This window comes from Cinclus cinclus, chromosome 22, assembly GCF_963662255.1.
Source record: "Cinclus cinclus chromosome 22, bCinCin1.1, whole genome shotgun sequence".
Classification (NCBI taxonomy): Eukaryota; Metazoa; Chordata; class Aves; order Passeriformes; family Cinclidae; genus Cinclus; species Cinclus cinclus.
The window spans coordinates 7,962,294-8,211,335 of record NC_085067.1 but is presented as its reverse complement, the minus strand read 5'-3'; the positions used below and the strand labels follow the sequence as shown (position 1 = coordinate 8,211,335).

Here is a 249,042-nt window from a genome sequence, read left to right as displayed (position 1 = left end):
CCTGCTCCAGGACAGCTGTTGTCCCCTTATCCCATATCAGAGCCTTCCCCCAGCCCTTGTTCCCCAGGGCCAGCAAGAGGAGGAAGCCTCTTTTCTCCTGTCCCCTCAGGCTTTTTCCCATCCAGTGTGCACGCACGGGGAAATAAAGGATTGCCCAGGGTCCCTGGGTAGCTGCTCTTGCACATCCCAGGCCACCTTGGCCAAGAACCACAGCAGGTTGCCCCTGCCAGGGCCAGGAGGGTGCCTGAATCTTGTGGGGACCCTCCTGTGGTTTTTCATCAGCTCCTTCATCACACAGGTGGAAATTGCTGCTGATTATGGAAAGTAGAATGGTGCTGAAAATGCCTAAAACCTGCTAGTATCTGGTCCTGTCACAGGAAGATGATGGGGCTTTTCTCATGGGGCAGAGGTAGTGTGTTTTCTTCTGGCTTGTACCACAGCTGAGGGCCAGCAGGAGCCAGGCATCAAGGCCCATAGTGGCACCTGTGGCCAGGCTGTGCCCATGGCCACTGCCAGCAGTGTGGAGGACAGCAGAGCCCAGTGCTGGGAGAGAAGTGTTACCCAAAATGTGGGTGCCAGCAGTCTGCCCCACATGTGACCATGCAGCAAGGGGTGGTAAAAGGAGAACCTGTCTGCAGAGGACCTTGCTTTTGTGATTACCAGCCCCAGCATATCTTTCATTTCTTAACTTCTTCCACTTCAGTCTTGACATAAATTGCAGATCTGCCTTTTCCCGAGGGCTTTCCAGCCATGCTTCAGAGACAGCCTCTGGCAGGATTTTCCTGAGGCTGTGCCATATACAGCTGTGAGCCAGGGTTTTGCATTAATCTGGAGGCAGTAACCTGGGAACATGCCTGGGCATGGTTTGTACTGGTGTGTGGGACATGCAAACACACACACACAGACACAGCTGGTTGATTAGTTCTGCATTCACAGTCCTGGAGGCTCGAGCAGTTATGGTTTCTGCTGCTGCTGGATTCAAACACAGAGTTTCAAATCTGATTTTTCACCAGTGGGATGTTATGTGGCATCTAGATAAGGAGTCAGAGCATCCATGGGACAAAGCATGGGTGACTTTGCTTGGTTGGCCCTACTGGAGCTAAAGCATCCCTGCTGAGGAACACTTGAGGCACATGTTCAGTGCTTTACCAAACAGGATGAATTGCTGTTCCTTTACATGGGTTTTCAGAATTGTCCCATGATATGTTTATATTCACTCCAGATTTCTGGACTAAAGGTTTATTCTAGATGTGGCACTGTGCATCTCTGGATGTTTGTTTGGAAAGGTGCTTTGGCCTCCTGCTGCAAGGACGCAGGCTGCACAGAGCAGTGTTGAAAGCATTTGGAGATGTTTGCTGTGACTCTGCTCAGAGCTGCGGGCCCTGAGCTGGGCTGGCGTGAGCAGCCAGGGCGGTGGGAGCTTTGCACCCCATAGATTGTCAGAGGGTGACTCCTTGGCATGGCAGATTGCTGGCATGCCTGGGGGACAGGGGCTGTGGGTTGCTGTACAGCTACTGAGTTGCCAACCAGGGTCTCTGGTCAGCTGAGCTGAGCCTGAGCTTTTGCTGTGTGCATGGATGGTGCCACCATGGCAGAGCCATCAGGTCAGGGTCTTCTTTTTGCTCTGGGGTTTTGTCAGCCTTTGGGAAATGCCACTTTCAGCATCAGAGAGTACCATGTGTTGCTGTGCATGTGCCAGTGCTGCTTCCAAAGGACCTCAACATGGACAGGAAGGAATTAATTTGAAACAAGCAACAACTTTACTGAGCCTTAAATGAAAGCAAAAAAAAAAATGGTATTAGTTTTCTAACATTGCACTCAGGCTATTTTAGAGGCTGAATTTCGTAATTTAACTTTTTTTTTTTTTTTCCCAAGGGAATCAGCCTTATATTTGCGAAATCTGTAGAAAGCTTTGTGGTATTTCAAACCTTCCAAAGGAAGGTTGATGTCCCAGCATGGGAAAGTTGGCCTGAAAAATTCACAGGATGTAAAATGCCACTGAGGGACTCTGACACTGTCACCATCTTTGCTTCACTTTTTTATTTCCTTTTATCATTTTGTCTTGACATCCAAGAAGATTGTTTCAGAGAACTTGATGCTTTCACTTTAGTATTCCCTTCATATGTTTTCTGGTGGGAACTGAGATACTCCAAATGTGGCCAGAATTGGTGGAACCTTTTCCCCACACCCAGTCTGAAGTCAGGATCAATGCAAGCTTGCACACTACTACTGCATGTGAGACCTACACTGCAGGAAGGGCTCTGCAGGAGCTTTGTTAAATATTTCCATAGTAATGATAATACCACACTATTAACACCACAGTGCTTAGTGAACCCAAAGTAGGGGGCTCTTAAAGCTGCTCCACACCTCCCACTCTTGGTACCCAGCCTTTGGGGTGGGGAAAAAGTTAAAGAGTCTTTTCCTTTTTTAAAATGCCTTATGATTATATGTCTGAGCATCCCTGGCATTATGCTGTTCAGTACTGTGTGGGTAAAGGAGGAACATGTCTCAGTGGGACACCCTTGGGCTGGCTGCCTGCATTACCTGCAGCTGCCAGTGCTGCCTCAGCATCCCTGCTCAGCTCTCTGGGCAGTTCCCCTGGCCATGGCTGCTGCTAATGAGGGGTTGGCTCAATGCTGCAGTGCCTTCTCTCCTCTCATGTCACAAAGATTCATGAAACAGCAAAATGCAAAAATGTTTCCAGCCCTGCAGAAAGGGGTAGGCAGGGGAGGAGAGCATGGCCCTCATGCACCCTCTGTCTTTCAGCAAAGCCTTTATTTCCTTAGAAGCCTCAACCTTTCCATGTTACATGTGTGTCATCAAATAGGGTTTTGTCTTTTTCCCTCAACCCAATTAGAATTTGATGACAAATTCCTTTCTGCTGAGCAAGTGTGTGCATGTATATACATCTTAAGTGTTTCCATAGAAATCCACAGTGTGTCTCTATTGCACACCTATAAATACCCATGTTTGTCTGTGGGGTTGCATCCTGTGCATGGTGTGGCCACTCAAGCAATACAGGTTTACATGTGGGTGTATGTGTGTATACTCTGGGCACACACTCTTGTGTGTGTATCTAGGTAGTGAGTACTGTATACACACATTTATTCACCATTATTTCAAGTAATGGGCAATATGAGTATTAGTTCCACACTTGCTTTTTCTCTACGTATGTTTAGTGAAGAGCAGCAGTGGAGTCAGCCTGCAGCAAAGCTGGGGCTCCTCTGCTTGCTGGGAGGAGCATTGAATTTCCCTCCCTGCTTTAGAAAATTCTGTTCCTCTCCAGTTAGGTGCCTCAAGCACAGAGACTGTAGGAAATTCCCTCCTTTTTCTTTCTGTACGTTTTAGTTGCTGCCCTAAATTCCCTCAGGCTGTAAGTAGGGCTGGTCCATTTGCACCGTGCCCAGACCCTGGCTGGGGGTTTGCAGTGGTGCTTCCAGCTCCTGCAGGCACAGAGCACTGCCTGCCTTCCCCCAGCAGGGCAGGAGCTCCTCCAGGTTTCCTGCAGCCAGGGCTTCAGGGTGGCCAGGGCTGGGCACCAGCGTTCCCTCTGAGCTGGTTCCTGGTGGCCTTCCCCAGTGTCTGCACAAGATTTCCTGGTGGATATGTCTGCCCAGGGCTCAGCAGGCAGTGGCAGCCCATGGCCAGTGTAGGGCTCTGGTATTTGTTTGGGAATTCACATTTGTTGGACTGTCAGGAGCTGAAACCAGTAGCTTATTTTTAAATAGATGGAAGTGTTGGAGGCTCTTTTCCTGTTAAAAGCAGAAGAGGCTGCTTGAACCCCATCACTGGAAATGTGTGGTCTTTGCACTCACCATTGGAGATTTCTGCTGACCAGGAGTGCTGTTAGGGTCCATGAAGGGAAACAGGAAATGTCCCATTTCCTTATTTCAGTTACACTTCTGTGAGGGAGGGTTGCTGCCTTGCCACTGACCTTTCAGCACTTTTGGAGGGGCAGTCTGAAAAATCATGAACTTCCATGCACCCTTGCACAGGTTTGTGCAGCCTTCAGTTTCTTTCCAGGCATTGAAGTCAGTTTGGAGTTTCTGCAGTGCTGTGATTTTAGATGCATGTATCAGCCTTTCACATGGGGAGGCCTTAATGGAAATATTTGGTTTTGCTGCAGCATAGAGATGGTGGCACCTGCGATGGGTGACACAAGTATTAAGACTCACTTAATGACAATGCCATTTATAAATACTGCTGCTTTGAAATGTGTTTTAAACTCCAAGTTCTCTGTTACAATTCCTGGGGCACAGGCTACTGGTCAAAGACAAATCAATTCTCCTCTCTCATGAACACCTCGTTGGTGTCAGGTCCTGCTTTGGGGTAGCACATGACACTGAGCAGGGATTTACTTTTTAAGACTTGCCATGCAGAGTTGGGTGTGGGGACTTTTAGGTTTTGCTGGGATGTCCTAATGGCTCTAGCTAATCAAAGCATCCAACAGAAGTGTATCAGGTTTTATTTTTCTGAAGCATGATGTTTTGTCCTGCCAGCACTGGAAGGAAATAAGGCAGTACAGCAGAAGGGAGTGTGTGGCAGAGAAGGCTGCTCAGGCTCCAGCATAGCTCCTTGAGCACCCAGTTGTTTCCCTGGTGCTCTTGATGCTTTCAGGAATGTGTAGACCCCTGAGAGAGGCAAGGCAGGGAGCAGTTCTGCTTAAAGCTCTGACATTGCATTGCATTTGCAGGATTTGCTGTCTTCAGGCATGAGCTCCTGACACACTCCCCTGCCAGCTGCCCCAGAAGTCTCACAGTGTGTCTGTGAGATGAGGGTTTAGCACTGTGACTCTGACATCCTGTGGAGGTTGTCTGGGACATTAAAGGCTGAATTGCATGTGCTTGATCAGAGCCTGGCTCTGAGAAGCAGTTTTCCATCTTTTCTCAGCTTTGCTATACAAGGCTTTGCTATACAATTCTTTTTCTTACCAAGGGGCCCCATCCCTGGTGTGAGCTGATGTTGCCCTGACTCCCTGGCTTCAGGCCATGCTGGCCTCTAGCAGCCGTGGGGTCAGCCCAGGCCTCTCTAGGGCTGACTTGGCATCGTCCCACACATCCATACTGTGGCAGTGCAGGGTCTGCAGAGATCCTTCTTAGTGACAGGTGTGGGAAGGGTAGGGGAAAAACAGGGATAGGTGGAGTGCTGAGTGATGCAAAAGAATTAATATGCTCATTTTTAGTTGTGCACATATAACTATATTGAAGTTCTGCTTGTTGTTGTGAACACCAAAGCACTTTCCTTCCTTTTGATTGCAACAGATCACCCCACCCTGCCCAGCCTCCATGCTCTGCCCAGTATCCCACAGGATGCATTTGTCCCAGGCACACCTTCCCAGTAAACCCCCAAAATATCTTCTGATGTCAGCTCTCCATTGAGGAAGGCTCCCAAGAATCAACATGTGTTTTGATGTAATGGTGGTATCAGGTTCTATGGCCAGAGGGGTTACTCCCATCCTTGTGGTTTTCCCCCCTCCATAAACCCACACAGCTGTTCAGGAGGACCAGCTTGTCCAAACTCCCTAAAGTAGAGGTCAGCAATGTGAAGAAGAGGTGCTGGGTCCTGTGTTGGCATAGTCAGTGTTCACTGAGCAAAAGTGTTCCCATCAGCACTGGGTAATTGGTATCTTCTGTTAATAAAAAGGGAGAAATTTTTTGTTTGGCCTCAGGCTGAGCATTTCAGGCTGCTAATTCCTGAAAGAAAGTGTCCCCCAGCAACGTTCAGTTATAGACAAGAAGTAATTTTCTGATGAGGATTTCTTCTCTCTCTGTTACTTTGTCTTTGTGGACATCTCCAGTAAGCAGCTTAAGGCATCTCACTTTTACCTGTTCCAGTCCTGCCTGCAAACATTGGATTGGATTAAACTTTTATTATCTGTAGGAGAGTAAAACCCAGTAATCCTTTGCCAAGTAGTATTTACACATTATAGCATACACTGGGTTGTGTTTACATTGGCTGAAATGTGCAAACCTGCCTCCAGATTTCCATACCTTCTCTCTGTGAATGCATCTGTCTGTCTGTCTGTCCCCTGCCATATGTCAGGGGCCAGCAATACCCTCAGGCATCCTGGCAGCACTGAACAGGTACAGAAACAGTCTGCACATCCTCAGCAAGGCTGTGGGACCTTCCCAGGTTCCCTGGAAGGGAAACACTTGACTGTGAAGATAAGCTTGAGTTACTCTGCTGTCCTTGGCTTCCTTTATTTAATCCTTATAGCGCAGCTGGGTTGAACTACCAGCTCCAGTTAGCAAAGGTGAAGCAAAGGAAGGGGTTCTGCAGTGTGAGATGTGCACTGGATGCTGATCAGCAAGCCCTGGCTGCAGCAGTAATAGCCTCTGCAGATGCTCTGGTGAGCACAGAGCAATGCACAGCCCCTGTTTGATGAAGGGGAAATGGATGAAGTATGTGTGTCAAAGTACATTCTCATTTTAGGGTATGAATTTTAGGGTTCTGTTCCTCTTTGGAACATATATAAGCCAAAATCCTTTCCTGGTCTCTCTAGACAGCACTGGTCATTTCAGGTTCAAAGCCTGGGAATGAATGTTACCTTGTTATTGCAGATTACATGGAATAGCTTCCCCCTGCTCCCTAATTCTCTTGCAGCCATGACCTGTGCTTCTGCATGCTTCAAGTTTGCAGAGGGCCTAGCCACAAGGGAACACAAACCCCTAGCATCTCCTCCCAGCTGAGAGTGCCTATGTTTTGCAGCCAAGGTGGGAGGGAGTGGCAGAGGGCTCGTAGCCACACACCTCCTCCCCTGCCTGCACAGTTCCAGTATGGCCACGGCCAGCCCAGCTCAGCACTGTCCCAGCTGTGTGGAGCAGGAGAGTTGCAAAACATGTTTAATGCTCTGGGCTTCCTTGGGGTTTTGATTTCCTGTATTTTTAGCTTTCTGCAAAATTCTGTAAATGAACTGTGTGTAGATTTTGGAGCAGACATAGACATAAATGCCCATCAGGCATCTGGCAGGACTGAAATTTTGAAATATGTTTGAGAGCAAAGCAGGAGCATGTAATTCCTCCTCTGTTCAGCTCTGTTCTCTGCCTGTACCATGGGAGAGTTGACCATGTCCCTCTCTAGGCAGACCCAGTGGTTTTACCGGGGTCCTCCCAACCCTAAAACATTATGCCAAAAATAGGGCTCCTTTCATCCTTCATTTCGGGGGAGCTGGTTGCTTCTTCCCTCCTTGTGTAGCTGTGGCAGAGGCAGCGTTTGTTGCACAGCACCTATGGGAAGATGCCATAGGAGGCTGCTGTTTAGAGTTCCCCTTCTCTGACTGTCTTTCTGCTTCTATTTCAGCATCCTGAGGATTTAAACCAGCTTTCTGCAGTTACAGTAATAAGCTTGAGAATTCCTACTGGCTCTTTTGTTACTTGAAAAACATTTTACAGGTACCAAATCCCCTGGTCCTTGTGGGAATGCTGCTTGAAGCACCCACTTGCCAGACTGGCTGACGTGAGCATTACTGCTCCTCTGGCCCCCAAAAGCTCTCCATTTGCCAGCTGAAATACTGAAGCAGCCCCAGGCCCAGGCTAGTAGGATGCTGCTCTGGGCCAGGTCACAGGGGAGGGACAGCCCTGGTAAACAGAGCTCCTTCATCCTCTTGTGTCCTTGCTGCCCACAAAGAGTCATTCCCATCAGCTGGAAGGGAATGCAAAGGGAACTTCCCTTCTGCTGAAGAAAAGCAATCCTCCTCTGTGGATTTGTGGTCAGTGGCAAAAGCAAGAGTGTTTGCCACGTGGGACGCTGAAGAAGGAGCCAGGGGTTCCTATATGTAGAGCAAAGGAGAAAGAATTCTGCAGCTTTTGTTGTGACTGTTTCTTGCAATTATTTCTAGTGCCAGCCTTGGGATGAGGTTGAATTTTTGAGATCACTGAAATTATTTAAAGAGCTGGTGGTGCTCTTACGACTGTGGGACATTGTCTGCGGGCAGGACCAGCCTGCACAGAGCACAGGACCCTTCCCACCAGGGCTCAGCCCTGGGGCATGGGACGTTCCCCTGCAGCAGTACATGTATAGATAGGCTATAGAACCAGGCCTGCTCTTGAAGAAATCCCAGAATTTTAACATTTCCTTCCTGGGAGCAAGCCTCTGTTTTTTTCTGGTGTTGTGTGTTGGTTGGTGCTGATGCTGGAGATTCAGAGTATGAAGAAGGTGGCTCTGCAGGAGGAGGAGCACCCCATTTCTCCTTCAACCATTAGGAATTGTCTGGTCCAGCTCAATGACTTCAGCCATTTCTTTAGCTGTATCACAGAATTAAAAATGAATCATGCCCTCATTCTCCCCCAAACCCCACCTACTGGGATCCCTGCCAGTCCCATGTGTCAGTGCTTCCTTCCTCTAGGTTTTTATTTGTTCTCCAGTTGTGAACTGCTCCAGTGATACCATGGCAGAAAATTCAGCATCCCAGAGCAGTCTTTTCTAGGTGCTTCTGGTTATGCTGGATCCAGGGCTGCTCTTGCCTCTCACCCAACATCCTCCTGCAACTGCTGCTAAAAATAATCCTGCCAATCCAATGGCTCTTGATAGTGGGAGTGTGAGAACTGCATCCAAGTGCCATTAGTGCCCAGATTAATGCCTGGAAATCCACAGGGTGGTGATTCTACCCTGCCAGGACTATCAGGGTTGTGTCCCCTGTCCCTGCTGGCTGTGGCTGGGCATTCTGTTATCCGTCCCCTGTGTGTGGGCTCCAGACTTGGCTTTGAGGCTTGTGAGACATGAAGTTGAGGAGCAGGGTATTCATTTTAGCACAGTGGCAGCCACATTTTCTGCCAGTGCATCCTCCTCCACACTGCCTCTGGAGCAGCTGGGGGTGGCACTGACAAGAGAGGGGACACTTGTCCTGCTGACCCAAGCACTGGGACAGCAGAAGAGGAGGCTGCCAGACAGTAACTCATAGTAGGATGCAGCTTCAGAAGCTGTTTCAGCTTTTGCAAGAGCCTGTCTCATTCTCTTATTGTTGACTCCTTCCATAACCCATTCTCCCCTTGTTTTCATTAGAATTAGAGGCTGGGTGATGACCACAATTTTCTTGACATGTTCACTTGCTCCCAGCACCGAGCCATGCCAGCAGGTCCTACTGCTGCTGGGATTTGGGTCTTGGTGCCCCAGTGCCCAGGGAACATCTGCAGCCCCAGCTTGCAGTGAATCTGTGGCTGCACAGCATGGCACTGGTTGTCTCCTGCTGTTTGGGCACCATGGGGCAGCCAGAAGGGGGAAGTTCTGGGGGAGCACTGCACAGAGGGAGGAGCCTCATTGTCCTCATCAGTGCTTAGTGCAGATTTTTAGTTTGGTTCCTCTGAGCTAAGCTTCAGTGAGCCAGAACCCTGCAGGGTCACAGAGTGGAGGGTTACAGCCCCATTGCACCACACAAGTTCAGGGCTTGTTACAAGGGGTGGGTCCTTAGAGCAACACCACTGCATTAGTGCAGGAACAAGTCTGAGCACTTAGCTTTCTCCTTTGTATGGGCTCCAAAGGAGCCCACATTCCCTCCAGATACCTACACAACACTAACCCAAATCTCTAGCAAGAGCAAAGATGCTCCTGGTGTAGAAGCTGCCCAGCTTGGATGAGGGTCTGTCTCTCATCCCTGGCCACTTAGAACAGCTGTGCTGGGCAGCCTGGGGAGGAAACACAAATCTTTAGGACTTTTTTATTTAATAAGTTATTTATATATCATTTGCTCTGTAAGTGAAATATTACTTTTGGCTAGAGACACACACCAAACAGGCTGAAGTGGGGCTGGGAACCCCAAACTCTTACAGCCTCTCTTCCCTGCTCACCTCTCAGAAACCCCATGCAGCCTTTCACGGGGGAGGGTGGAAAAAAAAAAAGTGTATTTATTTCCCTTTAATTACTAGATCAGACAGGTGGGGTTATCCTGCCCATGCAGGGGCCTGTGGTACAGCTCCTGCTCTGGGCTGCAGCCATGGAAAGGCTGCTTGCAGCTGCCATGTGGGCAGTGCCCATGGGCTCAGTGGAGCCAGGCCCTGCACAGCTGGGTGGGCAGCTCCTGCCAGCCTGGGGGTACAAGGCACAGGGGAGCCTGAATGCATCAGTTGCCTTCATGACCTCTGCACAAGGAGGGATGTTACACCACCAGGCACAGGGAGGGGTGGCAGCAGCTTGGGATCATGCACTGGACATTGTGTGGAGCTGAGAAGTGGCTGTTTTGCTTTCCCAGCAAGTGCACACGCTGCTTTTCTTTGCTGGTCTTATGCTGAAAAGCTGAGATTTATGTACTGTATGAAAAAAACAAAACAGAAAAAAAAGAAAAATCCTAATGTTCCAAAATAAATGACAGTATATTTTGTACTTTGTAAAGTAATTAAACTGAAAAAGAATAAAAAGTGAAACTTATGCTGTCTGCTTTTGTACTGATCAAACTGATGAAAATAAAGCAGAGCTTGGCATTGTCTGCAAGATGTAACTCTCATTTCTTTCACCTACAGCCATGTTGGGTGTCTCACACACACACAATTTATGAAGGCCAGGAGTCATCCCTGAGGCTCCCTGGTGTCCAGATCCTGTCACTGGGTGTACTGCACCCCTGCAGAGGAAACCCACCACCATAAACCACCTAATCTGCCTTATCCTCTTCCCTTAAAATATCAGTGGGATGCTGCTAGTGTATTTGCCAGACAGTTTTACCTGCTCACTGCAGAGTTCAAGATGCCCAAGAGTCTGGACAGCCCCCCCAGAGATCCTGGAAGGACACCCCCAGAGCTCTATACCCCAGCAGGGGCAGGGGAGAAAACTCAGCCTCCTCATGGACTATTTTAGGGCAGTCACTGTGGGTCCTGAGTCTCAGTCAGCAGCATGGGTGCACAGCACCATTGTCACAGTCTGCAAGAAAAAGCTGAACAACCTGGCTGAAGTGTGCAAGAAAAACAGTGAAATCACATATATCATCACCATATTACAGTTTTAACCATTTATAGCAGCTGTTTAAAGGGAAGCAGCTTATCTACATAAACTGTAGTCAAGAAAAGCATCTCCTTTTTAGTGTAGTGTAATCCATTGTTTACTCTCGTGATCAAGTGATAAAACATTAGTGTAGGAATTACTGAGGGATTGATAATATGGAATGCAGCCTTAATTCAGAGCACTGCCTCAAGGGTTTAATCCAGCAAAACAAAAACCCAAATAGATCAACACAGAAACTGCCACACAGTCTCAGCACTGCCTGTTAACACCCCAAAAAAGCAAATTGCATCTTAAGGTAAATAACAGGACTGAGGCTGTTAAACTGGTGTCCAGAACCCAAAGACACTGATGTCTTTTCACATCAGTGTTTTTCCTACCTCACCTGCCCAGGCTCACACCTTTGAGCAGGAGGTGCTGGGGCACTGGAGGGAGATGGAGGGAAGATTCCAGCCTCTTGCAAAAAATGCTATAAAAATAGATTTTAACAAGTTATGAAGCTCAGTGAAGTAATATTGTTTCAGGAGTATTTTGAATGCCAAAGACTAATTACTAGTTCTCTGACTCGTCTGTTTTTGTAAGATCCTGTAGAGAAGCAACACAGCAAGTGCCTAAGATAATCTTTGTCTTACAAGTGTCCATGTGTTTTACCCCTGGTGGGGCAGTCTGCTGACAGATGAGACCAGCCTTGCTGTGTGGGAGCTGCAGGGCAGCCCAGGGGCCATGCTGCATTCAACACTCCAGTAGGGAATTGCCAGGACCCCTTGGGCTGGTGGGGTGTAGAGGACTAAATTTGCACTTTGGCCTGAACCTCTCATCCATCCTTTCTGCTGCTCCTCCAGTCCTCAGCCACTGTGGCAATGCTGCTGAGCTGCTGCAGTGCTTGGAGATGTTCATGCACAGGGCTCTGCACCAGGAGCCTGTCCTGAAGCCCTTTGGGGCTATTTTAAGCCAAACACGCCAGCACAGTGCTGATCAACACCAAATCAAGTAGGTTATTCTAGTTCTAATTGGAGCTGCTCCTCATGTGCATCCCTGGCCCATACACTCCCTCACTGCAGGTATATTTAGGGATGCTGGTTTATTTTGGGCTGTCTACTTTGCCATACTTTGAAGGACAAAATGATGCAAAGCTGCTTTGCAGTTCACAATGATGGTGACCTGAATCTATCCCAGCACAGCTGGGCTCCTGATGGCCCTGATCCTACAGGAGGAGCACAAGCCACACAGGCTGGCTCTGCCTTCAACAGACAAGGGGTTTGGCAAGGAAGAGGGTATTTCATTTTCTGAGCCACTACTGAGCCCATCAGCAATAGCAGGAGCAGCTCTTAAAGAACTGTATTTTAGAAAGAGGAAAAACTGCTGCACAGCAGCAGCCAAAAGAAAGGAGTAACAATCTTTGAAAGACAATCATGTAGATACAAAGGTCAGCAGATGAGATGAAGGAAGTAGAAAAAGGAGCAGGGCTAAGCCTGGGAAGAAGGGAGAGGTGTGGGAAAGGCACTCTTGGACTTCTATTTAGACATCCTAATTCCTCATTACCCTGCTCTGTTTCACTGGCAATAAAATAATTTCCCCAATGTGAGTCTGCTGTGGCCATGATGCTAACAGGTCCCCTGTCCTTGCTCCAACCCATGTTTTCCTTCAGATTCTCTCTCCCTGTCCTATTGATGGCAGAGGGATGGCAGAGCAGGTTGGGGGGCACCTGGTCAAAATGCTCCCCCCTCCACTGTAACTAAAACATGGGTAAGTGCTGGTGCTTGCCAAACTGCCCTCACTACCACTAACCTTACTCCCACCAAGTAACACGTCTGAGAATGCCCACAACCACTATAATGAAGGCACAAACACCTCCACTGCATTAAACCATACAACACCTCTATTTAGTGCTGAAGACCTCACTGCAATCTCATTATCACACAGAATTTGCAATTTATTGTACAGCAAGAATGCAACACAAGGACTCAACCCAGCTCTTCAGAAGGCCCAGCCCCAGGGTGCACTGGAAACAGCTGTGGATGAGAACAGCTGAGAGCCCAGCACTAATATGCCCAACTCAACAGCAACATCCATGAAGAGAATTGTTTGTAACACCCTTCTTAGCAGTTTTTGTATGTGTTTTCCATGGTTTAATAAGCCTCCTCAAGCTGAAAGGACATACCTACTCCCATGAGGCAAACAAGACATGCTTGGCCTCCACAAGTTGCTCAAGTTGCACATAGAATCAGGTCTACACTTCAAGACTTACTTAATCAAGGTAAAGTTTACACTAATTTCATTAGATGAAATGCAGTATTTCATCTAATGAAGCCAATATATGTGGTGTCCCATGGGGGCATGGATGCAATGCCTGACTACAGCACTATCAGTCCTGCAGGTATGGAGCTGCCTCAGCTGACAAGTGTTTTCCTGTCAAGTAACTGTGAACCAAAATGCTGCAGTTCAAATGCAGATCCAGGCAATGCATGAGAAGATCACGCTCAAGAATATTCCTGTTACTACTGATAAAGATTTTATCATCATTTTATTGAAAGCCTACTAGCTTGGATTCCACCAAAATAGCTTGTACACCAGAAGTATCCCACACAGAGAAAAAAGACACAACTGAGACTTTGTGTTTGAAAAGACACAAGACTGATGTTTGGAGTGCTTCACAGGAGACAGTTTCCCACACCTGGGTGTGAGATTGGGTATGTGCCTGCTACAGATAGAGCTGCTGCAGCCCACCTCTATCAGCTTACGGCTAAGAAGGTACCAAGGAACGAAGCTCTGCTTCATACCCATTAAGACTCCTTCCCCTGCTAGGCAATCCTGAAATCCCCAGGCCACTGCAACTGAGAGCCACAGTACCTCCAAAAAAACAGAAAGTGTGTGGGGAATCAAAAAAAAAATAAAAAAAATCAAACGTAGCGATGTCTGATCAGCACAAGGAGACAAAGGCATCTGAGCATCTGAGGGGCAGTGAGCACTGCTCACACCCATGCCTGAGCACTGATTTTGCAGGCAGCTGATCAAGGGCTTTGTTTCCAGCCTCCTTCAGTAAGTTAGACTGGCTTCTGTCACCACCCATCTGTCCTCCTGCAGCACAGAGAGCCTGCTGTCTTATTTAATAGTACTTACCCCTGCAAACAGGTTATCAACTCTTTGAATGTGTTCCAGTCTTTAGCACTAACACAGAAAGCTTTCAGCAGCCCACAGACACATCAGTGCCTCCAGGCCAGGGCTGTGCATCCAGTTCCTGCACAGGACAACAGCCTATGCACAGTGCAGCTGAGGGTGGCCACCCAGGACAGCTGTGCTGGGCCTCAAGACCTAGCATGATCTCTCTTCCACATAATAGCTATGAAAAAACACCCAACTTGTCCCTTGAGAAACAGTTTGGCTCTCATCAACACTGACACTCCAGAGCTGGTAAAAGGAAATGTCCATATATCAATGTCCTGTGCTGTAGACATCATCCCATGCCAGTGTTCCTTAAGGGAGATGCTCTCCATCTTCATGCATAGAGGGGCTCACAAGTTTGGGGCTGGGTCTCAGATTCTCTGGGAGCTCATCATGAAGGAGCCAGAGCACTCCTTGCATTTCCATTCTCCTCGGGGAACGTGCTTCCTTCCTGCAGCCAGGCCAGAGCATTTCAGTGATGCAGGGGTGATAATGCAACCAGACACAGCCATGGGTGTCTCTGCTCACAGTCACTTGGTTTCATAAAATGAGTTTTCCTTTCCAATAGGCTCATCACCAAGTCCTTGCATCACCCTGGTATGGTGCTGAGACCCAGCAGCATCCCTAGGTAAAAGACCTGACCATGCTTACCATATGATCAACTCCACATGCCACATCCACCACCTCCCCGGGTACAGTCACCTGGATGAAACACATGAGAGCAGGTTACTCATCAGGCTGCTACTCTGAACCTGATATTTCCTAATTCTCATCCTCCTTCTGCTCAACATGCCAGCTAGCTTCACAGGGATTTGTACCAATGCAAGTGCCAACTTGAAAGCACAGAAAGAGCAAGATTCAGCACCAGGCAGGCTTGTGCACTGAGCTGTGAAATACTCCTCTTTTTCCTTCACAGAAGCATATAAAGCTTTGGAAGGAGAAAGAAGAGCAGGCTCACTAGCAGCCAGTGAGGAGATTGTAGCCCCAGCCCATCTGTTCAGCAGCAGAAGCAGCATGAACAGAGCATAATCTAGACATTAGGAAGAGGATCTGACCAAGCACCACAGGGATTTGCCTCTTCTTTCATCAGGAAGAACTGGAACAAGGCAAAGGCTCAACTCAGCCTAAGGCATTTTGTGCTTTGGTGCTAAGAGATCAGCTCCTCACTCCTTGAAGCTTATTCACTTAAAATTGACTTATAACTTGAGGAAAGCAGAGTGTAAAAAAAAGCAAGATTTTCCTTAGAGCCAAGAGAAAGGACAGCAGCTAGTTCTAGGGCAGGAGGTCACAGACAAGGATCCCAGCACATTGCCATAGTACTCCCAGACAGAAGCTGGCTGTCTGAAAGAGCTTAACTCCCAATGTCCACATCTGGGGAAGTGAATTCAAAAATTCCACTCAGCCACAGCAGTGTGATTTTGGGCAAATGTTCCAGAGCTGGTCTGGTTTTGTTCACTTTTAAACAAAGAAGAAAACATACTACAGAAATACATTTACTGTAAGTTCAGGCACACAGAGACTCCAGGGTGGTCCAACTGATTGCCTCCCTGAACTCCTACTTGGCCTTCATGGAGACCAGGAGCATCTGTTAAGCTGAATGCTGAACTCCAGAACCAAAGACTCTTCTACATCCACCGAGTCTGGCTCTCAGAGCCATCTGGGAGGAAGCAGTGGGATTGGAAGCACAGTGAAACAGGTATGAACACAGTGGAGCAAGGATCTCCTGCTGTCAGTCCAGTGACCCACCACCACATGTGGGAAGGAAGCCCACCACTATGTGGACCTGTAGCCACTACAGACCAAAATGTTCACCTAATTTAGGTGAGTAATGATTTGGACAGATGACCAATACTGATGTTTTTCTTTGCAGCACATACAAAGAGAAATGCAGGTTAGAAGGAGAAGGAAGAGGCAGTAAGGGCAGCAAGCAGATGATGGTGGACAGGAAAGAGATGAGAACTGCTCAGATGTGGTGGCACAGCACCAGATGCTGTTTTAGGATTTGAAATCATTACTGGCACAGCACACTAAAAGGTTTACTGAATACCTCCACTCCCAAGCAGGCTACAAAAGGACCTCTGGAAAAGAAAGCACCTGCTACAGTCATCTTAGGCTTCCACTCCTTTCAGAATTACTCAACAAAACCACACAGTAAATTATGGTCATTGCCCTCAGGATAACACAAACTAGCCAAAGACTATACTCTTGACCTTAATACCACCATCCTTACTCTCCATGGGAAATACTGGTCTTCCATTCTTCCAGTTCCCAGGCACCCTCTTAGATTCTTCCCCCACACAAACAGTTCTCCTCTGTCTACACAGGAGAAAAAAAAATAGAAAAGAACAGTCATTAAAAAGAAAGAATTCTATTTGTGATGCTGGCAAACGGGGCTACAGCGTTCCTGGGATTATATAGGGTTGCACAGTATGACATCTATCAGATTTACTTCAAGGTACAATAAATGTACTTGCATTTGGAGCAAATGATGCCTAATGAGCAGTATAAGAAACAAGTTCTGTGCACAAATCTGTTTCCCACTCTTACATCACCCGCTTTGGAATTTTATTTGAAGGAAGAGTACAGCAGCAGAAATTCCAGGAAATCATTTGTGAAGTGAATAATTTGTGCTGAAAGTTAAGACAGCTGCAGTTGATCTGTATCATCTATCATCAGGCAAATCCACTAAGCAAGTCAGTGAGATCTGTCCCAACCTATCACCTGGAGACTGCTTATTTGTCTGTCTGAAAGAAGTGACCTTCTAATGACAGCTAGGGAAAAGCAAAAATTTGTGTTCCAACAGAGTTGAAGAGTTCTGAGCTCCTCAGGAAAACACACGTATCTCAGAAGTGTTTGGATCAGCTCCACAGCAGAAACAACCAAAACACAATCTAGAACACAAGTACAATTTAATCAGAACACTGTTTCTAACTCTTTCTGATGCCAAGGGGAGCCCACTTACAAGCACCCTGCAACCAAACTGACAGTGTCACACCTACTGCTTGTCTCAAAGGACTCAGTCCTAGCATTTTTTCCTGCTGCCAGCTGGATCTCTGAACTGCTGCCTGATGTTAAATGACTTTCAAATTTCAAACCCTTCAAAGGCTGGGAACCCACACAGGGTGCACAGAGCATAGTATCATAACCTTTGCATATTAAATGCTTGGGTCTGCCCACCTCGGGCTGCTAACTTGGCCAGAAATGCCAAGAAACTCTGCTATTTAGGTTCATTTAGACTCAGTTTTAGTTTGTTCACATTAATTTTCTAAACTGGTAAAGTGCAGCAGACTGACTCATTCTATTCAGGAAAATGAAAAAATCTTCTGGATTTCCTGTATGAGAGAAGCTTTTTGTGTTAAGACAAATAACACTTTGTTAATTAAAGCATAAGTTAGCACAAAACATGTGCCAGGAACCATGCTGACACCTGTAAATGTGCTGTCTGGCTCCCTGCTGCTGCACTCCAGAGTGCCTTCAGTTTCAAGAAAGATGGGTGCACATTTTTTTGTTTGGTTTTATCTTGGTTTTGTTTATTGGTTTGGTGGGGGTTTTCTTCTAGCTTTTTTTCTCTTCTGCCAATGACACAGCAACATGAGCTCTCCGTGACACTAGGATGAGAAACTTACTTGTAAGTGCTGCAAAATGGCTGAGTCCACAGCGAACATGAGCAACACTGATGTCTGGACTGAAGTCTGACCGGCCAAAGAGGCTGGGTGGGATCATCTCTGGCACTGCTGTCTCTATTAGGTTTGGTCCTTTCCCAAGAATTCCATATCCCCAGACAAAAACATCTCCTTCTTCTGTATTACAACAAGAACACATTCTGTAAGAAAGTCTGTGCTTGTGAAATTCATGCCACAACCAAGAGTTAATCAGAACCAATGGGGTATTTTCCTTTCTTCCAGCTCAATCTAACACTTCTCGATTATTTAAAATGTGCAAATAATGCATTCCCATCCAAAGGCCTCAATCTTTTCCTAAGATATGCAAGCAAATCAAGACTTCTAGGCAAAACTTCCATGGGGAAGTAGTACCAACACGAGAATGAGCTGGATAAAATACTTCAGCTTACTGACGGATGGGACAGAGGTTGATAGTTGATTACCATGGCATTCTTCTTTGATGCATGCCCAAACCAGGATGTCACTCTGCCTGGCATTTTGCCTTAAGGAAAGGCAGCAGCTGCACAGCATAAGACAATTTCTATGTCAGCTGGCTCTCTTCCTTTCATATTAGCTCAAATTTCTGGTCATCACAATACTCCCATTATAAATACGAACATCTTCCTTGTGATAATCCTTCAAGAAAGAAATACAATCCCCTCCCTCATTTCTTCATGAAGCAAACCTCCAGCTATGCTCCTCAGCCACTGACAGTCCAAAGAACAGTCACTAAGGACCTGATGCAGTTTCACTGTTCTCAGAACTCTCTTCTTTCCATCCTAGTTCATGACTTATAAACATGTCAGATTCATAGAGTCTGAAGGGTTCTACTTTCTCTCAAGTGTTGCCTTACTTCCTTCCTATATCCACACTCATTACAGACCATAGTCAGTATGACCAGCTAAAGAGATCAGAAGAGCAAACAGCTGCCATGCTCTTGCTCTAGTCTGCAGATACCCTCACAACAGCACACACTGGAATCAATGCTCTGCACTGCTGAGAATAACTCCTCTAATACATTCTTAAATCACCTGTCTCAGTCTCCCAGCTCTCCTCACAACATACAGTATTTCCCTGTTTCCAGAAAACAAGAGACTTGTTTAATAATGTGTTACAACCCACCTACTGTGTGGCCTTGCACCAAAGTGAATGATTCTAAAAGTGAACTCACCTGTTAGCACAACATTGCCAGTCCCTCCACAGGCAGCCTCCTTCACCTTCCCAATCTTGAATGGCAAATGCCTGGGAACATTCACCTGGACAAGATTGCAGAAGAGTTGTTAAGAGACAAGGCAAACTGCAAACTAGACATACATTTTAACTTGTTCTCTAGTTCTGATTAGAGTTTACATACATTGGATTCCTGATACAACCTTTACTGCCTGAATAATAAAATGAGTGCAAGTCCCAAAATTAAAAAAAAAAAAAAGCCTACAAGAAATTCATTAAGGTGAGGAGAAGGTGGATGAAGTTACCTACTGGAAAGTTTACATGCATGGCAACAAGGCTGATAATGACTAATAACTGCTTCTTATCCCCAGCTTTTAAAGTCACAATGGAGATGTCAGTAGGTGAGCATGTCTTCAAGTCTTCCCACTGGATTAGATCACTACAGTTCAGTCTGCAGTGGCGTTTTTGAACATAATAGGGAAAAATTATTTAAAGAGAATTGCACTTATTTGGTACAGTCCAACACAACATACACACAGCCTGACATATGTAAAGAGCAATCTTAGATTTCAGAGCTCTGCCCTTCTACACTTTGGACTGCCTCTATATTTTAGATAAGACTCACTTTTGCCAAATGTGCCATTCACCCATTTCAGACGTCACAGACCTCTGTCACACACCCACACACCCAGCCAGGAAAACTGCTACACTGCATCATCTGATTGCTGTCCTCAGGCTTTATGGGTCTCAGCATTTAGCCCTACACTAAGGTTACATCAGGAGAGGCACAGGAAACAAAGCTTTCTGAAGTTTTGCTAAAGCTATGTTAATACAATTGTCTGCTCTTAGCCTTCTGCCAAGAGTAGCTCCAGTACCGATTGATTTCCTGACTCCACTTCCTAAAGTAGCTGTAACATGAGACCAACTGCCTAATTACGTCAGTAGTACAATGCCTAGTGTGAAGGCAGCACTCTGCCAATGCCCCGTGTAAGTTTGCTCAAAAAAACTTTTATCTGTGAGACACAGGAATTTGTTTAGGACTCAGTTATAAACCCACTAAGGATGTCCATGAAAAATTCACCAGCATGCAGGTTGACTGGAAGGGACTTTCAAGGCCCAGCACTATGCTCAAAGTAGAATCACTTGAGATCTTAGATTAGCCAGACAAAAAACTAATTCCTGTCCTGACATTAGCAAAAGCACTTGAGTTGGGTCTCCATTTGGTACAAAGTCCATGGGATGGAAAAAGAAGAACATGGGGTTCTCAGACTAACAAACTGGGAGAGGTGACACAAACCTTTGCCTATCAAAGCAGGGAAACATACCTGTCCCTAAAGCTACACAAACATGTCAGACAGGTTGGTTTTGTAAGCTTATGTAAAAGCAGCCTGCAAGTGGTGCTTGTATCTGCTGTCAAAAGAACCCAGAACAGGGAGAAACATGCAATTTTAACTCTGCATAGCAGCTGAACCGAAATACATAGAAACACACCCCAGGTACACTGACCTGTGTGGTTTCTGTGACAGATGCCAACTGCAAGTATTCTGAATTTCCCCAACCAAAGACATCTCCTTCATCTGAAACAGCCAGACAACAGTCCCCATAGGAAGACACCTGGATAATATTTACTCCAGCAATGTCACCATGCAGCTTAGTAGGAACACTGGTGATGTTATAGTGTCCAAGACCTGAAAGGAAAAAAAGTAAAGATTATGAAGAATTTTTTTTCCCAGACACACTTTTAATGCCTGCATAGGATCAGTTTTGTCATGCAATAACAAAATCACCCTTCCTCTAAAATAAATCTTTCTGTCCATACTGCTTAATTACCAGCTGCAACAGAAGAGCAGCCACAAACACCTCTTCCACTAGCCAAAGCCACCTTTCTGAAGTACACAACAACTTTATATAATAACACGCTGAAGAGTCTTGTATCTCTTGTCTGCATGCACCAAAGTGTTTGAAGAACAATAACAAAGCCAGGCAGATATCCCGACAGAGATGAAGTTTTACAAACTGGCTGCATCCTGTCTTCTGCAAGGAGAGCCATGAGTGACAGCACACTGCAATCAGTTGGACACCAGCAGGGGAAATGGCAAAAGAGGCTGGGAAGCAAACGCTTTACGTGACAAATTGCTGCCTGGAAAAGAGACCAGAATGTAGATGACAGAAAGCTGGGTTACACTATATTGGCACAAAAGAATCATGGGAAGAACTCAACTTTGGGAGCAGCAAAACAACTAAACAGTAGGAATGACTGAAGGACTGAACTGAATGTGAGGAGAAAGTTCTTTGCAGCAAAAGCCACCACAAAAAGGCCTGGCCAATGAACCCATGCTAAAACATGCAACAGCTACCGAAGAGCTTGCCAGTTCAAAAGAGCAGAACGGACCCCAAAACAAGAATCAGGAAGGCAAAACCAGCACCAAACTGAAGAGCGGAGCTGCCCAGAGCTGCCCACTTCCACATCCCCTCAGAAGCTTTACACAGCAGATACACTCTCCTCCAACTGCATGCTTGGATTGCCAGGGTGGCATCCCAAAGGTCCTCAAAAAAATGAACTGGATTGTCTCAGTCTAGTTTCACAAGAGTACTGAAAACATCTACACACAACATTAGCAGCTCCTTTCTGTCCATCCACACATGACAAGCACATATCACAACTCCTCAATTAGGACAGCTTGTTATATTCATCTGAAAATGATGAAAAGCAAGCTGAGCTGAGCTCCTACCTGTTTGTCCATCAGCTCCCCATCCACATGCATAGACTGTACCTTTCTTGGTTCTAAACAGACTGTGGTCCTGCCCACACACAACCTGCACACAAACAAGAAGTCAGAGCTAGTCAGGAAAGGTCACATGTTCACACTTGATTTAGTGAAGCATTACTGACAGATAAATTGAGCAATGAACCTCTATGATATCCATCAGTTCAGATTTTGACCTTTCTCTCCTGATCACATGGCTCTAGAGAAAGGGAAGGCCAAGAACCACAACATAAAACACAGAAAACAGCAGAATTTTCTTTGTGGAAAGTGATGCTGTAGTTGATTTCTTCTAAGATCCAAAACAAGAAAAGAAAGCTTGATTCAGCAGTACAACACAATAAAACAGCAGAGTGAAGAAGAGCTTTCCTTTCACAGGATGCTAACCACATGATTCTTGATGCCAGCTACAAACTGCTATGGATTCTTTGCCATGTAAACACTCCAGGCACACAGCTGTTCTCAAATCTATATTTATGTTGAACTAGCCATCATGTCTGCCACAGGCTTGGCATAAATTAAAGCCAAGGGAAAAGCCATTCAAAAGCAGACATTAAAAATTAAACAAAGATTAAAGAGATTTAATTAACAAGTTAAGAGAGTGACTACCAATATTAAGCACATAAATGCGGTTATCAAAGTACAAACAGGTACCAAGTATTCAACCTCCATGGGAAGAAAAAAACAAAACAAACATGTAAAGTCCAAACATAAGTTTTACAAGCCTAATTCAAAACAGTTTTAGGGTGAACTACAGCACAGTCTCATCAGGTGGGCATAAATGAATGACCCTTCCTTGGAATAGGAGCAATGTCTGCCCACAGAGTATGGCTAAGGGGCACAGACATCCCAACAAACTGCTCCTGTGCCTGGGAACACTGCAACCATGGCAGGTGTTCCTGCTGCTCTGCAGTCCCTTGCTCTCTCAGGAAGCTGACCTAGAGAAATGCTGGCTAGCCTAAGTGGGTGGGGATTTCACAGCTCATTTTTGAAAAGGCAAACACAAAATTTAAACTCCTAAGCAATATAAAAGTGACAAAAGGGAACAAGAAATCAGGACAGGAGGAGGGTAGTGGAGAGCCCAGAAGCAGACACAGTACTGAGCGTGGCTGAATAGAAAAGAAGAATCATCTGGTGTATCTGGTGTACCTGGTGTACCCTAGGGCCTTTTCCACACAGCTGCCTCCCAGACAGTCATCCCTAGCCCATGGTGGTGTCTGAAATTGTTCTTCACCAGCAACAGGACTTGGCCATTTCCACTGCTGAACTTGATGAGGCTCATGTAGGCCTATTTCTCCAGCCTCTGGATGGCAGCACCACCCTCTGGTTTATCAGTCACTCCTCAGAGTTTTGGAGCATCTGCTGAGGGAACACTCTGTGACCCAGATCACTAGTGCAAACGTAAACAGGATTGGACCCCAGACCCCGGGGGTGCTGCAGTTGTTACTGGTTTCAACTCTGCTTGGAGCCAATGACTGCCACCCTCTCAGCTTGGCTGTTCAGCTGGTTTCCAACTCATTTTCAGGACTGAGTTCAGATCATCCTCTTACCTGGACAACTTGGCTGTCAAATTCCTTCAGCTGATGAATGAGATGGCTTCCACTGGACACCAAACAACCACCAAGAAGAGAAAAGGCAACACAGAGGATTTCAGAAGACTGCAACCAAAAAACACAAAGGTAAACCTGCCACTACTGAAAGCTACTTTATTACCACAAGTAGAAAAATTTGTTCACATGTAGTTTAATGCAAAATACCTGCACAAAGAAGGAACATAATTCTACAATGTCTTATGTAAGAAGTTAAGAACTGACACTTTTTAAATATAAGCTCTTGTGACTGGAGGTAGGAGCAACCCTCAAAGACAGTCCCTAGTCGAGAATGAGCAGAGACACTACGTAACACTGCAGTACCCATATAAACACTACAGTCAGCTAGAGATAAACCAGAGATCCCAGAACACAGCGCAGTGCTAACATCCTAGTCATCTGTTCACAATAACAGGAATTATGAACAATCCAATGACTGATTCCAGTACCAAGGCTAACAAAGCCTACCTAATTACAGCTATTTTCTCAAACTTTACAAACTAAGTGTTGTAGATCACAGACAGAGCAATGAACAAGGGTTTTTTTGGTCCCACTAGGGAATCAGGAACTCAACATATTCCCACTATTCACTTACTCTATCATACAGAGTACTTCGAGCATATGCCTTGGTGAAACCCACAAAAAACCCAATGAAGGAAAAGCACTACAGACTCAGAGACAGTTAGAGCAGAGACTTAACAGAAGGATGCCTCTTTCATAAATAAATGGCACTTCTAACATCCTCAGGAACAGCACAGGTACTGTGAGCAGCTAAAGGGAGAAATCCCAACCACTAACACCAGTTAGCTCAAGCAATTTATGAAAGCTGGGTGCTCTCACTATGCCCTGCAAGAACTGTCCCATGCTGACATTCTTTTATCTCTTGTGAATGTGGTCAGCAGAGTGCTAGTGCTCAGCCTAGGTTAAAGCCAGGCTGCTTGTATGACACCTGCAGCACAAAAGCTTCAGACTCCCTAATCTTAAATTTCATCCTTCTACTACCACACCTTTTCTACCTTCGGGCTCTTCTGCATGGTTTTCATGCAATTATGTTTCCAGCATTCAGAAAGTGCAGGATCTTTGAATTCTCACCTGTAAATTTCATCTTCAACAACCTTGCGGCCACACTGTCCATAAGAGTTGTTTCCCATTGTGAAAACTGAAAAACAATGATACAACACACTAGTTTTATTACTGCCCAATCCCCTGAAAGCCTCTTTTCAGGTCCACAAAATATTTTCACACAGCTATGCCTGAAAGGTGGAGCACAGCAAAGTAAAAACAAGCTTGTTTAGAAAGTAATTCCACTTGAATTAAAAGTGACTGAATCCATTTTCACCAGCAACACCCAGCAGTATTGTTGCAGGCACAGCAGCAGCATCTGCAGCCCACTGTCTGTCACAGTGAGGAATTGCCTAGTTCATCCTGCCATTGTCAAAGACACTCAGGAATAGATCAGCATTCCCACAGGAGTGGGAATCAATGAACCAACCTGCTCACCCACTAAGAAGCTGCACTGGATCACTTGCTGCAGCACTGAAGCCACTGCACTAGAGAGTTCCCAGAGATGTGAAGAGACAACTCATGAACAGGATATTCTCTATAAATGACTATTAATTAATTAATAACTAACTAATTAATTGCTTTTATAAACATAGCACTCTGGGGCTTAAAGGAGAAGTAACACAGAAGTACTGGCATAGTCACCCAAATCTGCATTCAAAAACACACCTGAGTGAATGAGACAGGCTGCACTCAGCCAGGCCTGGGGCTAGAGAAATAAACCTTGTAGGAAAAAACTCCCAACATATTTACAACTTGAGCCAGGTGAAGCTCATGGCTTTCCCTTGCAGAAGCAATCCCACAAAGGCCAACAGCTGCCTGCATCCCACTTACAGTGCAAACAGACCATCTAGATATAGTTCTAAAGGAAAAAAGACAATTTTTTCAAGTTTTTAGTAAAAGCATAGCCAGGCACCCCTTGACATGAGCACAAGTACCTCCTTCACTATCTGTCAGGACCAGGGAATGGGCTCTCCCACAGGACACCTGCAAGACTCGAGTTTGCTGCGGCTTCTCCAGTGGTAATGGAATTGGAGATGGTTCCAAGACATATTCATAGCCCTTAGCTTAAAGAAGAGAGAACAACGTTAAGTCAGTAGCTTCCACAAAGTAAATTTAACATATATTTGCTGATCCTGTTGTACATTCACACACTCATTTCTGCTTGTTATAAAAGCAGATACATTTTAGATAGTCTAGATACTAACCAAAGAGGTTGACAGGGATTGATAGAGAGGGAGAGGAAAGGTAAAAGCTATGCAGATAGCTGAAGCCAGTAATCATTGCCTAAATGAAAGTCCACCACATCTAGAGGGTGAATGTTGTTAAAGATTCAGGTGGCAGAATCGTGAAGTTGAGACTTTCACCCACATTTTCAACTTTGGTGAATACAGCTGGATTACTAGAGCTTAATATCATGCACAAACATTCTGGGCAACTGGGGATATTGCAAACAAGGTACAACAGCAACAATCACAGAAATGTATCAGGAAAGGTGAACAAAAAAATCTTAGTGCTTCATATTTAAAGAAAAGTAGATTACAGGCACCTTCAGAAATAAAGAATGCAAGAAAGACTAGCTAGGCTAGGTCCATAGGGCTAAGACATCTAACGTTTATGAAAAATGACATGTTGTACTTCAAAAATGTTCAGAAACTTGAAGAACACGTAATCAGTTACAGTCAATTGGGGGGAAGAAAGAACAGCAAACCACAAATCAATACTAGGGAAAAGGTTAAGGGGAGAAAAAAAGCCTTGATATCAAAGTCACTGTAGTGAATGAAATAAAATAGCAGAGGACTCAAAGTAATATTGCACACAGGCAGCAGCACTTCACTGGTTCTCACTGCCTTCAATAAAACTAAAAACTAAAAAAAAACCCTACATCCAAAAACACCCAATATTGAAAAAGAGTGAAAATTAAAAAAATCTACACATGGTCCTTTGCAGCAAGACTCTACTAGATGTGAGGACAGGCAGCACAACATGCAGCTTGCCAGTGGTGGGCATCTGCCAAGCAATAGAGCAAGAACTCAAGACAACCAACTCTCTATCTGTCTAAAAACACTTGGAAGTCACAAAGGAAAATAACCTTTTCCTCTCTGTTCCCTGCAGCAGAAAGACACATGCTACTGGGATCTCTTGTAACCATCAGTGACAGATGAGGGGATTTGGAGAAAAGAGACAATGAGGTGGCTAAGGAACCAGGGGGTGGATGTGAAATATTAGTAGTTTAGACACAACCATCCGAAAGTCAGAAGGCTGCAAATTCTCTTGGAAACGAAGCATCTACAGCAACACAGTGTTAGAAGCAGCAGGCACCAAAGTCGGTCTGTAAAACAGCAAATGAGTAACATCCCAAAGGAAAACCTGTCTGGGAAGACATTAAACATGGAGCAGCAGCAATCCCACTGATCCTCACCACATTTTCAACCCATCTAGCCAAACACATTCTCTTACTTAGCAGGGCTTGAACTGCAAAACTATTTAACCTATTTCTGGATTCTCTGGAAAAATAATTTCCAGGTCAGATGAAAAACAATGTAATTGCAAGACACTCCTGAGACACATGCATGTAAAAGAACTAAGACCCAGCAAGAGCTGAAACCTTTAAAAGCAGAAGTGAGCAGAAGCTTCTGCAGCCCCTGCATTTTGCAGCCTCAGCTTAAGCACAGACTTGCTGTGAGCACACACTTACAGAACTACCCAGTGTGCCACCACAAAGCAGCACCACTGCAAACCTCAACATGCTGCACTGTAGCTGCAATTTTCTTTTGCTTCTCCACCAAGTTTAATCTTCTGCCCATATCAGACACACCCTGCCTTGATGGATTACACTCTTATACACTATCATGGCAAAAACTGCTTTTATCGTGATTTTCCTCAACTGTTTATGGAGGAATGTCTACACAGTCAGCCATTCTGTGAGGAAAGTTTGTGTTTTTCCTATCTGTCTTCAGGGGCAGGTGGCAATGTTCTACACAGAAATCGTCTTCTTAAATGAGTTTGAGAGCCTGGTGTAAGAAAATGACTGAAAAATATTTTTCCTTCAAAATCTAACTTGCTATTAAACTAATTTTAAAAGAAACCCTACAGCTTCACAAAAACCCCATAGACTGTATTAAAAAAAAAACTCCAACTGGAAAGGGAAGGAAGACTAAAGGACTATCATTTTTAAATGCAAAGGCAACCGAAGTGAAGAAACTGTCCTGCCAAAATGATTTTATTAACTACACTGTGCCTACTATCAAACTATAGATTCAAAGTCACACATTAACCAACATCACTCTTTGCAGAATAAACAGCTACATTTCTGTCCAGATGAAACTCATTAATGCAGTGTACAGAATAGAAGCACACATTGACATTGACAAAGCACACAAAAACAGAGATAAATTTCAGAAGAAGACCTGATTAAAAAACAAAGCACAGCCTGGGACCGCATCAAAGCCTCCTGATGTTTTTCATAGCTTCAAACACACAAAGATTCCTGTACCAGAGGCATACTGCAGTGTCACCCTTTGAAACACTTAAACCCTTACTTTGATCTCTTCTGCTTCTCTGGAATCCAAGCTGGGAATCCTTGTTGAGCCCCATGCCCCACACTTTGGTAATGTCTCTAGTATTGGAAGCCAGCAGTGTGAATCCATAACCACAGGCAGCAGAGGATATCTTTGAAGACAGACAAAACCCACACCATTCAGTCAGAAACTGTGGCTTAGAAAAGCAAGTTTCACTCCATGCTATTTGTTCATTAGCATTCATTCTTCAATAAGCTATATCCATATGCAGGCCAAATTCATGGCATGCATAGTCTTGCAAAAAAATTATCAGAAAGAACTTCTGTGATAAGCACAATGGCAAAAACTCAGGTCCAACCTCTCCACCCTAAAGTTTTGGTTTGGTGTGCATACATCTTTATTTCTGCATCATCTTGGCACTATTCAACACCACAGAAAGACCTGTTTGCTGATCTGCATCAGCAGGTTAAAAAAACAAAACAACACATCAAAAACCAAACCAACCAACCAAATTTAAAAAATCAAAACAAAAACTGATAGAGATATTAAGAGAATAAGACATTTTACTCCTTTTGACAAAAAAAAAGGCCCAGTATAAGAGCCACATGAGGAGCAAGTGTGGTCATTTAGTTTGTTTGGCCTGGACAAAAGGAGACTGAGGTCAGATCTCCCTGCGGTCTGCAGCTCCAATCTCTGCTCTGGGACCAGGGACAGGACCCGAGGGATACACTGGAGCTGTGCCAGGGGAGATTTATATTGGGTATCAGGAAAAGGTTCTTCCCCCAGAGGATGGTCGGGCACTGAACCTGCTCCCCAGGGAACGGGCACGGCCCCGAGGAGCCTTTGGAAAACTCTCTCAGGTGCAGGGTGGGGTTCTTGGGCTGTTGGACTCCATGATCCTTCTGAGTCCCTTCCAACTCAAGATACTCTACGAATGCTCTGACTTCCTCTGCACTAACCAGAAGAGCACGAGTGAAACACGTAGGCAAAATAATAACATGATTTCCAACACGAGCTTCCCATCTGTCAGGTGGAAGCAGCCACGGAGCCACTGGAACAGGCCCGCTTTATCTGGCAAATGCTCGTCACTCCCAGGCTATTTAGTGCCTCTAACAAAATTACAAACCGTATTTCCTAAAGGATACGCTGCAGTTAAAAAGGTAACCATCCCAAGCAATACCGCTACATCGATAAAAAACACTGAATCACGGCAAAGCCTTTAAACCCGATCCAGTAACGCCGTTCTCGGCTGCGCTAAGCCCTGACCAGGCTCCGGAGGCCGGGGGAGACACGCTGGCCCCGCCAGACCGGGCCCACCTTCTCCTCTGTCTCCAGGCGGTACGGCGTGGGTTGAATGCGCCGCGGCTTCTTCCAGCCCGCATCCGGCTTCACGAAGCTGGGGACGCCTAGCGCGCCCGAGTAGCTGAAGCCCCACACGAACACTCGGTCCTTGCGCCTGGCCGCCTTCCCCGCGTACTGGAACACCGGGGCGGCCTCCTCAGCCTCCCGGAGCTGGCGGGTGTTCGGCGGCCCCGCCGCCACGCCGAAACCCCTGCAGAGCAGCAGCCGCCGCGCCAGCCCCGCCATGCCTCCCCTCAGGCCGCCGCCATCTTGGCTGGCCCCCCCCGCGCGCCGCGGGCTCACGCGGCCTCACCTCCCGTGCGCGCACGCGCGCGGCGCCGCAGCGCGCTTCTCTTAAAGGGGCCACACCTCCTTCTGAGGAGGCGATCTGCATCCGCCCGGACTCTGAGCTATAGCCCAACCTCGAGCTCGGTCCAAACTCTAATCTAAACCTACACCCAGAGGTAGACCTCAGCCTAAACACACCCCAGACCCAAACAAATCAAAACTGAAACGGAGGCCCAAACCTCGGCGTAGGCCCAGCCCCGTCCGGCACAGGACCGGCTGTGGCGGTGTCCAAGTGCAGCCGTCCCACCACACTCCGTGTGCGGAGCGGCCCCGTCCCAGCACTGCGCCCTCGCTCTGCTCTCGAGGGAGCCAAGCAGCCGCCTTCCAGGAGGAAGCTGCTGTCCTTTCATCCCCCCAAATAAATTTCCTCCCCGCCAGCATCTATTGCCTTGCTCAATATCCCCCCCGGGAGGAACACCTTCCCTGCCGTCCTCGGGCTCTGTCAAGTGTCCCTCCTTTATTGATGAAAACCACAAAAATAATTCAAAACACAAAGAGGTAATAGAAGGGCATCTAGAGATAAGGGGTTTTAGTGCTTAGAAGGAGCTGGTAGAGCAGGGCTGGTCCCTCCTGGTCCAGGAGCTGTCCTCCTCAAGGACAGCTTGGGCTGGCTGTGGCGGAGGATGAGGATGGGCACTGGGCTGGGCTGACATGGCCACAGCCCCAAGGCCTGTGGTGGCTGCCAGAGCCACCTGGATCCCTGGTCCGGCTCCGAGCCCTGGCTGCACAGGAGATGGAGGAGATGAAGCTTTGGGTGGCTGGTGTGGGCTCACAGGTTCCTCACAGGATCTTGCTCCGTGTGCTCTCAGTGCAGCGGTTCAGGATGAGGTCTTTGCTGGGACGGGGAGGAACAGCAGGTTGAGCCTTGGGCTTGTTGTCCTCTGGCTCCTTTTTCTCAACTGCAAGTAAAAAAAATGTACAGATGGGTCAGAGCTCTCCAACCACACCACCACCATGAACATTCAGCAGCTTCCTACATAATGGCCACCAAAGCTCCTGCCCCTCCTGCTGTCCCTGCTGCATGTAGTGGTTCCTGTAGATCATGGTGTCAGGATGCACCCACCAGTGCCCCACTGGGAACTGTGCTCCGGGAAAGCTCATCTTTAGGTCTGTATGTGGTCTGACCATCCTTAGCTCTGGGAAGGTCCTGGATACTGCATGGGGACTACCAGATCTAAGGGGTATACCTCCTTAGGGAGGTATTCTTCATGAAGAGAGGCTTTTCACAAGGGCCTGAATTGGTAGGACAAGGGGGAGTGGCTTCACATTGTCAGAGGCCAGGGTTAGATTAAGTATTAGGAAAAATTCTTTCCTGTGAAGGTAGTGAGGCACAAGTTGCCCAAAGGAACTGTGGCTGCCCTGTGCCTGGAAGTGTTCAAGGCTAGGTTGGATGAGGCTTGGAGCAACCTGATCAAGTGGAAGCTTGGAACTAATTGGTCATTAAGGTCCCTTCCTACCAAAATCAAGTTCTATAATTCTATGATTCTTCATGCAACTCTTCCTTCTGGGGGCTCTGTTGACAGCTAACATCCGTGGTGATTCCAGTGGTAATGGCAGTATTGGGGAGGTTAGATGCACAAAGGAAAGTACAGGTCCCAAATGTGGGCTGACCTCCTTCCAGGACTATAGCCTGCTCTGTCTGACCTATAGCCAGGGGTAAGAAAACTCCTTGAAAGAAACACCTCCTTGCACAGACCTTCCCCATGGGAAAAGGGCAGATGGGCATGGTGAGACCTCAGTGTGCCACCCTGCTCCAGCTGCAAGCACTGGTGGGGTCCATGGGTCATGCCTGCAGGATTGCAGTTCTACTGAGACTTACTGATGACATTGGCCTTGTTCTGGGAATTTCCCTGCATCTTCCTCTGGTTCTGGATGTACTTCTTGCTGTTCCTCCTATAGGTCTCCTGGCTGATTTGCTTCCGGCCCTGCCTGTGGATGCTCTTCACATTTCGGATGGTGGATCTGCAAGGAGTGACAAACAAAACTTTCAGTTTTCATGTTGGCAGCTCTCACGCCACACACTTCTTTCCCTACACTTCCTCCTCTGCTTTACCCAAACCCCAATTTCTGCTTTTGGGTTTTGCCTGAGGGATGCCAGCCCTTGAGGGCAGCCATCAGTGAGACACAATCTACAATGTGTTCACAGGCAGCTGGATGGTGCTTTGCAAGCAAACACTGAAGGGTGAAGCATGAGCACAAGTCTGGAAAGTAACGATAGGGATCAGTGAGGAAGATTGGGCATAAGGCTGGAAGGATGAGATGGGTATGTTTATCCAAGAAAGGCCCAGAACTGATCTATAGGTCTTTGATGGATGAACATAGAGCACTTATCCTGGCCACAAAATTGAGGTCCCTGGTGTGGGGCTTGGCATGGCTCCCTGATGCTCAAGGGTCAGATACAGGGCAATGGAGTATGGGGCATGTGTGCACCTGGATGTGTGGTGTTGAACCCACAGGAGAGAAACTGCTGAGAGAAGTGAAAGGCTGAGCAGCATGGGGCTGCTACAGGGGAACCCCCAGCACTGGGGACTGTCCCCAGGCAGGCAGTCAGAGGCCCCTGCTTTGTCTTCAGTACCATGGCAGGAGTGAGGTGGCTCCTGATGTCCACCCCGTGACACTGTTCTCCTGCTCTTCTCAAAGAAACGTGCCTCTCTGCCTTCAGCCCCTTCCCAGCCTGAGCACACACCTCATGTCATAGCAAAGCTCTTACCCATAACAGCAGGCCACCACCTTCACAACAGGGCCTGGCCTGGCTGCCAGTGCTATGGAGGCAGCAGTCACAATGGCAGGGGGACATGCCACTGTCCTTGGAACAGGCCACCTCATCTCCCCCAAGGCTACCAGCAAACATCATGGTGTTCAAATAGGTGGATCTGGACCATTTTACACTGTCTCACACTCAGTCCATGCTCCAGCAGAACTGGATTTGGAGAGATTTTATAGCAGGCCTGACATGTCATCTTGCAGAAAAAAGATAGCAACAAGTTCTGCCCTTTTTAGCCATTCTCTTTGCATTGAAATTCATGAGTTTTTATTGCTTTTTATCTTTTTAATCAAACTAAAATCCCTTGCATTAGCTCAAATCTTCCCATTAGATTAGGCCACTTTGCAGCTCCATTTAGTCAAATCTCTCCTTGCCTCTGAAAGATTCAGTGCACGCACTTAGGAAGTAAGAAAATGGCTATTTTGAAAATAAAACAAGATTAGCCCAGAAAAGAAACTTTGCAAAAGGACAAGGAGAAATACACCTGACAGGAGGACATGTTGGAGCAAGGATCTTGGAGCATCAGCAATGCTGAATGGGGTGCCTGTGGTAGTTGGGGAGCACAGAGCTGGTGGGAAGCCAGCCCTGGTCTGTCTGTGCCCTGCTTACATTTCTCTAGGCAGTTCCTCACTGACAGGGCAAGCAGGTGACACCACAACACCCTGTCTGGTTTAATTTCACCTCCCTCAAGGAAGGGGGAGATGTCCTTCTGTCCTCTACACAGAGCTTCTCCTACCTCCGTGGAGGAGCACCCCGGTTCCTCAGCTCACTCTTCACAGAGGTGTTCACCTCCCCAGCTTTCTGCAGGTACATGGCGGGGTAATAACCTGTGGTTTCATCCTTCCTGCAGTGCAACACAAAGAAACATCATTTGCAGTCGTGGTTCTGCTATCACCTCCTCAGTCCAGGAGAGAAATTTGATCATTCTTGTGGGTAGTCACAGATCCCCAGAATGGATTGGTTAGAAGGGACCTTAAAGGACCTCATTCCAACCCCCTGCCACAGGCAGGGACACATTCCCCTAGAATAGGTTTTTCCAAGCCCCATCCAACCTGGCCTTGAACTCTTCCAACTCAGGACATTCCATGAGTCATAGTTCATGCCTGTCCCCTGCTGGTGCCATGTGGGTTACCACTCATGTTCCTTGCAGCTGGGATGAAAGTTGAGGTTTTGCAAAGCAAAAGGTGCCAGAACAAGTAGAGGCAAAATAACACTTTTTTTTTTTTCCATCTGCCTCTTTCTTGGATATTTCTGAAGCCCTCAGCAGAGGAATCTCCAGCTGCAATATTTCGTAGTTGACTCTAAGAAGCAACCCTGAAAAAGAGGTGCTGGGCAGTAGCACCAAAGATGCCATGGCTTTCAGAGCCCTGATGTGGAGAACCATGGATTGGAGCCCTGATGTGGAGAACCATGGAACCTCTCTTCCCTCTGCCTGAGTGTTGCTTCCTGACCTGTTCATGGCATCTCTCACCTGATGACCCACCAGCCATCAAGGAGCTTGTGGATGACTTCAATGGTATCACCCTCCTTGAGGGTCAGCTCATCATCTTCCACAGCAGTGTAGCTTTTCTGGACCATGTACGCTTCACCTACACACGAAATGGGGATGGTGGATCATGTGCTGACACCTCAGGGATGGGGCTCATCCTCCCCAGTCACTGAGGAGGCACCAGAGCATTAGGAGGCACCCTACATTTTAGGCAAGACTCAGGGTGCTTCAGGTTTGGATTCAGACTTCCCCCAGTCTTGTCATGGCTCATCCTGGCCCCTTCACCATCTCTCCAGAATAAAGTTTTTGGGTGCAAGCAGAGGAAGCACACCTATCTCTGCTCAAAGATGTGTTCAGAATTCGGGTGGTGAAATAAGGCAGAAGGAAGTGTTGTGCTAATAGAGCCTGTTCCAGTGTTGTGAAAGCTGAAGCCTGTTGAGCAACTGGCACAAGTCTTCAGGATCCTCCCTCTGCAACACGTGATAAAGCCCTGCTGTCATGGCAGGCAATGCAGAGGGCAGGAGCAGGGCCAGGCCCTGGTAAGGACAGCACAGAGGTGAAGCCCTGTAAATGCCTGTGCCTGATTTGGATGCTGCACCATGGTATTCTGCTAACCCAGCACCTCAGACTTTACCAGCCAGCTCAGCATGGCCACTGGGTAAAGATCTGCCAAAACACAAATCTAATGCTCAGTTGCAGGTCATGGGAAGCACCCAAGGTTGACACTGAGGCACCAAGCCATGAGATTTATCCCTCCTGGCAGTTCCTGCAGCAGCATCTCCCTGCCCAGTGATCCTGCTCAGGCTGAATTGCCCAGCTTTGCAGTGAGCCATCTCAGTGGAGAGCTGCAGCAGGCTGTGTTCTGACACACACACATCCTGGTCACCCCAACATTTTACCTGCATAGTTAGGCTCCTGCTCTTCAGACTCATCAGGACCATCCATTGGCTCCAGATAGGCAGCAGGTACCCAGCCTCGTTTATTCTTCAATTGACAAAACCACCAGCCTGCAAAGAAAGCAACCATGGGTAAGAGCAGAGAGGGCTGTGGGGACTGGCACCAGGTCTGTCCTGGACCAAAGGGATGGCGCTGGGGCCAATCTCTGTTGGCATGGTGCAGCCAGAGAACTTGACCAGTTCATCCTGCTCCTGCTGGGCAGGAAGCCTCACAGGCTGAGGCATGGCCAGAATGTTGCACATTTTTCTAGAACTGCCCCTCACCCTTCAGCCTTCACCGCCATAACTATCTCACATGCTGTGTTTGGACACAAAATGCAAAGGCAGTACTCATTCCTGCTGAAATTGTGGCAGGGACTGGGCTGGCCCTCAGGGGCTCTCCAGGGGGATGGACACACCATTCTCACTCTTCTCCACAACATCCACCATGTCCCCAGCTTTGAGAGCCATCTCAGATGTGGAGCTCTTCTCATAGTCAGCAATGGCTCGGTATGTTTGCAGGACAATGGGACCCGTGATGTCTGCAGGAGAGAAGTGACAGATGTTCCTTCCTCCAGCCCAGAAACACCCTATTTCAGACAGGCCAAAAGCAGCCCCAGGACAGCCCAAAGTGCCCTCCCAGTCTCTTTCAGCCCCAAACCAGCTGGATTTCAGGACAATGACTCATTCCCCACAGCTGCAGCTCTGGCACAGCAACCATGCTCTTAGTGAGGGCATCTGCCATGGAATGACAACCTCTCACCCCAGCAGCAAATGAGGCCACTTGCAGCCCTCTGAGACCTCTTACCAGTGAGTTTTTTCTTGGAATCCTTTGGCAGGAGGAAGACCTCAGGCTTCTTGATCCTAGACAGGTCAGAGCAAAAGCAGCTCAATGCCAACCAGCCCAGTCCATCAGCAGTGACACCCTCCCTGCAGGCTATTCCAGCAGCCAAGGCCAGGAATGCAGGATTTCCCTCAAAATATCAGGCAGCTGGACTCACTGGCTGTCTGTGACAGGGTTCATGTCATCATGACGGACCTTGAAGAAGCTGACAACATGCAGGCACCGGGAGATCTTGTGGGGTAGATTGACCAGTGTGTAGCAGTACTCAGCCAGCGTGCCCTGCCTGTTCTCAGTTGAGCGCTGCCCATCAAACCACTTTGGGGCTGGGGGAGAGGAAAAAGGGCTCAGAAAAAGCAGACAGAATGCCTTGTTTTTAATATTTTCCCAAGCATACTGCTCCGAATCATTAATTTTGTCCTGCAAACAAGTGGGTCTGGCCCTGAGGTGCTGCATGGCTGCATTGTGCCAATTAGGTGAATCTTTGTGGGAACACAGCTTCTGCAAGCCCAGAAATGATCCTGTTTGACCCTATTTCAGTTTTAGAGTAACTCCTACATGTGTGTTCAGACTAAGCCCAACTTCTGGGCCATAAATACAGCAGATGCAGTGAGACACCAGGAGGGGCTCAGGGGACCAGCTTGCAGTCAGAGGAGATATGCTCATCTTCCCATCCCACTGGTTATGGTGTTCTTGACCCCAGAGCTCTAAAATACTGCTGGCAATCCCAACCCTGAGCAGTGCTGAACTGCATGATGGGGGTGCTTTTGTGTGGTCAGTGGCACCCCATGCTCCCCCAGCAGTCTGACACTTGTCTGGTCCCCAGTGCTCTCAGTTCCCCAAATGGAATAAGCAAAATGGAATAAAGAATAGCCCCAGCATGGTGGGGGCAGCACGTTGGAAGAGGCCCAGCATGGTGGTGCAAGTCCAGCTGCAGTGGAACCCCCCCCCAGACTGGCACCCACACTGCTGCACAGTGCAGGATTAGTCCTCCTCCAGAGATGTCAACCACAACTGCAGCTCTTTTTCAGACCCCATTCTGCCTCCTTTAAAGCAGGAAATTAAATAAAATGGGGAAGTTTTCTGACTGCACTTTGCTTGGAGACAAAGTGTCAGCTGTTTGGATCAGGAGTTCGTTCTCTGTCCTTGAAGACATATTGCACTGTTTCCTCTTACAAAGCATCTGTGTTGCCATAAGGGCATTAAGCCAGCACCAGTGATGGTGTCACCAAAAGAGGGCTCAGCTCAGCTCCACTCAGTTCAGCCTCCCCAGAGTCAGACACTTCATACCAGCCAGGGGTCATAGGGGTCACAGCCGATTCTTCTGGATGTGCCTCTGGGGTGCCCAGCCTTCAGAGAGGAGGGATGGGATCTGCAGGGCTGCTGAGTGCTGGGAAGAACTGCTGCCACTGCTCAGATCTTTCTGGGGTTTTGATTTCAAGCCTGGTGTACAGGAAATACTGCACCACACACCTGTCTGGGAGGCAGCCAGCACTGCTCAACCACCAGGGAATTTCCCAACTAGCTGCAACGTCTATTCACCCCCCAGCCACGGTGCTTGCCCCTCACCTGGCAAGTGCGGGATGATCCGGTTCTCTATGTTGATGTCCCCGGATTCAATGGGGAACATCTCCTTCAGCGCTTTCTGCAGAGCAGAGCCAGGCACAACAGTGAGGACAGCACCATGGGAACACTCTGTGACACCCACTCCTCTGCCCCTAGCTTGACTCCTTTCCTGCTGCTCGCCCTGCTGCCACTGGCATGTGCTGGCTGGATCCCACACCTCTGTGACCAGGGACACAGAGCCCATGGCTCCCGCCTTCAAGGGGCCAAAGAGATTGAAGGACTGGACCCAGGAGCCTCTTTTGAACCAGGTTTGCTTTTGAGGCAATTTCAGATGGCATTCACCCTCCTTTTTCCCCACCCTGACCCCGTGTGTCCCAGGAAGACTCACGTGGAACTCATATATCTCAGTAAAGCGGCGGTAGACGACCTTTTCAGAGAGGTCATTCCACTTCACCAGGAACATGTAGACCTGAGGAGCAAAGCAGAGGCTGCAGTTCTGCAGGCAAGTGGGACACCACACCCTGCTGTGCCCAGAGAGCCCTGTGGATAGTCTAGTTTCAGATAAAATTCAATGTTTTCCTTCCACCACCCCAATGCAAGCAGCTCTGCCTTGCCAGCAAACAAACTAGGCACTAGGGGAAGTTCGAATGGATGGACAGGGGACAGAAACTTGCAGGTGGGTGGGAAACAAAGAGGAAAAAATTCTTTCCAAGACTGCAAAGTAAGCAATGGCTTGCAAAGGAGGTGCCTGAACTCTTGTGTGTTCAGGACTCCTTTAAAAGGGAGCATTTAGGCCCTCAGTCATATTTATCCAAGGAAATTTGTTGGCCAGGCTTTTTACCTTGGCCAGTCCTCAGTCCTCAGATGGCAGAACGCTGCTGAGTACTCACATAGTGCTGGCTGGGGAAAAACCTCTTCTCGTAGCCCAGCAGTTCAATGTGGCGGATGAAGGCGTCCCCCATCGCTGCTCCTGCTGCTCTCTGCCCTCGCACAGCTCTGCTTAAAGCCCTGGGGAAGCGGAACTCCCGCTGCAATCGCACCAGCAATTGTTTACTCGCTGTGGTTTGTACTCCGTGTTTCCTATGGCAGCTCCCCAGCCCAGCCCCTCCAGTGGCTCCCGGACTGCGGAGGAGGTGAGCTGGGAGGCACCGGGGATAACCTGGAGGGAAATAACCTCTGGAATCAGAGGGCAGTGAAGGTTGAGGGCCAGGCTGGCTGCCCTGATATCCAAAGGATTCCTCTGACTGCTGCTGCTGCTGCCCCGTGATGGCACAGGGTACTGCAGCTGAGGTGCAAGGACTGGTGCCTTGGGTATGACAGCCAGAGACACCTCTACCCTCTCAATCAGAGCTGGAAGGGCTGAATGAAGCATGAAACACATTCCCTGAGCCCCAGGAATGGCAGTACTGTCTTCTGTGTGGCTGGGAATGGCAGGAGGGGGACCTAGGGCACAGCCAGGATGGGGCAGCCACGGGCTCAGGCTGCAAGAATCCCTCCTCTTGCATCACTATTTCCTTTCAGTCACTTGCAGCTTCCCCAAAGTCTGCCACCAAGAGGTTCCCTCGAGGAGCCCCCGAGGACCTCAGCCAGTCCCAGCCCTGCTCACCAAATTACCTGGGCACAGGGCTGAATGGGAGGGAACCCCAGGCATGGGGAAACCCCAGAGTGGGCTGGAGACAGACCCGTGTCCTGCTGGGAGAGCAGGAGAGTCCCTTGCTAAGCCATTCTGAAATGCCAGTGCACCAGCTGCATTCATGTCCTTCTCCATCCTCAGCCCTGAGCAGAAGGACTTGAAGGGATGTGAGAGCTGCAGGGATCAATTCCAAGCTGCTTGCAAGCAAAGGTGTACCCTGAAGCGCTTTTGTCCCCATCAAGGGGACAATGACAGTGGGCACCAGAGGTGGGCAGTCACCTGACAGAGCCAGGCCCTGCTCTCCACAGGATCCCTGGAGGAGCCCAGCTCCAGCCAGCTGTGAACACTCAGTTACATCCCTGACTCTCTGCTCCATCCCTTCCAGAATCCTGTGCCCAAGCACAGCTGATGTCTTCAGCAGGCCAGCATGATACCATGAGCTGGTGTCAGAGCAAACCCACACTCAGCCAGGAGCAGAGATGCCTCAGGCAGGGAGGGAGCACCCCTGTCCCCTGACCCTGGCAGGAGGAGCCCCAAACCACAACAGACCACACAGAGGCTCTCACCACCGACCACCAGCAGCAAACCCTGGCATGGGATCAGCCCAATGTCCTTGCTTGCTTGTAAGGACAAAAGCTTGCTCTGGCTGCATCAAAAACATTAAATAATAATCATAACCCTCCCCTGGAACTTGGGTGTGGTACTTGCAGCTGTGCAATTGTAAATGGTCATTTGCATTCAGTTTCTTATTATTTTAACACGGGGACTTCCCTATATGCAAGACAAAATTATGCAACCACAGATATTAAAAAAGATCCATTCAGGGCTGTTTGGATTCTGCTCTGTTAGTCAACAGATAACTGCTGCTTATTCAGAACACCATAAACTTTGTCATAAAAGCTAATTTCATACTTAACACTTGTTTGTACTAAATTTAAAACTGCATTACAGACAGTACATTACAGGAAACCAATTAATTTCTTCTAACCACTTAGTTTCTTCCTGTTTTCTCATTCCTTATCTTGTGATGTGAGAAATTAGAGGTTTTTGATGTCACTGTCCGTGAAGGAATAGTTCACAGCAAAACACCACCTGTAACTCTGTGTGATACACTGCTGAATGTTCCAGCAAATGTCTCACAGCTAATACATGTCAAGAAGCATGATTTTTGAAGAAAATTCTCAGAAGAGGAACATCCCATGTGAACAAGCTAAGTTCTGTTGGTTTTGCACAGTCTGGTTTTTGGTAGCAGGTGGGCTACAGAGGTGAGAAGCTGCTAGAAGCTTCCACCATGTCTGCCAGAGCCAATCCATGATGGCGCTGAAGATGGACGTGCTGCTGGCCAAGCTGGGCTAATCAGACATGATGGTAACACCTCTGTGATAACGAGGTGTTAGGAAGAAAATTTTGGAAGAAAATCAAAACAAGATGGGGCATGAACAGTTTGTACTAGCCAGAGAAGAGGAGGAGGTGAGAACATGTGAGGGAAAAAATGTGCAGACACCACGGTCAGTGGAGAAGGAGGGGCAGGAGGTGCTCCAGGTGCTAGAGCCAAGATTCCTCTGCAGGCTGTGGTGATGACCATGGTGAGGCAGCTGTGCCCCTGCACCCCATGGGGAATGCAGAGATCCACCCACAGCCCATGGGGATCCATGGGGGATGCAGAGATCCATGGGGGATGCAGAGATCCACCCACAGCCCATGGGGGATCCATGGAGGATGCAGAGATCCACCCACAGCCCATGGGGATCCATGGGGGATGCAGAGATCCACCCACAGCCCATGGGGGATCCATGGAGGATGCAGAGATCCATGGGGGATGCAGAGATCCACCCACAGTCCATGGGGAAGGAGTTCATGCTGGAGTGAGTGGATGCCTGGAGGAGGTTGTGATCCAGTGGAAGACCTGGTGAAGAGAGGGGTCCTGTTTCCAGGATGGAGCAGCCTGTCCTTGCAGGACAGCACCCTGTGGAAATAGAGACCCCTGTCACAGCAGTTTTGGGAGGACTGTGTGCCCGTGGGAGGGACTCATGCTGTGGCAGGTGTGGTAGGACTGCTGCTCATGAGAGTGGACCCACGCTGGAGAAGTTCACAGAGAACTGTCTCCCATGAGAGGGACCCCACAGCCTCACAGGAAAGGACTCCTCTCCTGGATCAGTGGAAGAAAATCTTGGTGACCAACTGACTAAAACCCCCACACCCTGTCTCCCTGCACTGTCAGTGGCAAGGACAGAGGGGGTGAGGGAAAAAAGGTGTTTTTAAGGACTTATTTTACTTCTCACTATCTTCCTCTGATTTTGTTAGAAAGAAATTCACTTTGTGTCTCTAAGCCAAGCCTGTTTTGCCCTTGGAATGTTTTCTCCCAGTCCTTAACTCATGAAGCCTTCACTGAATTTTTCTCTCTCCTCTGCCCAGCTGTGGCAGGGGAGGGCAAGTGAGTGACTTTTATGGGTGCCTGGCGTCTGGCCAGTGTCAAACCACAATGTAAGTTTACTGAGTTCATGAACTGATTCATGTCTTGGGAAACAAGGCTGGGATCTGAACACAAGATGCCATTTTGAGAGAGATGGAGAAGATCCATGTCCTCCAGACCAAGCTAGTAGCAGTGCAAGACCCCAATGCTTTGGAGTGGGAACAGCACAAACAAGACTTCAAGGGATGATGGAGTGCTGAAGGTTAAGAGTTTCTTAGGTAAATGGACTGTCCTCTTTTTGGCACTGCTCCACCCAAAACCTCTCAGGATATTAGAGCATTTGGAAGGAATGCCACCCTAATCTTTGCTCAAAATGATTTTTTTTTATTTCTGGTAGTTTAAATTTCAGCATAATTCATTACGGAGCCAAGAGAGGCCTTTCTTATATGCCAACACGCCCATCACCATTACTGCCCACCCAGCAGTAGGCCATTCACAATGCACACCACGTAAAGACTTCAGTCCTTCCAGCAAAACCATTGCAACCACTTTCACTTCATTTTTCTTTCATACTAAGAAAAATGCATACTAAGTTTCAGTAGAGCCACTCAGCTGTTCCACACTTGACAAGGCAATACCCTGGAATTATTTATTTTCTCAGTTCCTTTGCTGTGACACTGCCCTCATTTTGAATGAGCACTATGGACTCCATTGGCAATAGACAGCTGGGCAGGCAGCCCTAAAGAGCGCTGTGAGTAAAGAAGGAATGAACCATCCTGCTTTTTCAGAAGGGGAAGTCAAGCCAGCTGACCCCTGGGGAAAGCAGCGTTGTCTCATTTCCCCATTATAAATGTGTCCAGAAACAAGTGTGAAACCTGGTCCCACGATACTGCTGGAGGTTCATGAGCTCAGCATGCCTGTTCAAGCGAGCAGCAGGCGAATGTGTTGGTGGTTACAGTGTGGACAGTGCTCACCTGGCTGGGCTAACAGGTAAGGGATGGCAGCTGGACTCATTCCATGGGGCTGGGAATGGCTGTCTGCTGAGGCAGGAAAGCAGCATGGCACCAGTCACCACTAGCTCGTAACTGGAGAGAAAGAAGGCAGGACCAGGATGAACTTTTGTCAAAATACCTCAGCATGGAGCTAACCCTGCCCCTGCTGACATCACAGCACAGGGTCCCAGTATTGAAGTGGGAGCACCTAGATCTGCATGTTGTGAAACAAGATGTCCTATAGGTCTCCCTTATCTCCAGAATGACAGAAGTGTGCTGCTCTGAATTTACCTGCTGAATTTCAGGTTGCTCCTAGGGAACAGACACTGCACTTAATTGAATTTAAAAGGCTTCAAAATTTTCCTTGAAGATATAACCACCTCACCCACCCAGAGCTGGATTTCGGTCTCAAAGGCATGACTGAGCCTTACTTCTTTGCTGGCAGGAAATAACTATGCTGCAGCACGTTCCACCTGCCTACAGAATTACTGCTAGGACTTCATTTGTTGTAAAAGACACAACTGTATACTGCATAGACAGTCATGAAAAACATCAGAAAGGTCTTTATTTCTTCAAAAGGGAATATGATTTACTATTTGTGCATAATGTAATCATCTCAAATTCACTCCAGTAAAAGAGAAACCTTTATGAATAATCTGCCTTTTTAGAGATTATCATATAGCCAGAACTGTACAGTACAAACTATGATGGGGTTTAGTTTCAGATGGTTTCTAATCCCCACTGGAGTACTGACCATTTCACAGTCCATCTCAATAATGCACACTAACCATCAAGTGAACCAGTTTATCTTTTATTTAGGAAAAACATATAAATTGATAGATAGATAGAACAGGAAAAATTAGCTCAAATATACAAATAATATTGTCCAACGAGCCATTAAATAGCTGAAAACTAATGTGAAGGTTTTTTCCTCCAAAGTAAACAAATGGAACTCTTTGCAGGAATTTTTCATTACAAAAGCTAGGATGCACCCAGGTACAGTGAAATTCAGCTTCATTGGAAAATGCAGACAGGCTCAGTTAACTCCCTGTTGATTTTAATCCCTAGCATCTCCCCAGCATTGCTAAATCAATGCATTTTAGTCCTTAAAATATATTGCAAAGTAAACTCAGATATTCCAAATCTACAGTAATTCTTTGATTTAGGTCAATTCACAGAACTGCTGAAAAAGTAGACATTTCTATCTAATAGAATAAAAGAGTTTGTACAGAAGATACTTCTCTTATACAGTTATAATACAGCTCTAGACAGGCCCAGCAGGCTCCTCTCAGAATGGGAAGCTTCTGCCTAGTTAAGAGAAAATAAAAAACTAAGTTATTTTCATTGAAGCCTTGTGACTTATTATAACTATGAGCACTTTGTATTATATTTTCCACTTCTTTAGGCCGAAATTCAGCAAGCATGAAGAAGCTGAATATATTGAATGTATCTCAATAAAGATGAGATTAAAAGTGTGCTTGAGTGGTCTCTGTCAGGATTTAGAACAAATATTTATTTTAGTATAAATTCAGTGGATGGCTAAAGCATCCAAAACTCAACCACTGCAGCATCAAACCGTGCAGCCATTATTCAGGCAACATTTCTGTGACTTTTAATTGACAAGTGACATGGCTTTTTATATCTCCCTGGCTGCAGTGCATCCCATGATGAATCAAAGTTTTTCCTGCAATGTATTTTATCCTGCCACATTCAGTTTTATGACAAGTAACTCCAACACAGACTTCACTGATTTAATATGAACACCATTGCTGTGCCTGTAGTGCTCAGGGCACAGACAGCTGGGATGCTGGTGTGTCAGTTCCTGCAACTTTCTACCACAGAATTTCATTGTCCTGATGTCACCTTCTGTACCCTGGGCTGTGTTCATGCTGTAGGGATAGAAGGCCAAGGCTGTCCCTCAGCTTCAAAAACTTAGATGGTGCCAGGAATGAAACCCACAGGCTCCAGGCTCCCCTAGCCAATGCTCCATTTAACTTTATACCAATCAAATCAAATTGCTGAAGTATCAAATGATGCATAATAAGGAAGATCTCTGGGTTTCAGTATTACCAAAAAACTGAAATGGGAAGAAGTAATACCATTTTCTTTGATGGAAGCACAGAGACTCCAAACCAGCAGGGTTTGGAGGGTCAGCATTTAAGATTTGGTGATGTGATAGCATTGCTAACTAACATTGCTCTCCACCACCACAAAAACATAATTTTTAGGAACAAGCCATGTTAAAAATAGAGTAAGAGAAAGATTTGGACATTTGGGCATTGTAAATTAAACCAGAATTTTCATGAAAGTTTAATTTATGAAAAGAAAGAAAAGAAAGAAAACTTTTAAAGGAGGTTGGTTTGTCATCACGGTTTTACTGAGTGTCCCAAGCTCAGACAATGCTGCAATCATAGTGAAGAGCCTTCCTGCTCAATTACAATTTGGAAATATATGTCTATTACCAGGAATAATAATGCTTTTTCACACAGTCATGTCAGAGCTTCTCATAAGCACTAATTCCCTCAGCTTTCAATTGCTCTACTTCTGAGGTATGTGATACATCATACCATCATGCATTTTAGGCCACATTTTTCTAGGACTTCCTCACAAATTTGAACACAGTGTGCTTTATATTGTATTTAGATAAGAAACTGCAGAACATCTGACATATGTGAGAACTATGACACATAAAATAATTCACAACTTAAGTACTGGGACCTTCCGACATTCAGTATTATACTTCATCTCTCCTTTCCCCAGCCAAAAATATAAAAATATTATTCCTTGACAGGTGTTGACTTCAAGAAACACGAAATTCTTTTACCCAGTATTGATGAGGTCCATGACATCAGGTCTGGATCTTGCTTTATTTGAAATTTAACTCTGTTTCTGTGTTACCTGTTAAAAAAAGCAGTGGTGAATGAAAAAAGTGGAACTTCCCCACCAATTTTGTTACTGCTTTTACTTAAGCAAAAATTTATAAAAACATAAAAAGCATTCATTATCTTTTTAAACTAACAATAATAAATAAAAGCATATTCACTGCAGCTGATTCTGTGGAAATTACTGTTTCCACTGCAATGTAAAGCAGCTTAGCAACTTAGAGCACTCCAGCTCTTTATGAAAAGAAATAAAATTGGCATTAGTAGGACTGCCTCTCTCTTAACTAGATTCAGATTTCTGCATTACTCTATTTCAATCTGTCCAAAACAAATTTGAACCCCAGCTAATTTTCAAAGCACAGTATCACACAGGAAGGCATTATGATATGTTTCTTAAAAAAGCACGTTGGCTAAAGCATTCATCACCTTTTGTTGCAGTTTTATTCATTGTAGGGATGCTTGGAGATGAATCAAAGGAGTCTTGTGTCTGTGTAGCACTGTCCATATGACCCAGAACCTGATTCTGCTCTTTTACAGAGAATATGATATTGGAAGGAAATTGATTTTCCTGATTTGTTTGGAAATCGTTCGGAAGGTTTGGGGTGAGATTAATTCATCACTACAAAACCAAGCTGTTTCACCACATGGTTATTTTATACTTTCCAGCCTAGTTCTGAAGTGATTTTGGCCACTGTATGCCTTTTCACAAAAACATTTCTGTAGCTACAGTGTCTGAAGCCAGTTTTGGATGACAAATTCACAATTATGCTTTTCTATCTCTTCCAAACCATCACACTGAAGGCCCCCAAGCTGAATTTCTTCCACATGACAGTATTCAGGAACAACTGTCTTTCTCCTGCATCATCTAGCTTCAGCAATCCCATAGAGTTTTGGCATGGTAAAGACAACTGATGTTCCAGCCTTCATAACTGTGATCTTAAAATCTGCAGTGACTCTGATGTTTGCCTTCTTTTTGTCTTGATTGCTGCAACAGGGTCAGTCCATACTCAGAGAAAGACTGACTTAAAACCTTGGAGTGAATCTGTAACTCAGCTTGTAACACTCATTCTGGTTGAGAATGTTCACTAGGCTTGGCTTAGAGTTCAGTGACATGACAGGGGGAAGGTGAAGCAATGGAGACTGGAAAGGGAATTTCCATGGAAAAGGCTACAGAGGAACAGGAGCACTAAGATTTGCTGCTTTCTCTTTTGGGACAACATAAGCAGGATTAGGGAATGAACCAGTAGAGAGTCTCAAGATGAAGGGTGCTGATGCACAGCAGCTGCCATCCCAGGGCTGTTGGCTATGTTGCCATCAAGTTGCCACAGACACATCAGGTCCTTCTTGGGACCACCAGACATGAAGGCAGCACCCCAGCAAACTACCAGAGCACCCTGGTTCACCTTGGAACCATGACAGAAACAGCTATGGCCACCCAGGGCTGTGCTGACAGGCTGGGCTATAGCAAAGGCAGCACTGACAGGAGCAGAGCACACAGCAGACAACAACATCTCAACTCCCACGTCCATTCAGCATTTCTAATGCACCAAGACCACAGGCAAAAACACATGGGGGTTACAAAACCTACAGCTTCCTTGGTCTTACATATATCTACGTACTAGAAAACACTTCTGCACCAAAAGGGCTGTCAAGACCTGGCAAAGGCTGCCCAGGGAAGTGGTGGAGTCCCCGTTCTTGGAGGCACTGAAAAGCTGTGTAGATGTGGCACTTGGAGAGATGCTTTAGTGGTGAGCTTGGCAGTACTGGGGCAACAATTTGACTTGATGCTTTTAGAAGGCTCTTCCAAATGAAATGATTCTATGATTCTATCTGAAAAGGATACAACTCAAGTATATTCTTGGAGAATAGGAAAGTTGGACGTTTTCCAGAACTTAAGTTCTAGAAGAACAACAATACTCCATTCCCTTGTCCCCAGCACAGTACATCCAAGCCAATATGGCATTCAGAGCTCCTGAAGATGACAATCACTCACTTGCATCAACTGTGGACACTACTGCACTGAATAACTAGATGCATCAGTCAGGATATGAACAATCACTCAGAGCCCATGTATAGGCATGACTCACCAACCACAAGAAATTCATAGAACTCCTCTGTAAAATTATTTAAATAGTATTTTTTGCTACTGAGTATTTTTCACATGATGCAGCATGATATTACTACAGCTGAGGAAATGTGCCAGGAAAGACCTTTTGCCAATTGCCTCAATGCCAATAAAAGACCTTTTCTCGGTGTTGACTGACTTAACTTTAAAAATAGATGCAAGTTTGTTCAGCATTATGTAAAAATATTTGTTGATATTAACTGAAGAGAAACACTTACCTCCTAGAGATACTTCTATATGGCTTGGTTCACCTGTCTCTTAAATAAAAAAAATACAGACAAATGAATATAAATATAGTTTCAACAAGATGAATCAGATTAGGGAAATTAAGTTTTCCCTGAAAAAAGCACCTACTTTTTCTTTAACAATCAGATTTGTATCTCTTTGGCTGATATAAATTTGTGTAGCTTTCTATAATCCACAATAAAATATAAAAAAACCCCAAACATTTATTACGTGCAACTATGTAACACTTTCTTTTCCAAGAATGGTTCACTGTAGCAGATGTATCACCAAGACCCAGAACAGCCTAACATGCATTTGCACAGAATACACCAAATTTGGAACAGCTTAACAAGAGTCACCACTTCTCCTAAGCATTGTCTTTGATGTGTACTTTGGGGGAGAGTGGGAAGGTGTGTAACAGAGGACAAGAAGTATGCTTTAATTCCATGCTGAGTTTTCTACTATCTCTGCACAGATTGTAGATGAACATGTTCTAGGAAAACCATTTAACCTTTTTAACACTGCAGATGTTAAGGACCAACAGACTGCAGCAAACTCACAGACCACCAGCAGCTCACCTCCTCCCTCCCTCACCTCTACATCTAAACAGAGGAGCCAGCAGTTTCCTTTAGAATCATTTTCAACATACAAGTGTCCCTTACTCTTAAAACGTTTATCAGATGTTTTCTCTTAGTTTCCCAGTTTCTTTGTGTAAAGATTTATTCACTCAATTGCAGAAGTTCTCCCCGCACTACACCAGCTTAGGAAACACATTTTTAAAAGGTATATGAACATTTAGAAGCTGTATTGGATCAAAGCAAAGTTGCCAACCACATTTACTTTAGCTAATTCAAAGCCCAAAGCCAAGTTCTCTGTTCAGACTGAGACAGGGGATGTGTGTGCAGTCCTAGACACAATCAAGCAGGGCTATAGAGCTTGGCAGCATGCAGAAATTCCATCCAGACCCCACTGCCAGCTATGCAGGCAAACTTCACCTGGCTGTACGGGTAGACATGCACACATTTGAGTTAAGCAGACATTAAGAAATGGATACTGAATTGCCTTTACACACTGCACCCCACTAATCTTTCCAGCTCACTCATCATCTGTAAAAATCAAATCAAGGAACACACCAACAACACAGGTTGAAGTAAGTAGAGGCACGTTCCACTACAGCTATTAAAGTGTTGCACACCATTTCTCAAAATGAAATGGCTCATTGTGAGCACCTGATACCTAGGACATGACTGCTAATGACATCTGCCAGTAAGATGTAGAACTCCATACCCCACCCCTCCTGCAAAGAGACGTGTCACACTCTGCATCACCTGGTAGTACTGTGGCTGCTGCTGGTGGTGCTTCTGCTCCAGCTTCTTCCAGCAGGTCTAAGATTAGACATGATCATTTTTTTACTTCACAATGAAAATGGTTCACATGCAACACAAGGACAACCTTTGAATCTGCAAATCCTGAACTTGTCACATGAACGGGGGATTAACACTCTGACTGAGATGTAGTTCAATTTTTTGTTACAGGGAAACACATTCACTGCCTTGCATGCAAGCACCAAAAATTTCCTCTTAAGTTTCCACGTGTTTCAGATGAAGAATAAAACATCATACTTACAAGTGGTTGGCTCAGAGCCTTTCAATTGTTCACCTTGGTATCTATCCATCAGTGTAAGATCATTTTGATCATAATTAGTGGACACAGCTAATGCCCAAACCTCATGTGGCTCATGAGCAATCTGCTCCTCCAGTCCCAACACACATTATGTGTTCAACTTATGCTGAACTGACAACAGTTCAATGAATTCTTTCATTTCTAACTGAATTCCCTGGAAATACCATTACACATTTACTTGCCTGGAAGTCTCCCCCTTGCAAAGAGACCTCTCTCCCACCTCAGAAGTGCATCTAGGTCTGTGAGCAGGTCAGTGGGGGTTACTGGCTACAATATCTTCTCGAGAACATCTCATACTTGCAGTGCATATATCTCAGCCTGTTAGCTGGAATACACTGGTGGCTGAATGCATCTGAACAAACACTGGGTTGCTAAGGCTCAAGCTGGCTAAGGCCAATTTGTGACAGGTTATTTGGCCTCTGAATTTCTAATCTGACATTGGCTCACAAAGAACACAACAGAAGGGGCACTGTAGTGACAGTCTTTGTAGTTTGTTTTTTCTCCTAAATTACGTCTAACAACCAGGTCACAGTTATTTTAGCAACCAAAATACTATACCTTTCCCTCCTACTACCCCAAAACAATTTCATTATCAGGGCCAAATTGGCCATGGCACTTCAGCTAACTACAGTCTGCCTCCCTAAAAAGTTATAGTTTCAGCAGAATGAAGAACTTTTCACTGGAACAGGGCTGTGCAAGCTACTGGAAAGCTCTTGCTTACTAACTGCTACTGTGGTGGATTTAAACCTACAATGTAGGAACTCTCATGCAAGTGTGTGGCTCAGTCAGGATCCTAAATTTCTTTGGGACTCTGCAGCCGAAAAGCACAAAATCAGAGTCTTACTTTTCAGATCAAGTCAATGTTAATCTTACGCTGTTTAAATGTAAATTTGTCTCCCTGCCCTCAAGTTAACTGCACATACATGTTTAGTGAGGAAATCTTAATGACAAACACACAGGCAAGAGTTACACAGAGACCTTGAGGCCTCTGCCACTAAGACACAATGCAGAAAATGAATCTTGGTAGGTTACAATAATGCATTTGTCATCCGTGTCTCATAAATACTTACGACTGTTAATCACAAGTCCTGGAAACGGTCTGGAAAAAAAAGAAAACAACTGATTTTAAAATGCACTGCATGGCATTTCCTCCCAATGTAACCTCCCCATACTTTCTATAACACAGGTCACTGAATCATGTGTTAAATAAAAAATGAAAAGTCAAGTAAAACAGAACTAATAGCAACTTTTGGGCACTTCGGTTCTTCAAAACTATCATTTTTGAAAAGTAACATATATGGGAAGAGCTAAACCTTTCCCTCAGTCACTGCTACTTTTCAAGGGGTCACCTCTTCTTCAGGATTCAATTAAAAAACACATCAAAGTCCTTTTGGTTAGCATATGTCATGATTGAGGTTGAGAATTCAGGCCCCTTGGTAAAATCTGTTAAAGAAATTTCTCTGAAGACAAACTGAAGCTTTTAAACTCCTGTGAAGTTCTAGTACTTGAGAATTTACCGAAACGGATCAATTTTTATTTTCAATTCCTCCTTAGAGTGATTCTTTAAGTTTGATCTGTTCTGCTTTGTGCATACAAATTAACATTGGATATGTGTGTGTATATATGTCTATGGAGATAAACACATACAAATGAAACTCCCTTATGCTGTAATTGGACAATATTGTATTTTAAAATATTGAATAGAAACCAATGAGCTCTGGACTTGTTTCAAAACTTGGTATTATGACTGGGAGAACAAGGCCCAGAAAACTACAGAACTTTTTTACACATTTTGATTAGATTTCAACTCAAAAGACAGCTTGCTATAATATGCAGTATTAGTAACATGCCTTTTGTCATACTAAATTGGACATGTCCTCCTTCATTCATGCTAGGAACATCTGGGCTTCATTCGACCTGATATATTGTTATACAAAAAGAGCCAACATCTATTTAAAGATGTACTACAACTTCTATTCTCTCACATTTATCCCAGCTATGGGGCTGTACTCACAATCTAATTAATGGCAACTACATACCTAATGACAGTAAACTTGATAGACTCTGCTGATTCCAAAATCTTCTTCATTGAGCTGATTTCCAGATAACTGGGTGCCTTAAATGCCACACCTGGAGGCATTCCATCCACCAACACACAACCAGGGTTGTTAGTGATTTTTCTGTATGGGACTTTCACAGGAAAATTCATACCAGTGGCTTCACCTAAGTGAGAGAGGTCATGTTTATTTTCAAACCTACAGTATTTAGGATTCCACTGAAGAAAAATGTTTAAGAAACAAAATTCAAACCATGCTTTCTATCAGATCTGAAACTATGAAAATTCACTGAACAATGAAATTATTACAGTGTTAGAAATGAAGTTCTGGATTACACTCATAAACATTACTATGACAGGATTAATCACAACCTGACAGTTCAGCATATGAAGAACACAGACTCTGCTCTTAGAGAACAGGATATAAAAAGAGATAGTTTTGTGAAGGAAAACAAAGCATTTCCTGCAATGCTATGAAAAGGAATTCTGTGCAGCACAAGTGAAGGAAATTCAGACAAGGAAACCCAGGTCATTACTACTGTACAATGCAAAGTAAAAAAAACCAAACAAAACTATGCACAGCAAAAAGGTTAAATTGCATTTTTAAAATTAGTCTAGTTCCAAGTATTAAGGTCAGGATTATGAAGCCCTGAGAAGAACCATGGAACTACCAGTGAAATAAAGACTTCATACATGTTGACAGAGAAAACTTGAAAAGGGAAGGGGACCCATGAAGCAATCTAGAATCTTAGGACATTGTTTAAAACACCAAACTGCCTACATCACTTACAAAAGGTTCTTTCTCAACTCAAAGCACAACATTCATATACAATTCTCAAATTTGTTCATTTTAATGACCCTACATATGATTCACTGTGAATGAATATTCCTTCAGTAACTTCAGTATGAACAGTATTAACTGCACTCACACCTATATAAAAATGGAGAGTAAGAAGCAATTACCAAATTTCTGGCTAAAAAGATCATTTACTTGCTCTCTCAATTGTCTGGCATTTTCTACTTTTGGCAGTTGCTCACTTTCATCACCTGGAAAAAAAATGTTAGAATAGCATAAGAATTAAGCACAAATTTTCCCCCTGAAGCTTATTTATCCCTGCATGTTTACTTAAAGCAGGTATACCCAAGAGCTTCTTAACAGGCACTGTCTTCGTTCCTCATTTTAGTAGTAACACTGAATTATAAAAAAACATGAAAATAGATGGTTGCTAAGAAATTACAGAATCCCAGAATGGCTTGGCTTGGAAGAGATCTTAAGGATCATCCAGTTCCAAACCCCTGCCATGGGCAGGGACACCTTCCACTAGACCAGGCTGCCCCAAGCCCATTTCAACCTGGCCCTGAACATTTCCAGGGATGAATCTAGAGATGTCTAGAGATGAGTTTGTAAAGTAATTTAAAACAACAAATTGTATTTTACTTTCTTACAGAATATAGAATGGTATGTAAAGGTAAAAGCAAAGTGATCTTTCAGCAGATGGCCATAGCATGCAACAAAAAAAGCAGTAATTGGTGCTACGACAAAGCAGTTCAGCCTGCATGGTCATTCAGTTCAGTTCAAGTTGCCAAGAACTACAAATAAATATTTAATTTATTGCATAATAAAAATGTGGATACTTCTTAATAGGTGGCTGGACTAATATTCTAGATATGCCACTGATGATATATTAATGAGTGTTAGATTATATTTAACATCTCAGCAAAACCAAAAGGCAACTTATATTCTTTTTTGAGTGTATGGATATCAGGAAGAATGTAAGCACAAGTAGTATGATGTGAAACCAGCCAGTATACACACCTGGTATGGTTACTTGAATGATGTTTAGGTCTTCAACACCTGCAATTTTGTTCACTGCTGTGTTTTTTGTGGTCCTTGCTGTATTGTCTTTACTGGAGGAATTATTTTTTCCTAAGAGGATTAATTTAGAAAACATTTACAGAGAGATCAAAATCTTCAGTCTCATCTATAAAGAAAATATTGCAAAACAACAAATATTGGCAAAGTTTTCAAAGAGGACCTAGTTTCATTTTCAAAATGGGAGAGTTTATTCCACGACCTACCTGCCTGACATACTTTTCTACTGGCTGCATGCACTCCTGTCTCTGGCATGTGTGTCATTTATATGATCTACATACTAGAACAAAATAAATTTATCTCTAGACCTGAATAACTCCTATGAATCCTGCATTACTGGCTACATTTTGATAGAATGTAGCAAAGAATACATAAGAGGCACAATTATTTGTGAATTACTTAAAAAAACTAATACTCCCTTGTTAGAGCTATACAGTGTAACAGTAACTGGTAATTGCTTTTCCCATCTTAAAAACAAACAAACAAACAAACAAATAAACCAAGCAACTGCAATACAGACTAAATCTTCCAGGAATTTAACACCATGCTGCTCTCATAATTCATAGTTAATCCTTGAAATAAACTGTTATCTAGAAAGTTAAGCAGTTGCAAAACTCACTTTTGGAGCTTTTAGCAGAACTTTCTTTGATCGCTGCCTCAAGCATCTCAGGCCTGCAAACAGATCGAACATTTTACATGCAATAGTAAAATTATAACATCAACATTAAAGAAAATTCAATTTTCTGAAGATGGTAACTAAGTGATATCCTCTCAGCCAAACACAGTCAAGAAGGCAATGACAGAGGGGCTCCATAACTTCACAGAATCCTAGACTGGTTTGAGTTGGAAGGAACCTAAAGCCCATCCAGTTTCTTGCCCCTGCCACAGGCAGGGACACCTTCTACTAGACCAGGTTGCTCAAATCTTCCAACCTGGCCTTGAACACTTCCAGGGATGGGGCAGCCACAGCTTCTCTAGGCAAGGGTTGGGGCCTCACCATGCTCCCAGTGAAAATTTCTTCCAAACATCTAATTTAACCCTGTTCCATCTCAGTTTAAAGCCATTCTCCCTTGTTCTATCACTACATGTCCTTGTAACTTCTTTTGCTACTGTTTCTGCACTGGCACAGGAATATCTGAACCTGTTCTAGGCAAAAGAAAGAACATTCTTACAGTTCTCATTAAAATAATCTCCATTCCTCAGCTCTCAATACACAACCAGCAAGCTTTATGAATAACCCATAAGTGCTCCTTTCAGTAGGAACTAAACCAATGATGTGATAATTGTGATGGATTAAGAAATATGGACTTGCTCTTCCTTTCATAACAAAGTCTAAGAGTATTTCAGAATAAAGACATTACTGTATCTTATTCCACTTGCACAAGAGCTTTCTGACCATTTCCTCAAGTGCTAAAAATATTCCCGCGTGTATTTCATAGAGTAATTTAGCAGCTTGGCAACACAATTTCATTTTTTGGTCTACATTTCAATTCTCAGAGAACAGATTATCAAAGACATATGGGAGCCTTACTTTTTAATAATAAATTTTATTTTGGATTTATTTCTCAGGATCTTCTCTAGTCTTGGAATCCCAAACGTTGAAGGTTGACGGAAGGGCACCCCATCAGGTAGTCCTTCCACCTGGAAAACCTCTGGGAAGGATTCAAACAGTCCGTATGGCACCCTCATTGGACCACTGAGTCCCAGTGCTTCCCCTGAAAGGCAACAGAACTATTAATCTATAACTGATGTGTACAGAAACAGAATAGCTCTGGTATATATGGAGTAGAGTAGTTGGCACATATATACACTCCATTAGGTAGAATCAGCAGGTTTTGCATTTTTTGGTGACAGCTATGAGTATGCAGGAAGAAAATTAACAGTTCCAAACATAACTCATTCTGTTGCAGTAAATCTCACCATAATTTGCTGCAAATTAGTAATTTGCAGCCAGTTCATGCCACTGGCTTGGTCTGCATACAAGACCATCCTATCTTTATGCCACATTGTTGCAGGCAATGCATTCAGCCTCTTTCTCTTCTAGAGAACAGCACCAAGGGCAGGTGAGATTAGTGCTCTTGTTCAAAAACCCACACTCAGAAGAGTAATGAGAAGACATTACCTCCTAAAGTCAATGTTTCCAAACAGCCTACACTAGAAGAAGTGTTGGAATATAATGGAGCACATTTCTCCAGATACCACCCATAACCTGTTTTGAGTCATGCAGACTCATACAAAGTCCCATTTATAAGCAGAGTGAGGAAAGCTTGAAATTATGTGCCACTGTGTGGAACCACTCTGTCTGTGGATCATTTAAAAAACTGTAATCCAACTACAACTTCTCTATTTTCAAATCCAAGTAAAATAAGTAGTGGAAATGTGACACTGGATTGCAAGTACATGAGAATGAACTCAGATGGGAAACTGTAAGGTACACAAGGATTACTGGACCTCTGGAATAAACATATGAACACCTCTCATACATCTAACTACATGTTCATAAGAAAGGCACCTCAGTAAAAAATAAACAATAAACATACCACATTTTTCATTAAAAAGATCTTCAACTTGTTGCTTTAAGCCAGCAATTTTGGCACTCCACACCTCTGCCAGGAGGAAATTGGAAGAATTAGAACAACACTCACACAATGAATCAGTCTTTCAAAAACATTTTAACAAATGCTTAATATATTATTATGCTTGATAAGCAATTTACTATGGCAGTAAAAATGTGCAAAATTATAACCACATCAATCCTCATTTTCCTGAAGCTTTGAAAGATACTGCCACTAGATAAAGCAAAGGTGATTCAAAGCGAAATGAATCCAAGAGTGATCCAAATTTACTATCAGAGCATAAAATTCACTCAATCTGAACCAGCACCCGTAATAGTGGCAGAAAGCTCCTCATAAACTCAGTGAGGAAGCCCTGAAACACATGGCTCTCTCCTGAGAACTTTAATCTCTAGCACAGTTTCTGCATTAGTGATGGCATTAAATGTCCATCTAGGTAGGATTTTGTTTCTGACAGCTATCAGAACAATTACTAAACCACTTTACTTGTGGCTGCACAAAGTGGGCCATGGCTGGTCTACAAAACTAAAACCTCAGTCTAATGTTTAAAATGCTTGCAGATAAAAAAGAAAAGCCTAAGTCTAACAGCAACAAAAGTCCAATAAAACTGTATGCAACTGTGAATACAAACACCACCCATGCCAAATCAGTATCTCATTCATTCTCAATTGGCTCAGTAGGAGTAAGTAATTCCTTTCTTACACGTTTTATGACTGTACAGCTAAAATGAAAGCACAGAAAACATAATACAGCTGAAAAAGATAAAGCAAATAACAAATTCCTATATAAACATATACAAATAAACTCAGAATGTAAGTATGCTGAAAAATAGGTTTACTGAGACATGGAACTACTTACAGTTACTTTAAACGCAGTCCCTCATCTCACTTGAAAATGAAGAATTTTTCTGGATTGCAAATTGACCCTGCTTTCAATACTGAGATTTCTGTTCCAGAGCACTGCACTTACAGGCCTGGGCCTCCATGGCCAAAAAGCTCTGGCCTACATTCATGAACACAACAACATGACTTTCAGTCCTGCCCAGATTTTCCTTTATTGATTTTCCAGAACTGCAGAGGTCAGTCATGGCAATCATGCATAATCAGGTCTGACAGGTCATGGCTTACTAAGGTTAGTTCAAATCCTTCCTGGTTCCTACATCCCACCTAGGTATCGCTGCACAATTATGCAAAATATTTCAAATATTCAAATATCTCTGCACAATATTTCAAATTTGTGGAGGGCTTATTAAATTTATGCACATAAATCAGATGTATCACATCTCAACTGGGTTTATGCACTTGGTGGTGCTTTGCACCAGGAAAGTCCTTCAAGGGTCTGCATTAACAGACCAGCAAAAACCTAAAACAGACTCTGCACCTGAATCAATAAGATCTAATGGATCAGGGCTGCATTTGTACAGCATACTCTACATATCATCCAGGATTTCTCTAATGCAGATTGCTCCATATAATGAAGAACTAAATTTACACAAAAGCAAGAACCTCAGTCTTTCACTAAGTGTACAACAGAACATGAACTCAAAATATCTGATATGTAATCCTGATGTTCCATACCAAAATTAAATGTGGTTAATTAATTAATTAAGTGTGCTAATTCCCCCAACACTTACCAAAAGAAAACCCTCTTCCTTGTTGCTTCACATTTTTATTGGAGCCATTGGTTTGAGAATCTGTTGTTTGTGCTTTTTGAGGACCTATGAAGAGACATTACGTCTATAATGCAGAGAGCAGAAGCAAAACATCATACAAAAAGAACAATGCATCAAACTTGATTACTAGAGAAATCTTCAATCAAGAGTAGAAAAAGTATTCTACTCTTGAATTAGAGTAGAATTAAAAAAAAAGCCTTTAAGAAGTTCTAGAGTTGCATTTAAGCATTCAATACTCCTGACCAGGTCTGTCACTTCTCTGCTCAGGACTACATCAGTTCCCACATCTCTGCTTGGAATAATGGGCCCAAGCAAGCTGTCAAACTCCCACACTTTACCTAAGCATCATCTAACACAGCATGCAGCTTGTTTCAGAAATTAAAAATAAAGTTGTTTCCATAGTGAAGCGTATCTGGAGTATTGAAGTGAAACAGAGTTTGCTACCTGAGGTGTATGTTATTTATGGGCAATGAAAGCTTAGAAGAACAGAAAATATCAGAAGAATATAATAAAAGAACATCAGAAGAATATTTAAGGATATTTCTTCCATACTGTCATAAACAGTAACTTCAATCTCTGGGATACTTGAATTCTCTGAAGAACTTTGTGACGTTCTGGGACTTCTTGCACTACATGCTGGAAGCCAAAAGAACACAAGGTATAAAGCACAAATCTTGCACACATAATAAAAGAATAGCTGTATTCTAAGAATTCTAAGTGACTGAACTAAGCAGAGTGTGCCCGGTAAAACCTGAACAATATAGTGATGCTCACAATCTTGAAAAGTAGGTTTAGTGCTTTTGAAAAAGGCACACCTAGATTTTCCACTGATTCAGAAAAAAAATATTTTGTTTTTTCTAAGTCTGAAGGAGAGTTTTGGTACTTTTTCTTACCTAAAACCCAAAAAAATTACTAACATCTGAATTTTCTACAGACAAAATATTAGTTTATTCTCTTCTTATAAAACACCATTATTATTTATAGCAGTTCACAGCTCTCAGTTAAAAATGGTTGAAGCCATTAGAAATGAAATTAAAATTGTCAAAATTAAGTGAATTCCATTTTCTGTATCAGAACAGTCAAGTAAAAAAGCAGATACATCTATGGTTTGAATGTCTTTCTCAAATAATAGCAGATTTAGAGACTACTATGCTAGATCATCTTAAATAATGCCCCTTATTTACAACACCTGTATTTCTCAACCAAAAAGATCTCTCAGTCTGCTAGGGAAGCAGAAAGCAAGTATTTACAAATGGATAGCAGCAAATAATACTTAACTGATTACCTTTTGCCTTTAATTTATTAGCCACTCTTACAGGCAAATGGGAAATGACAAGCTCAGGCCTAGAAGTTGAACAGAACAAATCCAATCAATTGCAACACAAATCATACAGCAAAATGTTACCAATCTCTTGGAATTCAGCTGAGTTTCAATTCACATAGTATGAGCTCTCCACAATGAAATTCTGATAGAAGCATGGATGACTGTCTACTTTCTGCAATTTTCTTCTGGGTTTACTTCAAGTAAAGAGTAAATAAAAAAGGTGGAAAAAAAGAAGGAACAAAGCTTCCAGGTACAAGACCATTTCCCCCCCTCAATTCTTGATGCATGAAACACACAATTTATACATCTACAACAATTTAATGAGGAATGGAAGTCCTTGTACGAGATGAAACATATGTGCAAAATATTCTTTGTGTTTCATGGAAGCAGAGTTTAGGTAGCATTTAAAGCCTAGAGTTGCTGGGAATGAAGTGAAATAACTTCAAAATCAGAGGTACAAATAAATGGATCGCAAACTTACCTCTTAATAACAAATGTGATTTTGCTGCTTGCACGGAGGATTCTTTCAAGGCGTGGAATTCCAAACCACGTGGGACTCCGGAAGGGAACTCCTTCTGGCAAGCCCTCAACAACCAAGACCTCAGGGTTTGATTCAAATACAGAATAGGGAACTTTCACTGCCTCTGAAATCCCCAGAGCTTCAGCTGAAAACAAAGATTAAATGATAGATTATACAGTTAAATGGGTGGAATTTTATCTCAAGTGATTTTAAGAATCTTGTCTTACAGAAGTTCTGCTACTCAAAGCTAACAAGCCCCCTGCAAAAAAATAGAAATATTTAAATATATTTAAACAGATTCCCTATTATTTTCTGTGGAGTAACCACAAAAGGGAACTTGGCCCATCTTGTTACAGATAATATCTAATATAGGCCTGCAGTGCCTAATGTTTTATTTTCAAAACTTATTTTCGTCCAAAACTTTTGTGCAATCATCTCGTTACACAACTTGAAAAATTACAGCCTAGGATGTTGTTACAAAAACATTTATGTCAGTTATAGGAAGAAGTAAGTAAAACATAGGTATGAGGAGTCAAGATTTCCATATCTGTCCTAGTATACTTCTGATGCTTAAGTAAGTACAGTAACATTTAAACAGAGTAATTTTAAAATGCAGCAGCATTACAGAGCAGCTCATTTAGCATTTAACTTACCAAACTTCTTACAAAATATATCTTCTACTTCGCTTCTTAGCTTTGTAATCTTGGAATTCCAATCGTCTTTCCCTGAAAACCAGAAACAGGTGTCAGAGAATCACCCAGCTCTAAATACAGAAGTACATTTGAACATACTTCTTTCAACATAAGAACATGAAAACTAACAACACAATTACATCTGATTAGAAAGATACACGGAACGAGTAATGATTATTAATAGCATCTTAAATAATACACATAATTATCCCTACATAATGAAAAATGTTTAAATGTAGTTACAAATTTCAAACATTAGGGTCAAACATTGACCCTAGTAGGACTTGCTCTTCAGAGCCTTCAGATACAGGAAGGAATTATTTTAGTGGTTCTTATGAAACTGGAATTAATTAAACACTGCGCATAATAACATTCTTTAGAATAGAACATGAGGATTTAAAGAATGCTTTGCTAAACATTTTGGTTAGTATTAAAAAAATCATCTTCAGTCCTATTCTTTATTGCAAATAAAAGCCAATTACAGGAGTGCTAGCCAGTGCAGACAATTTGTAGCTTAGATAGAGAAGAAAGAAAAGGATGTCCAATAAAAAGCACTTTTTTCCCAACAAAGGCACTGTAGGGGGTTTGCATGGCCTGGTTTTTGGTAGCAGGGGGATTACATGGGTGGCTTCTGTGAGAAGCTGCCAGAAGCTTCCACCATGAGGTTTAAGAATCATCATCACTACTCATCTGTTCTTTAAGAAAGAGGATTTTATTAGCTGGGTTTTTACTGCTGTCACTGGCACATGCTGTTACTACTTCAAAGAAAACCTAAACTTGATTCTGCCTGGTTTTTTTGCTACACAAGAAAAGCAGCCTTTTCTATTTAACTACCCACTTACTGAATATGAGTTTTTTCCTAAAATGCAAAAAAACATCCACAATACCTTGTGATGATGTAAGGTGACTACTGCTTGCATGATTATTAATGCATATTAAATCATATTCCTTCTTTATATTTTTTCTTGCAGCAAGCTAAAAACAAAGGATGCCCTGAATCTTGGCTTGTGTTCTTACTACACACCAATTCAGACTCCTGAAAAATCCAATGAGATCTGGATTGCACACTTCAATTCAGGGCATTCAGAAATAAACCCCAAACTGATTCTTCTCCCTGTTAAAGGCATGTCATGCTTTCAAGAAGTCCCTACAATTCCTTACCAACAGGGACCTGAAAGAGCCCAGGGTCACCTGTGAAATCCCAAAGGACTCCAGACCTTTGATTCAGGCCAGGACAGTAACTCCAGTTCTCTGGGGCTCTGAAGGTGACCCAGTCCAGTTATTCTAAGGCAGCATGGACTGCACCAGGATTTCACAATCCAGGAAGCCATCCACATTCACAGTGATCAGTTTATTCCTTCCAACCCTCATAAAGAATATGCCAGCACACTCATCACACATGGGTTACTTCTTGAAAAATGTTGCATTGATCTAGATGTGTTTCCCCATCAAATCCTTCCATTCCCACTTGGAGACAGCACCTGTCTTACCTTGACTGTTCGATCTGGGCTGAATAGCTCTGCCTGAAGCATGAGTTAGAAGCTCTGGCCTGCAATCAGGACACAAATAATCTGCTTATTCTTGACATAAATTAAATACTACTACCTATTGTAACGTGAATTGAAGAGTTTGAATTTTTCCATTATGTTTTTCACACCTTTCAACATGCTAAGAGATATGCAAAACATATTCTGAAATATATGTCTGGATTGCAAATGCCCACTTTATGATGCAGAATATTTAATTTGCCTATTCGGTAACAAGAGACCAAATGCTTCACGACTTAATGAAACCAAGTGTTGATTACACCTAGAATGTTTATTTGGACTCTTTCCTAAAAAACCTTCCATGTTTAGACCTACCTTTTGATCACAAATTTGATTCTGTTGCCCGCTTTGATTATTTGTTCAAGGCAGGGGATTCCATACCAGGAGGGACTCTTAAAGGGGATGTTCTCTGGCAGCCCTTCAACACAGAGGTCAGTTGGATGAGCTTCAAATAACTTGTATGGAACAGCTTTGGGCTCCCTGCTCCCCAAAGCCTCGGCTGTTGGAACAAAATACATCCAGTAACTATTCAGCCAAGCAACCTTCATTAAAAGTTAGCTGATACCAATTCCTCAGGCTGTTGGAATTGTGATATGGAAATGTGGAACAATGCAGGACATCTAAATCCAACAGAACCCAAGTCTCTGCACAAAAAAAAATGTAAAACATTTGGCATATTGTATGATGTTGCTGTTAGGCAGTCACAATACCAGGCTGAAGTGCTCACTAGGGCAAAATACATTTGTTTTATCCAAGGTTGTTAATCTGTTAGAGAGTATCATGAAAAATTTTATTCTAGTTCTTATGAAGTTGACTATTTTTTTCATATTAGACAGAACATGAAAATTCACCCAGAAATGTTTCAATACTAATTATAATGATATTGCAGTGGATATAAGTAAATGGCTGTTTTATGCACCAACAAAGGAAAAAAATCCAAACAGGAAGGAATCAAGAGCAATCAGAAGAGCTCTATATATATGACCTCTACTTCTTTTTAAACTATGAATTTACCTTGTATAAAGGTATAATATATATTACAAGTATACTGCCTGTATAAGCAGTAAACTAAAACATTATTTTTCAGTGGACTTCCAGAATTCTAAATACTTGGAAAAAAAATCTGAACAAACGTCTTATTCATATAGACCTTCAAAGGAAGGAATGAAAACAGCCTTTGAGAAATATAAAGCCATAATGAAAAGAAAATAATAATACTGTACTTACCAAAACTTTTACAGAAAAGTTGATCTACCGTCTTTCTCAGTCTGGTGATTCTGGCATACCACTCCTCTCTCAATGGATTTGAGACTGACACAGAACAAAACCAACATTCTCTAATTATTTTGGTTACATTTTCAGTTGTTTAATTTATATCATGCATAATCATCCTGCATTTTAAGGTAACACGTAAATGTTGTGTGTAAGAAGTAAGGATTCAATGTGGAACTGGAAAAAAGGAGCATAAAATAATGAGATAATATTAAAACTGACAAAACTCCACTGAACCAGTGACATCACTCTTGCTATAAAATTTATTGCTAATAAATACAGAGTGTACTGGCCTGAGGAACTGCAATACACCTAGGTAGCTCATTGTTTTTCTTTCTGCCCAGCAGAATCAAATCCACTGACAGTAACACTAGCTTGGATAACCAATGAAAAACTATATAGTTAAAAAAAAATTAAATCAAAGCAATTGCTTGCAATTTATTAGTATTATTAGTAAAAGCAAGTTGTAGCCACCACTAAGACTGACAAATGGGAATATCATACTGCGCTTGTACAACTCACACATTTGAAAACCTACCTCCTGAAACTGTCTTGTCCACTGGAACGTGTGTCAAGTTCAGAAGTTCAGGCCTGAAAGATGTCAGATACATGTTTCAACAGTGACAGACGCTTTGCCAAACTAGCCTCCAGCTACAGCCTGAAGTTACTACTTACTGAAGGATCAAAACCAAAAAAAATCCCAGGGGACATCGTGATCCCCAGCACTAAATTCCAACTAACACCAAAGTATCCTAAGAGCTGGCTGGAACCCTACTGACAAAACATTTTTCATGCCCAGTGCCTGTATATGCTGGAGCTCTAACATTTCATGGTAACATACAGGTTCCATTAAACTTAACTCTTGAGTTTTAAGATATACTTCATTAGAACAAGGATCCAAATTAAAAATTTAATCTCTAAAAAAGTAAACTTCAAAGCAGACACTTAAACTTCCAAAATATATCAAATTTTATCCATAGTTGGACAAACAAAAAATTAAACATTTTTATGTTTCTCACAGAGCCAAACCAGGTTTTTTAGCTGCTCTGGTTACACATTTCAAAATAATTAACACCATAAATTAATTTCTGTTAACAACTGAGACATATTTGACAAAAGCAGGTGCCAGCATTGCATAAATAATTAAATCTATATATGGTATCTGATTTTAAGTGAGACAAAAGGTAGATCTACACTTCTTCCTCTTTTCCAGTTATCTGCAAGCATTAGGATGATAGAAACAGACCATGCTCCTCTCAAACGTAAGCAACTAGCACCCATGGTAAAGGCAGAGAGGCACAGGGGCTGCCACTGCCCCCAAATCTGAGCCCAACCATTGCAACCTGCAGATTCCTGTCCATTTCAAAAACTCTTGGATTAGGCCCTACACCACTGAACACAGGAAAACAATGAGTAACGTGGAAACAAAAATGCAAAATTCCTTACTTCTTAATTACAAACTGGATCTGGTCCTTTGCTAGAAGTATCCTCTCCATCCGGGGAATGCCGTAGGTGGTGGGACGCCGGAAGGGAATCCCTTCTGGCAGCCCTTCCACATACAAATCTTCTTTCTGTGACTGGAAGAGTGCATATGGGATAGTCACTGGACCTTCTGCTTTTATAGCTTCAGCTGGGAGGAAAAAGGAGAATGCAAACATTAGACTAGCTCTACTCAATTACCTGTGTGATACCACTCTGCTAAACATTATAACTGGCCCTGAAAAACAATCATACTCAAAAATGAGCAATCAGTGAGTGGCAACCTCTCTTCAGTGCCGTTCTAAAGATTCTTTCACTTAAGGACTCAGTGTAATTGCAGAGAAAAAGACAGCTCTCTCAAACGTGGATGCCTAAGACAGGTGAGCATGCAGGTGCTCGAGGAGACTGAGCACAACTGAAAAATAAAATCAAGTTTCAAACTTTGGTGCCAAACACAGATGTCCCATTTTGAAATTACTCTGCTCATCAAAAAAGCTACTTTCCTCAATTTCATGTCTTCTAACAGTATTTAGTCCTTTGGTGCTGTCAGCTCTGGTGTGCCCCTGAGCCAACAAGATGAAGAGCAGTCTGTCACTTACTGTGACAAAGGACTACAGGCAGTGGCTTGGAAGGGTGTGTAACACATACCGTATTTTCTTTCAAACAGCTCTTCAACTTCACTTCTCAAGTCTTTAATTCGCATATTCCATTTGTCTGCAAAGAAAAGAGGAGAACACATCAGACCACAAACAAAACTGAGAATCTCTTGTGAAATCTGTGTTACCAGTAAATGAAATATGAAGTGTGTATTTTTACTGATCATTTGCAAACGGGTGCCTGCTGAGTGCAGTACAGACTGCAGCTTAAAATGCATGGATACATTCAGAAAAAAAGAAAAGTACAGAACAGAATGTTTAAGATTACTTCCCAAACTTGTATATTAAATGAAGTTAAAAAAAACCACAGCACAAACCATGTTAAAGTAACTTCCAAAAATGATTTCTCTCTCTGATGGCTCAGTCAGCAGCTCTTGCCACCACCAGGAGTAAAGGCAGTTCATAGCTGCTGTTGACAGTTATTTAAATTTGGGTGCTGAAAAATCTTAATTAGTGAAGCTTGATAAAGCTTAGAGAAAGTACATGGAGTTGTTTTGATGCAAATCTGTACAACTACATGGATCAGGATGCATCTGCCATCTTCTACCTTAATCCATTATTTCTTCAAGCCCCGGTGTTGCAAAATACCCCCATAAATCCTCTTTCTGAAAGAAAATACAGCCGCAAGACAGAAGTTATCCAAATCCAAACCTGAAATCCATGGAGAGCTGGATTAAATGGCAGAATTTTAACATCAAATTTTCTGCCTGTAACAGAGCACACATTTACACTGGTTTTGTACTATCTCCATGCTTTTAGGAAAATCCCACAACTCTTTTGTAGATGGTACCAGATGTTGTCTGGCCTTTTAAGAAGGAGTTAAGGAAGTGCACTTACAACTTATTTCTTTCTCCAAAGACTTGAATCTAGTAACTACAAAGGTAAAAAATGAGGCCATTCAAGCTGTTACACTCCCAGTTGTCAAAAAATTCTTGTATCAGACAAGACAGAGGATTGAATTTTAAGTCCATATCAAAAGGGGCTTAAATACTCATTCTCAGACCAAGGTACACAACTTCGGTGTCCATATTTAAGCTTCTATTTTTAAATGTAATTTCACAGGTATCAACAGGATAGAATGCTTCAGATGTAGGCAAGAATCAGAAAAAAGGGTGTTTTGCCATGCTACCTCGCATCCACACATAAACTCTTCATTCTAGTTACCTGGAAGATAATCTACATCAATTAACCTGTCTATATTTTGAAGTTACATCTTCGTGGCTAAATCTGTACAATTACTTCTGCCACCCCTTGACTGCCACCCTGTACTGCACAACTTCTAATATGATAAACACATCTTGAGCTCAACATTTTCTACTCCTGTGTGACTTTTCCCCTTTCACTGTAGATACAGACCCAGATGAATCTCTCTCTGATTTCAGCACGACCACAGACTGTATTTTCCATTGACCAATGGAACAATGAATGAACAGCAGCTTTGCCAAAAGAGTCAGGAAAATATGAGCCAGAATTGGCTGATCTAAAGGGGAAACACTGCCTTACTCCACAGAGCTGGTGAACACACATGGACAGTCCTGGGACAAGGGTTTCTAGAGGCACCTGTGTGACTCCAGACTTGAACCCAGAGGAAAATGTCAAGAGTTCAGATCCCTTCAGATCATCAAGCTCTGAGGCAAACTCAATAAACAATCTCCTCTAAAACTCAGGCTAGTTTCCATCAGAGGGAGAACAGGCAGAAAGAATGTCATACCATACTACAAAGAAACCATATAAAAGCATATAAATAATACTGCTCCAAATATTGGTGGTTGCTGCAATTTTAGGAGCAGCTGCTCCCACCCAGCCTGGTCCACATCTTCTCCTTAACAAGTTTGTAAGAATGTTCCTACCTAAGCAATTTAGCTTCTTCAAGGCTTCATTTTTCTCAGTTTCCAAATCCCACAATGACTGGCCAAAGGTACTATGTGGATCTTTTCAATCTACTCCACTCTAGTCCCTCTCCCTGCAGTGGAAACACTACAGGAATTCATAATCAAATATATCACACTACAGGCATTTTTATTTGGAATGCTGGATACACAGAGAATAGGAAATCAGAAAAAAATCATAAACTGGCTCACATTTTGATATGCACACTGGTTTTTTAGCTACTTTTATATTTTTTTAATAAGTTGGACTACAGAGATGTTTCAAAATTCAGAGGGTCTACCAGGTAACCAGTGTGATTTTAAAATCTGATTGTCAACATTATTAACCCATTGGACCCTGACCAAACACTGTAAAAATATTCTTTTGTTACACACTTTGTGCTCTTGTAGCAAAGTTGAAGACCTACCACAAAGCTAAACTTACATTCTGAAAAGCAGTTTAGTTTTCCCCTGGGCACCAAGATGGATGGTGGCTCCTTTCTATTCCTATATAAACACCTTATCATATATGCAAAACATCATCCCAGTTAAATAACAACCCTGAGAACTTTCCCCATCTGTCCATTGTCTCCTCAATTTTATGCCTTTCTCTGCTCCTTGGGTTATGTTCCAGGAAACACACAATAAGGGCAACCTGTACAGTGCACACACATTGATGTTCAGGTATTAGACACACTCCTATTCCCATCACCATGCCACAGAGAACTCTTTGAGGAAATAACATGGGAAACACACAACTCAGCATGGAAAACACAGAGCAACTCCATGCATGCTGGAGGCTGGCAACACCTGTGCTCAACAGTGTGCTAAAATGGGGGAAAACCATACATACTTCTCATCGCTGTCATAGTGAGACAAGGGGACTTTTTTCCCATTAAAATTGTTAAACACAACTGCAAGACACAGCTTGAAGCTTACAAGCTTTTTGTAAAATCTATTAAGAAAGCAAAAAACATGGGAAAAGTTGCTGACAAAAAACTTTACTTTCAGCAATGATATTTTTAATCTCAAATAGTTGGTTGAGAATTGTTTTGAAATCTAACCTCACTTCCCAGAGATTATCAATTTCTAGCAAACATTTTACCAGAGACTGGTTAAAATTATTTTGCTTTCCACTTTGTTGCCCTGTTTCCAAAAAAATGGAAGAGCACAGCTTATTATTCTCAGGCCACTTCAGATACCTGTTCAACCAGGACACAGAGGAACAACCTCTCCCTCAAACATCTCAATCTCAAGAGGGTTATGTAAAATACTGGAAGATCTTCTAAGATCAGACAGATTTCTCATTGTTTTCTGAGTGCATGTATCTTTGTCGTGATAGATTAATGACTTCCTCTCTCCTATCCTGTTATCTAATATTGGACTTCCTTACAAAAGATGCAGTCTTCTGAAATGCCCAAAAAGCAGCACTGCAATGACCAAAAGCTGCTCTTTTTGTCATTAAAGAAAATGAAGCGATTTTCCCCAAAACTTCTCACATTCATTTGGGGTTTTAACCAGATCTTGCAATATCATAGAAACATGTCACTTTCTGTATGTGAACGTCAAAGTGAACATTAAGAGGCAATATCCTCATTTCAATTTAGGAAGCCCAGAAATAAAGATATCTGAATAATCAGTGAGATGCAAATCACTGTAATCTAACTGCGCATCGTCTAGCTCAAAATGAAATTTTCATAAAAATAACAGCACAGAGAGAAGATTAAGACAACTCAAAGCAACATTAAACAGGGAAGCCTGGGGATAGTCTAAAAATGCTCATAACATATTTCAAGCTCAACTAAAACTCCTGTCATCCTAGTATTTTACTCTCTTTCCATATGAACTCAAACCAATGTTTCTTCACTTCCAAAACTGCCGACCTTCAAAGCTTAGGTGATTTTTCTACTGAGAAAAGGTATCTAACAAAAGCTTCTGCTGCACCAACTCCTCAGTATTCTCCTCTAGAAATGCTGTCCTTATGTTCTCCTGACAAAACCAAAAAGAATGCTACATCTTCAGTGGGCTAATGGTATTAATGATCTTTTAAGAACAGCTCTCAAAATGTTAAGTCACTTTTGCTAAAATTGGTATTCGTTATGCAAAACAACATGCAACAAGGAGATCCATAAGAAATTTTATATTTACTTCAATGTCCAGAATTCCTAATAAAAATTCAAATAGTCTGCCAAAAGACATATTCCTGACGGTACAAAACCAGATTATAGTGTCCACAAACCAAACCAAACTAAAACAAAACAAACCACAGAATTAAGCATAGGTACAAGATTGCAAAAAATCTCAGGGGAAACATCTTTAACCTGAGTAAACTGAAGGGCATGGATGAGTTTCTGTGGAGAACCCTACACGAGGGATCATGCAAAAACACACCCAGAAAATCCCACTTCCCACTGCATCTATTTCCTTAATCACATCAAATAACAAGAAACAACAGAGGAAGCCTATTATGATGATTGCACTGCTGCAGAGCCCATGGCTATTAAATGAAGTCTGGCACTAACATGTCTCACTCCTGCAGTGACCAAAAGCTTTTCAAAGAAGGAAGATAAAACCATGTTTAATTTTTATCTTACCAAAATTGAACTTTCTTCCTCTGCTTCTCCCAATACTGGCAGCTCCACTAGCACACTTGGTTCCCCTCTGTTTGTCCTCAGAGGGCAGGTAATCATCATCATTATCTTGAAGACATAAAAATAAATTAAAAAATAAATAAAATTTTAAAATAAAAAAATAATAAATCACTGGGTTTTTCTTTCTCTAGGCAAATTGTGTGCAACATTCCAATTGCTGCAAATTTCAAAACTCTAACAGAAATAAGGAATTGTGCATATCAGGGCACCAAACTTTCCAACAGATTACTTACCTGAGTAACTTTGGAAAAGCCCTGCTCTTACCTGGAAGGAAAAACCTGTGCCTTCAAATGGGTCTATGCAAAGGTGTAGTGTTAACTACAAATGTTACATATACCAACAGTGCATTTATAAAGAAATGTGCTCTCCAGAATGAATCAAGGTTAGAACATTTGGTCTGTTCAATGAGTATTTTTCATTACCAATGCTTGAAAAATACACAAAAGATACAATTTGCTGTCTGGCATAATTTCAAAACCAGCCCAGTAAGTCCAATATGCTTCAGTATATTGGAGTGTGCTAATACTACTCCACCAGATTTATTTACCAAGCAGTACACAATCCAAACTAAACTCAACACTGCCACAATTCTCTTCATTCAGTGCCAAGTAATGAAGGCTTTGGAAACCACATTTTAGATATAAAAATGCCCAACCAACTGAAATCAATGACCAGTGGAACTCACCTTCGCTACTAAATTCAGCCTCAGAATTCTCACTTTTTTCTGACATCTCATCCTGGGAGGAATCTGAAAGAGAAAAAAAGGATTGCTGAATGATGGACAAGGACAAGATTTTCAATCAAACACTCGATGCCTTTGCATCTAAATCAACACTGTGAAAGAAAAGCAACATAGGTAGCCCATGATGATGATTGTACTGCAATGCACATACACAGATCTTATGGCTCTTAAGTGAAGGCTGGCACTAACATATCTCACTCCTGCAGCACAAAATTAACCAAAACCTTCTCATAAAAAAAAAGATAGGAGATAAAATAATCTTAAATTTTCATCTTACCAAAACAGAATTCTTCTGCTTTCCCCTCTCACAAAATTGCCAGCTTCAATACCAGACCAAAAGTTATTCAGTCTGATATCAGGGGGTAGGTATTCATAATCATCATCATCAGCTTAAGGAAAGAAAAAAAAACAAAACAAAACAAAAAAAAAACAACAAAACTGCTTTTTTTTATGCAGGGAACTTGTGTGCAGCACTGGAACTGCTGTGAATTTCAAAGCTCCAACAAAAATAAGAAACTGTTTATCAGGACACCAACTTTTTTTACAATTTAATTCCCTCAGTAAGTTTAGAAAGCTCCTGTTCTTACCTGTGAAGGAACAATTTGTTCCTTCAATCAGGCCTGTGCAAAGCACAAGAGAGCAAAAAACAAAGCTGCTTCTGTACTTCCTAAGGAAAACAACATTGTCTCCTGAAAAAGGATGGGATATCACATGATGGTAAAACAACCATGCAACAGCAAAAGGAATCACACAATAAATTGTGCAGATAGGGACTGCCCTTTTGATCTAACTGGAAGGAAGATCATCCCACACTAGCAGATGTAAAAAGACAGTACCTAAGTTTTATCTTAAAGACCTCAAATCTTTTTAGACCCACTTTCAAAACAGTGTCAAACTAATGGGCACTAATTAAATTCATCAAACGGGTGAACTCTACATTAAACATATACACACAAGCAAAAAAGCAATGTGCTCTTCAGAATGAGTCAATGCTAGAACATCTGGTCTGTTCAATGAGTATTTTTCATTACCAATGCTCGAAAAATACACAAAAGATACAATTTGCTGTCTGGAATAATTTCCAAACCAGCCCAATATGTCCACTATACTTCAGTATATTGGGTTTTGTTAATACTTCCCCCAACCAGGCACATTTACAAGCAGTGCACAATACAAACTACACTCAACACTGGCACAATATTCTCTTCATTCATTACCATGTAATCTAGGCTACGGAAGAAACACTTTGGATATAAAAATGCCAAACCAACAGAAATCAATGATCAGAGGAACTGACCTTCAACAGTGACCTCAAGCTCAGGTCTTTCACTTATCTTTGAGAAGGCATGATGTGAGGAATCTGAAAAAAAAGGACTGCTGAATAACGGACACTGATAAGATTTTCAACCAAACACTCCTTTCCATCTAAACCAACATTGCCAAAAAGCTTCTTGCAGTCAAAGCACGTAACAAAAACAGGAGCAAAGATATGTTCCCATGAGCCTTTGAGCAATTCCAGACAAAGGAAAATTGCCCACAAACACTCACAGTTAAGGGACTCGTGCAAGAAACTCAAAAGCAGATGACAACAAATTTCAGGAAGAAAACTCCAAGATGGGAAACTTCTTCTTAAGACACATTAAACCAATGGTGTTAAACACTGAAGTAAATTTTTATAAACAACCTGTTATCATCACAAGGTCTCTTCTGATCTTGGGTACATACACACAGCTCCTATGGAAGAAGCCTTCTTCACAGTTCTAAATGTTCTCATTCACCAGCACTGGCCCCAGCTTCTCACACGTGATTTTGTTCCCTTTTAAACAATTTCTTCTGACACAATAACCTCAACTTTCTGATTGCTGACTTTCAATGACACGGTGCTGCCCACTCATACAATCTCATTAAGACCATCTCAGACACCTTCACCAGCTACAGCTAATCTGGGGGGTTATTTCAGGCACCCCATAGTTCTGCCAATTCTATTTTCACCATCTTGCCAAGGTTACATGAGTGGAAAAAAACTGAAAACCCCCAGAGACACAGACCAAAACAGACAAACACTGATGATTTTCATTGCAGGAAACAATCACACTTGCAATTCTGCATCACGAGCTGCATCTAAGACAACTCCAAACACTGCCACTGATTCATGTGTCTCACTCATTTCTGTGAGCATCAGCAAGAACTCATTTCATTTTACAGAATGCAGACAAGGCTGCCTACTCTGTAGGCCCATTTCAACCACAAACGAAATTTTAGTTAGAATGTTACCTGCAATTTTTACCCACTGCCTCTAGACCTTTTCATAAATGCCATCCTTCACAAACAACTGATGTATTTCACTCAGCAAAGCCAGTTGAATCTTTCCATACCCTCCTTACAGAAAGCTGTGAAGAACCACAGATCTGAGAAAAAGGCGTGTGACAAAACCTTACTTTGACTCAAAGGGCCACACTCAGCATCTGTACCATAAAATTCCAGTCAAAACCAAGGCAGAAGCAGAGTCTCACTCATTTCCTATCACACTTCCCCTTCCTCACACTCCCCCTTCATGCTCAGGTATAAAGCACATGACATTATGCTGAACAAAACAAACTACCTAGATTTCCCTTCTCCAGTGAGTTCAGTCAATACTACAGCCACCATGTGCAACCTCATTCTCACTAATCACAAGAACTGCTGCTCAATTCCATGGAAAGGTAACCATGACTATGGTGACAGCTACCTTCCAAGCAAAACTAATGGGAAGTGCAACAAGGAGCATTGCTGCTAGCAAAACCTGCCTGGAAAAGCACACGACTCAGGCTGGAGAGCCACCTGCCCTGAGCAAAGCCAGCTCAACAGTGATGTGCTTTTCACATCCCATCAAAACACTAAACTCTGGGTGATGAGCACCCTACAAATGCCTTTCATGATTTCAAACAATGACAACTCCCATCACAATTTGCTTATAGCAAGCTCCACAGTGGGCTGATTTGGGACATTAAAGGCAAAACAAAACAAAAACCACAAAAGCCAACCTGGTGCAAATATGACAAGAGAATGGCTGAAGAAGATGTACTATTTCAATTAGGTGACATCTTCCCAGGTATTTCTGAGAAAAATATCCAATGATATTAATTTGTCCTCACAGAAAACCTTGCACATCTCAAATGCTCTATCACCACATCTGTTTCTTCACTGCCATCAGAACTCTAGTGGCTGCCTTTAAAAACATAAAGGAAAGAACATATTCCTGATGGCACAGAACTTTATAAAAGCAAACAGATTAATGTGTCCACAAACCAAACCAAATGAAAACAAACCACACCACAGAATTGAGCAGAGGTACAAGATCATAAAAAATCCCAGGGGAAGCATCTTTAACCTGAGTAAACTGAGGGGCATGGATGAATTGCGGTGGAGAACCCACAACAAAAGGGATCTTGCAAGAACACAACAAGAAAATCCCAACTTCCTGTGTGTCTATTTATGTCATCATGTCAAATAAGAGGAAACAACAGAGACAGCCTATGATCATGATTATAGAGTGCAATACCTTTACACAGAACCCTTGGTTTTAAATGAATATCCAAAAATGCTCTATATGGCTTTTATCTGCTCTACTTCCTAAAAAAACATTTCTAAATTATCATTTGATGAAACTATTATTTTTTAAACCATTCTGAATTTTTTTTGCAGTACAAAATTAGACAAAACCTTTTCATAAAACAGAGCAGAGAAATTAAATAGTGTTTAATTTTCACCTTACCAGAATCAAACACTCTTGCTTCTCTTCTCTGGCTACTGGCAGCTTCATCAGCTGACTTTGTGCACTTCAGTCTCTTTTCTAGGGGTGGGTAGTCATCTTCATCAGCTTTAAGGAAAAAAAAATAAAAATAAAAATAAATCAAACCTACTTCTTTTTACAGTAAACACGTATGCAAAACTGGAAATGCTTTGAAATACAAGTCTCAAACAAAAAGAAGGAACTGTGCTTATCAGGGCAGCAAATGCTGCTACAAAAGATTTACCTGAGTAACATAGAAAGATCCTGCTATTACCTGTGAAGGAACAACATCTTCCTTCAAAAGGGCCTGAGCAAAGGAGTAGTGTTAACTACAGATGTTACATATACCAGCAGTGTGTTTATAAAGCAATGTGCTCTCCAGAATGAATCAGTGTTACAACATCTGGTCTGTTCAATGAGAATTTTTCATTACCAATTCTTGAAAAATACACAAAAGATACAATTTGCTCACTGGAACAATTTCAAAACCAGCCCAATATGTCATATATGCTTCACTATAATATGTTTTTTTAACACTTATCAACCAGGCACATTTACAAGCAATGCATAATCCAAACTACACTCAACACTGACACACTAATCTCTTCATTCATTACCTTGTAATGTAGGTTATGGAAGAAACAATTTGGATATAAAAATGCCCCAGCAACTGAAATCAATGACCAGAGGAACTGACCTTCAAGGGTGACCTCAACCTCAGGTTTCTCACGTAATTCCAACAAATCACGCTTCTGTGAGGAATCTGAAAGGGAAAAACAGGACTGCTGAGTGATGGACACAGAAAATATTCTCAACCAAACACTCCATGCCTTTCCATCTAAACCAACATTGACAAAAAAGCCCCTTGCAATCACAGCATGTAGCATAAACAGGAGCAAAGATATGTTCCCATGAGCCTTTGAGCAATTCCAGACAAAGGCAAGGAGGTGAGGGTTACACTGGCTAAACTGCACGTGCAGCAGTGCACAGTTGGTGCTATGACACAAGGCAATTCCATGGTCTTGGCTTTGTGGGGTTAACACAATCATAAATATTTACCCCTCTGTTAACCACGATTACTGAAAATATAAACAAAGGCTATGTGTCCCCACACATTATATATATTTTTTCACCATCTCTACAGACTCATGGTTACTGCACTATGATGATTTCCATAACAGGCTGCAAGGCCACCAGTGACAGACACCTGGGAGGGAAATCCATGATCCCATTGCTTTAATTGGGACAGTGAGCACCAACAAGACAAGCAGGATTAGCTGAGCAACATTCAGTGTAAGAAAGAGCAATTGATACTTAACTGCAGCACAGTTAAAACAAGTGAAGCTAATTGTATCAGAAACTCGATTAAAATGTAGCAGCAGTGCATGAAGGAACATATTTTTACTTATTCTGGCTGAGTAAAGCTGTGCTTGTGCATTTTGAAGAAAATCTCCGTTCAGACCCCTGTATACTGCAGTATGGCATCACTTTGGCAGCAAGCCTGAAGGAATCTTTTTGTCAAAGGTTTCTCTTCACATGATGAGTGTGGTGTATACCAGAAATTCAGCAGTATCCAATGGGACACCTTAGCTGGACTATATCTGAACTATGTCAAATACATCATCCAGTTCATGGAAAACTCTACCATGGTTTTGTCTAATTCCAAGTTATTCCAGTGTAGATAACCAGCAAATGCAAAGTAGTACAAAAGGAAAGCATTAGGAGTTGTTTCACTAGACATGAACATAAAGTATGTATTCTTACCTTCGTGTCTATTTATGTTGTCACGTCAAATAAGAAAAAAAAAAGAGGTAGCCTATGATGATGATTACACTGCTGAAATTCATCTTTAAGAGCTCATGGCTCTTAAATGAAGGCTGACAGTAACATGTCTGATTCCTGCAGCACAATATTAACCAAAACCTTCTCCTAAAAAAACCTGGGACATAAAATAATCTTAAAATTTCATCTTACTAAAACTGAAATCTCCTGCTTTTCTTCTTCCAGTATTGGCAGGTTCATTAGCAGACTCAGTGTTCTTCAGTATCTTGTCAGAAGGTATGTTGTCATAATCATCAGCTTTTAGAAAGAGAAAAAACAACAACAGTGGTTTTCTTATCCAACAACTAGTGTACTACACTTCAAATGCCTTGAAATACAAAACTCGAATAAAAATAAGGAACTGCGCTTAAGAGAGCACCAAATTTTGATACACATTACTTACCTGAATAACTTTAGAAAGCTACTGCTCAAACCTGTAAAGGAACAACTTTTACCGTCAGTCAGGCCTGTGCAAAGCACAAGAGAGCAAGAAAATAAAGCTGCCTCTGTACTTCCTAAGGAAAACAACATTGTCTCCTGAAAAAGGACTGGACATCACATGATGGCAAAAAGACCACGCAAAACAGCAAAAGGAATCACACAATAAATTGTGCAGATAGGGACTGCCCTTTTGATCTAACTGGAAGGGAGCTCATCCCACTCGCAGATCTCAAAAGACAGTACCTAAGTTTTCTCTTGAAGAGCTCAAATCTTCTAAACCCACTTTCTAAGCAGTGTACAACTAAAGGGCACCAATGAAATTCATCAAACAGGTCAACTCTACCTTAAACACACACACAAGTGGACAGACAGGACAACAGCAAACCTAGCAACCTGCCACAGAGCTGCTACTTAGCCACTCACTTCCCAATCCATCCCTACCTCCCTCATGGCAGGGAGCTTTTTAGACATCCCAAATACCAATACCTCCAACCTCAGAGAAAACAAATGCTTAGACCACACAAAGAAAACTGATTTCACATACAGAAACACATGTACCCGTGTCACCAAGGGTATGGTTTACTCAGCAAGAATAAAATCACATATTGCCATATCTTGTACTTATACAGTTCTCTTATGCTCTTCTCAGGGAACACATCTTCAGAACCCTTTTACTTTTGTGGAAAAGGCTTGTACATATATGCAAAGAACTTATTAACTCTTCTCATATAAACTATTCTGTTGAGGTCATTTTGGATTTATTTCCATACTGAAATGTAAAATGGTGAACGTAGTGCCAGAAGTGTGCACTTTCTGCTAAATGCCCTGCTTACTTCCTAAATTGCTGATTTGTAGCAATGTAACTGAGCTGTCTACTCCATAATCTGTGTCAAGTGCACCACCTAACCTGTGTGTAGATAGTTTTTCTACATTTTCTAATTTAGACCATTGTTTATAACAGGTGCCCTGGAAGAGCCATTTTTAGGTGTTTTTCTGCAGCCTATCAAACTTTCTGGAACTCTTCCAGACTCTTGAAACATAAAATTGAGCAAAACTGGGAGAAAAGAAGCCAAAAACCAGATTACTAAGATTAGAAGAGCAAAGATAAAGGTGGGTGGTGATGCGTTGGAGGGCAACCAATTATTTTACCTGCAAGGCTCTTGCCAGGCTCGAGGACAAGAGAGAAGAACCAGTAAAAAAAATGCATGATTGCCTGAACAGCAGTTTTAGATTGTAAGGTTAAAAGGAAATAATAAATTTGCTCCTGCATAAGCACATGGATTTGCTGCCCAGAAGTCCTGAGTTCCTACAGTAACTGGGTGGTCTTAATGTAATTCCACAAGCAAGCACTGCAAAAGCCAATCTCAGCACTGGTTTAAGGAAGTTACAGGACACTAATTCACAAATACAAGAAACACAGATAACCTCCCACCAAGATCCTAACATGAGAACACTAGGGACAATGATCAGCAGCTTTAGAGCCATTTAGATCAGAAAGGGAGGTGCTAAGTGCAAAGGTTCCTATTTCACAGTTATCAATATCAGACACACACCTTGAAGCTTCACTTACACCACCTGCAACACAGACTTTCTGTTCTGGTACATCTCTTCCCAGAAGCCAGTGCTAACTACAGATGTTACACATATAACTTCAGTGTGTTTATAAACCAACGTGCCCTCCAGAATGAATCAAGCTTAGAACATCTGGTCTGTTCAATGAGTATTTTTCATTACCAATGCTTCAAAAATACACAAAAGATACAGTTTGCTGTCTGGCCTCATTTCAAAACCAGCCCAGTATGTCCTATATGCTTCAGTATATTGGTTTTTTAATACTTCCCAACTAGGCAAATTTACCAAGCAGTGCACAATCCAAACTACATTCAACACTGGCACACTATTCTCTTCATTCAGTATCAAAGAGTGAAGGCTATAGAAAACACATTTTGGATATAAAAATGCCCAACTAAATGAAATCAATGACCAGAAGAACTGACCTTCAACAGTGACCTCAAGCTCAAGCTTCTCACATGCTTCTGACAACTCATGCTTGGAGGAATCTGAAAGGGAAAAACAGGACTGCTGAGTGATGGACACAGAAAAGATTTTCAACCAAACACTCCATGCCTTTCCATCTAAACCAACATTGACAAAGAAGCCCCTTGCAATCACAGCATGTAACAAAAACAGGAGCAAAGATATGTTCCCATGAGCCTTTGAGCAATTCCAGACAAAGGCAAGGAGGTGAGGGTTACACTGGCTAAACTGCACGTGCAGCAGTGCACAGTTGGTGCTATGACACAAGGCAATTCCATGGTCTTGGATTTGTGGGGTTAACACAATCATAAATATTTCCCCCTGGTGCAAATATGACAAGAGAATGGCTGGAGAAGATGTACAATTTCAATTAGGTGACATCCTCCCAGATATTTCTGAGAAAAATATCCAATTATATTAATTTATCCTCACAGAACACATTTCACATCTCAAATGCTCTTACTCTACCTCCACATCTCTTTCTTCACTGCTATCAGAACTCTAGTGGCTGCCTTTAAAAATATAAAGGAAAAAACATATTCCTGATGGCACAGAACCTTATAAAAGCATACAGATTAATGTGTCCACAAACCAAACCAAACCAAACCAAACCACACTAGAGAATTAAGCAGAGGTACAGGATCGAAAAAAAACCCAGGGGAAGCATCTTTAACCTGAGTAAAGTGAAGGGCATGAATGAGTTTCTGTGCAGAACCCACAACATAAAGGATCATGCAAGAACACAACAAGAAAATCCCAACTTCCTGTGTGTCTTTTCTCCTTGCCACATCAAAGAACAAGAAATAACAGGTGTAGCCTATGATGATGATTATATGGCTGCAACGCACCTATGCAGAGCCCATGGCTCTTAAATGAAAGCTGGCACTAGCATGTCTAACTCCTGCAGACCAAAACCTTTTCAGATAACAAAGCTGAGGGATACAATTATTTTAAACTTTCATCTTACCAGAATTGAACTGTTCTGCTTTACTTCTCCCAGTCTTGTCAGCTTCAATAGCAGACTGGGTGATATTCTGTCTCATGTCACAGGGTAGGCTGTTGTCATCAGCAGCTTTAAGAAAGAAATAAAAAAACAAACTCCTTTTTTCCCACGGAACTTGTGTGCAGGACTTCAACTACTTTGAATTATAAGACTCCAAGACAAGTAGGGAACTGTGCTAATCAGGGCACCAAATTGTGATACAAACTACTGACCTCAGTAACTTTAGAAAGCTCCTTTTCTTACCTGTGAAGGAACAACTTGTTCCCTCAAAAGGGCCTAAGCAAATGTGTAGTGTTAACTACAAATGTTACCTACACCAACAGTTTGTTTATAAAGCAATGTGGTCTTCAGAATGAATCAGTGTTAAAACATCTGGTCTGTTCAATGAGCATTTGTCATTACCAGAGGTTGAGGTAAACACAAAAGATACAATTTGCTGTCTGGAATCATTTCAAAACCAGTCCAATATGTCCTATATGCTTCAGTATATTATGCTTTTTAATACTTATCAACCAGAAACATTTACAAGCAGTGCACAATCCAAACAACACTGGCACAATATTCTCTTCATTCAGTACCAAGTACTGCAGGCTTTGGAAACCACTTTTTGGATATAGAAATGCCCAACTAAATGAAATCAATGACCAGAGGAACTGACCTTCAACAGTGACCTCAAGCTCAGGTCTTTCACTTATCTCTGAGAAGTAATACTGCTGGGAGGAACCTGCAAGAGAAAAACAGGACTGCTGAGTGATGGACACAGAAAAGATTCTCAACCAAACACTCCATGCCTTTCCATCTAAACCAACATTGACAAAGAAGCCCCTTGCAATCACAGCATGTAACATAAACAGGAGCAAAGATATGTTCCCATGAGCCTTTGAGCAATTCCAGACAAAGGCAAGGAGGTGAGGGTTACACTGGCTAAACTGCACGTGCAGCAGTGCACAGTTGGTGCTATGACACAAGGCAATTCCATGGTCTTGGCTTTGTGGGGTTAACACAATCATAAATATTTACCCCTCTGTTAACCACGATTACTGAAAATATAAACAAAGGCTATGTGTCCCCACACATTATATATATTTTTTCACCAGCTCTACAGACTCATGGTTACTGCACTATGATGATTTCCATAACAGGCTGCAAGGCCACCAGTGACAGACACCTGGGAGGGAAATCCATGATCCCATTGCTTTAATTGGGACAGTGAGCACCAACAAGACAAGCAGGATCAGCTGAGCAACACTGGATGCGAAAAAGAGTCATTGATAATTGAGAATACAGAATTAGTTGATAATTAATAACTTAATAAAGACAAGCTAGTACTATAACAAACTCTATAAAATCTTCATTCTCACTAATCACAAGAACTGCTGCTCAATTCCATGGAAAGGTAACCATGACTATGGTGACAGCTACCTTCCAAGCAAAACTAATGGGAAGTGCAACAAGGAGCATTGCTGCTAGCAAAACCTGCCTGGAAAAGCACACGACTCAGGCTGGAGAGCCACCTGCCCTGAGCAAAGCCAGCTCAACAGTGATGTGCTTTTCACATCCCATCAAAACACTAAACTCTGGGTGATGAGCACCCTACAAATGCCTTTCATGATTTCAAACAATGACAACTCCCATCACAATTTGCTTATAGCAAGCTCCACAGTGGGCTGATTTGGGACATTAAAGGCAAAACAAAACAAAAACCACAAAAGCCAACCTGGTGCAAATATGACAAGAGAATGGCTGAAGAAGATGTACTATTTCAATTAGGTGACATCTTCCCAGGTATTTCTGAGAAAAATATCCAATGATATTAATTTATCCTCACAGAAAACCTTGCACATCTTAAATGCTCTATCACCACATCTGTTTCTTCACTGCCATCAGAACTCTAGTGGCTGCCTTTAAAAACATAAAGGAAAGAACATATTCCTGATGGCACAGAACTTTATAAAAGCAAACAGATTAATGTGTCTACAAACCAAATCAAAGCAAAACAGACCAAACCAAACCACAGAACAAAGTACATGTACAGGATTGCATATTATCTGGGGTGATTTTAACCAGATTAAACTGAAGGGCATGGATGAGTTTCTGTGCAGAAACCACAAGATAAGGGATAATGCAAGAACACATGAGCAAATTTTAAACTTCCTGTGTTTCTATTCACATTGTCACATCAAGTAACAAGAAAGGACAGATGCATCCTATGATGAAGGTTGTACTACAGCATGGCATCTTGAGAGAGCCCATGGTTCCTAAATGAAGGATGACACTAACATGTCTCACTCCTGCAGCATAAAATTAACTAAACCTTTCCATAAAACAAACCTGGGAGATAACATAATCTTAAATTTTCATTTTACCAAAATTGAAGTCTTTAGCTTTTCTTTTCCCAGTATTGGAAGCTCGATTAGACAATCTGGTGCTCCTCTGTCTCCTGCTAGGTGGCAGGTACTCATCATCATCATCATCATCATCATCATCATCATCATAATCATCATCTTTAAGAAACAGAAAAAAAAAATCACTGTTTTTTTATTAAAGAGTACTGCTCGTGTGCAGCATTGGAACAGCTGTGAATTTCAAAACTCCAACAAAAATAAGGAACTCCACTTATCAGGACACCAAATTTTATACAACATAATTCATTCATTAACTTTAGAAAGCTACTGCTCAAACCTGTAAAGGAACAACTTTTTCTGTCAGTCAGGCCTGTGCAAAGCACAAGAGAGCAAAAAAACAAAGCTGCCTCTGTACTTCCTAAGGAAAACAGCATTGTCTCCTGAAAAAGGACTGGACATCACATGATGGCAAAAAGACCACGCAAAACAGCAAAAGGAATCACACAATAAATTGTGCAGATAGGGACTGCCCTTTTGATCTAACTGGAAGGGAGCTCATCCCACTCGCAGATCTCAAAAGACAGTACCTAAGTTTTCTCTTGAAGAGCTCAAAACTTCTAAACCCACTTTCTAAGCAGTGTACAACTAAAGGGCACCAATGAAATTCATCAAACAGGTCAACTCTACCTTAAACACACACACAAGTGGACAGACAGGACAACAGCAAACCTAGCAACCTGCCACAGAGCTGCTACTTAGCCACTCACTTCCCAATCCATCCCTACCTCCCTCATGGCAGGGAGCTTTTTAGACATCCCAAATACCAATACCTCCAACCTCAGAGAAAACAAATGCTTAGACCACACAAAGAAAACTGATTTCACATACAGAAACACAGGCTTTAGAAACCAAATTTTGAATATAAAAATGCCCAACTAAATGAAATCAGTGACCAGAAGAACTAACCTTCACTAGTGAACTCAGGCTCACTATCTGTACCTGATTCTGAGGAGTCACGCTTCCGTGAGGAATCTGAAAGGGAAAAACAGGACTGCTGAGTGATGGACACAGAAAAGATTTTCAACCAAACACTCCATGCCTTTCCATCTAAACCAACATTGACAAAGAAGCCCCTTGCAATCACAGCATGTAACAAAAACAGGAGCAAAGATATGTTCCCATGAGCCTTTGAGCAATTCCAGACAAAGGCAAGGAGGCGAGGGTTACACTGGCTAAACTGCACGTGCAGCAGTGCACAGTTGGTGCTATGACACAAGGCAATTCCATGGTCTTGGATTTGTGGGGTTAACACAATCATAAATATTTACCCCTCTGTTAACCACGATTAGTGAGAATATAAACAAAGGCTATGTGTCCCCACACATTATATATATTTTTTCACCATCTCTACAGACTCATGGTTACTGCACTATGATGATTTCCATAACAGGCTGCAAGGCCACCAGTGACAGACACCTGGGAGGGAAATCCATGATCCCATTGCTTTTATTGGGACAGTGAGCACCAACAAGACAAGCAGGATTAGCTGAGCAACATTCAGTGTAAGAAAGAGCAATTGATACTTAACTGCAGCACAGTTAAAGCAAGTGAAGATAACTGCATCAGAAACTCGATCAAAATAGCAGCAGTGCATGAAGGAACATATTTTAGTTATACTGGCTGAGTAAAGCTGTGCTTGTGCATTTTGAAGAAAATCTCCTTTCAGACCCCTGTATACTGCAGTATGGCATCACTTTGGCAGCAAGCCTGAAGGAACCTTTTTGTCAAAGGTTTCTTGTAACATTTTGTTGTGTCCCCCCTGCCCAGTTGTTGGGCAGGGGAAAGTTCCAAGGTTTGTGAGTGCTGGCCTTTAGGTGCTTAGCTTCATGGTTTCTCACAGAAACCTGTAGTTTCTAGCTGGCACAACAAGACCAGGAGAGCAGCTCAGACTTTTTCCACAGGCTTTATTATTGTCCATGAAGGGGTCAGGCCACAAATCCCAAGATGGGGGATCACACATGTACTTTTATAGGGTTTGGGGGGATGACAAGTAAACCAATGGAAAACAGGCTTAACACATTTTGCCCAGCTACATTATCTTTCTTTCTTTGGGACAACCAATTATAAAGAACCAAACCTACCCAATAATATGCTAAAAAGATAAGAAGAAGAGCTTATATTTTTCTAACATGAGTCATTCTAAGCAAGTAGTTTTTCTTATCCCAAAAGAGGTTCCAGGGGGCTGTCCCAGGGCTGTCTGCAGAGGGATTCATCTCCTCTACAGTTTCTCTTCACATGATGTGTGTGATGTATAGAAGAAATTCAGCTGTATCCACTGGGACACCTTAGCTGGACTATATCTGAACTATGTCAAATACATCATCCAGTTCATGGAAAACTCTCTAATGTTTTTTTCTAACTCCAAGTTAGTCCAGGATAGATAACTAGCAAATGCAAAGTAGTACAAAAGGAAAGCATTAGGAGTTATTTCACTAGACATGAACACTAAGTATGGTCTTAAAAATGCCTGTCATATCAACTGACCACTTATAACCTTTCTGAGAGAATTAAGTAAAACAAATTTTAAATAGACAGCATTATTGGAAATATCAGGATAGCCACAAGACTTAAAGATGGTCCACCTAGTCCAGGACCAAAACACTCAGAAACATTCACAACTGAGGAACTTGTGCAAAAACCTCAAATGAGATGGCAACAAAGTTCTGGAAGAAAACTCCCAGATGGGAAACTTCTTAAAACACATAAATGCAGTAGTGTTCAACAATGAAGTAATTTTTTTATAAATAACCTGTTATCATCACAAGGTCTCTTCTGATCTTGGGTAAATACACACAGCTCCTATGGAAGAAGCCTTCTTCACAGTTCTAAATGTTCTCATTCACCAGCACTGGCCCCAGCTTCTCAAACATGATTTTGTTCCCTTTAAAACAATTGTTCTGACAAAATAACCTCAACTTTCTGATTGCTGACTTTCAATGACACTGTGCTGCCCACTCATACAATCTCACTAAGACCTGTGTGTCTATTTATGTCATCATGTCAAATAAGAGGAAACAACAGAGACAGCCTATGATCATGATTATAGAGTGCAATACCTTTACACAGAACCCTTGGTTTTAAATGAATATCCAAAAATGCTCTATATGGCTTTTATCTGCTCTACTTCCTAAAAAAACATTTCTAAATTATCATTTGATGAAACTATTATTTTTTAAACCATTCTGAATTTTTTTTGCAGTACAAAATTAGACAAAACCTTTTCATAAAACAGAGCAGAGAAATTAAATAGTGTTTAATTTTCACCTTACCAGAATCAAACACTCTTGCTTCTCTTCTCTGGCTACTGGCAGCTTCATCAGCTGACTTTGTGCACTTCAGTCTCTTTTCTAGGGGTGGGTAGTCATCTTCATCAGCTTTAAGGAAAAAAAAATAAAAATAAAAATAAATCAAACCTACTTCTTTTTACAGTAAACACGTATGCAAAACTGGAAATGCTTTGAAATACAAGTCTCAAACAAAAAGAAGGAACTGTGCTTATCAGGGCAGCAAATGCTGCTACAAAAGATTTACCTGAGTAACATAGAAAGATCCTGCTATTACCTGTGAAGGAACAACTTCTTCCTTCAAAAGGGCCTGAGCAAAGGAGTAGTGTTAACTACAGATGTTACATATACCAGCAGTGTGTTTATAAAGCAATGTGCTCTCCAGAATGAATCAGTGTTACAACATCTGGTCTGTTCAATGAGAATTTTTCATTACCAATTCTTGAAAAATACACAAAAGATACAATTTGCTCACTGGAATAATTTCAAAACCAGCCCAATATGTCCTATATGCTTTTTTAATACTTTTTTAATAATAGTTTTTTAATACTTTCCCCAACCAGACACATTTACAAGCAGTGGACAATCCAAACTCCACTCAACACTGGCACACAATTCTCTTCATTCAGTGCCAAGTAGTGTAGGTTTGGAAAACAAATTTTGGATATAAAAATGCCTAAGCAACTGAAATCAATGACCAGAGGAACTGACCTTCAAGGGTGACCTCAACCTCAGGTTTCTCACATAATTCCAACAACTCATGGTGGGAGGAATCTGAAGGCGAAAACCAGAGGTTTTTAAACATGGTTAATACATCATATTTCCCCCTCTACTACCCAGGATTACTGAAAATATAAACAAATGCTGCGTGTCCCCACACATTATATCTTTCTTTCCATCTCTACAGACTCATGGTTACTGCACTATGATGATTTCCATAACAGGATGAGGACTCTACAAATGCCTTTCATGGTTTAAAATAATGACGACTGCCATCACAATTTGCTTATATCAAGCTTCACAGTGATGTGTTTTGGGAATGTTAAAGTAAAACAAAACAAAAATCACAAAAGCCAACTCAGTGGAAATATGACAAGAGAATTGCTGGAGAAGAGGTACAATTTCAATTAGGTGATATCTTTCCAAATATTTATTTGACAAAGTGTCTGATGATGTTAATTTATTTTTCAAACAGATAACACCTTATGAAATAAGGGCCTTGATACCCTTGCAAAACCATGGCTCAGGCCTGTTACTTCAGCTAAGCAGAAAAGGACCATGGCAAATGACTCATCTGAACTGAAGGTAGAAATACAAGTCATATAACCATTAGATGATCATATCCTGGTTTACTGTGCTTGTTTGAATTATATTTGTTGTTCTTAAATGGAATGTATCTGATAATGAGCTAACTGCTTAAAGAGGCCTGGCTTGGCAAGAAAGGGCTTTCCTCTGCACCAGCCTGGGGACTCGGTGTTGCTACTTCATACACCAGGCACCTGAACACTGGGGACATAAGAGCAGAGTGAGGAGGAGGACTGCAGCTGAAAACGAAGCCCTGTGAACTCAGAACATAGGGATACTAGATTGCAATGAAGACATGGACAGCAACTCAGCCCAGCAGCCCTTACAATCCTGGAATGCTGAGACTGCAAGCAGAGAGCAGAGCTCAGACCCTTCTACAACAGGTCCCTGTCTTTGAATACCACAATCCAGCAGAGAGCAAAGGGCCTTTAAGGTTAGGTCAGTGGTGTTTGCTGGATGAAGAACCCCAGGACTGTGAGTATCCTGGGACTGGGGAGGTGTCCTGGTAACCCTGGTGCAGCTAAAAAATATAGCTGCATATTTTCCACACTGGAGCAACTTTTCTTACGGGTTAAAGAGCGTTGTAACTCTTTCCTACATGAGAGAGGCCTCGATGTTAAAAATTTCCATGTGCAGTTGCTAAATAAGTAGGAGTGCTAAAAAAAGATAGTGGCAATGAATCTAGGCCCGGATCCACAGAACGGACTGATCTTCAATTCAGCAGGTGATGTTACAGGCACTAATGAAGCCCTTCCAGAGGAAGGCACACCCCATGGAGTAAGAAGCTCCCCAGAGCAGGCTGCCCACTCCCACCCCAGCTGCTCTACAGGTTACACTGCATGGTGCCTCCCATGCAAGCGGCCCCTCATGTCCCAGCTCCTCTCACAGTGGCTCCTTCGCTGGCTGCCCCCCAATGCCAGCTCCCCCATGGCTGAGCCCCCAGCCCTGGTAGGGCGCCCACGGCCTCTGCTTGGCCCTTGTCAGCCCCCTCAGCCCTTGTCAGCCCCCTCAGCCCCTGCTCGGCCCTCGTTGGCCCCTCGGCACTGTCATCCCCTGGTGAGGCCTCTCTGCACTCTCTGCACTCTCTGCACTCTCTGCACACTCTGCACACTCTGCACTCTCTGCACTCTCTCCACACTCTGCACACTCTGCACTCTCTGCACTCTCTCCACACTCTGCACACTCTGCACACTCTGCACTCTCTGCACTCTCTGCACTCTCTGCACACTCCGCACTCTCTGCACTCTCTACACACTCTGCACACTCTGCACTCTCTGCACACTCTGCACACTCTGCACTCTCTGCACTCTCTGCACACTCTGCACTCTCTGCACACTCCGCACTCTCTGCACTCTCTACACACTCTGCACACTCTGCACTCTCTGCACTCTCTGCACTCTCTGCACACTCTGCACTCTCTGCACTCTCTGCACACTCCGCACTCTCTGCACTCTCTACACTCTCTGCACACTCTGCACTCTCTGCACACTCCGCACTCTCTGCACTCTCTGCACTCTCTCCACACTCCGCACTCTCTGCACACTCCGCACTCTCTGCACACTCTGCACTCTCTGCACACTCTGCACACTCTGCACTCTCTGCACACTCTGCACTCTCTGCACTCTCTGCACACTCCGCACTCTCTGCACTCTCTACACTCTCTGCACACTCTGCACTCTCTGCACTCTCTGCACTCTCTGCACACTCTGCACACTGCACACTCCGCACTCTCTGCACTCTCTGCACACTCTGCACTCTCTGCACACTCTGCACTCTCTGCACACTCCGCACTCTCTGCACTCTCTGCACTCTCTCCACACTCCGCACTCTCTGCACACTCCGCACTCTCTGCACACTCTGCACTCTCTGCACACTCTGCACACTCTGCACTCTCTGCACACTCTGCACTCTCTGCACTCTCTGCACTCTCTGCACACTCTGCACACTCTGCACTCTCTGCACTCTCTCCACACTCTGCACACTCTGCACTCTCTGCACTCTCTCCACACTCTGCACACTCTGCACACTCTGCACTCTCTGCACTCTCTGCACTCTCTGCACACTCCGCACTCTCTGCACTCTCTACACACTCTGCACACTCTGCACTCTCTGCACACTCTGCACACTCTGCACTCTCTGCACTCTCTGCACACTCTGCACTCTCTGCACACTCCGCACTCTCTGCACTCTCTACACACTCTGCACACTCTGCACTCTCTGCACTCTCTGCACTCTCTGCACACTCTGCACTCTCTGCACTCTCTGCACACTCCGCACTCTCTGCACTCTCTACACTCTCTGCACACTCTGCACTCTCTGCACACTCCGCACTCTCTGCACTCTCTGCACTCTCTCCACACTCCGCACTCTCTGCACACTCCGCACTCTCTGCACACTCTGCACTCTCTGCACACTCTGCACACTCTGCACTCTCTGCACACTCTGCACTCTCTGCACTCTCTGCACACTCCGCACTCTCTGCACTCTCTACACTCTCTGCACACTCTGCACTCTCTGCACTCTCTGCACTCTCTGCACACTCTGCACACTGCACACTCCGCACTCTCTGCACTCTCTGCACACTCTGCACTCTCTGCACACTCTGCACTCTCTGCACACTCCGCACTCTCTGCACTCTCTGCACACTCTGCACACTCTGCACACTCCGCACTCTCTGCACACTCTGCACTCTCTGCACTCTCTGCACTCTCTGCACACTCTGCCTCCCCCACAGCTGCTCTCCAGAGTGCCCCTCCTGCTGCAGAACCTCCAGTGCCCACCCCTCCAACTGCAGCTTCTTTTCTGCCCACTCCTCCCTGAGTGCTCCGGCCTGCATAGACCCCATTCACCCATAGGCAGCTGACCCTTGAGAGCCTGGAATCACAAATTACAGCACGAGGCATACCAGCCAACTCTGGGAGATGTTGGCCTTTGCTAACTATCCTAGCTCGGCATACCTGTCCAACCCCAGACCCATAAATCACAGCAGATTTATGGCCTACACGGAGTACTGATGTTACAAGATATTGCTGTCAGAATGCCAAGAAGACACGTTGAAACATGGAGATCTTCGGATGCTCTAGTATCAGTAAATTGCAGAAATTGGTATGGGAGAGCTTGTTGTTCAATGAGCTTGTGTACTCAAACCCAGAATGCAGATGGGCTATCCTTGTGATATTTGTGACATCATTACTGGAACTCTGTTAAAACTAACCTTGTCTTTTCAGTGAGCCGTGGATTTTGACAGAATTGTTCACTGGAAAGATTCAAAGCTGTCTGTGTGAATGTAGTGTCTTCCTGTATACTGGTAGCATAGCAAGGTCTAAATTCTTTAACAGAAATGCTGATACATTGCATGACTGGTAAAACTTGCCATGTGGGATGTACACTCCCTTTTCAGGAATTTTAATTTGTAAGTCTGATTGCACTGAATTAATATTGATTCTTTGCTCAGTTATAATGATGTTAGCTGTTACCATGAAAATTAGAAACTTGTACACCTGGTAGAATATTTACAAGTTGGCACCCCAAAAGCACCATTTATCACTATGCAGCTAATGTTTTAGTTTGTAAACAGGAAGGTTCATATTGATAAAATACAGTGCCCCCTTAGACAATTCAGGAGATCACTCCTTGGAAATACTTTGGGTGGATATTAATGGAACAGCAACTAACTTTCAAGCCCAGTGTTAGCACATTGCATGATTCATGACAGTTACTGGGAGCAATTGGCTGGGTCATAAATCAGGCATTTCTTTGCTCACTTGAAGGCAAACCTTGCACTTTATCTGCAGCAGCTATTTGAGAATTAGATATAATTAGCTCACACCTTTCCACTGTAAAAGCAAGCAGAATTGTGTTAGCCTTGCCTCCTCACTTGCTTTTTATCCCACAGCTTTAATTAGGTAATTTTATTGTGACTCTTCCTCCATGAAGAAACATGTGACATCATTTTGGAGAGGTACATCTATTTAGTGACTCAAGTGTAGTTATTCTTCCTTGCCATGTATAAATTGAAATTGGACTTGATATCAAAACAGTTTCAGTACACTGATGGACCACAAGTGTAGTAAACAGTAATTCACTCCATTTGTGACTTTGTAGCTGTTTATATACAAGTGTCAGCCTTACACACCCACTGACCTAACAGTTATTTGTGAAAACTCATGGCAGTCTTATATAACTACGTTCTTGATGTTTTAGACTTAAATATTTATGTGCCGTTACCTTTAACAGTCCAAGCTCAAATCTGTTGTATAGGCAATCACAAAAAGCTGTCTTACCACCTGTGAATTCAGCAGGTTTGAAGTGCAATTTGCCAAAATATACACTGTTGTAATTTCTCTGAGTAAAGCTGGACTTTAAAATACCCTAGAGCAAAGTTATGCTTACACCAGAGAAGTCCTGACTATGAACAAATATTTTCAATAACCTTTGCACTTTAACCATGAACTATTCTCAAAATTATATTATGCAAAATCACAACATATTTGCCATGCCTTTATAATCTCTCCAGTAAATTCATCTGGCTGCTATTTCAGTTACAAATCAGTTGTTTGCCTGCATATTGTTCATTGAGGTTTAACTGTTGTATGACAAATTTTCAGTAGCCTTCTTTTAATGATGGAGTCAAAATGAGTTAAATTCTGTTGTATCTGGAACTTTTAAAGGAACACTCTCAACTCTGACTTTACTTTTGTTAAATTTAAGTGATGTCAATTTTCAGTTTTGTTAGGTTTCAATTCTATACAGTTTAAGTGAGGTTAAGTTTCAGTTCTGTTACATTTAAGTAATGTTATGTTTATGTTCTGTAACTCTGAAATTCTGTTACATTTAAGTTCTGTTAAGTTAAAGTTTCTGTAAAGCTTAAGTGATCTTAATTTCTGTTAAGCTTAAGTGTTAAATTTGAGTGATGTTAGGTTTATGTTCTGCTAATTTGAAGTTATGGTAATTTAAGTTCTGCTAAGTTTAGGTTCTGATAAATTTACGTACTGTTAAGTTTAATTTCAGTCAAGTGTAAGTGTTGTTAAGTGAGGTTAAGTGTTGCTCAGTCTAAGTTCTGTTAGGTTCTGTTAAGATCAATTTCTGTTCAGTTTCAGTAATGTTAACTAAGTTCTGTTAATGTACTCTCTGTTACGTTTAAGTGACACTTAGTTTCAGTGAAGTTCTGTTGAAATATGCTTGTTTAAATTACATGATACAAGTCTTATGTATAGAGACGAGTGACCTTAAGTTTGAATGATGTTGAAATCTGCTCATTTAAATTACATTATTTTCTCTCTTTTGTCATAGACATAAGATGGAACCAACTGAAATAAGTATGATGAAGAACTGGTAAGCAACTGATTAAGAATGTAAGAAAAAAAGTTGCGCAAAAATATGTGAAGATGTGTTTAATTAGATCCTTAATTTCATTGAAGAGTCTATAGGTGTTCTGCACTGGTCAATCAGGATAACTATTCATAACAATTTTTGCTGTCTTATCTTCCATAGGTTGCACAAAAGAATGAGTAACAACTCCATATCATGGCTGCTATTAATTGTAAGTTGTTCAGTGCTTTCTTGCTCGCTTTTATTCTGCTTTAATGTCATAAATGCATTGATGTGTGGACAAGTATCATCTCAACTTTTAAGGACAGTTACTACTGATGCCTTAATGGCTCTGAATATATTGTCAGTGTCACAGTGCGAATTTATATAGCAGGCACTATCTGTAAGATATTATTTGAGGTTACAGATATGCATCCCTTAAGTTGTTTCTAGTCTGTTCATGGTACCATTGACTACTTAGCTAAGGATAAATGACAAAGCCAGCTGCTTTCTAAACTTTCACAAACCATTGTTTACCTATATGCAAGACATGTAACTTTAAGAAACCTACTGTACTGCTGTTAATTATTAGTTTTTCTTGTAGGGTATGTTAGGAACAATCAGTTAAGGCCTTTGCTCTGGCCAAGCCCTGGCCCTACCTGGTCAAATGCACGCAAACAGACCTAGGGGTTTCTGCACTAAAAATATAATGTGGACAGTTTGACATGTGCATATGGGCTTATAAAAGCTGGACCTCCCTTCGAGGTAAACTGGGAAACCTTTTCTGGGAATGGTTCTCCAGGTCCTCATTGTGAAATGAGGCTTGCCAGCTATTGCAAACTCTGGGTGCTGGTACAGTATTTAGGAAATTGATGATGTATCATTCAAAATCACTATCCTTTCTCTCGTGTGCTACTGATTACATGTATTGCCTTGCTTATTTTTGCTGGGTGTGAGTTTATTGTTTTACCACATATAATGCTTTACTTTTATGTTGCCCTCATGTTCATAGTGAGAGACATGTATGTTGCAAAAAAAATGAAGGTGAATACAGCTCCTCAAGACCATTTAGATAATGCAATATTTACACTAGAAACTTTGCAAGGAGACTGTTAATTTTGATCCCCAGCAGAGCAATACTGCTCTGAAGATTTGCATGTGCAGAACCAATTTCTACAAGTTTTACATAGAGTTCCCTACCTGAGACTGCAATGGCAAGGTCTAGCTGATTTGCTAACCTAGGGAGAAGGTGAGCACCTGTTTTCTCACCAACAGGTCTCAAGTAGTTAGCTGCTCGTCTGGACAAACATCGATTGCTGCCTCCAAGACAATGAGGCCCAGAGAGAGGAGAAAGGACCTAATCACCATCCAGCCCTTGTGGCCAAAGCAGGAGCAGGGGAACGACTGCCAGGACATGGCTGTGTCTGGATGCTTATGGAGGCAGCCTGCCAACAGAGGCCTTGTGTCCTACTGCACTCACCATCATGGTACTGTGCTCCTGATGACCTTCTTCAGTTATACTCTGTTCCATGCTTCCAGAAAGACATTCAGTAATGTCAAAGTCAGCATTTCCAGCTAATGGACTTTCTCCTGCCTAAAGAGCATGGCCCCTGAGCTCCAGCCATATGAACTTTAGGACAGGAGCCATTTATTTCCACTTCCTGGGGACACTGGACATTATCTTTTTCCTTTCCTATGCTGCGGATCTCCTTGTCAGTGAAATGGTTGGTTTTGATAGCTTCTTATTGATTGTGATTTGTGTTCCATGTCTCTTATCCTGTGTCTACCAGATGACCAGTAATACTCTTCAAAAGATAATGGACTTACAGGTGCAGAAAGATTTGGCATTAGGGTACATGAGCCCTTTACACAAAAAACAAAAAGAAAGGAGATGTTGTATATGGGCAAAACCTTATGAAATAAGGGCCTTGCTGCCCTTGAAAAATCATGGCTCAGGCCTGTTACTTCAGCTAAGCAGAAAAGAACTGTGGCAAAGTGACTCAGCTGAAGTGGAGGTAGAAAAACAAGTTAAATAACCATGATGTACTCACATCATGTGGTCCATAGTGGTAGGTTGAATATGTTATACCTAAAGAGAAGGTAACAGATAATGGGCTAACTGCTCAAAAAAGGCCTGGATGTTGCAAAAAAGGACTCTCCTTTGCACCTACCAGGGGACAAAGTCACTCTGCTTTGTACAGTTTATCCTCACAAAAAAACATTTAACATCTCAAATGCTCTAACTCTATCTCCACATTTGTTCCTTCACTGCCATCAGAACTCTGGTGGCTTCCTTTAAAAATATAAAGGAAACAACATATTCCTGACTGCACAGAACTTTATAAAAGCAAACAGATTAATGGGTCTGCAAACCAAACCAAACCAAATCAAACCACACCACACCACAGAATTAAGCAGAGGTACAGGATCGCAAAAATCCCAGGGGAAGCATCTTTAACCTGAGTAAACTGAGGGGCATGGATGAGTTGCTGTGGAGAACCCACAACAAAATGGATCTTGCAAGAACACAACAAGAAAATCCCAACTTCCTGTGTGTCTATTTATGTCATCATGTCAAATAAGAGGAAACAACAGAGGCAGCCTATGATCATGATTATAGAGTGCAATACCTTTACACAGAGCCCTTGGTTTTAAATGAAATTCCAAAAAACGCTCTATATGGTTTATATTTTTATCTTCTCTAATTAAAAAAACAGTTCTAAATAATCAGTTGATGTAAGTTATTTTTGTGACCATTCTGAATGTTCTTGCAGCACAAAATTACCCAAAACCTTTTCATACAATAATAGTGGTAGATAAAATCATCTTGCATTTTCATCTTACCAAAACTGAATTCTTCTGCTGTTCTTCTCCCAGTACTGGAGGCTTGATTAGCCGAATTGGCAGGCTTAAGTCTCTTTTCAGGGGGGAGGTAGTCATCACCATCACCAACATCATCTTTAACAAACAAAACCCCACAGATTGAATGTCCAGGGAACTCAAGTGCAGCACTGGAACTACTTTGAATTTCAAAACTCTAACAGAAATAAGGAACTATCAGGTGCTTATCAGGGCACAAAATGCTGCTACAAATTACTTCCATGAGTAACTTTGGAAAGCTCCTGTTCTTACCTGTGAAGGAATAATTTGTTCCTTCAATCAGGCCTGTGCAAAGCACAAGAGAGCAAGAAAATAAAGCTGCTTCTGTACTTCCTAAGGAAAACAGCATTGTCTCCTGAAAAAGGACTGGACATCACATGATGGCAAAAAGACCACGCAAAACAGCAAAAGGAATCACACAATAAATTGTGCAGATAGGGACTGCCCTTTTGATCTAACTGGAAGGGAGCTCATCCCACTCGCAGATCTCAAAAGACAGTACCTAAGTTTTCTCTTGAAGAGCTCAAATCTTCTAAACCCACTTTCTAAGCAGTGTACAACTAAAGGGCACCAATGAAATTCATCAAACAGGTCAACTCTACCTTAAACACACACACAAGTGGACAGACAGGACAACAGCAAACCTAGCAACCTGCCACAGAGCTGCTACTTAGCCACTCACTTCCCAATCCATCCCTACCTCCCTCATGGCAGGGAGCTTTTTAGACATCCCAAATACCAATACCTCCAACCTCAGAGAAAACAAATGCTTAGACCACACAAAGAAAACTGATTTCACATACAGAAACACATGTACCCGTGTCACCAAGGGTATGGTTTACTCAGCAAGAATAAAATCACATATTGCCATATCTTGTACTTATACAGTTCTCTTATGCTCTTCTCAGGGAAAACATCTTCAGAACCCTTTTACTTTTGTGGAAAAGGCTTGTACATATATGCAAAGAACTTATTAACTCTTCTCATATAAACTATTCTGTTGAGGTCATTTTGGATTTATTTCCATACTGAAATGTAAAATGGTGAACGTAATGCCAGAAGTGTGCACTTTCTGCTAAATGCCCTGCTTACTTCCTAAATTGCTGACTGGGTGGTCTTAATGTAATTCCACAAGCAAGCACTGCAAAAGCCAATCTCAGCACTGGTTTAAGGAAGTTACAGGACACTAATTCACAAATACAAGAAACACAGATAACCTCCCACCAAGATCCTAACATGAGAACACTAGGGACAATGATCAGCAGCTTTAGAGCCATTTAGATCAGAAAGGGAGGTGCTAAGTGCAAAGGTTCCTATTTCACAGTTATCAATATCAGACACACACCTTGAAGCTTCACTTACACCACCTGCAACACAGACTTTCTGTTCTGGTACATCTCTTCCCAGAAGCCAGTGCTAACTACAGATGTTACACATATAACTTCAGTGTGTTTATAAACCAACGTGCCCTCCAGAATGAATCAAGCTTAGAACATCTGGTCTGTTCAATGAGTATTTTTCATTACCAATGCTTCAAAAATACACAAAAGATACAGTTTGCTGTCTGGCCTCATTTCAAAACCAGCCCAGTATGTCCTATATGCTTCAGTATATTGGTTTTTTAATACTTCCCAACTAGGCAAATTTACCAAGCAGTGCACAATCCAAACTACATTCAACACTGGCACACTATTCTCTTCATTTAGTGCCAAATAAAGTAGGCTTTGGAAAACAAATTTTGAATATAAAAATGCCCAACTAAATGAAATCAATGACCAGAAGAATTGACCTTCACTAGTGAACTCAGGCTCAGTATCTGTACCTGATTCTGAGGAGTCACGCTTCCGTGAGGAATCTGAAAGGGAAAAACAGGACTGCTGAGTGATGGACACAGAAAATATTCTCAACCAAACACTCCATGCCTTTCCATCTAAACCAACATTGACAAAAAAGCCCCTTGCAATCACAGCATGTAGCATAAACAGGAGCAAAGATATGTTCCCATGAGCCTTTGAGCAATTCCAGACAAAGGCAAGGAGGTGAGGGTTACACTGGCTAAACTGCACGTGCAGCAGTGCACAGTTGGTGCTATGACACAAGGCAATTCCATGGTCTTGGCTTTGTGGGGTTAACACAATCATAAATATTTACCCCTCTGTTAACCACGATTACTGAAAATATAAACAAAGGCCACGTGTCCCCACATATTATATATAATTTTTCACCATCTCTACAGACTCATGGTTACTGCACTATGATGATTTCCATAACAGGCTGCAAGGCCACCAGTGACAGACACCTGGGAGGGAAATCCATGATCCCATTGCTTTAATTGGGACAGTGAGCACCAACAAGACAAGCAGGATTAGCTGAGCAACATTCAGTGTAAGAAAGAGCAATTGATACTTAACTGCAGCACAGTTAAAGCAAGTGAAGATAACTGCATCAGAAACTCGATCAAAATAGCAGCAGTGCATGAAGGAACATATTTTAGTTATACTGGCTGAGTAAAGCTGTGCTTGTGCATTTTGAAATGCATCTTCTTTCAGATCGCTCTACGCTTGAGTATTATACCATGCTGATGGTTTCCTTTACAAATGTAAAGTTAAAAGATACCACAGTAAAATTACGTAAGAAATTTTTAACAATTTTTAATTCTTACTATTTAAAATAAGGATTTTCATAGGAGAATTTTGACAGTTATTCTGTTCACATGAACAACAGAGAAAAGGCTGTTTTTGCATCTTAGAATTTCATGGTAAAAAGAACACTTGGACTTTATGATGAAATTAATATTGTTGAATGCCAGTTAATATTTTCTACTCTTTGTAAATGAGTTATAGAGTATTTTTAATGTAGAGGGTTGAAAAAACCTGCACATTTTTTTCATAAAGGCATTTCAGCTAATTCAGAGCTTCAGTAAGGAATGGCTTCCACTTAAACATAATTCACCTCACACTAAACTGAAAGTTAGTTGACAGTTAATAGTTATTAGCTAATAGTTAAGTTGCACTCACAATTTATAAAGCAGAGTTTTATTAAACTTTATAAGCCATTATGAAACCGACTGACTTTCTTGAGAAACATACCATTCACACAAACAACTAGTGCTTTAGAATGATCAACCTGATGCTCCTCTTTGAATACACAGAAGGAAGAAATGAAGTTCTCATTTACATGTCTCTCTACTTGGATAGCTGGAAATTAAAGCAACCGTATTTTTCATTTCTCATAACCTTTAAGTTCCAATGCCCTCAATTTTATGGCAAATCAAGTAGCAAAGTTGTGAAAAGCATAACTCACACATTCAATTCCTAAAACAGATGCGAGGAAAAATACAAGCAAAAATATATACCTGCATAACTTTTTCCAGGAGCAATTTTTTCATCTATCTCTGATGTTTTGGAAGGGCCTGCTTGAGAACAGAGAGAACAGTTTTTAAGTATATCTTACAACAAACACACGTATTTACAGCCCGCAGAGGAATTTACCAAGAAACTTCATTTTGTATATTATGTGCTCACTTCATGCTTTCTATAAGGTTGAACTTTGGAAAGACTGCATTAAATATTAAATATTTATGAATCCTTACTTATTTGGTTCAATAGAATAAAAAAGTGGTTAATGGCAGCATTGTGCATTTCTTGAACTATTGAACAGTCAAGAGACTCATTCTGAACAGCAAGCTTTCAACTAATAAACTAATTTTTATAGAAGAAATGTTGATGCTTCTGCCTTTCTTCAATGATATTTTAATCATCTGGATTTATATTCCTAAGGATTGTTCTTTGACTTCAAAATTCCTACCTACATTAAATACATAAATTCATGGGGATTCAAGTAATTTATGGTACTCCAAGACTGTTTACTGTTCATTACAACAGTTCTTTTTAAGACTATAGACAGACCGTTTAAAAAAGACCAGTGCAGAAAGCAGCACAGAAACTACACTTAACAGATTAAATTAACACTCCTAAAATCCTACTGCTTACTGTTCTGGCTCTCCTGCAGCTATGCTAGAAGGGTGAGCAGCTTAAGGCACAAACTACACCGCAGAAATAGCACAGGTACGGAAAACTTGCCTCTGTGTGACAAACAGGAATAACTGGAACTGACCAATTTTTTCTGTGCAAATCCAATAATTTCTGTGTTTATTTGAAAAAGCAATCTGCAGAAGCTCTTATAGTGGACCAGAAGTTCTAGTTGTTTAGAGATACGTTCATAAGATGCATATAGGTAAAAAACTTTATAAAGAAAGGCCTTATAGAATCATGTCTTAGGCCTGGCACTTCGTGTGGTAGTCGATTTGGCTAAGATGGACTGGGATTTATGCCAGGTTCCCTACACAGAGGGCATAAATCTAAGACCCAGGGAGGTGGGCTGTTAAAATGCAAAGGCGTTGGCCTAAAACTGTGGGATTTGTGGGGTCATGCAAGACATGTCCTAGTTCTGTTTGGGATTGGACCTTTGCCCTCAGGAATACCCCTATGTACTGTTAAAGCAACACCTGCCCCTGGTCTTTGGATGCTGCCTCTCAGACCATAGGGTCATGGATGGATTAAAGGATTTCTCAGGTGCACCATCATTCCCATCCCATTTTTATAGCTATATTCTGGTGAGGTTGTCGCAAAGGGAAAATCCCATTGTTAGAAGTACATATTTTATTATTGGCCTTTTGCAAATATTAAGATGAATGCTGTATGTATAATGCTGTATGAATATGGTTTAATTTAGTTGTGCTATTAACAAACTTAGAAATAGTAGTGTGATAAATATGTATTTTTTCACTGGAGTATAGCATGGTGATGTAAAATACTTTTGTTCATGTAACTAACTCAGAGAATGGTAAAAGATAATCAGGAAATTCATCACATTCTTGGATTATCCTATCTGGATGAAGATGCAGGACACCAGAACCCCAGGGAAGTAATTTATTGATCATCTGTTATTAGAGAGTGCATGACAGGACGGAGCCACAAGAAAAAATAAAAAAAGTTGATTTACAGGATGGGGGGGTGGAGGTTGGGGGAACTCAAAGGAATGTTTCTGAATAATGCATGAGGGGCTATGAATATGCAACAGGCTGATGAATTTAAGGGGTGTCTCCAAAAAACCAGGTGTGCTCTTGGGTGAATGCCAAGCAGCCAGCCTTATAACCTTTTGCTTTATTGTTTGTCCCTTATTGTCTTTTATTAAACTTTTTAAATTTTACCAGGAAAGTGAACCTCATTTTTCACGCCGCTCACAACAACTCTGGCTAGGTACAGTTAACAGCTAGCCCGGTAAATTTCCATGAGAAAGAATTATGAGAATGAAAATCAGTTTGCATAACAATCTATTCTTGTAAAGAAAAATAGGTTGCACCTGCATAAACAAGAAATCTAACCCCTGAGAAAGAGTGAACAAAAATATGTAAACTGTCTAGTAATAGAGAGGTTTGATGGACATGCACCCTGGCCATTTACGGACCAATAAACTGAGTTTCAGTGTATTGTTAACTATTTGGATTGTCTTAGCTTGCTATGCAACATGTAACTAGAAGTATGTATTCCATCACCATCTGCTGAAACCAGGTGGAACAGTGTTCCTTATCTCTTCCACTTCCTCCAGGAGATATCTCCTGTTAATGGGCCATTGAGTCCCACTGCAGGACTGACAAAATTCCATCATCCCATTGGGAGATGCTCCACCCAGGGGGAGGAGCCAAACATTTCCTACCTGGGTAAAATCTGAGATTTGGAACATCAGAGCAGCCTTTTTCCACTGGATCCCAGAGTAAAACCAGACCCTTCTATAACATCACTGGGTCTTCAGAGGAAAACTACACCCTTCTACAGGATTATTGCTTCAACAGAACCACATCTGTCACTCCACGAGCACTGCAGCCACCACTTACTCAGACTGCTCCCAACACCCTGACTGACTGATGGGGTGTCAGGTTGTATTCTGACTCTTGTCAGTGTTTTGTACTTTTTTGAGTTACTGTATTTTTATTTTAATTTTCCTAGTAAAGAACTGTTCCTCCTATTCCCATGCCTTTTAATTTCAAAATTATAATAATTTGGAGGGAGGGGGTTTACATTTTCCATTTCAAGAGAGGCTCCCGCCTTCCTTAGCAAACACCTGTCTTTCAAACTGAGACATGAATTTAACACAGTGCCTTCTGATATCTCTATAAAAATATGAGCTATGCAATAAAGATTTGGCTTTTCTGCATGAAGGAAGGAGTCATCTGTTTATACTGTGACAGTGCATCAGCAAGAGAATTGTAAGTTCCACAACAGAAAAGCTACTGTTAATTAGTAAGGCAATGAAATATTCTAAACTCTATTTTATCTGCACAGTAAGAAAGAAAATACAGAAATGACTGTTGTCACAATCAGACTTTGTTAAGTATTTCAGTCAACTGAAAGTAAATAGAGAGTATCAAATAAGTCAATATTTAAGTATTAAACAAAATAATGATAATTAGGTGGTTACAATAATGCTAATGTGAACAGTTCTGCCTAATTTGATTATTCAGATTTTCAAAGATATTTAAAATGAGCAGCATTTCAAGTGAGGAACCTTTGCAAGGTTCTTCACTTGACACACATTTCTTTCAGCAGGTGCTGCTTAGATCTGCTCCTGCCACTTTTCTTTGCTGGGGGAATGGAGGAAAAGGAGCAAGGCAGAGCCAGAGACACTGGTGGTCCTCCAGGCCTCACCAGAAAGAATTCTCATACCAATAGTGTGATCTGCAATTGTTAGGGGTGAATCGGAATAGAATATACCCCCCTGGGTGTGCTGAAAACATCTTCATGGGACTCAATTTGCTTTTATTTAAATTAGCATATTCAGCAGACGCACCCAGTCAGGTTTGTCATTTCCTGAGAACTCCTGTGAACATGCAATTATTATAATTCATAAGCCACTGACACAGAAGTATGCATCTCACTATAATCAAATATCCCAAAATATGCACATAGTTTTCCATTTATTCCTTCATTCAGAAATCCTGACAGGATTGTTTTACTCACATATTCTGCAGTATTCTCTGTATTGCATTATCTTTGTGCCAAATACATGCTGTGACAGCAATAAAGAAGGGAAAAATAGCAGTCTTTCACAATTTAAACTTGAAGAAATACTCCTCTAGTTAAAAAGATAAACTTAGTAGCCTTAAAGCCCTTGGGATTAAGCACAGATAATTCACTCCTTTTGTCTTTAACACTGATAAAAACTACAGTACATGTAGTAAAACAATTAAGTTTTTTAAGGTGCCCACAACAGATTATTTAATGTTTATGTCTCAGAATCTGAACTTCAGATCTGTAGGCAGAGCTTAGCAGTTTCACCTTGAACAGCCAGCTTTGTTACACAGAACAGACACTTGGGAATTCTCTCATACTCAGACCAAAACCTGGTCTTTCATAAGCAGATAAATACATGACAGATCACTCCATCCAAAACACGTGCTTAGTCTGGGATTCAGCAATGTTGTGGTAACTCTGTAGGAGATGGCTTTTGGCATAAACTGAAACACCTGAAATGCCTGTTACAAAGAGGTGATTTTTCACATTCTAACAATTCCATTAAAAACAAGAATAGATGTCATTCCCTCAACAGTCACAGCTATTCCTTCTGCCTACCCACTCACACACCATTTACCTACACTGATTCCTAGCCTTTCAGCCTCACTTTCTAATGGATTATGTCCTAACATCCTAACACTATACAGCCAAACCTGTGCCAGTTGGCAGAAGGAATGGATTTATCACCTCATGGATAAGCCAGCAATGCTCACTTTTCTGGCCTTTTTATAGGCTACCCATATAGTATCAATGTGAAGTAGATGTGATTCCCTACAGGTAGCACAACATTGTGCTGAATACATTTTCTGGAATTTCTTGGTTTAAGATAAAATCTGTGTACTCAGAGTTACATGCCAGTCTAGCTTCACAGCTTTAGCTCCGTTAAAATGGACATTACATCTAGTATTCTGACAGATCTCAAAAGGAGAAATATTTTCTTGTTAGAAACGTATTACAGTACATTCATTACTTTTAAGATTTTAGAGTGAGAAAAAATGCAAAGTTTACAATCACATTTCAGGCTTTTTATTTGTAGAAATCTTTTTTGTAGATTTTCAGTCTCATTCGGGTTTGGATGAATGTCCTGTATTTTAACTGCCTCACTAACTTTGTCAAAAATTCCAAAACTGACAGCACTGTTCAACTACATGGTGTTTTAAAGAGAAAAGCTGCTAGGCAGTTTTTTACTCACTTTTAGGTGTTTTATAAACTGAACCAGCCAATTCACAGGACAGACTGTCTACAGCCTTTTCCTTCTGCTTCCATTTTTCTTCCTTTTTACTTCAAGGCATCAGTGGTACTGAAGACCTACATTCACAAAATTTACAGGGTAACATGCCACTTTTACAAACTATTTTGTTGTAAGTCAGCAAATAACTCAGTTCTATATGGGTTATGCCTCCAAAAAACCCTGCTTTATCCTATGATGATAAAGCACAGAGCACTCACCAGTAACTTTAGAGTCCCAAAGATTTGTTTTTATACAGGACAAATGCGGTATTCCCAAATCTGAAAATACATCTGACTCTGGAGAAGTGATTATTTAACTCTCTAGTTTTTAGTAAAAGTACTAAATTATATTTAAACCACTAAACCAAGAAACAGCATTTTCAGTTAGGTTTCATCAGCTAGTAACTGTTACTTATAGATAAAGTACATGCAGAAATATTAGCTAACATAGCTGGAATGATCCAGGATGTGTCACTTAAATTTGATGATCAATACTCAGTCCTTTTTCTCATTTAGTCAATCATCAAAATCTGTACCTTTCTTCCAGAACAGGCTGTCTTTGGTCTCCCCCAAGTTTAACACTGCAGTAACCTTCATATTTATCCTGAACACTGGAAAAAAACACCTAGTGCCATAATGCATGTACTAGTTTGAAAGCAAACCAGTGGGAGATTCCAAGTGAGAATTACCATTTAATAGGAAAATTAAAATAAAAATAGAAAGCACTGGCTTAAAATGACAGTGTCAGGACATAACCTGACACCCTGCTGGCCAGGGTGGTAGTAGCAGTCCAATTAAATGGTGGCTGCAGTCCTGTTTTGGAGTGATAGATGTGCTGCTGTTGAAGCAGTGATCCTGTAGAAGGGTCTTGGTCTTCCTCTGAAGAGGAAGTCCAGTGGTGGTTATGGAGGTCTTGTCCGCTGGGAATCCAGTGGAAAAAGGCTGCCCTTGGTGTTCCAAACCTTGGATTATATCCAGGTAGGAATGCTTGGTTCCTCTCCCTGGGTGGAGGATCTCCCAATGGGATGATGGAATTGTATGAGTCATGCAGTGAAACCTGGTGGCCTATTAAAGGAGATAGCACCCAGAGTTATCAGGGAGAGTCACGGAGGAGAAGAGGAACACTGCCCCATCTTTTTTTATGAAAATGGTAATAAAATACATACTTGTGGTTATATGTTGCATTGTAACCTAATTATCCACCCCTTATTCTATTACCATCTGGATCATGCTCAAATCAACACCTTCCTTAAAATCTACTTACATATATATACATACACAATGAAACCTTATACAGAATTCTCACTCAGAATTAATTCTCCTTGTGGTAAACAATAGGTTTACCCATCTTTCTGCACTACCCACCAAATCCTTGAGCAAAAAAAGTCCCATGGCTAAGTTTGCCTTTGCCTGGAGGTCGGACTAATTCGAACAGTCTTTCCTAAAATACCTCTCATGTGTACCACAGGGACTCTATCTCCATCCACTGTCTGCAAGGGTTCAGACTGGTCAGGACCAGCTATATTGATGGAGCCTCATGAGCTGAACATCCACGTGGCCTTTGCTAAATTCAGTTCCCAGTATTTGAAGGTCCCCCCACCAAGTGCCTTCAGGGTACTCTTCAGTAGTCCGTTGCACCGTTCAACTTTCCCAGCAGCTGGTGCATGATGAGGGATGTGATATATCCACTCCATGCTCTCTGGCCAAGGTGTTTACGAGGCTGTTCTTGCATTGAGTCGTGTTGTCTGACTCGATTCTCTCAGAGGTGCCATGCCTCCACAGGATTTGCTCTTCCAGGCACAAGATGGTGTTCTGAGCAGTAGCATCAGGCACAGGGCAGGATTCTAACCATCCAGCGGTGGCTTCCACCATGGTCAGTACATAGCACTTGCATTGGCAGGTTTGGGGAAGGGTGAGGTAGTCAATTTACCAGGCTTCCCCATACCTACACTTTGACCATCATCCACTGTACCACACAAGCTTCACCCGCTTGGCCTGCTTGATCACAGTGCAGGTCTCACAGCTGCACCTGTGAGATACTGTCCATATTTAGGCCTACCCTTGGTCAGAGGCCCATCACTATGTTGCATCTCTGCCCTGATGACAAGAGACATCATGGGCCCAGAGAGTCAGAAATAATTCTCTTGTGCTGCCAGTCCAGATCCACCTGTGATACTTTCACCTTGGCATCTCAGTCCACCTGCTGGTTATTACAATGCTCTTCACTGGCCCAACTCTTGATTACGTGCACATCCATGTGTTGAACCTTCACAGTCAGCCTGTCTACCTGTGTGGGGATGTCCTGCCAAATCTCAGTGGCCCAGATGGGTTTCCCTCTGTGCTGCCAGTTGGCCTTTTTCCAGCAATCCAGCCACCCCCACAGAGAATTAGCTACCATCCATGAGTCGGTGCAGAGAGAGAACCTCAGCCACTTCTCTTGTTTGGCAATATCCAAAGCCAGCTGGACAGCTTTAAGCTCTTCAACCCAACTTGATCCACCTTGTTCCTTGGTAACTTGTTCCATCTCCTCGTGGGGGCTCCATACAGCAGCTTTCCACTTCTGATTTGCACCTACAATTCAGCAGGGACCATCAGTGAAGAGGGCATATCGTATTTCAGTCTCTGGTAGCTCGTTATATGGTGGGGCTTCCTCAGCACGTCACTTGCTCCTCCTCTTCTTCAGAAAGATAATCCAAAAGTCTCACCTTCAGGCCAGTTTGTTATAATTTCCAGAATCCCAGGGCAATTAGGAGGTCCTATCCAGGCTTGCTGTATGATCAGAGAGATCCACTTGCTCCATGTGGTGTAGGTGGCATGATCACACACAGAATCACACATAGAATGACTGGGTTGGAAGAGACCTCCAAGATCATTGAATCCAACCCATGCCCTAACACCTCAACTAGACCATGGCACCAAGTGCCACATCCAGTATTTTTTTAAAACACATCCAGGGATGATGACTCCACCACCTCCCCAGGCAGACCAGGATTTACTTCTTCTTGGTAGGTGAGGACATTGAAGTGATTTTGATGATTACCTCCATCACGATTTGGCAACATTCATCTTGCCACTTGACTGCTAGAAACTGAATTTCTTGAGCAGGTCCCTTAACATTACCTTGCATAATGGCAAAACCAGCTTTCAGAAGAATCTGGATAATCTTCTCTCCTTTCTCAAGACCTCCCCTGAAGTTTTAACCTAACACAGTGCACTGACAGAAAGCTACCCCTTATTCTCTGTCAATACACCCATATGAAGTTTCAGTCGTCTTACTGTGTACTGCTAAAACAATTCTAAATTTAGTAATTTAGTATTAACTCATGGCAACATCCAAATGGTGCAAGCTTCTACCGAGATGAGAAGAACATCCACCTACAGATATAATTTTCCCTCTCTGATTAACAGGAAGAGTTAGTGTGCCACCCAGCACCTTGACCAGCATTAGAGATCTTTGAGAGGAAGTGCTTAAAATAAAAATATAGCCATGAAATTTTATCAGGGAATAATTTTCTCCAGGATGCCCAAAGCAGATTGCTCTTCTCTAACACTTGCTTCCTCTCAGAAATGGATAAGCCTGGCTTTTGCTGTAGGTTATTTTTAGCAAAATTTATTCTCTTACCCGTTTTATTTTGTAGCACATCTCTCCAAAGGCAATGCTGGGGCAAACTATGTAATTCCTCAGGAACACCCCTCAGAATAAGTGCACTATTTGAAGGTTCACTTCTTGCACAGCACCACCACCCACACACAAACACCTATGTGACTCCAGAACTTACAGTACTCTTTATATAGTTTGTGCAACCTTTGGCTTGAATCAGAATGGTAGCTATTTGAAGAATGAAGGGGAAGCTGCTTTACTTGCCAAGTCAGCATGACTTGACATGAAAGAGAAAGCATCTCTTTCAGCTCACAGCACCCCATCACTTCTAACAATATACTCAGTTCAGTCTTGTTTTAAATGTAATTTTGGACAACTACACTGCAGGTGGAGAGGGGGAGTTATTAATTGAGCATGACTTTATCAGAAAGAGATATATATTTCTCTTCATCAATCAGAAGATTTAAATTTAGAGTTCTGTGAAAGACAATAGAAATCCCCTCTGTCAAACGTGCTTAGATTTCACTCTGGAAGCATACTGCATAACTTGGATTTTTCAGCTCAGACAAATGCACTGCAGTGCAATGAATACTATTTTGTAAAGAAGCTGTTTCAGTGCAGACTCTATTCAGATGGCATTGAGTCACACTGCGAGGTATTGGCAAAATTCTGACATCATTTGTATGCGTGAAATGGAAAACCACAATGGGGGTGAAAAGCAAAAGGATGAGAAGACTTGGAGTTGGAAGAACAATGATCAGATTGTTTTCACACCAGTATCTACTTTTACTACATTAAATCATGCCTGTAAACCACTAATTTGCCTAGTCTGTAAGCCTCCAAGGCTAGGCAATGTACACATATGAAGAGCAGATAATCTTAACACCTCTCCAGCTCTGCACTCAAAGGGTGACACGTTGCTCTGCTATTGTGGATATGTCTCTGAATGGTGCTCATATGTTACTTGAGATATGCCAGGATGAAAATATTGATTCCACAACACCATAATCAGTTATTAAAGCACATTAGAAAATAGTCTCAAGAATCTTCATGTCTGAACACACACAAAATGTTATCTCAATAATACATAATATTACAAAATGAAGGGATGTGTTGCTTTGCACTTTACTGTTGAACATGCAGTTTTCATTGAGAGATGTGTGGCAGCTTGCCCTTGTTTCTTTGTACTACTCAATTAACCTAATGACAAATACACATAGGTTGAAATTATAAATTTAATGTTTTAGTTATCTTATATTGCTATTTATCACAATCACAATTTCTTAATTACTATTCATGTCAAAATAAATAAAAAACCATTTCTGTTTTCTCCTAGCTGAGGTGAATGTGTTACCTGGATACAGAGTGGTGAGGCAAAGCAACTGGAAAACAACTTAAAACGTACACAGAGTCTGAGCCAGGGGTTTCATAGATATTATTATGCTTTGTCCACATAATCACAGAATCACAAGGTTGGAAGAGACCTTCAAGATCAAGTCCAACCCATGCCCTAACACCTTAATTAAACTATGGCACCAAGTGCCACATCCAGTCTTTTCTTAGAAAAACACATCCAGGGATGGTGACTCCACCACCTCCCAGGCAGACAATTCCAGTACTTTATGACTCTTGTAAAATACTTTTTCCTAATATGCAACCTGTATTTCCCTTGGTGTAGCTTAAGACTGCCTTTAAATAAATAAACCTTTCAATACATAAACTTTTCAATACAATTTTGACACATATTGGTCATTCCATACAAGAGAAGTGACTGATACATTTCCAGTCTATGACTGGAATCAAGATATGATGTACTTTATATAAAAGTTACTGAAACTTTAAACTAAAGAAAAAAATCAAGCAGTGCTCTAGAAAGCATCATTATAAAGGTTTCTTTCCTGTTTAACAAAGTCATTGGAGTTACAGAGTCTGCATACTGTACCCTCAGAAAAATGCATCAAGCAGTTCAAAAGACTCCTGGAACTTCTTCAGACCAAACATACACATCTGGGCTTGGGATGAAGTTGTTCTTTAGGTCTTATGGTATTCGTCATAATAACTTAAATGATAGGCAGCATGGAAATGCTGTATCCTAAGAGAACTAAGTAACTGCATGTTTAATGACCAAAAATTAGTAAAAAGAGAGTCATGGAGATATCAACACTTAGGAAACTAATCCCTTCCTAAGATAAACACATATGAAAATTAGCATCATTACCTGAAGTACTAAATTGATAGTAGTTAGGATCATCTCTTTCCTGCTTCATTGTTACGGTTGACATTTTGGAAGAAATTCCTGTAGAAGCAACAAAGGAATCAAAATCAAACCAGTAATATCCAGATTCTTAAAATAAAACAAACGAACAAAAAGAAAAAGCACTCACCAAGATCCTCGCTGGTCTCTATTAAAAAAAAGGAAATAAAGAAGGAAAAAAAAGGAAAACATATCATTACACATCTGTTGAGCTAAAACAATGGTAATAAAGTGACCTGCTGGTTTCTTACATTTCCATTTGGTCACCTCCAGAAAGGATCTAGGATTAAATAATCTCCCTACAAACTAGGTTTCCCTGCACATTTTGCCCCAGATATGAAGAATACTTTTTAAATGGGCTCCTTCCTCTCTGCATGCTAACAAAGCAAAAAATATATTTTATCACTCATTGTGCCTGAAGTCCTGGAAAAGCTCCTGCTCACTCTTCTGTGAGAATTAGTTAAAATGCCTGGAAAACAGCACTGGAAAGAGTCTGGGACTGACTTGGCAAAAAGTTCAAGTTAATCCTTTGTGTATATCAAGCCAAACATTAACCATGGAGGGTGCCTAAACCACAAATTTAAACTTGTGAAGCACAAATAGCAAGAGCAAAAAGCTGGACTACATATAAAACCTTAATTCTAATAGGAAAGTGAGCAGTGCAGCCCAACCCAGCAGAAGGGAAAGTCACCAGTTCATCTCCCAGCACACCTGCTGCCTCTCTGGGTTTAATGGGATTATCCATGCTTTTATTTCACAGCATACACTTAAGTATTACTCTGCCACAGTTCACAGTGCCTTGGGGAATCATCTGCTACCAGCAGAGCAACTTAGGAATGCCCAGCGATTTGTAAATAACAGATAATGTATCTTGTTATTTATGAACTTTTAATTTCTATTTTAATTAGAAAATGCTTATTTTTTTTATTTTCAGTATTTTAGGAATATTAACAAATAAACCAAGATTTAGCTTCCCATTAGGGACAAATATCTCGAACAAAAATAACCCAACAAAAAAGAAGAATATTTCGTCTCTAAATAAATTTAGTCTACAATGTATTAAAAATTTCCTCCCTCTTGAAATGGAAGCACTTGGTTAGGGTTCAATATTTGATAAAAACTCCAACTGAAAAATGCACAGTTTCAAGGAAAGAAAAGCCTCGTCATCTCATAAGGACATCTTTTTGCTACTTCTCTTTTTTTTGGAGCTTTTTATCTTTGTTTCAGTTCAGCCTTCTGAGCAGAATCTGGCTTTTTTTTTTTTTTCCTGTACGTTAAGGCAAAGCAAGCAAAAATTTGGAACATACCCAAATCCTTATCTGGTTCCGTTTTCACTTGAACAGGAGTACTACTGTAAAAATAAACAAATCAAACAGAATGGCATTATTAAAAACAAACCTTAGATTTCTGGGAAGTTCCTTAAGCTTTACAGCTTGTTAAGTAAAAACAATCTCTCAGAATTTTTTCTAACAACAACAGAAAATTTTAAAACCCTGCATATTGGCTTATCTGATTTTTCACAAGTAACTTGCCAGCAATCTCTTATTCCTACATTTTTTGAGGTATACACAATATTTATATCATGTTTGGCATGTAAGGAGAGGCAAACACAGAAGCACAGAAAACTGATCCCTGTTTTCACATTAATAAATTATTGATGTATTAGAGATACAGTATCTTCATTTACTAATTTTTGAAAGATCACTTTTTTCAAATTGAGGGGGGGAAGGAAACAACATTACATCTGCTGTACCATAAATCATGGCAAACTTACTCCTGACTAACAGACTGTGAATTAAGAGCAACCACTGGACTAACTAAACCTTTGTCATTTGTTGAACTTGTAACCATTTCCTCACAAATAATGATCAAAAGAAAGAACAGATTAAGCCTCATGCTTTTTATAATGCCAAGCAAGAAAAAGTTATTCAAGGTCAGCTGGGCACAAAAAGCACATTAAGACAAAGATAACAACATGAAAATAGATGGTTGATTTAAAAAAAGAAAAAAATCAACATTATTTTAAATTCACCTTCCACACGGAGGTATAACTGAATGTGAAGGATGTGAAGGATCTATCATATCAGGTCCTGAAAGTTAAAAGACAGTATATGAATTTCCTGTACTCCATTTACTTTAAACACTAATTGAAAATGTAACATTGATTTCACAAAGCAAAAGCCTGTTCACATTTTACAACTATATGTGCATATTTTCCTTATTCACGGATAATGAAAGATCCCATTAAACTGTATGTAGACACAAACAGCTCACACTTTTAGAATGTCACTTGGCACACTGAAAACCTACCTTGTATTTTTGATAGAACTATATTATTACCAGACTCTCTAAAATATTCCATCTCTAGTCCTCAACCTGAGTATAGAAAACACATCTGTAATTTTACTCATCAAGCATCAACTTCTGGCTCTTTTACCTAAGAAATTAAACTTTTCCTTTCTGACTACATTCCTACAGAGATTGCTTCATCATTTTCATGAAATAAATCCTCACACTTATACATTTAGCAAGTAAAGCAACATGATACCAATAAAGGAACAGGAGAAGGGATTTCTCCTATGCTAGAAATTAATCTCTGTAGTTTTACAAAACCCACTCTAGCTTAAAATTTTTAATATATTGAGGATTTCATAGGAACTACAAGACCTAGGCACTTCAGAAGATTAAATTACTTTTTAGAACGAAAAATAAATGCCAAAATCAGCTGGGTAGTGGAACACAAGCACTAGAAACTCTTGGCATCTTCTAAAAACTGCAAGGAGTCCTTCATGAGTTCCCTTCTCATGAGCTCACTTCATGAGTTCACTTCTCCTTCCCCTATGATACTATATGATCCACATTAAATTTAAATTCAGTGTAAGGACAAAGAATGAAATAGAATGAACTTGAGCAAAAGAAAAAATGAAACAGAATAAATTTCATCTCTATTGTGTTGCTCCTGGCAAATGTCTAGGGTTATAGCTCCATAAGTAAGGCAACTTACAGTCTAGAAATTTCTGCATAGCTTGCCACTTTATTGACATGATCAAATGTTCTATATATTGCTATCTAAACTGAAATTCCAATCTTCTTCTGTTTAGTCTGAATAAGCATTAACTTACCTATGTGTTTCATTGGTTCAAGGAAAGGTCTGTGTGGAAATATAGGAAGAAAAACTCAGTTTTAGCAAAGACATTGTTAATTACTTGGTAATGCATATTACAGAGAAAATTCCTGTTTAAGAGAAACAGTCCGCAATGTATTTAATTAAAACTGAAATTAATTTTACTTAAACACAAAACCAAACTGGACATATCAGCACAAGAAAGAGAGCAAATAACCTGTTGATACTAAATGAGATCTCTGATTTGTTTTCCAAAATCCATTTCAGGGTAGAAACATCATAATTTGATGGATGTTTAAGTGTGAGTCCTCTGGGCAGGCCCTGCACTATCACAACAGACTGGTTCTTCTGAATCTCTTCATATGGCACAGGTACCATCACTGACTCTCCTAAAGCTTTACCTAGGAAAAAAAGAGAAGGTTGTTTTGTTGTTGAGACTGCTGAAGTTAGCAAAAGGATGAGTCCCTCATAAAACTTTGTAACTTTGGATAGGACTGGAGCAAAAGCAAAGTGTGGATGGAAATATTCTCAGAAAGCCAAATACTGCTGGCACAAATATGCACTGTGCAATAATCTTAAATCATATCCCACAAAACACATCAAGAAGAAACACTATTTGTGTATTTTTTTGAAATGGCTACTCAAAGTTTCTAAAGATAGCGGTGTAGTTGGAAGGCTAAGATCATGCAGTTTTTTCCCCCCAAACGGAATAAAAAATTTAAAATCTAGAACAGCTCTTTAGACAAATTTAAATCACCCACCATAGCAAAAGCAGAAAAAGTCCTCCACAGACTTTCTAAGAGTCTCCAGGTCCACAGTATCTACTATCTGTCTGTTTAGAGGTAGTGTAGTCTTCTTTTTCTGCAGTTCTGCAGCCCTGTCCTCTTCTGAAGCACCTGGCAGTTATTTATAAAAATAAGACAAACATAAAATAGTAAATTATTAGAAGTGCCTAGTCCCTCCATTTTATACTAGAGATTCTCAAGAAGGAATCCTGCCAGGAAATTGTAAGAATTTACTTGTATTAGAAGTAAAAGCACTTATCTACGTACATAAACAATGATCAAATTTAAATTTACACCGAACTATTATATCTTCCCTACAATCTTTGCAAATAACACCCCCAGAAGAGTATGAATGACAAATCAAGAAACACATCCAAGGAGGTTGTTTTTGCCATGAAAAGGTAGAAAACACTATTAATTTCACGAGAGGATAAGACAATAAAAATAACATGCTAAACTGCCAAGAAAAGGACTAACAGAGTCACCAATAAAAAGGTAAAATGCAAGTGTGAAGGGTCCCATAGCTCTCTAGTGCTGTGCATGACATCTTATGCAGAAATTCTATTACATCCCAATTTATTTATTTTGTATGTGCTTCGCAGAACATTTTACAGAAGGGATCTGACTTTTGCCATGACAGCTCATCTCTTTCAAAGGACATTTTAAGTACACACCTCTTAGTGCTGAATAAGAGGAGCTACAAGCAAGCCATCATCACACAAAACAGAGAAGATTTCAGCCCTACATCTTGTTCTAGTCTCTGAGCAGGAGAGAGGAAGTAAGAACACTTCCAGTATTAAAAAGCAAACCAAAGCAACAGTTTTGGGTGGCAGCCTTTCTTTCTCATAATTAAATTCCTGCAAAGATTTACTGAGAATCACCCAGCAAAAGCAGAGGCAAACAACAGAGATATGCTTGCCTACCTGAAAGGAAAGGCAAGGGAGATCTGTGTTCCTTTGTGCTTGTGCAAGAGCATAATCAGTGCTGAAGCTGTGTCATGACTTCACCACAAGCCAGCACAGCAGTAAGCCTGAAACACTGCGATGTGCATCACCAGGACTGCTGGCATCAGAATTCTACACTGACACAAGAAAACAAACATCAGTTTGTGTCAGCAACTGATGAGATGGGACTTCAGGGAATGCCAGTGCTGAACTTGATTTATTGACTACAAAGCTCAGTCTGTACAGCCTTACAGCTTTGAATAGAATTTTCTACTGCCGAGCAATAACCACATTGTCCATGTTTCTTATAAATATGAACTACAATCTTTGCAGATGCAGTTTCACATGGCTACCTAAAAACAAAACACAACATTCCTTTCCTACCTCCCTCAGATCTCTGTTTGAATTTCACATGGTTTTTGCCCCACAAGAACAAGGATGTCTGGCCCATCCATCACCTCCACAGAACTCCCCATTCCACTGCTCAGCTGCCTCTCCATAAGTTTGAACAACTGATTACAAATGGGCTGTGAAATGAGCTGAAGCAGCAATGCTTTTAGTAAAACCACATTTATCATCTTAAAAACACGTATCTTCATTTAAAAGAGAATCTCATCCTTCCTCTGCAGACCATACGTCTGCTTTGTGCCCTGGAAACCTGCCTTCACGTGACATTTAGCTTGCTAGCTCTTCAGGCCTGAAACTTTTCTTTCTCTGCAGTATGACCTATCAGAACACAAAAAATAATGCTAAACTGAAATGTTATATACCTGCAACACAGGTGTTTAATCAATGACAGCTTTTAAGATTTGCCTGTGGACTTGGGATTAGACATCAGTTTCCATTTACAGCTACATCTAATGTAGCTTTTTGAGTGGGCATTTTTCCCATGTAAGAAACTGATTCACTGAAAATGCCTTTACTGCCAGCAGCTTCAGAACATGTACTGACACTTTCTAAAAATAATAAACAAACCAAAATTAAGATGACAACACTGCCCACTTCATATGAAAATTAAAAGCAGACAGAAAGATAAATTTTCTTTCTTAACTAGAAGACAAACCCTTATGGGGTCTTTTCAGTACATGATTTTTACACATTTTCTTAAGATCACATTATGCATCTGCCTCCCCAACCCTTCCCACGATCACTGGCTGATTTTCATCAAGACTCAGATTAAGTTCAAGAAACAAGATTAAGTTTCAAACGCAGCAAGATTCGTAACAGCCTTGTACAACCAATCAAACCTAGCAGGCGTTCACTCCTCCTGGCACTACCAATGGACACACAAACCCTTGGAGGTTACACAACTTCACAGGCATTTCTGAAGCCCTTGCCACAATTACTGGAGCCCCAAGGAGGATTCAGGCTACATTTGAGAGGGGATATCTATGGCATATGCAACAAGATCTGGTGCAGAAGAGGGATGGGGGGTTGTATTTACAGGGTAAATGGCTCACGAAGGGGGAGGAATAGTTATATGGTAAAAGAATAGCATTCTGCACAGTTGTGAGCATCCTGCAGAATGAGTTTCACTTCACTACTCTTCTGGATTCAGCAGGATTACAGCTACACAACTCCCCACAACCCTCATTTTGCAACGACAGTCAATACCTTCACCACACATGTACTGATGCCCCATGACCTGAAGCATGTGATGATGATGATGCTGTTGTCTCCTACCCAATACTCCCTACGGGAAGTGAGGTGGAAGAGACTATTAAATCAATTACTGACGGAATATGCAGGCGATAATAAAGTACAACATTAACAGTGGACCACCTTGTGGGTAAAGGGACACAAAGTTAGCCCAATGACCAGGCCACAGACATCCCCAGGCCAGTATTAGGTGACATCAAAAACACAGCTAGGAAAGCACTCGTGCAGGTGCCTGAGGGCAGCACACTGGCTTTGGACATTGCTGATATAAGACAAGGGCCCAACAAGGACTATATGCAGCTTATCAATCATCTCAGACAGGCCCTAGAGAGACAAATTGCACAAGAGTGAGCCAAAGATGAGTTGTTAAAAAAAGACCAGCAGTATCAAATGCAAACCCCAAATGTAAAAAGATGTTGCGTGCTCTTCCCACACAGGCAGAGCCTATGTTAACACAGAAGATCGAGGCCCGCAATCACCTCAGAACACCTGAACACTCTGCTGCCTTACAGGCACAGGCGATAGGACAAGGGGTTGCAGAGGCATTAGCCACAATGTGGGTCATCCTGAAGGGCCATCAACAACAGGGCCCGGGAACTTGCTATGGATACGGCCAAAATGGACATTTTGCAAAGGACTGCTTTCAGCGAGGAGAGAAACGTGCTCCTAGGACCTGTGGGTGCAAAAGAGATTTCCAGCACACTAAACGATTTTGCCCCAGACAGGAAAATCGTAGCAGGCGACTGTCAGGAACTTCCAGCGGAGTGCAGGTCAGCCCCGCGCGAGGACACAAACGTTCCACTCGACCCTGTCCACCCTCACTGAAGGACAAGTGGCCCAAAACTAACATCTCCTCACAGGGCTTCCAGCAACCCTGCCCCCAGGAGCCAGGTTGCACTTGGCAAGTGCCAAGTCAGTAATAATGACCGACTACTCTACACATACCAATTCCACTGGACAGCTTGGGCCTAAAGATCAGCCCCGGAAACTGTTGATACTGTGGAAATGCAGATTGAGGAACAAGTGTTTTTTTGTGTTGCCATCCTTGTTGTCCATAACATCCAAGCAGGAGATCACAGTTTTAGCAATGTGTACTGACCCACCATGCTTCATCCCTCAAGCACTGTCAATCGCATAGGCAATTCTCCTCCCAGATAGCAACTAGGGAAGTGCACCAAAGTCTTTAGTAATGTGGACAAACATAATCAGTAACAAGCGTCCACAATTAACACGTACACTCAAACTTAACACCAAAAAGGTTACTGTTCCAGTAACCTGTAGATACAGGTGCAGACATGACAGTCATCTCACAGTCCAAATGGCCTCCTGACCAGACTCTTATACCTGCTCCAGTGACATTATCTGGGATCAGAGGCAACAGCGACAGCCTTAGCACAGAGGTAATCAAAACTGAGGGACCTAAAGGCCATATTGCCAACTCAAGGCATTTTGTTGTAAGGACAGACACCCCCATAGTTATATGGAGGAGGGACATTTTATCCCCACAGGGAATGTGCCTCAAGACGGATTTTTAGTTGGGGCCATTGAGAAGCATGACACTCTAAAAGTAACTTGGAAAACAGATGAACCTGTATGGGTAGATCAACAGCCCCTTTCCGAGGAAAACTTGACATGCTCAAGTCTCTAATGTGGGAACAACTTCAAAAGGGACATATTGTACCAACTACCAGACTGTGGAACAACCCAGTTTTTGTAAACAAGAAGTAAGAGTAAGTGGCGCCGACTACAAGATCTGCAAAAGATCAATGAAGTAATGGAGGACATGAGCACGTTACAACCAGGTTTACTGTCATCAGTGATGATTCCATGTGAATGGGAGCTGATTGTTATCGACTTGAAAGACTGTTTCTTCAACATATTTATTCGTCCAGAGGATGCCCCACGATTTGCGTTCTCAGTCCCAAGTATTAATCTGTAAGCCCTGCTCAAACGCTACCACTGGACCATATAGCCACAAGGCATGAAGAATTCTCCCACCATCTGCCAATGGTTTGTGGCCAAAGTCCTGGATCCAGTCCACAAAGAACATCCACAAGTCGTCATTTACCACTACATGGACAACATCCTCATCACCGCAGAGACCAATTCAATCCTAAATATTGCATTAAAGGCTGCCACTGCAGCACTCCAGCAGGCAGAGCTCACCATTGCAGAAGAGAAAATTCAGCAGATGTCACCGTGGAAATATTTGGGATTTCAGATTTGCTCCCAGACCATTCAACCTCAACTGTTGCAACTAAATGAAAACCCCTAGACGCTCTAAGATCTGCAAAGACTATTTGGAACCATCAATTGGGTTAGACCCTTCTTGGAATCACCAAGGAGAATTTAGCACCATTATTCAATCTGCTAAAAGAAGACACAGAGCTAAATTCACCATGATGACTACTCCATGAGGCAAAAGATGCCTTGGAGAAAGTGTCTCCAGCCATTTCAAGTCAACAAGCTCATCCTAATCAAATTAATCATAATTTGCCATTTTTGTTAGCCGTTCTGGGGAACAAGCCCCAACTTTATGCTTTAATTATCCAGTGGGACTCTAAATTATCTGATCCTTCATTGATTTTAGAATGGGGTTTCCTACTCCATCAGCCAGGGAAAACCATAACAACTAAATTGGAAATGATGGCTCAGCTTGCAACAAGAACCAGGTCACGTTTAAGTTCTCTTTCCAGCAAAGATTTTTCTGTAATATTTCTACCAGTAACTACTTTATATTCAGATTGGTTAATACAGCAATCAGAACATTTACAAACTGCATTAGAAAATTTCACTGGGCAAATTCCAATTCATTTCCCCAAACACAAATTATTGCATTCCTCTATTAATTTGATCCCTAAGCCACTAAAAAGTGATGTACCCCTCGATGCACTAAGCATCTTTACAGATGGATCAGGACAGACTCACAAATTGGTAATAGTGTGGCAAGATCCAGTAACACGGGATTGGAGGTTGAATATTGAGACCATGGAGGAATCGCCACGAACAGTTGAATTGGCAGCAGATGTCAGAGCATTTTCTAAATTTGCAGATCCTTTTAATTTAATCAATTCTGCTTGTGTTTCAGGAATCATGGAAAGGCCCGAAAATTCATTTTTTAAGACATTTTCTAATGATCAGTTATATTCTTTGCTTGAAAACTTAATCTCAATTCTTTCCCAGAGACAGCATCCTTATTTTGTTATGCACATACATTCACACACTTCATTACCAGGATTCTTAGCTGAAGGAAATGCATGAGCAAATACCGTTGCAACGGCTGTGCAAACAATCCTTCCAAACACCACTGGGGAAGCACACCTAAGTCATTCAATTTTCCATCAGAATACTGCTGCTCTTAATCAAATGTTTAATTTTACTAGGGACCAAGTCCAAGCAATCATTGCCACGACTGCTACAAGTGCTCTCTGCCATCTATTAGGACAGGAGTCAATCCTAGAGGGCTCCATAACCTACAAATTTGGCAGAGTGATGTCACGCACCACACACCTTTTGGCAAATTTAAGTAGAGACCCTAGCAACAGATGAAAGGCTTGCAAAGGTTCTCTATATACTTAATTTTTTTAACAATTATTTCACGGAGGGTAATCCACCAATAATCAGACACTTTTCCAATACAACGCAAGCATGGGTAAAAGAAAAACTCCCAGTGTTAGTCAAAGATCTAGAAACAAACCAAATTATGAGACCTTTCCCACTAATTACCTGGGAGAAAGGCTATGCTTGTGTTTCAACAGGTGGAGGACCTCGGTGGGTTCTTACTAAGAACATCAAGCCCTATCCACAGCTGCTACAGGAACATCAGTGAGAAGAACCCCCAAGTGAGGAAAAGACCAAGGCATCCAAAGAAATATCCATAAATAACAAGCATTAACTGTTTGCTTATTGATTTGTAGCCTTATATTGCAGATTTTACAAGACTAAACTCCTGGACATAGCCTTTGAAAGACTCCCTCTCATCCTATGCAGCCTCTGAAAAAGGAAAAAGGAATTGTTATACTTGATTCCTTAATCAGGCTGCAATTCTACATTTTGATATCTGTTACAACCCAACATTGTGGCGACTTTTCTTGGAGTAAATACTTGCACAGAAAGTCACTCTCCATGCCAGTAGGAGTGACAAAAAAAAATCAAGAGCCCTACCACAAATAACTGACCGTGAGACAGAGCTTCCAAGAGAATTTTACATAGCAGCAAAATTATTTTTGGAAGTAAGTTTTCTGTTACGGACTAAATGTAGCTGCTTTCCAAGCAGTATTTAACCTGACAACAACTTGATAGTTTTTTAAACTCCTCCTCAGACTAATTCTTCTATCATACCCTACCCTTGACCTGCATCTTCTCTCTTTCTCTAAGCAAATAAATATACATTTTGTTATTTATCAGGCAGTATCCACCTTATGTTATTAGGCAGTGTTCATCACCAACACTTTCCTAAATGAGTGCATCAACCCTCTCCCAGTCACTGAATCTTTGAAACCTGTCCCTAAAAATACTGTCCTGTATGAATGAATCAAGTTTTATGAACATGTAAGTTCCACTGTTTTACTGTAAAAATGAAATAAACAAAAAGCACACCCTCGATGTGCTTAAAGCAGTACAAAAGTAATGCAGATGTAACTTTAAGTCATTATGGTACAGGTGCATACTTCTGTCTACTAAATAAAAGTGGCATAAAAAAACTACACGAAAAAATGCTATTTTGTCAAAACTGTGTATCTGCTTTAATAAGGCATGAAGTGATCTGAAGAACCAGGACCACCTGAGCTGACAGAAGTACTCCTCTACCTATTCAGTCTCTCTTTGGTCTTCCTGAGTAGAAAAAAAAAAGGTTTGGAGGAGAGTATACAAAAAAAAATTAAAACACACTAGGAAATGCAGGATATATTGTAAGGGTAAACAGTCTAATACTTCTTATTGTACTAGTTTGTCACATTATTTAAGAAAAAAAAAAAAGGAACATTTCCAGCCACTGTAGAAATAACACTCCAAACAAGACCACTGTTACTGCTCATTTTTATGTTCCTAAACAGCTTGATTTTCCATAACCAACATAATTACAGCATGCAGCCATGACAGACAAAATGTTGCTCCTGAAGTTATTAATATCATGCAGTATACATTATACAGCCTGTGACACATAAAAATAAAACATTGAACTTACAGTATTCAATAAAATCCATCTTAATCTCTTCTCTAGAGTTGACAAAGGCTTTTCCTCTCTCAGTTCCAACTACAAAAACATTTCTTTCATATACACCAATACAAGCAATTTCTGCCTTGGACTTGGCAAGTTCTTTACACTACAAAAAGAAAAAGAAAAAGCTTTTATTACCATAGTTAAGATGCAGTTAATAAAAATGTATGTGGTATCATGTAAAACAATTACTATACTATTGCAAGCATCCACCCTTCAGAAGGTACTGTGATCAACACAACATCAGCCAGTAGCAAAGCACAATTTACACATCTGGAATGCTTTTCTTCAGAAATCTTAAAAGCATTGTAGATTCATTAGTAAAATTAAGGCCTTGTATAGACTCAGAGATTGCATCACTTTTAATTAAAATTATTTATTTCATTAATCCATGTTAAATGATCACTTTCACATTAATCTTACTAAGTGTCTTGCTCCAACTTTCAACAAAGCATACAGGATTTTTGTGCATTCACTGCACACTACTCTCACACCATGTTCTGTTCAGAAAGGTGTGGTTCCAAGCAGAAGGGCTCCCTGTAGTCTGCCCTGTCCTGTCTGCTGGACCCAGGCACAGGTAAATTACCCTGAATGGAAGGATTGCACCATCCCTGCAAACACCTCCATATGTTCTGCCAGGAGAAATTTCTGGCAAAAATTAAAGCAGGAAGCCTATGGACAGAACAAGGATCCCAAGAAAACTGGCGAGATGACCAGGTAGTGATCACAAAAGGTCATTCTCTCCTAGGAACTAAATCAGATTTTGCTACAACCTATGAAAACACCAACAGCATGGGAGTAAAAAGTGACACAAAGACTTTAAGAATTAAATATACCTAACGGGATAGAAGACTTGCAATATATTGTCTTATAACTATTCACTCAAAGTTTCACTGCTAAAAAGAAAATGTTTGTTCTTGCTTATCATTAAAAAAACCCAATTTCAAAGAACCAAATCTTGGACAGTGCCTCAACTTCAAAGAAATGGGACAGGTATTTCCACTTACAACCCAGCCAACCATAAATATCACAACACAATAGCTTCTAAAAAACAAATGGTATGCCAACAAGAAGTACTTCCTGAACAAGTTTTGTTGAGTTGGTACAGCAGCTGAAGACAAGGCATTAGCCTCAAAACCATTCATTCACTCTGTATTACATATAACAAAGACCAGAACACACTCTTGCCTTTCAACCACGCTGTATCTAAGCAATCAACAAATATTTCCAATTTATTTGACAAAATAATATTTAAAACAACTACACCACAACAAGAAACAAGATTAATGATAGCACAATTTATCACAAGCAAAGGTAGAGTTACAGCTGGTTGGACAACACACAGTACTGCACAGATGCAACAATCCACCTTCCCTGCTGCCCAGTGGGAAGCAATACACTGATGTCATCCTGCAAATACCAAGACAGATTTATGATGCAGAAATTTAACTTCTCTACTAACCATTGACTCAAGTCCTGACATGAGGAATGTAACCACCATTCTGCTTTCTAAGGATTCCTCAACATGGATGGACGTTGCTGGTGCAATAGTTTGAGCCATTTTCCTCCTGTAAAATGAAAAGAAAAAACCTTTTCAGATATGTACAACAGTGCAAAAAAATGAAAATCTTATGCAAGCAAAGAAAAAAAAAATCAAAATCCCATAGAACACAGCCCATTACATACAAGCAACCAAACAAATAGGTTAATTAAGAGGACAAAGTGTTTATTTTTCTATTCTTAATGCCTCCTGCTGTTTCATCCAAAGCTGGAGCTAAATGTAAGATGAAATGCTGTATCATGATCAGGCCACAAACTATCTGTGCCCAGAAAAATCTATTTTAATTGACTAGCAGAATTTACATTGATTTTTCTTTCTTACCATGTCTAGATAAACACAGCAACAAACACTGGCATTAATAAACGGCAAATAATAATTATGACACAGCGACGATTGAGAGACAGGACTTTGCTTAATGCAAGCAAGAAGCCAAAGCAAATTTATTGATCCCACAGCCCAGTTTATGTAATCTTACAGTTTTGTGCAATAGGCAATAACGACAATATTTATATTTCTTAGCAACATTGATTAACTACACCTGTACTTAGCAACATTCACTGCACCTGCACTCTTGCAAGATTTTTTTTTTTTAGACAAAGCACTACATTCCTTTGGTTTCATCCTTCACGTTTCTGTTTGAAGTTCCCCAGGCTTCTGGCCCACCAAGTGCAGGATGTCCACATCATCCATCAACTCTGCAGTACTTTCTGCTCCACTACCCAGCTGCCCCCCTGCAACCACCTTTCCTACAAGCATGGTGGCCTAGGTCAAAACAAATTGTTGCATATAGCTAAAACTTCCTAAAAGAAAAGCCTTGTAAAACCTAGACAGAGGCTATCTGCCTCTGGCAGATTTCAGCCACAAGGTCTGTAAGCACTGCCTATCTAGGCAGTCAGCTCTTCTGTGATTTCATCTTCACTTACTGAGACCTTTCTCAGCTGACACAAAGAGATCAGGAGAGCAGTGCAGATGTTCTCCACAGGCTTTATTTCGTGAAGGGAAGTCAGGCAACAGTCCAAATACATGGGTTACTACAGGTTTTTTATAGGGTTCGGGTGGATTGAAAATAGGCCAACAGAATTAAAACACTATACATCTGCATAAAAGCTCTATGTTTAAAATAACCAATTACAGAAAATCAATTCTAACCAATTATCCTCTAGAAAGATAAGCAAGGGTCTAACATTTTTCTAGCATTAGTCATTCTAAGTAAGTAGTTTTTCTTATCTCAAAGAGAATACCAAAGAGGCCTCACAGGGGTATCTGCAGAGTAGTCAGTCTCCTCCACAGTAGATCAGGCCTTGCTGCTCTAGCTGAGCTAGCCTGTTAAGTTCCCATGCAAAAATAATTCCAAGAATAAAAATCAGCTTGCATAACCACCTATTCTTGTGAGAAAAACAGTTCACACCTGCAAAAATAAGAAGACTATCCTAGAATCTGTGAAGGAAGTATGCAAACTATCTAGAATGAGAAAGATCTGATGGACATGCATATTGGACACTTACCAACCAATGAACTGAGTTTCAGTGGATTGATAATCAACTGGATTTAGCATAGTGCCTTCTGATATTCCTACAAATATGAGCTATGTGAATGAAGATTTGGCTATTCTGCATGAAGAAACAAGAGTGTGTCTCCTCTGATTTCTATCTTCTAACATGAGGTCTGTAGCGACAATAATCACCACCCTGCCCCAAAATCACAGCCTCAAAGACTACAGTATCAGTAACTACAATATGACACTCTTATTTGCATATTTTTCAACTGTGGGATTAATTAACAGCTAAGTAGTGTCAACTAAGGCGCTAAAATTAATAATTAAGTTTCAGCAGTGACACAAAAAAAACCCCTTCTTTCTGTAGGTCATTCAGGAGATTTCCTACTTATTTAAGACTTAAGTAATAATCAAGACTTGTTTATGCTTCTGGTGGTAGCTTTGTTTACACAAGACTGATATATATGAGAATGAAGTTTCAGCAGCTTCCAAGAGCACATTTTTCTGTTGGATTGTTGCAGCTTGCTACGTTTACACATATTCAGAGCAATAACCTGACATGCTTGGAGAAAGAGAAAACTGGTAGATAATTTAGCTGTAACAAGTCCACATGCAAGTCAAGAAAAATCCCATCAACAGACAAGATGTATCAGATAAACAAGACATTTCACAGGCTGATGAGATACCTTGCTGCTCCTGTAGAACCTGGCCACACAGTGTGACTCAAATTTTCAAAGGTGACATGACAGAAGCCCAAATGATCAACACTGCAAACTCAAAACACATGTAGCAGCATTCTGGCTCTCAGGCACAGACCAGCAAGCTGCATTTTGCATGAAGTGCATTCTGGATAAAGTGGCAGAGAGTGGCACAGTCAGCAGCTGTTGGAGGATGCTAGTAATGGAGATGCTGAACACTGGCACACTGCTACACTGAGGAGGAAGCAAACAGGTCCTTCCACCAGGTCAGCTGTCCTGGCTGTGTCCTGCCCAACTCCTTGTGCAGCCCCAGCCTCCCCACTGGTGGAGTGAAAAGCAGAAAAGGCCTTGGCCCTGTACAAACACTGCTCAGAGGTAATGGCAATTTCTGTTTCCAGCAGAAATCCAAAACAGGGTTCTACACCAGATACTAAGAAAACTATCTCAGTTAGAACTAGCATACTGCCTAAGGTGAAGATCACCACAATACAGTGCTAAAAAAGTCCTTGAATTTTCCTTTTAGAAGGAGAAAAGTGAAGACCAAATGTTACAACCTACCTCTGAAGGCATGGTAAATGAGACCCCTGGGGGTCTCATTAAGTCTTATTAACCCCGGGGGGTTACCCAGGTTACACCCCCTAGTCAAACACTGAAAGATCACTAAATATATACAAACAAGAAAGTATACATATATATATATTTATTTGTGTGTATGTATCTTAGTTTAAGAGACAGGTCTCTGCCAAGGAAGGCGGGAACCTCCCCTGGAGTGGAAAACATGACCCCCTTCCGTCAGAACGACATAACCTTGAAATTCAGGAGCTCTCAGGCAAAGATGCGAGACGAGGAATGGCAGCTCCTTCCTAGCACGTGTAACAAGGCCAGCAAAGAGCAGCAGCAGCAGCACAAGAGCAGCAGAACCCAGCGCAGCCTCGTCCCGCTGCGCGCAGAGGGCGCTTTGCCCTCGGCTGCAGTTCCGGGCACGGCCGGCAGGGGCGCTGCCGGCTCCCGGCGGGCAGGGCGGGTGCGAGGGTTCCCCGCGCCGGCAGGGGGCGCCGTGCGCAGCTCGGGCACCGCACGGTAATGGCGGCTCGGCCGAGATGGGAAGGGACGGAGGAGAGGCCTCGCTCCACAAACCCCCCCCCGGGGCAGCCGATCCCCGTGCCCCAGCGGGAACCTCGGAGCGGCCGAGCTCACCCCGGGCAGCGAGCAAGAGGCGTCGGGAACTCGGCGGCTGCGGCTGTAACCGCGTGCCGCCCGGGCGGGCGGGGAACGCGGGCCGCGGCGGAGCGAAATCTCGGAGCGGCGGCGGAAAAAACGGCGGGGGCCGAGCAGCGGCAGCCCGGCTCCCGAACAGGGCCGGGAGAGGCTCCCCGGGAGGGGAAAGGAGCTCGGGGATCCCGGGCTTCCCCTGAGGCACCCCAGCAGATGGTGAAAGTCCCTTTTCGAGGGAGGCAGGGTGTTAGTAAGGTCCCCGTGCAATGGCCGCTCTTACGAGCGGAGCTGCGCTCACGGTAGAAGAAAGACAGAGCACAGAACCCGCAGTGCTGGGGAACTCTCCCCACAGTGACCGCAGCCTGTCTCCCCTGGGAATGCTGAGAGAACAGGAGCCAGCAGCTGCCCCAGTCCCTTTTTTCCCCAGCCCAATTCTCCCAGTATCTCTGAAGGAGAGAAGCCCTCGTAAGACTGCAGCCAGGTGCCCTCCTGCCCTGAGCTTGGCAACTTCTTTTCTCTCTTGTAAGTACCCGGTCGTCCTGGTTTCTAAGCAACAAAATGGGAGAACACTCCCTAAGAACAAGGAAACAAAAGGAAAACCCCTAACCTCTAATAATATGGCATGTTTACTTTAGAACATTTTGGTTGCAATGGAAAAGAGGTATATAGCTATTCCAGTTATTATTTATAGCAACAATATAGAAGCACAAAGACATAATTTAAGAAAATATATAAGGAAAAGAAAAAAAAGGGAAGAAAGGATAAGAGTAGATAATAGAGAGTAAAAATATCACCACCCATGGATCCAGCAACAAGACTTGATTGTTACAATTTAGATTGGTCAAAGTGATGGTCACAGACCTGATCTGTCGGGGTGGGGCAACCCCATGAAACAGAGTTCAATGGGTTAGTATCAGTTCAGTTCAGGTGGGAACACCCAGATGTCTCCTCTGAAAGGAGATTTACAGTGTCTGCTGCAACCCTGTTGGTCATGCACAGTCTAGCTGTCCTCACTAGTGTATTATTACATTCAACCAAATGAACCAGAATACTGATTTCCATGGAACAAATTACATGTGTTCTTCCTGGCATTAAAGGAAGAACATTGGTCAATCCTCTTATAAGGCTCTCTTCACCCTGAATTGTCGTAGTGTGTTTTTTCTTTAATGGTTTGTTCCTGTTCCCCCCTGTGCTGTTGGTTAACCTAAGCTGTGCCCTCCTGCCCAGCTGCCCCTCATATCCAAAGACCTGCCCCATGTTGAGGAAATGTCCTTTGCCCTTCCCCCTGCCAAGCTGTTAATCCTTCCTTGTGACAAACCCCTGCTTGGAAATGTCCTTTGGAAATCCTCTAATCTTCAAAGCCCCACTGGCTTGTTTAAATTGTTCCCTCATTGGGTTGTGTATTATAAACCCCACCTTGCGCTCCTCCCCAGCCTTCCCCCTCTTGGCTGAGAAGTTGTACCCTCCCCTAGAACCTCCCCAGTACAAAAGTCCCTGCATACCGAGTATCTTTTGTCTTTCTTCCCTGGTCCCTCCTCGGAATTTATATGGAAGACCTCTCCCTCATCCTTGCCTCTGCCTGCACCTGATTAGATCATAGTGCCCTGGAGCCTCTACCCAGCTAAGCTGTATCTCAGATCTCTGTTTCTGGGAACAGCCACTCCTTGACACGATATCAGGAACTAGAGGGTTAAATCCAGCATCAGGTCAGGCTCCACATCACAGAATAAAAAGTCCAGGGACCAGAAATAAAAGTCAACTTGACAAGCCTGAGTTTAGGAATGTGTTGGTAACTTTTTCCTCAGAAAATTACAAACACACAGTCTTTTCAGAGCAACACAAGCTTCAATCAAACTTCTATAAAAAGGTTCTCATGTCCTGATGGATAAGAAAAAAAGGTTACCAGTAGTGATACCTCAGTTGTCCCTCACGTCCCCTATACCAGGCTGTTTAAGAGACAAACTTTTATGACATCTAATTTACATAACAGAATTACAAGTTTGGGGTTTTTTTTGTTTAGTTACTGTTTTCTTTCCTTTAAAATGCTTCATTGGATTTTGTTATCTTAAATGCAGACTAAAAGTTAAACAAGCAGAAAAAAATATGAGATATATTTAAAAAAGGAGTCGAAAAGTTGTTCCTTATTGTGAGATACTGAATGAAAGACTTGTACACGGACAACTCAGCAACATGATTAGCTTACAGGGGGCAGCTGCACTCCTGAAAGTCACCATGCAGATGCTTCTCTCAAGCACCTCACATACCAAACCTTCGATAAAAGAAGCCTGAAAACAAAGAACTGACAACACAACAGGTGATACCCAAAATATTTTGTGATTAAAAACGCTGCTGTGAAGCCAAGAGACGCTAGTAAGGTTATACGTCCATACAGATGTACAGTTATATGCCAACCTCTCTTTAGCACCAGGCTGACAGGCTTCTGCAGCAATTCTTTGTTGTCAGCTGGAGCTGTTCTTGGCTAGCAGCCGAGCTGCTGCACACAGGGCCACTAAGATGATTAGATAGACAGAACAAGGCTCCTACAAGGAAAGGCTGAGAGAACTGGAATTGTTCAGCCTGGAGAAAAGAAGGCCCCAAGATGACCTAATTGTGGCATTTCAGAACCTGAAGGTAGCCTACAAAAAAGCTGGACAGGGACTTTGAACAAGGGCCTGGAGAGAAAGGACTAGGGGGAAAGACTTCACACTGACAGAGGGCAGGGTTAGACTGGGTATTTTGAGGGTGTTGATGCTTGTATACACAGCTTGAGTTATAAAATATCAATATAACCTGATGTATCTATATAACCTGGTATCAATATAACCTGAATTACAGCTTTTTATACCTATATAACCTGATATAAATTACTTCCTAGACAATGTAATGGCTAGTATATGGTTAAGCAATAACTGCTTAATGCTGAATAGACACAAAAGAAGACAAAAACTCACCAGGTGGACAACTTTAGAGACAGATAAGTATTAATGAAAAATGGGCAAGTGCAAAGCCAATTAACCACAAAATAAAGAAATTAGGACCAGACAGCCCAAGGAACACTGTAAGTGTGCATGCTCTCAAGACAGAAAGTTCAGATGCAAAGAAGACCCCGGAAGCCTTTATCAACGACCCCTGATGACCCCTGAATTGGGGAGGCGCAAGAGCGTTGCAAAGGAACTATCTAATATCCCTGAGCTCATGCTATGTAAATTAGTTCCGGTGTGTAGGTGATCTTAAAATGACATCATAACACTAGGCAATACTTATTGTATAAATATACCACAGCACCTGACAAAGGTGGGCGAGTTAGGTGGAGATGTCCCCCTCACCACAAGCACTGGAATAAACAAATTCCTGCTCTACAGACATCGGACTACGGGGATTTATTTCAGGCCTATCTTTCAGGCAGCAGTGGTGAGGCCCTGGCAAGCTGGGCAATGCTAGGAGCGACCTGGTCTAGTGGAAGCTTTAATAAGAACTACAGGATTTTTAAGTATTTTCCTATCCAAAGCTTTCTCTGATTCCGTAATTTCTACCCAGCGGCACGCAGCCTGGGCGCCAGTGCCTGCCTTGGGTGCGGTGAGAGCTGCTCACAGGAGCTCGTGTGTTGCCGTGCGCTGCCGTACACAGGACCGAGCGGGACTCGGACCTCTCCCCCGCTCGCAGCCGCACGACAAGGCCCGTCCGGAGCAGCCGCGGGGCCGGCGCAGGTTCCGCCACGGCCCCTCGCACACCTCCCCGCTCCGCCCCTTCCCTTCCCTTCCCTTCCCTTCCCTTCCCTTCCCTTCCCTTCCCTTCCCTTCCCTTCCCTTCCCCTCCCCGCGGCCGCCACGGGCAGGGCTCCGGCACGCGCGCGCCGCCCTGCACGACCAACGGGTGGAGGCAGCGCCCCCTGCCGCCGGCGGAGGGAGCGCAGCCCCCCGTGAGAGCGGCGGGGGAGCGACCCCGACCGCCGAGCCCGCCTCGGCCCCGCGCGGCTCCAAACCTCCGCGACCGCGCGTCACGGTCCGGACCTCGCTCCACCCCGCCGGGCCCGGCCTGCCCTCCCACTCACCCGCCCCGGGCGCGGGCAGCCCGGTCCCTCTGCCTGGAGACGCCGCTCGGCTACGGGAGGACGCCGGGACAGCGGCGCTTTTCCTGCGGGCTCTCTGCGCAGTCGAGCGGCCCCGCTCGTCCCTCGCGGTGTCGGGCCGACCCCGGCGCCTCACCGGGCGAGGGAAGGCTCGGTCGCGCAGCCGCGGCGGCGCAGGCGCTCGCGGGGGCCGCCGGGAGTCGCAGTCTGGGCCGGAGCTCCCGCCGGGCAGCGCGCCAGGGCCGCGGGCCGGGCGTGCCCCCGAGCCCTTCCTGCGGCCCGGGGCCCGCGGGGCCTGGGGGCGCCGAGCTGCCCTGCGCCCTAAGTGATGGCAGCAACAGCCTCCGCCAGCAGAAGGCTTGCTGAGGGGTACTCGGGACCTTCGTGGCAAAGCAATGTCAGGAAAATTAAACCACGAACACCAGAGGTTTATGTCCAAAACGGAGACGGAGGAGTCCTGCAACTTTATTTGAATTAAGGGAGAGGCCATGGGGCATTCCCTTTGGGGTCCTTCAAATTTTTGGAGGATGCAGCCTCCTTTTTATCCCCATTTCCCGGCTTCTCTCTTTCCCCATGCGCTGAGGTACTTGGGAGGCACAGGCTTCCCAGAACGCTTGATACCCGAGATTCCCCTCTAATGTGCAACCCTCCCTTTTAATTTTTAATTCTTAGGGAATTCATGGTTTTTCCCCATTGCTTCTTTCATCGTCCACTATACATTTTCATTTATCAGCAAACTTAGAGTTTGTAAAGGCCAGTATCTTTTTTTTTTTTTCCATTCATCAATCAGTGGAATCGTTCCCATTGTTTCTTTTATCTCTTAGTGCTACTCTTATCGACCAGCAGACCCACAGCTTGTTTGTAAAGACAAATCTGTCATTCCTCTCAGCAGTCTTTAATTTCATTTTCAAAGATGTTAAGCAAAATGGATGCTACCTATGAGATCTTTTTTCCTGGCTAAAAAGTATCAAATGTTTTGTTTGACATCAGTATTCCTTTCCTTTGAATTTAGCTTCAATGTAGTAAATGTAGATGGAAAGTTTTCCATTCAAAGGAAGATGTTGCATTTCAAAATTTGATCCAACTCAAATTCAATTAAAACCAAGAGATTTTAAATCAAACTACCATTTTCATAAATAACATTATATTTACAGTGTGTAGACTCCCAAAACTGCTGATTCTCAAAATGTTCACAATATGTTTTAGAGTTGGTCAAGAACAACCACCAAACACTACATTTTTAAGTAAATGTCATTTGTAAAGAAATGGAAGCATTCAGCTTCCTCCTAGTTGTAATAAATAGCAAGAAATCTGTCCGGGGAATAAAGCTCAGACACTGGGAAAGGGCCCTTCAGGATATGCTTTGGCCATTCTTGTACCATCACTGGAGGCTGTGGACTTGTGCAAACCAAATACTCAGCTGCAAACACTGAGCAGAGAGCCCTAAACAACTGATCTGAGTGATTCAAGATAGCGTGGCTCTCCTGGTTCATTGCCACTGTTCCGTTGGACAAAACTGTCCTCAAAATTTACATTGTGGGAAACAGAAGCATTCTGCAGCAGCCTAGAAACACAAATCCCAACCCCAACCACTGAAACACGTCAAAACCTTAAAATGTTAAAAATCATCACCACCTTAACTGAAAACAGTAGATTTCACCCTGCAGTACCTGGGTGATTCCTTTTAGCAGACCCTGTGCAGGGAAAGGCGTACCCGCTGGTGAAGAACTTCAGCACAAAAGACACCAAATCTTTCTAGGCAGCCACAACTATTTACTATATCAATTTGTCAGTTCCCTTACTGTTTATATGGCATTTTAGTAGAAGGCCTCTAGAACTTCATGCACCACCATATCTTCTTGCTGCCATCTTCCAGCTGCACCTTACTGCACACACAGCTGATACTGACCATTTCATACAGGTTTAAATACCATGAATTCACCCTGCTCGAAAGTTACTCAAGCAAATCCTTCTGGAAGACCAGAGGAGTTTACCTGTCTACGAAATGGAAGTTCACTGCCAGGACATCATTCAGAGGCCACGTCCAGACTGTTGCCCTGCAGCCATGGACTGTTCTGGGGGGGAAAGGTGCCTTTTGATTAAACAACATCACAATCATGATTCATTTTGAGAGTTGTATGTGCAGCTGCTTCCTGCTGGTATGACCATTATTGCTATGACTTGGGTCCTCAGAAGAGTGGAGATTTGGTATTTCTCCAGGTCAGGACTCTTCCCACTCTTTTGTATCCCTCTGTGTGAACCAACACACAAAAGTAACCAAGGGTAACCATCAAACCACACCCAAAACGCAAAGTGTACTTTTGTCTTTGACAAAGCAGAGAATGAGCAACAATAAGCATAATAAATGGAGTTTTCTCACATAATTTCTAGCATTCCCAGCTGCAAAATCACTTTGATCAAAACCATTCTCTCCTGCTGACCAAACCTTCCCGTTTTAACCGTTTCCCCCCAACACACTCTCTTATCATCTCCTCCGGGTGAGCTGGGAAGCTGGATAAAGTTAACTGAAGTCACAGAGTTAAGTCGCACTTTATGTGAAATAGTGTTTATCCAGCATGATTACAAGATGATTACTGAAAAAACAGTTTCTTAAGACTTCCAAATCTGTCAGAGATATTTGCTGTATACTGTAAATCAGTGTTCAGACTAGAAGTAACTTATGTGGTTTTTGCAGATGGAGTAATTAAAACTGTAATATATTACCATGGACCATAACAATTGCTCCATCAGTTCAGAGCCTGGAAATTAAGAACTTCCTTCTAGAAAAGATGTTCAGCATAAGATACAGCCTCCATGGAGTTTTGCTGTCATATTCTTGAACCAAGTATTTTTTACATAAAACACCCGACTAATTAATCTTAGTGTTCTTTCTAGATTTAAAATTCAAGCCTTCTGGAAGAAAATATTTTGATCTAAATTCCTTGGCTTAAAGTATTCATAATCACTTTGCTTTTCTACTTCTGCTAGTTAACCAGATGGGCTCCAACAACAAATTGAATTAGGTTTTCATGTAACTGGCTTGTGTACTGTAACTCTTTTATAAGAAGAGAAAAGCATTTTAAAATAATTTAACTTTTGTGCCAGAGGGATACAGTGACAGTAAATATGCATTTTTCCAAAGTTCACAAATAAAATCCTTTAACATGCTAACCAGAATTGCAGGCACTAGTAATGCATCATGGGAACCCCTAGGTACATCTTCTTCAAGCACAAAAGAAGCTGCCACTTCGAAAATGTGGCAAATTTGTGTGGTGAGATGCTTCAAAGACCATACTGGTTAATAGGGACATAAAAATAATTTATGGCTGCTGAATAATTATTCATGTCACTGAACAGTTGTGCCATTGCAGACGTGCACAGACACTGTTGCAGCAGTTTGTAAATCACAAATTTTCCTCCAGCCACACCAGCCAGGGATCAAGTATCTCTAAAATGAAAGCCAAAAGGGTTGTGCACAAGCTGGCAGAGCAGGAGAGGTGCCAGCCACCACCAGACAGCCCTGCAGAGGGTCCTAGGCAACCGACAGGACAACAATAAATACTCTCATAAAATAATAGATTTAATCATATAAAAGGCAGTAGAAAATTGTGAAGTATGAGGTATCAGAATGTTAGGAGTGCTGTTTAAAATATACAATCATAGAAACTTCACTAAGAAGTTACTGGAGTTCCTATCTTTTGTTCAAGAAACTATGGAGACTGTCATGTTCACCAGTGACACTGCTTGCAAACCCCTTATCCTTCCCATCTAAATTTGAATATCAGGGATTCCAATGTACAGCTCCTCGGTAGAGATGACCAATGATTGATTGTCTTAGGGTAGGAACATTAATGAAGTTATACAAGTTATAACAAGTAATTGTAATGGTTACATTTAAGAGTGGGAATACTATACATAGCATATAAAAGAACTTATGTAACAATGATTCATCAGAAGATGTATATAAAATTGATTGGTTTTGTTTACTAAGCCAAACATGTTTGGAGACTTATCCTCCATGTTACCAGCCACAAAATAAAGAAGTGTCTGCTCATTCACATCAGATTGCAGTTGGATAAGTTTCTTTCACGCCATTTGGTGACAGTTTCTTGGCAGCCCAAATGGGACCTCATTAAGAGGGACCAGAGGACTTAGGAACCTGGCTGGTCCCAGCCAGCAACAAGGAATTCTCGGTTTAGAGACAACTTCAGGAGAAAACCACTCTAGAATGAGTGTTTCCTCAGAAGAAAAGTGTTTCAGCAATCCCTTCCCACCAATAAGAAATTCATATTAATGCATGAAAGTGAAAAAACCCCAACTGTTTATTGACAAATTGCCAACATGGCACGGAGAAAAAAAAAATAATAAATGCTAGATATTGAATTGTCAGAACCTTAGCCCACCTCCTGCCCCCAACACTGAAACAAAAAACTGCCCAAAATGCCAGAGTGAGGAAAGATGTGCGCTAATGTCTTTACACATAATGAGATGGGTGAAGGTATGGGTAGCAACAATTTGAAATGGGTGTTAATGTTTCTACTGATTTTGGGCAACAGGTTTGTTGCAGAGCCCAGACACTTTGATTCCTGGGATAGACAAGGGTCTGCACAAAGCTGAACTTCTGAACTTTGGGGTAAAACAGTAGGTTCAAAGCAGGAATATGTGGAAGGTGGTTCAGGTAGGCTGCACCTTCCTAGTACCTTACCAATGGGGAAAGGAAGAGAGCAACCTGTGGCCCGGAGTTTAGGGTAAAAGGAGGCTGCACCCTCCAAGAGCTCGAGAGAAAAGTCCATGGGCCTGTGCCCTAGTGACTTCTTTCCTTGTATTTAAATAAATTTGAAGGACTCCTCTGTCTCCTTCTTGAACACAAACTTCTGGCATTTTTGGATTTTGCTGACACCAGGGAATTAAAAAAAACAACTGCTGACTATGTGGCAGGGAGGAGGGGAAAAAAAAGGGCGATGAATTTTGTCTCAGGGAAGAAAAAAACAAAAGGTTCACACAGCAGCTTGGGGAAAAAAACAGATGGGAACCTGGTGAATCTGTGATGTTGGTCTCCTCTTGATAGCAGATGAAGCTGGTGGATTTAGGGTCCTTTCTTTCGCCGAGTCAGCTTTTCTGAGGTCGGGCTGGGATGGAGCAGCCACTCAGCTCCCTGCCAGTCCCTGTCACAATCAGTCTCCAATCGATTCTCTTATCTTGGACCAAAATCAAACCAAACAGTTAAAGAAAAAAAAAAAAAAAAGAAAGAAAAGGCCATTGAAAGATTGCTGCCACAGTCTCCAAGGACAGGGAAAAGAAAAAAACTTCTTGCCTAAACTAACAAAAAGTTATGTGGAGGAAGAAAAGCCGTTGTCTGAAGGTCACACAATGCACAAAGACATGAAATAAATGAAAGTCATTGCTCTGTCAAGCAGCTGCCACCCCTTGGAAAGGCTCTAGTGTGCACTGTAGTGGAGAAAGACCCTGCACAGAAATCAGGGCTTCTCACTGGGATCGCAGAAAATGTTGGTGTGAGAAAATCCTGCTGTGGCCAGACAGGTGGGGATTGCATGGAAGATCACGCTGTAAAAAGCCAGTGTCCATAAAGGAGACAGAGGAGTCCTGCAACTTTATTCAAATAAAGGGAGAGAGGTCTTGGGCGCTTAATCTCTTGAGGTCTTGGAGGGTGCAGCCTCTTTTTGTCCTAAACTCCCGGCTTCACGTTGTCCTGTCCTTTCCCCATTGGCTGATGTACTAGTGTGATAATTGATAAAAGATTTGTATTAATCATAAAAGCATTGGGGTTTGTATAAACCAGAATACTTAGGTCTGAAATGAAGCATGGACATTAAATAGAAAAAAAATATATATTATTAAATCATTCTGTTTAAATCCCCCTGTTACAAATATTGTGTTTTTTAGTAAATTGTATTTGATACCAGTTTGCAAAACGGGGGTTTCCCACGGCCTGAAAGATATTGCAAAATCAGATTTCCTGCCTTTGTATAATCAATTGCAGCCTGAAAGATTTTGCAATGCCAGATTTCCTGCCTTGGTGTAATCAATCCCAACCTATCTGTTAAGACCAGACCCCCCCATGTCTACTGTTCCTTATCTACCAAGACCACATGGCTGCTTGACAAACTGTCCGGAGACTACAAGGAAAACCATCCTATAAAAAGGAGCTGCAAACCAAGGTTCGATGGAGCGTGGAGTGAGCACTGACCCCTCACGTTCCCCAGCGCTGCGTGCTCCGTCTAGATCAAATAATGCAATCGAAATTTTGCTGAATATCGAGACTTTGTTTCTCGTTTATAACACCAGGAAGATACAACCTTCCTGAGCCATACCATATATGCCCCCTTGAAGCTGTAATTTTACCCCAAAGTTCAGGAACTCCAGCTTGTGCAGAGCCACTTGTCTCTATCAGGAGCCAGGCTGGCTGGGCTCTGCAACAACCCTGCTGCTTGGAGTTAGGGGAGACTTTCAGACCTATTTCAAAGACCTTAACACAGAACTGTTGGTAAAGACATTAGCACACATCTTCCCTATCACAGCTGACCTTAAGGGCAGCACTGAGCCCTAACTGAAGCTGCCTGGGAGCTCCCAGGGCAGCCAAGCCTTGCCACAACTGGGATGGAGCCTCTCACAACCCTTGAGCCTCCAGTCCCTTTTTATCCTTGCATAAGCAACTTGCTTTAAGCTGTGTAGGCTGCAAAGAGCTACAGGTAATGTCTGTGCAGCCATGCTTGCTTTGTGCACTGCTGGAAGAGTCTGGGATCTGCAGGAAGGAACGAGTTGTAATGACCACTGGAAAACAGTCCGGAACTTGGTTGTAGCTAAGACAAAGTCTTACTTTGGCAACAGCTGAACTCTTCAAAAGTATAAATAAACATTAAAAAAAACCCCAAAAACAAACTACCCAAAGAAGGAAGGAAGACCTCACTCTTAACTGCATTATTACTTTCCCAGCCTTTCCCTAGTGTCAGGGGAAGTAGGATCCTGTGGGGCACCCTCTGGCTGTCCTGCCTGGCAAGCTGCATGCCACCACCAGGGATTGCTCTGCAAGGCATTGCAAAAGGATTCCTCAAAAATGTATTTAGGCTTCTGAACAAAAGCACAGATGCTGTTTATGCTGTTCTTTAGCATCTCGGTGCACTACACTTTTAAAAAATTATTTGAATCAAAGCTCTCATTCTTTAATTAAACTTCATTTAGTTGCCATCTGCCTGGGATGAAAATGGCTTCGTGTTTTGCAACTCTTAATGAGGATTGTTATTGGATTTGTAAACACATAAACACTACCCCCAGCCCCCTCCAAAACACCAGAGTCTGAAAAGTAATAAATGAGAAACACAGCTCAAGCATTAAGATCTGCATCTTCACTCATCTAATTGTAATTCTCAGGAAAACAAAGCCACACACACCAAAGGTTTATGTCCAAAAAGGAGACAGAGGAGTCCTGCAACTTTATTTGAATAAAGGGAGAGGCCATGGGGCATTCCCCAGAGATCTCCCAAATTTTTGGAGAATGCAGCCTCCTTTTTATTCCAATTTTGCAACCACATGTCCCTCTCTCTTTCCCCATTGGCTGGAGTACTTGAGAGGTACAGACTTCCCAAAATGCCTAATACCTAAGAGTCCCTTCTAATGTCTACCCCCTCCCCTTTGTCTTTTCCTTGTATCACTCAGTGGAATTCCTTATGGTGTTTATGGTTCTTCCCATTGTTTCTTTCATCTTTCCTATTCAATTTTATATATCAGCAGACCTACAGTTTGTTTGTAAAGATAAACCTCTCATTCCATTTATCAATCAGTGGAATCCTGCCCGTGTTTCTTTTATCTCTCAGTATCTAGCTTTATTTACCAGCAGAACAACAGGTTGTTTCTAAAGAAAACTCCCGCATTCCTTTCAATCCTTCCTCTTTTATTTTCTCAGTAATTGTCTTTACAAACCTTAGTTAGTTATCATTGCCTTTACCTTCTGTTCCTGGGTCCCTTTAGGTTTTGCAATTATTTGCAGTGACATAATTTTCTGTCCTTTTGTAGCCATTTCTGGATCAGTAGGCAGGGCTACTTCCTGCATCCCCTTTACTACATGTTAACTAAGTTGCACTAAGCAAGGGGATCACACATGGTAAAAAAAAAAAAATAGAGTTACTACACCACATAAGTGGGAAAAAAAGCATTAATTTAACCCACAGTCTACCAGGTAAGCATGAAAACGTGCCCCATTCCCATCCTTTCCACATTTGAACTGGTACATATGCTAACTTTTCTTATTTCCTTTGTTATATGTTCCACCACTTTTTCATTGTCAGCTATTTGCAAACAACGGTTTGGGTAATTTAATTTTCCACACACTCCCCCTTCTTCTTAACTGATTTCCCTGAGCTTGTGGTAGCAAAAAGAATCCTGTATAACATACTCCTGACCAGTTTGGAGGTAACCTGCAATAGGCACGTTGGCAACCCATGGCCTGTGGTCACATTGTCCTGGCCTTCTGCAGATCCAACAATTGCTGACATTAAAGGTTTTTGTTACTTTTCCCAGGACTAAAAACCCCAATTCTCTCACTTCTGGCCCAAACTTAACTGACAACATAAAGGTAAGATTATTAAGAAAAACATTCTAATGGTGTAGTCTAATTTTCTATTTAATTTTCACAGTTGTCTTCCACATCACCTGTGATGCGTGAAGGCACAGAAACAGCTTAACATAAAGAAGACAATGACAGCAGCAAGGATTTGCCCCCAGTGACTGGAGACCCTAGAGGAGGGATGCCCATAGAGACTTTTTTGGGAGGCAGTCTGTGGGTAGGCACCTGGGGCTTCCCCCACGTCAGTGCACTGGCTGCTGCTCCAGGGCACTCCTCAGTCACAGCCTGCCACCCTTCTCCTCCACCTGAGATGTCCAAATCTCTTGGGCTTTAGAGACCTTGACGCGACTGTGATGGGTCACCTGTGTTCAGCTGTCTTGACAGGTGTTTCTGTGGTCAGTAACACCTGGAAAGGTCCACGCCACTTCACCACCAGTGGTGCTTCTTTCCACTCCTTAACTAGGACCCAGTCTCCCGGTTGGATGTTATGAATAGCAAAGTCCAAAGGCAGAGTCTGTGCTAACTGGGCTTTCTGCCAAAGAGATCTCACAAGAGACAGTATCCTGGCCACATACTGTTTTAAATACACATCACTTATTTACACACAGCCCCCCGCCCCTGTGCTACATTGAGAATTACAAGGGTAAGGAATTACAGAACAACAATTCAAAGGGAGATGATTGAATATCTCCTCTGGGCCTGGCCCTTATTATTGCCAAAGCTAATGGCAAAAGCCACATCCATAGCATCTTAGTTTCCATCACCAGCTTCATAAAGTCTTTCTTTATTTCTCCATTAATCTGTTTTATTTGACCTGAATTCTCAGGGTGCCAGGGGTTATGGAGGTCTCACTGAAGTCTCAAAGTAGCTGTAACCCCTTGAAGCATCCCCCTGCAAAATGAGTTCCCCTGTCCAAGTCCACCGCCCTTACAAATCCATATTCAGAAATCATTTGTTAACCGATGCAACAGTTGCTGCGGTGACTAGAAACTCCTCTGGCCACCCTATCGCTACCACTAAGCCCTCTTGTCTAGGGCGTCTCAGCAGAACACACTCAACAACCCTGGAAAGGACCTATAGCCCAAGGTCATTTCCCCTGCCTTCAATCTCCTCTGCAGATTGGCTGTTATCTTTAGCCATGCATCCCTCAATAGCTCCTTTTGCTAAAACAAAGAGACTCAAGGCAGTCCTTGAGAGTCCCAACGACTCCCCCAGTGGAGCAGTCTCAGTATTTGCAGGCTCAAAGTTCTTGGCATCTACTGTTTACTGTCCTTTGTAAATCAATTCTTCCCTCTTTCTTCTCCTCTGCCATCTTTAATTATCTCCAACTCCTCTGCTGATAAAGACACTACCACTACTCCCCCCCTCCCCCTGGCACCAGCTGAAGCACAGGGAGCAGAGAAGATCCCAGAGAGCTCTGGCAGAAGTGCTGCTTTTTGAACATCTCCATTGACCAGTTGATCACCTGTTGAGCACTCTGCCAGGTGTCCCTCAACGGCTCTTTCTCCCTCTTTTGGGAAATTCACCACCCCCAGCAAGTGATTAACTGAGCTCTCCTGAGCAGACCTTTTCCCTGCAGGTTAACAAACCTCTTTCCTCCCGGCTGTTTTGAATCAGCCCGTGCCTTAGTGGCACAGCCAGCCCCATCTAGCCCCATCTTGCCCACCAGGCTCTGAGCTGGAGATGCTGGTGCGGGGAAGAGTCTCTTTGCTCAGTTTCCATACCCCCCATCATTTACAGCCATTATGATTACATTCAGCTCTCTGAACTAAATCGTATGGCCCCAGCACAGTTCCTGTGCCCTAATTTAACTCCACTGCTTGCATTCACCTCTGCCTTTTGGCATCATCAGGGCCTGTGTGAGTACAGCACTCCAGCCTCCCACCCTGCCAGAGTCTCTATCAGCAGCCTCAAACATTCTTATCATTACTAAACCATGCTAATGCCTTCAGTGTTACAGCATCAGACTTCTATGTCCTTAACATAAAAATAATTAAAATATATTAAGTGTGCCTTCTTATGAGACATCCACCGGGGGGGGGGGGCATAACCTGCAAATAAGCCCCTTTCAGACATTTGATAAGAGAAAATGAGTTTTTATCTCTCAATCACGTTTTCTAATCAGAGATGCCACAGATTTGAGTATCAGGCAGAAACAAGAGTCAGATTTTGATGCCAACTGCTCAGATGTTAAACTGTATTTCCAGCTGGGGTCACTGATACAGACTTCACCACTTTTGTGCCTGTGCTGGTTTGGCACTAAAGACAACCCATGGAAATGATTTTTTTTTTCCTGAGAGGATCAGCTAGGCTTTCTCTATGTCTGACAAAAACCAATCAGTGATTGGTTTTGAGAACCGACAGCTGATTAAACCACTGAAAGAGAAGGACACACCTCTGTGAAATTCACATTTTAAAATGAACAAAGCCCGGGAAGCTGTTTTGGTTTCTGGCCTCTCAGAAGGTAACTAGCCTGGATGGGCTGGGGAGGTCCTGGCTCTTCTCTTCCCCTCTCCCCTCCGTGTGACAGAAGTGCTGCCATTGCTAACAGCCCTGGAGAGCAGCTCCAGGCAGGGACCACCCTGCTGCTCCCCTCCAGGCCAGCCCCTGTGGCCAGGGAGAGGGAGCTGAGCTGGGTTCTCCTCCCCGAATGGAAGGCAGCCAAACAACACACCATCACTTCTGGCTAGGACCCTGCTGCGAAAAATGTAGGTGTGATTTGTGTTATGAGGCAATAGCAGAAGTAAAACCACGCGAATGCTGGATGTTAAGCGGAAATAGTGCCTGGGATAATTATAAGAATCAATTTTAAGAAAGTCCAATAAAACATGGAACAAAAAGATTGTATTTATGCTTGTCTAAGAGAAATTGTAACTATGCTTACCTAAGAGAAATTGTAGCTATATTTGGCTTAAAGAGGCTTTGTGGTTGTCTGCTTGCATGCAAATGAGGAACTCACGGTCATATTTGCTTGCATGTTACAAAAAAAATAAGGAAGTTGTGGAAATTGTATTAAGCAAATAACTATAGTGATATAAATGGCTGATAACTACATATGCAGAAAAAAGTCATGAAAAAGACACTGAGGAAGATGATGAGCCTTCATCCAAGAGACCACTGCAAGAGGGCAAGCGATCCCCTAGCAATGACCATCAACTTGAAATCAAGGAAAGGAAAGAAGGTGGGAGTTATCAGGAAAACAAGAACTCAGACTGTAAAAAAGCTGAAGGAAGGCTGTGTGCTGTGCATCGGTGCTGGGGCAGTGACTCCCCGGCGCACCCAGCACTGTTTGCTTGCTGCTTTTTCTATTAATAAAAAATCATTGCAGAGATCATAATTTCTCATGAATTTATAGCACTGCTAAAATCCTAGTCCAGCCCAGCACAACTGCTGAAAACACTCTGATATGGTAAAATAGAATATGGGAAAAAAGAGATCACAAGACCATCTGCAGGCCTGGGCAAAATATTAACTCTTTCACTGCCCAGAATGAGGCTTGCAGGCACTTTGTTCTCTCTCCTGAAAGAAAAGGACTGAGATGAAGATATGCACAGAAACACCATGAAAACACTGAGGTCAGACAAAGGAAGAGTCAGGTCCTAGATGAGGGAAGGAGGAGAGTTGTGGACTGAAATTTATCTTTTTTTAAGCTGTGGAGAAGAAACTCTTCTTTCCCTATAATCCATAGAAATGTGTTATGGGGTGTATGAAAGTGTTCTAACTGTAGACATGAGCAGAGGCATTTGTGCTAAAGTAAGCGGGTGTTGAAATGGCTGCGATCCCGTAAGTTTGAATAGAGAGATGAAGATCCATGCTGCCCCCCAGGGAAGAAGAAAAAAGACCTCTGTTTTCAAAGATGAAGAGAGCTTTTTGTTTGAACTGATATAATCCTTAAAGTGTGCCTCATAAGTTGACATGGTCCTCAATAACGCTTGTGGGAAGACTGCTGGTGGAGGGATTTTTACACAGTGATCAGATTTCCATTCTCCCAGGTGGCTGATCACTGTGACATTCAGGCCACAAGAAAACTGTTTCTTGTAGAGAAACCTTCATAGACTGAAAAGAAGTATCCTCTCCCAGGTAAATTGGTGAAAGACTATTTTTAGAGATGGTAAACTGACTGATTGGTTCCTGTACATTGTCAGTGTGAAAGAAAAGAAGTTGTGGGGGGAGGAGAAGTGTTCTAAACGTTTTATTTTGATTCTTATTATTTTTCTCTTATCATTTATAGTAATAAAGTTTTTCTTTGTACCCTTTAAAGTTTGAGCCTGTTTTGCCTTTCTCCTGATCTTATCTCACAGCAGGAAATGAGTAAATAACTCTAGTGGGTGAACTGGCAATTTGGCCAGCACTAAATCCGCAACATAAATTGGTGCATTGGCCAGGAAATCTCGAATTGGTGAACTGAAAGCACTGCAGTGCCATATCCTACATTTACTTGGGATTTTGTTATTTCACGTGATCATTTACATCTAACTCCAGAGCAAGTTCAAGTCCAGATCCAGGAAACTGCAGCTGCCTTGAAACACATCTACTCACCATCAAGTAACAGTTCTGTGTACTGTCCAAAGCCTTCTCATGGCCTGAAGGGACACAAACTCAAGCAGAGAGAAAACATGTAAAACAAAGCAGCAGATTATACTCAGAAAAACCTTCAGGAGTGACTTTGATCCTCTGTCTGCCACCATCTACCCACCAGCAGACCACAGCCACTGCTGTTGGGGCAGGTTTGCTGTGACAAGCCTATGGTGACCCATCCTGTAGTCCTGGAGGGACACTCAGCAATGGTCACCTCACATATCACTGTTTATAAGGACTCCAAAGCTAGAAGCCCCAGGACTCTAGCTTCACTAGTGGCTCATGCTGGGCTGCATTTACCTACACACAAGCCAGGATGTTTCTTCTTCTCGGTTTCTTGCACTGACATGAGTTCCCACCGTGTCTCTCCCATGCACGGCTCTCAGCAGGCACAAAGCACAAGTTAAACACATGCAGTGGAAAGCAACAGCTGCCACAGCCATTTGCTTCTCCTGCCAAATGAATGGAATGGAAATACAAGGGCAGGAATTTCAAATTCTACCCCTCAATTTATTGGTTTGTTTATTATGTGGGGCAAAGTAGTCCAGGGTACATGGAGGAGTCTGGGGCCATCCCTGGATGCACTCAGCATTGCCACTTGCAGTGGTCCAGTGTTATGGAACCTGTGTGAAAGTGTGATCAGCCTGCAGAACAGGAGGCTCAGGGGGAACGTTCTTGTTCACAACTACCTGAAAGGATGTTGTAGCCAGGCAGGCAGAGGTCTCTTCTCACAGGTAACAAGTGATAGAACGAGAGGAAATGGCCTCAAGTTTTGCCAGGGGATGCTTAGATTTGGTATTGGGGAAAAAGTGTCTTCAACAATAGGGAGGTCAGGCATTGAAATAAACTGTCCAGGAAAGTGCAAGCATCACCATTATCCTCCCACTATTCAAGAACTATGTGGGTGTGGTCCTTAGGTATGTGGTTCAGTGGTGAATATGGCAGTGCTGGGTTAATGGCCCAACTCAGTCTTACAGACCTTTTCCAAATTAAGCAATTCCACAATTCTATTGTGGGAGCTTCCTCCCCCAAAAGGCATCAAAGCCTCCCATAAAATCACAGAATGATAATAATAAAACCATAAATCATGAAGGACTTCAGTGGCCGAAAACTCTTCTTGGTTCAGATGCCAGTTAAACGCATGCAATTTAATCTTTCTGTGCCTTTCCAAGCCTGGGACAGCAGGAGACTCAACACAGGAGGGCTTGGGGGGACTCTCACCTGTTGGAGGGCCTGAAACCCCCTTCCCCCTTAATCCTAATGCACTTCAGCTTTGGAGTCAACAAAACTTATGGGTGAAGGTGACTGATGCTTGGGAGGACTGGTTCCCTCCTCTGTCACCACTGCAGCTCAGTGCCACTCCTCTGGCAGCTCTGTACATAAATTTTTACACCTTTGAGCTAAATTAAATGAAGCATTAAAACATTTCAGACCTCTTGGCTTCAGGCACTGGTGACTACTAAGGATTTACTGAGCAGCCAAAGCTCAAAAAGGTCTGTCCAAGGGGTGCCCTTCTGCCCTTATTCTTACCTGTGTTATTTATCAATACTCTATGTAATAAAATAAGTACTTTTAAGAGCAAGGCAACACTTTTTATTTTTATTTAAAAAGGCCTTGATGGCAGGAATATAGTGTAAAAATCATTGGAAAAACTAAAAGGCATCGATACATATTGGAATATACACTTTTTACATAAATTACGTTTATTTTTTTTTTCTTTCATTTGAGGTTCTTATTTGATATTGAGGTCTAATAGTTAATAGGTCCTGGGATCTGGACGTTTAGACCACCATAGTCTAACATGTACATGTTCATGGGCCATTGCTGAAAGAGAGGGAGAGAAAAAGAAGGCAAAAGTCTCCGTTAGGACACAACACAAAACCACACATACATCAAATCTCTGACATGTTCCAACAACTGGCTGTTGCTCCCACTTTCCAAGTAAGAGAAAAGAACCAACCCCAAACCAAAACACCACTAGCAAACTTGACAAAAACATTTTAAAGTTTATATTTCTCTTGTGCATTTTTGGGAGTTTTATTTGGTATCATCCACAACTAAAGCCAAGCCTTGAAGGAGTGCAGTTGTATGCGTCTCCCTGACTTTATCTCCTATTTTTCCCATTTTGTGGCATTCTAGAGCTCTGCATTGCTCCCAGAACTGAGCTAGAGGTACACCCAGCACAGCTTGGACCATGGGGAACCACCAGGTTCTGCTGAGAGGCACCACAGACCCAAGGTGATGAGAGGCACCACAGACCCCACCCAGCACTGGGGTGGAGGGATTTGCTTGAGCCTGTCTCATATGCAGCACCCACTAAAGCTGAGCACCCCTGAGGCACACTGCAGGAATGCAGGAGAGCTCAGCTGACTTCCCCCAGACAAACCCTGCAGAAAAAGACAGCCCCACAGGTGTGTCCCCTCCTTCACCAAACCTGCTTGTGCCATTTTACATCATACTTTATAGTGTTTGTCAGGTAGAGGGAGGTGGTGACAGCTCGAGGAGAACAGAGAGCAGCATCCTGAAGCAGAAAGATAGGTAGGCAGTAACCCCCCTAATATCTGGAAGGCTTTACCACAAGTGAGATCTGATTTGTTGATGATGTAGACTCCATATTGGAAGAAGAGGAAGAGGAAGAAGAGGAAGAGGAAGATACCGAGTTCCCTTCGGAGATCCTCTTCCGCTTCCGTTTGGGAACACTGATGTCTTTCTCTGCAAGGAGAGAGGGGAGGCATGAGGAGTCCAAGCCCTGAGAATGGTCCCTAAATGTGGGGACTCATCTTGCCTTCCACAGAGCATCCCCCTGCAGTATCTGCTGTGCTGCCACTGGTGACACAGGCTTGGCCTCCACGACGTGGCACAGAGCTGTCAGCTTTCCTCACACTGCAGGCATGCTTTTACTTGCCAGATCTCCCTTCTCTATTCATCTACCTCTTTTCATAAAACTTACAGGACTGCAGTTATCTCTAGGACTGCTAATTCTGACACATTTGATTAAAACTGTCTGAGATTTATCAGGATGATGGGACAGAGAGAGAAACACGTTCCCAGGTTCCCCGTGATGTCAGAAACCTTGTTCCCTTAGAAATTCAACTGCTAAAAGATGGCTCAAATTAAGGGCTTTAACCAGGGAATAAATTGCTCATGGTGAGTAAATTGCTAATGGGAGAGAGATAATCGCATCCTCCAGAACATGCTGGAAGTTTGAACCAAACAACCCAGCTTTCCCACAGCTCACAGAAGTGGAATCCTCCAAGAAGATAGTTTACTCTGGAACAGATGCTGAGCCGAATGTTTTGTAGGTAGGATCTTCTCCCCACCCTGCCCTGGGGATGTGGCAGGTTCAAATGCCACCTCACAGCTCCCCTCCATTTTCTCTCCCACAATGTCAGGAAAGCCACAGTTATGTCCTAGCCTTCCCTTACCTGTTTGTTTGGCCTCGGTGCAGATTTCAGCAAACGGCCTGTGGAAGAGACAAGGGATGAGTCAGTTGTTTCACCCTGTGTGCCTGCCTGTGCTGGGACACAGCCCAGACCCTGACCTGAGCTGACTGCTCCAACACCCCATTGTGTGGAGAGGGGACTTGGGGAGAAGCAACCTGAAAGAACTCTGCTGGGTCTCTTGAGTTACCAGCCCCCGTGTCACATCCCTTCTCAGCACCATCATCCCAGATCACACAAGAAAGAGGGGACAAATCAGCCCTGCTAATCCTTCACTGTGCCTACCCATGGCCAAGTACCTCCCTGTGGCACAGGACAGTGGATGCCAGGAATGGAGCAGGTCCTCCACAGGTATGTGGTGGCTCTGGTGGCCTCATGGTGAGTTGCTCTGCTTATGGCTGAAGAAGCAAGGACAACACTTAACAAACAGAAACTTCCCCTATCACAAAGCTGGGAAAACTTACTGGAGCTGGTTTATAATCACTATTCGGATGCTCTCCCGTGCCTTCAGGATCTTCTCCAGCCGATGAATGTCATAGGTATTGGGATTTCTGAAAGGGATATCGTCTGGCAGCCCAGTAACCTCCACAGACTCAGGACTGTCCCTGATGAGTTTATAGGGCACCATGACAGGTCGGTTCAAGCCCAGAGCCTCTCCTGCAATGCCAGAACACAGGACAGCACAACAGCTTTATCCTACAGGGATCCAGAACCAGCCAACTGAAGGACCAAGAGCCCTGGGGGACTTTGGGATACCACGGCTGCTATGGTGCCCAACCTTTGCTGCAGTCACATCCCACCCAGCCATTTTACATGTACCTGCCCAATTTATTGTCTACTCTGTTAGTCAACATTTAGAATTCTGTCAAGAATTCTGAACTCAGGTGAGTTCAGAACACACACACTGCCACACTTGGCCCAAAACCATGGAGTTCAGAACACACACACTGCCACACTTGGCCCAAAACCATGGCTGGACCAGCAGCAGCAGCAGCATGCAAGACAGCCCAGGACAGAGAGGAAATGCAAGAGATTTGCCCATTTCCTCTTGCCTCTGTACATCAGCAGGTCTGGAGGCACTGGGATGGAGATCAAAGCCATCCTCATCCACATCACATTGCACACACTCCTCCCCATTCCTTGAATCCATTTATTTATTTGGTCTCCACAACATCCTATGGCAGTGATACACCTCTGTTTAATTCCTTGCTGCATAAAAAGCCCTTCCTTCTGTACAATTAAACCCACTGCTCACCTCTCTGGGTACCCCTTCATTTCCTGCTCACTGGGGAGCAGGAAGGACATCCCTCACTCCTGCGCTGTTTCTGACTCTAAGAGCCTGGTCCCACCTTGAATCTCTGCAGCCTCAAAACCTGAACTGTTAGTGGCCACACGGCCACATTTCTGCCTTTCCTTCCAGAGAGTTTGTCCCATCAGAGGCTGACATCAGACCGAACAAATCCTGCTACTGTGCTACATTTTGCCATACCCCTTCCCCTCTCCAAGGATGAGCTGTCAACAAGAAGGTAATGGTCCCACCTGCCAAGGGTGGGAGACAGGGATGTCCCTGAGGACAGGCTGTACCATGGAGCAGCAGGACAATATCTGTGCTGCAGCAGCTGCCACGTGCTTGGGCTATGATTAGAGGCCTTTGTGGAAACAATTTTAACTGTGGCTGCTCTCAGCAAAACCAGCCTCACCCTATGATGCACACAAGCAGAGACTCACCGTATTTTTCATTGAAAAGCTCTTTCACTTGCTCTCGAAGAATCACCTTCTCTCCAAGTCTGTTGGCATCATCCTCATCTGCAAGAGCAAGAAAGAACAGGGGTGAACTTAACTTGTTCCCTTCTGAGTCCCTGGAAACCAATCTCACTGACATAATGCAGGACAGTATCCCTGTCCCTCTGCCCCAGCATGGCCTGGGGACACCTTGGAGGTGCTGCTCTGTGCTTGTACCCTGCAACACCTTTCAGAGCTGTGAAAGTAGCTCTAAAATGCTGCCAAAATTCCATTTGCCATGTGCTGCCACAGCTAAAAGCATTTTATATCTACTTTGTGGGGCCGGAAATGACTAGAAAAAATGCAAAGCAATGAAGACTCAAGCCCTCAGTGCCATGAATGGTCCCACAAGTGACATCAAGGAATGAGAGAGCACTTTTTTGGCTAAGCTCCTAAGTGAAGTATTGTTTTATAATATGCCATATAATCAGCTTGGCTTTAGCAGCTTTTAAAATTATCCTAACTGTGCTAGACAGTTTCTCTTTCATTCTCTCATTTCAAATGATGTGCCTGAATCAGCAGATTTTTACACCCAGCTGTTCAGCATCCTCAGGTGGCTCCAGGACAAATGACTGGGGTCATGACCCTTTGACCTAACCCTAACCTGTCCCTTTCAATGTCTTTTTCCCCCCACATGTATAAAGTACCAAGTGAACACACCTTCTCTGCCTCTTGCTGCAGTCACCCCTCCAGCCTGCTGGGATGCACACTGCAGGACCAGCCCAGTGGGGTGGACTCCCCACCTTCTCTCCTCCCAAAGACCCTCACTGCACCCAAGGCAGGCACTGTCACCCAGGCTGGCAAGCCACTGGGTAAAAATAATGGAATCACTGAATGGCTTGGGTTAAAAAGGACCTTCTAACACCACCCAGTTTCAACTTCCTGCCATGTGCAGGGACACCTTCCATGAAAGCAGGTTGCCCCAAGCCCTGTTCAACCTGGCCTTGAACATTTCCAAGGATGGTGCATCCACAGCTTCTCTGGGCACTCTGTGCCAGGGTGTCACCACCCTCACACAGAAGAAATTTGTCCCAATATCCCATCTAACCCTGCCCTCTGGCAGTGTGAAGCCATTCCCCTTTGTCCTTTCACTCCAGGCCCTTGTTCAAGGTCCCTTTCCAGATCTCTTGGAGCTTCTTCAGGCACTGGAAGGAGCTCCAAGGTCTCCCTAGAGCCTTTTCTTCTCCAGGTGAACACCTGTCCCAGCCTGTGTCCAGAGCAGGAGTGCTCCAGCTCTTGGGTAAGTCTGTAGCCTTATTTGGACTCATTCCAACAGGTTCAGGTCTGCCTCAGCCAGATGCAGTGCTTCAGGTGGGGTCTCACAGGAGCAGAGACTATTCATGGTGGGTTTTTACCCACCAAAATCAAGGTGATCCCTGCAAACCTTAGCATGATGAATCAAGGCATCCTCTGCCCCCAGTCTGCAGCTATTTAGTTTCATTTTGAGCAATCACATGATTACGTTTCTTTAGAATTTTGAGCAATCATATGATTTTTGTTTTGGTTTCAAGCAAACACATGGCTTGAAGTTTTGTTTTAAATGAGAGGTGAAAATTCACTGCTCAGCACTCCAGGCAGAAAGACTCCCATCCCACATCTCTGCCACTCTGTTGCTGTGGGTGCTGGAGAGAAACTGGCAACCTCAAACCTCTGCACCTTTCTACTGCAGGGTACAGCCTCAAAAAAACCTTTTCTCCACCTGGAAAACAATTGTTTTGTTTGGATAGTATACATACACACCAAAGAATCCCAAACAAACAAACAAACAAACAAAAATAACCACAACAAAACAAAGCAACCAAATAAAGCCCCAAAAAACAACCAAGCCCACCCAAAAAAAAACCCAAAAAGAAAAAAACAAACAACCAAAAACCAACAGAAAAACAAACAAACAAAAAAAAACCTAAAAAAATCACAAACAAATCAAAATAAAAAACAAACAAGAACTTTCTGCAAAGAGAGCTCAGGGGCAAGTTTGTGCTTCCAGTTGTGAATCCAGAAATGGCAACAAAGCAGCTTGAATGGCATGGAGCAAAACATAAATACAGTAGATGAAGATTTCTAAGTGGTGCCTTGCAGTGCCACTCCGGAGGCCATGGCAGACCAGAGGGGACAGCCCTGTGGACTCCCTCTGTGACTTCCTTGTCATCAATGCTCAGTTTGGGGGCTGTACATACGTTCCCATATGGATGTGTAGATGGTAGCAGACAAAGACACACCAAAACTCAGTGTTCTCACTCATTTAATTCTCTGGGACTGAAAAATGCAGCAGGTCTTTCCTTTCTGCTCGTGCCCCAAGTGACCTGAGTGCAAGAAACAAGGTGCCAAGGGGATCCCAAGGGATCGTGTTTTTTCCACCTTGAGGCAGGCACTACTCCTGAATTCCCATCCAAGGACACAAACAAATGTCATGAAAATCCTGGAACTGAGCATGCATAACAGTGAAGTCAAAGAGGAGCCTCTGGCCAGTGGCACTGCTTCCCAGGGACTTACCCCTCCGTGCCCAGGCAAGAGAGATCTCCATCTCCCTTTGACTTTAACTATTTGGGTTTGGGAATTAATCAACTCAAGGAGTAAACTGAAGGAAGGAGTAAATCAAGGAAGCCACTAGTGCTCCTGAAATGTGCTGAGTCCTTTCCATAAAGCAGGTTTGTCCACACTGCTGGCTTCAGGTCTGTGTTATCTTTTAAATTAAAATAGTAGCTAGTTGATTAACTTTTTTTTCCCAATTCTGCTTGCCTAAAGTCAGCACCTCTGCACTCCACAGGCATTTGTGACAAGTGGTCACATTTTTAAAGCACCACTTACTTTTTTTTTCTACAGGACTTGTCAGAGCTTAACATTTCCTGGAGAGACACCAAGCTACTTTTAGTAATTATTAAAACTGAGATTTAGGTGTCGCTGGGCAATAGAATCCAAACTGCTTATTCCTCTAGTGACAGAAAAAACCCTCACAAAACCAAATCTAAGGTATCCTATGGATAAATAATAGTTCTGTCTGTGTTCATGATGTCATGTGCAGAACCCTGATCTCAGTGGTGAAGCCACAGCATAGTTGGGCAGGATACCCACACAATGGAGCCTTCTTCCTTCCCATGCCACTACCTGTACCCTCAAATGCTGCTCAAGGGGATGCCTGTCCTCCACTCAGCCACTGCTCATGGAGTAACAGCCTCCTGTTACCCAAAGACTTTGTGAACAGCGTTTCATCAGGAAAGCTGTCACTGCCCAACACATCACTGAGAATATGGCTCAGATCCCTTCTGCAGACAATGTCAGATCATCAAAGACATACTCAGCCAGCAGGCTGAAGGCAGGCTCCTTACAGCAGCCTGGGATCTTGCTCTGAATCCTAAGGGGATTCTTCCCCTTTCCAGCTTCCACAGCTGCAATTCAGCTATACCCCTGTGTAAATCTGGAATAAATGTGCTCACTTGACTGAGGCTATTCTGCAGTAACTCAGGTTTAAATGCAGTTCAAATTAGGTTAACATATGCATGTTTTCAAAGCTGAGCTATAAACTTGTGGGAGCAGCAATTACCACCTAGACCCACAGCCCAAATCCCAGCTGATGGCACTAAGGCTGGATCTGCTGTAGCTATGCTGTGCCCTGCTACAGGCACAGGCAGGTGAGCTCCTCCTTAGTCCTGTACATCAGTCCACATCTTCCATCCCTGGAGCCTTCATGGCTATGCATCAGCCCTGACCCAGAGTATGTGTTAAAGCAAAGCAAAAAAAAAAACAACCCAAATCCATGGAAGCTCTCCTTATGAATGGCAAGTGGATTTGTAATAAATTAATTGCTGGGACATGAGAATGGAGGATGGGAAGAACATGGCAGGTTCGTTTGGCTGGAGTGATGGCACCGATGCCAAGGGACTACAGCAACAGTGCTTAGAAATGGAGAAAGGATTAATAACAACAATAAAACACTGTATCATTCAGTTCTGGATATCACAGGGAAACAGAGCAACAGGGAAAAAAACAATACCTGAAATTTGGGGGGTTTAGACATTTTCATTCCCATATTAAAACACAAATGCATTTCTTGTCTGCTACCATCTACGATGCATCAACTGAGCTACGTACCATTCAAAGCAGCATAGGCTTTTTCCAAAGATGTTATCCGTCTAGGGGCTACAGCGCAAGTTAATGGAAGACAAAAAAAAAGAGAAAGAAAAAGAGATCCATGAGTGCTGCAGCTTGGTTTCTTGGTCACAAACAAAAGCAAAACCCAGGATTATAATTCCTCTGGTCCCTTGGCACAAAGACATTTTGGTAGCTAATAACTGCTGGGCAAGTTATTTACTAGTGAGCTGGGCTCTCCATCTCATAGCAGGACCTGCTTTGCTGGAATGTGCTTAAGCCTGCAAGCATCCCTTTGGCCATGCCACTCTCCTGAGCAGCTCAAGGTCCACATGTGCATAAGCGTGGATGGCCAAATGGCAGCATTTATGGCATGTGCCAGAGCAGCAGCAGCTGTGTTGCACAGCTGTTCCGGTGCCAGAGGAGAAGAAAAAAATCTCAGGTTAAAAGCAGATGAAAAGCAAACAGGGAAATTGTGTCAGTTCTACATAAACAGGAGAAACGTGAGAAAAAGGAATCCCTAAGGAGAGGCTTGTGCTTGCCACTGACTCCAAAGTTATGAGTGACATAAAAAGAAATTAAAATAAATAAATTAGTATAAAATAAAAGATAAAAGGAAATTAAAAGAAATTAGAAAACATAAAAACAAACAAAAAAGAACTATAAAAGAAATAAATAATTTTCCAGTGGAAAAACAGCATGGATGGGACTATAGCCAGCATTTGCATGATGGACAAAAGGAGGAATGAAGTGGCTCACCCTGCTGAAGTCATAGCCACAGGGATTGCTGGTGGGGAGGTCAGGGCTGCAGGAGCAGGGCAAGGAGGGGGCTCAGAGGGGAGGCTCTGGATTCCAAACTGCAGTGAGCTGACACTGGCAAACTGAAGGGGATTCTGGGAGACAGCAGGAGCATGTGTCCAAACTTCCTAAGCAGAGGCATAAGCAATCTGAAGTAGCTGCAAATACCTAGCTCAAAATACGTGTTCCCCATTTCAAGCAGGCTCAGGAAAGCAGCCACTGCAGCACAGAGCTCTGCTGATGCCCTGCATGGGGGAGGAGAGCCCTTCGGTTCACAAAGGAACAGAAAAAAACACGTGGTTCTGCCCAGGGCAGCTGCAGGCACTGAAATTTGGGTGTAGACCCCCATGAGCTGGGGTTCTTCACCCCTGAGCTCCAGGAAGACAAACTGCCAGAGGTAGTTGCAGCAGTGCTGCTCACTGCCATGCTGCAGGATCCCTCCCCAAAATAAGAGATGATCTCTGCAGCTTTGTCCCTAAATCGCTGGTGACACCCTGTGGGCAGAACACTAAATACTAATGCAAAAGGGAAGAGATACAGATGGGTCATGCTGTGCTGGGAAAGCCAAGCTAGAGTCCAAGCCAAGAGGGAGCAAGGTCCTGGCTTGGCTTCTGTCAAGGAGGAGACCAGGCAGGAGCTGCAAGCACCAAGGGAGAGCAACATATGGCAGGATCTTTCCAATATTGCTCAGAACTGGTTTAGAAATGGCAGCATGGCATTTCCTTTGGTTGGCAGCAATTCAAAGGCTTTTGCAGCATTTCAAGGTGCTGTTATGAATTTACCTTAAGAAAAATAATTCAAATTTCTTGTCTTGCTAACTCAAACGTGGCATTCAGCCTTAACCACAGGAAGCATCCCACCAGGTTCAGGGCAGCTGTCCTGCAAGGTATGGAGTGCATCCCAACGTGCTGCACTACAGCCAGGATGGAATGGCACCCATCTCACTGGAAAAGGAGGGGAGTGGGGTCTCTGAAGGACACAACAGGACATGAAAGTGGTGGGGAGCAGGAGGAAGGAAAGAGCAAAATGAACACAAGGGCTTGGATGAGCTGGGTGATGGTGCTGCCCTCTCAACAGCAAGGATGTCACACACACAGGCAAATGAGAAAAGGAGACCAAAGCTAGGGAAAGAAAAAGGTGATTGGAATCACAAGCATGCTTATAAACAGGCTTTGAAGCTCCACAGCTATTCACACCTGCTTGAATTTTAACCCTCATAATTATCCATATATAAAAATACATATTTTTATATACACACACACATATATTCAACTGCCTGAATTTTCACCTTAGAAATAGCTGAACACTCAAAAATAATCACCCTGGGCCTGGCTGGTGGGTTAAAAAGGGCTGGAGGGTGAAGGGAGATGGATATGGACCTTGAAAAGCAACCTGGTGATGGAGCAAGATGTGCTCAGCCCTCATCACAGCTTTCCTCTTTTCTGTTTTTCCTGCTAGGAGTTTCCAATGTGAGGCACATCTCATCAAAGTCTTGAGGAGGACTGTGCTCTCGTAATTAAAAAAAAAATAAATATATATAAAGGATGCCTAGATGTGTGGGTTTTTAATTAAATAACACTGCCTGCCCTACTTTATTAATTGGAGTATGGAAAATAATCTATCATGGTGGTAGGGAGCTTGGGGAATAGGACAGATGGAGCTGGTCTACATTTTCAATCAAAGCACATAAAAATTAACATTAAGAGAAAGATTTTTGGTGTGTGAGTGTGTGTGCTAGATTACTTCTGCTTGATAGCATTTTTCTAAGGCTCATATTAAGCCAGTTTTGTATCTGTGCCTCAGGAAGAAAAACACCAAAGGGTAAGTGTAGTGTTTATAGCACTAGAGCTTCACCCCTGCTCGCTCACTCCTGTTTGATGCTGGAAGATCATGCTGCTTTCAAAAGGGGTTTTGAAGGTCTCTTTTGCAGAGCAGAGACCAGCAGCATGGAGAAGAGGCACTGGAAATCAAAAGGAAAACTTCTGGATGACAAAGGGTTGTGCTCCTGGGTTAAAGGCCCTGGGGAAGCCATGCAGGTGAAGTGCTGGCACTGGTGGCCTCAGGGCCACTGTCCCATCTTTGAGAAGCTGCAAACCTGCAGTGCTGAAGTGTTTTTTTCTAAAAATGAGCTTCATTCCCTGCAAAATCCACCTCCTTTTGCAAACAGCATCCCTGCAGGCACACAGCCCCCAGCTGCTTCTGCACTAGCAACTCCTCTACCTCCCATTGGAGGAAAAATACCATCTCAACATACAAATTACAGATTATCTTGAGAAAAAAGCACATGAGGTGCTCAGATTATATTGAAATCCTTTTACCTGTTTCTGTTACACCAAAAAAATAGGTGTCCCCAAAAGAAAGAGATCTGTGGTCCTGCAGTTACAGGTAATGCTTTTTGCAATTCAGGAGATGCACAACTTTAAAGCATAATAAAGCCCATAAAGGTGTAACCTAAAGGCAAATAAAATCTCTCCAAAGTGATTTTTTTTTTGCTTAGAATTACATTAAATTTCCCTTTTTCCTAAACACATGCATTCTTCATGTAATTTTTTAGCCAAAATGATCCACAAAACCCATTAGCTTCCCTTACATTTATGATGTTACCTCCTGAGCTTTCCAGCTTTTAGAGACCTCTGCAATGCCATACTTGGGAGTAACTATTGCTTTCATTTTAACCTTCCTCTATGAAATAAAAGTGATTTTCATTTTTATGCCAAGCATGCTGCTGCTCTTCATTTTACATGACAGGGCTTCACTACACAATATTGAGGTAAAAAGAGGACTCTTTAATTTAAATTTTTAGTGACCTATGGCTAGTTGGAGATCATTCATTTTGTTAAGACAGATGAAAAGCAATCAAGGTCAAGGCAGTGACTGCATCACTGTATTGCCACCAACCACTTTGGTGTAGTGGGGTGGAAAAGCAAATAATGGGTTAATTGCTGCCAATAGGGAAGAGGGAGAGGCAAAATACAATCAGCTTTTTTCTGGAAGAGACATTCCAGTGGTAATCTGATTACTAGAAAATATGAGTCTCTGAAAATTTGGCAAATATGGGAAATTGTCTATAACAAATAGAGATGCCAAGTAAGAAAAACTCTTCACCTGTATCTGCTCTTATTTAAAACCTCAGTGGGAGGAGAGGGAGTGAAACACCCAGCCTGGCAGGGATGCTGTGACCTGCTGGGCCCACTCAGGTACTGAAATACACACAAAATCTGTCTTTGGGTTTGTGCTAGAAGGCCAGTCTGTGAGGGAGCATTCAGCTGGAGAAGGAGGGGAAAATGTTGGGCATTGAAAAGAAAATCAATTTCCTCTACATCTCTTTTTCTCAGGCTCTGTCCTCCCAGCCAGGTAGCAGCCTAAAGTATTTGCCTTCTGATGTGCTCCTTTGTTAATGGTGTGATTTGTGTTAGAGCAATGTCTCTTAATGTAATTATTCTGTTCAGAGCAGGGGAATGGAAAGAAGACGTGGCTGGAGGAGCATATACACAGCCATGTAATTCATGGAAAAAGAGAGTTCTGCAAAACTTGTGCTTCAGTGAGGGCTCATTTTAGGTCCAGCTGATGCAAACTGCTGCTTAGGACCAAAAGATACAAGTCTAAGGCCAAGTTCCACTGAGGTCTCAGGTGACCTCCCTGTCATGGGCTGGGCCCTGCACAGGGATGCAGAAGTGAACACATGGACCATGTCTGAATTTTCCCAGAAGTGAACACATAGACCATGCCTGAATTTTACTGACAGCTCACCTTTTGTTAGAGCTCTAACACCTTTCTGCTATTCTCAATAAGGGCGTATAAATGTTTTCCTGTCTGTCATACTTATCTTTCCTAAATCGTGCCATTGCCATGGAGGCTGGCCAAGCAAATGGGAAGCCATGAATAAAGATGACAAGGTTCTTTGCACCCATCTGTGCTCTTCCAACAGTTGTAATTACAGACATTTAAAATAGAGGCAGGTTTTTACCCATGTTTCTGACAGCAGCTCTCTTTTCTGAGCAATCAAGAAATGTGAGAAAGTTACTGCAGGCACTCCCAGTGAAGGACATGGCTCTGGGATGATGATTTGAGCAGCTGTGTATGGAGCACACCCTGGTTGCCCTATCCTCTCCTCTGCCATGTCTTCCCTGCTATATCTGCCTGTGGAATGTTCATGAGCTGGAGTGGACCTTCACTGCCATGCTACTGCAGCCCAACATGGACCCTTGTGGGCAATCATCCCTTACCCTGATCTTCTCTCACCACCCAACCCAGCAGCTCATCACAACACTAATCTTTACATTTCAAGAAAACACTTAGGAAAGTGGGTGCTTTCTTAAATACAGAAAACAGATCCCTGCCCTAGATTAGCTCTTGAAAAATGCCATCATTTCAAGGCAACCGTGAGGCACCCATCAGCAGCAGCACTGATGGGTGATGCTGAGGCCATCTGCTTCAGGCAACAAATGCACCAAACAACAACAAAACCAAACTGGGAAGCCCAGGAAAGTGAAGTCAGAACAACCTTCCTCCAGCTGATAAAATTATTGTTTGCCATCCACAGTTTACAACTCCCTGACCACCACTAGAGAATGCATTGTTTAGGCAAAAAAAGGTATGATCTCTTACCAGGTTTGGGGATGAGTCCTTGAAAAGGCCTGTGAAAAATAAGGAAAAAAGATTTAAAATTAAATGGTACCAGGGAGCAAGCATGCCTGGGTTGAACACCCTCCCGTGGCCCATGGAAGCCTGGGGATCAGCCTGTCCTTCACATCACTCACATGGGACCAGCAGGAGCTCTGTGGGGATGAGGTCCCTGCTTGGGGCAGCATGATGTAACTCATGCCCCATTGATAAGAAGACAAACAGCAGTAAAAAGGTGATGGAGCCACTCTTAAGCCTGTTTTGTTTCTGACTCACCTTAGAGCAATACATAGCTAGAGTGCTCTTCCCTCCCTTCCCACTTGTGTCCATCCCCTTTGGCTGTGAAACTGCAGAGGACCCTGCCACTAACAGGGGTGCTAAAGCACAGCAGGGCTCTGAGCACTGCCCTGCATCAGCAATAATCTGTCTAGAGCCTCCTAAAAAGGGGCTGAGATTTCTCTGACTGGAGATCAATCACACCAAGCACCTTTTTCTCCTACCACTGCCTTCCCCATCACCTCCTCAGGCAGTGGATGGGAAGAAAGCAGGAGTGTCTGTTTTATGGTCCCCTCCTTTCTGATGAACCATTAGCTGCCACCATAATTGCTGTCTTGGGGGACTGGAGGCATTTACAGACCTGCCCCAATGGGGCTGCAGAGCAGGGAGTGCATCCCTCCTCTCCCCTCTCTGGCTCCACAGGATGGCTGACACCTCTCACCACATACCGTGTCACAGTGAACTTGATTTTATCAGCGACGGCCAGTATCCTCTCCAGGTTTTGGGAGCCAAAGGTGCAGGGCTTCCTGAAGGGGATCCCAGGAGGCAGGCCCTCTATAATCACTGACCCTGGATTGCTCTTAATGCGCTTGTATGGAACTTGCACAGGGTATTTAATCCCCAAGGCCTCACCTAGGAGAGAAGTGAGAGGTAATTTAGTGAGTGTGCAGGATGCCAGGGGATGTCACTTCTGCAGCTCTGGCTTTATCCCCAGCCCTACCAAGGCACAGCACAGTGTGAGCAGGCTGCTTGAGGCACCAGGTCAGCATCAGATCAAGGGCCAACATTTTCAGGCTGCCTCTGTGATGGCAATGGGGGGGGTTCAAATACAGGCACATGTGTGCAGCAGAGCTCATGGGGATGAGGAGATGCTCCATCCTGCAGGATGATGTCCATGCACTGTAGTGGGAGGGATGGAAAGCTGCTGCTCTTTGCTTTGGGAGGTTATTTGGAGAAAACTCCACAGGTATGTTCCCTCTCTTAGGCCTGGCTGTGGGACTGAGGCTACATATTTCCTTGCAAGTACCTGGACAACACTTACCCCTGCCTAGAAAATGGCATGTCCTGGTTGTGGCCAGGACAGGGTTAATTTTTGCAGTAGCCTGGAGGAGTAGGCTCGGACCCAGAGGTTATTAGGTACAGAACTGGTCACAACATTGCTTGGTTTGTTCACGTGGTTGTGGTACCTAATCCTGCATATACTCCCATATATGAACCATGTGTTCCTCATGGTGCTCTTGCTCAGAGCAGGCAGAGGGGTCAGGATTGCTTTATTGCCATTGCACTGAGGGATGTACTCCATGTACAAAAAAGAGGGTAAGTGGTGCATATATAGAAAATATGTCAGGGAAGACAGTTTGGATTAGTCCTGCCTCAAGCAAAGGCAAACCTATCCATGGGATTGTTTTTGCTCAAGGACCTGCATGCACTTGGTGGGTGATGCAGAGGGACAGGGAAACATGATGTGTCCCTCCAGAGAATCTGATTTTGGGGTGAGAACAGTTTGTAATGCTGAACTGGTTGCTGAGTGACACTGCCACTGTTTGCCATAACTGCCATGGCCCATGAGGATGGACTGCTCCAGATACACCAGCCATGAGCTCGTGGTGCAGCAACCAGCCAAAAGCACAGCAGCCCTGTGGAAGACCTCCAAGATGGACAGAACCCACAATCATGGACAAAATGAACTCAACAAACATCTTGGAGGGACAGCAGTGACTATAGAAAGGGTGTCTGTGCTTGTGTACACACACACACACACACACACACACACACACACACACACACACACAGACATATGTATATTGTTGGGAAGTGTAGAATTTTGGCATGATGTAAGTGGTATAGATAAAGGGGTTCTGGCCAGGACAGGGTTAATTTTTGCAGTACCCAGGAGAGGGTAAGGCAAAGAGCTAGAGCTTATTCTATATCACCTCACATCATTTTCCAGGAGTGAGGGAAGGGGTCCCTCCTGGTCAAATAAGTGTGGCAGAGGGAGTGGTGAAGTAGTGCTGGTTCCCTCTGTTACAGATATTGTGACAGTTTTCTTATTCCATTGCTGTTTCCAGTAAACTCTTATTTCAATATGTGATTTTTACCCTTTGTGTCTCCAAGTCTCCTCTCCAACCCAACCACAAGGGGAGGGAGAGGGGAAAGGACAAGTGAATGAGCAGGGCAGGGTTTGCAGTGCTTCAGTATGAACATTAAATTGGGGTATAACATTCCTAAACCACAACATGGGGACAGTAGCATTTCCCTGCTCTAGGAACAGGAGGAGCAGGGTCTTCCTGTCCCCCAGCACTCTATACAGCCTGTTCCTATTCCCTTCCCAACCTCCCACCACTTCTGTGTTCCAACAGCTCCTGAAGTAAACAGTGCCAAATCCCAGATCTGCCATTCCCTCCTGGCCCTCCTAAGTACCAGCAGCTCAAGGGGGAGATGAGAAAAAGTACCTGGCAAGAAGGAATCAGAAGCAGAGGGGAGAAATAAAGAGCAAAAAAATTAGGAGGGAGTAAGGGGGGGAATAAAACAAGCCTGGTTTCTCACCATATTTCTTGTTGAACAGATCCTGGACTTGTTCCCGCAGTGTATTAGCAATGTCTATTCTGGAAAGCCTGGCATCATAATTTTCTGTAAAATAAAGAAACAATTATAGATTTCTGCTGGTATATTAAAAGGCACTCTGTGACTTTTAAGTAATGCCATTTTCTAATTATAGGAAAGCCCTTATCTAGCAATTAGCTAATCTGTGGAGTGGGTCATTCAAAGTCCTTAAAAATAATCTAAACAGAAATATGTTGGGTTATTTTTCCCTTGCCTGTTTGCTAAGAATAAAAGCCACGTGAAATTGAAGATTCAGTTGTGATAATTACTGGCATTAAAATATAACACACTCCAAAGCCTCTCAGAAAAGCCAAAGGCTTTGAAAAAGCTCCCCATCCTTCTGCAAACCTGCACAGGCCCCCAGGGCCCAACAAGAGATGCCTGAACAGGGCAGCACTTGCCTGTCCAGCACACAGGCTTCTCACCATCACCCTGTCCCCCAAGGGAGCCACCATGCTGATGCCAGCTGAATACAAGTGGCATTTATACAAACATCACACAGGTGGAAAAAGCCCCAGAAAAGGCAAACCCCTAGGCTTGGAAACTTAATTATGCATCTCACAAGGTCAGACAGGGAGATAAACCAAGTTGGTTAATTAGGGCACCACCAAGAGCACTTCAAACCTTTTCTTGGACCTGTGGGACAGCCTGTACTGGCTGTGCATCTTTTCTTCTAGTCACTTGTGCTTTCCATCCTCTCATCCCACCTCCTATTCTCTTTCTTCCCAGCCTTGTCTTGCTCCTGTGCCAACCCACCGAGCCCCAACACCTGCAGCACTCCCACTCCCTTCCCAGGTCTGTCCCATGCAGCCTCCACAGCGGGCCAGGAGCTCTGCCTCAGCCCCACATGTGGCTCCAGCCCCACACCTTGAAAGCCCTGTCTCTTCACAGCGTCCTCCAGCAGCACCTCGCTCGAGTCCCTCTCGTCGGCGGCTGAGACAGGGGACAGAAGAGGAATTAGGATTCACAGTGCTGCCAAGGGGGATGCATGAGAGGGGGTTTCCAGCCAAAGAACAAGGTGGGGAGGGAAGGCTGTAGGAAACCACTCTCACTCCTCTCCTACCTAGACCTTAGCAGCCCAGCTGCTGGGGTCTCAGCCTACCTTTGGCTGCTGGGGTCTCAGCCTACCTTTGGCTGCTGGGGTCTCAGCCTACCTTTGGCTGCTGGGCTGTCTGACACCGACTCCTTGACGCCCTCTGCCAGCAGCTCCGGTCTGGAAAACAGGGAGAAGCAGAGGGCAGGTGAGTGACCTTCCTGCAAGTGACAACCTGCTGCCCCAGCATCCTCAGGATACCACTCCTACAGACACAAACCATTTGCTCTGTCTGGCTAATGCCATTTAAAAGCTCCTGCAACACAGCAGGAGAACTTTGGACATAGTTTTCATGGTGACAGACTCTTTAATGAGCTGATGTGTCACTCTTTGGGATGAGATTAAGCAGGTGATGACTGAGCAGCTTAAGTCAGCAGCTACAGACTTCTAGTGGATATGATTCTGAACATTTCTTAGGGATGGGAGAAGCTGTGCATGGCTTCCTTCAACATAAAATTGACCCCAAAATTTGCCATTTGGATACCTACTACTAAAGCTGCATAGTGAGGTCTTGTTAACAAGGTGCACTGAAGCTGTGTCACAAAGGAATGGATCTGAGATCAGGACAGGAGGAAGCCCCAAAATATGGTTGAACTGACCTAAGAGCTGCTGTTCTGACACCACAAAATCTCCATGTTCCCAATATTTATTTTCTGTTTCAGTCACCTGCAGCATTGGTTGTGCCAGCATTTGGGTGAGAAACTGCCCCCAAAATACCCAAGACATCTTAAAATTCATCTCTGCTGGACCTGTTCCCCTTTACAGGGCAATGCTATTGCATTACACTGGTTGTGGCTTTTCACAGCCCTCCCACAGTTCTTATGATACCTCGGTCCCCAGCACAGGGTCAGCACCTTTCCTCATGTCTGCAACATCCCATGTGCACATATGCACATCTGGACCTCAGCTGGAGCCACTTTCTGTAGGAAAACCCTCCAGGGCTCCCAGCCCCTGTCCTTGCTCCACATCAGGGCACCCTGACGTTTAAATGCCTCTTCACCCATCCTGTTGAGGTGGCCAAACCTTTACAAAAGCAGGTTAAAAACCCAAAAGCCATGAAGGGACAGATGACAACACCACATCTACCTCCCACGGACAGCTCCAACAAGGCAACAACCCTCGTCTACTCCTGATCAAGCAAATTTCTTGGAGCTGACCAAGTGATGGGTGCTCCCCAGGACACTGCACAGCAGCAGGAGCTCTGAGCAGAAGCATCCTCCCCAAGGGACAGCCACAACCCCTGCCTTACCTTTTAATGACAAACTGGATGTTGTTGCTTGCTTGCAGGATCTTCTTCAGCTTGGCAATCCCGAAGCAGTTGGGGCGGCGCAACAGGATGCCTTCTGGCAAACCCACAACAAACAGGTCCTCGGGGTACATCAGGAACTTGGAGTAGGGGACTTTGACTGGCTCTGATATTCCTATGGCTTTCGCTGCATGGGGACCCAGTCTCATTAGTTTGCTGGAACTCCGTGTCAGGTCTAAGCAACAGCAACATGGTATGTTGCTGGAGGGATTGAAGAGGTTTTTGTGGAGTTTGTGGTCGCTCTGTGCCTTGTGGGGATGTCCCTGACACTGGCAGACATGAGATGAGGGACAGAGCCATGCAGCCACCTGGAACTGCCTTCTGCATTTGCTCCATTATGACAGCCTGCCTTCCTATAAAGGCTGCAGGCATCTCTCCACAACGCAATGGAACCCCACATCCAGACCCCCATGGAAACCCCTCTGCTAAGTGAGGGGACAGGGAACGTGCCTGGGGGTGCCCCATCAGCCTGTGCAGCCCAGCATGGTGAGGACTCCCCTTGCTGTGCTGAATACTGCCAAAAGCAACCAAACAGCCAGTGCCAAGCAGTGCTACTTGGATAGATGAAAAAACATGTTTGTGTTGATTTGGCACAGCCTGGTTTTTTGGTAGCAGGGGAAGGTCACAGAAGTGGCTTCTGTGAGAAGCTGCTAGAAGCTTCCACCATGTCTGACAGAGCCAATCTGTGATGGCTCTGAAGATGGACATGGTACGGGGTCAATTAGAGGTTGGTGACAAAATCAACTGTGGGATCTTGCAGAAATCTTTGAATCAGTGCAGCTTGTTGGCAATAGTACCTACGAGCAGCAATTTTTCTTCTATTCAGAGATAAAGAGGAAGTGAGGACACGTTTGGGAAAACAACATAGCAACACCAAGGTCAATGGAAAAGGGTAGAGGGGGAGGAGATGCTCCAAGCATTGGAGCCAAGATTCCTCTGCAAGCCATGGTGAGGATCATGGTAAAATAAACTGTCCCCCTGTAAGGCATGAAGTCCATGGGGATGCAGAGATCCACTTGCAGCCCGTGAGAAAAGTGCTCACACCAGAGCAGGTGGATTCCAGAGAAAACTGTAATCTAGTGGGAAACACAAAGGGAGAGGGCCCTTGCTTCCAAGCTAGAGCAGCCCAGCATTAAAAGACTGCACCCTGTGGACACACTACAATAGTTTCGGGAAGACTGTTTGGCCATGTGAGGGATCCCACTGCACAGCAATAAAAAGACTCCTCTCCCTGACTGAACAGAAGATCTTGAGCAACAAACTGACCAAGATCCCCATGCCCTGTCCCCCTGCATTGTCAGTGGGAAAGAGGGAGGGGCTGGTGGGGAAAAAAGGTGTTTTAAAGGCTTATTTTACTGCTCATTATCCTCCTCTGGCTCTGTTAATAATAAATTTACATGATGCCTTTAAATTTGAACCTGTTTTGCCTTAAGAGTGTTTTCTCCCAGTCCTTATCTCAACTCGTGGGCCCTTCGTTATTTTTTTCCCCTCTCCTCTGCCCAAGTGAAACAGAAAAAGGTAAGCAAACAACTTGCATGGATACCTGATGTTTGGCCAGTGTCAAACCATGACAAGGTTAAAAACCCCACCTCATCAGTGTGGACATGACTCCCAGCCTGTTACTGTAGTAACATGGGAAGCAGTGACAGCCATTGCTCCAATGGCTGCTCCAGCTGCATCCCCAGTGTCCAGTCCTCCCTGAGAGCATCCTGGCTCATCTCCTTTCCCTGGTCACAGTGGGCTCTACCAGCTCAGCTATGCCCCTGGCTTTTGAGGATTGTCAGGTAGAGCCACGTCTCCTGGTCCTAAAAGTGGCAAAAAACTGTCTGCCAGCTCTCAAAATGCAGGTGTGACCTTGCTTGTGTTTCCTCTCAGTTAAATAACCTCTCTAAGTAGAGGTGAGTGGAGCATGCTGAGTGCCAGCCTCCACCACCAAGGTGCCACCAGCATTCCTGAGCCGTGCAATGATCACTGTGGGTGGAAAACACTCTCTGAGACTTCAAACAAGTGATGGGGGAACCACTTTGGACCTTCCCTCTGCAAGATGAAGGCTGAAAGTCATGGCAGCAATTCCTGGGCTGCAGCCAGTGAAACAACTTCAAGGAAATCAAGGGGAAGAGCTGCAGTAACAAGGCTGGAGGAGGTTTCAAATGAATTTGTGAGCCCAGCAGATAGCAGATGAACAAATTAGATTGCGCCTTCACTCAGCTGCTGTTTTGGAAATGGCCAGTGACAAAGACAGCACCTGGCATGATGAACATGTGTTAATGACCATCTTACCGTATCGTGAGTTGAACAAAATTTCAACTTGTTTCCTCAAATGACTTAAAATGTCCCCTATTCCATCTGAAAAAAAAAAAACAAAAACAAAAACAAAAACAAAAGAAAAAAATAAAAACCAAAAAAAACCAACAAACAACACAGAGAAATGCTCTGAGCAACTAGCTGCTTCCAGGGCAAGCAGTGCACAGGTGAGAAGCCCCTGTTTGACCTCTGGCAGAGACAGTCATTCACTCTCTATGCCCTCAAATCAGTGCTAGTCCTCTGACAGAAGCCTCTAAACTGATCTCATAACAAGAAAGAGTGAGGATGCACCTGCTACAGAGCCATGCTAGCAAAAAAAAAAAAAAAAAAAAAAAAGGAAAAATAAATTCAAGCACAAGAGGAGAGGACAGAGCTCAGGAACACAATGGTGCCCTTCTGTGGGCAGAGGTTTTGGAGGCCAAAGACTAAAAGCTAAAGGCTTTACTGATAACATAGGAAACTCACAAAACCCAACCTAAAATACATCTGTGTGCATCCATCGTTCCAAAAACCTGCAACAATGGGCAATGCTCAGAGCTCATAGCACACTCACCTGATCCCTCCATCTGCTTTTCTTCACGTCGAGACTCCTCACTGGACCCCTTCTCTGTCTCTGCCAAGGAAGAACAGGGTTAGCAGCAGCAGGCACCAGCAAAACCAGACATGACAAAAGCAGTTCTCAAGGTGCCCTGCAGCCCCTCAACCTCCCCTCACTAAGCTCTGAGCACATGTCCCAGCAGGGGCTGGGTTGGCAGCAGCATGCCAAGAGCTGCATCAGCAGAACAAACCCAGTGCTTCCATACAAGAGGGCTGCCCATTCTTCAGCATGGGCTCCCTGGAAAAGGAGAGACCCAGCAGGAGCAAGGGCAGCCACAGGGCCAGCATAGATCCCACAGGTAAATTCCAGGTGTGCACTGGGCAAAGGGGCTTGGGCTTGCAGCATGCTGGAGCTGAAGAGAGGATGGGAAGGAGCAGCAGTGCCAGAGAACTCACCAGTTACTCCATCAGAGCTCCCAGCTGGCCTCATTGAGGCCAAGACTCTGGAACCGGTCAACTTTGGATCATAAATAGTATTTACTCATTTTTGACACATGCATGAACACCCATCCTACTGTGCAGTCTCCCAGATGCTTCACTTCTGGTACCTGCCACTGTTTCCAGGATGTATCTTGATTCATCTGAGGCCACGTGTGTGGGCACCGGGTCATGCATTTCAACTGAGCCAGGTGATCGGTCTGTGGAGAAAATCCCATGGGACTTTTTGTTCTGAAGCCAGCGGGACACTGTACCCAAAACAGTGTTCAGAGGGTCCTGGCCATCAGCAAGGACTGAGCAAAGGGTCCCCCACTCCCAGGAGCCCCACACACCACCAGAAAATGCTCTGGGGATGCATCTGCCTTCTTCCTCCCAGAACCACCCAGAGCTCAAAGAAGGAAAAATCTCTTCCTAACCTCCACAGAAGGTGAAGAGGAAAACTACTTCAAATTATTTACTTGGCTTAATTCCATCTATACGCTCAATTTTGACTTAAAAGGCTAATGCTGCTTGATTTTTCTACTACATAGGGGAAACAGTTCCACTAATGCTGCCTTCCTCAATAACACCAACCCTTTTTTGGTTTCCCTTACATTAAACCTGTCTCCCCAAGTGGTAGGCTGTCCAATGCCCTCAAAGACCCACCCAAATTAAGCTTTAAATGAAGTTTCAGCTAGTTATATACTTCAGTCAGGTCTCTTCTACCTCACAAGATAAATAATCCCAATTTCACCAATTTCTCCCTGTAGGTGAGCACCTCTTTTCTATTAATCCTCCTCCTTGCCTTCAGCTGTATTCTCTCTGATTGAACTTGATCTTCAAATAAGGCAAGAAAAGGTGGACTCTGGACTTGAGGTATGATCTCCCTGGCACTGGACAAGTGGTAATTCTTCCCACTCCTCCCATGGACCTCCAGCTTACCACGTATCAACTTTCTTCTCTTCCATTAGCTGCCAAGTTGAAAAAGAAAATGTTTGATCTACCACTATAGCTTTTTCCTTCTCCTTCCCCTACAGCAACCATAAATAAGTCTATTCCACACCAATCCTGGAGTGGCTCCTCAACTATCACCTTACTAAATGGACTGCTACAATTTGGGTGCAACAGAGATTGCACTGGTGTGGTAGGGCATGGTGTCACCACTGTCCCCAGAATCACTCACCCTCAGGCATGTCAGAGTTCTGTTGCTGCCCTCATACTGTGGAGCTTATTAAATTAATGGTTGTAAAGCACACTGAAAATGCAAACTGCTAACAATCCATTCATTAAACTCTGAGGATCATCCTGCAATTTGCTGCACTGTCCAGGACAGTGGAAATCTGACTTTCCCAGCTGCCCCTCAAGCATCTTCATCACAACCCACTGCCACTGACCTCTCTGGGCAGAAACGTGGAGAATTTCCCCCATCTGTGTCAACAATTCCAACACATTTTTAGCATGTGCTTAATATCAAACCTGCCTACTATTAAAACTGGTTTTATGAACTCTTCAAAACCAGGCTGGTTTTCTACATGAAGGACCTCTTCAGAAGCATCCTGTACTCAGTACTGGGGATCCTCCACAGGAAGCAAAGCAGCAAACCAGGCTCGCTTTCTCCAGAGGAAAGGCAAGAAAGGAAAGCAATGAAGGAGAGACAAAAAACAATAAAGAGCCCTAAAACACCTTCCATTGCTCCCAGGAAACCTCACTATGTTCCTATGTCAGCTGAGGAGGACCATTGCAGGTACCTGAGGGAACCTTAAGGGCTGGGAAACACCCTGCAAATGCCTCCTCTCAAAGCAAAATGCTGAAACATGATGTGGCAACCCTGCCTGTGCAGCGAGCACTGCACACAGAGGTACCCCAGCAGCTACCTGGTACGGTGATCTGGATGATGTTCAGCTCGTCTGGTTCGATTTTGATCTGCCTGATCCCACCTAGCTCTCCTGAGGTACCTATGGGGAAAGGCAACGGAAGGCAGTCGCCAACAGGATCCAGCAATCTGCCCAACACAGCACCAAAGCAGGGAAAGCATCACCAGCTGTCACTTCAGCACCAGCTGAGCTTGCCACAACAACAAGGCTTCAGTCAAGGGCCCAGCAGCATCAAGCCCACGGCATGCAGGTACCCAAAGGGACACCTGTGGGCATGGTTCTGCAAGCAGCTTGGCTGGCAGGAGCTCTTGGTGCCCTCCAACTGGCACCTGGACCTCATTAAATGCTCATTTCCTGGCCTTCTTCACTGAAAATGAACTGGGTCACCAACAGGTGTTGGAGACACCAGAGGAGCTGTCTCCAGTGCACGGCTCCTAGCAATTTTAATGTTCCCAAACTCATGCCTGGAACTTGCCCCTGTTCTGAGAGGGCTGGCTGAAGCTGCATCACACCAGGATAAGACCAGCTGAACCCTGGTGGAATTCAGTGTGGTTTCAAACCCAGCAGATGAAACCCTGTGCTGACCAGCTGCCCCAGGAGGAGGCTGCCCACAGTCCTCAGCCCAGCTTCCTCTTCTCTCAAGATAAATTTCCTCACTTTGGGTGGGATAGATCCACTGCAAGGCACTGAGTTCCAGTTTGCAGCTTGTAAAGGCAAGACAGCATGGCTTGGTTTGGTGTGGTGTTTCAATGGGTCCAAGCCCCTAAATATGTGGAAAGGAATTTCCTTTTCATTCATAGTGCTCAGAATACCAACACTTCTGACTTCTCAGTGGTGGCTTTCAAAAGAACTCAGAGTGAAGACTTCCCTTAGCTTTGCATTTAAGCAAATGCTTAAGTCTCATTATTTCAATTTATGCATTTTTAGGCCCCAGCTGGAGGGTCAGAGGCTAAAAGCCTTCATGTCTGTATCAATCAAATGGGGATAAAGTCCTTAGAGAACTGCACTGTGGCACAATCAGGCAACTAGTGTCACACATTCAAGTTACTTTGCAGGCATGTTGCTCTAGTGTGCCCCCCATAACACTGTCTTGCAAGAGAAAATGTATTATTCCTCACCTGGTTCACAGCCTTCAGAAACATTACACTTCTCAGACCTGAAAGGGAAAGGCAGACAAGAAAGGTGGTCATGGTGTAAGAAAGAGCTTAAAACCCAGTGGTGTGTGGACTGATCCTGGCAGGAGGGAGAAATGCTGCCTGGTATGACAGAGGGCTGCAAGAGGGGTCCCCAGGGTCACTGCACCCACAGTGGTCCCAGCAGTGGCAGAGCATCCATGGCTGCAAGGTCTGCTAGTTTCTCTGCAAAAAAGCCCTGCTCTCAAACCCACCCTGATACTGCACCCTTGCTCATGGTAGCCCTGCCTCTAGACACCCATGGATGGAAAGATGCAGCAGAGAGCTCCTGAAAACTACAGAGGATGTTTTTAAGCCCAAAACTTGGTTGGCTACATCCCTCTGTACATACATGCTCTCTGTGACAGAGAGCACTGCATAATTATTACTACAATGTGGTTACTCATGGAGGTAAAAAAAAATAGGGAGAAAGGACAAATCAATTGATTTGGTAAATATTTATTCTGTTCAAAGCTTTTCTTCACTGAAAATTGGTCACTATCCACTATTCTCATCTACAGTTAACTTCACATGCTCAGGAATTTACACAAGTTGTTCTGCATCTAAATGAGATTATTTTGCATTCTCAGGATGCATGTGCTTTCTCGTCTCTCTCTTGAACAAGGACAATCACAGCTCTTTGGCAGTAAAAGACCCAAGGAACCACTCTGGAAAATGCACTCCTTCACAATGTTGGTCCTCCGGGGGAAGGAAAATCCTTCTGAGCCAGCACCTGTTGGCTCAGGAGGGATGTTCAAAACCACTTCTCACTTGCCTAAATCCACTCAGGACCATCAGCAGAACAAACCACAAAACAAGCCAGGAGTGCTCCTGAAATGTTCTTCCTAAATGTGGAAAGGCAAAAAGGATCATTGGTCTAAAAGGTACTGTATATACTACCTGGGAGCCTTGGGAAGGGTTTTAAACTCTCCTGCTTCGGGCCAAAGCAAACTTTTCACCAAGAATATCTGGGGGGAGGGTTTCCCTGGCGAGTGCATTACACCTCACAGTGTCTGGCCCTTCTCCTGGAGTATTGGACACTGCACTTTCCCTGGAACAGCATGGGTGGACCATTCCAATGGAATGGAGGTTCCTCATTTGCAGAAAGAAAAAAAAAAAAAAATCTCCCATAAACCCTCCTTTGAAGCTGAAGATACCAGAAAGATGGAGACAAATGCCAGCCCTACGGAGTGGGCAGCTCAAGAGGTCTCTGCCCTCCAAAGCTGTGATATTTCAGTGCTGGCCATATTGCCAGGCTCACTCATTGCCTGCTGTAACGCTGCAGGTTCTGCTGCCCTGGACATGCTTTAAGGGCATGCAGCAGCCACATCCAAGGGGACAAACCTGAAACAGCACTGGGGAGAACCAGAAGAGACTCCAACCTGTCACAGGTTCATGTCACCCAAGAGCCAAGAAAGGAAAGGAACCTAAGGGATGTCATGGATGGGACAGTGTCTTAGGCTGCAATGCAAGATGTAAACAGGAGTGTGTATTCCATCACCATCTGCTGAAACCAGGTGGAACAGTGTTCCTTATCTCTTCCATGACCCATCCCTCATAAGCCAGGGGGGATATCTTCTGCTAATGGGCCATCTGTTGAAAACCAGCTGGGGCAGTGTTATGTTTTCCACAACCCCTCCTCTCTCCAGGAGACATCTCCTGTTAATGGGCCATTGAGTCCCACTGCAGGACTGATAAAATTCCATCATCCCATTGGGAGATGCTTCACCCAGGGGGAGGAGCCAAGCATTTCCTACCTGGATAAAATCTGAGATTTGGAACATCAGAGCAGCCTTTTTCCACTGGATTCCCAGAGGAAGACCAAGCCTATCTTCATCACCACCAGACCTTCAGAGGAAAACTACACCCTTCTACAGAATCAGTTCCTCAACAGAACCACATCTGTCACTGCAGGAGGATGCAGTCACCATTTCATGGGACTGCTCCCAACACCCGGACTGACTGATGGGGTGCCAGGTTGGATTCTCACTCTGTCAGTGTTTTGGGGTTTTGTATTACTGTATTTTTATTTTAATTTTCCTAGCAAAGAAATGTTATTCCTATTCCCATATCTTTGCCTAAGAGCACCTTAATTTCAAAATTGTAATAATTTACAGAGAGGGAGTTTACATTTTCCCTTTCAAGAGAAGCTCCTGCCTTCCTTAGTAGACACCCATCTTTCAAACTAAGACAGATTGACAAGTTACCTTATTTCCCTATCCTGACCTGCACAGGTTAGCAGTTGCATGGCTCTGTCTGAAACCCTAGGTGGTGGAGCTGACAATGCTGGGCAATGAGGCTTTGTGCCAGACAAACTGAGGAGCATTCTTCACTCCACTTGTGTGAAACAAGGCTGGGAGAAGGTTCCTTGTCTTACAGCAGTTCATAATGCTATAAACTGCTGCCCTGACTCTCTTCCTTAAAGTGATTTTAAAGGCTAAATTACACCTTGCTTCCACTGATTTAAGAATGAAGGAAACTGGGGCTATGAAGAGCAAGACACCTCCTGAACCTGCCAGACTGGGCTGGAAAGCTGTATGCTATGCGATATATGCTCCACAGGTGCTGTCAGCATGTTTTGGACCTGTCTAGCTCATGGCATGGTTGTTACAGAAACAGGTACTCTCATAAAAAACCTCCTGCCCACCTTTATGAAATGCACTGTTAGGTTCACTGTGAGCTTCCTAAACAAGCAACACTTAATTAGCAGGATGCTGTTATGGTGTGGGCTGAGGGTAAATCCTTTAGGTCATGCATTAATATCAGAGATGGTTCCAGCAGATAATCCCAGGCATGACCCTCATTTCATTAGTTTTGCTCAAAATTAATGATTCCAAACTTTTGGCTTGGCCTCCTTCTGTGCTGACTAGCTGTACCATTGCAGTGGTATTTTAGGTAGGCAGGAAAGCAATGCAAATTTAGCCACTCATCTTCCCATTATGGACTTACAACATTGCCCTGATGCTCCAGCTTACTGAATCGTGCTCACAGCACCCTCCTGCACCCACTGGACATTGCTGATGAACACACCAGTAACCTGCTGCGTGCATTAATAGCTCCAAAATAACTCTCAGAGGGATGCCACTTTACAGGGAACAGGGACAGAAGTTCCACTTACCTGGTGTTGGCCTGAGAGGTCCCCACCAGTTCCAGTGTGGTCCCACGGTGAGGCTCAGGGGAGATCTCCCGGGGAGGGCTGGAGGGCTCCAGCTTGGTTGGATCTTTGGTAAATTTGCTTCCTGTTGCCAGGTGTGCATGGTGGGTTTTGGGAGAAAAGCAAAACCAGTATTAACAACTGGACGTGCCAATGTTGCAGTTTGCTCCCCTCTTAGTCCCAGAGCTGAGGTCAGGGTGGGAGAGTAGGTTTTCAAGTTTCACCTGCTTGCAAGGACAAGGAAGCCAATTCCATTGGGTTCACATATTAAAATATTAGCAAGACATTTGCTTAAACCTCTCCACAACTATGTGTGTGCTGGGAAGCCCTGCCAGGAAAGAGCATCTCCAGAAAGGGAGGGCTAGCTGACAGGACAAGGCCTCCAAGAGGTAGGGACTAAGGTCAGAAGACCCAGGGCCATGGATCACTGCGTGTAGGAGCAAGCCCCAAAGTGGGGAGAGCCCTGTCCCAAGGGAGGGAATGTGCTGCACTGGATGGGAGCTTGGAAAAACACAGAGTAGCAGAGACACAGGCAGCCCTGTCTCACAGCTCCAAGCCAACCAAGCAGCAGAAATCTGTCACAGTGACACAGAGAGGGATAGAAGCATCCTGCCACTATGAAAAACTTCTTCTCTCCCTACCCTGTTCCTCAGCAGCCTGAAAGGAGCTCAAATGAAGCCTCAGCAATGACCTTGGAGATGAAAAGAGTAATCTGAAGGCAAGTAGGAAATAAAATCAGGCAGGGAAGGTGAGCAAAGAGCTGAAGAACGAGGGCTGGAGGAAGGAGGGAGTGAATCTACATTGTGAAGCTGCAGAAACCACAAGGTGTCTCGTTAAACAGCTGTTGTCAAATGTCCTTTGATGACCTCAAAGCACCATCACAATATCCTCACCCTTCTAAAACATATTCCATCTATGGGAACCTGATGCCACTTTCCTCTTGGTTCCAGCCTGCAAGAAAGGGCAGGGCTCTGGCAATAGGATCAGCAGAGATATAGAACCTTAAAGACACTATTTATCTACTGACAGTCCAAAAAGCTCCTTTTAATTTGTGCTTTCTATGAACCAAATCTTGCTCTTGCATCAGCAGAGCCTGCCTGAAGCCGTTACCCAGGGGAGTAACAAAAATAGGTTTCTGAGCAGTGGTGGGTATTTTAATTAAAGGGTGAGCAAAACTTTATGGGGAAGCTTTGGGATACTTCGCAAACGGCAACCTAAAATACAGCTCCACTCAGAAAATAATGTCTTTGCAGAAATGGCACCTCCTGACTCAGCAGATGTGGGGTTTTTTGCAGAAGCTGATGTGCTGACACAAACCACAGAGAGCCAGGTTTAATGGGTTTTGCTTCTGGAAGCCCTGCAGGAACCTGTCAGGAGAGTGGGACCTGTCACCCACCTCACTTCTGCGGGGTTTGCTTCCTCATCTCCAAATATCCACTTGCACCTCCCTACCATGTAATCCACAAGCTCATAGCACAGTGATCTCCATCAGCAGGTTGGAGCTGATGTACAGATGTACATGATGCCTCCCCCAGACATGGTGCAGCCATTATGCAGGGAAAAATTCAAGCATCCAAAAACACAGTTCAGTGCTCCATCCCTTGGGGATGGGCTAGAGATTAAAGAAATCATTTTCCTGAGGGAAAAAAAAAGCCATTAATGGCTTCAGACAAAGAAGTCCCCCGTGTAGGTGGGACCCCCTCCAGGTTCATCCCCTGGATGGCTCCAGTGTCATCATGCTCAGGAAGCACTCTCAGGGCTGGGGCCAGAGTGATAATCTGCCTGGCAGAGACATCTGGGAAGAAGGTGTCTGGAGAGCTACCAGCATGTGTGGTTGGCAGCTCAGGGGGAAAAATAAACCAAAACACCACCCCAAAACATGTCTTTACTTGTGAGCCAAGCCCAGGCAATCCAGGACCCAGGTGTGATAAATCTGGATGCAATGCCACATTCCAGGTGTGTATGAGGGAAATGGGATGAGGGCATTGCTGGAGTGTGGGTTGAGCCTGACAGCATGGGTACCTGTCTCCTTGTATCTGCCAAGATGCACTTATCAGGAGTGACAGAATGGTTTGGGATGAAAGAGACCTTAAAGACCATCTCGTTTCAGCCCCTGCCAAGGGCAGGAATACCTTCCACAATCCCAGATCACTCCAAGCCCCATCTAATCTGGACTTGAACACTTCCAGGGATGGGGCAGCTGCAGCTTCTCTGGGCAAACCGTGCCAGGGGCTCACCACCCTCACAGTAAAGAATTAGTCTGGCTTCTCCAGCTCAGAGAAAAAAGGAGTGAAAACACAGAGCAAAGAAGGACAAAGAACTTTCTCCCCACCATTTTGTCACTGGAAAAATGAACTTCTATTATTTTTTTAAAAAAATTGGTTAGCAGCTGGATGATGCCTGCACTTCCCAGTCAAAAAAAAAAAAAAAAAAAAAAAGAGAATAATTTACCAGTGAGGAACACAGTGATTTTTTTCCTCTTGAAAGTACAGATATAAGCCATGTACTGCCCGTATTGTGGCTCAGCCTGATTCAGGAGCCAGCCCAGCCTCACACACCAGGAATTCTTGCTTAAACCTTCAAAACTCAGTTTTTAAGGGGAGTGGAGAGCTTGCACTGATACCAGACAAAGGCAATCTCAGCATGTCCTGGTGTAGGGCACAGACAAGGCTTCTCCTTACTGAGTGTAACTGCATGTGTCCTGCACTTCCTCTGCCTACAGGTGACATTATTTCAGCTCTGCTTCTCTGGATAACCTTTCAATTTTGTGGGGGATAAAATCAAAGGACTTGGAGAACATACCTGTAAAAATTCTTTCATCAAACATCCTAGGAGAAAAGGAAAAAAAAAATTAGAAATAGATGCTGATGACTGAATTGGAGGTTTAATTAATGAATAGCATTAAACCAAGTCAAACTAGTAATTTTTTTTCATACTCTAAAAAAGGAATTATTTTCTCAGCTACAAAAAGGCCTTTTAGCTTTAGTATAGCCAAGCAACCTTATAGCATATGCTTTTTAACTAAAGCACCTCTAAATCTGCTTATAAGTCATTGTCTTAATTTGACTTATTAAATGAGGCTGCAATAGGTTGGGCTTTACAAAAAGAAACAGTGGCACCAATGTAGCTGTTGCTGGATCTTCAATTTCCAGTATAGACCATTGACCATGATGTCACCTGTCTCCTAAATATTGTATTTTAGTGCTACCCACAACTTTGCTTATAGGAGCAAACTATGTCCAGGGCCACATCTCACAGCCTGAGCCAACCTGGTGCAGCCTGGACAAAGTGGCTCCTCTACCAACTGACATCAGGAAAGCTAATCCCTTTCACAATGCCTGAATTCCATCAATGTTGGTGATTTTAGACCCCTTGGGAGCCTTGTCCAGGATTTTTCTGCACCCTAGTTTCACACCTCTAGGAAGGGAACAACACAAGTATGACAGAGCAGATTTTCCTGACAGAGAAGCAAAGAGTGATTGCAAAGCACAGTGATAACTGGGAATACATCCACTCCTCCTACCCCAGAGGAAAGGCAGACACCTAGACACACTGCAGGTGTTACATTCTCATCACCAGACGCAGAGGATGTGCACAAGTGATCACTGAAAAACAAGGTGGACAGGAAACCCTGAGAATATGGATGCTCCTCCCTCCACCCAGGGCCAATCGCTCCCATCCACCAAATGTTATTGAAAGTGCTGTAACCACCTTCAAATGTTTGTTGGGGGGGGGGGGGGTATCAGCAAAGTTTGATCACTTAAAACAGGGTGGCAGAACTTGGGGATGATCATGGTACAGCCAGCTCTGCCACATCCTTGCAAAAAGAGAGAGAGAAATGAAAACCAGAGGTTAGCAGGGGGATAGAGCTTTCAACTGTGTTTTATGAAAGAGAGTGAAACTAGTTTCTTGTGTCAAAACAAACCCTGTGAGCATGGAGGGAGCATAGCTCAAATCCCTGACACCCTTGAGCCATACACTTCCTTTTGCTTTCCCTGCCACCCACCTTTTGATGACAAAATGGATGTTGTGCCTCTCTTCCAGTATCCGTTTGAGTTTGGGGACACCATATGTGCAAGGTCTTTTAAAAGGTATTTTGTCTGGGATGCCAATGATCTCCACTGCCTCGGGGTCACAGGCAATCTTCCTGTATGGGACGGGGACCATGTGGTCTAACCCTAAGGCTTCAGCTGAAAGATGAACACATGGTTTTCATTTACACAAGTGCCTTGTCTTTCACAGACGCTAAAACAAAGCTGTAAGGGTTTGAACTCGAGCAGAGCAAATGCCTTCTGCCCTCTTCTCTGCTTGTCCCTGAGAGTGAGCCCCAAGAGCAGCTCTCCCATGGGAAATGGGACAAAAAGGAAAGCAGCAGGAAACACAGCTAAGTGTCTTCCAAAACTCCCAAACATGCCCAGTGATGATCAAACCAGGAGTAAGCTGGTCCAAATATCATTCCCAAACTCCTTGTGACCCACCACAGCAGGTTTGTGATTCACCAGCTGCATAGCACGTGGAACCGTAAAATTGATAATGTTGGAAAATCCCTCTAAGATTGATTCCAGCTGTTAACCCAGTAGCACCATGTTCACCAAACCATGTCCCCGAGTACCACAGCCATATGCTCTTTTGAACATTTCAAGGGATGGTGACTACATCACTACCCTGGGCAGCCTGTGCCAGTGTCTGACCACCCTTTCAGTGAAGAAATTTTCCTCGGTGTCCAATCTAAACCTCCCCTGGAGCAGCTTGAAGCAATTGCCTCTAATTCTGTCACTTGTCACCTGGGAGAGGAAACTGAATCCCACCTGGCTACAACCTCCCTCAGCTAATTGTAGGGAGTGGGAAGGTGCCCCCTGAGCCTCCTTTTCTCCAGGGTGAGCCCACACAGCTCCCTGAGCTGCTCCTCACCAGACTCGTGCTCCAGGCTCTTCCTAAGCTCTGTTACCCTTTGGACACACTCCAGGTACACAAATACAAATCACAAGTTAAAGGGCTTGTCTCAAGCCCATATACAACTCCCAGGTGACACAGCACACATCTACAGCCCATCTGTAACTCACAAATTACAAAGCCTGATAGGGATGGCACAGTTGAAGAACCCACCAGCCCCACAATGATTTCCCAAGCTTCCACCTGCCCTAATTCCCAGGATCTACCCTAAAAGCACTGCCCACAGCAAAGGGAGCAGCAACAACATATGTAAGCTGTGAAGATGGAGAAAAAAAGCAGCTGCAACAATGACCACCTTCTTTTTACCTGCCACATGTATGTAAGAAGGGCCACATGCCACCACTCCTGGTGCCCAAGTGCTATGATCCAGCATGCCACATTCCCAGACAGGGCTGCTTTACAGCCCAGTTATAAATTCCTTGACAATGGTGTGGGGCTCCAAACAGAAATATTGACATAACCTTCAGGAGACTGGGAGCTGCTGAGCTAAATGTGTTAGGAAGAGCAGGGAGCTCTAGCATATGGCTTCTGCTGCTGTGTTAGGGAACAAAAATGATTGCTATATAATGATATGCAATCCACAAGCACTGCAGATGCATAATGGGATATTAACTCCTACTCACCATATCTGCTGTTAAAAAGAATTTGCACGCACTCCCTAAGGGTGTTGATGTCTTCAGTTTCTTTTATAAAACTGTCCCACTTATCTATCAAAACAAAATACAAGAAATAAGAAACTTCCATATGGTTCATACACAGCAGATGCACTTTTCTCCTGCAAAGTGCTGTGAAGCAGGAACAAGACTTTAAATATTATTTCCCTGTTCCTGAGCAAATTTTGCCAGGCTGTCAGATAAGGTCTGGGCTTCTCCAACCCCAGACCTGAGCACTCTCCTTGGCATGTGCAAAGCAGATTCCTAAGAAATGACCCCATAAAATTTCTCAGCCCTGAAATGAAAGACCCTCTTGCACAGAGCCACCTCCACCTGGAATGAACCTTTGAAAGGTACAGGCCTTTCACAAATGGATCTTTTCCATCTTCTCCTCTTTCCCAACCTTCCCACCCATAACTTTTTCTCTTCTTTAAGGCAGGCATGGGTTTTTAGGCTGCATTTCCCTTGGGTGCAGTGCAGGTGGGGAAATGGCAGTCTCCTCCCCACTGCTGATCCCCCCAGGCACTGCTGCAGAACCCCCCTGGGACAAGTGGGTTTCAGTCCTTTTGAAATAATGCCAGGTTTTCAGCAGGTTATGCTGTTTGCAGCTGGGGCAAACAGCCTCTCCCAAAGCCATGCCTTGGCTCCCTGTGCAGGAGGCAGAGATGGGAATTCCCAGACAGCCAGCAGTGCTCAAGGACCACTATCAGCATCTTGGAATGGCAGGGATGGGTCGGAGCAGAGATGAAGGTCTTGGCTCCAATGTGAGATGCATCACCTCCAGCACTGCCAGGTCCCTGCAAAGCTTGGAGAGGGCAGGGAGACTGCTGGGGAGAGGTGTGGTGAGGGGGAAACCTTTCACTAAAGCTGCCAGCTGCCTTTAATGCTGGAGCAGGACACGGACCTGTCTTGTCATGGACAATGGAGAAGAGGATGCGCTTGGATGAGTGCACATTCTGGATGAGGGGACCTCCGGAGACTGATGATTTCTGTCCTGGACAAGAGGGGAGACAAGGAGAAAGGGCTGATGAGAGCCTGACCAGTGCTGCAGGCATCAAAAGACCCTGGGTTGCTGTCCCCCACCAACCCTTCTATCTCTCCTCCGTGCACCCTGGCCTGTGACACCTGGTGCTGTGCTGGCCAGACCAACCCCTGCCTCCCTAGTCCAGCTGCCTTTCTAGCCTGGTGGTGCAGCACCTGTCATTTTGGGGGAAAAAACAGAGGTGTGCCCTGCCAGCACCTTGCAGGCAGCCAGGGAAGGGCTGGGGCAGTGCAGCATGGCAAGGGTTCTGCTCATTTCCATAGTGGCTGAGCTCTACACCGGTTTTCATCCAAGTGTCCTAGGTTACAATGTAAAGATGTGTCCAAAAGTATGCATTCTATCACTCTCTGCTGAAAACAGCTGGGGCAGTCATCCTTATCTCTGTGGGAGATATCCTCTGCTAATGGGCCATCTATTAAAAACCAGGTGGGGCAGTGTTATGTTTTCCACAACCCATACTTTCTCCAGGGAGAAATCTCCTGTTAATGGGGCACTGAGCCCCACTGCAGGACTGATAAAATTCCATCATCCCATTGGGAGATGCTCCATCTGGGGGGAAGAGCCAAGCTGGGGGAAAAAATTTTTCTGGGGGAAAAAATCTGAGATTTGGAACATCAAGGCAGCCCTTACTCACTGGTTTCCAGAGGACAAGAGCTACCAGAGCTTTCTACAGGACCACTACTTCAACAAGACCCCTTCATCTGGACTGCTACCACCACCCTAACTAGTGGGGTGTCAGATTGTATTCAGTGGTTGTCTTTTGTACTATTGCATGTATTTTATTTTTCTCTCTCTTTTTTTTTTTTTTTTTCTGTTAAATCCTATTTCTGACTTGGAGTCTCTCACTGATTTTACTTCCTAACCAATACATCAAGGAACACCAAAACTCCCAGCCTGCCCCTACCAGGGCCAGGGGTCTGCAATGCACCAGGCCCTCATCCCAGAGCAAACTCCAGGCTATTACCACAGCAGTCGCTGTACTCCTGTGAGGAAGGCACCTTCAGCTCTCCGGCCGGCTGAGCCAGCAGCGCCTCGCCCACGGCAGTCGGCCCAGGCAGCCCCGAGGACACCTCCTGCTTGAGGTCGATGGTGGCAGGGGTGGGCAGCGAGACGCCGTACAGGAAGTTGGTGATAGCAATGGCGGAGGGGGCATCCTGGGTGGTGGATTTGGCCACGGGGCCGTTGGCACCAGAGTCTCGGCTGCCCTTGGAGGCGAGGGAGGAACAAGTTAACTCGATGTTTGGGTTGGGCTCTCGGCTGGGTTCATCTGCTGGCCTGGGGGGAAGGAAGGGAGAAGAGGAGGGAAAAACAGGTTCCTTTGAGCCCATGGCACTGCTAAGCTGCAACAAGCAAGGATGTGGATGGGCAAGAAGAGCTGTGCCTGGGAGAGTGGGACATGCTGCAGCACCAGCTGCCAGGCTGCTTCTTGAGGGGTGCCATGAAGACGATTACAGGGTTAGAGCACCTCTCCTATTTGGAAAGGCTGAGAGAGTTGAGACTGTCCAGCCTGGAAAAGAGAAGGCTCTGGGGAAAACATATTCTGGCCTTCCAGTATCCAAAGGTACTGGAGAGCTGGAAAGGGACTTTTGACAAAGGCAGGGAGTTACATGACAATGGGGAACAGCGTCAAACTGAAAGAGGGCTGGTTTGGATTGGATATTAGGAATAAATTCTTCCCTGTGTGGGTGGTGAGGCCCGGCCACAGGTTGCCCAGGGAAGCTGCCCCATCCCTGGAAGTGTTCAAGGCTGGACTGGATGGGGCTTGGAGCAACCTGGACTAGTGGAAGGCACCTCTGCCCACAGCAGGGGCTTGGAATGAGAGGGTCTTTATGGTCCCTTCCAACACAAACCATTCTATAGTTCTGTTCTATGATTCAGAAGCTACATCCATCACTCAAACTCCTGAGGCTTCTAAGCACCTTCTAAGCATCTTCAGGCACCTAAACAGTTCTTGTCTTCTTTAAGTGGACCTGGTTAGTCTTACAGCAGTTCAAAGCATTTTTATTCACTAGTACCAAGCTGCCCAGCTCCATGCCCCGTGCATTTAAGGGGTAAAACCTTTTATGACCACAATCACTTGGCTCCATTGCCTATGCCAGCCCCCAGCCCCCACGGCACATTCAAGGGGGAGTTCAGCCAGCCCACGAATGAGTTTCAGACTGAAGAAACCAATGTGCTCCACATGAGACATAAGCTCACAGACAGCTCAAATTCTGCGTGTCCTACTTTCAGCTGTCTCAGCCTGATTTTCCAGAAGCATCAAGCTTTTAGAGGAGGTATTTGGTCATGCTCAGCATTTTTCTGAATGGATCTGAGGTGCTGCCAGCCAGGCAAATGCAGGGGATATGCACCTAAAAGTACTGAACCCCTTGCATAAATGTGGCCAAAAGGAGGAATTTGCTCTGCTGCAGTCCCCCACTTCCCTCCTTGTCTGGCATTACAAAACCCATTTCAGCCTGGGAAGACACTTGCAGCATTTACCCTGGAAATCCCTCTGGAGACAGAAAAGCACTTAGCTTACCGCAGTGGAAATTTTGGCAGAGACACATAAAAAGATGCAGTTAATGTGCATGTTTACACACACTTTTTATAGAAATGAGTCTGAAATGGACTCAAGCCCCCCCAGCACGAACAAATCTCTGTGCAAGGCTGGATTTGGCATGGCTAGACCCAGGTTTGTGGGAGAAACTGGGACATGGGAGGGACCCTCCTGCCTGTGCCACACAAAATCATCATCTGCCAGTGTTGTAAGATACACCATCCCAAGGGCTCGCTGCTGTCTTGCTCCTTGGAGGTCCCCAAAATTACCTTTTTAGTCTGAAGCGGATGCTGTGGCTGTGCTCTAGGATGGCCATCAGGGATTTCACATCATACTCCAGGGGTTTCTTAAAGCTGATGCCCTCGGGCAGGCCAGTAACAGCCAGTGAGCCTGGCTCTTTCAGGAACCTCTCGTAGGGCAAAGGGACCACGCTGCTCTTCCCCATGGCTTCACCTGGGGAGGGGACAGAGTTACACACTGACAAATACCCTGTGCCCTTGACCACAGCTGAACTGGGCTGGAGGAGTAAATGCAAGAGCAAGAAATACCAACAGAATCATTAGGAGAAAAAGCCCATTCCTACCTTTGCACTTAGCATGCAAGGCACTCCAACTCCTTTCTAAAAGCACTAATTAATAGAAAGCTCATAAAAGCCAATAAGCAGATGTCTCATAATTCAGGTTTCACAGTAGAATCCTCAGTTGGGGTCACTTGGCACAAGCCCACCCCTGGGAGTGCCCAGCCATATGCCAGTGAGGTACGTGGCCATCAGCAAGGTGGGAAGGAGCCAAGGGCTGACAAAGAAGGCAGAGAGCTCGCAATGATTTCTATCTCATGCTTACTGAGATATTCTGGGAACCTCATTTCTAGTCAGTTTTCTTATTTTACCTCCTGGAAGAACAGAAAGCAGTTTGATTGCTGTTGCTGTCAAGCAGCTTTGATTCACTATGACAGACAAGGAAAAAACCAAAACCAATAATCTCCCTCCATCCCACTATTCACAGATAGCTTGAACATCGATACTTTGATTGCACAATCACCTCCAGCTGCCCAGAACTCTCACCTGCTCTCCTCAACACCGGCAGCATAATCCCACCATGTCCTCACCATGTACCTCTGGCTCCATTTTACCTCTGACACCAAAATCTCCCTAAGGAGTCAGGTACAATTGCTTTCCCTTCCCTGGCAGCAGCAGACAAGCAGTGAGCATTGCCATTATACAGGGATTTTCTAAGCGAGATAAAGAGCCTGTGTGCCCAAACCAAGGCTGCCTTACTATGTTTTGCAGGAAAAACACCACTAGAAAAACAGCCTACTCTGAAGGATTTCAAGGAATGGCAAAAACCCTCAAGCTACTCTCTGGGGAAAAAATTACTTTGGAAACCAACCCAAGCCACTGTGATCAATAAACATGGTGCTGAAAGCATGAAGCACAGGAAACAGCCATGTAGGAATGCAACTTGTCTGGCAAAGAAGTGTCCAGATGCTGAACATCTGGTGGCATGATACAGTGCCTGCACCTTCATCTCCAGGCTGAGGTGCAGACAGAGAAGATTATGGGACCTTTAAGTTGTTGAGTGATTTTATACTGTGGATTTTCTTCTCAATCTTTTATTTTTTCTCTCTTCTTAAAAAAAACAAAAAAAACCAAAAAAACAACACCAAAAAATCTTACAGAAACTGCAAATCTTATGACACTGCAAGCAAGTCCTTGCTAAAAGTGATTTCTTCAACATGTCCTTTGAGGGAATACATTATAACTAACAACGTGCAACTTGCATGAGCCATTAAGGCTTCTTATAAGGAGGATTGATAATATTTTAATTAAGCAAATAACCAAAGTTTTTCAGTAAGCCTTTGAACCTCAACACCACGAGTTTATTTTCTGCAAGCTGACAGTTTCCCTGCCCCAATGTGCTGGCTCTAGCAGCTCTCCACCTCCCTTCACCACCTCTCTTCAAGACTGGGAGAAGCTTCCAATGCCCACAGTGGCTCCTTATCAACCCAATGCTCAAGAAATCCCCAAACATATTTTTATGGGGACTGCGTTATTGTCAAGGTGACCTTCAGAACCCTCGCGCTGCTGCACAGAAACTCATGGTTTGGCTAAAGAGACAATAATCATCATTAATGCCTGCTTAATAGAAGCTGGTAATCAGTCATCCTGCAGAGATTACCTGGCTCTGGAGGGAATCTTTTTCACCAAGCATTTAAAAAGATTTTTTGTTTCCAATCCTTATTGATGAAAGGATAAAAAAAAAGCCCTGAGAATCATAATTGTTAAACTCTCACAGTCCTCTCAGTGTTACAAACAGAATCACTCTGGGGCATCTACTATCTCCTGTGTATTTCTCCCCACTCAAACAGGAGAGGCTCTTCCCAAGGGGAATGAAGGGAGGGGAGCAAGAAGCTTTGTCAGGATTCACCACAGAGCAGCTCAAGGATGGATACAGCTGATATTACTGAGGCAGCAGCAAAGGCAGAATTACACCCAGTGCCTAAGCCAAAACTGCTGTCCTAGGGATGCCCAACCTTCTTCTGCTGTGGTAATGCTGGCTATGCTGTGTTGAGGATGTGGCCAGTGTGTCCCCACACAACTCCATACACCATGAAACTGTAAAGAGCCTTACTAATCATCCAATGGATGGGCTGCCGGGTTCATAAACCCCATGCAGATGCACCATGATCAAGCTTTTCTAATGCAATTATATGTTTATTCTATGTCAGGTTTTAATAATTAACATATTCCCAAGAGGACAGCAAAGTTTGGCACTGTCCCAGAAGCAGGACAATGAGACTGGCAGCTTGGAGAGGGAATTCACCAGCAAAAAAAAAAACACCCTCACCATTCTGTTCCCTTGGCTCTTCGGCATCACCCCTTCCTTCATTCTTTGGAAGGCAGCAATAGGATCTGACTGCTCCCATTAATGGGAATATTGCCTATAAGTCCTTTAAGTGGCTTCAGAAAATTTCAGTGACTGTCTGTCCCAGGGAAGAAGGGATGCCATGTCCCTCTTCTGTCTGTGAAGCCTGTGGAAGATGCCAGCAATAGCCAGCAGCAGCAACTCCTGCATGTGAGCCACAGTAGCTGGTGGCAGCTCCTGTTATTCCCCTTCTGTTATGTGGGAATGCCCACCCCCAAATCACATACACAAGCAGGGGCAAAGCCTGCACTTTGCATTCAAGGACACCTGCATAGCCCCAGCAGGGCTCTACCAGGCCCTGAATCTCAGATGGTGATGGGGAGCTGCAACCAGAAAAGCCAAACACCCAGTTCTGCAGCTGGCCCAGCCACAGGGCCTGAACTCCCCCAAAGCATCATGCAGAACTAACACAATCCACTCAGCAACATGGGGGAATAATTGGGGCTCTGATTTCCCCAGCCAATATTGCTTTTCCTACCCTGACTAGCACAGCTCTAGAGGTGCTGCCAAGGCATGGGCCAGCAGCAAGGCCACTGCTGCCAGCTGCTCCATGGGGATTCCAGGGGATCCCGGTGAGTGAGAAGAAGGTGCTGCTGCTGCTCAAGCCACTGCAGATTGAGCCTGGAAGGAGTTCTGCAACCCACTGGGTTCCATACCAACAGCCATATGGTCATCTATATTTAATTGCAGAAGCTTTATTGCTGGGGATGATGGATGTGCTGGAACAGCAACACCTCAAAGTTGGGGCTGCAGGGCCACGTACTAGAAAATAATCTGTTTTCTTTTTAAACAGACCTGCCAGAGAAAAGAGGGAGTGAATCTGCAGAGCTCCAACACAGTGCTATGAAAGAGGTGCTGTGGATGCAGTGGTAGGGATAAAGGTGTGCTTGGAAATCACATTCAGGGCATTACAGAAGCTTCCCCTGGTCATGGGAGACAAAGAATGCTTCATCCAGCACAGGGAATTTTTTTGGCTCAGTTTGGGACTCTGGAAAACTAAGAAGCAGTGGCCAAATACATCTCAGTGCAGCACTAACTCTATACAGGAGCACATTTCACCATACTAGAGTTATATTTCACCATGCTGCCCCTGGCAGTGCCTGCTCCCACACTGAGGAGCTGGGCTGGCAATGAAAGCTGTGGCTGGTGGCAGCACTGGGCAGCTCAGTGAGCCCCAGGGACATTCCACATCCCCAAAGGGAAGCATGAAGGTTCTTACTATAAAGCACATCAAACACTTCCTCTACCATCTTCCTGAGGAGGTACACATCTGATCCCTGGTCCGGGGAGACCCTGAGCACCCTTTGCCCGCACTCCTTTGCCTTCTTCTGCACCTCTGCGTCCTGCTCCTTCCTCTGCTGGATTCCTGTGAGGGGAGAGGAGAAAACAGGAGACACTGTGGTGAGAAGGGGTGAGCAGACAGGTGTCCCCAGTCTCCCACCCACCTCAGGGCCCAGCTTGGATGACATCTTACTGGGTTGATCCCAGCAGCCCCCAGTTTGCAGGGAAAGGTACTGGTGACAGGCAGTGGTGCCAGCAGCAGGGTCACTCATCTGGTGCCTGCCCCCTTTCCCCTGGCTTTTCCCATTAAGCCACACTGAAACAGTTATGACTAATTGGGCAGTCCATTTCTAGTCTCTGGTTTCAATCTGCTTAGCCTTCAATCTCTCAGGAAAAGAAAATCCGTCTTTCATGGAGGCTTTTTCACCCTTCAGCATCAAGTAGCTCAGTAATACCAGCTATTTCCTGCTAATTTTCCCCATTAAACTTCAAATAAAGCATATCTTCAGCATTGACTTCTTTGCATCTGTAAATGCACAGAAAATTAAACACTACAAATGCATTATTGCTATTCTATCCACAGTAATTTGCAAGGGATTTTTGGTGACAAAAGATGAATTCCTTCATCATCCTCGACAGGCTCCTATTGGCAATTGGGCCTGGGTGCTCAAAAGGAGCTCGTAGATCCTTCTGTGGATAAAGGACATCATGGGGAATGGGTCAAAAGCAACACAGAACTCGAAACAGGTAAGTAAATGCCACCCCTGTAAAGATTCACATGCCTCCCACAGTATGGTGAAACAGGCCATGGAAAACTTTTTGGGGTGTTTTACCAAGTTTGTGAAATGCATCAGCATCCTCCAAGTACTGCCTCTCCCTCCTCCACTGACGTTAATTCCATCACTGTCAATTCCCCCCATGCATCAAGAAAGGCAGAACCAGAGGTTCAGATAAAGGAGGGTGTTCAAGCAAGGTCTGCATCCCAGAGAGATAAGAGGCTTCTTACAAATCCAAGTGATGTCTGCTTTACATTAATGCAGATCTTTCTCAGAGGGCAGCAAAAAATCAAAGGCACTTCAGGGATACTTTCCACTGTGTACCAATTGTAAGGGCTTTATGGAGTGGAGTTGAGGGGCCTGTACAATTCAAGACAGTTATCACATTTCACCCTGTCTGCACCATCATCCACTTTACTCAAATCCCATGCTCAAGACTTGTTTTCAACCAGACATGACTATTTTTGAGAAAGGTATAAATGAAACCAAAGAGAGGGGAATCAGGAGCTAGTGCCAGGTGCTTTGCCCCTGCACAGAGGTAGGTCATCAACCAGGATATGTCACAGAATCAGAGAAGAGTTTGGGTCCAAAGAGACCGTAAAGACCATCTGATTCTACCCACCCACCATGGGCAGGGACACCTTCCACTATCCTAGGCTGCTCCAAGTCCTGTTCAACCTGGCCTTGAACACTTCCAGGTATGCAGCAGCTGCAGTTTCTCTAGGCAACATATCCCAGTAGCTCATAACACTCAAAAGAAGAATTCCCTACTAGTATCTAATCTAAATCTCTCCCCTTTTAGTTAAAACCCATTCTCCCTTGTTCTATCATCACCTGCCTGGGCAAAAAGTCACTCCCCCTCTTTTTTATTAGTCCCCTTTAGGTACTGGAAGGGGCTCTCAGGATTCTCTGGACCCTTCTCCAGACTGAACAACCTCTTTCAGCCTGAGGAAACATGAAGGAGTTCCCTCCCTTTGGCCACCCCATGCTATCCACATCTTGTGGGTGGTGGGAAGGGAAGGGAAGGGAAGGGAAGGGAAGGGAAGGGAAGGGAAGGGAAGGGAAGGGAAGGGAAGGGAAGGGAAGGGAAGGGAAGGGAAGGGAAGGGAAGGGAAGGGAAGGGAAGGGAAGGGAAGGGAAGGGAAGGGAAGGGAAGGGAAGGGAAGGGAAGGGAAGGGAAGGGAAGGGAAGGGAAGGGAAGGGAAGGGAAGGGAAGGGAAGGGAAGGGAAGGGAAGGGAAGGCAGAGTTGCCCACGAATGTAGGAAACATCCCCCAAATGCCTCCTGTCCTGCAGAATACAGTGGAGGACAACTAATGGCATCTCTTGTGAGAGGATGGAATAGTGGAGTTGGCCAGCAGCTGCCCAGGGCAGCAGGATGATGGGCTGGGCAGAGCCATGGCAGAGACCTGCTCCTACAGAGCCAGGCAGTGAACAGCCCAAGCAGACAGTGACCTGGGCAGCTTCATAGCACTGGTGTCACCAGAGCAAACCCTTCCTGAACTATGTCTCCAGTGGATTAAGAACCTATGTGCTTTCTGTCAACACCACGTATTTCTCTCCACTGACATCCCACCACAGAACAGATCTGGGTCTGGTGTTCTCAGCACCACCAAAACCAGGTCCCATTCCAGCTTCTGCACTGAGTGAGGGCAGCAGTAACTAGCATGCTGGGGATGATGCTGTCCAAAAAATCAAGGTTCCCATTCACAGAACAGTTCCCCCACTCCCTTCATCTCCCAGACTGGTTTTTGGAAACTGGCAGAGGTACAGAGCTGGGACAGAAGGCCTGTAATACACAGGTATCCCTCAGATACTTGGTGAACCTGATCTGAAGCTGGGGGAACACAGTCTCTGCTCAAGGTATCGCGTCACCACTGTTCATCCCTCAAAAATATAAGCAACTCCACAAACAACACATCCAGCTACCAAATCAATTTCTGATTTTCTGAAACCAGGAACAAAAGTCTTGGACCAAGAAAGCCATTCTGCTCCTGGGAGGATCACTGGGACAAACTATTTCTGCTCAGTCCTCAAAAAATACTCCAGTGCTGTGGCAGCACTGCTGGAGGCTAACAGCAGCAGGGCAGCAGAGCAGCCATCCAGCCCTGAACCACCTCAGGGATGCTTTGGGAGAGAAGAGACAAGGAGGAAAGAGGCAGGGAAGAGGCTGGCAGGGAAAAGGCTCTGGCCACAATTCCCTCCCCATTTCTCCATCACTTCAACCAGCACTCAGCACCACGGACTGACAGACAGCACTGTGGTGCCCCCCAAACCACAACCCCTCCGTGCGCAGCAGGACTCACGGCTGGCACACCAACCTTGGCATGGAAGGGGGTGCTGGTGCAGATACTCACTGCAAAACTTCTGGAAGTCAGCCTGCAGCTCCTTGCGGGCGCTGAGGAAAACCCTTCCCTTGTCAGTGCCCAGCACGAAGGCGCTCTCCTCGTGGACGGCGATGCAGGCAACCTCTGCGTTCAGCTTGGCGAGTGCTGAGCACTGTTGGAGGCACCAGGTGAGCACAGAACAGGATGGGGGAGCATCCCTGCTTCCCACCCATTCCCATTTCCCACTGGGACTTTTTTCTTCCCATCAAAAAGATTCTTCCATCAAAAGCGGTGCTCTGGTTTATGTCAGAATTTCATGGGTTTATGACATCCCCTAAAAATATTTATTTCCCCAAAAATATCCAGCTGGTAAACAACAACTATTTACCCATAATTTTATTTCACTTTTTCCTATCCTAAAAATAAACATTTTATTGCATTTCTTTAAAATAAAACGTTCCTGTAAAAAAAAAAAAACTAACAAAAAACCCACACCACAACCGATAACAATTTGCATTTTTCCACCAGCTCTAATGGAATAAGGAACACAGGAATCTTATTTCAGCTGCAGAACACTAATATGGTCAAAGTCCAGATTAGCTGAACGATTCTTCTTGTACAGTTATGCAAAACAATAAAGAGATGGAAAAAACTTATTCCATTAATCCACTTTATGTAACATGCCCTTCCTGCTCTACATAATACACATGTATATGCATTTTTATTAGTATTTTTTATATTATAATAGTTACTCAGTGCTGGCAGCCTAAGTCATATTCCTACAGCTACAGCACTGGTGCTAGGAAGATGCTATCCCCAGGTCATGATTTAAATGGGTAAAAAAGGGGGGATTTTCCTAGCATCAGCCCTGGTTAGACACATCAACAACCCCACAGAGGACTCAGAGGATGCTGGCAGCCAGGGAGGGAGCAGGACAGCAAGGGGGGTTACATGGACCAACCCCCCTAAGCTCCCTTCAGCTCCCTGAACACAGGTACAGTGAGTTTCACTTGTATGGGCTTAAACCAGCTTCTGTACTAGGTGATTTTACCTCCTGCTCACCTTCTTCAAGGAGGTATTGAATCAAATCCCACAAAACAGATATTTTTAAGAAACCTCCTTTCAAAACCCAGTCACAAGGACAAGTATTTTGCTCAGAAAGGTCCAACACTCAAAAAATAAACACAAAAACACAGATATGTGAGATATGGATGCAGAACAAATCTAAACCCTAAGCCTGCTTGGTGACATGCATATGGCCCTGTGGTTTATTTACCAGGCACACAGGCAGCTAGGTTTCAGTGAGCATAGAGACTGCCATTGGTGAAGCACTGGGATAAAGGCTGAAATTCAGGAGCTTGGCTCCCTGGCTCCAGTGTAAGCACCTAACAAGGACTGCATAATAATGTATATTCATTAAGAAGCCAAACTATGGTAACATAATTTGCTGTACAGGATGGCATGTATATAAATCATCAAAGCTGCTTGGGGTGTGTAGGCTCCAGGGAACCTGCTCCTTAGTAGGGTGGTGATGTCAAAGAGAAGGAAATTGGTATTAATGAAAAAACCTCTACCCACACAGAGAGGAAAACATATCCTAGATAAATGCATTACATATGACTTGACTTTAAAAAGAGAGAGCTATTTAGCACATCTCATTGCATTAGACATTTGTTACTACACATCCGCTTTCCCTTATTGATCACATTCACAGTTAAAAATAAGATTAGCTCTGGTCCACGAGACTTAATCCAGACAGCTATCTTGTTTATGTAAGCACGGCTGACTTAGGCAAGGTTTCCACCGGGAATTCTACGTCAAAAGATATGAAAGTTATTTTCTTTGTTCTCAGAGATAAAAAGCCATTGTTCTGCTGTTGTGTAAATGCTCACCGTAACATTGGTAAAACAGCAAGAAAAAAAAAAGCCAACCACCCTACAGCCAGTTGATACCAACATAAATATTAATGGGAAAAACAATACACATCTGAGATTAACTTGTGCTGACTTTATGATCCTTATGGCTGTCAGGGCAGGAAAGGGTTTTTATTTCTCAGCAGTTCCCTGGGCTCTCCAGCAGCAGAGGGGAACGGAATGAGCTCACCAGGCATCCTGTGCCAGCCCTGTACCCAGACAGCCTTGTTAAATGGAGGCCAAAGGAGGGAGGGGCATAGGGACAGGGGTGCCACTGGCCTCTTACCATGTAGTCTAAGGCAGACACTAAGCTGGTGATGACTTCGTCTCTCTGGGGAAAAACCATGTTCCATTGGTCAGCTCTGGAGGTGGTGAGTGTCACATCTAAAGGCTTCCCTGCCAAGGCCATATTCACCTGAAAACAGAAAGAATAAAAGAGCTATGCATCATTGTTATTAACAGAGAGCAGGAGCTGACCATACCACAGAAGCCCCATAACCATTGTGTGCTGTGGGAGGAATGCTGGCACAGGTACACAGGAGAAACTGAGGCATGCAGAGAGGCCAGAGCAGCCTGAGCCCCACAATCCCCATGAGTCCTCTGCTAAAGGCAGACAACTGCAGGAGCTGTCGAGCTGTAATCAAACCCTGGAGCCCATGCTGTGTGTACCAGCAGTGGCCAGATCATCTCTGCATCAGGAGCTCACCCTCGAGGAGATGCCACCACTGCACGGGGGCCACTGGACCAGCTACATGGTGGGACACCCCAGATGTCCAGCCCATGGCCATGCAAGCCAGAGGATCCTGTGCCCAAGCTCTGATGGCAGCTGTGAGCAGGGGTGATGGCTCTGTCCCCACCAAGACACCGTACTATCTTTGTGCCTCCTGCTCTAAATCCTGGGCAAGAGGACAGCCTGCCACCCAAAAGTGTCCCTAAAACAGGTCAAAGTCACAGGTGCTCTGCTTTCACCCCAAGGGAGAGATGCAACTCATGGCAAGGGATTCCCTAATCAAACCACCCCACTCTGCAGTTCTTGGTGTCAGGGGGAACAGGACAAGGTGGTGTGCAGGGACCACACATCTGAAAGGAGCTCAGCCCCAGAATCTCCATCCCTCACAGCCAAACGGGGAAAAATTGCTGTGACCCAGCTACAAGTGCAGCAACAGCATCAGGTTTCTGTGCCTCAGTGTTCATATCTCATCTTGACTCATGGTAATGCCAATGCTGCAGGAAAGCTAAGGCAAGGTCTCACCCTGCACCAAACACCCATGCTGGGACACCCACACTCGAGACAGCATCACCCCAGCACCCAACACATCCCTCCCAGCTATGGTCCCTCCATCTGGAGGGCAGTGTTGCACCACCCAGCTTTAATCCTGTGACTAAAGGGTGGCAAGTTAGCTCATAAGCCACTTAAACTAGATCACAAATCATGTGCTCACAAACAGATGAAAGAGGCTAGAGAATATCTAACAAGGCTGGATGGGCAGAAGGTGGGGAATATGAATGAAGCTGCCTGCATATAACTCAATTTGCCACTCAGTCAATAACCATAGCTGCCCAGCTGCACTGAAAACATGGGTGAAAGGCAACAGCAAATCCCCAAATTCACCTTCCTACCCTAGTTTGCACCTGTGTCTAAGCAGAAGGAATTTGAATGCAAAGCAGAGCTGTGCTGCCCTATGAAACTGGGGAAATGGTGGGGTTTGGCCCAAAATAACAAGCTCTCCCACAATGGCATCTCTGCAGGTGTCTGAGCACACACACGTTATGAAAGAATCACAGAACATTTTGGGTTGGAAGGGACCTAAAAGGTCATGTCATTGTAACCCCTGCTATGGGCAGGGACACCTTCCACTATCCCAGGTTGCTCCAAGCCCCATCCAACCTGGCCTTGAACACTTCCTGGATGGGACAGCCACAGCTTCTCTGGGAAATCTTTTATAAGGGTCTGCAACAAGCTAATGAAGAGGAGACAAATCCCATTAAACAATAATTAATGAACTTCAGGAATTGCTCTGGGTGAGCCCCCCAGGTTTTTCCCCATGTTGCCAGCTCTTGAAATCAACCAAGCAGTACTGGGGCTCCACTGGCACCTGCAGACAGCAGAGCTGGAACCTCAGCCACACTAACAGTCTCCCAGGAAACTCCTCTTCCACTCATCTGACACTTTCTAACAAATCTGATGGACATCTCCTCTTTTCTATGGGGAAAGAACCTGGCCTAACTAGGCATCATCTTGGAAAATAAAGCAGGAAACTGAACATATGATCCTGCAGCTGGGCACAGACCCTAGGTGTCCCCATGCTGGGGACAGGTCTCTGCCAGGCACCTCCAGCTTTACCACCACAAGAAGCTGCAGCAACACCAGGAAGCAATCTGCCTTGCTCCAGCCCTGCAGTTTGTGCATGCATGGATGGACAGACAGACAAGAGCCCATTTCATCTGCAAGCTCCCAAGCAGATTCCTGAGCACAGCTCTGTAGGAGCAGGCAACTTGAGATTCTACATTTTCATGGATGCTGTGTTAGTAAGAGGTGCCTTGCTGCAGGAAGCAGCGAGGTGCTGGTGATGCCAATGCTGGGCACCAGACATTGCCTTGCTCCAGGGAGCACCACTCTCTTCTTAATCCCCCAAGCACTTGCTTAGAAAACAGCTTTACTTTGATGCCTGTGCATGTTTCTGAGTGCCCTATTTATTATTAAATATTGCTGCTATGACATAGGCATTCTGTTGTCTTCTAGCAGCATTTTGGAGAAGCAGTCCCTGCCTTGGTGGGGCTGGTAGCATCCACTCAGAGAGCTCTAGCTGCACCAACCTGCTCAGCCATGGCCTCCCACAGGAATCAGCACTTCCAGGGAAGAGATGCTCCTCTCTTGGCTGAAAAAAGCAAAGCCACAAGCTGGATCTGGCTGCAGAGAGGGAACCAATACGAAAGACAGGGATAACATCAACGGGAAGTGGGGCAGGATCCCTGCATCCCCTTCCTATCCTGCAGGAGATGGGAACAAAAATAATCCCTTTCCCCTGGCTGGTTGTTTAATAAGTAAAAGCAATAATCACTCAACAAGAAAAAAAAACCCAAAACATAACAAAAAGATGACCCAAGTAACACAACAGGATTTTAAGAGATGGGGGGGACAATATTCCAATAAAGCTTTTAATCATTTGTGGTCACAAAGAGCATGACAGTGGACTTAGGAAAGGGTGGAATAAAAAGGAGGAAAGAAAACTTCACTAGCAAGTGCTAGGCTTATTTAAATCAAATTAAGACTCAGGGCTTGAAGTTGTTTGTCTAATTAAAGGGGAAGTACTCTTTAAGAAAACTAGGGTAAACCATTCTTACAGCAGTTGGGGCTGGCAACAGGGATCAAGGTGGGTAGGATGGGTGCAGAGCAGCCTGCCTCACTTCCTGGGGCTCCACGTAACTGTCCCACTGAAATCCCTCCCTGGGACACCACCAAAGGGTTGATGTCACCTCCCACAGGGGTCCTGCTCACAGCCCCATCACACCTCTGCAAACTGAGTCTCAACCCCAGGAACAAAGGTTGGCTCAGGGACCATCACACGACTGCCACAGGGCCGAAGAAAACATCTGCAGATTGTTTTCACACTTTTTAGGATTTTTTTTAAGTTATCAAATTTTATTATTTTTTAAATTATTTCTTGCCCACAAGAAATACTCTCAGGAGAACAGGGTGCTGTGTCACAGCTGGCACAGGATGTCATCTCCTGCTTGGCTCTTACAACATCTCCCTTGATAATCCTGGGAAAGATTAGAAACTTGGCCCCGGGGCAGTTTCACTCATGAATCACCTATGCTGCAGCAAAGGAAAAACCTGCCACATTGGGAAGCTCATGAACTCCTGGGGAATGGGCCAGGGCCCCCCCAGCCCTGCACCCACAGGAGGCACATCCCCTCACCAGTCCCTCCAACATTTCCATGGGGCAGCATCTCACCAAGATAAACATCCTCCAGCCATGCATCCCACATTACCATCCCTAAATCCAATGGAACTAAAAAAACAGTTCAAAAAAAACCAAAACACCAGTAAGCCAGTGACAACCCTCCAAAGGAAATTTCCTGCCAGAAAGCTGTAATTATACCCCTCACATTATGAACAGGTGCCATTAGGAGTAGAGGGGATTTATGTGATCCAGCACTTTGCACAGTATGCCCCTGGCTCATGCAAAGACTGAACTTGCAGGTACTCCTGGTGTTAAGAATGGGAGAGTTTTCTTCTCCCATCTTCCTTATCTTCTGAAGTCTTACAATTATTTTCAGCCCCACGTCACAGTCAGAAGCAACAGCACCTTATTTATTAAGCTGAGCTGTTGTTTCCACACTGCCATGGTCCTTGAAACAAACCCTCCACCTCCATCCTCCCCTTGCCCCTCACCTTGCTGCGAGTGAATGCCTCATATAGCATAAATCCCCAAAATCTCATTCCTCAAGGGAACCTGAACATTTGCCCAGGACTTGCAAATCTGGACTGAATTACTGGCTCTCCCCATACTTTCACTCCTCTGGGCCACACTTGCCAGCACAAAAAAGGCAAGGCAATGACCCTTTTTTTGGGTATTACCCAGGGCCAAACCCAGTGCAGAGTGGATCAGATGCTGTGAGATGGGAATGACTAAATGCCCACAAGGGATGGAGCATATCCCACAATTGCTGCTTGTTACAATGATTTCTACCAATACTGGGGATTTTGCTACCAATACTGAGTCACAGACTCATGGAATAGTTTGGTTTGTAAGTGACCCTAAAAGTCCATCACATTTCAGTCCCCTGCCATGGGCAGAGACACTTTCTGCAAGACCAGGTGCTCAAAGCCCTGTCCAAACTGGCCTAGAACATATTGGGTTTAAACTAATTTGTTTTTTCCTGTTGATCTGCTGCATCTTACAAATATATAACTCTGTCCATTCCCACCATGAGGACCTGGGAAGGACATCAGACCTCAAAACCATCTCAGGGAAAAGCACCCTCAGTGTGGCAGCCCAACCTAAACCCATTGGTGGATGTCACAGCCATTTCACATATTCCAGCTCAGCCCTTCAGCTACCAACTGCACCCAAAGGCAACATGTGGAAGAGCACTGGCTCAGACCCAGCACTCAGCAAGGGAGAAGCCAGAAGCTAGGGAATGTCACAGAGAGCCCTAAAGAGACCCTGCCACTGCTGCCTTCTTGTTCTATAGAGATCCTAACATCCCCAGGAAAATCCCCCCATGCCTGCCCTCCTGGAATGCTCACAAAGCCCCTGATGGTGTGGACAAGTTCTCTGTTCAGGGAGCTAAACAGCAATCAAAATCAAGAAGAGCTTTGGCTATTCAGCACACGGGGGGTAAAAAAAAAAAAAAGGAAATAAAAAAATTGACTATTGCACTGGTCCTGTCCATAGTTCCACATAATAGTGGCAGGAGATTATCTGTGTATGCGTTTTTCCAGGAAAATGGAAAACTGCTGCCTCAGTGGGTCTGATGAGATGGTGGGAGGCTCGAATGAACCAAACCCAGTTCCAGAAAATAAAAATAAAAAAATTAGATACAATATAATATGTGTACAAATCTCAATGAAATACAGATTTTTGTACACACACACACACACACACACACACACACATATATACACACATGTACCTATATATATGTTTTAGAGGTTGGTCTTCAGATGGATTACAGGCCCTTTACCCTCCTGGGTAGTGGAGGGGCAGCCTGGGGATGTATTAGAGCAGGGAAAGCACAGCTGGGGGTGGGATCCTTTTAAAGGTATTTAGGTTTCTTGGCCACATGAGATGTTTGACAGACCACAGGATGTTGGGCACCACATTCATCCATCTGTATCCTCTCAGGACCAAGGGAGCAGGATCAGTGCCCTCAAGCCCACCTGCTGGGAGGACACTACCAGCCCATGAACATAATGATGGGATGACCATAATTTTATTTGTAATTGCCTGTTACTCCATGAGGGAACATTTAAAGGAATTTTTGAAGCTTACACTGGCTCTGGAAGATACCTAAGCAATTAGCCCTGGCTACCATTAAACATGTTTAAAAGCGATCAGGAGTCATTCTGATTGGAGCCAGAGGGAGAAATAATGCCCTTTGCTAGTACCAGGACAGTGTCCCTGCTCCAAGTGAGGGGCCCATCCCTGTGTCCCATCAGAGGACATCACTTTGGGGCAGGACCCACGCTAAGGGTTATCTCACCAATGTGACTCAGAGGGTATTTCCCTGTCCCACTCCACCCCAGGGATTTTGGAGGTTCCTTTTTTGCAGGTAGTTACGATCAGTGAGGTGCCTGGTGAGCTGGAGCCATTTGAGCAAAAAAAACCTGGAAACCACATCAGCCACAGCAAAGGCAAAAGCAAGGGTAGGGACCAGACTTGAATTTCCATTTGTGGTTTTCTTCTACTTGCTTAAGCAAAAACCAGTATCAGTTGAGCAGATGTGACCAAAGCCATCTTGAACACAGGAGCACTATGACACAGTTCCATGCTTGCCAAACAGCTGTCCTTGGGTTTTCTGCTGCAGCAGTGGACATACCTGCTCCACATGGGCAATTTGCTTTAACCCACCTGTCCTGCCCTGCTAAGCCCTAATCTCTTATACCTAATTCAGAGCCTTCAGCCTCTGAGGCCACATCATCTCCATCTCAAGCCAGGCAGACCATGCCCATGCCAGGGTGGTTTACTGTGTCCCTAACACGTGGTTGGTGAGATGCTCCATCAGAACCAACGTCAGCTGTACAGCGGATGTACTGTGGTCCAGGGCACTCACAAAATGCCCAGAAATACCCTCAACTGTCTAAACACCCTGAAAAGCCCTAATCCATGCCCTGTGTGTGTGAGCCCCTACAGCACAGTCCTCGTGGGACAAGCAAGGAGTTCTGGGGACCCCAGGTGCCATGCTGCCACACACCCCTGGTGTGAGAAGCATCTGCTGAGGACACATCTGATCCCCTAAACATGCACGCCCAGTCCCAAGCCTGGTCCTGCTGCCCCATAACTGCTGTCACATCTCTCCACACATCCAAAAATTCCCTTTCATTTTGCTACTTTCCGCAGAATCACAGGATGAACTAGGTTTGGAAAAGACCTTTGAGATCACCAAGTCCAACCCACGACCTAAGGCCTCCTCATCAACTAAACCATGGCACCGAGTGCCATGTCCAGTCTTTTTTAAACTCGTCCAGGGATGGTGACTCCACCACCTCCCTGGGCAGAGGATTCCAGCACCCGGTCACTCTTTCAGTGAAGAATTTTTTCCAGATGTCTAATCTAAATTTCCCCTGGTGCAGGTTAAGGCTGTGTCATCTCATTCTGTCAGGGGTTGCCTGGAAGAAGAGACCGACCCCCACCTGATCACATCCACCTTTCAGGGAGCTGTAGAGAGGGATAAGGTCTCCCTGACCCTTCCTTTTTCCAGGCTGAACAAGCCCAGCTCCCTCAGTTGTTCCTCACAGGGTTGTGTTCCAAGCCCCTCACCAGCCTCGTTGCCTCCCCTGGGCGCGTTCGAGCGTCTCAACGTCCTTCCTAAACTGAGGGGCCAGGACTGGGCACAGCACTCAAGGTGTGGCCTCACCAGTGCCAGCTACAGGGGAAGAATGACCTCCCTGCTCCTGCTGGCCACACCATTCTGGCCTTCCTGGCCACAGGGCACACTGCTGCCTCGTGTTCAGTCAGCTCTTCAGTACCCCCAGGTCCCTTTCTGCCTGGCACTCTGTCCCCAGCCTGCAGCACTGCAGGGGTTGTTGTGGCCAAAGTGCAGGACTTGGCACGTGGACTTGTTAAACTTCATGTTGTTGGACTCACCCCATCTATCCAGCCTGTGCAGATCCCTTTGCAAAGCCCTCCTACCTTCCAACAGATGGACACACACTCCTAGCTTGGTTTCATCTGCAAATTTACTGGTGATGGACTCAATCCCCTCATCAAGATCACCAGTGAAGATATTGAACAGGACTGGCCCCAGCACAGAGCCCTGGGGGACACCACTGGTGACTGACCCCCAGCTGGATGCAGCACCACTCCCCACCTGGGCTCAGCCATCCAGCCACTTCTTAACCAGCAAAGAATGCTCCTGTCCAAGCCATGGGCTGCAGTTTTTCCAGGACTGAAAGGTATCAACCTGATAGCAGCTTTTCAAGGTGACACCTTTCTCCAAAGACTGAGAGCAGCAGACCTGGGGGGCAAACACCCTTTGGTACAGTCTGGGCAACAGTGCTATCAGCACAGTGAGGATGCAGGCACTGCTTTGTGAACTCTGCTGAACCAGAGGCAGGGAACAGAGTCCCCTGCTCCAACACCCACTCAGGCATGCAAGGTGGGACCCAAGTGCTGATGGAGGGGTGCAAGGGGGTACAGGGCTGGGAACCCACCTTGGTGCAATCCCAAGACCTGCCTTGCAGGTTATCCTATGGCTTCTGAGTTCATTTCACCCCGTATTTTTCACTGAGCAAGGGATTGCCAGCAGCTGCCTGCAATAACCAGCAGTCATGATGGTGCAGGAGCTAGGGATCATCGTAGATTCATGGGATCATGTGGTTTGAAAGGGACCTTGGAGGTCATCTAGTTCCACCCCCACCCCAACATGGGCAGGGACACCTTTCATTAGACCAGTGGGATGTACCAAGGGGTAGAATTATCAGCCTGCTAATTTTGGCTTCTCCATGCCACTTGCTTCTGGGAAGTGCAACCTGAGCCCTGGTGTTTGAGGTGCCAGGCCTGCATCTCTCCTTCTAGGAACTGCCAAGCAGCGTGCTTTTGTACAGGAAGGGGTGCTGAGCTCCTTGATGCAGGCAGAGTTTTGGGGCTGGGCATCCCCCTGGGGGGGGTGGCTCAGCTCTGGGAGCTGTACAGGCACCCAAGTCCCTGTGGCTGGGTGGTTCTGCTCACCCACCAGCCACCATGAAGTTCATCTTGGCCTCAATGACCCCAATCATTCAGGTGGGGCTGCCGGGGCAGGATCGAGCTTTCCATGCATGGTGCTTTCAGCATCCCCCCCTGTTATGATGGGAATGCTCAAATTAACGCTTTTCTCCCCCTTGTTTTTATTTGAAATTTCTTTAATAAATGAAGAAGCAATTGCTGGAAGCAAGAACTTCTGTGCCTGCCTGCTGTGAGATTGCAGCGTGGAAACTTGTCTGGAGCTGAAAGCAGTGCTGCTGGAGCTCCACAGGCAGAGTGATCCCCCAGCAGCTGCCATGCCATGCAAGTGTTTATCCTGGGGGAGATGAGATACAGCTTCTGAAGGGCACTTGATCCTCTTCTATCTCCCTTTGCACTAGACAGAAGCCTACTATAGTTTTACTGTATTATGTTAAGGTATGCACCTGGGCTAGGCTTAAGGAAATCAAGGTGGCAGCAGAATGCAGTGCCCTGGTTGGAGATGGAAAGTGAAATTCCTGTGGTAGACACTTTTCCCTGTGGGAGCCCCTAGTTTGTTCTTTGCTTCATTTATGAGTGGGACTAAACCACAGCAGGTGCCAGATTATCCAGGAAAGCGGAGCTGAGGCAGCGATGCTGGTGAACGTTGTCGTGCCAGTGTGTATGTGAGGAGGCTTTCCAGCAGGTGCCTTGGGATTTGTGTGTAAAATAGAACAGGGAAGGAGGTGTTTGGTCATGAAAGCTTGCTCTGCCCTGTACTACCCCCTTGGAAGGAAACAGGCAGGGGACACTGCCCATGTTGGGGTGGGGGTGGAACTAGATGACCTCCAAGGTCCCTTTCAAACCACATGATCCCATGAATCTACGATGATCCCTAGCTCCTGCACCATCATGACTGCTGGTTATTGCAGGCAGCTGCTGGCAATCCCTTGCTCAGTGAAAAATACGGGGTGAAATGAACTCAGAAGCCATAGGATAACCTGCAAGGCAGGTCTTGGGATTGCACCAAGGTGGGTTCCCAGCCCTGTACCCCCTTGCACCCCTCCATCAGCACTCGGGTCCCACCTTGCATGCCTGAGTGGGTGCTGGAGCAGGGGCTCTGCTCCCTGCCTCTGGTTCAGCAGAGCATACACTAACACTGGGGTTATTTAAAGCCCAGTTTTAACAGCATTCAGCTACTGGTTGCGTGATCAGGATAAAAAATCGCAATCCTAATTCCTGGCCCCCGGTGCCTATGGCAACTGGTATCCGTCTCCTTGGAAACTAATCTCGTGGTATTTGAACAATGTACCAAGGGCCTTTAATCTCCCAAAGACTGTAAATCTTTATTCTAGCCTGCTCTCCTCCTACCCCAAGAGCCAATATAAAAAGCCTGTTGTTTTCCATGAAATCACTAGGAGCCTAACTTGAATTTTATATTACACAGACAAATGCTGTTTTGGTTTTAAAAAATATTTTTTCTCCCCATTAAATTAAGGAAAAATCCCAAATATATATGATGCCCCTGGTGTTGCAGACCTGGCCCCACACCCTGGTAGGGAGTTTGCTTTCTCTGAACAGTGCTCAATATCCTATCCTGGCTCTTGCCTCTACTGGCGTGTCCACCTTGTCCATCTAACCAGACACTGCTCCAGATTATTATTACTAATAATAATTATTTACTATTATCTAGCAAAAGGCTACTAAAACTGCAAATATACAAAAGCCTAGCAGCAATTCATTGCTGGGGATAATAAATCCAAAAGGGCTGAGCAGAGGATGCTCCATCCCAGTCCCCCAAATGCTGTTGGACTCCTCATCTTGCTCCTCAGCACTCAACCCCAATGAGTTTTTTTCTTTTGCAAAGCTGCTGTTGATGGCACCCGCCCCTCCCCAGCTCCCAGACACTGCTCATCACCCACTTTCTGCTCTGCACAGGCAATTAGTTTGCTCTGCATAAGGTGGTCCCTGACAGAGAGAAACCACATAATCTCATTATGTTTAATTTTATCTCTAGTATTTCTCTCTGGTTACTGGTGTCTCAGTACCTAGTATTCTGTGTTACAGGATGGGCTGTTTGCTAATCCAGACTGACTACATAAATAAATTCATTTAAAAAAAAATTGCTTTTTAAAGGGATGAAAGAAGGCTCAGAGATGGGAGCATCCCATGCCCTGTTTCCCACTCCCCACTCTCTTCTCCCTTATTTTATTTTACGGGATGAGTCACAAAGGTGAGAGCAGGTCCTGGATCATCCCAACCCCACAGCTGGGAGCATGTGTGTAGAGAGCTAGTGCCAGCAGCTCCTTGACACCCAGAGCCTCAATGCCTGCCCAGAGCTGGGCACCCTGCACAGGGCAGGTGACTCACACTGGCAATGGAGGAGTCTTGGGTGAAGCCAAGCATGCACCCGCCCTGGTGTGACCTGTCGGGTGAGGCAGGTATTGACAGTGCTGCCTGGGAGGAGCAGCCAGCCAGGATCCCCATTTCCTGCCCAGGCAGCCTCTGGCCATGACAGCAGTCCCAAAACCTGCTGTTTCCCATGCAAACCCTGCCAGTCCTGCCAAGGCTCAGCACTGCTGCTGCTGCCAGGCCCAAACAGCTGTGGGTGCCACGGCTCCCACCAGCCCCAGGCAGGGACATCACCTTCCACAGGAAACCACTGGGGATGGCAGTGGGGCTGCCCAGCATCCCAGCTGGGGCAGCAACACTAGGTCCTGTTCTGCAGCTCCAGGTCCCCACTGGCTGGTGGGGCCACGCCACCTCCAGCCAAAGTGTCCCCAGCAGTGTGACCAACCCCAGAGCTCCTGTGAGGAAATTCTCCAGTGTCTAATACATCTTTGGTGTACGCCCCAACACTACCCCCACATTCACAAAGGCTTGGCTTTGTCTAACACTGAGCCCTGAGAGCCATAAGCCTTGCTGTGCTGATGGCAGCTAGCCAGGGACAGGGACAGACGGATGGGACAGACCCACATCCAGGGACAGCTGCTGGTTGCAACCCCCCCAGCAACAGCTCTGCCTCTGGGGGCTCTGAGGAACTGCACAGACATCAGTACCTTCACCTGGGCAGGACAGCACAGCATCCGGAGGGGTTTGCTGTGGTGCCAAGGTCTCACCTGGTGCTCTCAGAGGGATTTGGACTGCAGTGGGGTAGGGAGTGTGCCAGCCTAGGGCAGATGCAGTGGGAGTGGCTCTGATCACAGCCCTAATTCAAAGGCTGCCTGGGCTGGCCCCAGGGAGCCCTGCTGGGATGGCTCCAGGCTGGGCAGGATCTGGCCCCAAAACAAGCCAGGTCCTTTCCCACGTGTTTCTGCTTGGAGTCACATCGGGACAAGGTGACCTAGCTGTTGATACCTCCTCCTTCCCAGGACTTGTCATCACTCCAGCTCGAACATGGCAGCTTGGGACAGCACTTCCCTTCCCTGACACCTTGACCCACCCCAGAGCACGAGGCCCTTCTTTCCCAGGAAGAAGCTGGCCCAGATCTGCCCTGGTCCCTATAACCCCTGTTTGCCAGTGGGCCAGCTCAGCTCCCTGAACCTGCAGCCACCCAGCCCTGCCCTTGTCCTGCTCACACTGTTTCAGAAAGGATTAGCCAGGAAAATCACTGGCAGAGGTGTCCCCCAATACCATGGGGCCAGCAGAGCCCAAGGTCTTGCAAAAACACATGTTCCCTCCTGCTAAATTCCAGCTTAATTCTCATTTCCATTGTGTTATGAAATACATTATCTATTGAAACTAAGTCAACAGTTGTTTGCATTTACATGTAAACACAGTGAATATCAGGAGCGGGGCCAGCATTATATTTGCATCCAAAATGCTGCCTGCACTGCTCTCTCTCCCTGGCTCTTCTCCATTTTTGCAGCTAAACACACAAGGATGCAGGAGATGGTAAAACTCAAGACCAGAGCAGCCCAAGAAGCAAGAAACCCCTTGTTTCTTCCCTCTATTTCTCTGCAGCAGGAGAAGAAACATCCCTTTAAGCCCCCATACCACATCGACACGCACACCCCTTCATCTCAGGGCTAAGTTGAAACTGCTTCAAATTCCCAATGACACACATATCTTATCAGAGCTGCTTTGCATAATGCATAAATATTTATTTGCTTTTAATCCTGCAAAGCAAACCTGCCTTGTGGCACGTTTCCCTTAATCGGCAGCTCTGGCACCCGACAAAGCACCGAGAGAAGCAGCGTCCCAAATTCAGAGCTTACTTTAGATACAAGGGCAGGGAAATAAACACCCAAGGTCCAGTACCCACCACCTCCTGGGGTGCCCAGGGCAGGACTGGGGTGCCAAAGCAGCCATAAGGCACCCTGGTTCCTTGCCTCCAGGCAAACCAAGAGCTTGGCTCAGGTACCTCATAAATAACAGAAAATAAATATATCTGCATCCTGAAACCATGAGAGTGTGTGTGAGAGGTGGCTTGATGCTGACTTAGCTCTTGGCTGGTGATGCTTCCAGGAGATGTTATACATGGGAAGGTGGGTCTGGGCCCTCAAAAAATGAGATTTTGGGGGCTGAGTAAAGGAAGAGCACCTCGTGACAGGGAAGGCAAGAGAGCACATGGCTTATTTTTGGGGTTTACAGCGTAGTTTTTGTACATGGGCTTGTTGAGTTGAAAAATAGGAACTCTCCAGTGTGATCATCCATGGGGTGGGCAATGAGGGGATGTACCACCAGAGACCAACTCAGCCTCTCCATCACCCCAGTTCAGGACACTGCTGAGCACAGACCCGAACCCTGTCAAGACCCATGCAGCCTCATGTGCTACAAAACTTGTAGGAACCAATAAAAAATGAGAAGTTTCAATCATCAAATCACCCCAACACCAAAACCCCCTAATTACCTCTTGCTTCAGCCAAAAGCACAGGGAGCAGCACACTCGCCCTCCTCCATCCCCTCTCCACAGCAATCACAGCATCCACATCTGGGCCTTTGGAATTATGCATTCATTTCTCAATCAGTTCCTCTTAAATGGGTGGGAAGTAATTAGCAACGGGTGCAGCAAGGGTGCAAATGCTGTGCCCAGAGAGCCAGTGAGCACTCCACACAGCACTTCACTCCACATGAGGTAAACACAGAACTACTTCATAGTGGGCAGGTAAATATTTAAATAGGATTTATTTCAGCCACTCTGCCTCATCCTCTGATAGCCTGTTGACACACAGAGCCCCAAAAACTGATTCAAAGCAAAACACTTTTTTTCCCTCAAGATGGGAAGAAGCACCTTAATGTCTACTCAGGGCCAGTGATTTGGGACTGGGAAGAAAAAACAGCCCAGCCACCCTGAAGAGGTTTTGCCCAGGAGTTGAGTGTGATCTTGCATCTCTCCAGCATCTTCAAGGAGAACTTCTTACAGCCCCAAATCACCATCCCCCCAGATATCAGCACCTCCAAGGAGGGATACTGCTCCATCCCCATGAAGATCTCCCCCAGCCCCCATGTCCACTGCCTTGCTGCTGAGGACACAAAGCACCCCAAAGTGGCAGCTTGTTTCTCTACAGCATCCTTTAAGCTACTCCAAATACCAGTAGCACTGCACAGACTCAAGCAGAAAGCAAAATCAATAGTGAGAAAGAAGGTTCTGGGCTTAAATGCCTATCATAGCATCACTGGAAAAAGTGGGTCAGTAAAAGGGTTAGTAAAAGCACGTGCACAGCACATAGGGTTGAGAGGAACGGTGTTTGCTGGAAAGTTTTCCATAGGTATCACAATGGCTTTCAGGAGCACACATTCGAGGTACAGACTCAGCTTGGCACTCCCTGAACCAGATCCAGGCACAAACAATGTTATGGGGAGGAGGAAGAAGAGAGAGATCCCAGCAACGCGTCCTGGCTCACAGACAAGCAATGCTGTATGCACCAGTGGCTGTAGTTTTGGTTTTGGGGAACGTGGAGCCATGGGGACATGGGGCAGCACACGTAGACAAGCAAGCCATCAGCCAGCACCAGGAAGACAGTCACCCTCCCACTGCTCTCCTCACCTGCAGCCCTGACAGGAGACACTTCCCCTTCTGCTCTTCTGGTCTTGCACCTCCACAGTGCCAGCTCGAGCTGCCAACAGGCACCAGCTTCCACGCCCCATGGGGACAATGCCACAGCAAAGTCCACCCAGTCTGGACATGGATGAGACCCCCACAGCGTGCCAAAACTGCATCCTGCAGCATCCCCAGCAGCAGCTCCCCACAGCACTGACAATTCCACATTATTTTGAATGATCATGTTTAAAATAATAAAGGACGCCTACGTGCTCAAGTGCATTGGTGGCAACCCAGCCCAGCAGTTAAAAATAGCCCTTTCCAGGAGTGTGCTGCCAGCCTTGACCACAGGCACCCCTGGCCCTGTGGGACACACACTCTCTGCTCTGTCCATCAGCATCACCACATTAGGTGCATGGCCTACACAAAGGTCAGCAAGTGTTGAAATATGCATCTTGCTTGCAGAAAAAAAAAGAAAAAAAATAACAAAAAGGAGAAAAATATATTCAATGATGTTATGCTGCTGGGGAGAGAGAAATAAATCAAGGTGGGGAGAAAATTTATTTTCAAACCCCAAGCTGAGCAGCTGATGGTCAGAGAGCACTGAGGTGAGATGCAGAGGGGAGCCATGCATCACCCTTTCCAGATGTGAAAATAGAGGAAACATCTGCAATACAGTGGTGGTGCTGGAGGTGTCTTTTATCATGGAAGCCTCGTGCAGGCAGCAATAGGGCTAGATTTCTGTAGGTGTAATTCCCACAGAGATAAAGACCTTGTTTTTCAACAAGCAGTGGTATTGTACATAAATTACAACAGAAAATGTGGGGAAACAAAGAACTTTTCAAGAGAGCACATAATCTTCAGACAGGTGGCATAGGGAAAGCCGGTGGGTGGCTGTGGGAAGACAGCACCAGTCAGAAGTGGGGCTGATCTCAGTCTTCCACCCTCCAAAGGAATAACCCTTAGACAGGTGGGGGGAAAACTTAGCCCACCTAATCAATAAGTATTTGAGTGGCACAGAGGAAGGTGGGAGCAATGGATGCAGCAGGATCCAGCAAGGACCCATGAGAAGGGCACAGGTGGATGCTGGGTCTGCCCCAGAGCCAGGTCTTCACTCTGAGAGCTCATATGGGAAGGGATGCATCAGGCTGATCAGCTCATGACACCAGTCATGCTTGTGTCTCTTAAGTGTCTTTTTCTCCCCTCTCATTTTAAACAAACAAACAAAACAAAACAAAAGAACTGAACAGCCTGACACTAATTCTGACAGGTTTAATAAACGTTTAATGTCCTGTTGAAGGTCACCACCCACTCCTTTCTGCCTGTGAATCTGCAGTAACAGCACTGGGGCACTCTGCTTGGGCCATGCTGTTTCATAAGGATCCTGAATGCCCAGCATGCTCCTTTTCCCAGCCTAGAATCTCCCAAGGAGCTGTGGGGTAGGGATAGCAAGGGACTGGCACGTGCAGTGAACCCCAGCTAGCCCCACACCTCTGATGGGACATGCTGCCCAGAGAACCTGTGACTACCCCTGGATCCCTGGAAGTGTCCAAGGCCAGGCTGGATGGGGCTTGGAGCAGCCTGGGACAGTGGGAGGTATCCCATCTGGAACAAGATGATCTTTAATGTTCCTTCCAACCCAAGCCATTCTATGGTTCCATGATTCAAGATCCTGGCTGAACTTCATCTTGGGGCATGGAGGTAAATACATTTTGGGGGGCAAAAATACCAAACTCTAGCTTAGGGTAAAATGCTGTAATTTCACTTGAAGGGTTTCTGGGCATTTTTCCCTAGAAAGACAAGATGAAATTACAGACCAGTGATTCCCCTAAAGGGTGCAGAGCAATTTATTTTCAGTGATCTCTTCTAATGAAGCCAATTTTTAAGCTTGTCAGAAGGTGCATGCAGGCTCGGGGCACTGGTGCAGCTCCCTTCCCCCCATGCCTGCCTTTCCCAGCATGAAAACCTCCAACCTAAACCCCAACCAGGATGTTTATTTAAGACCCAAACCCCAAAGGCATTTTAAACAAGCAAAGTTCCTCACATATTTTGCCAACCAAGTGCAGTCCTTTGTGCCAGTGATTGCAAGTTTGCACCCAGGGGGACGTGGGGGTCCCTGCTGCCACCAGCATGGTGGTGCCCTGTGCTTGGGTGAGAGCAAGGATGATTCTGTGGGACCCAGGGACCTGGTGGCATCCTGTGGTGTCCTCACAGACCAAAGCATTACAACACATCCGGGTCTCCAAAGCTCAGCAATGTGGTGGCCCAGTTTTTGGGAAACTTGCCAATGACCCTACCATCATCCCAAGAGCCTCACTATGCTCCAGTGGGAACTGGTCCTCACCAGCTGGAAGGGTTCAGCTCATATACCAGCTGATTAAGAGGGAGGAAGCCAGAAGAAAAAGCCCTTTCTCCATCCATACCTGCCACTCGTGTTTCTCCTAGGACATATCTGACACCAGCCAGCAGGAAGTAGCAGGGGAGCAGCAGTACAGCAGGCAGCTCCCACTGCTGCTCCCTGCAGCAGCTCTTCAGCAGATGGTGGCTCATAACATCATTATGTTTACCTAACAAGATTGCTTTATTGTAGCCCTCCAACAATAAAGCCAGAGCATCTAAAAGCAGTGGCCAGCGCCTGGGCTTTGACAATCCTGGTGCCAAAAATATATATATATATGTAATTTTAAATCTCTATATAAATCATGATTTTAGAGGTCACAGTAATGCACTTAATTTTTTTTTTCCCCCCATACTAAAACAGATGTGACTCACATGCAAGCAAAAGGACATACAATTCAAAGCTTTAAATTCTTTTAAGTGCTGGGCTGGGGAGTTGCTGTAGCAATTTGGATAATGCCATGGGCACACAGAGCTCAACCCCCAATCTACCCAGACCAGGACGCCAGAGACAGCGTTCCTCCTGGCAAGGACTGTCATTCCCTGTCTGCACAGCAAACAGGGTCCCAGCCTTCTAAATAATCATGCAATACAAATAATAAAAGATAATTCCCACATATTTAATCATTACCAGAGCTCTGGGAAGAAATTATAATCAGGCCCCTACTAATTAGGGAGGCATAATCCTGCCTTTCCTACAGGTTTTTCCATCCCTGTCTCCTACCCTGCAGTGAAACAAGCAGAAATCCAGCCCAGTGGGAAGGAGTGTAGCTTTGGTGGAAGCCACAAACAGATCCCAAAGCACAGCCACAGTGGGCATAGTCCAATCCTACCAGTGCCAGGGGAGACATGCCAAAAAACCCATCCCACTGGATCAGTACCATGAATGGAACCCATCCTTTACGGTACCTCTTGTGAAAGTCCAAGCAGCAGCATCCATCCAGGGAAAACCCTACCCTTGCCACCAGTGTCCCTCTAGGATGTCAGTCCTGCAGCAGGGTATGGACCAGCAGCTTGTCTGAAGCCTCCCCGAAAACCTCCCAGCACCCTGCAGCATTCAGTGATGGTGGGCAGGCAGGGAGGGCAGTACCTGCCTCAGTCCTGGTGCCATCGACGTGCCACGCGTGTTTCCTGCTGCTGAGCCCTTACGAGGTGCACAGGGTTAATATCTGCCATAAGGATTGCTGCCAATTAGCAGCAGGGCTGGGTTTGTCCCTTTCATCTGTGTATCCTGTCAGCGTGGGAGTTCTGCCCACCTCCAGGGAGCCACCTCCAGCTTGGTGAGATGGCCAGAGCTGTCTCCACTGCCCAGGGCCAACCCACTGGTGCTACCGGGCTGGAGCCCAGCAGCAAATGGGCAACCTGGCAGCCAGTGCCTCAAGGCAAAGTCACCTCTCACAGGTACTGAGTAGTAGGTGGAGTAGGTCTCCTCCTTCCCAGGCAGGAGACACATCCACACAGACACAGCTGGAGCTAAAGACACAATGTGATCCCTGCCAAAACCTGGGCACAGAGACACACACTCATCTCTTTAAAGGTGGGTGAAGCATCTTCCAGCACAGGAACCAGATAAAACCATGGAGATCCTTCTCACCCACTGCAGCATTTTCATTTTCCAGTGCCATCTTGCTCTTCAAGACTCACTCTATAAGTCTTCCCTAAGCCAGACCAACTGCCTCTATGTTCCTCCAAACAACAGTTACCTGTTGAAAAACTTTGAAGCTGACCATCTCTGGAGAGGCTTACAGCTGGTCTGTGAGCCAGAGAGGGTTAATGAATAAGGGTTATTTTTGAAAGGTATTCTATCGAGGGGCTGGCCTGAAGACCAAGAAGAGAAGGAGAAGGAGATAAGCAGGAAAGAAAACGTGCAGCTGGGAAAAGTATTTTTAAGTTTTTTAAGAAAAGTTTAGTAGAAAACAGAGGTGGTGATGGATTTTACACCAATCAATGCTGACCTATTGTAACTAATGAACAAAGTGTAAACTTTGTAGAGTGTATAAAAGACAGCTAGCTGTTGTAATAATCAGGTTATTAGCCTTCTGAAATGTAGTCTGCTTGTATATCGTGCCCGCCTCAACAGTGACACCCATCAAGGCCCAGGCACCACGTTTCTCTCTCAGAAGCACTAAGTCTGTGCAACCTCTGTGTATCCATTGCAGGGGGAGGTTTCTCCTCCAGGTGACATCCAAGCCAAGCAGGACACACAACCCTAACAGTGACCAACACCAACATACATCACCAAAAAGCTCAAGAAATTATCAAAAAATTAAAACTGGTTAAAAACATCCTGCCCACCAGTTTTCTTCCCAGCCATCTCCAAAGGGATCTACACCTCAAAGCACCTTCTGGGCTCACAGGTTTTAATCTGCCTGTGGGGCTGTGGGAACAGATCAACAACAGGTCTGTGGTGCCCACCACAAGCCTTTGCACCCACCTGTTTGCACCCACTTGGATGGCTCAGGGGCACTGCCAGGCCCCAGCACACCCCATAGGGGATGTCACCCATGGGCAGGAGGCATCTGGGCTTGTCCCTTCAATCTCCTGGGGTCAGAAGTCTCAGGCACACAGCTGGGCACTTGATGGCACATTTCCAGGATCCATCGTGGGTCCACACCAACCTACCCACTGGCGCTTGCTCTGTTTGATGTTAGAGATGTAAAGAAAATGAAGATGGACATCTCAGCCCTCATATGAGAAGTGGAGATTGGCTTTGAGGAGGGACACCCTGGCAAAGGACGATGACATCCACATCCCTACTCGTTCCACTGAGATTAATTACCTTTTTAAACCAGCTAGACCAGCACAGAGCAGAGACAAGACGAAGTAAAGACAAAGAGAAAACTCCAACAGAAGCCGTTTGCATGGACGAATGTAAATACTGCTCAGCACAGTCTGCTCCCAAGGAGGGGATCCATGCACCCAGTGCTTTTCTCCACAGCATCCCACCTCAAGGGATGCTTTCCCTTGCTGTGTTCTAGGTAAATTCCTATATGGTGGTGTTTGGCAGTAGCTCCTGGACCAGGACAGAACATGAGGTCCCACATGCCCCAGTTGATTTGGGGGGGGTCTCTCTGGCAGAAACAGCCCAACCCACTGGAGCTGGAGCCCTGCTCCACCACTCTTGGGATTGAAGCTCTTGACTGCTTTTTAAAGACAATATTTCAAGAAATGTAAACTGTATATGCCCTGTGAAGGGTCAGGGTTGCCACAGGGCAGAGCAAAGTCCTGGGAAGCTTCACTCGGGTCTGCAAAGAGCTGCCACCTCCTCTGCAAACCTCCAGCTGGGGCTGCTCTCTACCCCCAGCCCCACTGCTCTGGCCACAGTCCTGATGAACACCAGATGCCCTTCCCCATAGCTTCCAGCTGGGTTCTTCCCAATGAATGAGCCAATAAATACATACTTAGCTCACAGATAACTATCTCCATCTCGGGAGGGACTCCCAGTAGCTCCTTTCCTCTCCTCCTCCCTGTCCTGGAAAAGGTCTCTGGTAGTGGCAAACCTCTGCTTCCCCCCTCAAAGCCCTGAAGAAGTTTTGTCATTACCTGTAAGGTGTTAACAGAGCCACACATGTGGCTGGAGGAGCAAAGCAAGAATAATAACACAGCCCCTTACCCACTCATCATCCCCCTTACCAAACCACCACACCTAAGTGGGAACTTGCAACTCAGCCCAGTCATTCTGGAGCAGCAGGATCCATTCACACATTTTCTTCCATGACAAACCACCTCCACTCACCACAGGCATCTGCAAATGGATGCTGGCAGCACTAGGAATAACCGTGCCCAGACACCACTGCCCAAGATGGGGATAGCCAGCACCCAGCCCTACACCCACCCCAGGGGTCAGCCCTGCAGCAAACATCCAGCTGGAGTCCCTGTGCATTCCTCCAGCCTGGCTGCTGGGGTGCTGCTGACAAAATTCCTGAAGGAAGTACAGGGCATTGATAATTGCCAAAAAAAATCTGAGCTATTTCCTGTGGGAGAAGCAGACGGGAATCCCCCATTAACTCCAGTAGCCAGAGGTCGTGTTTTGGCCTGGGATTTTGAGGGTTTGGTATTTTTCTCCTTCCTTTAAGCAGAGCATCACTCCAGTTATATGGGATGCACACCTTGTGGGACAGCCAGACCTGTACTCTCTGTGCTGGCCCCAAAGCCCACCTTTCTTGTCACCTCCTGCTCCATGCAAGGACCTGCAAGGTTCTTGTGAAAGAGCTGGGCTGCTAACGTGGGCACTCTGTCTTTCTCAGGTGGATAGAGCCAGCTTGCTAAACATGTCCTTGAGCAGCTTCCCGCTCACATGCCCCAGCTTCTCATTAGCAAACCTGAATGAGCAGCAACCAGTGGCAGCACCAGCAGCTTCTCCAGAATGGGAAAGCCCGCTCAGGAGGGACAGCAGAAGCAGGCAGCAGCAGCCACCTGAGCATATCCCCTGGCATCATTCCTCAGCTTCTGCAAGTACCATGTGAGGGCAGCTGCCCAATCCCTTCTCCTGTCCACAGAGTGGCGATACATCCCTGGCAGGAGTCACCCCAAAAACGTGGCTTTGAGATGCCATGCCAGCTTGGAGAGCCAAGGTGCATGGGAAAAACAGTGGCACAGCCCCAAAGCAGGGCACCCTGTGCCTTAGTGGCCACCACCACCGATGGTCGCAGGGACTCTGGCTTTGCAAGGCTAAAGGGAAAAGAGCAGGGGACCCATGGGTGTCCATAAAACTGCCCTGACACACCACCAGCTGCTGACATTGCTCCAATGGCAGCACGTGCTGCTGTGCCAGGGCTTGCTGCTCCGCCTGCAGGGGCTGCAGCAGAGGCACTGGGACATGGCTTTCAGCACCCCAGCCTCTCAGCTGGCAGCAGGGTCAGATCTCATTCTGGTGGTCCCCACACTGCTTTCTCATTTCAGAATGAATGCTGCAGCAGTTTCCACAGAAGGGTATTCTGTGGGCTCAGATGGGCAACAACCAGCTTAATGGGTCTGGGTGCCTTGTTGGGGATCCTGTGAAATTAAAGGCTCTCAGATCTACAAGATCATTCCCCAGCTGCAGCACTTCCGACAGCTCCTTCAGTGGGAGCAGCACAAAGAGCAGATACCCTGAAGCCAAGGGCTCCCCTTACACAAGGCTACATGCTGATGTCCCCAGGTGGCTCCAGTGTCCACAGCTTGCACACTGACAGGTGAGAGATGTGACAGTAGGCTGGGTGACCAACCCTAAAGTGCCCGTAACACCTAGTCCCATGGCTCTTCCATGGTGCTCAGTGCCTGCCCTCACCTGGCTGTGCCCAGAGCCCACCAAAAGCCCACCCAGGATTTGCCTGCACAGCACCGCTGGGTCCAAGGCTCACCCCTGCACAAGATGCATTAATAGGATCACTCCAATTTACAGCTTATCCCAGATAAACCCACTGCCAGCCCCACAAGCTGGAAGGACAAGGGCACCCGCTCCTCAGGGAGCAACTTTCTCCCTATCACAGTCATCCCTTAGCACCAAAAATCCTCCACTTGCCCCTGCAGAGGATGCCTGTTCCTTCAGGCCACGGGCCACAGTGCCAAGGCCAGCGACCAGTCCAGCCGAAGCCCCAAGCTCTTCATCAGTCCAACACCGTGTGTCTATTCCCAGCAGCACTGCTGCCAACCCCCACACCAGTGAAGAGGAGGCAAGCTCCGGCAGAGCCCTGCTTCCCGCTCCCTTCCTTCCTGGCACCGTCTGAGGCAGCAGGGCAGGTGGTGGTCCCGTAGCTGCCTTCAGGATGTAGGCCACCACTGAGGGCCAGCCTGACCCTACCCATCCCCTACCCAGCAACTCCCCAGCTCTACTGCCCCCTGCACACCCCCTCTGCAGCACTATCACCCCCAACTCCTAATGCCCTCCCAGCCTTACTGCTTCCTGGCATCCCTTCACAGCCCCCACAGACCCCACCAACCCCAAGGCCCATCATCACCCCCAGCATTCCCCCTACCAGCCCCAATGAGTTCAACATCCCCATCAGCTCTAATATCCACAGCGTCTCCAAGCCCTACAGATCTTCAATATCCTTCCCAACCTTAATACCTCCAGAATCCCTGCCGAGCTCTATTGCCCTGCAGCATCCCCCAGCCCTACTGCCCTGCAGCATCCCCCAACACATCAGCTCCCAGTATTCCTACTATTCCCCTGAACTCTCCCACACTGATGAGCCTGGCATTCCTCCCCCAGCATCCCTCCAGCCCTAAAAATCTCAGCATCCCAGCCAGCAACCCTATTGCTCCCCAACATCCCCCATGCCTTGATGCCACACTGAAGCCCTACAGTCCTGTCAACCCCCACCAGTTTTAACGTCCCCCCGAATCCCCCAGCCCTACCATCCCCCCAGCGTCCCTCAGCCCTAAAGAGCCCAGCATGCCCCCCCACCCTACCGCCTCCCCAGCCCCGCAGCCCCATCACCTCCTCAGCAGCCCTACTGCCCACTGACATCCTCTGTGCCACGATGCCGTTCAGCACCCCCGCGGCCGTATCGCCCCTCCGGCAGCCCTGCTGCCCCTCTGCATCTCCCAGCTCTCACCCCGAGCCCGAATGTCCTGCGCTGCATCCCTCAGCACCACCCCCCAGGATCCCTAACGCTCCAGCCCGAACACTCCCAATCATCCCCCAAATCCTGATGCCCCCTCGCATCCCTCAGCCCTATCCCCCCCACCCCCAGCCCTATCACTCCCCAGCGTCCCTCCAGCCTCAATATCCCCCTGCGCCCCATCGCACGGAGCACCCCCTCACGCCCCCCCGCCGCTGCTCCCCCAGGGCCGCGACCGGGGGTGGAGAGGGGACCCGTCAAGAGGGGAGGGGAGGCCAAAACTTTTCCTTACCGCGGGCGGTTGGGGCGCGGCGCTGCTGCCTCCCCCGGCGAGGCTGCGCGGGAGCGGCGGGAGCGGCGGGGGCGGCGGGAGCGGCGGGGGCGGGCGGGCGGGGGCCGGGATGGAGCCGCCTCCCGCCGCCTCCCGCCGCTTCCCGGGCGGAGCCGGTACAACCCGACAGGGGCCTAAAGGAATGAAAAGAACCCGAGGGGGGGTATTGTTGGTTTTTTGGTGGTATTTTTTTTTTCCTTCCCCCCCCCCACCCCAAATCGGGCAGGGAGAGCAGTTCTTTGTTCTGTAATCCCAGTAAAAGTGCCAGCCATTCGCCCCGCCGCTAATCCCAACCCCGCGCAACGGCCGCATCCATTGGCTGCCCTTTACACACGGGATTAACCAGCCCGAAAACGGAGAGGGGGGGTTTGTGAAGGCGGCCAGCCCTGCGAAGTCCTTTCACGACGCGCCGGGGACGCGCCGAGACGTTCCGGGCCGGGCGGGCGCGTCCCCGGCGCGGCTGGGTCTGGGGGTGCCGTGGGTACGTGTCGCCACCTGTTGGTGTTGGCACGGCTGGGTTTGACACGATGTGGAGTGCGCTGGCACCTCTTGGCATGGCGCAGAATCGTAGCATCACAGAATGGTTTGGTTTGAAAGGGACCGGGAAGCTCATCTTGTTCCAACCCCCCTGCCATGGGCAGGGACACCTTCCACTAGACCAGGTTGGTCCAAGCCCTGTTCAACCTGGCCTTGAACACTTCCAGGGATGGGGCAGCCGCAGCTTCTCTGGGCACCCTGTGCCAGGGCCTCACCACCTTCAGAGGGAAGAAATTGCTCCCTGCCCTCTGGCAGTGTGAATCCATTGCCCTTTGTCCGTTCTCTCCAGGCCCTTGTTCAAAATCCCTCTCCAGCTCTCATGGAGCCCCTTTATGCACTGGAAGGGACTCTAAGTTCTCTAGGGTCTCCCCAGAGCCTTTTCTTCTCCAGGCTGAACAACCCCAGCTCTCTCAGCCTGTCTTCATTAGCGGAGGTGCTCCGGAGGCACAGCTCAGCTCAGCACAGTCTGTCCTGCACAGCTCAGGTCTTGGCTTAGCACAGCATAGCTTGGCATGGGGAAAGCAGCCCACCAGGACTAAGTGATGCTTTTCTGAGTTCCTTGCTGCATGTTGACAAACGGCAAATTAAAATGAATGAAAAACTACTAAAAATAACCTGGCAATATTTTAACCTCTCAAGTTTTAGAAGTACTGACACTTTTCCCTAGAAGTATGTGTTAGGCAGTGCTCCATTATCTGCCCTCTCCAGGGCCACAGGGAGAAGAAAGCATTTTAAGAGGAAACACTCTTTATCCAGTTTCTGGAGGAGCATAGAAGGGTTTTTTCTGTGCCACTGAACAACATACAAGCATGCAGCACCTCATGTGTCGCTCCTCAAGTCATCCAGTCCGGCAAACTCGCTGCACTCGTAGCCATAGGCTGAGGGCTTCACAGGGGCCCAGCAAATCCCAGTAGGTTTCCATTGTGAATACTCAGGGCAAGACAGGTTCCACTGGGGTCAGAGCTAGTCCCTAGTTCGTACCTGTGTTGCCTAGGACCATGAATGGTGTGTGACAACATGCTAGCTGCCAAATTAAATGACAGATCTTACTGTGAAGAAAGAAATCAGGGCATCTTTTGACTAATTAACTTTAAGGCAGCACCCCACCAGAAAAACAACCACCCACTAAAATTAATTTAACTAGGTCACCAAGAACAGTATGGGGGAGCTGCCTGCACAGAGCAGGCAGATTTCCATGTCCTGCTTTTGCTAGCGGCCTCCATCACTTCCCCCAGTACACTGCCCACCCAACCCTGTGGCCCCTGAGTGGGGAAACCTGCATAATAAATAAAAAGAAGGTGGGAAAAAAAGTGTGTTTTGATGCAATATCCCTGTGCTGTGTCTGTGCACATCCCCTGCTCTCAGTGCCCTCAAAGCACTGTGGTTCCACAGTGCCCATGGCAGCACACAAAGGTTTGGGTAGCATGGAGCTCCTTCCTGCAGCCATCCTTGAGTCAGGTTAATGCCAGCATTTATAGGGACAATTTACAGATCAGTCAAAGGAACGTGGTGGTCTCTGTATTGGGAGAATGAATTGTCTCCCAGCATGTGTTCAAGTCTTCCCCACTGCAAATAGACTGCAGGCAATACTTTTTGGATCCTTTGGAAGGATGCTGCCCCTCAGACCTTGGCAAAGAGAGGGTCCAAGCTTCTTTGGCCAAAGACAAGCAGCTGACTTGCTCTAACAGCCCAGGGAACTTTTTAGCCGTTTGCCTTGTTGCAGCAGAGCTGGTCCTAAGTCTGGGACCTGGATGCTGAGCACTGGGGGATGGCTCTGTAACAGCTTGCTTTGGGGTCTCATTTTTTCTCCTCACCATTGGAGACCATGAACTGAAATGAGGTTGGAGACCCATGGGTGCCACCTTTGGTTACCAGTCTATGAACATGGAGCTCAGTCCCAATAGCTCCCAGCAGAACCTACTCCTGCCTGAGTAGGGGTATGAGAACTAGGGACACAGAGAGGCCAAAATAATCCTGAAATTTAGAGAAGAAGCCTGGGAAGATGGTGGGAAGGAGAGCAGGGCCACTTGATGTCTCCTGGGTCTGTTGCCAGCTGGGGCTGTGGGTTTCAGGGAGGAGGTGGACTACACCTCTGGTGGCACTACAGATGTTCCACAGATGTTCCACTGAAACTGAATCCACTCAGGTTAGCTCAGCCCCCCCATCCTCTGGGGATGCTCATGCTGATGAAAAGGACACCTGGTCCAGCTGGAGGACAGATGCTATGGCTCAAATGTAGTCTCGCATCTCTTTCCCATCAAGGAAGAAACCTGTCAAAACAGGGTAAAAGTGGGGGCAGGATGTTTTATTTGGGGACCAAAAGAATGAGCCACACTAAGCCGTCCAGTGTGAGAGGGATGGTTTAATCTGCTCTATCTCAGCAATAAAGAACTTCCTTGTCACAGTGCCAACAAAAGAAAAGGCAACATCACCAGGAAACAATCCTATCTGCAGAACTCTTTTTTTATATAATTTGTTAATTAATGACTGCTGGGCATCACAAGGATTGTTGTTTTCTCTGATATGCTGATTTCTTCTGTCTCGGTGGAATTGGAGATCACAAAAATAAAATTAAAAAAAAAAAAGAGAAAGGCTGCTTCTTCAGAAGAAGGAACAGGGGAAAAGTTTTAGTAAAGTCAGGAGAAATTTAATTGAATGAATGAGTATATTTCTTCTTCCTGAAGGGGTATTGTGTTCTTTTGCTATAGCAAATTGCTGGTTAAAACGAGCAAGACAAAACAAAATGGTTTTTTAATTATAGATCAAAGAGCAGGACTTTTCTGGAAGCCTGTCCCAAACTCATATTCCCAGGCAGGTCTCTGGTGAGCAGTGTGGCTGCAGGGGACTGGTGTCACCCTGAGCAGGGCTAGGAGATGCAAAAACCACATGAGGAAAAGCCTGGAAGAGAAAATACTAGGATCTGCACTACTGGGTGGGAGGTTTGTGGAGGGGGATGGAGCTTCTTCAGCAACCATTTTCACTTGGAAGAGCAAGATTTTGCACTCAGAAATTGACCACCAGGTTTGGGTCTGTATTTGTTGCTTGTCCATCCTGTTCCAAACCAGCTCCTACAATGGAGAGCCATGCCTCAAGGCAGCCCAATGTAATGTTAATTCTTTTGCGAAGTATATGCTACTGAGTAAAAATCAGCAAGAATTCCCTGCAAAACTCAAGCTGGTATTTGTTGATCCCAAATATATTTGTAGAAAAAACAAAAAAATGCCCACCCTCTCTCCATTCCCTGCCCTCTGGGGCTCAGTGATGGCTTACAGTGACTATTTGCTCTGCCTACCTGCATCTCACTGCATACTTCATTGCCCATTAAGTCCCCACTGCTGTTTTTCCAAGCTGTACTGCTCTGTTCCAGTGCAACAGAAAAAAGGCTTTTCTAGCTATTTTGTAGCCCACTGAATCATTTTCATGCTATGGAGAGACAGTGAAGTGCTGCTGAACCAGAGCCTCTGAACAGTGTCCTGGAGAGCAGAGCAGGGAGGTTTCCATGTTCTGACTTCCCCCATCATGCTGACCCTCATGTCACCTGGCAGGAGTAAAGCGCCCTTTCCTAACATGATGCCACTGGGCTTGGTTTTGACTCAGGAGTTCAGGGGATGGAGAATCCTGCACACCCCCACTCGAGCACCAGCAAAATCCCAGAGAGACCCAACAACCCAGCCCATGCAGGGTTCTCTGCAGATTTCAGGCATTGTGAAGGTACAGGTGAGGCCCAGCCCATGGAAATCCCACTCTGTGAGGTGGAAAGGAAGGCATCAGGGTTATCCACACACCATGTTTCGGCGGAGAGCATCACCTCCTCCCGACGGCAAGGGTCTAGGGGCTGTGCCTGCCTGAGCCCTGCCCAAGGTCGGGCTGTTATTCATCCATTTTTAATCAAATCTGCAGCTGAGGTTACAGCCTCAGCCTTTGAAATCACTGCAGAATTTCGCAGTGTGGCTCCAGCTTTGCCTCTTGTCACCTTTCCCATGGGACTGCAGCCCCAGAAAAGCACCTTGCTCTCCCCTTCAAGGCTGCTTTCAGGCCTTGATTGCAACCACCTGGCACTCTACCTGGCTAAGCCATCACCGCTGAAGGCCCCATGCCCTCGCCATTCACCTACTGCCATGCTGGGAATGAACTAAGGGTGTCAGTTCTCTGCAGACCTGGGTTTTGGTGCTGGTACCCCAGTGATGCTGCCTGGGACAGCCCCCTGAGTGCAGCTTGAGGCTCCCACCTGCTTGTGCCCTTGCAGAGCTGATGCCAAGGGCAGGAGGCATTGACATTCCCCCAGGGCTCTCACAGTGCAAAAGTAAACTTAACCATGTTATCCACTGATCTAGTAATTAATACCCTGGATTATTTTTTATTGGAATGAGTAAGGGCCATAACATGCTGGGGGTTTTAATTAAGAGGCCGGCTGGAGAAGCACTTCCTCTCAGTTTTCCCAGGAAGGGACTGTACTGGGTGAAGGGTTGAGGTCCAGTCTGCATGGGGTGTCCAGTGCCACATGCTGGGTGCCTCTGGAGTGGTCCCAGCCCTGCACCCACCATACCAACCCATACATCTGCTCCATCTACCCATGCTCTACATCTAAATGCCATGCCAGACCCTACTGGGTCTTTTTATAAGTGAAATGCCCTCAAGATCTTTAAATATTAAACACAAAATATTTTCCATGTGCTGTGCTCTGCTCCACAGCACCCATCCAGGGCAGGGAGCAGGCAGGAATACTCTACCCAGCAGAACCAAGGATGCCAGGGTCGTTTTGCTCCAAAAGTGCTGTATCTGTAGTTGATCCCGCTGCTATTTTTAATACAGATGCCTTATTGAGATTCAAATGAATGTTTCAAATCCTTGCTCCTTTGCATAATTCTTTTTAATTAACACTTCAAAGGTTTGAACACAAGATCCATACTATTTCCCTAACGAAGTTGACTGAGCCTCCTTTCCCCCTAAGCTTCCCTGACACATTTCTGAGGGATAAAGTTGGGTCTGGGACTGTCTCCTGTGTCCCCTCTGCAGGGGCATGATGGCATTTGGGATCAGCCTCTGCAGAAACGAGAGCTAAAGGAGTAGAGGGGGTCGATGGCTACAATGGCTACCATCACTCACCCCTGTAACCAGCTTGCCATACACTGGGCAGCCAACGGCCTGAGCTTTGCTCAGAATTCATGGGGTTTGAAGTGAAAATGGTCCAGCCCACTACCACACCACCAACAGGTGCTCTAACACATTTTCACCCCACATCAAATAAAACCTCCCCAAAAGGAGCATCCCATCTCCAGGGTCACCTTTTGGTCACATTTTCAACTTTCCTGACACTGAAAAGACTCAGAGGCACATTTCTTCCTTCTTAAATTGTATTTGGAAAATAACACCTGGAATTGTCATACAATTGCATTCACTAGGAAGAGCAGTAGCTTTTCCTCAGCTATCCCAAGAGCTGGGAACGATAAAAGGTCCCAAGTGTGTAACAGACACATAGGCACAAAAGAAACAGCCCAGGTCCCCAACCCACCTTTCCCCCTATTGCCATACCCACAGGGTCTCCCTTTCTTGAGTGAGAGCATCCTCACTTTGCAGGATTGGGATTCCAAAGAGCAGCATGGTTCAACATATAGGAAAATAAGCTTCAGCTTTAATTTCTGAAAGTGCAGAAATGATTAGACACAACAAATGGTATAATTAGCAGGATTTAATAAGAGACTGTCCCTGACATGCAAAGGAAGTGGGCCTTTGTTCATCTACAAAAGACATTAATTTGCAAATACTCTCAATAATAATTTTTCATTATTTAGACTGATATTTTGAAAGTCTCCAATAAAATAAGAAATCTGGACTAAGCATTGCCTTTCCAAGTGCAGGAATCCAGCTTTGATGTTCTTCTTGATAACATCTTTTTAGAACCTTGACTGAATCAAATTAAATTCTGATTACCCTGATAGTGCAGTACAACTTCCAAATGTATTCAGGTAACTTTGTTCTGGAAGGAAATAAGCGATTTTGACAAGGATGCTTGCTAGGTAGCAAAGAGATGGCGAGGAAAGAGCCCTGTCAGGGAAGCAGCACATCCCCAGCTTCAATTTCTGCCCTGGAGCTGCTGGGCTGTGGTGCCCCAGTAAGCCAGGTCTTTGGTATTTGGGGTTGTAGCAGGGAGGGGGGACACAGGCAGACTCTGCAAAAGCCAAATTACACCTTTGGTGGTTCACAAATCTCCCAGCATCAGAGCCCTAGACCATTTGCCCCTTCCAGAGGGGACATCCCAAAGGGACATGCCCTGAGGGGGTGGGTCCTCAGAGCATGGACCACGGCTGGCCACAGGATATGCTGTTAGTGCAGGACAGACACATCCGTGCAGAGATATCACCTCTACATGCAGAAAGGCCATTTCCTGTCTCTTCCCTACCCCAGTCCTGGTAAACTCGGCCTTAAATCACTGGTCTAGCTGTGAGCACAGGCAAAGCATCCCATGGATGTCCAAATGATGCCCAGGGCACAGGCTAGGATCCCTGTGTGAACCTCACCCAGTCCATTAGCAGTAGTGCTGTTCCCTGGCCAAAGCTTCACTACATAGCTGGATGTTAAGATGAAAATAAAGTGCAAATATTATTGTTGGCAGAGATTATCAGCTCCCCCACTGTGATTTAGTCATCTTTAAACTTCATGTTTTATTAATCCTCACTATACAATTAACGGCATCAAAATGTGATGTCTGCAAACAAAGGGATGTACTGCAGCATTATGTCTGTAAAACACAGGACTTGGGCTCTTGGTTATAAATATGCAGGTTAAGGCATTGTATAGTGGGGCTACACAAAAGATGGAGCAGGAGCCACTGACCTGAGCAGGGATGTGGTTCTCATGGCCTTTGCTTCCTGCCTGTGCACAGTCCCCCCAGGGAAGGGCTGGCTCGATGGAAAACTCGCCGTTTGCTTCCAGCTGTACTGGATAACACCTCCTGTCCCCAAAACCTGTCTTTTCTGATTAAGTGTTCCTGTAGGAGTTTTGGCTGCAAAAGGGGACTTTCTTGTTGACCTGGAAGCTGGTGTGGGGACAGCTCAACAGCTGCTGCTGGAGCTATCCTCTCCCTCAGCAGCCAAGATGGAACGATGGAGCAGAGGGTCACAAACCTCCTTGAAGCCACTGTTCAGGGATGAGCTTTAAGATCTGATAAGTGCCAGATACCTCTGCCCAAATTCAGCTGCATAAGAGACCATATTTGAAAGTCATTAATACAGGTTTTATTTAACAATAATATTGAGGTAAAGAAACAGAAAAGACGGGTGGGAAAGAAAGGGGGGAGAAAGTGGAGAGACATCAAGTAGAATACAATCACCACATATGAACATCATCTGTTGGTCCTTCTCCACCCTGGGCTTCACTGCCCATCTGCAGCACCTTAGGACCTCATGTGACTGGGTAGCAGCCACATCTGGAAAACAAGATGATGAATGTGAGACCTTCATCGACCCCCTGCCCCACACTAGCATTGGGCTGAGCCCCATGGACTTCCTGTAGCTGGAGATTTCTTCCAAGCAAACTTCAAATGAATTATTCTTCTTCCAGCTGCTGGAGGACAGTGAAACCCATGGGACCAGCTAGTGCCTTCAGCACCTGCTACAGAAATAAACCACACAGTGCCCCAGGCAGTATAACCATACCTGGATTGGGGGCTGTATCACTTCTGTAACCTTGTCTTCAGTGGTATTTATATCAATATCATTATGTGTGACAGTCCCTCCACCTGCCATGCTACGATGGTTGGTCACAGTGTCGCTTGCTGTATCTGATTGTGGCTGTGTAAAGGGAAATATATCTGTGAACGTACATGTGTCACAAGGGAATTATTATGAGAAGTCACTGCTATGGGGCTAACTAAAAGCATTTTATTAGTGATCAAATGAGGATCTAATGGTAATTAATCAATGACTGAGTGAAAATCAGAGAGTAATCAAATAGTGAGTAATCAAGAATTGAATAGTTGATATACAGGGTTTTGACCATGATTTGAAGATTACTTAAATGATAATGTAGACAATGACTTAAATTATTATTTATGTGAAAATTTAGACAACAATTTAATGCTCAAACACGCTGTTACTTACTCCACTTGTCATAATTAAGCTATAGCTGGTTATATAGAAGTCTCACTAGCACACAATAGACTTTTAGGCCTTATGTCTGTTGCTCACATCTTTATAGATCCTAGGTGCTGAGGAAGGTCTCCCAGCCTTGAGGAGCCACTTTGACTGCTGGGTCTGCTCAAGGGAGAACACTGCCCTGCAGCCTGCTACTGTACAGGACAGCTCAGTGGGCCTGTGGCGGCTACTGGTATCTATAGCATACAGTGAGGGACTCAGGGTCAGTCTGCCTTTGGGGTTTGTGTGTGTGTGCAGCTATGGCAGTTTCAGTTCTGTCTTGTCCCAGCTCAGGCTGGAGGTGCTGTCTCCTAATGAGAGATGACCAAGATTCCTTGTCTGAGTACAAGGACCTTGATGAGGTTCTTGACTTCTGCAAATACTTGTTGGGACGTGGCTGCCTCAAGGAACAAGCAGTGGTGGCGGGGCTGAGGGATGGAATGACCTTGTCCCTGATGTCCCCAGCTTGACCACCTCCCTCAACAAGCTCCTGCACCTTTTGGAGTACAGGGCAGAGGGTGGCTGCAACAAGGAGAAAGTGGCAGCAGTGGATGCAGACACTGGCAGATGAAGAAAAGACTTTCCCTGACATCCCTGATGACTATGACAGCATCACATTGAGGGGTCCTCCAGAGAATGCCTGCTGAGTCCTCTATGGATCTCACTGCTGAGCCCTCTGGCTGTCCCCCCATGCCCTGCATAGCCCAGGTGGTGCAGGAGGCACTCTAGAGGCAGCCCGGGGTCATTCTGACCTACACACTGCTGCCACTGGGGATCATCTCCTGCTGAGGGGTGCCCAGCTCCGAAGAACAAGCAGCAGGCAGGCCAAGAACCTGCATCAGCCAGCACCCCCTCTCCATGTTCAGTACAGATTATGTGGGAGAATATGATAGCCTTGCTCTCCCAGGTGGGGAAATAAAGTACAGAATAGAGAGAGAGGAGGAAAAAGAATATCACCAGTCTGTAGACCTTGTGTTTGTCCTGCTACGTGGTGTGTCCAGATCTGGGTTTGAGAGACAAAGAAAAGACAGAGGAGAGGAACGAGGAGACAGGGCAAGGGGCAGGGGAGAGGGGAGATCTAATTCCTTTTATAACTCACCTGGGTGCATGCCTCTTATGCAAACTAGATTTTTCAGGCTGTTTTTTGTTCGTGCACAGCCATTGTCCAGGTGGTGGCTTGGGTGTGTGGACTGAGCATGACTCTCAAGGCAGAGCAGGAGGTTGGCTCAGAGCAGCGCATGCCACCTCTGCAGGATTTTCACTTTCCATTAGAACTTTCCTGTTTTAACAGTCAGAATATTTGACATAAAACATTTTCAGGCCTGGCTGTCTGCAGTTCTGGAGCACCTAGCTTAGGATTGCATGCAGACAACTCTGGAATACTTCCAGTGAGGGAGACTCCACACCCTCTTCTGAGCAACCTGTTCAGTGCTTCATTACTCACACAGTAAAGAAGTTCTGCCTCATGTGCAGGTGTAACTTCATGTGCATTGATTTCTGCCCATTGCCTTTTTTCTTATTGCTGGGCACCAACAAGCAGAGGCAGGCTTCATTCATCCTCTTTCCTTATCAAGAAAACCTTGCTCAAGATTAATTTCCTTCTCACCGCTTCCTTTTTAAGTGGCTATTTTCCAATGCCATTTACAGACAGAACTGTGATAAATTCCTGTTGTCAATACACAGATTTCAATGGAAGAGTCTATTTTATGGCAGTAAAGAAACTGAATCCAAACAGAAAGGAAAAAGCTGCCACTACTGCAGCCAAAATTATGAGAAGTGCCCTCATGCATTTTTGTTTCTAATGATAAGTAGCTGTGAAAAAAACTAATCGCAAAAGGCTTGCTTCTGGCACCATTTCTTTATGTTTGCAAGTCAGACTAATTAAAGGCTACTCACCGAAGGGAGGATTTCTTAAGGGACAAAAGGATGCAAACAGCAAGGAAAACATGAATGGGAGTCCAGTGGGACAGGAATATTTGAGACTGGGAAATACAAACATGTACATTCCTGACCCATGAAGCTTCAACACAAAGCCAAAAAGAAGATGTATAGATTTTGTAGTGGTATCTTTTTGACAGATACTAGTTTTAACTGTCTGGTATTAAACAATATTAATCTTATGTTGAGTTAGTTTAAATTATATTAAATTTAATCAGACTTTACATTTTAAGTAACACATAGCTCAAAAGAGGTCTGTAGTTTCTACTCTAAAAATACTATGCTTCCAAACTCTACCAAATATTGCTCACTTGACTAGGGCCCAAACAGCTCTGAACATGGGTATTCCTCCATCCTTACCTGGCAAGAACTGAGCCTTCTGCCCAGGCAAAGTGTCAGACACTAGGATCATCCAGAGGGAAAAGTGCATCTGTCACCTCATGGTCACAGCAGCTGCAAGGAACACAGCTATAGAAAAACATTTAAAAAGGGAAAAGGAACCAACTGCTGCCCCAGGGTTAAGGATGTGAAGCCCCTGATTCCCCTTTGTGCCCCAAGAATTATTTTGGTTTCCATTTAGTGGTATACAGAGGAGAGGAGAGGAGAGGAGAGGAGAGGAGAGGAGAGGAGAGGAGAGGAGAGGAGAGGAGAGGAGAGGAGAGGAGAGGAGAGGAGAGGAGAGGAGAGGAGAGCTGTACCTGCCTTCTCCAGAGTCCTTCTCTGGGTCAGGACTCAGTCCCACATCTTGCCCTCCCACAGCAGCATCTGTCCTGGGGGTATATATTATACCATTTGGGCTGGTGGACTTACAGGCTCACAGAGCTGTCAGTGTTATGAATGGATGTGGAGGTTTAGATAAGTCCTTGACTTTTGCCCTTGACTCTGGCAGCAGGCAGTAGCTTTGTTAAGGCAACCAGCACCCCAAAAGCCACTCTCCTTCACAAGTTCTTTAATAATGGCTGATTCAGCCTTTTACTGAATGATTGATTTATTTAATAGACATAAAACTAACAGACATAAGACATAAACCAAATTAATACTACACAGGAATAAGGAGAAAAAGATAAAATACTAGTAGATATATACAGTGTGAGGTTAAAGGTACCTAATTAATGTTACAGCTAGCAAAGAAATAATATAACTTAGGATTCAATGTATCTTACCATCCAAATGTTGTTGGGGCACACATCCAGATCCTGTCCCTCAATCCCCAGGGAAGTAACCATGGATTTGTGTCCAAAGTCCAGGGAGAAGTCTCCCACATTTTCAGTGTGTGTGTGTAGAAGGCTTCTACCTCTGTGATAACTCGTGTGTCTCTTATAGTTTGTAAAACAGTGTTTCTCAGTCAAGAATATTTCTTTTACCTCTTCCCACATCTGCTCTCCAGACTAAGATGTTGATTCTTAGCTGAGGCCTGAGCCCTTTTGGCTCCAGAGATGACCCCTTGCTGGGCCTTTCAGGACCTGGGTTATCTCTTCTAAATGCATCACCCATCTGTAGTAGAGAGGAAGGGGGGTTAGACCTGCCACAGATAGGATTATGTAGTTCCGTAGTTTATTGCTTCTTAACAAGATCTAAACTCTTCAGAGAAAATACTCATGTATCATATGGTTATTAAAACTTGTCATGTAAGATGTATGTTGCCTTTTCAAGAGCTTTGATTTAGAGTTGTTGGGGGTTAGGTTTCAGAGTCCAACCAGTCCCCCAGCATTGTCAAGGCCACCTCTAACCCATGTTGCAACCCATGTGACATCGACACATCTCTTAAACCCCTCCATGGATGGTGACTCCACCACTGCCATGGGCGGCCTCTCTTTCAGTGAGAAATTTTCCCCAATATCCAACCTGAACCTCCTGTGGTGCAACTTGAGGCCGTTTCCTCTCGTCCAGCCCGGAGGAGCCCGAACCACGACCCCCCCCGGCTGTACCCTCCTTGTCAGGGAGTTGTAGAGAGAGAGAAAGTGCCCCCTAAGCCTCCTTTTATCCAGGCTGAGCCCCCCCAGCTCCCTCAGCTGTTCCTCATCATTTGTGCACCAGAGCCTTCCCCAACTCTGCTGCCCTTCACTGGGCACGCAACGAACACACACACGGTAGCCGGGCCAAGAAAACCTGGGAAAAAAGGGAAACATTGGAAAACCAAAGTGAAATTATTGTTTGCAATCGCAGGCAGGTCCAAGTGCGCTGGTGCAAAGGCCAGGCGTTAATGACGGGAGTTTCTGGGGCTCACTGACACTGCCCTGAAGCCACCTCCAAAGCGCATCCCTGCTCCCCGCGGCCGCGATTCCGGCCAGCCCCGACCTCCCGCGGGCGAGGAGTCCCGCGAACCCCGGGCTACGGGCAGAGTCCCCCGAGAGGGCGGGGGCGGCTGCGGAGCGGGCAGAGCCGGGGGCTGGGGCCGCTGCACAGGGCGGAGGGGCCGCCCCGATCTCCTCCGCCCACGTGTCCCGGGCCGGTCCCGCTTCCGATACCGGCCACGGAGACGGCCCCGCCGAGGGCTGCTGCCGGCTCGGTTCGGCTTCGGGGCACGGGGCAGGCGAGTGTGGGGAACCGGGACCGGCCGCTGCCCGACGCTCCCGCGGACGCCAACTCCGAGCCGGTTAAGTGGCCGCGGCGAGTTCCGGCCTGGAATTCCCAGTTCAGTTCGGTCGGGTGCGAACTTTCGAGAACGGTTTTCCTGCTCTGTCTGTTCCCACTTGCATTTCAAATATTTTATTCAGTGCTAGAATAACTTCCCACTTCAGGAGCAGCCGCGCCTTCGCCAGGCTCGATCACGGGCTCGGCAAGACGTACAGTGGCTGTGGGGGGAGAACGGGGCTTGGGGGGCAGCGGGACTTGGGGGTGCAGCAGAGTTGCGGGATTCTGCAGCCCACAGCCACTAAATCTCCATGCGAGAGGGGTGCCCCACACCCCTCCGTGTGAGAGGGTCCCTTCAACAGGGTTTTGACAGTCAGAATTTGTAGAGCCAAGCTGCTGATGTCACGTTTGACATGATACTACGAAGCCGACTGTCAGCATACACTGGCTATTGCAACAGCTGGGGGACTTCAAGCCTTTAAGAGTCCCTGTTAGAATGAGGAAGTCTTAGGGGTCCACTGCAGTTTCTGATTGTGATAACATACTTATTGTGTAACAGCACATGAAGTCTAGTTGGCTCTGGATGTATGGCATAAATTGGGAGCATTCTGTTTTGGTGAGTGTCAGGGTGGATGAGAGGCACGATTGTTCTCAACCAAATAAAGATGCATTAGGTAAGTGGGTTTGAAAGGAAAGATGTGCACTAATGTCTTTACAAATAATGTGATGGGTAAAGGTATGGATGTTAAAGTCTTCGAAATGGGTCTGAATGTCTCTACTAACTTGAAGCACCAGGTTTGTTGCAGAGCCCAGACAGTTTGGCTCCTGAGATAGACAAGGGTCTGCACAAGGCTGATCTTCTGAACTTTGGGGTAAAACAGTAGGTTCAAGGGGGGATACAGAGTAGGCAGTTCAGGTAGGCTGTACCTTCCTAGTACCTCAGCCAGTGGGGAAAGGAAGAGGGCAACATGCAGCCGGGAGTTTAGGGTAAAAGGAGGCTGTGCCCTCCAAAACCCAGAGGGAGAAAACTCCACGGTTCCCCGGTGGTCTCTCTCTCTTTATGCGAATGAAGTTGAAAGACTCCTCTGTCTCCTTTTTTGGACATAAATGTCTGGCATTGGTGGATTTTCCTGACAGGTTCATGTGTATTTTACTGTACAAAAGATGTCACTTTTTACGCCTTGGTGTGCTTGGTTTGTGGAAACCAGTCAGCACCCTGCAGAGAAGAAACAAGGTATTTTTTCTTAAAAGAGACTGTGTCTGAATTTAGAGAGCCCTTAAACATGGCAACAGCATGAGGGCACTGGTGGTGTCCATGAAGATCGAGGGAGAGACGAGGAAGGGGGTAGGAAATACCCCAGAGAGGGGCAGGTTCAGGCGGCTCTGTACTCACAGGTGTGGGCCTGGAGCTCTGTCCATGGCTGCTGGAGGGGCTGTTGGTACGTTGGCTTTGTCCTGGGGCCTGTTGTGGAGGGATGTGGCAGACCCCTCTCACAGCGAGGCTGTGTAGACCCTCACACGAGGGGTGTGGGAGACCCTGGAACCCCTGAGGGGCTGTGGGGACCCTCACATGGAAGGATATGGAGACATCCCTGTGGAGATCATGTAGGCCCTCACACAGAGACTGGGGGAATCCCCCCGGGGGCCATGGGAGCTCTCACAGCGAGGGATGTGTGGGACCTTCCCTCACAGAGAGGGATGTGTGGGACCCTCCAACACGCAGGGGCTGTGAGGACGCCTCTCACACCGAGGGATGTGTGGGACTCTCCATCACACGGAGGAACGTGTAAGGACCCTCTATCACACGGAGGGATGTGTGAGATCCTCCTTCACACGGAGGGTTGTGTGGGACCCTTCCTCACACAGATCGTGATGTCTGGGACCCTCCACACAGAGGATGTCTGGGACCCTCCCCTCACACAGCGGCTGTGGGGACGCCTCTGCCGGAGCTTGGCGGGCTCGGCTGTGCGGGAGGCTCCGGCCGCGCGGGGGCGCTGCCCACCCGTACACCCCGGTTTCCCCGGAGCGAGGCCATGGCGGGCGCTGCGCGGCTCGGGTGTAGCGCCGTGTGCCGCTCCCGGGACTCCGCCGTGTACCGCTCCCGGGACCCCGTCTGCAACCTGCGCCTACGGTGAGCGCCTGCCCGGCCCCGGCCCGGCTCCGCTGGCCCGCACAGCCCTGACGCTCCGCTCCTTCCCCGCAGGGTCCGTATCCAGCGGGTCGCGCCGGCCGGGCCTATCCTGCCGCGGACGCCGCCGCCGCTCGCCGGCCCCGAGCGGCCGGGCCGGGCCGACCGCGCCGACAGTGCGGGAGAGGGAGCGGGAGCGGTGCCGCTGCGGGTTACCGCGGCCTCTCGCGCAGGCGCCCAGAGATCCCCGGAGGACGACGAGGAGGAGGTCGAGGTGGGGTGGCAGGAGAAGCTCTTCAGCCAGGTGGGTGCAATGAGGGGGCAGGAGGGACTTCGCGGAATGGGTCAGATCGGAGGGGATCACTGGGGTCATCCAGTCCGGCTCCCTTGCTCAGGCACGGACCCCAGAGCACGCTGCTCAGGCTTGTGTCCAGCTGGATTTGAAATACCTTTAGAGAGGGAAACTGTACGCCCTCTCTGGGCATCCTGTTCAGTGCTTGGTCACCGCACAGGGAAGAAGTTCTTCCTCGTCTTCAAGTAAAACTTTCTGGGCATCAATTCCTGCCCGTTCTGCTTGTCCCATTGCTGGTCCCCACGGAGCGCAGCCTGGTCCACACAGGGATGATGTACCCTCTCAGTGCTTCTTCTCGAGGCTGAACAGTCCCAGCCTCCTCATCTTTTCATCGTAAGAAAGGTGCTCCTTGATAAACTTTGTCACCCTCTGCTGAACCTGCTCCAAGAGCTCCGTGTGTCTCCTGTCCTGTCCAGAACTGGACAGGTTTTGGGGGAGCTTCCTGACACCCCCTTTTCTGCACCTCACTGTGGGGTTTGTTGTTTCAGGGTGAGCTGTTGTGCCCAAGGCTTTTCAGGTGGGCATCGGTGGTGATGCTGGCTGCCACATAACAAGCTGCCCTGGAGCTTGGGTTATTTGCTGGGATTCCCAAAGGGTCTTGTCTCTGGGGGGGCTTTGAGAAAAAAGCTGAAAAATATTTGTGGCTTTGCCAAAGCTGGTGAAAGGCAGCTGTTGTGCTTTACCTGTGGTGCTGTCAGTTTGAGGTGGATCTGTACCTGAATGAGTCAGCCTGCCAGACTCCCCTGGACTGGCAGTACCACGAGGAGATCCAGAAACTAGAGAAGGCTGGAGGTCGGAAGAACTGTCGCATCTTCACCTACACTGACCATGACCGATTCACCAACCTAGAGGAGGTACCAGCTCTTAGTTACTCAGTGTCTGTCAAAACTTCCAGTCCTGCTGCAGAGGGAACATTTCTTGATTCTCAGCCAGGCAGATACCCTGAGTGCAGGGGAACACACTGCTGCAAAGCAGTTTCCCCTGGTGCCCCAGACTTGGGGTGGGATGTCCCTGGTTCAGAGCAATGGTCAGAACAGCCAGAGGGACATGGCTCTCTAGGAGCATTGCTGTACAGGAAGCTTGCTGGGTAGAGAGAGCTGTATTTTGCCACCAGAATAGTGAAGGAATTCTGCAGTCATTTAGCAGGTTGTCTTTTGCATGTTGTGTGCATACCAGTTCCCTCCTCCAAGACGAGAGCTGTGTTTGGGTCTTAACTGTATGTCCAGTTAATCTAGTTCCTCTCTGTTCTTCCAGCTCTGCCAGAAGGTAACTGACTTGGATCATGAAGTGCCATCATATCTGGTTGAGAGGATGGCCAATGTGAGGAGGAGAAGACAGGACCGTAGGCCTGTGTGAGTTCAAATTTAGGCTTGGAGCTTGTTCATGCAGGTTTCTTGGTGCTGGTGTCCCAGCTGTGGGTCAGTCTGGTCTGTGGGAGCTGGTGGCTTGTGCTGTGTCACACATGTAAATCCAGCACTGTGACTCCTCATCATGGTGGGTTTGGTGCTGCTGCGGTGAGCTGTGACTGGTGCTGTTCTGTTGTTGACAGAGAAGCAAGTTCTCTGAAGTCAAAAATCATCACCTGGGAACCTTCAGAAGAATTTATAAAGAACAATCATGTAATTAACACACCTGTCCAGACCATGTACATCATGGGGGACTTGGGACCTTATGGGAAGTAAGTACAATCCTGAAATAATCATAATTTCCCAGAAGAAAATCCACCTTCCCTCCTTACTCAAAACTCCTGTGTCTTTCATTAGTTAAGAGGGGAGAATCCCAAGAGTTCAGTTACATGGGCTGCAACTTCTTTCTGCTTCTTTCTTCAGTTGGGAGGTAGCTGAGTATACACTTCCAAAAGGCTTCTAGGAAAGTGTGTATGTGTTCCCTTCTGTACCCCCAAGTTCCTTTACCAGCTCTGCTGTTCCAGAGCACAAGAGGCTCTGTGTTTTTTGTTTTGACTATATTTTCCTGGTGTCCTCCTTCAGGCTTGGTCACAAGGAGTATGAAAATGTGCTTTGCACAATCAAGGTGGATGGCAATGGTGTGATCACAGTGAAGCCTGACTTCAGTGGCACCAAAGGACCCTACCGGTGAGTGGGACAGGGCTGGGGCTCCTCTCCTGGGACTGGGGGCTGAAATGGCTGATTCCTAGTCACCCTTCAGGTGGGGGATCAGCACTTAAATTGAGAACTATCTCATTTATTTCGGAGGTTTTTAAGAAAATATTATTGTGTGCTTATACTCAGTGTGACTGTGTGTGTGCTGTGTGGCCCATTGGTGCAAGTCTCTAGGGATGCAGGTTATCATGGAATCATGGAATGGTTTGGGTTGGAAGGAACGTTAAAGCCCATCTCATTCCATCCCCTGCCATGGGCAGGGACAAATTCCAGGTTGCTCCAAGCCCTGTCCAACCTGGCCTTGGGCACTTCCAGGGATGGGGCAGCCACAGCTGCTCTGGGCAACCCGTGCCATGGCCTCACCTCCCTCAGAGGGAAGAATTTCTTCCTAATATCCACCTAACCCTGCCCTCTGTCAGTTTGAAGCCATTCCCCTTTGTTCTATCACTACATCCCTTGTGAAATTGTTTAATGCATATGGTGGACACAAGCAAGTGCTCCATTTTGAGGGAATGATGCTGGCAGGCACTTGGTAGTGAGGACAAGCCTGTGAATGCCCTTGTCTCACTGCACAGGCTGGGTAGAGGGGACACTGCTGGGTCAGAAGGGACCCCTTGATACCTGTCCCTATTCTCTGCATAACGGGGGAGTTTTTCCCATGTGTTTTGGGACTCTGCAGGATCGAGGTAGATGGAGAGAAGCGAGAGGTGTGGGAATACACTATTGAGAATGCATCTGCCCAGGTGCAGCCAGAGGAGGAGGAGCGTGAGCAGCGCGTGTTCAGAGATGTAAGTACTGGCCATGGAGCATATTCACTAGTTCTGAGTAACAGAGGCAGCTCAGATCATCATGAAAATGTAACTGCTGGTGTTCTGCACACCTGAAGTGACAAAATGTCACTGCCCTGAGCCTCATCATGCTCAGGGAGCTGAGGACTGCATCGAATACTCCCTGCTTCATCCCTTATTCCTTAAAGAGGAAAGAATTCCTTGTCTATAGTTGTCCTGCCTCTGGCTGCAGTGCTTTAGGGAGTGAGAAGTGATGAAAGAAATCACCCAACTCCATGCCTTCTTAGTGTCACCTGCCAGTGTTTTCCCTTCCCTTTTAAGCAGTGGGAAAACCCTTTCCCTTGTCTTCCTCTTGTTGCCTGTATATTTATTAAATGATGTGTTGTTACCTGTAATGTCCCTGGATATTAGGATGCCATTTTACATCTCGATTTTTCTGAATTGCCTTTTTGTCTCTTGACAGTTTATGAAAGTAATTTTTGGTTTAGATTTTTATTTGTGCATTTCCTTACTGGTTTTGTGGTCACCAAGGCAATCATGATTTCACTACACTGATCTCTGCCTGGACATTTTTCTTGGAGTAGTTTGTATCTGTGTTTTTCAGATATCATTTAAGATCTGATTTTTCAGAGCTTCTTTTCCCTTAAAACTGGCCTTGGAGAACCAAAGCTGAAGTTCTGTGTAGTGTTAGCAGTTATGTATCTTTGTTCTATTAGATACTTATATTCTCCATATTTGCTGTAACAACCCCACATGTGCTAAGCCTGGTAATGATTTGAGTTTAAATGATACACAGTTTAAGTTTTGCAGTACATAACAGCAGATATAATCAAAATGCCACTTTTTGTTGCTGTTGTTGTTGTTGTGTGTTCACAGCTGTACGGGCGGCACAGGGATTACCTCAGTGGGCTCGTGGGCTCAGACTTTGAAATGGTGAGTTCCAGAGGCACTGGCAGGGACTGGAGCTCTGTTGTCTCTGGGGTCTCACACAGTTGCCCCTTGCAGCACAGTCTCCAAAGACTGTTTTGCTCTGAAGGGGAGCTGGTAGCTTTTACCTTGTGGCTTGGAGCAGAAAATTGTGTCAGAAGGGACAAGTGGCAGTGGATGTGGGATCTGCAGAGATCCATTTTGCCCGTTAAGGGCCTGCTGAACACTGCAGTTTCTGTGAGGCTGTGTGCAGTGCCTCAAGGCCTGTGACTGTAGTACTTTGAGAAGGAAGGAGGCTTTATGTCTTCAGGGACAGTGATTGATGTTAACTTCTTCAGGGTCAAACAGCTTTGTGCAAATTAACAGCTCCTCTCACACTCAGACTCATGCAGTTTCCATTCTCACTGGTAATGCAACTGCAATCTTTTTTTGCTCAAAAACTGTTTGCCAATACAGGGAATACGAATCAGTGAAATACAGTACAAAACAAGGAAAGTTGTGCTTTCCAGTACTTTGATAGAGTGTCTCAGTGCTTCCCCCTGCTCCCTCATCTTGGGCAAATGCAGGAACATGACAGAAGCAGGACTATGATTACTGCAAGTGACTTCTCACTGTGTGTTATATCAATCTTGACATCTCTAAGAAACCCATTTACAGAACAGTAAATTCCTGCAGGCTGGGCTTTGGGGGATTTGGTCTATTTAGAGCCTCTTTCCAGAGGGAACGTTCACTTCTGCAAGTGATGGGACAAATCATGCCTCCTTCCTGGCCAAAACAATAAATCATTCATGTCTGAAAACCCATGAAATACCTCTGTGAGATGCTGTTGGGAAGGAATTGTGGAGGTTGCACCAGTGGTTGTTGAGCTCTTTATCTTGTTTATTTGCTAATTTTTACAGCCTCTTCCTGGTACACTGAGACTTTTCATGAATGGAGAAATAGGTGAGTTCTTATTCTAAACAGTAATAGGGGCAAATGTGGGTGTGCTGAGATGGCTGAGGTATGATCCAAGGATTCTTGAATCCTTATATTCAAGAGGCTGTAGAATCCTTTACTTCCTTCTTCTCCACCCTGTTTCCTGCAGACTAATCCCTTGAGAGGCATTTATAGGTTGGAGGTTACAAATGCTGTAGCTGTTCTAAGAAGGCGTAGATCTGAAAAAAGGAGAGCAGATTGCTATAATCTCTTAACTTCCCAAGGAAACCAATTAAATGTGTGAATTTCCTCATCTGGTTAGTGATACAGGGACAGGGCTAGTCTGGAGAAGGAATCTTCTCTGTGTGTTATCTCCTGTTACTTTGAAGACTTTTCCCAGCTTCCAGCAGTAACTGATTTTCTTGGAAGTTATTGGTGGAGGCTTTCTCAAAAATCTACAGTGAATGCTAGAAGAATTTGTGTGGAATCAAACAGCTGAAGTTCATTCTCTATTCTCAGTTTCAGCTCAAGGCTATGAGTATGACAACCTTTATGTGCATTTCTTCCTGGAGCTGCCTAACCGTGAGTATTCACATTCCCAACCACATCACAGCATTTTAAGAGATGAAACAGGCTTTGGCTGATCCATCAAACCAGCTGTGGTGGGAGTCAGCAAAAATTAATGTTGGGTCTGGGATCTAGTCCGGGGCCTTCAGAGCTAAAATGGCAGAACTCAGCTGAGGCTGGAATGTAGAGATGGTGGTGACCAGTCTATCCAAACTTCATTCCTGATCTTGCAGAGAGCAGCCTTCCTGTGCTCCCCATTACAGTGACTTTGTCTGATTTCAGTGCTTGCCATCATGTTTTGTGCTGATATAAACACATTAAATTTTGATGGATAAATAAGGCTCCCAGCACTTACATGCATATATCCTACTGCATGTTTAATTCTTCTAAAGCTATGACTCTGCTTCCCCTATCTGGATATATCTGTGAAGATGCCACTTCTGCTACTCAGTACATTTAGATAGGCTCTACTTTTCTCTTGACATGAGTTGGTGCTTTTCATGGACAGTTCCAGTACCTGGAACAGGACAAGGAAAAGTCATATGAGGATCAGAGAGAACTGGGGGGGCTCAGCCTGGAGGAGGCCTAGGGGGAACCTTCTCACTCTACAACTCCCTGACAGGAGGGTGCAGCCAGGTGGGGTTAGGCTCTGCTCCCAGGTAAGTAACAGGACAAGAGGAAATAGCCTCAAGTTGCACCAGGGGAGGTCTGGGTTGGACATGAGGAAGAATTTCTCTATGGAAAGGGTGGTAAGGCACTGGAAGGAGCTGCCCAGGGCAGTGGTGGAGTTCCCATCCCTGGAGGTGTCTGAGGAATGACTGGATGTGGCACTCAGTGCTCTGGCCTGGTTAACAAGGTGGGATTAGTCACAGGTTGGATTCGATGATACTGAAGGGCTTTTCCAGCCTTAATGGATCAGTGATTCTCTGAATGTCAGGGTGGGTGACATTACTTTTTACCCCAGTCATCAGGGACTGATACTCTGCTTTGAGCTGCTCTGGTTTGTAAGTTTGGCCTCACCCCAAGCCTTCATCTTTTCCTGTCGCCCCCAGAGTGGTCAAGCTCCCCATTCCAGCAGCTCTCAGGAGTGACGCAGACCTGTGCCACCAAGACAGTGGGCTGGGTAAGGACACTTTCAGACCTGCAGAGCAATCTGAACAGGCAGTTTCTGGAGTGGAACATGTGTAACAAGCTACAGATATATTCAGCAAAGGTCCTGAGTTGAGGGCTCCTTTGAAGACCAGAGCATGTCATTTTTTCAAGGGGGCACTGTCTCCAAATAAAACTATTCCCAAGCATTTTCTGGAACCTCGCTTTTTTATTCATTCTTGATGACTGATTGCCTCTGGAGCTTTGATTTTTGTGTTCTCCAATGCTCTGAGGTAACCAAGCATTGTTCCAGCTTGCCTGGGGCAGGAATGTGCAGAGTCTCTACATACATTGACTTAGAATTTTATAATCTTTTTAGTGTATTTTATATGTTTTTATATTACAAAAATAATTATCATACAACATTTCAGTAATACCACTGTTTTCAGTACTGTACTTGGCTGTAAAGTTAGAGGTTGCCCTGTAGTTATGCAATTGACTGAGTTTTCATTTGAGGTGTGCCACTCCCCTTTTCCATTATTTTCAACATCCTATTCCATCAACGTGGCACTAGGGAGTGTGGGCAGGTCCATCCTGCAGCCACATGTTTATTAGTGGGATGTAACTGATCGTTTTGGGCAGCATCATCTGCTTTCTACCATTAGTTCCTTTCTCCCTGCTCTCTATGCCTTCTGCAATGCTGGTGCTGAATTCTCTTTTCCAGGAATCTGATCTCTGCCGTGTTCTTTTTCTAGGATAAGGTGGCATACTTCTGCTACCCCTTCACTGTGGAGATGTTTTTCACCCAAGAAGATGAAGGTGTGTTTCCTTGTTACTCTGAATTCCTTTGGTCCCACTGTAGCCATCATGCTGTCTGTCCTGTTGGAGATGAAATGTTTCTGGTTCAACGAAATTCACCCTGCCACCACACAGCTCCTGGACACATCCTGTGTTTGCTCTGCCCAGGAATCCATTAGCATTTTTTATGGATTCATTGATGTTGCCCTGTTTCCAGGCTGTAGGCAACTTTATCTGGTTGGAAAACTACTTGGATCTTGGCTTGTCTCTTTAAACATGGTGTGCAGGGCTGTGTTGCTGTTCCTGGTGTGCTGCACAGAGCCCTGAGATGCTGCAGCCAGAGAACCAGGCAGCTTTTTTATACATAACTAAAACTCTGTGTTGAGTCTTATATTTGTAGACGTGCTCAGTGACCTGTATAATCCCTAGATAGTTCATGTCACTTTCAAATTTCAGCTCTATTTTAAGCTGGGCTTCTCTGCTGCCTGTTCCTGCTGCTTCCTCACCAATCCTATTGCACTGTGAATACAATTGCTAGGGACAGCTCTGTGGCATGCTTTGTCACTTGAATCCAATGTACACTTTGGATCTGAGTATTCAACCAACACTAATGAATTTTCAGACTAGAAGAAACACAGTGAGTTTGTTTCACTGTGGAAAAAAGAAATGCTTGGAGAGATGTAGGAGAATCCAAGTTAATATTCCCCCAATAGCAGTGGGGAAAGTCAGAGATAAACAGGTTCTGCTGTTTGGCTTCAGATCATTCATGAAAGATTGTCTTATCTGCTCAAAGATAATTGAAAGCCCAGTCTGGACTTGCTCTTAAAGAATTTTCCTTAATTTTTTATCATCAATAATTCTGTTTTCAGCCTCAAATCTGAGGGTTCAACTTTTACATGGGAAACTAATCAACCATAAATATTTGTTAGTCATTGTAGAAGAAATACAGAAAGGACTGTGGTAGAAGGGTGCAGGCCCTTCCCCATAACGGGGGAAGAGGCTGGAGCACGAGGAATAGCTGAGGGAGCTGGGCAGACTCAACTTGGAGAAAAGGAGGCTCAGGGAGGGCCTTCTCACTCTCTACAATTCCCTGACAGGAGGGCAGAGCCAGCTGGGGGTTGGGCTCTACTCCCAGAGAACAAGAGGCAGGACAAGAGGAAACCTCAAGTTGCTCCAGGGAAGGTTCAGGCTGGACACTAGGAGGGATTTCATCACATAATGGGTGTCAGGCACTAAAAGGGGCAGCCCCGGGAGATGATGGAGTCCCCATCTCTGGAGATGTCCAAGGATCAACTGGAGATGGCACTCAGTGCTCTAGTCTGGGTGACAAGGTGGGGATTGGTCACAGGATGGACTTGATTTTGGAGGTCTTTTCCAAGCTAAATGATTCTCTGATTCTTTGGCTTCCTACTAGTGGAGTTGGGCATTTAGCATTCTTTTTCTCAGTGATAGTCTCCTTCTCAAAACTGTGACCTGCTCCCTATCTTGCAGACAGTCTCCCTCAGTGGCCTGTTCTCTACTTTGAGGTCCTATCCCTGGATTTCTGGCAGAGGTATCGTGTGGAAGGATATGGGTCCTTGGTGCTGCCAGCATGTCCAGGTAAAGCAGCCTTGGGACATTGTGTTAATTGTCTGGGAGAATGAGTTGAGTGGTCCTCTAGGGAAGTGATTCAGCCAGTCCCAGGGATTTGGTGTACTGAAGGGAGCAGTCAGCTGTCAGGTGCAGCAAAGAAGAATGTGAGGCACATCTTAAGTTGCTGTCCTTGATCCTTTGATACTGCCATCACAACATCTGGTGTGATAAAGCTCTGGGGTGATGCTGTGCATCCATCTTTACAGTGGCAGCAGCCCTCTGTGTCCCACGTGGGACCTGTGAGTGACCCCTGTGTGTAATGAGGAGATGCTGCTATTGGGCAGAGGGTACTTTCAGCATTGGCTGTGTGACTAGAATGGCTGATTCAATGGGAACATGCTTTTAGAGCATTCTTGATAGTGTGCAGTGTTTCCATTTCTAGACAGCTCTGGGTTGGGTCAGCAGGTATCCACCTGCCTTTGATGTCCTCTGTGTCTGAATAAATCATAGGTCACAGAAGCTAAACTGTCCTCTTGTTCTGGGCCAGGTGTCCACATGCTCACCATCCCTACCTGGCGTCCTGTGGATCTGGGAACTGTTGCTGAAATGAGGAGGTTTTTCATTGGGGGATCTCCTGAGCTGGAGGACTTAACCTACATCCGGACACCATCGACCTTCAGGGTGGGCTCAGCTGTAGAGTAGCCTCTTGCCAGGACATAGTGCATTTTGCTCTTGAGTTCAAGTGTCCATGGTCAGCCTGGACCAGATTTGAACAAGGATGAGCTGCTGGTCCTGTCCCTCTCACTAAAGAAATATCTCCTCTTTGTGTCTTGTGATCCTGTGCTGAGGAATGAGCGAACACTGAGGCAGAGCTGTGCCTTCTGAGGGGTGAGCAGCTTAGAGAAGTAGGGGAGAATGGCTAAGGGAGCAAAGCCTTGGCTTACCCCTGTTGATAAAGTGTTGGTCAGGTCAACATTTGGTGCCAGCTGTGGACTTCTCCTGGGTTTCTGTGAGGAATTTGAGCTGTATTATGACTGGAACAGCTTCCTGAAGCAAGAAGCTGATGGGTGTGAGGAAGGTAGAAACTTCATGTTCTTCAGAAAGTTGCAGAGGTGGCTGCTGGTGTAATGAACAGAGTGATGTTAATGGCAGCTTTGTGTGGGAACAAGCCCTGGTGCAGTTGTTGAAATGCTGCCCTAGCACTGCACTGTCAGCTTGCAAGTATTTAGGTCTTGCCCTCAACAAAGCCTGGAACTATGTGCTCTTCTTTCTGACCTTGCAGAGAAGGGAAGACTGTGTCCACAGGAGTTTGTGCTCTGGTGGAACATGCTTGTTTTCACTGTGAGGTTACTCTAACCTGTGCCATCCCTGCAGGGAAAGCGCTTGAGTCGCTTTGGTTTCCGGACACAGACCACAGGGAGCGTCACGTTCCGGCTCTGTTGCCTGCAGCAGTCCAAGTGAGTGCAGCAAAAGGAGTATGAACTCCATAAACTCCGTTTCCTGTGCTGGTTTTGGCAGCCCTGACCTGCTGGTGTGCTTCTGTGCAGAGCCTTTCTGGAGAACAGTGCTCTGAGGCAGCGCATGCAGAGTGTACTGGACCGAATGGGAGGCTGCAGCCAGCAGAGCTCTGTCTACAATGTTTTGGGTAGGGCCTTCAGTGTCATTCTGTCTTGGTGAACTTTTCCCCCTTTTTACAGAGTGCGCTGGATATTTCAGGATAATCCATTACTGTGTAAGTAATTCCCCTCCCTGTGAGCTCTCAGAGTCCATGGCAGAGGTTAAATGTTCTGCTCTGAGCTGGAAGCTTCAGGGCATCAGCTCTGAGTAGGCAGGAGGGATAACCACTGTGTGAGGGCCCAGCCTGGACTGGGATGCCCACTGTTGCCTGGCACTGGGCAGATCTGGTGGCACTAAGGCACAGGCTCTGTCTCTGATTCCATTGTGTGTAGAAATCAGAGAGCAGTAGGTGGAGCAGCACTAGGTGCTTTGGTGGTGTAACCTATGCATAGGAGGTGGGATGCTGCACCAGGAGAGATGATATCTGAAAAGACACATCCCTCCCCTTCCCTGAGGCTGTCTTTTGCATTCTGGCCTGTGTCACCTGTGTGTTGTAGAGGCTTTCCAGCGGGCACGGCGCCGGATGCAGGAAGCGCGAGAGAGTCTTCCCCAGGACCTCATCAACACTTCTGCTTCTACTGTGCTGCAGCCACCAGAGCCATGAGTGTCACCTCTGCTGCTTGGAGCACTTGGCACCCTCCCTCCAACACAAGCTCCCACCCTTCAGCAGAGGAATCCCAGTGCTGGTGCCTGGAAACTTCAGAAGCCCTTCCTTTGTGTTTTAACCTGCATGAGGGAAGGAGATTGTCACACCTCTGGACCCAGAATTTGCATTTCTACAACTATCTGTGGAAGGAGCCCTGTTTTTCAAGGCCCTTTGTTACCAGGCTCTAACAATGCAGCCAATTTTTTGCATTTCTTCTGAAATACTGGCATGGAACCTGTGAACTCTGTAACACCTTTTCAGATATTGAAAAGAAAACAATGAGAAAAATTGACATGACTTGGTAAATTTAGTTTTCTTCTCAGAGAAGAGGGTGATGTTGAAGGTAAAGGCTTGGATGCTGTTTGAGATTAATGGAGTTATTCTCAAGATAACTTCTTGAGAAATGCTGATTACTGTTGTTAGCTGTTGTGTACAGGGCAATCAATAGTAAAATGAATCCATCCACCTCTACCTTAAGACTGATTTATTTCCAGAGAGAGAGCTCTCTGTCACATGTATTATATAAAATTAAAGCAAAGGAAGACAGATGGAAAGCTGGACAAAAGGGTTACATTCTGTGTTTTCTTATGTGTGCCCATAAGGTCTGGCTGTGCAGTGGCAAGCAGGAAGTTTCTTTGTTCAGGAATACAACTGAAAACACACCTTCCCCTTGGTTCACCACAGAGCTTTGGCTGGGGCTGGAAGGTTTGCAGACAGAGCAGTTGATAACATTTGCACAGCAGTTGAACTTTGAACTGTTCAAGCTGTTCATTTGAGGTTGATGTTTGTTGGTGGTTCGTTGTTGCATTTCTGATTGCAGAACACTGTGGTGCTTCCTGGGAAAGCTTGTGTTTATCCACTCTTTAACCTGTTTCTTCTGTTCTTTTCTCATTTTTCCCCCCTATTTTTATTTCTGTCTCGAGTTCAGAGGAACATTGCTCCCTGCAGGCTGACAGTGCTGTGTTGGTTTGTACACAAGTCACATTTCCATGTGTTTTCTGTTCCAAAGGATGGGAACAAAAATCTCAAGTTCAGACCATGCAGGTTTGAATGTGTCTGTGAATTTAGGATTCAGAGGCAGGATATAAGAATTAGCCATCTTTCTTTTGCTCTGCATGTTTCTCCTTCACAGGGAGCATGAGACTCACAACTGCAGCCATATATTTGGTTGTTAGAACATCCCTTTATTCCCTGGTGCTCCATTGTTTTCCTCACTCCCTTCTTGCCATTTTGAGGTTTTCCCAGTCTTCAGTGAGAAAACAAACTCCAAAAAGGAGTCGGCAGCTCTCAGAGTTTGTTCCTCCTTGACATTTTCTGTAAGTCCTAAATCTGTCTGGCAGCTTGAATCTATCTGGCAGTTTCAATTATAAGGGGACTTTTGTTCACCTTCCTTGCCTGTTGCCCCTCACTTTGATGGAGGAGGCTACCAGGATGTGTTGGAAGTGTGGCCTGCTGAGCAGAGCAGAGCAGTTCCTTGGCCTGCAGCTGGGTGATGTGCCTGGTGCTGATGTGACGACTCTGGAGGTACCATGTCTGGTGTTGGAGCAGCAGAACTGATCTCTGTCTTCTGTCATGGTCTGTAATGACTGACCCAGGATGAAAAGATTCAGTGAGTATGTAGCACTTGTTATCTCTTTCTTTTAATCATTATTCATGTTGTGGCCTTGTGTGTTTATCACATGCTTCTGGGTGGTTTTGTGGTGCTTATCACCAATAGCTGAACTGCATCTCTCTGAAGTGCTTCTCAGGATGGAGTTAAAAGGTTATGAGAATAATTTTTTTATCAATAAAGTAACAAAACACCTTTTTTAATTGAGATTATGCCAATGGCAGATCCTGTTAGAGTGGAATTTTCTGATGAGGTCGGGTTCCTGACTCATTGCCCAGTTATGGCAGGATTTAGTGTCCTGAGTGTGAGATGCACTAAGATTTACATAATTATCTTACTTTGCTTCTTAGAACTCTGGATAGAGAAACTAAAGAGGAAAATTTTAAAATTAAAAATTACTATAACCAAGCAAGCAATTCTTCCAATGTAAGAGACTGTTCTTCACTGTCGTGCTTGCAGCCTCCTTGGCCTGACAGAATAAAGTGGTGCTGGTAAAAGCTGGTTTGAAGAGACCCCTCAGCAAATGTTCTTTGAATTTGCACTTTAAAAATTACATTAGCAAATTTCCATATGCATGTACACATATGAAAATGTCACTGATCTTTTAGCCACAACTGGCATTTGTGCTCTGAGGCTGCCAGGGAATCCAGCCTGGAGAGGAGGTGTGCACAGCTGGAACTGGAGATCACCAAGTTAATTAGAGGAATGGAACACCTTTCCTATGAGGAAAAGCTGTGAGAATTGGGATTCTTCAGCCTGGAAAAGAGAAGGCTTTGGGGTGACCTAACTGTGGCCTTCCAGTTTCTCAATGGAGCTGACAAGGAAGATGGGGAGAAAGCATTTACAAGGGCCTGGAGTGACAGGACAAGGGGGAATAGCTTTCCACTGACAAAGGGCAGGGTTAGTGGGATATTGGGAAGAAATTCTTCCCTGTGAGGGTGGTGAGGTCCTGGCACAGGTAGCCCAGAGCAGCTGTGGCTACCCCATCCCTACAAACATTCAAGGACAGGTTGGACAGGACTTGGAGCAACCTAGTCTAGTGGAATTTGTCCCTGCCCATGGCAGGAGATTGGAATGAAGTGAGCTTTAAGATCTCTTCCAACCCAAACTGTTCCATGAGTCTATGATTCTATGGCTGGAGTAGGGTCATACATTTACCAGGTGTGCACAGGTGGGGAGACTGAACAGGAGATGCACCTGGGGACAGGCAGGAGGGGAGACCAGTGTCCTCCCTGGAGACATGAGGAGGTCACTGCATGGAAGTGTCCTTACAGTTCTCACTGGAGGGGTGCCCATACAGGGAAACTCATCAGGAAAAGTGAGAGGAAGGACTGTTGTGGGTGCACAAGAGCTTGGATGGGTGTGCACGAGTTTACAAAACTGAGGATCCTGGAACTGAAAGGGGAGGGCAGGAGGAGCCTGCAGCAGGCACAGGCCAGGAATTGCTGCAGATTCTTAAGGGTTCCAGAATGGGTCTAGCAGTGAGATCTGGGGGTTTGTGCATGGCTGGCAGCCCCCCAGCTCTGACTACACCAGCTGCAGCAGCATGGCTGGTTTCTGTGGGGCTTTGTCTGCTTCTTCCTTTGAGCAGACTGGAGCTATGATGGGTTTTTGAGAGCCAACTGAACTTCCAGCTGAATGGGCATCTGTCTGAGGCTGAATCCAGCAGCCTCATGGTGCTTCAGCCCAAAGGCCCTCAGTGCCTTCCAGGGTTGAATTAAATGAGTTGTGCAAACAAAAGGGAATGGCAGGAATGATAGTTTGGTGGAGGAAAAGGCTGTGGGCAGTTGAAAGAGCCTGCATGATACAAATCAGCATCCAGTAGAAATTCCAGTATAAATGTAAGGGAAAAAAAGCAAAACCTAGAGATGAGTCATTCACATGATTGGAACAGCTTCCCACCAAAGTCAGACAGCAGGAATGTGTTTTTGTCTCAATTGAGGAAGATTTGGGCTGTGATAACTCCAAACTGGGGATTTGCCAGGAAATCTCAAAGGGTGCTTTAGCTTGGCCCAATCCCAGGACTGGGGATGTGCACCAGACGTTGTATCCTTCCTTTGTGAAGGATGCTGGGATGCAGGGATGTGTACCAGGAGGGTGTTTGAGAAGGACACTGGGATGTGCACAGGGAAGAATGTTGGAGAAGGCTGTTGGGATGTGCACCAGGAGGGGATTTTGCAGAGGACACCGCAATGTGCACCAGGAGGGGTGCTTGGGAAGGACTGTGGGGTGTGCATCAAGAGGGATGTTTTGGAAAGATGGTGGGAATGTGCCTCAGGACAGGTATTCGGGAAGGATGTTGGGATGTACACCGAGACAGGAGATTTGGGATGTGTGGAGCTGCCAGCTCTGGGCAGGAGGAGTCCTACAGAGATATGTCCTGCCCTTGGCTGGTATGTGGGGAGGAGTATTTTATTTGCACCACAGGGATTAAGTGGTCGTTATTAAATCTCTACTGGAGGTTGGTTGCTGGGTCAATATGTTTTAATTTTAACCATGGGATTGGAGGAGGGCCCCCAACAGCAAAGGGAAGTTCTGGGCTGCTTTGCCTCTCACTCCCTGCTGCTGTTTTATTAATGCTCACTGTTCTCCCAAGGTGCAGCCCACGTTCTCTGCAGTTAATGCCAATATTTCAATGCACAGCAGAGTAAAGCTGACCTGAGCAAAATCCCACTTCATTGGATCAGTCAAGAAATAAGTGTCCGTATGCCCTGTTCCTGCACTGAAATGATTGCTTTGGTTTGATTGAATATCCCTCACTGCTTTGGTTTGAGCAGGTTTTTAAGTGAGCCCTAGTGCCATGTAGGCTGGAGATGCTTCCCTTTTTCTCTCATCTGTCAGAATAATTTTCTGGAGTAACACAGAATATCAGACAGGACTGATGGAATCAGACTTCTCTATAATTTATTCACAAGTTCTTGTACTTAAAATCATCTAACTTTCACAACAGTTGGCAGGATTTCTACAATGCGTGAAAGTGAAACTTGTCTTGGAGGTGTGTGATTCCAGGTTGCTTCAAGCTTTACAGATCTGAGAATGAGAGGATCAGCTTTTGGGAAGGTGGGGAAGGTGGTTTCCCATGACTTAATGTGACTTTAGAAAGTCAGAAAGGTCAGGCTGAATATCAAGTTCTAATGTGCAAATTTCTTCAGGCAGTGTAACAGATGATGGAATGCTCATCCGTGAAAAACTTGAGAAATGTTTTTTAATTTGTTCCTTATATAAAAACAGAGAATACAGATCATCCCTATCACATGTTTTCTTTTTTCTGTAGGAAATTTTCCTGTGCAGGGCATTGGCAGTGGCAGCTTGTGCCTGAGCATGTTGTCAGGCTGCTGCTGGAGGCATGAGGAGGTGGAGAGAGCCTGTGATTCCTTTTAGGTGGTTATTGTATCTCTGGAGGGTTCCTGTCCCACTCTGACACTTCTTGGGAGATCTTGTTCCCTCTGCTCTTGTTCTTGTGAGAGGTGCTAGGGTAGATGAAACCTCATGGTGGACACTGGAAGGCTGCTCTGACAGCAGACAAGGTCTTTCTTTCTCTTTGCAGTATGATGGTGGCTTTGTACATCCTTCCATGAGTGGAACCATCCCTGTCACTGGAGTGATTCACAGCAACAAAGTCCCTTTCATTGGGATGGAGTGAGCCCCTGCCCTAACAAGTTGCAGTAAATAAGTACAGCACCAGCAGGAGAAATGTTGTGCCATCACCTGAGCTGTGACTATCACCTGAACTGCCTGGCACCTGAGCTGTGCCCAGCACCTAAACTGTGCACAATGCTTAAGTTCCACCAATGAGACCTCTTGGCACAATGGGATCCTGCTCTTGCACTCCCAGCTGAGGTGCCCAGCAGTTTCCCTTGACATCAGAGCTCTTTAAAGACACCTGGATGGTGGTGGCCAAAAAACCTGTTCCTGTTCCACTTTTTGGCATGCAAGGAGCTGGTTTTCAGGCTAATACTTGTATGTGCTGGGAGCAGGAGTTTCTAATCTCTGTGAGGGACTGGTCTCTTCCCCTGCAGGAAGCCTTGACCCTGATGGTCCCTGGTCTCCAGGAAACTCCAAGGGCAGCATCATGCAAAGGATCCAGGTTATTGTGAGGTAGTGAAGCAGCTGCCTGTGAAGAGGAGGAGGCTCCTTCTGGGGGCATTGGGCTAGGGTGGGCATGAGAAACCATCAGCAGCCTGTGGCAGGGGTATGGCACACATGCCACCCCAAGAGTGATCCATGAGGATCCAAGGGCAGCTGGAGAAGGTGCTGAGGCTGAGAAAGTGCTTGAGGTGTTGCCACCAGGTAGGATTTTGGGCAATCTGCACTCACTGCTTCAGCTTCTCCTAGATTAGAGGGGGGGTTGTGTGTGCAAGTGTGGGCTTGGGGATGGTATTTGCACCGCTCATGAGGGGAGCTGGTGGCAGGAGAGACAGATCCTTGATGTGTCCAGCCTCCACAGCAGGGAGAAGGTGGGCTCCCAGTCTGGGTTGTGGGAAGAGCTCATGGGGGTGACAGCAGAGGGGGTGATGTCTCTTTTGGATGTCCACAGTACTGCTGTCACTTGAGTGAATTCAGTCTGTCCCTGGTGCTGGGAACTATCCCACTGTTGGGATGTGCAATAAGGCTCCTCTGCCCACCTGGAAGGGAGCATAGGGAGACACTGGTGGGAAGGGGAGCACAAATAGTGCCTGGCTGGGTCCCTTCCAGGACCAACCAACCCCACACAAGTCCATCCCCACCAGCTTGGGGGACCACAGGAGCACGAGGGTAGATAGGGACCCAAATGGGGGACTCAGAGGAAGGGACACCCTGTCCAGGTAGAGCCTCAGCCCAGGGCCCTGGTGTCAAAACACCATTGGAGAGAGAGGGGCTATAGCTGTCTGGAAGAATGAAATACATTTGGGATGTGGAGGACTGCACAGAGTTTACTATAGGATGTTTTAGAGAGAAAGCAAAGGTGTGAAAGAGATGGATATGGGTGATTTGGGGAAGAACACACATGGGATAATATGAGAAGGTTGGGCCTGCCCTGGTGTAATCCAGCAGTGCTGTTCCGGAGGCATGAACTCTCCCGGAGGAGTGGGAAGGGAGCCTGAGCCCTGCCCCGCTGGTACCGGCTGTACCGAGAGTACCGGCTGTACCGGGTATAACCAGGGGTACCGGCTGTACCGGGGGTACCGGGTATAACCGGGGGTACCGGCTGTACCGGGTATACCGGGGGTACCGGCTGTACCGGAGACCGAATCTGCCGGTTCTGTACGGAGCCACCAGGGGGCGCCGCACCCCGGAGCCGCGCTGGGAGCCCCGGGAGGGCTCACCTTTGGGGGGGGGGGGGGGGGGGGGCAGTGCGGGGTTAGCGGAGCTGTGCGGGATTAGCGGGGCTGTGCGGGGATAGGGCTGTACGGGGATAGGGCTGTACGGGGATAGGGCTGTGCGGGATTAGGGCTGTGCGGGGATAGGGCTGTACGGGGATAGGGCTGTACGGGGATAGGGCTGTGCGGGGTTAGGGCTGTGCGGGGTTAGGGGTGTGCGGGGATAGGGCTGTGCGGGGATAGGGCTGTGCGGGATTAGGGCTGTGCGGGATTAGGGCTGTACGGGGATAGGGCTGTGCGGGGTTAGGGCTGTGCGGGGTTAGCGGGGCTGTACACAGGGTGAACTGAGTTGGGTTTGGTCGTAACAGCAGCGGGGGAGACCCCAGCCTTTGCAGCAGTGTACCCCAGCACTGGGCACCGCAGCGATTCTGGACACGGGTCGGACTGCGGGAACTGCGACCCGTGGCCCTGCGGCTGGATCCCATGGTCCCAGCAGCTGCAGGAACCTGCAGCCTATGGGAGATCCCGCTCTTTTTTACCCCTGGCAGCGGGGAGGAGAGGGGTGTCTCCCCGACACTGCCGGTTTCCTGAAAAGCGGCAGAGCAGGCAGCATCTGTCTGAACCCGGCTGGCACTTTCTGCTCCCTGCGAGCTTGCATTTGGGGTCCTCAGGGTGGATCCCCCAACACGCCCTACTTGTCCCCAGGCTGGGGGGCAGAGCCAGCCCGTCTTGTTTGGTGGCCCCAAACCTTGCTGTCTCCTGGACCCCCAGCACCACTGCCGCCGCCCCAGGGACACCCAGGGGTGACCCCGCTCTTGGGGCTGCCCTGCTGTGCACCCCTCCACACCCCTAAGAGCCCCATGACGTGGTACCTCACAGGTACGACCTCTCCAGGTTCCTTCCCGATGTTATTCCCAGGTGTCACTTCCTCCTGTGGCCTCCCAAAGTGCGACCCCCTCCAATGCTATGCCCCCACGTGTGAGGTCCCCTTGGGTGTGACCCTCAGCCGCGACCT

The 249,042-nt window shown here is 45.2% G+C and overlaps 5 protein-coding genes across 15 annotated transcripts; 1 reads left to right on the top strand and 4 right to left on the bottom strand.

Annotated features, from left to right (window-relative positions):
- Window positions 1–15,890: 15,890 nt before the first annotated feature.
- On the bottom strand, window positions 15,891–29,441 carry RCC1L (RCC1 like). Its single transcript, XM_062507178.1, has 10 exons — window positions 29,172–29,441; window positions 27,876–28,005; window positions 25,272–25,400; window positions 24,364–24,430; window positions 23,233–23,284; window positions 21,650–21,734; window positions 20,424–20,605; window positions 18,919–19,003; window positions 17,712–17,885; window positions 15,891–16,401 (listed from the first exon to the last, which is right to left on the bottom strand). The coding sequence occupies exons 1-10, from the start codon at window positions 29,439–29,441 to the stop codon at window positions 16,283–16,285; spliced, it is 1,293 nt and encodes a 430-aa protein (XP_062363162.1). The 3' UTR covers window positions 15,891–16,282.
- A 556-nt stretch (window positions 29,442–29,997) lies between these two features.
- Window positions 29,998–38,143, bottom strand: NCF1 (neutrophil cytosolic factor 1). Its single transcript, XM_062506995.1, has 11 exons — window positions 38,029–38,143; window positions 37,527–37,607; window positions 37,142–37,217; window positions 35,733–35,898; window positions 35,540–35,595; window positions 35,151–35,273; window positions 34,696–34,803; window positions 33,779–33,896; window positions 33,044–33,151; window positions 31,363–31,505; window positions 29,998–30,442 (listed from the first exon to the last, which is right to left on the bottom strand). The coding sequence occupies exons 1-11, from the start codon at window positions 38,098–38,100 to the stop codon at window positions 30,324–30,326; spliced, it is 1,170 nt and encodes a 389-aa protein (XP_062362979.1). The 5' UTR covers window positions 38,101–38,143; the 3' UTR covers window positions 29,998–30,323.
- Window positions 38,144–42,797: 4,654 nt separating this feature from the next.
- GTF2I (general transcription factor IIi) lies at window positions 42,798–129,353 on the bottom strand. Of its 11 annotated transcripts, none has more exons than XM_062507292.1 (48): window positions 123,229–123,329; window positions 121,625–121,730; window positions 120,130–120,268; window positions 112,318–112,452; window positions 111,774–111,957; window positions 111,555–111,583; window positions 110,465–110,522; window positions 109,740–109,783; window positions 108,563–108,580; window positions 108,397–108,474; window positions 97,630–97,689; window positions 96,097–96,129; window positions 94,239–94,352; window positions 85,491–85,553; window positions 84,765–84,869; window positions 82,402–82,467; window positions 81,457–81,594; window positions 79,749–79,814; window positions 79,055–79,159; window positions 78,048–78,110; window positions 75,763–75,867; window positions 74,486–74,551; window positions 73,771–73,875; window positions 71,314–71,376; window positions 69,960–70,022; window positions 69,218–69,322; window positions 64,748–64,813; window positions 64,067–64,250; window positions 63,159–63,211; window positions 62,576–62,659; window positions 61,664–61,847; window positions 61,292–61,350; window positions 59,763–59,834; window positions 59,071–59,254; window positions 58,551–58,609; window positions 57,818–57,901; window positions 57,227–57,310; window positions 55,561–55,626; window positions 54,552–54,735; window positions 53,640–53,692; window positions 52,964–53,074; window positions 52,111–52,194; window positions 51,131–51,314; window positions 50,162–50,190; window positions 48,737–48,793; window positions 47,402–47,440; window positions 45,001–45,074; window positions 42,798–43,484 (listed from the first exon to the last, which is right to left on the bottom strand). In XM_062507292.1, the coding sequence occupies exons 1-47, from the start codon at window positions 123,276–123,278 to the stop codon at window positions 45,043–45,045; spliced, it is 4,113 nt and encodes a 1,370-aa protein (XP_062363276.1). In that variant the 5' UTR covers window positions 123,279–123,329; the 3' UTR covers window positions 42,798–43,484; window positions 45,001–45,042. The 11 variants fall into 11 exon arrangements, 10 of the variants coding, with proteins under 10 accessions (XP_062363276.1, XP_062363277.1, XP_062363274.1 ...); XM_062507293.1 differs by having other exon boundaries at window positions 47,402–47,434; XM_062507290.1 differs by lacking the exons at window positions 42,798–43,484; window positions 45,001–45,074; window positions 123,229–123,329 and adding exons at window positions 46,534–46,888; window positions 129,183–129,353.
- Window positions 129,354–144,108: 14,755 nt separating this feature from the next.
- On the bottom strand, window positions 144,109–190,701 carry GTF2IRD1 (GTF2I repeat domain containing 1). Its single transcript, XM_062506817.1, has 26 exons — window positions 190,579–190,701; window positions 188,410–188,551; window positions 185,216–185,362; window positions 181,342–181,525; window positions 179,498–179,808; window positions 178,396–178,485; window positions 177,462–177,545; window positions 175,892–176,075; window positions 174,688–174,713; window positions 171,850–171,970; window positions 168,678–168,715; window positions 167,560–167,640; window positions 165,821–165,906; window positions 165,225–165,282; window positions 164,648–164,704; window positions 162,311–162,494; window positions 161,130–161,181; window positions 160,836–160,890; window positions 159,912–159,995; window positions 157,814–157,997; window positions 157,074–157,102; window positions 147,528–147,605; window positions 146,264–146,456; window positions 145,785–145,822; window positions 144,935–145,071; window positions 144,109–144,183 (listed from the first exon to the last, which is right to left on the bottom strand). Exons 1-26 carry the CDS (start codon window positions 190,699–190,701, stop codon window positions 144,109–144,111), a joined length of 2,841 nt encoding a protein of 946 aa, XP_062362801.1.
- Window positions 190,702–229,632: 38,931 nt separating this feature from the next.
- Window positions 229,633–241,309, top strand: MKS1 (MKS transition zone complex subunit 1). The gene is made up of 17 exons (XM_062507022.1): window positions 229,633–229,730; window positions 229,803–230,031; window positions 230,778–230,933; window positions 231,334–231,431; window positions 231,629–231,757; window positions 232,068–232,172; window positions 232,879–232,987; window positions 233,864–233,920; window positions 234,814–234,856; window positions 235,349–235,411; window positions 236,449–236,519; window positions 237,241–237,304; window positions 238,775–238,882; window positions 239,403–239,536; window positions 240,230–240,312; window positions 240,403–240,500; window positions 240,970–241,309. Exons 1-17 carry the CDS (start codon window positions 229,633–229,635, stop codon window positions 241,074–241,076), a joined length of 1,752 nt encoding a protein of 583 aa, XP_062363006.1. The 3' UTR covers window positions 241,077–241,309.
- Window positions 241,310–249,042: the final 7,733 nt, after the last annotated feature.

Excerpts from the sequence above, each read along its gene's own strand:
- GTF2IRD1 (XM_062506817.1), bottom strand. The coding sequence starts at position 190,701 with ATGGCCTTGGCAGGGAAGCCTTTAGATGTGACACTCACCACCTCCAGA. Across the intron at positions 185,363-188,409 it reads TGACTTCCAGAAGTTTTGCA|GAATCCAGCAGAGGAAGGAG; the intron begins GTGAGTATCTGC and ends CTCCCCTCACAG. Across the intron at positions 145,823-146,263 it reads GTGATTATAAACCAGCTCCA|GCCGTTTGCTGAAATCTGCA; the intron begins GTAAGTTTTCCC and ends TCTCTTCCACAG.
- NCF1 (XM_062506995.1), bottom strand. The coding sequence starts at position 38,100 with ATGGGGGACGCCTTCATCCGCCACATTGAACTGCTGGGCTACGAGAAG. Across the intron at positions 37,608-38,028 it reads TTTTCCCCAGCCAGCACTAT|GTCTACATGTTCCTGGTGAA; the intron begins GTGAGTACTCAG and ends TTTGCTCCTCAG. Across the intron at positions 35,596-35,732 it reads AACCCTGTCACAGACAGCCA|GATCAAGAAGCCTGAGGTCT; the intron begins GTGAGTCCAGCT and ends TGACCTGTCTAG.
- RCC1L (XM_062507178.1), bottom strand. The coding sequence starts at position 29,441 with ATGGCGGGGCTGGCGCGGCGGCTGCTGCTCTGCAGGGGTTTCGGCGTG. Across the intron at positions 20,606-21,649 it reads GGGAGCTGATGGACAAACAG|GTCTTGGACACTATAACATC; the intron begins GTAGGAGCTCAG and ends TTTTCCTTTCAG. Across the intron at positions 17,886-18,918 it reads TGGCAATGTTGTGCTAACAG|AAGAAGGAGATGTTTTTGTC; the intron begins GTGAGTTCACTT and ends GTTGTAATACAG.
- GTF2I (XM_062507286.1), bottom strand. The coding sequence starts at position 123,278 with ATGCTAAATCCAGTTGATTATCAATCCACTGAAACTCAGTTCATTGGT. Across the intron at positions 79,160-79,748 it reads GCTTGAGGTCACTGTTGAAG|CTGCTGATGACAACAGCCTA; the intron begins GTCAGTTCCTCT and ends TCTTTCTTAAAG. Across the intron at positions 57,311-57,817 it reads TGAAGTTACTGTTTATGACA|GTCCTCAAAAAGCACAAACA; the intron begins GTATGGAAGAAA and ends GTCTCTTCATAG.
- MKS1 (XM_062507022.1), top strand. The coding sequence starts at position 229,633 with ATGGCGGGCGCTGCGCGGCTCGGGTGTAGCGCCGTGTGCCGCTCCCGG. Across the intron at positions 230,934-231,333 it reads GATTCACCAACCTAGAGGAG|CTCTGCCAGAAGGTAACTGA; the intron begins GTACCAGCTCTT and ends CTGTTCTTCCAG. Across the intron at positions 240,313-240,402 it reads TGTTGCCTGCAGCAGTCCAA|AGCCTTTCTGGAGAACAGTG; the intron begins GTGAGTGCAGCA and ends GCTTCTGTGCAG.